Source organism: Prunus mume, linkage group LG1 (assembly GCF_029339155.1).
Source record: "Prunus mume cultivar Tortuosa linkage group LG1, ASM2933915v1, whole genome shotgun sequence".
NCBI classification, from domain to species: Eukaryota; Viridiplantae; Streptophyta; class Magnoliopsida; order Rosales; family Rosaceae; genus Prunus; species Prunus mume.
The window spans coordinates 24,630,130-24,903,743 of record NC_142698.1 but is presented as its reverse complement, the minus strand read 5'-3'; the positions used below and the strand labels follow the sequence as shown (position 1 = coordinate 24,903,743).

At 37.7% G+C, this 273,614-nt stretch overlaps 40 protein-coding genes, 4 long non-coding RNA genes and 14 pseudogenes across 68 annotated transcripts in view; 38 read left to right on the top strand and 20 right to left on the bottom strand.

The window, feature by feature from the left end:
* Positions 1-382, top strand: part of LOC103321572 (UDP-glucose iridoid glucosyltransferase-like) — a 1,958-nt pseudogene extending 1,576 nt beyond the window's left edge. The window contains exon 2 of the transcript XR_016121906.1: positions 1-382. This exon is cut by the window's left edge and continues 701 nt beyond it. The product of XR_016121906.1 is annotated as a UDP-glucose iridoid glucosyltransferase-like (transcript).
* A 138-nt stretch (positions 383-520) lies between these two features.
* LOC103321581 (UDP-glucose iridoid glucosyltransferase-like) lies at positions 521-2,526 on the top strand. The gene is made up of 2 exons (XM_008223402.3): positions 521-1,280; positions 1,411-2,526. Exons 1-2 carry the CDS (start codon positions 800-802, stop codon positions 2,280-2,282), a joined length of 1,353 nt encoding a protein of 450 aa, XP_008221624.2. The 5' UTR covers positions 521-799; the 3' UTR covers positions 2,283-2,526.
* Positions 2,527-15,936: 13,410 nt separating this feature from the next.
* Positions 15,937-18,939, top strand: LOC148921404 (uncharacterized). The gene is made up of 2 exons (XM_089044100.1): positions 15,937-16,414; positions 16,672-18,939. Exons 1-2 carry the CDS (start codon positions 16,124-16,126, stop codon positions 17,281-17,283), a joined length of 903 nt encoding a protein of 300 aa, XP_088900226.1. The 5' UTR covers positions 15,937-16,123; the 3' UTR covers positions 17,284-18,939.
* A 711-nt stretch (positions 18,940-19,650) lies between these two features.
* On the top strand, positions 19,651-21,603 carry LOC148921403 (UDP-glucose iridoid glucosyltransferase-like). Its single transcript, XM_089053690.1, has 2 exons — positions 19,651-20,351; positions 20,488-21,603. The coding sequence occupies exons 1-2, from the start codon at positions 19,871-19,873 to the stop codon at positions 21,357-21,359; spliced, it is 1,353 nt and encodes a 450-aa protein (XP_088909816.1). The 5' UTR covers positions 19,651-19,870; the 3' UTR covers positions 21,360-21,603.
* Positions 21,604-21,777: 174 nt separating this feature from the next.
* On the bottom strand, positions 21,778-24,792 carry LOC148921402 (uncharacterized). Its single transcript, XR_016127516.1, has 2 exons — positions 24,453-24,792; positions 21,778-22,789 (listed from the first exon to the last, which is right to left on the bottom strand). It is a non-coding gene; the product is annotated as an uncharacterized LOC148921402 (long non-coding RNA).
* Positions 22,274-25,182, top strand: LOC148921401 (UDP-glycosyltransferase 76E2-like). Its single transcript, XM_089053697.1, has 3 exons — positions 22,274-22,754; positions 22,892-23,513; positions 24,791-25,182. Exons 1-3 carry the CDS (start codon positions 22,274-22,276, stop codon positions 25,038-25,040), a joined length of 1,353 nt encoding a protein of 450 aa, XP_088909823.1. The 3' UTR covers positions 25,041-25,182.
* Positions 25,183-26,799: 1,617 nt separating this feature from the next.
* On the top strand, positions 26,800-28,557 carry LOC103321561 (UDP-glycosyltransferase 76E2-like). Its single transcript, XM_008223379.3, has 2 exons — positions 26,800-27,386; positions 27,551-28,557. Exons 1-2 carry the CDS (start codon positions 26,909-26,911, stop codon positions 28,423-28,425), a joined length of 1,353 nt encoding a protein of 450 aa, XP_008221601.2. The 5' UTR covers positions 26,800-26,908; the 3' UTR covers positions 28,426-28,557.
* Positions 28,558-28,706: 149 nt separating this feature from the next.
* LOC103321701 (UDP-glucose iridoid glucosyltransferase-like) lies at positions 28,707-30,899 on the top strand (annotated as a pseudogene).
* Positions 30,900-30,926: 27 nt separating this feature from the next.
* LOC103321551 (18.5 kDa class I heat shock protein-like) lies at positions 30,927-31,671 on the bottom strand. Its single transcript, XM_089042838.1, has one exon. It carries the CDS (start codon positions 31,669-31,671, stop codon positions 31,240-31,242), a length of 432 nt encoding a protein of 143 aa, XP_088898964.1. The 3' UTR covers positions 30,927-31,239.
* LOC148921400 (uncharacterized) lies at positions 30,927-35,616 on the bottom strand. Of its 3 annotated transcripts, none has more exons than XM_089042817.1 (3): positions 35,443-35,591; positions 32,950-35,191; positions 30,927-32,217 (listed from the first exon to the last, which is right to left on the bottom strand). In XM_089042817.1, exons 2-3 carry the CDS (start codon positions 35,182-35,184, stop codon positions 32,200-32,202), a joined length of 2,253 nt encoding a protein of 750 aa, XP_088898943.1. In that variant the 5' UTR covers positions 35,185-35,191; positions 35,443-35,591; the 3' UTR covers positions 30,927-32,199. The 3 variants fall into 3 exon arrangements, with proteins under 3 accessions (XP_088898943.1, XP_088898950.1, XP_088898944.1); XM_089042824.1 differs by lacking the exon at positions 30,927-32,217 and having other exon boundaries at positions 32,845-33,377; positions 34,149-35,191; XM_089042818.1 differs by lacking the exon at positions 30,927-32,217 and having other exon boundaries at positions 32,845-35,191; positions 35,443-35,616.
* Positions 35,617-45,849: 10,233 nt separating this feature from the next.
* On the top strand, positions 45,850-50,504 carry LOC103321628 (WPP domain-associated protein-like). The gene is made up of 6 exons (XM_089044214.1): positions 45,850-47,293; positions 47,580-48,600; positions 48,714-48,840; positions 49,075-49,176; positions 50,112-50,192; positions 50,306-50,504. The coding sequence occupies exons 1-5, from the start codon at positions 45,862-45,864 to the stop codon at positions 50,169-50,171; spliced, it is 2,742 nt and encodes a 913-aa protein (XP_088900340.1). The 5' UTR covers positions 45,850-45,861; the 3' UTR covers positions 50,172-50,192; positions 50,306-50,504.
* Positions 50,505-53,271: 2,767 nt separating this feature from the next.
* Positions 53,272-53,645, bottom strand: LOC103321670 (17.3 kDa class I heat shock protein-like; annotated as a pseudogene).
* Positions 53,646-57,628: 3,983 nt separating this feature from the next.
* LOC148921399 (uncharacterized) lies at positions 57,629-63,625 on the bottom strand. The gene is made up of 3 exons (XR_016127291.1): positions 63,522-63,625; positions 57,874-57,954; positions 57,629-57,760 (listed from the first exon to the last, which is right to left on the bottom strand). It is a non-coding gene; the product is annotated as an uncharacterized LOC148921399 (long non-coding RNA).
* A 1,798-nt stretch (positions 63,626-65,423) lies between these two features.
* On the top strand, positions 65,424-66,194 carry LOC103321529 (18.5 kDa class I heat shock protein-like). The gene has a single exon (XM_008223346.3). The coding sequence runs from the start codon at positions 65,527-65,529 to the stop codon at positions 66,001-66,003; it is 477 nt and encodes a 158-aa protein (XP_008221568.2). The 5' UTR covers positions 65,424-65,526; the 3' UTR covers positions 66,004-66,194.
* Positions 66,195-70,790: 4,596 nt separating this feature from the next.
* LOC148921398 (18.5 kDa class I heat shock protein-like) lies at positions 70,791-71,490 on the top strand. Its single transcript, XM_089051170.1, has one exon. The coding sequence runs from the start codon at positions 70,840-70,842 to the stop codon at positions 71,314-71,316; it is 477 nt and encodes a 158-aa protein (XP_088907296.1). The 5' UTR covers positions 70,791-70,839; the 3' UTR covers positions 71,317-71,490.
* Positions 71,491-74,127: 2,637 nt separating this feature from the next.
* LOC103321500 (UDP-glucose iridoid glucosyltransferase-like) lies at positions 74,128-75,860 on the top strand. The gene is made up of 2 exons (XM_008223310.3): positions 74,128-74,608; positions 74,745-75,860. Exons 1-2 carry the CDS (start codon positions 74,128-74,130, stop codon positions 75,614-75,616), a joined length of 1,353 nt encoding a protein of 450 aa, XP_008221532.2. The 3' UTR covers positions 75,617-75,860.
* Positions 75,861-76,236: 376 nt separating this feature from the next.
* LOC148921397 (uncharacterized) lies at positions 76,237-79,010 on the bottom strand. Its single transcript, XR_016126370.1, has 2 exons — positions 78,667-79,010; positions 76,237-77,041 (listed from the first exon to the last, which is right to left on the bottom strand). It is a non-coding gene; the product is annotated as an uncharacterized LOC148921397 (long non-coding RNA).
* LOC148921396 (UDP-glycosyltransferase 76E2-like) lies at positions 76,493-79,396 on the top strand (annotated as a pseudogene). The gene is made up of 3 exons (XR_016126368.1): positions 76,493-77,006; positions 77,137-77,762; positions 79,005-79,396. The product of XR_016126368.1 is annotated as a UDP-glycosyltransferase 76E2-like (transcript).
* A 1,702-nt stretch (positions 79,397-81,098) lies between these two features.
* On the top strand, positions 81,099-82,777 carry LOC103321511 (UDP-glycosyltransferase 76E2-like). The gene is made up of 2 exons (XM_008223322.3): positions 81,099-81,606; positions 81,771-82,777. The coding sequence occupies exons 1-2, from the start codon at positions 81,129-81,131 to the stop codon at positions 82,643-82,645; spliced, it is 1,353 nt and encodes a 450-aa protein (XP_008221544.2). The 5' UTR covers positions 81,099-81,128; the 3' UTR covers positions 82,646-82,777.
* A 149-nt stretch (positions 82,778-82,926) lies between these two features.
* Positions 82,927-85,005, top strand: LOC103321647 (UDP-glucose iridoid glucosyltransferase pseudogene; annotated as a pseudogene).
* Positions 85,006-85,385: 380 nt separating this feature from the next.
* Positions 85,386-85,816, bottom strand: LOC103321489 (17.5 kDa class I heat shock protein-like; annotated as a pseudogene).
* Positions 85,817-86,130: 314 nt separating this feature from the next.
* On the bottom strand, positions 86,131-89,638 carry LOC148921395 (uncharacterized). 2 transcript variants are annotated; one of them, XM_089051151.1, is made up of 3 exons: positions 89,490-89,638; positions 86,997-89,238; positions 86,131-86,264 (listed from the first exon to the last, which is right to left on the bottom strand). In XM_089051151.1, exons 2-3 carry the CDS (start codon positions 89,229-89,231, stop codon positions 86,247-86,249), a joined length of 2,253 nt encoding a protein of 750 aa, XP_088907277.1. In that variant the 5' UTR covers positions 89,232-89,238; positions 89,490-89,638; the 3' UTR covers positions 86,131-86,246. The 2 variants fall into 2 exon arrangements, with proteins under 2 accessions (XP_088907277.1, XP_088907275.1); XM_089051149.1 differs by lacking the exon at positions 86,131-86,264 and having other exon boundaries at positions 86,892-89,238.
* Positions 89,639-99,679: 10,041 nt separating this feature from the next.
* Positions 99,680-104,507, top strand: LOC103321680 (WPP domain-associated protein-like). Its single transcript, XM_089048769.1, is given in 8 exon segments — positions 99,680-101,535; positions 101,537-101,798; positions 101,920-101,935; positions 101,989-102,544; positions 102,658-102,784; positions 103,019-103,120; positions 104,065-104,145; positions 104,259-104,507. Coding segments are annotated over 7 exon segments (2,967 nt in total). The 5' UTR covers positions 99,680-99,691; the 3' UTR covers positions 104,125-104,145; positions 104,259-104,507.
* Positions 104,508-104,613: 106 nt separating this feature from the next.
* On the top strand, positions 104,614-107,789 carry LOC148921394 (uncharacterized). Its single transcript, XM_089048763.1, has 4 exons — positions 104,614-105,011; positions 105,455-105,752; positions 105,939-107,449; positions 107,660-107,789. Exons 1-4 carry the CDS (start codon positions 104,614-104,616, stop codon positions 107,787-107,789), a joined length of 2,337 nt encoding a protein of 778 aa, XP_088904889.1.
* A 2,459-nt stretch (positions 107,790-110,248) lies between these two features.
* Positions 110,249-111,011, top strand: LOC103321520 (18.5 kDa class I heat shock protein). Its single transcript, XM_008223334.3, has one exon. The coding sequence runs from the start codon at positions 110,361-110,363 to the stop codon at positions 110,835-110,837; it is 477 nt and encodes a 158-aa protein (XP_008221556.2). The 5' UTR covers positions 110,249-110,360; the 3' UTR covers positions 110,838-111,011.
* Positions 111,012-115,244: 4,233 nt separating this feature from the next.
* LOC103320139 (18.5 kDa class I heat shock protein-like) lies at positions 115,245-116,011 on the top strand. The gene has a single exon (XM_008221776.3). It carries the CDS (start codon positions 115,362-115,364, stop codon positions 115,836-115,838), a length of 477 nt encoding a protein of 158 aa, XP_008219998.1. The 5' UTR covers positions 115,245-115,361; the 3' UTR covers positions 115,839-116,011.
* A 403-nt stretch (positions 116,012-116,414) lies between these two features.
* On the top strand, positions 116,415-116,857 carry LOC148921393 (17.8 kDa class I heat shock protein-like; annotated as a pseudogene).
* A 1,484-nt stretch (positions 116,858-118,341) lies between these two features.
* Positions 118,342-119,161, top strand: LOC103320130 (18.1 kDa class I heat shock protein). The gene has a single exon (XM_008221764.3). The coding sequence runs from the start codon at positions 118,452-118,454 to the stop codon at positions 118,917-118,919; it is 468 nt and encodes a 155-aa protein (XP_008219986.2). The 5' UTR covers positions 118,342-118,451; the 3' UTR covers positions 118,920-119,161.
* Positions 119,162-125,799: 6,638 nt separating this feature from the next.
* LOC103320120 (uncharacterized) lies at positions 125,800-130,514 on the top strand. The gene is given in 4 exon segments (XM_008221753.2): positions 125,800-125,942; positions 127,247-129,488; positions 129,491-129,861; positions 129,971-130,514. Coding segments are annotated over 3 exon segments (2,796 nt in total). The 5' UTR covers positions 125,800-125,942; positions 127,247-127,360; the 3' UTR covers positions 130,268-130,514.
* Positions 130,515-131,941: 1,427 nt separating this feature from the next.
* ATIPCS3 (Inositol phosphorylceramide synthase 3) lies at positions 131,942-135,967 on the top strand. The gene is made up of 11 exons (XM_008221733.3): positions 131,942-132,310; positions 132,445-132,534; positions 132,985-133,071; positions 133,167-133,235; positions 133,405-133,485; positions 134,167-134,238; positions 134,350-134,410; positions 134,747-134,849; positions 135,092-135,187; positions 135,280-135,326; positions 135,543-135,967. The coding sequence occupies exons 1-11, from the start codon at positions 132,278-132,280 to the stop codon at positions 135,671-135,673; spliced, it is 870 nt and encodes a 289-aa protein (XP_008219955.2). The 5' UTR covers positions 131,942-132,277; the 3' UTR covers positions 135,674-135,967.
* A 2,842-nt stretch (positions 135,968-138,809) lies between these two features.
* On the top strand, positions 138,810-143,000 carry LOC103320091 (serine/threonine-protein kinase BSK5-like). 2 transcript variants are annotated; one of them, XM_089044928.1, is made up of 10 exons: positions 138,810-139,260; positions 139,360-139,580; positions 139,675-139,810; positions 139,990-140,123; positions 140,200-140,305; positions 141,028-141,107; positions 141,345-141,533; positions 141,683-141,844; positions 142,011-142,124; positions 142,571-143,000. In XM_089044928.1, the coding sequence occupies exons 1-10, from the start codon at positions 139,179-139,181 to the stop codon at positions 142,811-142,813; spliced, it is 1,467 nt and encodes a 488-aa protein (XP_088901054.1). In that variant the 5' UTR covers positions 138,810-139,178; the 3' UTR covers positions 142,814-143,000. The 2 variants fall into 2 exon arrangements, with proteins under 2 accessions (XP_088901054.1, XP_088901052.1); XM_089044926.1 differs by having other exon boundaries at positions 141,680-141,844.
* A 907-nt stretch (positions 143,001-143,907) lies between these two features.
* LOC103320171 (uncharacterized) lies at positions 143,908-148,369 on the top strand. Of its 2 annotated transcripts, XM_089044897.1 has the most exons (6): positions 143,911-144,166; positions 144,647-146,472; positions 146,586-146,704; positions 146,810-147,212; positions 147,297-147,331; positions 147,981-148,369. In XM_089044897.1, the coding sequence occupies exons 2-6, from the start codon at positions 145,299-145,301 to the stop codon at positions 148,089-148,091; spliced, it is 1,842 nt and encodes a 613-aa protein (XP_088901023.1). In that variant the 5' UTR covers positions 143,911-144,166; positions 144,647-145,298; the 3' UTR covers positions 148,092-148,369. The 2 variants fall into 2 exon arrangements, with proteins under 2 accessions (XP_088901025.1, XP_088901023.1); XM_089044899.1 differs by lacking the exon at positions 147,297-147,331 and having other exon boundaries at positions 143,908-144,166.
* Positions 148,370-148,545: 176 nt separating this feature from the next.
* On the top strand, positions 148,546-150,407 carry LOC107880068 (serine/threonine-protein kinase BSK5-like; annotated as a pseudogene). The gene is made up of 6 exons (XR_016123778.1): positions 148,546-148,886; positions 148,981-149,201; positions 149,289-149,424; positions 149,623-149,756; positions 149,839-150,089; positions 150,211-150,407. The product of XR_016123778.1 is annotated as a serine/threonine-protein kinase BSK5-like (transcript).
* A 1,674-nt stretch (positions 150,408-152,081) lies between these two features.
* LOC103320062 (serine/threonine-protein kinase BSK5-like) lies at positions 152,082-155,810 on the top strand. Of its 2 annotated transcripts, XM_008221680.3 has the most exons (10): positions 152,092-152,425; positions 152,521-152,732; positions 152,834-152,969; positions 153,164-153,297; positions 153,378-153,480; positions 153,617-153,702; positions 153,939-154,127; positions 154,336-154,497; positions 154,675-154,788; positions 155,035-155,810. In XM_008221680.3, exons 1-10 carry the CDS (start codon positions 152,353-152,355, stop codon positions 155,257-155,259), a joined length of 1,434 nt encoding a protein of 477 aa, XP_008219902.2. In that variant the 5' UTR covers positions 152,092-152,352; the 3' UTR covers positions 155,260-155,810. The 2 variants fall into 2 exon arrangements, with proteins under 2 accessions (XP_016650897.2, XP_008219902.2); XM_016795411.2 differs by lacking the exon at positions 154,336-154,497 and having other exon boundaries at positions 152,082-152,425.
* An 11,336-nt stretch (positions 155,811-167,146) lies between these two features.
* LOC103320149 (serine/threonine-protein kinase BSK5-like) lies at positions 167,147-170,162 on the top strand. The gene is made up of 10 exons (XM_089044920.1): positions 167,147-167,210; positions 167,317-167,528; positions 167,621-167,756; positions 167,970-168,103; positions 168,194-168,296; positions 168,445-168,530; positions 168,762-168,950; positions 169,158-169,319; positions 169,498-169,611; positions 169,899-170,162. The coding sequence occupies exons 1-10, from the start codon at positions 167,147-167,149 to the stop codon at positions 170,160-170,162; spliced, it is 1,464 nt and encodes a 487-aa protein (XP_088901046.1).
* Positions 170,163-171,490: 1,328 nt separating this feature from the next.
* On the bottom strand, positions 171,491-173,672 carry TIM10 (Tim10/DDP family zinc finger protein). Of its 3 annotated transcripts, none has more exons than XM_008221668.3 (6): positions 173,628-173,672; positions 173,380-173,464; positions 172,926-172,978; positions 172,472-172,510; positions 172,272-172,341; positions 171,491-171,915 (listed from the first exon to the last, which is right to left on the bottom strand). In XM_008221668.3, the coding sequence occupies exons 2-6, from the start codon at positions 173,425-173,427 to the stop codon at positions 171,865-171,867; spliced, it is 261 nt and encodes an 86-aa protein (XP_008219890.1). In that variant the 5' UTR covers positions 173,428-173,464; positions 173,628-173,672; the 3' UTR covers positions 171,491-171,864. The 3 variants fall into 3 exon arrangements, with proteins under 3 accessions (XP_008219890.1, XP_008219882.1, XP_016649148.1); XM_008221660.2 differs by having other exon boundaries at positions 173,380-173,433; positions 173,528-173,668; XM_016793662.2 differs by having other exon boundaries at positions 173,380-173,450; positions 173,528-173,653.
* Positions 173,673-174,881: 1,209 nt separating this feature from the next.
* Positions 174,882-177,758, bottom strand: LOC103320035 (uncharacterized). The gene is made up of 2 exons (XM_008221651.2): positions 177,044-177,758; positions 174,882-175,325 (listed from the first exon to the last, which is right to left on the bottom strand). Exons 1-2 carry the CDS (start codon positions 177,451-177,453, stop codon positions 175,106-175,108), a joined length of 630 nt encoding a protein of 209 aa, XP_008219873.1. The 5' UTR covers positions 177,454-177,758; the 3' UTR covers positions 174,882-175,105.
* Positions 177,759-179,100: 1,342 nt separating this feature from the next.
* Positions 179,101-181,066, bottom strand: LOC103320190 (uncharacterized). Its single transcript, XM_008221831.2, has 3 exons — positions 180,700-181,066; positions 180,416-180,458; positions 179,101-179,536 (listed from the first exon to the last, which is right to left on the bottom strand). Exons 1-3 carry the CDS (start codon positions 180,979-180,981, stop codon positions 179,388-179,390), a joined length of 474 nt encoding a protein of 157 aa, XP_008220053.2. The 5' UTR covers positions 180,982-181,066; the 3' UTR covers positions 179,101-179,387.
* A 1,728-nt stretch (positions 181,067-182,794) lies between these two features.
* Positions 182,795-185,274, bottom strand: LOC103320199 (tubulin beta-1 chain). Its single transcript, XM_008221843.3, has 3 exons — positions 184,710-185,274; positions 184,321-184,590; positions 182,795-183,659 (listed from the first exon to the last, which is right to left on the bottom strand). The coding sequence occupies exons 1-3, from the start codon at positions 185,101-185,103 to the stop codon at positions 182,983-182,985; spliced, it is 1,341 nt and encodes a 446-aa protein (XP_008220065.1). The 5' UTR covers positions 185,104-185,274; the 3' UTR covers positions 182,795-182,982.
* A 1,171-nt stretch (positions 185,275-186,445) lies between these two features.
* LOC103320208 (uncharacterized) lies at positions 186,446-196,613 on the bottom strand. Its single transcript, XM_089044876.1, is given in 10 exon segments — positions 186,446-188,791; positions 190,957-191,202; positions 191,205-191,245; positions 191,387-191,571; positions 191,700-193,765; positions 193,768-195,073; positions 195,152-195,367; positions 195,459-195,713; positions 196,305-196,366; positions 196,458-196,613. Coding segments are annotated over 7 exon segments (4,059 nt in total). The 5' UTR covers positions 195,666-195,713; positions 196,305-196,366; positions 196,458-196,613; the 3' UTR covers positions 186,446-188,791; positions 190,957-191,164.
* A 714-nt stretch (positions 196,614-197,327) lies between these two features.
* On the bottom strand, positions 197,328-198,760 carry LOC148921392 (uncharacterized; annotated as a pseudogene). The gene is made up of 3 exons (XR_016125336.1): positions 198,601-198,760; positions 197,860-198,519; positions 197,328-197,621 (listed from the first exon to the last, which is right to left on the bottom strand). The product of XR_016125336.1 is annotated as an uncharacterized LOC148921392 (transcript).
* Positions 197,328-203,755, bottom strand: LOC103320219 (uncharacterized). Of its 3 annotated transcripts, none has more exons than XR_016123753.1 (4): positions 199,935-202,160; positions 198,616-198,735; positions 197,860-198,519; positions 197,328-197,621 (listed from the first exon to the last, which is right to left on the bottom strand). XR_016123753.1 is itself a non-coding variant. In XM_089044880.1 (4 exons), the coding sequence occupies exons 3-4, from the start codon at positions 202,360-202,362 to the stop codon at positions 200,124-200,126; spliced, it is 2,151 nt and encodes a 716-aa protein (XP_088901006.1). In that variant the 5' UTR covers positions 202,363-202,439; positions 202,531-202,785; positions 203,345-203,755; the 3' UTR covers positions 199,683-200,123. The 3 variants fall into 3 exon arrangements, 2 of the variants coding, with proteins under 2 accessions (XP_088901006.1, XP_088901008.1); XM_089044880.1 differs by lacking the exons at positions 197,328-197,621; positions 197,860-198,519; positions 198,616-198,735 and adding exons at positions 202,249-202,439; positions 202,531-202,785; positions 203,345-203,755 and having other exon boundaries at positions 199,683-202,160; XM_089044882.1 differs by lacking the exons at positions 197,328-197,621; positions 197,860-198,519; positions 198,616-198,735 and adding exons at positions 202,249-202,439; positions 202,531-202,785; positions 203,484-203,755 and having other exon boundaries at positions 199,683-202,160.
* Positions 203,756-205,143: 1,388 nt separating this feature from the next.
* Positions 205,144-207,620, bottom strand: LOC148921391 (uncharacterized). Its single transcript, XM_089044887.1, has 5 exons — positions 207,416-207,620; positions 207,284-207,331; positions 206,363-206,998; positions 205,589-206,275; positions 205,144-205,464 (listed from the first exon to the last, which is right to left on the bottom strand). The coding sequence occupies exons 3-5, from the start codon at positions 206,969-206,971 to the stop codon at positions 205,393-205,395; spliced, it is 1,368 nt and encodes a 455-aa protein (XP_088901013.1). The 5' UTR covers positions 206,972-206,998; positions 207,284-207,331; positions 207,416-207,620; the 3' UTR covers positions 205,144-205,392.
* A 2,430-nt stretch (positions 207,621-210,050) lies between these two features.
* LOC103320228 (uncharacterized) lies at positions 210,051-212,866 on the top strand (annotated as a pseudogene). Its single transcript, XR_513323.2, has 4 exons — positions 210,051-210,239; positions 210,714-211,450; positions 211,527-212,299; positions 212,737-212,866. The product of XR_513323.2 is annotated as an uncharacterized LOC103320228 (transcript).
* A 1,547-nt stretch (positions 212,867-214,413) lies between these two features.
* LOC103320235 (uncharacterized) lies at positions 214,414-216,682 on the top strand (annotated as a pseudogene). The gene is made up of 4 exons (XR_016127106.1): positions 214,414-214,555; positions 214,771-215,400; positions 215,485-216,191; positions 216,456-216,682. The product of XR_016127106.1 is annotated as an uncharacterized LOC103320235 (transcript).
* Positions 216,683-220,882: 4,200 nt separating this feature from the next.
* On the bottom strand, positions 220,883-221,656 carry LOC148921390 (uncharacterized). Its single transcript, XM_089048753.1, has 2 exons — positions 221,329-221,656; positions 220,883-221,205 (listed from the first exon to the last, which is right to left on the bottom strand). Exons 1-2 carry the CDS (start codon positions 221,654-221,656, stop codon positions 220,883-220,885), a joined length of 651 nt encoding a protein of 216 aa, XP_088904879.1.
* A 2,009-nt stretch (positions 221,657-223,665) lies between these two features.
* LOC103321014 (uncharacterized) lies at positions 223,666-225,531 on the top strand (annotated as a pseudogene). Its single transcript, XR_016128599.1, has 3 exons — positions 223,666-224,407; positions 224,498-225,234; positions 225,346-225,531. The product of XR_016128599.1 is annotated as an uncharacterized LOC103321014 (transcript).
* A 649-nt stretch (positions 225,532-226,180) lies between these two features.
* Positions 226,181-229,712, top strand: LOC103320250 (uncharacterized). 3 transcript variants are annotated; one of them, XM_008221899.3, is made up of 4 exons: positions 226,181-226,325; positions 227,649-228,340; positions 228,430-229,173; positions 229,269-229,712. In XM_008221899.3, the coding sequence occupies exons 1-4, from the start codon at positions 226,226-226,228 to the stop codon at positions 229,410-229,412; spliced, it is 1,680 nt and encodes a 559-aa protein (XP_008220121.3). In that variant the 5' UTR covers positions 226,181-226,225; the 3' UTR covers positions 229,413-229,712. The 3 variants fall into 3 exon arrangements, with proteins under 3 accessions (XP_008220121.3, XP_088900379.1, XP_088900380.1); XM_089044253.1 differs by having other exon boundaries at positions 226,192-226,325; positions 229,331-229,712; XM_089044254.1 differs by having other exon boundaries at positions 226,192-226,325; positions 229,301-229,712.
* A 1,533-nt stretch (positions 229,713-231,245) lies between these two features.
* On the top strand, positions 231,246-234,340 carry LOC103321024 (uncharacterized). 3 transcript variants are annotated; one of them, XM_089052721.1, is made up of 5 exons: positions 231,246-231,382; positions 231,834-232,485; positions 232,566-233,318; positions 233,535-233,650; positions 234,076-234,340. In XM_089052721.1, the coding sequence occupies exons 2-4, from the start codon at positions 232,141-232,143 to the stop codon at positions 233,607-233,609; spliced, it is 1,173 nt and encodes a 390-aa protein (XP_088908847.1). In that variant the 5' UTR covers positions 231,246-231,382; positions 231,834-232,140; the 3' UTR covers positions 233,610-233,650; positions 234,076-234,340. The 3 variants fall into 3 exon arrangements, with proteins under 3 accessions (XP_088908847.1, XP_088908843.1, XP_088908849.1); XM_089052717.1 differs by having other exon boundaries at positions 231,791-232,485; XM_089052723.1 differs by having other exon boundaries at positions 231,262-231,382; positions 231,847-232,485.
* On the top strand, positions 231,260-238,010 carry LOC103320258 (uncharacterized; annotated as a pseudogene). The gene is made up of 4 exons (XR_016127090.1): positions 231,260-231,382; positions 235,942-236,555; positions 236,630-237,349; positions 237,752-238,010. The product of XR_016127090.1 is annotated as an uncharacterized LOC103320258 (transcript).
* Positions 233,796-235,427, bottom strand: LOC148921389 (uncharacterized). Its single transcript, XR_016127092.1, has 2 exons — positions 234,685-235,427; positions 233,796-234,114 (listed from the first exon to the last, which is right to left on the bottom strand). It is a non-coding gene; the product is annotated as an uncharacterized LOC148921389 (long non-coding RNA).
* Positions 238,011-239,974: 1,964 nt separating the features above from the next.
* On the top strand, positions 239,975-242,228 carry LOC103320274 (uncharacterized). Its single transcript, XM_008221932.2, has 4 exons — positions 239,975-240,079; positions 240,302-240,913; positions 240,990-241,697; positions 241,940-242,228. The coding sequence occupies exons 2-4, from the start codon at positions 240,305-240,307 to the stop codon at positions 242,030-242,032; spliced, it is 1,410 nt and encodes a 469-aa protein (XP_008220154.2). The 5' UTR covers positions 239,975-240,079; positions 240,302-240,304; the 3' UTR covers positions 242,033-242,228.
* Positions 242,229-245,077: 2,849 nt separating this feature from the next.
* Positions 245,078-250,646, top strand: LOC103320284 (neutral ceramidase 1). Of its 2 annotated transcripts, none has more exons than XM_008221952.3 (10): positions 245,078-245,246; positions 245,367-245,756; positions 246,029-246,237; positions 246,321-246,665; positions 247,652-247,916; positions 248,029-248,299; positions 248,390-248,515; positions 248,932-248,995; positions 249,322-249,482; positions 249,940-250,646. In XM_008221952.3, exons 2-10 carry the CDS (start codon positions 245,413-245,415, stop codon positions 250,489-250,491), a joined length of 2,337 nt encoding a protein of 778 aa, XP_008220174.2. In that variant the 5' UTR covers positions 245,078-245,246; positions 245,367-245,412; the 3' UTR covers positions 250,492-250,646. The 2 variants fall into 2 exon arrangements, with proteins under 2 accessions (XP_008220174.2, XP_008220164.2); XM_008221942.2 differs by having other exon boundaries at positions 245,079-245,246; positions 245,372-245,756.
* A 726-nt stretch (positions 250,647-251,372) lies between these two features.
* On the top strand, positions 251,373-256,971 carry ENOC (cytosolic enolase). The gene is made up of 13 exons (XM_008221962.2): positions 251,373-251,836; positions 252,023-252,177; positions 252,532-252,706; positions 253,157-253,228; positions 253,319-253,435; positions 253,858-253,938; positions 254,271-254,347; positions 254,623-254,726; positions 254,928-255,026; positions 255,129-255,214; positions 255,590-255,676; positions 255,790-255,987; positions 256,516-256,971. Exons 1-13 carry the CDS (start codon positions 251,732-251,734, stop codon positions 256,585-256,587), a joined length of 1,428 nt encoding a protein of 475 aa, XP_008220184.2. The 5' UTR covers positions 251,373-251,731; the 3' UTR covers positions 256,588-256,971.
* A 622-nt stretch (positions 256,972-257,593) lies between these two features.
* On the top strand, positions 257,594-259,832 carry LOC103321042 (putative sugar phosphate/phosphate translocator At3g11320; annotated as a pseudogene). The gene is made up of 4 exons (XR_016127069.1): positions 257,594-258,170; positions 258,698-258,801; positions 258,894-259,122; positions 259,541-259,832. The product of XR_016127069.1 is annotated as a putative sugar phosphate/phosphate translocator At3g11320 (transcript).
* A 273-nt stretch (positions 259,833-260,105) lies between these two features.
* Positions 260,106-262,142, bottom strand: PCNA2 (proliferating cell nuclear antigen 2). Its single transcript, XM_008221972.2, has 4 exons — positions 261,711-262,142; positions 260,868-261,020; positions 260,683-260,780; positions 260,106-260,547 (listed from the first exon to the last, which is right to left on the bottom strand). The coding sequence occupies exons 1-4, from the start codon at positions 262,027-262,029 to the stop codon at positions 260,317-260,319; spliced, it is 801 nt and encodes a 266-aa protein (XP_008220194.2). The 5' UTR covers positions 262,030-262,142; the 3' UTR covers positions 260,106-260,316.
* Positions 262,143-263,424: 1,282 nt separating this feature from the next.
* UCP2 (uncoupling protein 2) lies at positions 263,425-266,944 on the top strand. The gene is made up of 9 exons (XM_008221984.3): positions 263,425-263,729; positions 264,358-264,576; positions 264,679-264,757; positions 264,912-265,045; positions 265,152-265,250; positions 265,371-265,475; positions 266,180-266,254; positions 266,413-266,499; positions 266,588-266,944. The coding sequence occupies exons 1-9, from the start codon at positions 263,649-263,651 to the stop codon at positions 266,609-266,611; spliced, it is 903 nt and encodes a 300-aa protein (XP_008220206.1). The 5' UTR covers positions 263,425-263,648; the 3' UTR covers positions 266,612-266,944.
* A 404-nt stretch (positions 266,945-267,348) lies between these two features.
* GIL1 (glucose-6-phosphate isomerase, putative (DUF641)) lies at positions 267,349-271,007 on the bottom strand. Its single transcript, XM_008222003.2, has 4 exons — positions 270,859-271,007; positions 269,328-269,447; positions 268,343-269,070; positions 267,349-268,265 (listed from the first exon to the last, which is right to left on the bottom strand). The coding sequence occupies exons 1-4, from the start codon at positions 270,903-270,905 to the stop codon at positions 267,484-267,486; spliced, it is 1,677 nt and encodes a 558-aa protein (XP_008220225.2). The 5' UTR covers positions 270,906-271,007; the 3' UTR covers positions 267,349-267,483.
* Positions 271,008-273,614: the final 2,607 nt, after the last annotated feature.

Below are 273,614 nucleotides of genomic sequence, written 5' to 3'. Positions count from 1 at the left end.
AGGGGAGAGATAGAGAGAGCTGTTAGAAAACTTATGGTAGATGATGATGGGAAGGGAATGAGGGTGAGGGCCAGGGCGTTGAAGGAGAACATAGAAGTTAGTATGAAGGGTGGCTCTACCTACCATTCCTTGAATGAGCTTGTGGAGCTTATGAGGTCATTTTAATTACAGCTGTGGTTTTTTCTCAACTAAAAGTCCTTTCTAGAACGAACTCACACAATCATTACAGTATTTGGTGGGAGATGTTGAATGGCGATTTGGCCTTCTATTCTGACAAATAAGTAATGGACATCATGTAAGAGTCAAAATCTTTCTTTCAAATTTCAAAAACCATGTGGCATTTCCCTTATGAAATAAATAAGATCATCTGTTTATCGGTTCATGTACCAGACACAACAACCAGCCAATATACTCTTCAATATTAATTCATGAACTGCAGCCAAGTTTGACAAAGATGTTTAGGAATTATTACATCAAGTCAGTTCTTCCTCTAATACCAGACACAACAACCAGCCAATATACTTTTCAATATCAATCAATGAATTGCAGCAGCCAGCTGTGCTGAGAACTACAAGCTTATGTTCCAAACAAATGGAAAAGGACAAACTTATTATTAATTGGCTTATCTCAATATTATCTTCTTAGCATGGTCTCTATATATTACATACTCAAGCCCCTATGAATTTCAAGGAGACAGTCAAGCAATATAAAGCTTCCATAGCCGCAAGCTATTGAGTGTCTTTGTGCGTGCGTACGCGCTCTTATCGGTGAGACTGAAGAGGAAGAGGGAGGGAGGGAGATGGAAAAGAAACAACAGAGTGGTCAACTGTTGGTCTTAGTTCCATGCCCATACCAAGGCCACATAAACCCTATGCTTAAGCTGGGTACCTTCCTTCACTCGAAGGGCTTTTCCATTTCAATTGTTCACACCCATTTCAACTCTCCAAACCCTTCAAACCACCCCGAATTCACCTTCTTTCCAATACCAGATGGCTTAACTGCTGATCAGATTTCATCTGGGAATGTAGTAGCTATTGTGTTTGCTATTAACGCCAACTGCAAAGCGAGTTTCAAACAATGCTTGACTGATAGAGTGACAGAACGAGAACCGCAGAACAAAATCACCTGCATCATCTATGATGAATTTATGTACTTCTCTGAATCTGTGGCTAATGATCTAAACATTCCAAGAATCCTCTTACGCACACAAAGTACTACCAATTTTATTGCTCGCAATGCTGTAATACAACTTCATTCGAACGGTTGCACTCCCTTCCCAGGTATGTGCCCTGTTTCCTCCTTTCTATGTTTCTTTCTGCAAACGAGGAAAGAGACTAATGCCTGAGTCATTTTTCTGAAGAGTATGATGTTTATTTTTCTTACTTATAAGACTATAACTCCGGATCACAGAATCTATGTTAGTGAACTCGGTGGATGAGCTTCATCCCCTCCGGTTCAAGGATCTGCCCATCACCATTTTCGACACACTTGAAAACTATTCGAAACTATTGGCTATTGCCAACAATGTTAGGACATCCTCAGCCATCATTTGGAACACCCCGGACTGCCTTGAACAATCATCACTAGCAAAGGTCCAGCAACAATGTCAAGTTCCAATCTTCTCCATAGGTCCTCTTCACAAGATTGCAACAGTAGCCTCCAGTAGTTTACTAGAAGAAGACACAGGCTGTGTTGCGTGGCTTGACAAACAATCCCATAACTCAGTTATCTATGTAAGCTTGGGGAGTCTAGCATCCATCAGTGAGAAAGAAATAGCCGAAATGGCTTGGGGATTAAATAACAGCAGGCAACCTTTTTTGTGGGTGATTAGGCCCGGATCAATTTGCGGTTCTCATTGGATCGAGCTACTGCCTCAAGGTTTCCTTGAAGCTGTTGGAGAAAGAAGTTGCATCGTGAAATGGGCACCCCAGATGGAAGTCTTGGCGCATGGCGCAGTGGGCGGGTTCTGGAGCCATTGTGGTTGGAACTCAACCCTGGAAAGTATATCTGAAGGCGTTCCGATGTTATGCAGGCCGTGCTTTAGTGATCAGAAGGTGAATGCAAGGTATGTAAGCGAAGTATGGAAAATAGGGATACAATTGGAGAATGAATTAGAGAGGGGAGAGATAGAGAGAGCTGTTAGGAAACTTCTGGTAGATGATGATGGGAAGGGAATGAGGGTGAGGGCCAAGGAGTTGAAGGAGAAAATAGAAGTTAGTATGAAGGGTGGCTCTACCTACCATTTCTTGAATGAGCTTGTGAAGCTTATAAGGTCATTTTAATTGGAACAAGAAGTGTTTTTTTTTTCTCTCAACTAAGTGATTTCTGGAACGAACTCACACAATCATTCCCTCCCCCTTATCCATCCTTACAACATTTGGCGGGAGATGTTAAATGCTAGGCCTCTTTGTATTCTGATAAATAAGTAATGGACATCATGTAAGAGTCAAAATATTTTTTCCAATTTCAAAACAACAGGGGACATATCTCTAGTGAAATAAATAAGATCATCTGTTTATCTGTTCATGTTGATGTTGTTACCTCCCTTTTGACCATCACCATTTGATTTATAAAGGTTGACTATTAAGCATAGGGTTTAGGGTGTAGAATTATATCAAAAGTGTAACCAAACGAAAGTTCAAGACGACACGGTGTACCAACACAGAAGAAGTAAATATAGAGGATGCTGGCTCATCTTGAACTTAATAAGAAATAATAAAATAAAATTATTAACATAAAGAAATATAGTATCATGTTACTACGAGTCATCAATTGTTTACTGAAGGAGGATGAGTAGGACTTATTCCTTGAAGATGCAGCCACGTTTGATAAAGATTTTACATCCCCTAAAACGACCCACAACTAGGTAATATACTTTTCAATCTTAGAGGTGAGTATCCAAAGTTCACTTATTTCATGAAACGCAACACCCAGCTGTCCTGGGAACCACATGCTTCTGTCCCAAACAATTTATGGAAAAAAGGCAAACTTATTATTAATTGACATACTCAAGCTCCAACGAATTTCAAGTTCCATAGCCAGAAGCTGTTGAGTGTCAATGTGCGCACGTGCGTATCTGTTGTATTAATAATTGGCATAAATTAATGTGCTAATCATCTAATTAAAAATACTCGCAAGTGCATGAATTTATTGAGGTGTAGATTTGCGCCGAAGTAGAAAATACAAGTATATAAGATACCTAAGTATTCAATAATTACATATTTAGAGCTAAATGTTTCGAATTGAGTCATGTCTAATTTGTTTTAGAGAAAATTGTAACTTAAATTATAAGTTGTTTTTTTACAAATTCTACATATTATATATATAATAGAGGAGGGATAAAAATATTTTGTGAGGGGGGGTGTGGGGCGGGTCAGGTAGGCTCACTGCCCAAGAGGAACTTTCGGCTTACTAAAAGTTCTAGTTTGAGTATGTAAAGAACACTTATTTAACACAACACACAGGTAAAATGAAAATTCGAATCTAAGAGTGAATAAAAAATAGTAAAAGAAATGAAACAAAACAAGAAACCAAAGATAAACACAAACATCAATTTCTATCACCCTTTTATCACCTTTCTATTACCACTGTATCACTTCTTTGTCATCTATTTATCACCTAGTGAACAGTAACGACCGGTCGCATGAACAATAACGACTTGTCGTTTTGAAACATATTGTGACCTGAAAACCAAAATGGAAGGCGACCGGTCGTATGAACAGTGACAGCCAGTCGTTTTGAAGTAGAGTGTGTGCTCTGTTTTCAACTTTGACCTCTATCCAGTTTTTTACCTATAACTTTTATCCAAATTTTACGTCCTTCATATGGTTGGATTCAGCACAGAAAAAGGAATAAATCATTATGGACCAAATGTCATAAACAATTACAGAAGTGAGCAGAATTCAATGAGGAAAACACACAACTTTTCAAAAACACACACACACACACACGAGGAATTTGGGTAGGGAGGGGGGGTGGGTGTTGATTCAAGTACCTAATTCTAATGCTTGAATGTAACCATACCCTAATTATAACAAGATTGACAAAGATGAATATCAAAGTGCGACTTGAAATGTAAAAACACTAGGGTTTTTGGAATCCACCCTAAACAATCATACTCACGTTCATGGTCACCCAAGTAATGAACTCTAAATGTGTTGATGAAGATGTTCGCAATCAAAACCGAGTCTAGTGGCTCAAGATGCATTGATTCTCTCTAATATAACTAGACTGCGAGGCTAGTGCTACAATACTCGTGCCTTCTCTATAATCAAGATAGGTGTGCTTAGTACTTCGATTTAATTACATGAAAAACTCATTACGTTCAAAGAGAATATGAACATCATAAGAACCCTAATAGTATGATGTTTACATTAGGCATTCAAGAAACCAATTTACATGGATGATTCTTACTTCATCCATTTGTTGCTTAGGAAAACATAAGGGTATATATAATCCCAACAATCTCAAGAAGCATGCTTTTAAAGGTGATCAATCAAAGAAAAACATACATCAATGATAGCTTATTTTAGTGAATGAGAATTCATCAACAATATCTAGAAATTCATAAACTTAAGCATCAAAACAATAGAGTAATCATGTTTGGGGCTTCAACTTAAGCCCTAGCTATGGAGTTTAGCTCCTCATACTTATTTCAAACATAGATTCAAAATATAACTAGAAAGAGTTGATAGATTTTGTGAAAGTGATGGAAGCTCAAGGTCTTTAATGGTGGACAATGTTCTTCTCCTTCTTGCTTGGTTGCACCTTGTCTCCTCTCCAGCTCCAATCTCTAATCTTTGCTCAATCTCATAAAAATGTCGAATGATTCAATGAATGGTTGATGCCTTCCCTTTTGCTGTAACATCCCACATTGACCAGCAGAGAAGGGGTAATGTGCCTTATATGTACATGCCCGTCTCCATCTAGCACGAGGCCTTTTGGGAGCTTACAAGCTTCGGAGTCATAGGAACTCTGAAGTTAAGCGAGTTAGGACTAGAGCAATCCCAGGATGGGTGACCCACTGGGAAGTTTCTCATGAGCTCCCAGAAACAAAACCGTGAGGGTAGAGGGGGCCCCAAAGTGGACAATATCGTGCTACGGCGGAGCCGATCCCGGGATGTGACAATTTGGTATCAGAGCCACTCTGCCATGTGGTGCTAGTGTGCCGACAAGGACGTCGGATCCTTAAAGGGGTGGATTGTAACATCCCACATCAACCAATGGAGAGGGGGTAATGTGCCTTATATGTACATGCATGCCTCCATCTTGTACGAGGCCTTTTAGGAGCTCATTGGCTTCGAAGTCATAGGAACTCTGAAGTTAAGCGAGTTGGGGATAAAGCAATCCCAGTATGGGTGACCCACTGGGAAGTTACTCGTGAGCTCCCATAAACAAAACCGTGAGGGCAGAGAGGGGGGCCCAAAGCGGACAATATCGTGTTACGACGGAGCCGATACGGGGATGTGACATTAGATTCTTCTCTCTCTTACTTTCCAGCTCACACCTCAATATTAAACTCCACTACCTTTTGCTAAAGCCTTTAGCCATTGTCTCCTCGTTGTCTTCTTGCCATGATGAGATTTTGTTTTTAAATACATTACAAGGTTCTCCTTGACTCAAAAAATCCCACTTCATAAGGTAATTTATTGTTACCAAATGATATGGTAACAAGTAGAAATAAGATGACATCAAGTAGAGGTGAAATTTGCCCAAAACAGATTTCCAAAGCCAAGATCAATTGTTGGATCGGTTGGCTGGGCTATACTTTCTCTCAAATTCGGATATGTTGTAGTCAATATCCATTGGAACAAGTTTCATGAAGATCTTCACCTCATCCGAGCAACGGAGCTTGCGAATCCAAAGTCAAGAAGTTGACATACGAAAATGAACAAAAACAGAATTTATAACCAATAATGCATTTTTAGCTCATTTTCATTCTAACCAAGGTAAAATCTATGAAAATGCAAAAAGGAATTAAAATGCTATGAAATGTCAAGAACTAACTCAAAATATTGGGTGAATAACATGATAAATCATGTGTAAAAATGAACCCAACAGTATTAGTGTGAGAGAGAGAGAAGAGGGAGAGGGAGATGGAAAGAAAGTATAGAGTGGTCAAAGGTTAGTCTTAGTCCCATGTCCATATACTAAGGCCACATAAATCCTATGCTTTAGCTGGGCACCTTCGTACACTCAATGGTCGTTTCCTTCTCAATTCTTCATACCATTTCAACTCTCCAACCTTTCAAACCACCCTGAATTTGCCTTCTTTCCAATACCAGATGGATTTAACTGCACATGAGATTTCATGCCCTTCTATGAAGTTGTGGCTAGTTATTAGAACATTCCAAGCATCGTCTTGCACTGTCAGCGTTACCAATTTGTTACCCGCTGCACAATCCTACAACTTCATTCAAAAGGTTACATTCCCATACCTATTACGTACCATCTGTTGACTGAGCCTTCCTAATTAATCAATGAGATTTATTTCCTTGATTAATTTGGGGATTTACTTCTTATTTTATATAGTTGACATATCCTTATATAATTAGGTGATATTCTTCTAATTGAATATTGTATCTATTTATTCCATATCTATTTCCTTGTAAAGCACTCATGTAAACTCCTTTATATACCTCTTTATGGAGAAGAATATTATTGACCTAAAGTATTCAAACCATATTCATACTTTAGCATGGTATCAGATCAATGGATCATAGGTTGTCTCTAAACCCTTAAATCTTACCCTCAAATTCAAACCTAAACCCTAAATCAAATTCCTCAAATTCAAATTCCTTAAATCCAAATCTTATACACTCATATCAAATCCTCTTATCAAAACCCATAATTTATCTTATAATCAAATCCTTTAGTTGCAATAGGCGACCTCCCGCTTTCACACACATAGGCTCTTCTACCTCCACTCCTCAAATTGTTGCTATTCACAATGAAAACTCCTCGTTTCCTACTGGCATAAACCTGACTGAAACCAACTATGCCTTATGGTCTCAAGTCATGGAGATGTGTACTGCTGCCGGGAAAAATTGGGATACCTAATCGAAGACACTCCACAGCCCCTCAGAGCTCGTCCACCTACAACAAATGGTGTACTGAGAACTTTCGGGTCAAAAGGTGGTTAATTGACTCCATGTCTCCTGACTTTATTAGTCGTTTCATCCGATTAAGTATCGCCAAAGAAATCTGGGCTGCCGTCAAGAAGACCTACAATGATGGTGGGGATGAAACTTATCTTTTTTATCTCAACAAACAGTCGTTCACTATTAAACAAAATGGTGCACCTGTTCATAAGTATTATAGCCAGCTGCACAGTATTTTTAAGGAAATTGACCATCAGAGTCCCATCTGCATGCACTGCGATGCCGATGTCACTAAGCGCCAGATAGAACTGGATCGTCTTCGTGTTCACCTTTGTCTTGCCGGTTTTGACCTTGAGTTTGATTAAGTCTGAGGGGAAATCTTACGAAAAGATCCTAAATTAGACCTTGACCAAACATTTACATATGTTTGTCATGAAGCTCAACAGCGAATGAACATGACTGGTGCTTCGGAAACCTCTGTCATGGTCGCTCAACTTCAAAAGAGGGCCCCAAACTTCGACCGATGGATCTTCTCAGAACAAGGCTTCAGGATCTCATCTAGAGAAGAAGTGCACTCACTGTGGAGAAGACAAACATACTCGTACTAGCTGTTACGAATTGATTGGGTATCCTGATTAGTGGGACCACTCCAAAGATCCTCGCAGACATAGGACTAAATCACTCCACACATCTTCCGACTCATACCCTATAAGTCCTGCTGTTTTGGCTACACTATCTCCAACATCTGCCTCTATAACCACACAGGTACCAAAGGTCATGTTTTAAATACTACATCCAAGAAACACACATGGATCATTGACATAGGAGCAATTGACCATATGACATGTGATCCTGGACAAATTGCCTCTCATACACCGTCCCCTTAATCGATGATGTCTAATGCTAATGGTACCCCCTCCCCCATGATTGGAGAAAGTTCACTCTCTCTCTAACTACCTCAATTTGGACTGTGTTGATTATTCCGTCCTTGCACCACAATCTATTGTCTGTTGTCCAAATTACTACGGCTTTGAATTGCATTGTAACTTTTTGGCCTACTTATTGTGTTTTTCAGGATATTCTGAGCAGCAAGACGATTGGTTGTGGTACTAGGAAAGGCAAACTCTACTACTGGACTTGGCACCTGACAGTGAAGCCAAAGTAGGTCAAGCTTTCGAGATTATGGGTGCTAGTATTGAGAAACAAACTGACAAGTATAGTTATAGCATAGACGTCTTGGACATGCTTTATTTGGATATTTATAGAAGTTATTTCCATCCATATCTACTAGTTTAGATATTTCAAGTTTTAAGTGTGACATTTGTGAACTAGCTAAGAGCCATCGTGTTCCTTTTCTCTTAAGTTCCAATAAAAGTTCGATTCCATTTTCTCTTATGCATTCTGATGTTTGGGGCCTTGCTAAAATTGCTACTCTAGGGGAAGCTCGATGGTTTGTCACGTTTATAGATGATTGCACACACTTGACTTGGATTTCCCTTCTCAAAACTGAAGGGGAAGTCAGTTCAAAGTTTCAACAGTTCCAACAAATGGTGGAGACTCAGTTTCAGGCCACAATGCAGGTTCTTCATTCTAATGGCGGAGAAATTCTCAACCAAGATCTTAACAAGTTCTTACAATCATGGCATCATACATCAACACTCATGCCCACACTTCCTAACAAAACGTAATGGCTGAAAGAAAGAATAGAAATGTATTGGAAGTAGTTCGTGCCCCTTTTATTTATGCCAATATGCCTCGGTCATTTTGGGAAGAAGTCGTCCTATCTACAGCTTACCTTATCAATCGAATCCCCTATAGTATTTGAATTTACAAACACCACTTCGAACATTTCGTCTCCATATCCAAATACCTCCCACCCAAAATCTTGAACCTCTGATTTTCGGCTGTGTTATATTTATACACTTACATAGTCACCAACGTAGCAAGTTGGAACCCTGAGCAGACAAGTGTATTTTCATTGGCTATGCTTCTCATCAAAAAAGGTATCGTTGTTATCATCCTCTTAGTCAGAAGGTAATATACCTCCATGTATGTCGTGTTCCGGGAATACTATATATTTTTTTTAGCAGCACATGAAGTGAATCATCAATCAATCACTCCAAAGATGTTTGATTTTTCCCTCAGGACAGCTCTCTGTTTCAAAGCGACTGGTCACATATCTCACTCGATCGGTCGCTCCCCATGAATTCCTCACAGATGAAGCCTCTGCTTCTAAGAGACCGGTCGACTCCATGTTGCCAAAATCAGGATAAGGAAATTGAATTGTTTTCTGCGATTTTGCCCACTCCAGAGATGCCTTCAGCTCCAGTACCACACCAATCACCTGCTGAGAATGTCATTCAAGTAACACCTTCTTTTGAAACTGATAACACTAATGAAATATACCATGATGATTTGATTTCAGAAAGCATAAGGGACACATACACCTCTGTATATCGTCTTCCAGAAAGGATGAACCATGGTAAACATTGAGTACAGTACGAAGCAGATCTTAAAGCCAAAGGAAAATACCTCATGAACAATTATATATCAATGAGCAGATTGTCTGAATCACATGCATACTTTGTGAAGCAGTTGGCCGACATATCTGTTCCCAGTAGTATGGCTGAAGCACTAAAAGACTCAAAATGGAAAGAACCCATGAATGAAGAAATGCGAGCGCTCCAAAATAATGCCACATGGGAGCTCGTATCTTTACCTCACAGAAAGAAGACAATGGGATGCATGTGGATCTATAATGTGAAACTCAAAGCAGATGGATCCTTTGAAAGATACAAAGCTAGACTGGTGGCAAAAGGGTACACATAGAGATATGGGGTAGACCACCAAGAAACCTTTGCCTGGTAGCTAAGATCAACACTATCAGAATCCTACTATCTCTAGTAGCAAATCTAGACTGGCCACAACATCAGTCTGATGTTAAAAATGCCTTCTTACATGAAGACTTAGAGGAAGAGGTCTATATGGATTTACCACTAGGATGTAGTGTAGCTCATAATAAGAAGAATCAAGTTTGCAAGCTCAGAAAATCACTATATGGGGATAGTTTGGTAGATTCACTAAGTTCATGAAGAATTTTGGATACACTCTGTAGGGGACTTTTTCCTCCAGAGCTGCAAATGGGCTGCTATAAAAAGGGCAGACTGATGAAATTGTCCCCTTTGCTTGAGTTTGAAAATTAAGCCCCAAAATACCTCGAAAGGGCAGTAGAGCCTTAGGAAGTATTTTGGTTACCTTCACCAACCAAAATAATGGCAGCTTACAGATAATTTATGCATGCTTACAGATAAAATTTTAAGCTTGGCATGAGAGGCATGTGGCATGGGAGCAAAAGCAACATGAGTTTAGCACTAAGAGGAAATTTAGGCTTTCTTAGAGGGAAAAAGGGAAGTGTTAAGGTGAGAAAAGAGAGATTTTGTAGGAGATTTGGCTAGGAAGAGAGAAATGAAGAACAATGCTCTTCTGGCAGCTTGACAGATACTCTGTTTGCCAGAAGAGAAGAATGGAGAAGATGGTGAACAGTGCACGAGACTGCTGGGTTTTTGTAAGTTAGAGAGAAAGCTTGCTCTCCAGGCGTGGGTTGTTTTTGTTGGGTAGAAGAGGCCTCATTTTATAGGCGTTGGAAATCATCCCTTCCCAAGAAACCCTATTGGTTTCTACCCATTTTGGCTAAGCTTTTCCCTTCCTTTCTCTTCTCCTCCCTTGGCTTTTCCTATCTTGGTGAAATTTCCTCTGTTTATTAGCACAAAATCAGGAACTTTGGGAGCTCAAGGCCCCATTTTCCCGCAGCTGTCTTAGTGATAGATTTCCATTCCCAGCTATTTCTTTTATTGCTTTCTTCTCTCTTTTCCATGGCCAAGTCTGATGGGAAAAGGAGTTGGGAAATATATGCTAGTTCGAAGGGTGTTTCTGGCAGCTCGCAGGTTAATATTCTTTGGTTCCTTGAATGTTTCTTGCTTGGAACTTGCTCCCCCCATGTCTGAAGGTTTTGTTTAATGAACCTGTAGACCTTCTCTACGTGGCTTCTATTTTTCCAGCAAAGGGCTGAGGCTTTTGTGGGCTTATTGTGAAGCTTTGTATGGGCCAAGGTAGTTCATTAAATAAGTGGGCTATTTTGTTAAATATTGGGCTTTTGAGTCAATAGGCTATTTGGGGCTATTTAGATTATTTGGGCTATTTGGGCTATTTCTTTTCCTCTTGTGCTCACCCACATGTTTGGGCCTAAGAAATGGGCTTGAGTCTCGAGGCTCCCAAGTAACCCGAGACTTTCCATTTCTCGGCCCATCAATGGGCCTCATGTTGATTTATTACCATCCATACCACAACCCACTCAAGCAAGCCCCGGGCATTTGAGTGGCTTGGGCCCACTTAGGCTTGTAGCGTGGTTGGGTGTGTAATAATGATTTCCTGCTTGGCATGGCATGGCATGTCGCTTGGCATGGCACATCGCTTGACATGCTTTTTATTATGCTTGATGGGATAATTAGCATGGATTTGCATGGCCGATATATTCTAGCATGACGAATTATTTATTTAGCATGGCATGTGGATTGCAACTTGCATGTGGCTGGTTTTTGTGTATTCCGCTTTACGCCTTTCCTTGATAGAGTGTCATTTTGGGCCGATAATTTATTTGGGCCCGATCGTGGATTTTTTGGGCCTCAACAGACTCAAAGTAATTCAGACCATACCATGTTCTTGAAGCGCAATGGTGAAAAAATCACTGCATTAATCACGTATGTGGATGACATGGTCGTAACTGAGAATGACGCATAAGAACAACAGAAACTACGAAAGTATTTCTCAGGAATTTGAGATAAATGATTTAGGTGCTTTGAAATACTTCCTTGGAATAGAAGTATCAAGGTCAGAAACTGATATATTTATGTCTCAAAGGAAGTATGTGATGGATCTACTCACTAAAAGATGAATGCTTGGATGCAAGCCTACTGACACATCCATTAAGATGAATCACAAGTTGTAGGAAGGCATGGATCGGGTATCGAACAATAAGGAACAGTACCAGCGCCTTGTTGGAAGATTGATATATTTGGCACACATAAGACCAGATATTGCATACATTATAAATGTGGTTAGTCAATTTATGCATTCTTCTAGTATTTCTCATAGGAATGTAGTTAATCGGATCTTAATGTATTTTTCAACCCCTAAAAAAGGACTAATGTTCTCCAAGAATGGAACTCTTGAAGTTATTGGATATTTATGTGCTAACTAGGCTGATTCCATTACAGATAGACACTCTACATCAGGTTACTTTACATTTGTGGGAGGTAACCTAGTTACTTGGCAGAGTGAAAAATAAAATGTGATTTCTAGGTCTAGTGCAGAAGTTGAATATAAAGGAATGGCTCAAGGAGTCCATGGATCAGAAGACTCTTGATAGAATTGGGTTTCAAACCATAAAAGCCAATGAAGTTACATTGTGACAACAAGTCAGCTATCGATATTGCTCATAATCCAATTCAACATAATCGAACCAAACATGTTGAGGTGGATAGACATTTCATCAAAGAAAAAATTGAGAATAAGATCATCTCCCTACTATTCGTAAAATCAGAAGATCAACTAGCAGATGTCTTAAAAAAAAAAGTTGTCAATGGAAGAGTGTTTTATGACTCACTTACCAAGTTGGGCATTGGTGAGGTATATGCACCAACTTGAGGAGGAGTGTTGACATGAGCCTTCCTAATTAATCAAGGAGATTTATTCCCTCGATTAATTAGGGGATTTACTTTCTTATTTTATATAGTTGACATATTCTTATATAATTAGGAGATATTCTCCTAATTGATTATTGTATTTATTTCCTTGTAAGTACTCATGTAAACTCCTATGTATACCTCTTTATGGAGAAAAATAGTATTAACCTAAAGTATTCAAACCATATTCATATTTTAGCACCATCTTTGCTCCTTTTTGTAAAACTATTATAGCAACAATGGCAGCACAAATGCAAACTCCAGTGCTTAAGATTAATCTATTTCTTTGCAAATTAGGGGAAGAGACTAATGCCTGAGTCCTCTTGCTACATATATATGGTTCAGATTGATTGAGCTACTGCCTCATAAAAGCTATTTGAGAAAGAGGTTGCATTGTGAAATGGGCACCCCAAATGGAAGTTTTGGCTCATGGCCTAGTGGGTGGGTTTTGGAGCCATTGTGGTTCGTCTGAAGGGGTTCGAATGTTATGCAGGCCGTGCTTTAGCGATCAGAAGGTGAATGCAAGGTATGTGAGTGAAGTATTTAAAATAGGAATACAATTGGAGAATGAATTAGAAAAGGCAGAGATAGAGAGATGGGTTAGAAAACTTATGGTAGATGAGGATGGGAAGGGAATGAGGGTGAGTGCCAGGGAGTTGAAAGAGAAAATAGATGTCAGTATGAAGGGTGGCTCTACCTACCATTCCATGAAATCAGCTTGTGGAGCTTATAAGGTCATTTTAATTGGAACAACAAGTGCTTTTTTTCCCTCAACTAAGTCCTTTGTCATTAAATATATAGTTGAGGCTTCATGCATCTGATGTAAACAAACTTTTCTTTGTAGTATATTACTCACTCTTGGATGAAATTTACTATTCCAATGCATTGATTTGTACAATCCAGGCTTTACATTTCAAAGTAGTTGAAGCAACAATATCAAGGTGATTCTATGAACTCCCACAATCACTCCATTACAAATCATTGATGGAAAATTGTTTCTCTTCTCTTCTTTCGTTGATGGTCGCTACTAACGAAAGAAGGCGAAGAGGTTATGTTATAGTATAAAATAAAGAAGAATAGCAAAGACATGAGGAACAACGTTAAGTGTCCACTACTCTGTTTCTTTAGATTGAATTGGGTGTATCTAACCATTAAGTTTTTTATCTTTGTGAAAAGCCCTACTACTTAAAGAAGGTCCACGACCCCTTACCTTGCTGAAGATTCCACACTCTTTCCACCTAATTTGACACTTAATTTTGGGCGTTAAGAGCTCATATGATGAGTAGCAAATAAGTAATTGACATCATGTAAGAGTCAAAATCTTTCTTTCAAATTTCAAAAACCACATGTGGCATTTCCCTTATGAAATCAATAAGATCATCTGTTTTATCGATTCATGTTGATGCTGATACTATGACCACCGCTATTTCATTTATAAAGGGTTTAGGGTGTAGAATTATAGGGTAAACTGCTGAATACCCCCTGAATTATCATGCTTGTCGAAATCTCCACCTTGAACTTTTTTTGCCTGCCAATTCAGCCCTTATACTAAATTTTATCGCCAATTTACCCCCCAATGTTAGTTTTTGGCAATTTCCATCCAAATCTCTGTTAAAAAAGTACCAAGTTAGGCATATGCTTTACTGTTGAATTAAAAATTGAATTTGTTTATCTAGTTCTTCAAGGAGCTCGAATGTGGGAGAAAAAATCGGGGAGGGGAGAGGGAATTTTGGTTTCTGCAGGGGGGTAGGAGGAGGAGGGAGGGGTCTATGAGTGGTGATTGGGAAATCGAGGGGAGAAGAAATCTGTGGGGTGGGGAGAAGAAATCAAAGGTGAGGGCGGCTAGTTCTGGTTTTGCGGATTGGAAAAAAAGGAGGGTTTGTGAGGGAATGAGGAGAAAGAAATCGGGCAGGAGGGGATTCGGTTTCTCTGGTGTGGGGTGGGAGGAGGGGGAGTGGCATGTAGGTGGTGAATTTACCCTTATATTTGACGGGCATTTGGATAGAAATTTCCAAAAACTAACAGTAGGGGTAAATTGGCGATAAAGTTTAGTATGAGGGCTAAATTGGCAGGCAAACAAGTTCAGGATTGAGATTTCGACAAGCGTAATATTTGAAGGATATTTGGCAGTTTACCCAGAATTATATCAAATATATAATTAAATGAAAATTCAAGACGACAAGTCGTACCAAGTAAACAGAGGATGCTGGTTCATCAATTTCTCACTTGAACTTAATAAGAAATCATGACAATAAAATTACTAACATATATAAAGAAAAAATAGTATCATGTAATGGCTAACTCCTTTTCTTTCTACAGATCTAGAAGCTAATGGCTGATCTTTATGTTTGATGGCAAGTGGGAGGTGCTCTTTTTCCTTTGGCGGATTTTCCTCCTTTTTTGGGGGTCTTTTATGCTAAAGGTTTTTTACAGAGGCCCAAACTTGCACATCCTTTTGTTTTCTTCTCCGTGTATTATGCTATCTGATTATTGAATAAAATTCCTTTTCATAAAAAAAAAACAAACAAACAACTAGTCATTGTTTTCTGAAAGAGGATGAGTAGGACTTATTCCAAGAAGATGCAGCCAAGTTTGACAAAGATGAGTAAGAAATATTACATCAAGTCAGTTCTTCCTCTAGAGCATTTCCAGCAAGCAGGCTGGGGAGGGCTGGGGGGCTGGGAAAAGCCTGCTTCCAGCAACCCAAAGCTGCCGAGGGCAAGGTGTGGGCCCCAGAAAAAATGTTGCTGGGCTAGCCCTCGGCAGGTCCACTGAGGAGCAAAACGCGCGTTTTGGGCCTCACGTCACGACGACGCAACGTCGTTAAATTTTTAACGTTGGCGCGTAACGCGCGCCAACATTAAAATTTGACGCGCCTTCTGGCGCCACCAACGGATCTATTACACGTGGCGCGCCGAAGGTCCGATCGGGTTTGAACAAAATCCAACGCTTCTCATTTTTCGCGAATAAAAAATGAAAAAAATCAGAAGTTGCACCCAACGGCTCTCTTCCACGTGGCGATGCTCTGCGCTCCAATGAAGTCCTTCCAAGAATCCAACGGCAATTGCTTCAATCTGCCAAAAATAATGAAAAAATGAAAAAAAAATCGGAAAAAATTTGAAAAAATACCCAAAAAAATACTGATGTTTTTTCCTATAAATACCAACAAATACTCTTCACTTTTAACACCACCTCTTCATACATTTTCTTCTCATTCTACCATTATTCACTTTCTAGTCTAAATTTGTTTCACTTTGAAGTTGAATTTTTCTAGAAAAATTTATGGGTTCTTCTAGTGAAACCGGAGGGGCATGGAGTGTCATGGAAGATGTTAGCTTGTGTGAGTCTTGGCTCCACATTAGTCATTGTCCCGTATCGGGCAATGAGATGAAATTCTGTCATATGTGGAAAAAAATTCATCAGGATTTTTGTGAAAGGGTAATTGGTACGACCCGTACAGATCAAGCACTATCTAGTAGGTGGAAAATTCTTAACAAAGAGTTGGCGAAATGGAGGGATGCCTTGGCAAAGGCGATGGACAACCATAGAAGCGGGGAAAACCTTACCAGTGAGGTAAATTATTTGTAATTTTTGTTTTATTAATTTCTATGTCATATTAAAGTTAATTTAAATATTTCTTGCAATTTATATATTTTGTTAATATTTCTTGTATTTCCAATATTAATATGAATGTTTGTTGCAATATTTAAATTTTGTTTTTCATTTCTAATAAATTGTTAAGGTTTCTTGTATTTCCATTATTATTTTTTTATACATGTTGAATTGCCAATAATTTTTAAAGTTTCTTGCATTCCTATTTTTTTTTATAGACTATACAAGCACAAATGTTTTTTGGTGCTACTGGGCAAGGAAAAAAAAGCTTCAACCATACCCATTGTTGGGAGGTGGTGAAGAATTGTAAGAAATTCCAAATTATTCCAACGGGTCCGACGGTAGTCTTGAACGAGACGCCACTCTATGAGACACCGGCATCGGATTCACCTATGGATTCCCCGATGAGTCAAGACTCACCTATCGAAAAGGAGTCGAGGCCTATTGGGAAGAAGGCGGCGAAGGCGAAGAGAGGGAGTAATGCTACCAAGTCATCATCTAAATTTTTGGAGGAACTTTCAAGGATGCAAGCCATGAGAATTGAAATGGACATGAAACAACAAGAGCACGATAGGGCAATTGATGTAGAAAATGCAAAAGAAAGGGAGTATGTACGCCAACAAAGGGAGTATGCACGCCAAGAAAGGGAGTATGCACGGCAAGAAAAGATTGAAAATAAGGATCGGGAAACAATGGCCATGGATACAACCCATATGTCCCCTGACACAAAACAATATTGGAAGCTAGAACGAAGGGATGTTATGAGACGAAGACTTTTTCGTGACGATGGACCTAGCAACACGGATTGGTTAAATGATCAAAACAATTAAGTTAGTTTGCTTGCCTTTCATTTCATTGTACCATTAAATTAGTTTGCTTGCCTTTCATTTCATTGTACCATTAAATTAGTTTGCTTGCCTTTCATTTCATTGTAATTTTTTTTTATTTAAAAAATTAGTGGTAATTCATGTATTTTATTTTATGAGTTGTATTGATTTTTTTGTAGTGAATGAAGAAAATATTCAACAAAATTCCTTTTTATTCAAAACATTCCATACATAAAAAGCAAACCACAACCAAAGCATAAAAAATAAACAAACCACAACCAAAGCATAAAAAATAAACAAACCACAACCAAAGCATGAAAAAAACAACAAAGCATAACTAAAAATACAACATAAACATAATGCACTAAAATAACTTCTTCACTTGACCTTTGAATTAACCTTCATTGCCTTTCACCGCCCACAAATGCTCCATCAAATCAACTTGACGGTGTTCATGAATATATGACGATTGCATCTCCGTGTAGCGCTCAATCATGCGATGCATGAAAGTACCGTCTCTAACTAACGGATCATGCTGCACTGGTTCTCCATTTGGCCCCATAGGTTTTTCATAAATTCGTGTTAAGGTCGTGTTCATGGGATCTGGCTCATACACTTCCTCAACATCATAATCATACTCATCTTCCACAATCATGTTGTGGAGGATGATACAAGTCATCATTATACTTCTGAGCACCTCCTCGTCAAATAGACGCGCCGCGCCCCTGATAATAGCCCACCGAGCTTGAAGGATACCAAAGCACCTCTCCACATCTTTTCTGTACCCCTCTTGATAGGCAGCAAAAAAATTTTCCTTCTCGGATCGGGGATGTGGAATTGATTTCACAAATGTTGTCCATCTCGGGTAGATACCATCAGCTAGATAATACCCGTTCTGATACACGGTATTATTGACTTGATATGTGATATTTGGGCATTCACCTCTCAAAATATCATTGAACACCGGGGATTGACCCAGGACGTTCAAATCATTTTGAGAGCCGGCAACTCCAAAGAAGGCGTGCCAAACCTGTATCAAAACCAGAATCGCTGCTCGAGGATGATGCTTTTCGCCCTTTCCGATTACCATAATCCCCTTGCCAAGCAGATGGACAATTTTTCCATTGCCAGTGCATGCAATCAATGCTACCAATCATTCCAGGAAATCCACGAGACTCAGCTTTTTGTAGAAGCCGTTGCAGGTCCCTTGGCGTAGGTCGCGCAGGTAGTCCATGGTGTCTGATTTTCCACTGCATCACAAAATCGCACCAAGCTCTCCAAAATAGTGGACTTCCCCATCCGGGCAATCTCATCCACTTGATCAGCAGATGACCCATACGCCAACATTCGTATCACAATGTGAACTTTTGCTCGGAAGCACCCCAAATCTCCAGCACAATTTTTCTTTTGAACAAAGTAGTAATCATAATTACAAATATCATGCATGACTTTATTGAACAAATGGGGTTGCATTCTATATCTTGCTCGAAAATGAACATCAGAGTACAGAGATTGTGGGATAAAATAATCTTCCGAAGATTCTTACCCCGAGAATGTCTATGTCTGTCCACATTCGATGCCCGGCCTTCTCGTGAACCACGACGGCTCTGGTTTTCTTCCTCCATCAAAGCAACGGCCACACCAAGTTGCTCATCTAGTTCTCTCTGCGCCTTTTGCTTGCAGCTCTTCTGCGCATTCTTACTCGCCTTTCTCGCTCTTGCCTATCCAAAACATCTTCCATGTCGACATTGAGAATGGAGAATGAAATCTAAAATCGAGAAATGAAATCTAAAATATGAGAAATGAAGATCAGAGAAGATATGGTGTGGGAGGTATGAATCTTTTATAGAAAAATTTAGATGATAGAGATTACACGTGGCGCAATTTTAGAGGATGAAAATCTTATCTGAAATTTGAAATTCAAATGAAATTTGGAATTGGTAATTTATCTGAATTTGAATTTCGAAATGTATCTCAAATTCAAATTTTGAATTTATCTCAAATTTGAATTTTGAAATGTATCAAATTTGAAATTTATCTGAAATTTATCTGAAATTTGAAACCAAAATCTTATCCGATATGAATAGTATTGACACGTAGGAACCCAAAAATATTATCCAAAATATTATCCAAATTAATTGTTTAAATAAACAAAGTTGTGAAAAAACAAAAAATGAATAGTATTTGCCAGAACTTTGAAACACACATTCTTTGGGAGTATATTCACGTGAATAGAATCTTAGGCTCATGGCAAGGCTAACTGGTGGAAATGCTCTAATGCCAGACACAACAACCAGCCAATATACTTTTCAATATAATTCATGAAGTGCACCAGCCAGCTGTGCTGAAAACTACAAGCTTATTATTAATTGGCTTATCTAAATATTATCTGCTTAGTATGGTCTCTGCAGGACTGAAGGGCGGCTACTCTATAATATTACATACTCAAGCCCAAATGAATTTCAAGGAGACAGTCAAGCAATATAAAGCTTACATAGCCGCAAGCTATTGAGTTTCTTTGTGTGTGTGTGTGCGCGCGCGTGTGCCCACGCTTATTGGTGAGACAGAAGAGGAAGAGGGAGGGAAGGAGATGGAAAAGAAAGCACAGAGTGGTCAACTGTTGGTCTTAGTTCCATGTCCATACCAAGGCACAATAAACCCTATGCTTAAGCTGGGTACCTTCCTTCACTCAAAGGGCTTTTCCATTTCAATTGTTCACACCCATTTCAACTCTCCAAACCCTTCAAACCACCCCGAATTCACCTTCTTTCCAATACCAGATGGCTTAACTGCTGATCAGATTTCATCTGGGAATGTATTAGCTGTTGTGTTTGCTATTAATGCCAATTGCAAAGCGAGTTTCAAACAATGCTTGACTGATAGAGTGACGGAACAAGAACCGCAGAACAAAATCACCTGCATCATCTATGATGAATTTATGTACTTCTCTGAATCTGTGGCTAATGATCTAAACATTCCAAGAATACTCTTACGCACGCAAAGTGCTACCAATTTTATTGCTCGCAATGCTTTGATACGACTTCATTTGAAAGGTTGCACTCCCTTCCCAGGTATGTGCCCTGTTTCCTCTTGTCAACGCTTCTTTCTGCAAACAAGGAAAGAGGCTAATGCCTGAGTCATTTGTCTTAGAGTACGGTGTTTATTTTTCTTATAAGTTATAACTAACACTATAACTCGGGATCACAGACTCTACGTTACTGAACTCGGTGCCCGAGCTTCATCCCCTCAGGTTCAAGGATCTCCCCATCTATATTTTCGACACAGTTGAAAACTATTCGAAACTATTGACTAATGCCAACAATGTTAGGACATCCTCAGCCATCATTTGGAACACCCTGGACTGCCTTGATCAATCATCGCTAGCACAGATCCAGCAACAATGTCAAGTTCCAATCTTCTCCATAGGTCCTCTTCACAAAGTTTCAAAAGCAGCCAACAGTAGTTTACTAGAAGAAGACACCAACTGTGTTGCCTGGCTGGACAAACAATCCCATAACTCAGTTATCTATGTAAGCTTGGGGAGTCTAGCATCCATCAGTGAGAAAGAACTAGCCGAAATGGCTTGGGGATTAACTAAGAGCAGGCAACCTTTTTTGTGGGTGATTAGGCCCGGATCAATTTGCGGTTCTCATTGGATCGAGCTACTGCCTCAAGGTTTCCTAGAAGCTGTTGGAGAAAGAAGTTGCATCGTGAAATGGGCACCCCAGATGGAAGTCTTGGCTCATGGCGCAGTGGGCGGGTTCTGGAGCCATTGTGGTTGGAACTCAACCCTGGAAAGTATATCTGAAGGGGTTCCGATGTTATGCAGGCCGTGCTTTACCGATCAGAAGGTGAATGCAAGGTATGTGAGCGAAGTATGGAAAATAGGGATACAATTGGAGAATGAATTAGAGAGGGGAGAGATAGAGAGAACTGTTAAAAAACTTATGGTGGACGAGGATGGGAAGGGAATGAGGGTGAGGGCCAAGGAGTTGAAGGAGAAAATAGAAGTTAGTATGAAGGGTGGCTCTACCTACCATTCCTTGAATGAGCTTGTGGAGTTTATAAGGTCATTTTAATTGGAACAAGAAGTGTTTTGTTCTCTTTTCTCAACTAAATGCTTTCTGGAAGAAATTAACATAATCATTCCCTTCCCCTAAGCCATCCTTACAGTATTTGGTGGGAGATGTTGAATGCTAGGCCTCTTTGTATTCTGATAAATAAGTAATGTACATCGTGTAAGAGTCAAAATATTGTTTCCACTTTCAAAAACATGTCCCTTGTGAAATAAATAAGATCATCTGTAACCTGTTTATCTGTTCATGTTGTTGTTGTTACTGTGCTTATGACCATCACCATTTGATTTATAAAGATTGACTATTAAGCATAGGGTTTAGGGTGTAGAATTATATCAAAAGTATAATTAAATGAAAATTCAAGACGACACGGCGTACCAAATAAATAGAGGATGCTGGCTCATCAATTTATTGCTTGAACTTAATAAGAAATCATGACAATAAAATTATTAACATAAGGAAAAAATAGTATCATGTAACAAACAACTAGTCATTGGCTGAAAGAGGATGAGTAGGACTTATTCCATGAAGATGCAGCCAAGTTTGACAAAGATGTTTAGGAATTATTACATCAAGTCAGTTCTTCCTCTAATACCAGACACAACAACCAGCCAATATACTTTTCAATATCAATCAATGAATTGCAGCAGCCAGCTGTGCTGAGAACTACAAGCTTATGTTCCAAACAAATGGAAAAAGACAAACTTATTATTCATTGGCTTATCTAAATATTATCTGCTTTGCATGGTCTCTATATATTACATACTCAAGCCCCAATGAATTTCAAGGAGATAGTCAAGCAATATATAGCTTCCATAGCCACAAGCTATTGAGTGTCTTTGTGCATCTGTGTGTGCGCGCTTATCAGTGAGAAAGAAGAGGAAGAGGGAGAAGAGGGGAGAGGGGGGAGGAGAGAGATGGAAAAGAAAGCAGAGAGTGGTCAACTGTTGGTCTTAGTTCCATGCCCGTACCAAGGCCACATAAACCCAATGCTTAAGCTGGGTACCTTCCTTCACTCAAAGGGCTTTTCCATTTCAATTGTTCACACCCATTTCAACTCTCCAAACCCTTCAAACCACCCCGAATTCACCTTCTTTCCAATACCAGATGGCTTAACTGCTGATCAGATTTCATCTGGGAGTGCAGTAGCTATCATGTTAGCTATTAACGCCAATTGCAAAGCTAATTTCGAACAATGCTTGACTGATAGAGTGACGCAACAAGAACCGCAGAACAAAATCACCTGCATCATCTATGATGAATTTATGTACTTCTCTGAATCTGTGGCTAATGATCTAAACATTCCAAGAATACTCTTACGCACGCAAAGTGCTACCAATTTTATTGCTCGCAACGCTATGATACGACTTCATTTGAAAGGTTGCACTCCCTTCCCAGGTATGTGCCCTGTTTCCTCTTGTCTACGTTTCTTTCTGCAAACAAGGAAAGAGGCTGCCTGAGTCATTTTTCTTAGAGTACAGTGTTTATTTTTCTTACTTATAAGTTATAACTAACACTATAACTCGGGATCACAGACTCTATGTTACTGAACTCGGTGCCCGAGCTTCATCCCCTCAGGTTCAAGGATCTCCCCATCTATATTTTCGACACACTTGAAAACTATTCAAAACTATTGACTAATACCAACAATGTTAGGACATCCTCAGCCATCATTTGGAACACCCTGGACTGCCTTGATCAATCATCGCTAGCACAGATCAAGCAACAATGTCAAGTTCCAATCTTCTCCATAGGTCCTCTTCACAAATTTGCAAAAGCAGCCACCAGTAGTTTACTTGAAGAAGACACCGGCTGTGTTGCGTGGCTTGACAAACAATCCCATAACTCAGTTATCTATGTAAGCTTGGGGAGTCTAGCATCCATCGGTGAGAAAGAACTAGCTGAAATGGCTTGGGGATTAGCTATCAGCAGGCAACCTTTTTTGTGGGTGATCAGGCCTGGATCAATTTGCGGTTCCGATTGGATTGAGCTACTGCCTCAAGGTTTCCTAGAAGCTGTTGGAGAAAGAGGTTGCGTTGTGAAATGGGCACCCCAGATGGAAGTTTTGTCTCATGACGCAGTGGGAGGGTTCTGGAGCCATTGTGGTTGGAACTCAACCCTAGAAAGTATAACTGAAGGGGTTCCAATGTTATGCAGGCCGTACTTTAGCGATCAGACGGTGAATGCAAGGTATGTGAGCCAAGTATGGAAAATAGGAATACAATTGGAGAATGAATTAGAGAGGGGAGAGATAGAGAGAACTGTTAAAAAACTTATGGTGGACGAGGATGGGAAGGGAATGAGGGTGAGGGCCAAGGAGTTGAAGGAGAAAATAGAAGTTAGTATGAAGGGTGGCTCTACCTACCATTCATTGAATGAGCTTGTGGAATTTATGAGGTCATTTTAATTGGAACAAGAAGTGTTTTTATCTCTTTTCTCAACTAAGTGCTTTCTGGAACGAATTCACACAATCATTCCTCCCCCTAAGCCATCCTTACAGTATTTGGTGGGAGATGTTGAATGCTAGGCCTCTTTGTATTCTGATAAATAAGTAACGTACATCATGTAAGAGTCAAAACATTTTTTCCAATTTCAAAAACATGTCCCTTGTGAAATAAATAAGATCATCTGTTTATCTGTTCACGTTGATGTTGTTACTGTGCTTATAACCATTGCCATTTGATTTATAAAGATTGACTATTAAGCATAGGGTTTATGGTGTAGAATTATATCAAAAGTATAATTAAAGGAAAGTTCAAGATGACACGGCTTACCAATACAGAAGAAGTAAATAGAGGATGCTGGCTCATCTTGAACTTAATAAGAAATAATGAAAATAAAATTATTAACGTAAAGAAATAGAGTATCATGCTACTAGGAGTCATCAATTTTTTACGGAAAGAGGACGAGTATGATAAAGATCAGTTCCCTCTCCTAAAACTACCCACAACTAGCCAATATACTTTTCAATCTTAGAGATGAGTATCCAAAGTTTACTTATTTCTTGAAACGCAATACCCAGCTGTCCTGAGAACCACATGCTTCTGTACCAAACAATTTATGGAAAAAAGGCAAACTTATTATTAATTGACTTACCTATCTGCTTAATGTGGTCTCTGCAGGACTGAAGGACCACTCTGTATTCTATTATAGCAACAATTGCAGTACAAAATGCAAACTCTAGTGCTTAAGATTAATCTCTCTCTCTGAAAATGAGGGGCAGAGACTAATGCCTGAGTCCTCTTACTGCTTATTTATGGCTCAGATTGATTGAGCTGTTGCCTCATGAAGGCTATTTGAGAAAGAGGTTGCATTGCGAAATGGGCACCCCAGATGTAAGTTTTGGCTCATGGATCAGTGGGTGGGTTTTGGAGCCATTGTGATTGGAACTCAACCCTGAAAAGTATTTCTGAAGGGTTTCCGATGTTATGCAGGCCGTGCTTTAGCGATCAGAAGGTGCATGCAAGGTATGCCAGTCAAGTATGGAAAATAGGGATACAACTGGAGAATGAATTAGAGAGGGGAGAGATAGAGAGAGCTGTTAGAAAACTTATGGTAGATGAGGATGGGAAGGGAATGAGGGTGAGGGCCAGGGAGTTGAAGGAGAAAATAGGTGTCAGTATGAAGGGTGGCTCTACCTACCATTCCTTGAATGAGCTTGTGGAGCTTAAAAAGTCATTTTAATTGGAACAACAAGGGTGTTTTTTTCCCTCAACTAAGTCCTTTGTCATTAAATTTATAGTTGAGGCTTCTTGCATCTGATGTAAACAAACTTCTGTTTGTAGTACATTACTCACTCTTAAATGAAATTTACTATTCCAATGCATTGGTTTGTACAATCCAGACTTTACATTTCAAAGTGGTTGAAGCAACAATATCAAGGTGATTCTACGAACTCACACAATCATTCCACTACAAATCATTGATGGAAAATTGTTTCTCTGCTCTTCTTTCGTTGATCGTCGCTACCAACGAAAGAGGGTGAAGAGGTTCTGTTATAGTACAAAATAAAGAAGAATAGCAAAGATAGGAGGAACAACGTCTAGTGTCCATTGCTCTGTTTCTCTAGATTGAACTGGGTGTAACTAACCATTAAGTTTTTTATCTTCGTGAAAACCCATACTACTTAAGCAGGAAAACGGGCTTTTACTCGGTGGTTCTCTCGAAACTAAGACGAACTAAAGCCAATTTCCTAGGACGACTCCTAAAAGATGGTTGCATTGATCTTTCAAGGTGTGTAACAATTTAGATATTTGTCATCTCTCTGAAAGCTGCATTGACATTGTTTTAGCCTTTTCTTGAGAACTATGGTTCGATGTTCTCTGGTTCTCATATATAAAAATGTTTCAGAGATTTGGATGACTTACTGCAACTGATAACGAAATCCCACGATTTAAGCCCAAACAAGTGCCTTTCAGCTCCTGCTCTCTGAGTGATCTTGGAAAGCTGACATCTTGGGCTTCTTGCTTGTCACACAAGTCATGTTCTGTTTCATAAGTTGCAAAAAGTTTCTTTGAGTTTCCATTCTCACTCCACATCTTTTCAACCAAAGTAATTAAAATGTATTTATGCATTCTCAATATATTATTACTAGCATGACAAATAAACACACACCTACACGAGCGGTACGATCTGGTTGGAGATGTTGAATGATGTTGGCAAGTACGCCTATTTCCCCTCTAGTATGATGGCCTACATGAAATTGCTTCTTCAGAACAAGAACAGCCTGGCCGTTGAACAACCAGCAACTTAATTTTTGAACTCTGTCCATTTATGCTATAAAGAGTGAACATCTTTCTTTCCAACTTCAAAAACCACATGTTGCTTGTGATATAAGACCATCTGATTATGACCTAAACCCTTTCGTTGAAGTTTAGGGTTTATAATTTAGTATTTATCAAACAAACAATCCGTGCTTATCATTCTCTCTTGAACTTATTTATAAAAAATAAATAGATTTACCATAAAGCAAAAAAAAAGGTTTTTAGAAGGTGAGCATTCAACCCAAAACCAATTGATGATGGATAGAGAGTTCTAAGATCATTTAAACCATTAAGTCAAGATTTCTTTCTGAAAGAGGATGAGAGAATCAGTCCTTAGCGCCTTAATCCATGAAGATGTAGATGATAAAGAACTGGTAGCTGAGTATCTCTATCAGGATAATGCATGACTGAGGCACTATACCATAAAGTCTGTCTCTTTAACCCGGCCAGTATATTTTCAGTACTTCAAAGACAAGATTCCAAAATTTGTTTAAAAACTACAACAACCAACTGCTAGAATCACATGCTTATCTCCACACAAAAAATTATATAAAAGAACAAATTTATTTCTAATTTAGCATGACATGTGCGAATAAAGAAGTGCCAAATTATTCACCAAAAACTGAATTGCTATATTATGATAAATTTCTATAAGCACCAACACAAAGCAAGACAGTTTCCAATAGCTGTAGCCTATTGGGGAGAGAGAGAGAGAGAGAGAGAGAGAGAGAGAGAGAGAGAGAGAGAGAGAGAAGAGAAGAGAAGAGAGAAAGAGGGAAGGGGAGGGAGATGGAAAAGAAAACACAGAGTAGTCAAAGGTTGGTTTTATTCCCATGTCCATACCAAGGCCACATTAACCCAATGCTTCAGTTGGGTACCTTCCTTCACTCAAAGGGCTTTTCCATTACAGTTGTTCACACGCATTTCAACTCTCCTAACCCTTCAAACCACCCTGAATTCACCTTTTTTCCAATACCAGATGGCTTAACTGCTGATGAGATATCATCTGGGAATATAATGGCCATTCTGTTGGCTCTTAATGCCAATTGCAAAGCGAGTTTTGAACAAACCTTGACTGAAGTGATGGAAAAAGAACCGCAGAATAAAATCATCTGCATCATCCATGATGACATCATGTACTTCTCTGAAGCTGTGGCTCGTCATCTAAACATTCCAAGCATCATGTTACGCACTACCAGTGTTACAAATTTTCTTGCTCGCAGTGCCGTCCTACAACTTCATTCAGAAGATCACCTTCCATTCCCAGGTATGTGAGATATATTTCCTGATCAGAACACAGTATACCGCTGGTAGTTGAAATCCCAAAATTCCAATGCTTTACTTGAATAGTAGATCTAATGTTTCCTTCTGCCATGTTGTATGATTTTCATTCTTCTTACTTATAACTAAGAGCACAACTCTGGATTGCAGACTCTCTGTCACTGAATCCGGTGCCCCAGTTTCATCCCCTCAGGTTCAAGGATCTGCCCACCTCCAACTTGGACACATTTGAAAACTATTCAAAACTAGCCGTTAATGCGGGCAATGTTAGGACGGCCTCAGCCATCATTTGGAACACCGTGGATTGCCTTGAACAATCATCACTAGCACAGATCCAGCAACAATGTCAAGTTCCAATCTTCTCTATAGGTCCTCTTCACAAGATTGCACCGGCAGCCTCCAGTAGTTTACTAGAAGAGGACACCAGCTGCATTGCGTGGCTCGAAAAACAATCTCATAAGTCAGTTATCTATGTCAGCTTGGGGAGTGTAGCATCCATCGGTGAGAAGGAACTAGGTGAAATGGCTTGGGGATTAGCTAACAGCAATCAACCTTTCTTGTGGGTGATCAGACCTGGCTCAATTTGTGGTTTAAATTGGAATGAGACATTGCCTCAAGGTTTCATAGAAGCTGTTGGAGAAAGAGGTTGCATTGTCAAATGGGCACCCCAAAGAGAAGTTTTGGCTCATGGCGCGGTGGGTGGATTTTGGAGCCATTGCGGTTGGAACTCAACCCTAGAAAGTTTATCTGAAGGTGTTCCAATGATATGCACGCCGAGTTTTGGCGATCAGAAGGTGCATGCAAGGTATATCAGCCAAGTATGGAGAGTAGGCGTACAATTGGAGAATGAGTTAGAAAGAGGAGAGATAGAGAGAGCTGTGAGAACACTGATGGTAGATGATGATGGGGAGGCGATGAGGATAAGGGCCAAAGATTTGAAGGAGAAAATAGAAGTTTGTATGAAGAAGGGTGGCTCTTCTTACAGTTTCTTGAATAAGCTCGTGGAGCTTATCATGTCATTGTAATTGCAACAACAGTTGATTTTTTACTACTAGGTCCCTTCTTCAGACATTGATAGATGAGGCTTCCTGCATATGGATGTCAAAAAAAAACTTCTGTTGTCCATCCTCCGCGTTGAATAAAGTAAAAATTGTTTTTTGGCTCTTGTTTCATTGATCTTCTCTACCAAACTAAGGAGGTGTAGGTAGTTCTGTCAGAGTTAAGACCACCAAAAGGGACCAACTAGATTTTCGCTTTAATTTAGTTAGGTATATAGAACCCAAAAGAAATTTGTACCCAAACAAAACATATGGCCGAGGGGAGACCAACAATGTCAATTGTCTCAGCTCAAGTACCCCACAACAGAAGGTCTTGTATAAATATAATAAATAAGCAAAAAGAATAAAGCAAAGACAAGGATAACAATGTCAATTATTCATCCCTCTGTAGTGGGTCAAGGATTGCCAAACAAGAGTTAACATCTGTCTCTCTTACATTTAACTGGCTGTGTTCTAGCTTTAATTTTGTATCTATGTTAATTGACTAACATTTTCAGTCATAACAAGTAACAAAATCAAAACCCTATTACTTCAAAATGAAGCAAAAAAATGGGCTTCTTTGGGTTGCTGTCTTATGACTAAAGACCAACTATAGCCAATTGTCTAGCTTTCGTTATCCAATCGGCTCTCAGCCATGAAATTTCCAACCCAAAGGTTATTATTAAATTAATCTCCAAAGTCTTCTATCTTGTTTTAAAATAAGGACTAGCTAAATGTAAGACCTTTTCCAGGAAATGTTGTTAAGTACCCTAATTTTCAAACTTAATAAGGAATTTTCTCTATACACAGAATGAGTTCAATGCTGACTTTTGATGTAGCTAGTCTATAAGCTACAAGGAATGGATTTACAACTTATTTGACAATCCCAAAATACTTATTCCTGCTACACAGACCTGTTCTCAGAAAGAGAGAGAGAGAGAGATGGAAAAACAACATAGATGCCGCAGATTGGTTCTGGTTCCATGCCCATTCCAAGGGCACATAACTCCGATGCTTCAACTCGGCACTATCCTTCACTCCAAGGGCTTCTACATCACAATCGCTCACACCCAGTTCAACTTTCCCAACCCACTGAACTACCCTGATTTCAACTTCTTAGAGATGTATGAAGGCTTACATGAGCAAAATGTCTCGTCCCACAATTTTATAGATGTGATATCGGGTTTTAATGCCAACTGCAAAGCCCCGCTCCAGGAGTCATTGGCTCGGATGATGGAGAAAGAGGATCAACATAGTAAGATTGCATGCATCATCTATGATGAATACATGTATTTCTCGGAAGAGGCTGCTAATCATCTAGGGTTTCCTAGCATTATATTGTCTACTAGCAGTGCAGCAAACGTACCAAGCAATTCCTAGGCTCCTAAAAGATGGTACATTCCAATTCCAGGTGTGTAACAATCAGACATCTTTCATCTTTCTCAGTGCTGCCGTATGAGATGTTAATACATCAAATAGATCAATTAATATTACTGTTTTAATATTTTCATGAGAAATAAGGCTCTATGATTCTCTGGTTCTCATAACATAACTTTAACCTATGCTTGATCTAACCTTAAGATCTCTGCTACTCGACCTATGTGGGTGCAGATGCTATGATGCTGGAACTGGTACCAGGCCTTGAACCGCTCAGATTGAAAGACCTACCAATTACCAATTTCAGAGATTTGGATGACTTACTGCAACTAATACTGAAAGCCCACGATTCAAGGTCATCTTCGGCCATCATTTGGAACACCATGGACTGCCTCGAACAATCATCATTGGCACTTCTCCGGCAAGAATACCAACTTCCATGGTTTCCTATCGGTCCTCTGCACAGAACTATTCCAGCCCCCTCCATCAGCTTTTTGAAAGAGGACCAGAATTGCATTTCATGGATGGACAAACAATCACACAACTCTGTCATCCATGCAAGCGTGGGAAGCATAGCCTTCTTGGACAGTAAAGAACTAGCAGAAATGGTGTGGGGTCTGGCCAACAGTGAGCACCCTTTCTTGTGGGTGGTTCGAACCAACTCCATATTATTGCCAGAAAGTTTCCAAGAAACTGTTGGAGAAAGGGGTTGCATAACGAAATGGGCACCCCAAAAGGAGGTCTTGGCACACAGCGCAGTTGGAGGGTTTTGGAGCCATTGCGGTTGGAACTCAACCATTGAAAGCATCTCTGAAGAAGTTCCAACGATATGCCAACCATATTTTGGGGACCAAAGAGTGAACTCAAGGTACTTGAGCCAAGTATGGGGTGTAGGGTACCAATAGAGGAAGCTATAAGAATGCTTATGGTGGGCAAAGAAGGGGAAGTGATAAGACAAAGAACAAAAGATTTGGAGGTGAAAATCGAACTTTCTATGAAGCAAGCCGGTTCTTCCTACAATTCCTTGAATGAATTGGTAGACCAAATCTTGTCATTCTAATTGCATAAATGTTAAAGATGATATCAACAACTCACTGTAAAGACATAATCAGTTATTGCAAATTTCATCATCCATTATATATTATTCCATACAAAGTAGACGAACACAGCATACAATTTCATACTCCATTAGCAGAATCAGTTATTGCGAAGATCATCATTTCTAATATTTTGTACAATACAGAGTAGATGAACGCAACATCTAACATCATACAACATAGCACATTAAGTTCAGCTAAAAGCATTACAAACTCACACCTATTTTTTTTACATTATAATCACATAAAGACACAAACTTTATTCACATTCTGACACAAAACGCAGCTACCCATTATCTTAAATTAGCCAAAAGAGGACCTCACCACCTTAATCTTCGCCAGAAATTTCAATGGCTCTGATATTGGGTCTGCTGGGCTCCTCCTTAGGAACAGTGACAGTGAGTACCCCATTGCTCATGAAGGCCTTGAGCTGCTCAATCTTGGCGTTGTCCGGAAGCTTAAACTTTGTCATGAAGCTACCGCTGTCTGTACTGATCTGAAGCACACGCTCGTCTTGAAGCTCCACAAGCACGTCCTCGTTCATGAACGCAGGAAGAGCCGCCTTTAGGATGTGGGCATTTCGGGTCTCTCTCCAATCTAGTCTTGAGTTTACCGAAGAACCCAGATTGAATTCCCGGAAAACGTTGGAGAGTGAGGAAGGGAATGGGAAAGGGAAATCTGTGAATGGGTCCCACAGGTCAAGAGCCAAGGAAGGGTCGAAGTCACTGCCTCGTTGCTCGTTGATTGGGACGATTGACATCTTTGTTCAACTGGGTTTGGTTTGGGATTGAGTTTCTGAGAATCAAGAGATCATAACAAAAATGGAGAAGAACGTGAGCAACTTTTTCCAAGGAATTTGTGAAGTGAGCTGAGACTGGTGGCTGTTTTAAATGGTGACAAGTGGATTGAGGTAGAAGAAACACCTCGGAGATTCTAGAAATTGGGTGGGCCCCACCTAATGTGTTGGACTAAATTAACGGTCTTCGGTTTTGGTCGAAAAGTTGAGAACTTGTGCATCGACTGTGGGGTGGATAGCAACACTCTTTACCATGCTTTTTATTTCTTTATAGGCAACCAACAATGCAACTCTGCGATATGGCACCCTTTGAAGCCCCAGCTCTTCATCCCAAAAGCCTACTTATTGAGCTTTGAAAAACTCACTCCTATCAATGGCTTCCTTTGCATGATGCATGAAATTGTTCATTCCGAGTCACTTCACTCTGTTTCTGTGCCTTGTCACCAATACAGGCGTTGTCAATCTTGAATGGCAGCTGAAACATCATTGATTTCATCTCCTGCATATTGTCTGCACAAAGAGCAGAACCCTCAGAATCACAAATGTGTGGCCAGACATATGAGAATTCTGAGGACTATGGAAATAAAATGAATTAGTTAGTGACAATGTGCAGCAATGAACAATTTAAAACAATGATACTATGATCTCTGTTATCTTCTAGCCTCATTCAGCAATCATGTTTGCTTAATAAGTAAGCTCAATCTCCCTAATCTCTGAATTTCGACATGAAAAAAAAATCCTAATCAATTTCAAAGTTCCAAATCTGTGACTGATGCATGTTATGCTAATAAAAGTCTGTAGAGAATGGACAACAAGACACCAGAAATCAGAGTACGATCAAAATGAAATTCATCTTGCATACTCCCATTAAATTCTGATACCAGAGGATATAGATAAAATGCTTCTGGCTTTTTTTTTCATATAGCAGTACTCGCCTCTTGCTAAATTTGAGAGAGTGGCAAACCATGCGATTATGTTACTTCTTGACACAAACGTGTAACTTGTTCTGCAGTCACCATGCTCGTTATTTCTTGAACAAGAAGTCATGGTTGAACCTACTCAATTTCTAGGGATGCAAAGTATACTAACAATATTTCAAAACAAGAAAGGAAAAAAAAACAGTTGAAAACTCCAAAAAAACAAAAAACAAAAAACATCGGTATTCATTGATAAAAGATCCACTCATTACAATTATAACTGACATGGACGATTTTTCATATTTTGAAATCGTTGCATAATAACCTCATCGTCGATACTATCAAGAATGTCTGTCTCAATATATGGAATCAATCTATCCTTCATCCTTTCATCTTCCATTCGGTTGCGTAATCGATTCTTCACAATATTCATAGCAGAAAACACCCTATCTATCCTGGGAGTTGCAACTGGTAAGATAAGTGCCAATGTCAACAGCAAGTAAACTAATGGGAAAACAGAGTCTTTTTTTGTCTCAACCATTTTTTGTGCAAGATCAGCGATCCCGTTCAATCCTGAAAACTCGATGCTAGAACGCATGTCCATAATGTACTTCTCAAGCTGATCTTCAAGTATCATTAAGTCAAGTGTAGAAAAGTCATTTGGATAATACTGAGCAAGACAAATCAACTTTTGTTTGTCAAAAGCAGAGAATGAATCACTCGGATTCAAACATGCCACACAAAGAAGCAACCCTGTATTCATTTCAGTGAATCGAACATTTAGCTCTTGAATTTGCATATCTATAACAGTACAAAACAACTCAACACGATAATAATGCATGTTTGTGATCACCTGATCTCTTTTTTTCCCTCGAGTTAGAAACCTATCATCCATGTTATGCACTTCAATTTCATGCTTTTGACAAAATGAAGAAACCTCATTGAGTAATGAATCCCAATCACTCTCCTTCATCACTTGCAATTGTTCTTTACATACTCTCACTAGGTTCATGGCATTCATAATATCCTGATCATTTTTTTGTAATGCTTGTGACAAACCATCTGTGATTCGCAAAATGTTTATCATCATATGTAGACTAAAAATAAAACCAAATGACTGGAGGGGACCCAATAGAACCCGTGCTTTAGATTTCTGTTCAGAATCTAATCCAAACTCTGCTATGACCTCAAGTACATCTATCACAGATGAGAACATGGTAAACAAGCTTATTAAAATCTTAAATTTGGAGCTGCCCTCATTTAGACCTTGTTCACTTAAAAGCTCGCTGGTATTGAGTGCTTCAAAAACTAAAACATCATGTTTCTCCCGAAGAGTGTCACAACATTCAACAAATTCTCCAACAACATTCACCACCTTAGCAACCCAAGCAAAAAGATCCACAATTTCTAAATGATTCTTTGACATGGCTATAAGAGTTGAATGAAGATCATGAGCAAAGCAATGGACGTAAAATGCACACTCATTCGCCTTCACTATAAGTGTCTTAAGATTATTCAACTCACCTTGCATATTACTTGTCCCACCATAACCTTGCCCCCGTAACTTAGCCATGCTTAATCCATGAGTAGAAAAGAAATCATCAATCGCCCCCTTAAGCGAGACAGCGGTGTCGTCGGTAGCTTGCACAATACCTAAATAACGCTCAATTACATGACCTTTATCTACAAAACGTAATACAATAGCCATCTGATCCTGTGAAGACATGTCATGAAACTCATCAATAAGAATGGAAAATAATGAATCACCAATATCTCCAACGATTGCATTGATGATTTCTGTCGAAATAGCAATTTCAATGTCCTTCTGAGTATCAGATGATGTCAACTTCAGGGTTAAGGAAGCATTGTTCAATGTGACAGCTTTTATATCCTCATCATAATTACATCGTAATCTCAAAAGGTCAGCAAACATTCCTTGGTTGTTTGAATCTTCATATTCATCATCTCCACAGAACAGAAGCCCTTGTCGCAAAAGAAATCTCATGCAACTAACTGATGCACCCAAAAGAGTTTTATATTCAGTTTGAGCTTCGATTTGCTTTGAAAAAGCTTTACAGTTGCTCCAAGCTTGGTTGTGGGCACTCATCGGTCCTCCAACATGACCTTGTAACCTTTCACTCTTCTTCTTCCAATTTGAAAACCCTTTGCCAACAAAAGAGTCACTGCCTGCTTGTTCTCCAGTATTTGGTTTAAAAATATAGCAACAGAAACAATAAGCAGCATCTTTTGCTACACTATATTCCAACCAAGTAGGAAATTCATCAAACCAAGCAGGAATGAACCTTCTTGGCCCTCCACTAATAATCCTCTGGGGGAAGGAATGGTTTCGGGGCTGAAAAGGACCTTTTTGTAGATAAGCCCTTCGAACTTGATCCCGAACATTAGGATGGTAATCCCAAATTCGAGTGCGTAGTCCAGGATCAAGAGGGAGATCTTCCAAGTTGATTTCCAAGCAAGCTTGTTTTGAACTATTAACAACTTCATTTGGAGGCGATGATGACGCCATGACCGTTGATTTCCTTTTAAAATATCTTTCCATGACCGTTCTGTTTCAAAACTTGGTTCTTTTAGCATATATATTCAAACCAAAATTTCTTCAAAATTCCAACAATTTATCAAAAACTATTTCTATTTGCATAAATGCAATCATCAAGAAAACAGTACAAGAATAACCATCCAAACTAACAGAAATCTCTACAAAAATTCAGGAAAACACTACAAAAATTTCTTGATATACAACTACTGAGTACAAAAAATTGCTTCTTGAATAAAATTTTAGCTAGAGAAGTTTTCTTACCTCTGGTGAGATTGAGAGAGCCACGATAGATAACAGAAGAAGTATTTATGCTTCGAAAATCACTAGGCGTTAGGTAAGTGTGAGAATGAGAGAGAAAGAGACTTGAAAGAGATTCGCGCCTCCAGACGTCTGAGAGCGAGAAAGGGAGGGAAATTGCGGAAGGAAAAACAAAAAGAAAGAAAGGAACAGGGTAAGTGGTGGCACTTATTCGTTAGGGCTCTAAGGGCATTTGGGTAATTGGACACGCTCATTCCACAAAAATAGTTCTTTAAGGCCTTGGGTCTGGCCCAATGAAAGGGTCCTCACATTACAGATTAATGGGCTCAAATTTGAATTGCGTGATACTTGACAGTGTGTGAGAAAACCACATTCCTAATATCACTTATGTACAGAAATATATACAGTTAACACAACAAGTAACACACATGGTAAATGACAACTCGAATTAAAACCTTTTCTTCTTTTTTTTGACAAATATGAAAAATCACATCCAAGATACTCTTGAAATCGGCCCAGTTTAAGCTGAGTGATTAGTGTTTGTAATTTACAAGTCTTGCTTATATGCCTGGATTTCTAGACCAATATTTGTTGACTATAAATATTTGCTTTCGCGTGTCTGAAACTTTGAGGTGTGCTCATATATCCACAAAGATCCACGGGGTTATCATTGTACTCGTAAGCAACTACAAACTTGTTGCAACTCATAACATGGTTGGGGACCCATATTGACTTTTATCTTAGTAACATATTGACCTTGATCTTTTATTGGGGCTTTGGGTTAGGGATGGACAACGGCTACACGAATACAAACTACCATCGTAATGGGGTAACTCATTTGGGTCAATTGGTACCCATTATCCATATCTACCTTAGGTATGCAATTCACTCTATCCAAATTTTATTGATGTAATTGTGATTTTGATTCATATCTTAAGTGTAACTATTGAACAACATTTAAGAATACATAGAAGTTCCTAAATTTAATGACGTGTGACTCACTTTATAGAGGCACACCGCTAAAATTATAAAATTTTCCATATTGCAATTTTACCCTGAGATTGGCACAACATATTTGAAGAAATCTAAGATTTGATCTCTAGATTTTTCATACTTTTCCACTGCACATTTGACATGAATAAAATTTCACCACTAATCATTCCATATTTGTGAAACTTCTCACAATATGCGTATTTGCACGCCTATTGTAACATTATAGTTAACAACAATAAGAAGACTCTGATTTATATCATTTTAAGAAAGTGTGATACTAGCAAGGGAGTGTAATTCATCTTTTTTTATGTTCATATCCATGAATAATGTAAATTTACATGAGATATTGGGAGAAACTAACAATTTCAGGTCAGTTTTCTTTATTCTATTCTTTTTAATTTGAGATAATTATTCAATATCTTACATTAACTTAAACTATAACTTGGGGTTCGACCACAAACTATAACCTGGGTTGTGTTTGAAATTACGGTAACCTAATTAATTAAAACTTTTTTTTGTTAGATAATTAATTAAAACTTTAATGTTGTTAATGGCACAATATCTTTGTCAAAACAGGAAAAAGATGATCCCCTCACCCTTGTGTCATTCTTCAACTATGGTGACGCATAATTCAATGAAATTTTCACCAAAAATTGCAAACTCGGGCCTAACACAGGGTAAAAAAGAGTTAAAATGGGACTTGGTGTTAAAAAACTAAGTCGGAAATTTCAATGACATTTTTGTTGATTTGGTTCGGCATTTTGGGTTCGTTTCCATGCCAAATGACAGCTCGACATCGTTCCAGTGCCAAGGACAATTCTTGTTTGTGTTTTTGCTGGTTTGATGACAAATGGAAAGAAAAATCAGAATGTGTTTTTTATATTGTTAATTTAATTTAATTTAATTTTTTTCGTTTTTATCAGTTTTAGTTGTAATTTTTTATTGGAATTTTAGTTGTTTTACCCTCTTAACTAGGACCCTTGTATAATTTAAATACAAATTTATAAATAAACCCAATTCTAGACATGTATTTATAAAAAAACCCAAGCACTATTTAAACATAGAAACACACCCAAAATCAACCCCAAAGTCAACTTTTTGGGTGTGTTTATAAATGGGTTTTGAGTGTGTGTAATGATGGGTTTTGGGTGTGTTTATAAAGTGTTTTGGGTGTTGGGTTTTTTTATAATTTCAACCTCCATTTTGGGTGTTTTAGTGAAACTCCCTTAATCAGACAATTTAATACCCAACTCATTAAAAATTAACCAATTTAAAAAATCAGCCACTGAAATCGATCATATTATTATAGCATCTTCAACCGATATGTCAAATTGCTACATGGACATGAAATAACAAAAATTAAAGGTTAAAGTTGCTCCAACTGAGTAGTCAAATCCTACATGGATTTGAAGGTTTAGAAGAGATATGTCAAAAATAACATATCAAAAAGCTTGATGTCAAATATTTTTTTACTCATGGACCCTACTATCATTTACTCTCTTTTAAAATTTTATGTATCATATGAGCCCCATATGATATTTGGCATTTTCGGGTGGAGTTCAATTTTTTTTTTCAAAGTGTCAAATTGCCACATAAGCCATCAATTCAAATTTAACATTTTGCATTTGACATCTCCCTTGGAGATGCTCTAAGACTCCAAAAATTCACGAAGTAATTGCCTTTTTCTTGGATTCCACCCATTACCTTCTTCAATAATTGAAGTTCAATTTCATGTCTACAGAACACTTCATTCAAGTGGCAGATAACTTGTCACGAGAGCCCATCCTCCTAACTAGATGTTAATCATTTGTGTCTTTATGGTGATATGTAGGGGTGCATGTGTCTTCCTAGGGGTGGGAATCAATTCGGCCGAACAAAATTGTAATTATAAGTTTAATTTGGTTTTCAATAAAAAGTCAAATGGTTTAAAAACCGAACTAGATCATATATGATTTGATTTGGTTTGGTTTTGAGCTTTTGTAAATATGATTTTATTTATATTATATTTTACATGTTTAATACTCGAATTAGATCATAACTATATATGGATATTTGAATTGAGCTATATTAGTTATTGAAATTTGAAGTTTTATGGCATGTTGAGCTTTAGGATGGTTTCCTACTCTAAAAAATGATTTACGTATGAAGCAAGTTGTGAATTTGTTAGTTATAATTGGGTTAACAATGTTGAAAAAATACAAAAAGAAAGAGAATTGGGCTTAGCTCAAACTAGATGAACCAAACCATCTTAAATTGGTTTGGTTTGGTTCGAATTTGTTTCCTTCATGACTTTAGTCAAAATCAAACCGAATCAAACCATTATATTGTAATTAGTTCGGCGGTGGTTTTAAGGAGAAACCAATTCAATCCGAACTATGCCCATGTCTTCCTTTGGGATGTTGTCAAATAGGAAAGACGCTTTCAAGTTATTTAATTATGGTAGGCTTTACTTAGTGCGGAGCAAATTACTCTTCAAGGCCCTATATATCTTTATGTCAATCTTTTTTTAAGATATTTTAATTACAAGTGATGACAATAGTAGGTTCGACCCGTACATGTTATGTGGACTAGGCGATGGCACAAGGGCCCCAAAAAAAAGGGGTCTCCTATAATACTTTTTAGCTCAAGAGATATTCTAGCGGAAGGTAAAAAAAAAAACATTTTGTGTGTAACTAGGGTTGGCAATGGGTCGTGTCGTGTTGGGATAATAAATGTGTCAAGAATGCTCAACTCGAACCCAACTCGTTTAATAAACGTGTCGTGTCGGGTTCGGGTCGTCTTTTGTCGTGCGGGTTTCGAGTCGTGTAACGGGTTCATAAATAATTACATGCATGTTACAAAACTCACAACTGAAAAATTTTAAATAAAAAAACGAAGAGATGAGATAAAATATAAGGAATAGAAAGAAAAAAAGAAGATAGAGAGATGAGAGAAGAGAGAAGGAAAAAAAAATAGAGACAGAGAGAGAGGAGTGAAGAGAGAAGGAAAGAAATAAAAAATAAATAAAAAAGAGAGGAGAGAAAACTAAAGAGAAGGAAAAAAAAGAGGAGGGAAGAGAGAAGAGAGAAGGAAAAGAAAAAAAAAAAAAAAGAAGATGGACGGAAAACAAAAGAAGAAAAAGAAACATTATAAATATCAAAAGGCATAATATATAATCACAAAGTTGTATGTAGCATGGTGGATAAAGTGTTTGAGAGGAATGAGGGTGGTGGAGGTTTGAAACCCCTTGTGTGCGTGTTGAACTCTACATTTCTCTTCATTTTTTCGCGGGTTGGCGTATATTAAACGGGTTGACACGACCCGTTTAATAAACGGGTTAGACATGTATTATAGCGGGTTAGCGGGTTGACCCGAAACCCACCTGTTTATTAAACGGGTCAGAACGGGTTGATCCGAAATTGACCTGTTTTTTTATCGTGCGGGTTTCGAGTCGTGTATCGGGTCGTGTTCGAAATTGCCACCCCTATGTGTAACTGGTGCTTTTTTGGCTTTATTCTAAATTGTTTTGGGCCTTTTTCTTTATTTTTTATATAGTGAGCCTATTTTACATAAACTAACACAGTTAACACCTACGCTTGAAAACTTTTTATTTAAGTTGTTGTTCAAAATAAGGTAAACATTGAATAAATGGTTAAATACCTTTTTGGGCAATGGGTTTTACACGAAAATTCAATTTGGTCATTGAGAAAACAAATTTAGTCAAATCGGTCACTGTGTTTCCAAAAATTTACAATTTATAGACATTTCTTTATCTTTCGTTAACTGTCATTAAATGCAGTTTACATTTTTATATTTTCAGGAAGCATGTTCAAGTCTTCTTCCTCTAACTCAGCGAGTTAGGTTATTGTGCTATAAGCGTTTTAAAAATGGGGGAAAATCTTGGGTTGAAATCGAAATAATTAGGTATCACGAATTGGGTGTTATAAGCCTGAATCGATTGAGTGAGAACCGTATTGTGACTTTAGATGACAAGGAGATGTAATGAAGGTGATACAACACCAAAATATATTGGTAAGTTGTTGATTTCATTTTAATTTGGTTTGGCCTTTTGATTTTCCTTATACCTCACAATTTCGATTTCAACCCAAGATTTCCCCCAATTTGCTAAACTCTAATAGCACAATATACCATAACTCGTTGAGTTAGAGGAGGAAGAATGAAGGTGTTTCCTAAAAAAATAAAATAAATACTACATTTAACAAAAGAAAACGGAATGTCTATAAATTGTAAACTTTGAGAAACACAGTGACCAATTTGGCTAAATTTTTTTCTCAATGACCAAATTTAATTTTCATGTAAAACCTAATGACAAAAAAAAATGCCTCAAGTTTTTATTTCTACCCACAGCCTCCAAAATCAATGGACCGGCCTTGAACAATAGCAAATTGCCACCATCTTCAACTCAAGAATATTGGTCCTCCACGATACTTGTTTAGCCTTGAGATTTCTCACATGGGGCTGAGCGGTTGTCGTTCAGTGACCCTTTAATGAAGTGAAAACCCAAAACTTAACAAGGTTGATGATATATAAGCAAGGTCTAAAATATTGAGGGTTTCGAAAATATTGGTAATATCACTTTATTTCATTTCCCATGTTTGATTTGTGTATGAATGTAAAACAAAGTTTGTTTAATTTTTCAATTATACCCATATTAGATATAAAAAAATAAAAAATAATGCATTTAATGCTCTATTGTAATTCTACATTATTAATAGAGAAAAAGGGTCATTAAAATGGTGCACTAGTTTCCCATGTGAAGGGAAAATAAAACCCAAGGGGGGGTGGTGGTTTCACTTTCTCCTTATTTTTCCATGTGTCATGCAACTATTTCTCATGCATGAATTTGACATTTCCCATGAACTAAATGCCCCTTTTATACATTGCATAGTAAGATACATGAGTAATTTAGTACCATAATATTTGCAAATTGTGGCCATATTTTTTTTCCATCTAGTGGGTCTCCATGTTCCCACATAATCATGTCTATTTCCTCCATTAGACATCTTAAATATTCCTATATTCATTTGTCATGGAAATTAGGTACAATTTTTTTTTTTTTTGCCAAATGATGGGAAATTTTCATTAAATAGGAATAGAAAGGTTTGCAATGCTAAAAAAAATAGTTGTGATGGATATCCAAGGGAACCTAAATAAAGTTATCCTAAGGAATATGGATTGGATAAGTCACTAAATTTAAGATATGTTGAAGGAGGAAATGAAGGTAGAAGTGAATGACTTTCCATTTTCGGAGGATTAGGAGGGATTATTTATAAGGTGCTACTATCCTCCAATTTTGTGGGGATTAGATGGGATAAGTTTTCTTCATGAGTAATCGATCTTCTACCTTCAACTTAGTAAATAAAAAATAAATAAAAAATCATTTCTTCCTTAAACATGCTTTAAATATATGGAGAATCCAATTCAATCCAATAATAGTCACCAAACGAGCCCTGTGTTTACTACTCAACATTAAAAAGTACGAGAAATACAATTAAAGAGAAAAATAGAATAAATAATCATTTAGTTTTTTATTTTAATGACTATGAGTATTGTAAAATTATACCTAAAAAAAGCTTTTCAATCGTTTTTTGTTGTTGGAAATTGAAGTGTAATTTTACATGCACGAAAAATTCAGATGATACAATTATGGCAATTAGGAGTGCCTTAGCCTTTGTCGTGGCCTTATCAATCATAGTTCAATATGGAGTCATGAGCATATGACAATCTTGGATCTACGTTGAAATGATGATGTTACTTAAGGCTTAGACCTTAGAGCATGAAATTCCCTTTTCATCTGCATTATGCTTTGTATTTTATTACTTCCTTTCTCGTCACATCCTTACCTTTTCCTTTATCCTTTTTCTCATACTTCTCTCCATGATTCCCTTTCGAGCTTAAAGTGATCACTTTAATCCTAGGCGCTGCTTCAAAACGTACATATCCTCTTTTATCTTTTGGCACATCTTATTTTTTGTGATAAAAAAGAGGTATCATCACTTTGATTTGATACTTTCTCCGGCCTGCCTATGCAACTGTAACAATAATTAAGCCATAAGAAAAGTTTTACTAGTACCGATGCTGAAGGCAAAACCTCAGAATCCCTGAAAATATAACCAGATACCTTTTTTTTTTTGCCAAAGTTAAAGAAGGTGACAGGCCAATCGGGGTTTGCCTTAGTGATGAAGGCAATGGGATCGAAACTTGTTAGAGCAGGTCCAAAGCGGGAAAGGGCTCCTGGCGAGCGAGATGGCTCCAGCAAGAGAAGCACCGATTTCGTGGTGGGTCCCATCAGCCGAGCAAGCCCAAGGGCAACTTCTGCTGGGCTGAAGCCCGAGTTTTGTGGCGTCGCGTTGGCATCACGACGAAACAGATTTTTTTTTTTGCCAAAAATTGAAAAATTCTGAAAAATTCTGAATTTTTTTAAATACCAAAAAATTCTGTATTTTTTCCCTATAAATACCTAACCATTTTATTCACTTTCTACACCAAATCTTCATAAAAACTCATCTCCTTCCAATATTTTTCACTTTCCACATCAAAATCTTGGCAACGAGGTAAAAAAAAAAATCCGTTTTATTCAATTTAATGTCTTTTTATATATATATTTCTTGCATTTCCAATTTCTTTTTTTTTAATAGATTAGTCAAGGCAAAACCAAAAATGTTATTCGAAAAATTTTATCCAAAAATTTTATTTGAAAATTTTATTCGAAAAATGTTATCTTAAATTTTAAATGAAAATTTTATAATAAATAGTGACACGTGACAACCGAAAATATAATCTAAAAAGCTTATCAAAATTAATAGTTTAAAGTATAAACAAATAGGAAATAAAGTATAATGAATAGTAATTGCCTTAGACTTGCCCTAGACTTTGCCCTCATGGGTGGAACCACAAATGCAAAGGCTGACACTATTCACGTGAATAGTGGCAGCCCTTACTTGCCCTTGCCTTAGACTTAGCCCTTGTGGGTGGAGATGCTCTTAGTGTGCCATCTTCATTTTCCCACCCTATTCCACCCCCTACCTCCTTATTTACTCCACACCAAAACCCAAAAAAAAAAAAAAAAAAAAAGGGGTGGTGGGTAAGGGGGGCCAAAATATAATACTAGCCTATGGACATGTCGGGATGCGTGTGTCAATAATTTTTTTAATTTATAAAGGATTTTGTTGGACATGGACTCTTATTCATTTTTCAAAATTATGTGTATTTTTAATATAGAGTGAAGTGTCGTTTTACTTCCCGAACTGTGACTCTAATCAAACTTACCCCCAAAACTAAAAAGTTAGCCAAACTAACATTTGAATTAATTAAAATATTTCGAAATTTCATCCAATTTTTCGTTAGTAATAAGGATAAATTTGCAATTTTGAGTAAAATAATAGTAAAATACTTAAAAGAAAAAGAAAAAGAATAAATAAAATAACATTATTTATAATTGTAAAAATTAAAAGTATATTGGTCTGTTATAGCTTCTCGTAATTCTGGTGGACACTCCCCCGTAATAAGGACAAAATTGGTTTGAAAAATTGAGTGGCATAAATAAATTATATTGACATCCAAGTGTGCGGAAATAACAGAATTTCAACATGCCTGCTGGTTAAGAAAAAAAAACACAATGCTCAAAGTGTGTCCAAACTCCCATTAGTATTTCTTGTCACTGTGGAGGAGGAGTTTATGACATTGATATAGACTCCAATGTACTTTCTTAATGTAATACACCTGGTGCTTTACATGTTTTTACTAAAGCTCATCATGTAAATATCAACCAAACTGGAAAAGAGGTTATAACCGCCCAATTAATCTACACAAAATTGGTAATGTGTTATTGCGCTCCTTCCCCTCCCCCTGATCGCTGTATCTCCACACAAAAAATTGTTTTATTTCGTACCTAGTTACTTTTAGCAAGTGGTGGAGAAAAATTCCAGTGCAATTACCTTTTTTCTCTAGCTAAGGATCCATTGGTGTAGTAGTTTGGAGAAATGCTCTCCCAATAATGACCCTAGATTCGAGTCATAATATCAATGTGTGTGAGTTAAAACTCTAGAAAAGTGGTTTGTCCTAACATCACCCAGTAAGATTTACTTGAAGCACTAGAAAAGTTGTTTGTCCAAGCATACAAAGCAATCGTTTAGTAAGCAATCATGTTTATTATCATTACTTTTTTCACTTGTGATATTTCTTTATCTTTCTTCATCACTTGACTTAGTTTCTTCACTGGTAAGTAACTTTTTGGTGCTTCCAGTTATAAATATTTAATTTGTATTTTCTATTTTTTGGTCTAGAATTGATTTGGTGAAAGCTCAAGTTGAGAAAAGAATAGTTAAAAAGCTGAATGTTATAGTTCATTTTGGTATTTGAGCTTGTTTCACTAAGCATCTACAAAAGTAGTTTGTCCAAGCATACGAGCAAAGGAATTGTTTAGTAAGCAATCATGTTTGTCATCATCACTTTCACTTGCGATGTTTCTTTATCTTTCTTCATCACCTGATTCAGCTTCTTCACTGGTAAGTACGTAACTTCTTGGTGTTTCCAGTTTTAAATATTTAATTTGTATTTTTTTTTAATGCAATTGGTTTGGTGAATGGGGGAGCTAGGATTGTATGTGTTGGGGGCCGAACCATAACACAAGTTTTATAAAGAAAATTTTAATAAATGATAGACTATTAACAAAGTTATTGATTTTGAGTATTGGAGGATTAATCGGCTAATATGGCTTCATTTTCTTCTTCTTTTTTCGTTATATTAATTGTGGGACTACAAACATGTAATATATAATTGTGAATGAAATTATTATGAAGTGATTATAGGGGTTGCGTTCAATATTGCATTGGGCCACTACAATGGTTATACGGTGGTCTGTTATTCTTCAAAATATGAGCTGCAGCTATATAATACAGTGTATGGGAAAAATTGGGGGTGGGGATGGGGGTTGGGGGGCGGGGCCATGGCAGGCCCTAAGGTGAATTTTATAGTTCTTTTTGGTCTTTCAGCTTGTTCTCTCTCTCTCTCTCTCTCTCTCCCCATATGGTCTTTTCACTCTGTTTGGTCTCGGAGGGAAAAACAATGTTTACTTCTGCTTGACTTATGTCCTTGTAGAAACGAACGAAATTGGAAAAACAAATAACAAGAGTTAGGTACTGTGTTTTTTCTAATGACTTAGATACTGCTCTCTCTCTCTTGTTTTCTTCCATTTTTGTTGGGTCCTAAGCAGGTCCGTTTATAATTTGTCTCACACTTCCAAGAAATTTAGTTGATTCTACAATATTAGAATTATTGGGACTTCTTTTTTTCATCATGGTTTACGATTCTCACTCGGTAAGCTTCTGAATTTTTATTTTTTTTTCTTTCTGAAATTTTGCAGTTCAACAAGTCTGCATAGTAAATTGGTATTTGTTGGGGCCTAAGTGATTGGAGAGTATATAAATCATGAGTAACGGTGTTCAATCATGCAATGGAGGGTTGCAGCTTAGCAATGATGTGAAGGAGAATGGTAATGGGGATGTTGACCTTGTTGAGGAATTTGATTCTTATTGGCAAGATATCAGTTACCGGTTGACCGTGTCTAGGGTGGTGAGTGACACAGTCATCAAGGGTATGGTACAAGAGGCAGCAGAGAAAATTGCTGAAAAAGAACTAGAGGTGACTAAATTGAAAGAAATGTTAAATGTTTACCATGTGGGTGTTGAAAATGAATTCTTGGCGTCTTTAGCAATGCGCCAGGAGTCAAACAGACTTATTAAACAAGGTACCAAAGACAAGATGCATCCTAGCTTTCTTGAAGCTATTTTAGAGTACGATAGAATAGAACAATCTTTGAGCAGCTTAAGAGGAGCAACTAAAGAGGAGTTTAAGAAGCTCGAGGCAGAAATTGATAGCATAAGAGGCAGCTCAGTTAAGATAATTTCTGAGTTGTTGGGTTTGAGTGACATACAGCAAGATAAAGTTTCTGACAGATGGGGGATTGGTGTAGATAGGACGCTTAATTGTCTAAAGAGTGCTTTAGAAACTGGCTTTCAACGGGTGGAACAAATGGTTCGCTTGTCAAAGGCTGATGTACATGAGTGGCAACAGGAACAGGAGTTTAAAGCAGAAATTGAAGCATTTGTGATGAGGAATTGCATTTGGAGATTCGAAGAAAAAATTTGGGACCAGTTTTATAGTGATAAAAATGTGAATGGGCATGGAAGGATGAAAGAGAGGATATCAGGTTTACGTCAGGAATTGGACGCCATTTCTAAATCACTATCTGTTTCTGACTTTGCGCAGCTATCTTCTCATGGATCCTTGGAAGGTGATGAAGAAAGTAATAATTTTAAGAAGGGAGAGGTTTTGAACGATCTTAAATCATCATCTCCATCTTCAGCAACATCACCACCAACATCAACATCATCAGCATCATCATCAGCATCTAGTTGGGAAAAAAATGGCACGCAAGATAATTCAGAAATAAATATGTCAATAGAAGAATTGATAAATTATTATAATACTGAGATGACGGAGTTGAAGAGAAATCATGAGTCTAAAGTGCAGGATATGACTGAACAACTATTCAGCCTCATGAGGGAATTGTTGAAAGAACGGGGATCTTCTTTGCCATCAAAGAAGAATAAGGAGTTTGACATGCTGAGGAGGAGAATATCTGAGGTTATTTCTAAATTAGATGACATTCTTGTCGAAAATGAGCAAAAAGCCACATTTGGTATCGATGAAGAAAGTCTTAGCCGTTTGAAAGATGGACTGGAATCACTCCTTTCAGAAAACGCCCAGCTCAGAGATTTGCTCACAGATAAGAAGAGGGAAATTAAGTGCCTTTCACTGCAAGTTTCTGAAGCTGCAGAGAAAATGTCAGAGCACAATGGTGAATCTTCTGAAGCAAAGGAGCGATTGGAACAAGATGCAGCAGCTGCCTTGGAAAAGGAAAAGGAGCGATATGAATTAGCTGCTCAAGAGCTTGAAAATTTAAGGGGCCAGCTCAGAGATTTGCTCACAGATAAGAAGAGGGAAATTAAGTGCCTTTCACTACAAGTTTCTGAAGCTGCAGAGAAAATGTCAGAGCACAATGGTGAATCTTCTGAAGCAAAGGAGCGATTGGAACAAGATGCAGCAGCTGCCTTTGGAAAAGGAAAAGGAGCAATATGAATTAGCTGCTCAAGAGCTTGAAAATTTAAGGGGCCAGCTCAGAGATTTGCTCACAGATAAGAAGAGGGAAATTAAGTGCCTTTCACTACAAGTTTCTGAAGCTGCAGAGAAAATGTCAGAGCACAATGGTGAATCTTCTGAAGCAAAGGAGCGATTGGAACAAGATGCAGCAGCTGCCTTGGAAAAGGAAAAGGAGCGACATGAATTAGCTGCTCAAGAGCTTGAAAATTTAAGGGGTGAAATTGAAGATTTGAATATGGAGTCCATCATCATGCAAGAACTAGTTGTAGTTATATTCAGAGAAGCCTTGAAGGATGCTGAGCAGAAACTCAATAACCTGAACATGATATGTACCAATGAAAAAGGACTTCGGGTTTCGCTTGAGATGGAAAATCTAGAAAAAGGAAAACAACTAGAAGTTGAGGTTGCAAGCAAAGAAAAGTTGAACCAAAAAATAATCTTTCTGGAAGAAGCAAAGGAGCGATTGGAACAAGATGCAGCAGCTGCCTTGGAAAAGGAAAAGGAGCGATATGAATTAGCTGCTCAAGAGCTTGAAAATTTAAGGGGTGAAATTGAATATTTGAATATGGAGTCCATCATCATGCAAGAACTAGTTGTAGTTATATTCAGAGACTTGAAGGATGCTGAGCAGAAACTCAATAACCTGAACATGATATGTACCAATGAAAAAGGACTTCGGGTTTCGCTTGAGATGGAAAATCTAGAAAAAGGAAAACAACTAGAAGTTGAGGTTGCAAGCAAAGAAAAGTTGAACCAAAAAATAATCTTTCTGGAAGAAGCAAAGGAGCGATTGGAACAAGATGCTGCAGCTGCCTTGGAAAAGGAAAAGAAGCGATATGAATTAGCTGCTCAAGAGCTTGAAAATTTAAGGGGTGAATCAAATGCTCATAAGGCATATATTTGCGAGTTAGGTCAGAGGCTTCTTGATGTCAATCAAGAGAAGCAGAATGCTGTGTCTTTGTTTGAACGTAGAGTAACACGAGATATTTCAGGAAAATCTTCAAGGTACTTGCTCAGTTATTGTTACCTATAAGTGCTTTACCTGTAAATGCCTTTCGTGCTCTAAGTCTGTGCTCTACCTTTAATGCCTTTTTGTATTTCTGTGATTTTGTTTCCAGGTTGAAGAGTTTGAGATCTCAATTGCATTCACTTAAACAAAAAGCTAAAGTACTTGTAAAAAGAAAGATTCTATACAAGCGGGGATTTGAAAGGAAATGTTCTGACCTTGAAAAAGCTGAAGCCGAGGTATGTAAATCAGATAGGTATTATGCATATTTCAACTTGATGTTTCGGCCTCGGATTGTCTTTCATGCTATGAAACTCATGGAATTGAATAGTTTCTTGCATATACTTACGGCAGAAGATGGTTTGAGATGTATTGTTGGATGATAGAATGCTACGATTGGAAGTTCTTTACAGACTTTAATAAGCGTGTAATTTTGTGGTATATTTAATGGATCATTTCTCACTGGATTTCAGGTTGATCTTTTGGGGAAGGAGGTGGACACTCTATCGAGCCTTGTTGAAAAAATATACATGGCCCTTGATCATTATTCACCAATATTGCAACATTATGCTGGAGTAAGTTGTTTTCTTCTTTTGATTGGTGATTTATCAAGCTTTCTCTACCTTACTTTTATATTTTCGGGGTACCTGTGTGCATGGATGAAATTGTTGATTCGGTGGAAATATCGGTTGTTCGTATTTTAGAAAATCTGCGAAAACATAAAGTAAAATTTTACAGAAACAATGAAAATTAACTTGAAACATGAAAAATGTGGGGAAAAAAAGCTTTTCAAAATGGGAATAGGTAGGATGTTGGGATTCGTTACTAGTTATTTGTGGATTTAGTACAAAGTTAAATATTTTTGGGATTTAGTTGGAAGGCATTCTTATCTATTAATGGGTACTTGGTTGTTGGTTCGCACTATTGTGCACTATTATGCGGAACACACACAAGATCTTTTTATCAATGGACTACGCGAAAAAACAAACCACACCAACGATGAAGGAAATTGAGCGCACACACACACAAAAGTAAACAAACCAACTAGGAACACAAGAAATTTATAGATGTTCAGTAACGTGCCTACGTCCTCTCCAATGATCACTTTGAGAAATTTCACTAGAAGAATAAGAACAACTTTGGTTTACAAGAAAAGCCTATTAGCTCTCTATTCTCTCAAACCCCAGCTCCCTATCCTCTTACCATTTTGGTTGATGCCCCTTGTTTTCTAGATTATACCTTTAACCTAACCCCAAAAGTCCTATTTATAGCTTATTGGACTTAGGTTACAAGTCTACTTAAGAATAGGAAACATAAACCCTATTAGATTAGGCTAGAAATCCCACACACAAAAAGGTTGGAACACGTCAACCACGTCCAAAACAAGTCAGGACATACAACGTTACCTATGGTAAGCCAAAAACACAACACACACAACCTAGAGTCGTGAATGCTTGATGTACAGACAAAATCATCCATGTATTGATTCAACTTTTGTTGTGCTTTGCAGATATCTGAGATCCTGAAGCTCATAAGAAGAAAATTACGTGGAGAAACTAAAGCAGTTTGATCTGTCTTTTGACTCGATAAGGTTTCAATTGTGTAGGGTTTATTTATAATATTAGTGCAAGAAATAGGTATATCATTAAATATCTCTTTTATCTATTAATTTGACATTGTTTTTTTAATATGTTTTGATGGCAGATGGGCTAATCCTCGAGGTGACAAGAATCGAATGCAGGGTAACCAAGGTTAAAGAAAGATGCTTCATTTACAGTTGTGGTGTGTTTAGTTTTCAGTGTGTTGTATGTGAATAAATTTAGAGTTGTAATAAGCACTGAGGGAGCCATTTATGTAATATGTTGAATTTCAATTTATTATGTAAAATATGTAGTGTAATATTTGACTCAGAAGCGTTGAGTTTTTATTGATATTGTGGCTCGGTTTCGGATTTTTCTTGTCCACTCTCTTATTGTTCTTCTCTTTTCGTCTTATTAAAATTTCTGCTGGAGTTTATGGCAAAACAGAAATAAAGCTGTTATGGAAGGACGTTCTTGTGCACAAGATGTGATCTTTAACAGAGTCCATTATTTGGCTGGTGAATATGGAAGTCTTGTGGAAGGGGAACCTAAATTAATTATAGAGAAACAAACCAAATGGTCTCCTCCTCCTCCAGTTGGTAAATATAAACTGAATGTTGATGCTGCTTTTATTCCCGAAACAGGTGTGGGTGGAATTGGTGCTGTTGTTAGAAATGACAAAGGGGAAGTGATGGCAGCTATGGCCCTTCCTCTTGCCAATGCCACCTCATCTAAACATGCAGAGATCATGGCGCTTCTTTTCGGGATGAAATTTGCCCGAGATGCTGACTTTTCTTCTATTTTAATTGAGTCTGATTCACAAGGGGTGGTAAATTATGTAAAGAAGGATGAGGAAGAGTCTTGGGCATCTTATTGATGATATTAAGAGGAGTCTGCAACAATTTGAAGATGTTATTATCTCTTTTAGTCCAAGAGGGGGTAACCAAGTAGCCCATTTTCTAGCAAGGCATGCTCTTAATTGTAATACTATGGTAACTTGGATTGAAGAGGTTCCACTTTGGCTGGAATCAATTGTAAATGATGACATGGTTGTATCCTCTTAATTGTTATCAATGAGATCTTCTTTCGCAAAAAAAAAAAGAAAAAAAGAAAAGAAAAAAAAAAAAGAACCCATTTAGCTCTCTATTTCTCATACACTCTCGCTCAAACTCACTCTCTCTCTCTCTCTCTATCTCTCTCTTACTTAATCTAACCTTAAAAGTCCTATTTACAGCTCATAGAACTTGGGTTACAAGTTTATGAGGAATAGGAAACAAAAGCCTAACCAAATTAGACTAAACCCAGGGCTAAGGTTCGCTCCAAAACTTGGATTCAAGTTGAATATCAAACAAACCCTTAAGATTGCACTAGCTTTTCCATATTTTTCACTACGCATTTGACATGAATAAAATTTCATCATTAATCATACCAAATCTGTGAAACTTCTCACAATATGTGTACTTGCATACATATTGTAACATGATAGTTAACAACAATGAAGAGACTCTGAGTTATATCATTTTAGGAAAGTGCAAAGATGGATATCATTATTGTCTTATGTTTTCTTGATAGCAAGAATATTTTTGTGAGAGAATGAATATTATTTAACTCCCATATTCTTCTTCTTCTTTTTTTAATGTTCATATCCATGAACAAAGTAAATTTACATGAGATATTGGGAGAAACTAACAATTTCAAGTAAGTTTTATTTATTCTATTTCTTTTTAATTTGAGATAATTATTCAACATATTACATTAACTTCAATTATAACTTGGGTTGTGTTTGAAATTACAGTAACCTAATATTACATTAACTATAATGTCAGGCTAATGGTGCATATATTGCTCTTTGTCAAAAGAAGGAAAAAGATGAGACCCTTACACTTCTTTATTGGTTTTATCCACCTGCAAAGCTTTTTAGAGAACTTCTACGATCAAACTCGCTCTAGACGAGTTCGACTAGCATTCAGGTTCCACATAATGCTATTCTTAATTTTATAAATATTATTAATCACTTGAGTTATAAGTCTTTTGCACTAGATAAACGTGAATTGAATGAATTAAAGGTAACAATATTTATTCAACTCCATATTCTCTTATAAACTTTTTCAATTGTCTTGCAATCTCAGTTTACGTTTCATTTGAAGTACTTAATAGCCGAACTTAGTTTTCTTTGAGAATACTAATCATTGATCTTTGTCAGGAGGCCAACTCTGGCTGGCATGGCAATGATGCCTCTGTTTTTGCCTAATGGAAGAATAGAATATTTCTTGCAACAGCCTGGAATCAACCACACGTCCCCCCTCTGCATTCCGCTACATTTTAGAAGTGGAATTAGAGGTGATGATGATGACAACTCGAGTGGTGAAAGGAGCATTGGTGAGAACAATCTTTTTTGTTTATAGATAAGAGTAGTTTAGAGCTATTACCCGTATAAAGAATTTAGCAATTTCACGTTTAATATTGTATTACACACGTAGGTACCTATATTTCAATAATATATCCATGTTTTGTACACGTCTTAAAGACTCGGTAAAATTCACATTTTTCAAAAAGCAAATGTACACTACTTGTATTTTTTATAAAATTTTCAATACACACAAAATTAACATATTATACACATAATTATCACATATTATTGAATATAAATAATATATGTTAAAAAAAATATTATATAGTGACAGAACTTTTAAGTTGTAATTTGCCAAATAAAACATGTACATATGTTATTGGTTTCTATAAAGTATAAACTAATGCAACTAGGAGGGTCCTTTTTTTTATTTTATTAAATAGTATAGCCGCGCAGCTATACCGTTTAAATATAATGTATTTAAATAGTATAGCCGATCGGCTATACTACAGTTTTTTAAATATAAAATGCTGTCGCTGATCGGGTATACTCGGTTCTTTCCAATTTCTTTAGAAAGAAATAATATAGCCGGACGGCTATGCACGGGTTTTCCAATTTTTTTAATTCTTAGACAATAGTATAGCCGCGCGGCTATACTACTCTGTTTTGCCACAACAGAAGAAAATCACTTAAAATTTGGTAACGGTGATGGAGCAGAGGCCATCCATGATCTTAAATTCTCAATTAATTTCAATGGCTTTAACATCGGCCTTTTTCACCTCTGCCTTGGGAACAGTGACCCTCAGAACCCCATTCTCCATTGCAGCCTTAATCTCGTCTACCTTCGCATTCTCCGAGAGCTGAAACCTTCTGTACGTTCCTCTCTCCGCTAATCTGAAGCATCCTGTCCTCATCAACCTCCACCTTCATCTCTTCTTTCTTCAGCCCCGGGAGGTCTGCCTTGAACACGTGGGCTTCTGGGCTCTCCTTCCAGTCGATTCTGGTGTTCAAGAAAGCTGAATTTTCCCGTGGAAAGTGATGAGGAAGAAGGAACTGGGAAATCCTTGAAGGGGTGGAAAATGCTGCTTCGCCGAAAGCTTGGGATGATCGACATTGTATTGTAAATTGATGAAAACTCTGGGGTCTTGGGTTTGTTTGGATGATGAGGAAGTTTGAGTATCCAATTCGAGTGTTACTGATCTAATTTCCCGCTTCGCTTCAACTTCCAACGTTTGGATATTACGGAGGGTTTTGGTTGCGTATTTATAAGAAGCCCAAGATTTTTTTAGTAATGACTGGGCCTTCAAAATCGGTTTTATGATTTTTTTTTTTTCTTGAACTTTCTAGGACTGTTGAGAAAGTGGGCCTCCGAGATATTATTAGCTCAAATGCACTTTCTTTTTTATAAATTTCGACTCTATCAAACTTACAAATAGTTAAATAAAATCTAATCAGTCGTCACACCATTTTTAAGTGGAATTGCTCACATATGGTTAACATGACATGAACAACAACGAAAATCTTTGGTTTCTATCATTTAAAGGAGAAGTGTGTGTGTGTGGATGAATTGCTCTATTATTTTTCGTTTTCTTAACAACTTGAATGTTTTTGTAAGAAAAATGTGTAATAAATTGAAATTTTCAATATTATATTCTTATTTTGGTGACAAATAATATTATATTGAAGAGTTATTGTGGGTATTTTATAAAGTATTTTTGGATTGAAAATATTGAATTTAAGTATTTTTTATCATTTAAATATTAATGGGACAATGTAATTTTATATGAGACATTGGAAGAAACTAACAATACCATCTACATAGTGACGGACCCACAGAGGCGCAAGGAGGCTCAAGTGCACCTCCCCTCGCCTACAAATACCATAGAAGTCAGTCATCTTGAGCTCTTGGGCAGCTGGGTGGTTGGACAAGAATGCCCAAAACCTGTTTTTGGAAAGGTTGGAGTGAAGAGAAATAGCAGCAAGCGCGATCTATTTTTATGTTTAATGATCTGACCAAAACAAATTGTTTTAGACCAGATCAATTAATGATCTTATCAAGTAATTTTATTCTTCTTTCATATGGTATAATTTGAAGTTAATTACTTATTTAAGGTACAATAGCCAATCATAATAGGTTACTTAATTTCTAGTTCAAACTAATGTGTTTTTAACCTCATTGTTGCAATGAGACGACAAATATGCTGACTCATTATGAGCTACAAGAGCGAGGTTAGTTCTATTGGTTGGAAGAGGGTCAAGTTTGGCTAAATGATTGTATTGATAGTAACCAACATCTTATCTTAATGAAATTCTTATATTTAGATAATAAATAAATGTTAGAAATACCATGAGAAAATTATAAAAACGTGAAATGACGAGAAAGCCCTTGGAAAAGGGTGTCGAGCTTGTCATATGTCATTATTCATAATCAGAGGTGTTAAATTGTAACATGACACAAAGTTTAGATTCAAATTAAAAACGTACAATTCATAATTTTACAAGAAACCACTCATTTTATTAATAGCAACATTCATCACACAAAATCATATTGAATTTGGTTGCTTATTTATAAGCAGCCCAAGAACTTTCCAGTAAAAACTGGGCCTTGAAAAACGGTTTTGTGATATTTTTTTTCGAACTTTCTAGGACTGTTGAGAAAGTGGGCCTGAGATATTTTATTACGGGCTCACAGTTAGTTTTTCTTTTTCTTTTGATGTTTGAACTTCGAAGTTATCAAAATTACAATAGTTAAATAAAATCTCATCCATCGTCACACCATGTTTGTGAGAAACTTCATACAATATGTGGAATTGCTAACATATCGTTAATGTGATAGTGAATAACAATGTAAGAACTTCGGTTTTTATCATTTAAATGATGGATTGCTCACTTATGCATGATTTATATTCATATTTATGGGATAATGTAATTTTATATAGACATTAGAAGAAACTAACAATATCATATTTACAGCAGCAGCAACCTCAATAATGGCCGCGGCAACTGTAATGATGAGTGCAACCCACATGTCAACTATGGATGGCGATGGCGGTGATTGATGGCATTGAAAGTTGATGTTTTTGGTACTTTTGTGTTCAATAATTATTGTCTCTACTATTATATAATACCACTTAGTTTTGTTTTTTTGTTTGTTTTTGGTTCTATGATGGTGAAGAGTGAAATAGTGGACAATCACAATGTGATATTGTGTATTTTCATTTTATATTTTGCAATACTTATGTAAGTTTGATTGTTAATTAACTGAGAAAGAAAGGACCCTTTTGTTTGCAAGAATGATTAATTGATTTTGAGTACATGCCATAAGCTTGTGAGTCTTGTGCACAAAAAAACCCGCTTCAATATCGATAATCAAATGGTTTAAGGATTTTAATTTTAAGAAGGGTAGCAATTCAAGCTAGTGTATCTTACTTGTGCTGGATTGATATAAGTTCGGATGAAAAATATTTTCTTAAACATGTGTGTTTTGATCAAATTTTAAGTTGTATTGGAAGGCCTTTTAAAATTCTTACATAGGCTTGATCTCAGATTCTCTTTATTCACTATATGGCCATTAAAAACTTGCCTTTGAGAACATTTATGGACAAGCTTTGAACGATAAAAATGGAAAATTAGACCAATGTCACCTACTCAACTGCGGGGTAAAGATATATCCCGACAACATTTTGCAGGGAAAGATATCCCAACAAATTTTGACGTATAAATTGTTGAGACAGGCGTCTAGCAAAATACAATTGCCAAAAAAAAAAAAAAGCTTTGTAAGTCGAGTGATAAGAGACGGACATCTAAAAAAATACAATTGTAAAAATAAATATTTATAATATAAAAAAACTTTGTAAGTCGAGTGATAGAAGACGGACATCTAAAAAAATACAATTGTAAAAATAAATATTTATAAAAAAAACTTTGTAAGTTGCCCTAACACGCGTGAATAAAAAAAGGCCTCTCGCATGAGCCGAAGCATGTGCAGAGAGGCTTATAAAAAAGATGACCTTATAAAAAGATCCAACGGCCAAAATGTTAATTAACTAGTCTAACCTCAAAATTATCCTAAAGTACGTAAACTTGTAAACTTGTAAACTTGTAACCCAAGTTCTATGAGCTGTAAATAGGACTTTTAAGGTTAGATTAAGTAAGAGAGATAGAGAGAGAGAGAGAGAGAGAGAGAGTGAGTTTGAGCGAGAGTGTATGAGAAATAGAGAGCTAAATGGGTTTTTTTTTTTTTTTTGAAAGAAGATCTCATTGATAACAATTAAGAGGATACAACCATGTCATCATTTACAATTGATTCCAGCCAAAGTGGAACCTCTTCAATCCAAGTTACCATAGTATTACAATTAAGAGCATGCCTTGCTAGAAAATGGGCTACTTGGTTACCCCCTCTTGGACTAAAAGAGATAATAACATCTTCAAATTGTTGCAGACTCCTCTTAATATCATCAATAAGATGCCCAAGACTCTTCCTCATCCTTCTTTACATAATTTACCACCCCTTGTGAATCAGACTCAATTAAAATAGAAGAAAAGTCAGCATCTCGGGCAAATTTCATCCCGAAAAGAAGCGCCATGATCTCTGCATGTTTAGATGAGGTGGCATTGGCAAGAGGAAGGGCCATAGCTACCATCACTTCCCCTTTGTCATTTCTAACAACAGCACCAATTCCACCCACACCTGTTTCGGGAATAAAAGCAGCATCAACATTCAGTTTATATTTACCAACTGGAGGAGGAGGAGACCATTTGGTTTGTTTCTCTATAATTAATTTAGGTTCCCCTTCCACAAGACTTCCATATTCACCAGCCAAATAATGGACTCTGTTAAAGATCACATCTTGTGCACAAGAACGTCCTTCCATAACAGCTTTATTTCTGTTTTGCCATAAACTCCAGCAGAAATTTTAATAAGACGAAAAGAGAAGAACAATAAGAGATTGGACAAGAAGACCACTAAAAAACAAGAAAAATCCGAAACCGAGCCACAATATCAATAAAAACTCAACGCTTCTGAGTCAAATATTACACTACATATTTTACATAATAAATTGAAATTCAACATATTACATAAATGGCTCCCTCAGGGCTTATTACAACTCTAAATTTATTCACATACAACACACTGAAAACTAAACACACCACGACTGTAAATGAAGCATCTTTCTTTAACCTTGGTTACCCTGCATTCGATTCTTGTCACCTCGAGGATTAGCCCATCTGCCATCAAAACATATTAAAAAAACAATGTCAAATTAATAGATAAAAGAGATATTTAATGATATACCTATTTCTTGCACTAATATTATAAATAAACCCTACACAATTGAAACCTTATCGAGTCAAAAGACAGATCAAACTGCTTTAGTTTCTCCACGTAATTTTCTTCTTATGAGCTTCAGGATCTCAGATATCTGCAAAGCACAACAAAAGTTGAATCAATACATGGATGATTTTGTCTGTACATCAAGCATTCACGACACTAGGTTGTGTGTGTTGTGTTTTTGGCTTACCATAGGTAACGTTGTATGTCCTGACTTGTTTTGGACGTGGTTGACGTGTTCCAACCTTTTCGTGTGTGGGATTTCTAGCCTAATCTAATAGGGTTTATGTTTCCTATTCTTAAGTAGACTTGTAACCTAAGTCCAATAAGCTATAAATAGGACTTTTGGGGTTAGGTTAAAGGTGTAATCTAGAAAACAAGGGGCATCAACCAAAATGGTAAGAGGTTAATAGGGAGCTGGGGTTTGAGAGAATAGAGAGCTAATAGGCTTTTCTTGTAAACCAAAGTTGTTCTTATTCTTCTAGTGAAATTTCTCAAAGTGATCATTGGAGAGGACGTAGGCACGTTACTGAACATCTATAAATTTCTAGTGTTCCTAGTTGGTTTGTTTACTTTTGTGTGTGTGTGCGCTCAATTTCCTTCATCGTTGATGTGGTTTGTTTTTTCGCGTAGTCCATTGATAAAAAGATCTTGTGTGTGTTCCGCATAATAGTGCACAATAGTGCGAACCAACAACCAAGTACCCATTAATAGATAAGAATGCCTTTCAACTAAATCCCAAAAATATTTAACTTTGTACTAAATCCACAAATAACTAGTAACGAATCCCAACATCCTACCTATTCCCATTTTGAAAAGCGTTTTTTCCCCACATTTTTCATGTTTCAAGTTAATTTTCATTGTTTCTGTAAAATTTTACTTTATGTTTTCGCAGATTTTCTAAAATACGAACAACCGATATTTCCACCGAATCAACAATTTCATCCATGCACACAGTGTTAGAGTTTCTGTAATGCAAGTTTGTTTTGATTTGAATAAGCTCCTATTTTTCAGGAGCTAGTAGTTCATTTAAGTTAGGAGTTGATCAGGTCAAGTATTTAGTTGCCACAGTCTTCGGGATGTGGAGACGTGGTTTGCTTTAATTTGTTTTTCAGTTGTAATGGCTATTTAAGCCAAACATGTTCTGTTAATAATTATTGGATTATTTCACGATCTTTACAGCTTCTTAGAGCTAGGTCTTTGATACTCCAACAATTGGTATCAGAGCCCTTAACAGGGCCTGACTGTGAATACGAGAGATTGAGAGTTCTCTTGAAATGGCAGAAGGAAGCAGCACCTATGTGCCTAAGTTTGTAGGGCACTATGATCATTGGGCTGAGCTGATGGAGAATCTGCTTCGTTCCAAGGAGTATTGGAATGTTGTAGATCGCGGCATCATGGTGAATGTCGCAGGCGGCACGGTCTTTTCCTCAGTGGTGGCAGAAGGAAGTCAACCCACTGATGCTCAACGGAAGGAGCATGAAGATAACAAGCTGAAGGACTTGAAGCAAAGAACCTTCTCTATCAAGCAATCGAACGAGATGTGCTTGAGACCATTCTTGACAGAAGCTCCTCAAAGGCAATCTGGGACTCCATGAAGCAAAAGTTTCAGGGTTCAACGCGGGTTAAAAGGGCACAACTGCAGTCTTTACGTTGTGATTTTGAAGTTCTTCGCATGAAGGAAGGAGAATCGGTGAATGCTTACTTTGCTCGTGTTTTATCCATAGCCAACAAAATGAAGGCTCATGGAGAGAATATGAGTCAAACAATGATCACGGAAAAAATCCTTCGATCAATGATTTCTAAGTTCAACTACGTAGTATGTTCGATTGAGGAGTCCAACAACATGACTACAATGACCATTGACGAACTTCAGAGCAGCCTTCTTATGCATGAGCAAAGAATGAAGGGTCAAGGTGAGGAAGAGCAAGTCCTCAAGGTCACCCATGAAGACAAAACAGGAAGAGGTAGGGGACGAGGAGCTGGGAGAGGTGGACGTGGTAGAGGAAGACAAACCTTCAACAAAGCCACGGTTGAATGCTACAAATGTCATAAACTTGGGCATTTTCAAAACGAGTGTCCCAGTTGGGAGAAGGGTGCCAATTATGCCGAGTGGGATGAAGAGGAAGAGCTTCTACTGATGGCTTACATTGAGGACAAGAATGCCAAGAGAGAAGGTGTTTGGTTCCTAGACTCAGGATGTTCTAACCACATGTCAGGAAGCAAGGATTGGTTCATGTAGATGGATGAGCAATTTAGACACTCAGTAAAGTTAGGCAACGGTGCAAGGATGACTGTGATGGGAAAAGGGAGCATTAAGCTTGAGACCGAAGGTTTAACCCAAGTGGTAAGAGATGTGTTTTACATTCCTGAGCTCAAGAATAATTTATTGAGCATTGGTCAACTTCAAGAGCGAGGACTTGCTATTGTCATGAAAGATAGGGCGTGTAAAATATATCATCCTACGAGAGGTCTTATTATGCAAACTCTAATGGCAGCTAATAGGATGTTTGCTTTACTAGCCACTATGATTACTCAGCCTTCAAAATGTCTAATAGCAAGCACGGATGACTTATCAGACCTGTGGCATCGTCGTTATGGTCATGTGAACAACAAAAGCCTCAAAGCCTTAGAAAGCAAGCAACTTGTCAAAGGACTTCCCTAACTCAAAGCCATGAACAAAGCATGCACAGTGTGTCATCGTGGAAAACAACATCAAGCAGCCATTCCTAAGAAGAGTCAATGGAGGGCTTCAAAGAAACTTCAATTAGTTCATGCTGATTTGTGTGGTCTAATCACTCCAACTTCAAGCAGCCTAAAAAGGTATTTGTTGTGCTTTATCGACGATTTCAGTAGAAAAGCTTGGATTTATTTCTTAACCGAGAAGAGTGAAACTTTTTCTATGTTCAAAGTATTTAAAAAACTGGTTGAAAAAGAGTCTGGGTGTGATATATGTTGTTTGAGGACAGATAGGGGAGGTGAGTTCACTTCCAAGGAGTTCAACGTGTTTTGTGTTGTTCATGGCATTAAGAGACAACTCACTGCTGCCTATACTCCTCAACAGAACGAAGTGGCAGGACGTAAGAATCGAACCGTATTAAACATGGTTCGATGCTTGCTTTCAGAGAAGGAGATGCCTAAACTTTTTTGGCCATAAGCAGTTCGATGGGGATTGCATGTGTTAAATAGGAGTCTAACTGTGGCAGTAAAAGGAAAGACTCCTGAAGAGTGTTGGAGTGAAAAAAAACCCAATGTCGAATACTTCAGAGTTTTCGGCTGCATTGCTAACGTGCATATTCCTGATAAGAATAGAGTAAAGTTAGATGAGAAGAGTCATAAATGCGTGTTTCTTGGAATTAGTGAAGAATCTAAAGCCTATCGGCTTTATGATCCTACGGCTAAAAGGGTGATTGTTAGTAGGGATGTTGTGTTTGAAGAGAATGAGAGCTGGAATTGGAGGAGGAGTGATGAAGACGTGAGGAGTGATGTCTTTACTTGGGTAGATAGTGATGATGGGGAAATCAGTGACTATGATGAGGAAGAAGAAGAAGAAGGTGAAGATGAGGAAGAACAAGTAGAAGGAGCTGATTCGGGTACAGAAGAGTTGGAAGGAGAAAATGATGCTGCTACACCAGAGGAGAGAGTTAAGAGAGCACCTCGATGGATGGAAGACTATGTTAGTGGAGCTGGTCTTTCTGATGAGTCAAACTTGGCTTGTTTTATGGTACATGATGATCCAATATGTTTTGATGAAGCAGTGAAAAAACAGAAATGGAGGAAAGCGATGGATTTGGAAATGGAAGCTATAGAAAAAAATAAGACATGGGAGCTTGTAAGTCTGCCGAAAGGGATGAAGAAAATTGGTGTCAAATGGGTTTTTAGAACAAAGTTGAATGAAAAGGGAGAAGTAGATAAATGCAAAGCACGTTTGGTAGTCAAAGGTTATGCTTAGAGGTATGGGATCGATTACAGCGAGGTTTTTGCACCTGTGGCTCGTTGGGACACCATAAGATTGATCTTGGCTCTAGCTGCACAGAAAGGGTGGATTGTTTTCTAGCTAGATGTCAAGAGTGCGTTTCTTCATGGGGAATTGAAAGAGGCAGTATACGTGGAGCAGCTAGAAGGCTATGTTCGTAAAGGAGAAGAGCATAAAGTCTTGAAGCTTAAGAAAGCTCTCTACGGCTTGAAACAGGCTCCAAGAGCACAGCAGAATCGAAGGATTCTTCATGAAGGAGGGTTTTGAGAAATGCAGTCATGAGCACACACTGTTCCTCAAACATGAAGTTGGAGGTAAATTCTTAATTATTAGCCTCTATGTGGATGATTTAATTTATACAGGGAATGATGTGGAACTATGTGAGAAGTTTAAGAAATCAATGAAGCTAGAGTTTGACATGAGTGATTTGGGGAAGATGAAGTACTTTCTAGGAGTTGAGGTTCAGCAGAGTTGTGAAGGGATACATTTATGCCAAAGGAAGTATGCTGGGGAGGTGTTGGAAAGGTTTGGAATGGGAGGCTGCAATCCCGTGAAAAACCCTATCGTGCAGCTGGTGAAAGATGGTGGAGAAGTCAGTGTGAATTCAACCTTGTTCAAGCAACTGATTGGCAGCTTGATGTACCTATCAGTCACTAGACCAGACATTGCATTTGTTGTTTGCATGTTAAGCAAGTTCATGGCAGATCCGAAAGTATCTCATATGGCAATAGCAAAGCGGGTTCTCAGGTATGTGAAAGGGTCTGTGAACTTAGGAGTGTTTTATGGAAGGGGTGCTGAGAATTTGGGAATAATTTATGAGAAAAATTCTGAAGTTGTTCTTAAGGCCTATACCGACAGTGACTATGCTGGTGATACAGATGATAGAAGAAGCACTTCTGGATATGTGTTTCTTCTAAGTGGTGGTGCAGTTGCATGGAGCTCAATAAAGCAACCAGTTGTGACCCTTTCTACCACCGAAGCAGAATATGTAGCTTGGCATGTGCTTGCCACAGTATCTGGATGAAAAGAGTACTCAACAGTCTCGGTTTCTCTTCATGTAAGTGTGTTAAGATTTTTTGTGATAATAGTTCAACTATCAAGTTATCAAAAAATCCTGTTCTCCATGGAAGAACCAAACACATAGATGTGAGGTTCCACTTCTTACGTGATCTGGTCAAGGAAGGTGTTGTGGAGTTAGTTCATTGTGGTACTAGTGAGCAGGTAGCAGACATCATGACAAAGCCTTTGAAGTTAGAGTCGTTTGTGAAACTGCGTGATCTGCTAGGAGTTCAAAGCATGAAGCTTATAAACTGACTTGCCTTCAGCTAGTGCAGTTTAGGGGAGGATATGTTAGAGTTTCTGTAATGCAAGTTTGTTTTGATTTGAATAAGCTCCTATTTTTCAGGAGCTAGTAGTTCATTTAAGTTAGGAGTTGATCAGGTCAAGTATTTAGTTGCCACAGTCTTCGGGATGTGGAGACGTGGTTTGCTTTAATTTGTTTTTCAGTTGTAATGGCTATTTAAGCCAAACATGTTCTGTTAATAATTATTGGATTATTTCACGATCTTTACAGCTTCTTAGAGCTAGGTCTTTGATACTCCAACACACAGGTACCCCGAAAATATAAAAGTAAGGTAGAGAAAGCTTGATAAATCACCAATCAAAAGAAGAAAACAACTTACTCCAGCATAATGTTGCAATATTGGTGAATAATGATCAAGGGCCATGTATATTTTTCCAACAAGGCTCGATAGAGTGTCCACCTCGTTCCCCAAAAGATCAACCTGAAATCCAGTGAGAAATGATCCATTAAATATACCACAAAATTACACGCTTATTACAGTCTGTAAAGAACTTCCAATCATAGCATTCTATCATCCAACAATACATCTCAAACCATCTTCTGCCGTAAGTATATGCAAGAAACTATTCAATTCCATGAGTTTCATAGCATGAGAGATGGAGGGAGTTCTTTGTCCGATGGGTACTCGTCCTTCACGCACGGATTTCTGATGGCTCCTTGTTTGATTGTCTTGGATTCCTAATTAGAATGGAGCACGACGCCAGGCTTTTCGTAAGGCTTTGGGCTGGGCTTGTATGTACAGTGTTGGGTCTTTAGCTTGTTACTTCTATCGTTTGACAGGTTTTCGTCAAGCTGCTGGAAGCAGTTTGCTTGTTGCATTTTTAACAAAGTATTTGGATGCTCTAACTAATATAGGGTTTCCTAAGCAAACTATTGTATTCTCTAAGGCATTGGGTCATGTTCTCTCTCTCATGCTAGCCCATGTGTTTGACCTCAAGAAATAGGCTTGAGTTTTGGGGCTCCCAAGCAGCCTAAAACTTCTATTTCTTGGCTTATCAATGGGCTTCATGAAAGCTTGTTACCATTTATACCACAACCCACTCAAGCAAGCCCCGGGCATTTGCGTGGCTTGGGCCCACTTAAGCTTGTAGCGTGGTTGAGTGTGAAATAATAATTTCCTGCTTAGCATGGCATGTCAATCGGCGTGTTTTAATTTTATCGTCCTTGAATAGAGGCATGATGGTTGATGAGGTAATTAGCATGGGCTCATAGAATTAGTGCTTATTTCAACTCTTAGCATGAGAGATTGCATATTTATTTGGCATGACATGTGGTCTTGGCTTGTGCAAGCATGAATGATGAATTTTGCATGCTCCAAACCAAGTCTTTTTCTTAATAAGTTGGGCCGAGAATTTATTTGGACCCAACCCTGGATTTTTGAGCCTCAACAAAGGGATATTAAAGAGGAGGAATCGAACACAAGACTTTGAGTGCATGAATAATTACTTTTACTACTTGAGTTACAAGTCCCTTGTAAAAAATTAAAATTAAAATTAGTCAAATTTGGTTCACTTGGTCTTAAGGGAAGTGAAAGTGCAGTTAAACTAGGTTATAGGGGTGGGCATTGGAATTAGAGAATTGAGGAACTAAATCAAACTAAACTTAAAAAAATTGGAACATTAATTTTGACTTGAACCGATTTGGTTCTCAATTTTGCCATTTAAAGACAGAACCGGACCAAGTAATGTTGGCCAATATATTAATATATATGTCTAACTCAATTTTATTATGAATTTAATACCAAAATTATAGCCTCACTTATATTCATCAAGGTCCAATCCTCCCGCATCTTCCTTCATATCCCTCATGGTCTTATATCCTCCATTCATGCTTTCAACACCATCATCCACTATCTTTTTGTTTTTATCTTTATAAATTCATGGATTGATTAATTTAGGAGAGTTGAGTATTATTTTTGGGTTTCTGAAGGCACAAGCTTAACAAAATATTTAAGTTTTATTCGATTCGGCTTTCAGAACAGAGGCAAACAAATCAAATGGGATGGTTCAGTCAAATTCGGTCGGTTTCACTGTTTCACCGGTTCTTTTTTTACCCTCAAACGTTCATGCGATCCATGACTCGTCAACTATTAGGAGCCCACAAAGAAGCCCACCCACAGATACCTGAGAATCCTAGAAAGTTTGAGAGAAGTCCATACAAACACGCAAGGCCCAGTTTATTCTAGAAATCTCTTCGGCCCCGTATAAATATGCAATCAATCCTCCAGCTTTCTCAACCAGTCAAGCAAAGCAGAAATTCTCTAACCACTACAAATCGACGCTCAAACTTTCTCAGCATCCAAACAAAACCCACCAATTTTTCCAATGTCGATCATCCCCAACTTCCGACGAGGCAGCATTTTCGACCCTTTCTCTCTCGATCTCTGGGAACCCTTAAAGGATTTTCCATTCCCTTCCTCCTCATCACTCTCCACATTCCCTGAATTTTCCCGGGAAAATTCAGCTATCCTGAACACCAGAATCGACTGGAAGGAGACCCCAGAAGCCCACGTGTTCAAGGCAGACCTCCCGGGGCTGAAGAAAGAAGAGGTGAAGGTGGAGGTTGAAGACGACAGGGTGCTTCAGATCAGCGGAGAGAGGAACGTAGAGAAGGAGGACAAGAACGACAAGTGGCACAGAGTGGAGCGCAGCAGCGGCAGGTTCTTGAGGAGGTTTCAGCTTCCTGAGAATGCAAAGGTGGACGAGATTAAGGCTGCAATGGAGAATGGGGTTTTAAGTGTCACTGTTCCAAAGGCAGAGGTGAAGAAGCCTGATGTCAAAGCCATTGAAATCTCTGGTTAATATCGTCTCTGTATTCTGACTGCAGGCACCTTCACATTTTGTATATCCACGTTTGATTTTGGAGTGTCAGTTGTCATCAATGTTGATATCAATGAAATGAGTGTGAGTGTTTGTAACATAATGGCTTGTAACTTGTTCCTTTTTAATATAAATGGATCGTAATTGAGGCTTTGCCTGGTTCCTGTTTTGAATTGCATTTGCATGTGTTGCTTTTCTGTTTTCAGTTCTCTCAGTTCTCCATTTAAAGTTACATTTACTTTTGTTTAGGAATTAGAGTCTTTTGATGTCTTACATGGGCTCTGTTTGCTTTTGCTTTACCCAAATCTTAATCTTAATCCTCTGGACTCAATGAATAAATAATGATGCCAAAAAATTTAATATTCCCCCGTACAGGCCAAAAAATTCATCCAAGTTTTTAGCCGCAATGATTCATCAACTTATATCCAAGTTTTATTGTGGTTATCTAATTCATTTTAAAAAAATTTGAAAAAACCGAGTATAGCCGGACGGCTATACTTTTTTTTTTTGAAAAAAAGGAAAAACCGAGTAGTGCCGGACGGCTATACTATTTATACTTAAAATATTTTTAAAACCCAGTATAGCCGGCCGGCTATACTATTTCTTTTTTAAATTTTTTTTGAAAACTCCGAATAAGCCTGATGCCAAAGCCATTGAAATCTCTGGTTAATATCGTCTCTGTGTTCTCTACTGCAATTCACATTATGTATTTCTTTGTTAGATTTTGGAGTGTCAGTTGTCATCCATGTAAACTCAAGCTTTTTTTGTCAATAATTGTCCAAATTCAGGTTTGAATATTAATGAATTGATTCATGTAGCAACCAGTTAATTACGTTCTTAATTTCCTTTTTAATGTGAATTTAATCCTAATTTCATAAACAAATTGGCCATTTACTGACTTTTAAAGTCAAATTTGAGCAAAACATTGGATTAACCAAAAAATAGGTACAAAGGCCTAAAAGGCCAAGAAATACAATGCTACAAAGGTAACCAAACCAACACTGAGCCCTTATAGACCACAGACGAACTAAACTAACAAGAAACAGAACAGCCAGAGCAACCATGAAAAGCATAGAGAAACGAAACAATAATCACAGAACTTCCCAAGTACAGTCTTGCAAGATTGATCATGTTTTGTTTGATATAGACTACTGCGGGTATAATTCAGCAATTGAGGCTTTATTAACAGAAAATGACAATGATTTGCTAGTTGGTTGATCAGATGAGTCAGTTCAACTATGCAGGACAAATGCTGGCTTTTTGAGGTAAACCAATATGGACACATCGAATTACTTCATTATTTGCATAAGAATCTCCTACATTTGGATCCAAATAAAGTAATGTGAGTCCAAATATCAGTATGAAAATGTTGAAACTCATCTAGCAATCAGTGTCTCATCTTATAATTCATAAACAGTGTAACCAATAATTCACATCTGATATCAATTCGATATCTCAATCAACCTGTTTATGCCGATTATGTGAACATAAACAAAGTTCTGTTATTACTTATTAACATTAACAACATGGATTTGAATTCAGTGTTCAAACCGAGCAAAGCTATGTGTTGGCAAGAGTCGTTGTTATATTAAAGTTACATTTTGCTTTTATGTTTTCAGTTCTCTCAGTTCTCTATTTAAAGTTGCATTTACTTTTGTTTCGGAATTAGAGTCTTTTGATATCTTACATGGGCTTTGTTTGCTTTTGCTTTACACAAATCTTAATCCTAATCCTCTGGACTCAATAAATAAATAATGATGCCAAAAAATTTAATATTCCCCCGTACAGGCCAAAAAATTCATCCAAGTTTTTAGCCGCAATGATTCATCAACTTATATCCAAGTTTTATTGTGGTTATCTAATTCATTTTAAAAAAAAATTGAAAAAACCGCGTATAGCCGAACAGCTATAATATTTATTTTTTTGAAAAATTAGGGAAAACCGAGTAGAGCGAACGGCTATAAAAAAAATAGAAAACCCAGTATAGCTGATCGGCTATACTATTACCAGTTAAAATATTTTGGGAAATGGCCCTCAGTGCCACCCATTTTATAATTTTTTGTCAAAATACCACACCTCCCCAAAATTTTTAAAACTACCACCTATAAATACATTTTTATTGCCCACTTATTGCCCACATAACACTTTTTCTGAAATTTAGTTCTCTCTCTCTCTCTCTGAAACCCAGTTCTTCCTCTTCCTCTTTGTTTTCTTCTCTACCCAAATCCAAACCCCAATTTCATCTTCCTCACGAAGAAGAAGATCAAGAACAACCTGCAAAACCCACAGCTTTGCCCTCAAAACCTAGTTCTTCCTCTTCCTCTTTGTTTTCTTCTATACCCAAATCCAAACCCTAATTTCTATCTCTCTTCGAATCCCTTTTGCAACCTAAACAAACCCAAACAAAACCATCTTTTCTAAATATGACAGCATGTGTTGGCATTAGGTGGCCATTGTTTGAGCATTTTGGTCCAATTTTGGGGGTTTTGAAGTCTAGATTTACGGTCTTCAAGAACAGCAATCGTATTGTGATTTTATTGCGGTTGTATTGTAGTCGTATTACTTTTGTATTGCTATGGTATTGCTGTATTGTAGTCGTATTACAAAAATAGTACAACCGCAATACCATAGCAATACAAAAGCAATACGACTACAATACAACCGCAATAAAATCACAATACGATTGCTGTTCTTGTGGTCTATAGTGAAAACAAAGAGGATTTGGGTAGGAATAAAGAGGTTTTTTTTTGCTAGGTCCATCTAGGGGATGCTGATGATGAATAAGATTCGTTTACTTTGTCCTTCCATGTTGACCAAAAATAGAATGGGCACTGGCCAGCCACCATTTCTGTGCAAAGCGTAAGCGTTGGTGATTTCTGTGCGAGCAAAATGGGGAGGATTGGTTTGCTTGTATCAGATTTCACAATCTCATTCATGTGGCTTTGGTCAGGGGTCTTGATTAAGATGTATCTGGGGTTTGGGCCATGAACCCACCAGTGAGATTATCAAATCCACTTTGTCAATTGTAAACATGTTCTTCTTAACTTCAAAAATTAGGGATTTCACCCGATTCCATTTCACTGTTGCTGCAAGACTTCATTTGGGTAGAGAAGAAAACAAAGAGGAAGAGGAAGAACTGGGTTTCAGAGAGAGAGAGAGAGAACACAATTTCAGAGAAAAGTGTTATGTGGGCAATAAGTGGACAATAAAAATGTATTTATAGGTGGTAGTTTTAAAATTTTGGGGAGGTATGGTATTTTGACAAAAAATTATAAAATGGGTGGCACTGAGCCATTTCAAATATTTTAAAACAGTATAGCGATCGGCTATCGTTTATTTATTTTTTTTTTTTGAAAACTCCGAATAAGCCTGATGCCAAAGCCATTGAAATCTCTGGTTAATATCGTCTCTGTGTTCTCTACTGTAATTCACATTATGTATTTCTTTGTTAGATTTTGGAGTGTCAGTTGTCATCCATGTAAACTCAAGCTTTTTTTGTCAATAATTGTCCAAATTCAGGTTTAAATATTAATGAATTGATTCATGTAGCAACCAGGTAATTACGTTCTTAATTTCCTTTTTAATGTGAATTTAATCCTAATTTCATAAACAAATTGGCCATTTACTGACTTTTAAAGTCAAATTTGAGCAAAACATTGGATTAACCAAAAAATAGGTACAAAAGCCTAAAAGGCCAAGAAATACAATGCTACCAAGGTAACCAAACCAACACTGAGCCCTTATGGACCACAGACTAACTAAACTAACAAGAAACAGAACAGCTAGAGCAACCATGAAAAGCAGAGAGAAACGAAACAATAATCACAGATGCTACCGCAGTATAATTCAGCAATTGAGTCTTCATTAATAGAAAATGACAATGATTTGCTAGTTGGTTGATCAGATGAGTCAGTTCAACTATGCAGGACAAATGCTGGCTTTTTGAGGTAAACCAATATGGACACATCGAATTACTTCATTATTTGCGTAATAATCTCTTACATTTGGATCCAAATAAAGTAATGTGAGTCCAAATATCAGTATGAAAATGTTGAAACTCATCTAGCAATCAGTGTCTCATCTTATAATTCATAAACAGTGTAACCAATAATTCACATCTGATATCAATTCGATATCTCAATCAACTTGTTTATGCCGATTATGTGAGCATAAACAAAGTTCTGTTATTACTTATTAACATTAACAACATGGATTTGAATTCAGTGTTCAAACCGAGCAAAGTTACGTGTTGGCAAGAGTCGTTGTTATATTACACTCACACATTGATTCATATCACCACAAACCCAAGAAGAACATTCAACCCAGACCCACCAAGAGGATGATGACGAGACTGATAATGATTATGATGAGGGTAATGACGAAGACAACAACGCTAATCATGATGATGATAGTGTTTTCTCACTGCATGGAAAACCCGCGGCTATACTATTCCGTTTAAAAAACTGGTATGGCCACCCGGCTATACTATTTCTTTTGAAACATTAGGGAAAACAGTGTATAGTTTTAAATTTTCTTTGAAGGGTAAAAAGTGAATTTCAAAGTTTACAAAAATGGTGCTGGCTAGGTTGAGTGAATTTTGAAATCCAGTGGTCCATCACTCGTCTAACTGTGTTATGAGCCCACAAGAAGCCCCGCCCACAGATTCTAGAGAATCCTAGAATTTTCCAGAGAAAATCACAGAAGCGTTTGCAAGGCCCAGTCTTCACTAGAATATTCTTGGCTTCTTTTTAAATACCCAACTAATCCTTTACTTTCCCAAACCAATCAAGCAAAGCAGCAACCCCATCAATTTTTCCGATGTCGATCATCCCCAGCTTCCGACGAGGCAGCATTTTCGACCCTTTCTCTCTCGATGTTTGGGAGCCATTCAAGGATTTCCCATTCCCTTCCTCCTCATCACTCTCCACATTCCCTGAATTTTCCCGGGAAAATTCAGCTTTCTTGAACACGAGGATCGACTGGAAGGAGACCCCGGAAGCCCACTTGTTCAAGGCAGACCTCCCGGGGCTGAAGAAAGAAGAGGTGAAGGTGGAGGTTGAAGACGACAGAGTGCTTCAGATCAGCGGAGAGAGGAACGTAGAGAAGGAGGACAAGAACGACAAGTGGCACAGAGTGGAGCGCAGCAGCGGCAAGTTCTTGAGGAGGTTTCAGCTTCCTGAGAATGCAAAGGTGGACGAGATTAAGGCTGCAATGGAGAATGGGGTTCTGAGTGTCACTGTTCCAAAGGCAGAGGAGAAGAAGCCCGATGTCAAAGCCATTGAAATCTCTGGTTAATATCGTCCCTGTATTCTCTACTGCATGCACGTCACATTATGTATTTCCATGTTTGAATTTGGAGTGTCAGTTTTCATCAATGTTGATGTCAATGAAATGAGTGTGAGTGGTTGTAACATAATCGCTTGTAACTTGTTGGTTTTTAATGTAATAAACGGATCGTAATTTTGGTAATTTGTGTTTGGTTTTTGAGGCAAAGAAAACAACTAAGCGCTAAAGAAACGGGGCCTGGAAGCACCACAGGCATCAGCAGCGAGAATATCCACAAGGAAGGCTGATACCTTGTCAGAAGGCTGACACCTTGTCAAAAATCTGCAGACCAGGATCAAACTCAAAACTCTTAGCAGCCAAGGCATCCGCAGCACAGTTTTGTTCACGAAAGATGTGCCACTCATCTTTAATTTACTATTAATGATGCTGAAGAGGGTATGAGTGGATCCACAGCAGCACTTGAATAGCACTCCACTTCCACGACTCGAAACCCGGAATCCCAAGCTAAGGAAAGCCCCTAGAAAATACCCTACAACTCTGCCTCAAGGACTTTTAAATTATTTTGTGGCATCAAACTTTAAATTATATTGCATTGTGATCCTAAGATTCGTTATGTTCGACTCTCCCTATTTAAGGTACATTTACTTCTTGTTTCGGAATTAGTCTTTTGATATCTTATCATGGGCTCTGTTTGCTTTTGCTTTACCCAAATCTTAACCCTAATTCTCTGGACTCAATAAATAAATAAATAATGATGCCAAAAAATTTAATATTCCCCGTCCAGGCCAAAAAATTCACCCAAGTTTTTAACCGCAATGATTTATGAACTTATATCCAAGTTTCATTATGGTTATCTAATTCCTTTTTAAAAATATTTGAAAAACCCCGATTATAGCCGTGCGGCTATACTATTCTTCTTTGGTTCAAAAATTAGGAAAAACAGGATAGCGCCAGGCGGCTATACTATTTCTTTTAAATGACCGGCTATACTATTTTATTATCAATTTGGAAAAATCCTGGTATAGCCGCCCGGCTATACGATTTCTTTTTGAAAATTAGGAAAGAACCGAGTATGAAAACCGTATTTTTTTATATATAAAAAATAGAGCCGAGTACTGCCGCACGGCTATACTATTTTTAAAAAAAATTAGAAAAAGAGTATAGCCGTCCGGCTATACTATTTACTATAATAAAAATAGAGCCGAGTAAAGCCGAGCGGCGTAACTAATTTTAAAATATATTAAAAACGAAGTACAGCCGACCGGCTATACGTTTTCTTTTTAAAAAATTTGAAAAATCCGAGTATAGCCGCCCGGCTATACGGGGTTGTTTTGACAAATCAAAATTTGAAAAATTGGAAAAGCCCTACACAGTTCAAAATTCTGATTGTTTTGATTGCTTATTTCATTGTTGTTTCTTTTTCTTTAATAATCGAGAACGATATCATATTCTTTTGGGTGGAATCAAGATCTGAATGTGGTAGTTAGTGAAGTCAAGGCGGTCGCCGTGGTAATTCGCAGCGGCTGGTCTGGAAAAAAAAAAAAAAAAAAAAAAAAGTCTCCATTGCAGCCCGTGCTTCCTTAGCCTTGTAAATGAACAACTGATTGAATGTTAGGATTTCGAACCCAACTCCAGAGTGTACCAACACCTCAGAAGATTCTAAAAAATTTAATACGTGTCTTGATTATTAACAATGAATGCTCAATTTCATCAATGATTTAAGAAGAAATCGAAAATTTGGCTTAAAGGAATTCAACAGTAGTATTTGAGGAGAGCCTCAACGAATTTTAAAAAATTGGAAAAACCGAGTATAGCCGCGCGGCGAGACTATTTCTTTTATTAAAAATTGGAAAACCCAAGTATAGACGCGCGGCTATACTATTTCTTTTTTTTAAGAGGGGGAAAATTGGGTATAGTATACTATTCCTTTTTGAAAAAATTTGAAAAATCCAAAGAAGCCTGATGCCAAGGCCATTGATATCTCTGTATTCTCTACTGCATTTCACATTATGTATTTCTTTGTTTGATTTTGGAGTGTCAATTGTCATCAATGTAAGGAGTGATTTCTTGTAACATAATTGCCATCGTGATCGTAATTTTGCTACTTTGTGTTTTGCGTTTTTGAGGCTTTGCCTGGTTCCTGTCCTGAATTGTATGTGTTGCTTTTCTGGTTTCATGTTTTAGTAAAATGCTTTCTTCTGTTTGAAACTCTTTGAGTGGCATTATGATCCTTAGATTTCTTATGTTCGACTCTATCTAAAGTTACATTTACTTTTTCGCTTTTGATATCTTATCATGGGCTTTGTTTGCTTTTGTTTAACCCAATTCTTAAGCCTAATCCTCTTGAATCAATAAATAATGAAGCAGCAGATTTGGGAATCCTAATCCACCCAGCTTTTAACTGCAATGATCCATGACTCTCATAATCATCAGAATTTTCATACCACTTTTACGAGGAACATGTCACAGTATTTTCGCACTCATGTCCTTAACATGACGGTAAATAATATAATACAACAACCAGCCAATATACTTTTCAATATTAATTCATGAAGTGCACCAGCCAGCTGTGCTGAAAACTACAAGCTTATTATTAATTTGCTTATCTAAATATTATCTGCTTAGTATGGTCTCTGCAGGACTGAAGGGCGGCTACTCTATAATATTACATACTCAAGCCCAGATGAATTTCAAGGAGACAGTCAAGCAATATAAAGCTTACATAGCCGCAAGCTATTGAGTGTCTTTGTGTGTGTGTGTGTGTGCGCGCGTGTGCCCGCCCTTATCGGTGAGACAGAAGAGGAAGAGGGAGGGAAGGAGATGGAAAAGAAAGCACAGAGTGGTCAACTGTTGGTCTTAGTTCCATGCCCATACCAAGGCACAATAAACCCTATGCTTAAGCTGGGTACCTTCCTTCACTCAAAGGGCTTTTCCATTTCAATTGTTCACATCCATTTCAACTCTCCAAACCCTTCAAACCACCCCGAATTCACCTTCTTTCCAATACCAGATGGCTTAACTGCTGATCAGATTTCATCTGGGAATGTATTAGCTATTGTGTTTGCTATTAATGCCAATTGCAAAGCGAGTTTCAAACAATGCTTGACTGATAGAGTGATGGAACAAGAACCGCAGAACAAAATCACCTGCATCATCTATGATGAATTTATGTACTTCTCTGAATCTGTGGCTAATGATCTAAACATTCCAAGAATACTCTTACGCACGCAAAGTGCTACCAATTTTATTGCTCGCAATGCTTTGATACGACTTCATTTGAAAGGTTGCACTCCCTTCCCAGGTATGTGCCCTGTTTCCTCTTGTCTACGCTTCTTTCTGCAAACAAGGAAAGAGGCTAATGCCTGAGTCATTTGTCTTAGAGTACGGTGTTTATTTTTCTTATAAGTTATAACTAACACTATAACTCGGGATCACAGACTCTACATTACTGAACTCGGTGCCCGAGCTTCATCCCCTCAGGTTCAAGGATCTCCCCATCTATATTTTCGACACAGTTGAAAACTATTCGAAACTATTGACTAATGCCAACAATGTTAGGACATCCTCAGCCATCATTTGGAACACCCTGGAGTGCCTTGAACAATCATCACTAGCACAGATCCAGCAACAATGTCAAGTTCCAATCTTCTCCATAGGTCCTCTTCACAAAGTTTCAACAGCAGCCAACAGTAGTTTACTAGAAGAAGACACCAGCTGTGTTGCGTGGCTGGACAAACAATCCCATAACTCAGTTATCTATGTAAGCTTGGGAAGTCTAGCATCCATCAGTGAGAAAGAACTAGCCGAAATGGCTTGGGGATTAACTAAGAGCAGGCAACCTTTTTTGTGGGTGATTAGGCCCGGATCAATTTGCGGTTCTCATTGGATCGAGCTACTGCCTCAAGGTTTCCTAGAAGCTGTTGGAGAAAGAAGTTGCATCGTGAAATGGGCACCCCAGATGGAAGTCTTGGCTCATGGCGCAGTGGGCGGGTTCTGGAGCCATTGTGGTTGGAACTCAACCCTGGAAAGTATATCTGAAGGGGTTCCGATGTTATGCAGGCCGTGCTTTACCGATCAGAAGGTGAATGCAAGGTATGTGAGCGAAGTATGGAAAATAGGGATACAATTGGAGAATGAATTAGAGAGGGGAGAGATAGAGAGAACTGTTAAAAAACTTATGGTGGACGAGGATGGGAAGGGAATGAGGGTGAGGGCCAAGGAGTTGAAGGAGAAAATAGAAGTTAGTATGAAGGGTGGCTCTACCTACCATTCCTTGAATGAGCTTGTGGAGTTTATAAGGTCATTTTAATTGGAACGAGAAGTGTTTTGTTCTCTTTTCTCAACTAAGTGCTTTCTGGAAGAAATTAACATAATCATTCCCTTCCCCTAAGCCATCCTTACAGTATTTGGTGGGAGATGTTGAATGCTAGGCCTCTTTGCATTCTGATAAATAAGTAATGTACATCGTGTAAGAGTCAAAATATTGTTTCCACTTTCAAAAACATGTCCCTTGTGAAATAAATAAGATCATCTGTAACCTGTTTATCCGTTCATGTTGTTGTTGTTGTTACTGTGCTTATGATCATCACCATTAGATTTATAAAGATTGACTATTAAGCATACGGTTTAGGGTGTAGAATTATATCAAAAGTATAATTAAATGAAAATTCAAGACGACACGGCGTACCAAATAAATAGAGGATGCTGGCTCATCAATTTCTTGCTTGAACTTAATAAGAAATCATGACAATAAAATTATTAACATAAGGAAAAAATAGTATCATGTAACAAACAACTAGTCATTGTTTGCTGAAAGAGGATGAGTAGGACTTATTCCATGAAGATGCAGCCAAGTTTGACAAAGATGTTTAGGAACTATTACATCAAGTCAGTTCTTCCCCTAATACCAGACACAAGAACCAGCCGATATACTTTTCAATATCAATCAATGAATTGCAGCAGCCAGCTGTGCTGAGAACTACAAGCTTATGTTCCAAACAAATGGAAAAAGACAAACTTATTATTCATTGGCTTATCTAAATATTATCTGCTTTGCATGGTCTCTATATATTACATACTCAAGCCCCAATGAGTTTCAAGGAGACAGTCAAGCAATATAAAGCTTCCATAGCCACAAGCTATTGAGTGTCTTTGTGCGTCTGTGTGTGCCAGCTTATCAGTGAGACAGAAGAGGAAGAGGGAAGGGGGGGGGGGAGAGATGGAAAAGAAAGCAGAGAGTGGTCAACTGTTGGTCTTAGTTCCATGCCCGTACCAAGGCCACATAAACCCAATGCTTAAGCTGGGTACCTTCCTTCACTCAAAGGGCTTTTCCATTTCAATTGTTCACACCCATTTCAACTCTCCAAACCCTTCAAACCACCCCGAATTCACCTTCTTTCCAATACCAGATGGCTTAACTGCTGATCAGATTTCATCTGGGAGTGCAGTAGCTATCGTGTTAGCTATTAACGCCAATTGCAAAGCTAGTTTCGAACAATGCTTGACTGATAGAGTGACGCAACAAGAACCGCAGAACAAAATCACCTGCATCATCTATGATGAATTTATGTACTTCTCTGAATCTGTGGCTAATGATCTAAACATTCCAAGAATACTCTTACGCACGCAAAGTGCTACCAATTTTATTGCTCGCAACGCTATGATATGACTTCATTCGAAAGGTTGCACTCCCTTCCCAGGTATGTGCCCTGTTTCCTCTTGTCTACGTTTCTTTCTGCAAACAAGGAAAGAGGCTGCCTGAGTCATTTTTCTTAGAGTACAGTGTTTATTTTTCTTACTTATAACTAACACTATAACTCGGGATCACAGACTCTATGTTACTGAACTCGGTGCCCGAGCTTCATCCCCTCAGGTTTTAGGATCACCCCATCTATATTTTCGACACACTTGAAAACTATTCAAAACTATTGACTAATACCAACAATGTTAGGACATCCTCAGCCATCATTTGGAACACCCTGGACTGCCTTGATCAATCATCGCTAGCACAGATCAAGCAACAATGTCAAGTTCCAATCTTCTCCGTAGGTCCTCTTCACAAATTTGCAACAGCAGCCACCAGTAGTTTACTTGAAGAAGACACCGGCTGTGTTGCGTGGCTTGACAAACAATCCCATAACTCAGTTATCTATGTAAGCTTGGGGAGTCTAGCATCCATCAGTGAGAAAGAACTAGCCGAAATGGCTTGGGGATTAGCTATCAGCAGGCAGGCAACCTTTTTTGTGGGTGATCAGGCCCGGATCAATTTGCGGTTCTGATTGGATTGAGCTACTGCCTCAAGGTTTCCTAGAAGCTGTTGGAGAAAGAGGTTGCGTTGTGAAATGGGCACCCCAGATGGAAGTTTTGTCTCATGACGCAGTGGGAGGGTTCTGGAGCCATTGTGGTTGGAACTCAACCCTAGAAAGTATAACTGAAGGGGTTCCAATGTTATGCAGGCCGTGCTTTAGCAATCAGACGGTGAATGCAAGGTATGTGAGCCAAGTATGGAAAATAGGAATACAATTGGAGAATGAATTAGAAAGGGGAGAGATAGAGAGAACTGTTAAAAAACTTATGGTGGATGAGGAAGGGAAGGGAATGAGGGTGAGGACCAAGTACTTGAAGGAGAAAATAGAAGTCATTATGAAGGGTGGCTCTACCTACCATTCATTGAATGAGCTTGTGGAATTTATGAGGTCATTTTAATTGGAACAAGAAGTGTTTTTTTCTCTTTTCTCAACTAAGTGCTTTCTGGAACGAATTCACACAATCATTCCCTCCCCCTAAGCCATCCTTACAGTATTTGGTGGGAGATGTTGAATGCTAGGCCTCTTTGTATTCTGATAAATAAGTAACGTACATCATGTAAGAGTCAAAATATTGTTTCCACTTTCAAAAACATGTCCCTTGTGAAATAAATAAGATCATCTGTTTATCCGTTCATGTTGATGTTGTTACTGTGCTTACAACCATTGCCATTTGATTTATAAAGATTGACTATTAAGCATAGGGTTTATGGTGTAGAATTATATCAAAAGTATAATTAAAGGAAAGTTCAAGATGACACGGCTTACCTTGAACTTAATAAGAAATAATGAAAATAAAATTATTAACATAAAGAAATAGAGTATCATGTTACTAGGAGTCATCAATTGTTTACGGAAAGAGGACGAGTATGATAAAGATCAGTTCCCTCTCCTAAAACTACCCACAACTAGCCAATATACTTTTCAATCTTAGAGATGAGTATCCAAAGTTTACTTATTTCTTGAAACGCAATACCCAGCTGTCCTGAGAACCACATGCTTCTGTACCAAACAATTTATGGAAAAAAGGCAAACTTATTATTAATTGACTTACCTATCTGCTTAATGTGGTCTCTGCAGGACTGAAGGACCACTCTGTATTCTATTATAGCAACAATTGCAGTACAAAATGCAAACTCTAGTGCTTAAGATTAATCTCTCTCTCTGAAAATGAGGGGAAGAGACTAATGCCTGAGTCCTCTTACTGCTTATTTATGGCTCAGATTGATTGAGCTGTTGCCCCATGAAGGCTATTTGAGAAAGAGGTTGCATTGCGAAATGGGCACCCCAGATGTAAGTTTTGGCTCATGGATCAGTGGGTGGGTTTTGGAGCCATTGTGATTGGAACTCAACCCTGAAAAGTATTTCTGAAGGGTTTCCGATGTTGTGCAGGCCGTGCTTTAGCGATCAGAAGGTACATGCAAGGTATGTCAGTCAAGTATGGAAAATAGGGATACAACTGGAGAATGAATTAGAGAGGGGAGAGATAGAGAGAGCTGTTAGAAAACTTATGGTAGATGAGGATGGGAAGGGAATGAGGGTGAGGGCCAGGGAGTTGAAGGAGAAAATAGGTGTCAGTATGAAGGGTGGCTCTACCTACCATTCCTTGAATGAGCTTGTGGAGCTTAAAAAGTCATTTTAATTGGAACAACAAGTGTTTTTTTTTCCCTCAACTAAGTCCTTTGTCATTAAATTTATAGTTGAGGCTTCTTGCATCTGATGTAAACAAACTTCTGTTTGTAGTACATTACTCACTCTTAAATGAAATTTACTATTCCAATGCATTGGTTTGTACAATCCAGACTTTACATTTCAAAGTGGTTGAAGCAACAATATCAAGGTGATTCTACGAACTCACACAATCATTCCACTACAAATCATTGATGGAAAATTGTTTCTCTGCTCTTCTTTCGTTGATCGTCGCTACCAACGAAAGAGGGTGAAGAGGTTCTGTTATAGCACAAAATAAAGAAGAATAGCAAAGATAGGAGGAACAACGTCTAGTGTCCATTGCTCTGTTTCTCTAGATTGAACTGGGTGTAACTAACCATTAAGTTTTTTATCTTCGTGAAAACCCATACTACTTAAGCAGGAAAACGGGCTTTTACTCGGTGGTTCTCTCGAAACTAAGATGAACTAAAGCCAATTTCCTAGGACGACTCCTAAAAGATGGTTGCATTGATCTTTCAAGGTGTGTAACAATTTAGATATTTTTCATCTCTCTGAAAGCTGCATTGACATTGTTTTAGCCTTTTCTTGAGAACTATGGTTCGATGTTCTCTGGTTCTCATATATAAAAATGTTTCAGAGATTTGGATGACTTACTGCAACTGATAACGAAATCCTACGGTTTAAGCCCAAAGAAGTGCCTTTCAGCTCCTGCTCTCTGAGTGATCTTGGAAAGCTGACATCTTGGGCTTCTTGCTTGTCACACAAGTCATGTTCTGTTTCATAAGTTGCAAAAAGTTTCTTTGAGTTTCCATTCTCACTCCACATCTTTTCAACCAAAGTAATTAAAATGTATTTATGCATTCTCAATATATTATTACTAGCATGACAAATAAACACACACCTACACGAGCGGTACGATCTGGTTGGAGATGTTGAATGATGTTGGCAAGTACGCCTATTTCCCCTCTAGTATGATGGCCTACATGAAATTGCTTCTTCAGAACAAGAACAGCCTGGCCGTTGAACAACCAGCAACTTAATTTTTGAACTCTGTCCATTTATGCTATAAAGAGTGAACATCTTTCTTTCCAACTTCAAAAACCACATGTTGCTTGTGATATAAGACCATCTGATTATGACCTAAACCCTTTCGTTGAAGTTTAGGGTTTATAATTTAGTATTTATCAAACAAACAATCCGTGCTTATCATTCTCTCTTGAACTTATTTATAAAAAATAAAAATAACAACAATAAAAATAGATTTACCATAAAGCAAAAAAAAAGGTTATTAGAAGGTGAGCATTCAACCCAAAACCAATTGATGATGGATAGAGAGTTCTAAGATCATTTAAACCACTAAGTCAAGATTTCTTTCTGAAAGAGGATGAGAGAATCAGTCCTTAGCGCCTTAATCCATGAAGATGTAGATGATAAAGAACTGGTAGCTGAGTATCTCTATCAGGATAATGCATGACTGAGGCCTATACCATAAAGTCTGTCTCTTTAACCCGGCCGGTATATTTTCAGTACTTCAAAGACAAGATTCCAAAATTTGTTTAAAAACTACAACAACCAACCGCTAGAATCACATGCTTATCTCCACACACAAAAATTATATAAAAGAACAAATTTATTTCTAATTTAGCACGACATGTGCGGAATAAAGAAGTGCCAAATTATTCACCAAAAACTGAATTGCTATATTATGATAAATTTCTAAAAGCACCAACACAAAGCAAGACAGTTTCCAATAGCTGTAGCCTATTGGAGAGAGAGAGAGAGAGAGAGAGAGAGAGAGAGAGAGAGAGAGAGAAGAGAAGAGAGAGAAGAGGGAAGGGGAGGGAGATGGAAAAGAAAACACAGAGTAGTCAAAGGTTGGTTTTATTCCCATGTCCATACCAAGGCCACATTAACCCAATGCTTCAGTTGGGTACCTTCCTTCACTCAAAGGGCTTTTCCATTACAGTTGTTCACACGCATTTCAACTCTCCTAACCCTTCAAACCACCCTGAATTCACCTTTTTTCCAATACCAGATGGCTTAACTGCTGATGAGATATCATCTGGGAATATAATGGCCATTCTGTTGGCTCTTAATGCCAATTGCAAAGCGAGTTTTGAACAAACCTTGACTGAAGTGATGGAAAAAGAACCGCAGAATAAAATCATCTGCATCATCCATGATGACATCATGTACTTCTCTGAAGCTGTGGCTCGTCATCTAAACATTCCAAGCATCATGTTACGCACTACCAGTGTTACAAATTTTCTTGCTCGCAGTGCCGTCCTACAACTTCATTCAGAAGATCACCTTCCATTCCCAGGTATGTGAGATATATTTCCTGATCAGAACACAGTATACCGCTGGTAGTTGAAATCCCAAAATTCCAATGCTTTACTTGAATAGTAGATCTAATGTTTCCTTCTGCCATGTTGTATGATTTTCATTCTTCTTACTTATAACTAAGAGCACAACTCTGGATTGCAGACTCTCTGTCACTGAATCCGGTGCCCCAGTTTCATCCCCTCAGGTTCAAGGATCTGCCCACCTCCAACTTGGACACATTTGAAAACTATTCAAAACTAGCCATTAATGCGGGCAATGTTAGGACGGCCTCAGCCATCATTTGGAACACCGTGGATTGCCTTGAACAATCATCACTAGCACAGATCCAGCAACAATGTCAAGTTCCAATCTTCTCTATAGGTCCTCTTCACAAGATTGCACCAGCAGCCTCCAGTAGTTTACTAGAAGAGGACACCAGCTGCATTGCGTGGCTCGAAAAACAATCTCATAAGTCAGTTATCTATGTCAGCTTGGGGAGTGTAGCATCCATCGGTGAGAAGGAACTAGGTGAAATGGCTTGGGGATTAGCTAACAGCAATCAACCTTTCTTGTGGGTGATCAGACCTGGCTCAATTTGTGGTTTAAATTGGAATGAGACATTGCCTCAAGGTTTCATAGAAGCTGTTGGAGAAAGAGGTTGCATTGTCAAATGGGCACCCCAAAGAGAAGTTTTGGCTCATGGCGCGGTAGGTGGATTTTGGAGCCATTGCGGTTGGAACTCAACCCTAGAAAGTTTATCTGAAGGTGTTCCAATGATATGCACGCCGAGTTTTGGCGATCAGAAGGTGCATGCAAGGTATATCAGCCAAGTATGGAGAGTAGGCGTACAATTGGAGAATGAGTTAGAAAGAGGAGAGATAGAGAGAGCTGTGAGAACACTGATGGTAGATGATGATGGGGAGGCGATGAGGATAAGGGCCAAAGATTTGAAGGAGAAAATAGAAGTTTGTATGAAGAAGGGTGGCTCTTCTTACAGTTTCTTGAATAAGCTCGTGGAGCTTATCATGTCATTGTAATTGCAACAACAGTTGATTTTTTACTACTAGGTCCCTTCTTCAGACATTGATAGATGAGGCTTCCTGCATATGGATGTCAAAAAAAAACTTCTGTTGTCCATCCTCCGCGTTGAATAAAGTAAAAATTGTTTTTTGGCTCTTGTTTCATTGATCTTCTCTACCAAACTAAGGAGGTGTAGGTAGTTCTGTCAGAGTTAAGACCACCAAAAGGGACCAACTAGATTTTCGCTTTAATTTAGTTAGGTATATAGAACCCAAAAGAAATTTGTACCCAAACAAAACATATGGCCGAGGGGAGACCAACAATGTCAATTGTCTCAGCTCAAGTACCCCACAACAGAAGGTCTTGTATAAATATAATAAATAAGCAAAAAGAATAAAGCAAAGACAAGGATAACAATGTCAATTATTCATCCCTCTGTAGTGGGTCAAGGATTGCCAAACAAGAGTTAACATCTGTCTCTCTTACATTTAACTGGCTGTGTTCTAGCTTTAATTTTGTATCTATGTTAATTGACTAACATTTTCAGTCATAACAAGTAACAAAATCAAAACCCTATTACTTCAAAATGAAGCAAAAAAATGGGCTTCTTTGGGTTGCTGTCTTATGACTAAAGACCAACTATAGCCAATTGTCTAGCTTTCGTTATCCAATCGGCTCTCAGCCATGAAATTTCCAACCCAAAGGTTATTATTAAATTAATCTCCAAAGTCTTCTATCTTGTTTTAAAATAAGGACTAGCTAAATGTAAGACCTTTTCCAGGAAATGTTGTTAAGTACCCTAATTTTCAAACTTAATAAGGAATTTTCTCTATACACAGAATGAGTTCAATGCTGACTTTTGATGTAGCTAGTCTATAAGCTACAAGGAATGGATTTACAACTTATTTGACAATCCCAAAATACTTATTCCTGCTACACAGACCTGTTCTCAGAAAGAGAGAGAGAGAGAGATGGAAAAACAACATAGATGCCGCAGATTGGTTCTGGTTCCATGCCCATTCCAAGGGCACATAACTCCGATGCTTCAACTCGGCACTATCCTTCACTCCAAGGGCTTCTACATCACAATCGCTCACACCCAGTTCAACTTTCCCAACCCACTGAACTACCCTGATTTCAACTTCTTAGAGATGTATGAAGGCTTACATGAGCAAAATGTCTCGTCCCACAATTTTATAGATGTGATATCGGGTTTTAATGCCAACTGCAAAGCCCCGCTCCAGGAGTCATTGGCTCGGATGATGGAGAAAGAGGATCAACATAGTAAGATTGCATGCATCATCTATGATGAATACATGTATTTCTCGGAAGAGGCTGCTAATCATCTAGGGTTTCCTAGCATTATATTGTCTACTAGCAGTGCAGCAAACGTACCAAGCAATTCCTAGGCTCCTAAAAGATGGTACATTCCAATTCCAGGTGTGTAACAATCAGACATCTTTCATCTTTCTCAGTGCTGCCGTATGAGATGTTAATACATCAAATAGATCAATTAATATTACTGTTTTAATATTTTCATGAGAAATAAGGCTCTATGATTCTCTGGTTCTCATAACATAACTTTAACCTATGCTTGATCTAACCTTAAGATCTCTGCTACTCGACCTATGTGGGTGCAGATGCTATGATGCTGGAACTGGTACCAGGCCTTGAACCGCTCAGATTGAAAGACCTACCAATTACCAATTTCAGAGATTTGGATGACTTACTGCAACTAATACTGAAAGCCCACGATTCAAGGTCATCTTCGGCCATCATTTGGAACACCATGGACTGCCTCGAACAATCATCATTGGCACTTCTCCGGCAAGAATACCAACTTCCATGGTTTCCTATCGGTCCTCTGCACAGAACTATTCCAGCCCCCTCCATCAGCTTTTTGAAAGAGGACCAGAATTGCATTTCATGGATGGACAAACAATCACACAACTCTGTCATCCATGCAAGCGTGGGAAGCATAGCCTTCTTGGACAGTAAAGAACTAGCAGAAATGGTGTGGGGTCTGGCCAACAGTGAGCACCCTTTCTTGTGGGTGGTTCGAACCAACTCCATATTATTGCCAGAAAGTTTCCAAGAAACTGTTGGAGAAAGGGGTTGCATAACGAAATGGGCACCCCAAAAGGAGGTCTTGGCACACAGCGCAGTTGGAGGGTTTTGGAGCCATTGCGGTTGGAACTCAACCATTGAAAGCATCTCTGAAGAAGTTCCAACGATATGCCAACCATATTTTGGGGACCAAAGAGTGAACTCAAGGTACTTGAGCCAAGTATGGGCTGAACAGAGGACCAATAGAGGAAGCTATAAGAATGCTTATGGTGGGCTGATAAGACAAAGAACAAAAGCGAACTTTCTATGAAGCTTCTTCCTACAATTCCTTGAATGAATTGGTAGACCAAATCTTGTCATTCTAATTGCATAAATGTTAAAGATGATATCAACAACTCACTGTAAAGACATGATCAGTTATTGCAAATTTCATCATCCATTATATATTATTCCATACAAAGTAGACGAACACAGCATACAATTTCATACTCCATTAGCAGAATCAGTTATTGCGAAGATCATCATTTCTAATATTTTGTACAATACAGAGTAGATTCTAACATCATACAACATAGCACATTAAGTTCAGCTAAAAGCATTACAAACTCACACCTATTTTTTTTACATTATAATCACATAAAGACACAAACTTTATTCACATTCTGTACCCATTATCTTAAATTAGCCTCACCACCTTAATCTTCGCCAGAAATTTCAATGGCTCTGATATTGGGTCTGCTGGGCTCCTCCTTAGGAACAGTGACAGTGAGAACCCCATTGCTCATGAAGGCCTTGAGCTGCTCAATCTTGGCGTTGTCCGGAAGCTTAAACTTTGTCATGAAGCTACCGCTGTCTGTACTGATCTGAAGCACACGCTCGTCTTGAAGCTCCACAAGCACGTCCTCGATGAACGCAGGAAGAGCCGCCTTTAGGATGTGGGCATTTCTCTCTGTCTTGAGTTTACCGAAGAACCCAGATTGAATTCCCGGAAAACGTTGCTGTGAATGGGTCCCACAGGTCAAGAGCCAAGGAAGGGTCGAAGTCACTGCCTCGTTGCTCGTTGATTGGGACGATTGACATCTTTGTTCAACTGGGTTTGGTTTGGGATTGAGTGTCTGAGAATCCAGGAGAAGAACGTGAGCAACTTTTTCCAAGGAATTTGTGAAGTGAGCTGAGACTGGTGGCTGTTTTAAATGGTGACAAGTGGATTGAGGTAGAAGAAACACCTCGGAGATTCTAGAAATTGGGTGGGCCCCACCTAATGTGTTGGACTAAATTAACGGTCTTTGGCTTTGGTCGAAAAGTTGAGAACTTGTGCAATAGCAACACTGCTTTTTATTTCTTTATAGGCAACCAACAATGCAACTCTGCGATATTTTGAAGCCCCAGCTCTTCATCCCAAAAGCCTACTTATTGAGCTTTGAAAAACTCACTGGCTTCCTTTGCATGATGCATGAAATTGTTCATTCCGAGTCACTTCACTCTGTTTCTGTGCCTTGTCACCAATACAGGCGTTGTCAATCTTGAATGGCAGCTGAAACATCATTGATTTCATCTCCTGCATATTGTCTGCACAAAGAGCAGAACCCTCAGAATCACAAATGTGTGGCCAGACATATGAGAATTCTGAGGACTATGGAAATAAAATGAATTAGTTAGTGACAATGTGCAGCAATGAACAATTTAAAACAATGATACTATGATCTCTGTTATCTTCTAGCCTCATTCAGCAATCATGTTTGCTTAATAAGTAAGCTCAATCTCCCTAATCTCTGAATTTCGACATGAAAAAAAAATCCTAATCAATTTCAAAGTTCCAAATCTGTGACTGATGCATGTTATGCTAATAAAAGTCTGTAGAGAATGGACAACAAGACACCAGAAATCAGAGTACGATCAAAATGAAATTCATCTTGCATACTCCCATTAAATTCTGATACCAGAGGATATAGATAAAATGCTTCTGGCTTTTTTTTTCATATAGCAGTACTCGCCTCTTGCTAAATTTGAGAGAGTGGCAAACCATGCGATTATGTTACTTCTTGACACAAACGTGTAACTTGTTCTGCAGTCACCATGCTCGTTATTTCTTGAACAAGAAGTCATGGTTGAACCTACTCAATTTCTAGGGATGCAAAGTATACTAACAATATTTCAAAACAAGAAAGGAAAAAAAAACAGTTGAAAACTCCAAAAAAACAAAAAACAAAAAACATCGGTATTCATTGATAAAAGATCCACTCATTACAATTATAACTGACATGGACGATTTTTCATATTTTGAAATCGTTGCATAATAACCTCATCGTCGATACTATCAAGAATGTCTGTCTCAATATATGGAATCAATCTATCCTTCATCCTTTCATCTTCCATTCGGTTGCGTAATCGATTCTTCACAATATTCATAGCAGAAAACACCCTATCTATCCTGGGAGTTGCAACTGGTAAGATAAGTGCCAATGTCAACAGCAAGTAAACTAATGGGAAAACAGAGTCTTTTTTTGTCTCAACCATTTTTTGTGCAAGATCAGCGATCCCGTTCAATCCTGAAAACTCGATGCTAGAACGCATGGCCATAATGTACTTCTCAAGCTGATCTTCAAGTATCATTAAGTCAAGTGTAGAAAAGTCATTTGGATAATACTGAGCAAGACAAATCAACTTTTGTTTGTCAAAAGCAGAGAATGAATCACTCGGATTCAAACATGCCACACAAAGAAGCAACCCTGTATTCATTTCAGTGAATCGAACATTTAGCTCTTGAATTTGCATATCTATAACAGTACAAAACAACTCAACACGATAATAATGCATGTTTGTGATCACCTGATCTCTTTTTTTCCCTCGAGTTAGAAACCTATCATCCATGTTATGCACTTCAATTTCATGCTTTTGACAAAATGAAGAAACCTCATTGAGTAATGAATCCCAATCACTCTCCTTCATCACTTGCAATTGTTCTTTACATACTCTCACTAGGTTCATGGCATTCATAATATCCTGATCATTTTTTTGTAATGCTTGTGACAAACCATCTGTGATTCGCAAAATGTTTATCATCATATGTAGACTAAAAATAAAACCAAATGACTGGAGGGGACCCAATAGAACCCGTGCTTTAGATTTCTGTTCAGAATCTAATCCAAACTCTGCTATGACCTCAAGTACATCTATCACAGATGAGAACATGGTAAACAAGCTTATTAAAATCTTAAATTTGGAGCTGCCCTCATTTAGACCTTGTTCACTTAAAAGCTCGCTGGTATTGAGTGCTTCAAAAACTAAAACATCATGTTTCTCCCGAAGAGTGTCACAACATTCAACAAATTCTCCAACAACATTCACCACCTTAGCAACCCAAGCAAAAAGATCCACAATTTCTAAATGATTCTTTGACATGGCTATAAGAGTTGAATGAAGATCATGAGCAAAGCAATGGACGTAAAATGCACACTCATTCGCCTTCACTATAAGTGTCTTAAGATTATTCAACTCACCTTGCATATTACTTGTCCCACCATAACCTTGCCCCCGTAACTTAGCCATGCTTAATCCATGAGTAGAAAAGAAATCATCAATCGCCCCCTTAAGCGAGACAGCGGTGTCGTCGGTAGCTTGCACAATACCTAAATAACGCTCAATTACATGACCTTTATCTACAAAACGTAATACAATAGCCATCTGATCCTGTGAAGACATGTCATGAAACTCATCAATAAGAATGGAAAATAATGAATCACCAATATCTCCAACGATTGCATTGATGATTTCTGTCGAAATAGCAATTTCAATGTCCTTCTGAGTATCAGATGATGTCAACTTCAGGGTTAAGGAAGCATTGTTCAATGTGACAGCTTTTATATCCTCATCATAATTACATCGTAATCTCAAAAGGTCAGCAAACATTCCTTGGTTGTTTGAATCTTCATATTCATCATCTCCACAGAACAGAAGCCCTTGTCGCAAAAGAAATCTCATGCAACTAACTGATGCACCCAAAAGAGTTTTATATTCAGTTTGAGCTTCGATTTGCTTTGAAAAAGCTTTACAGTTGCTCCAAGCTTGGTTGTGGGCACTCATCGGTCCTCCAACATGACCTTGTAACCTTTCACTCTTCTTCTTCCAATTTGAAAACCCTTTGCCAACAAAAGAGTCACTGCCTGCTTGTTCTCCAGTATTTGGTTTAAAAATATAGCAACAGAAACAATAAGCAGCATCTTTTGCTACACTATATTCCAACCAAGTAGGAAATTCATCAAACCAAGCAGGAATGAACCTTCTTGGCCCTCCACTAATAATCCTCTGGGGGAAGGAATGGTTTCGGGGCTGAAAAGGACCTTTTTGTAGATAAGCCCTTCGAACTTGATCCCGAACATTAGGATGGTAATCCCAAATTCGAGTGCGTAGTCCAGGATCAAGAGGGAGATCTTCTAAGTTGATTTCCAAGCAAGCTTGTTTTGAACTATTAACAACTTCATTTGGAGGCGATGATGACGCCATGACCGTTGATTTCCTTTTAAAATATCTTTCCATGACCGTTCTGTTTCAAAACTTGGTTCTTTTAGCATATATATTCAAACCAAAATTTCTTCAAAATTCCAACAATTTATCAAAAACTATTTCTATTTGCATAAATGCAATCATCAAGAAAACAGTACAAGAATAACCATCCAAACTAACAGAAATCTCTACAAAAATTCAGGAAAACACTACAAAAATTTCTTGATATACAACTACTGAGTACAAAAAATTGCTTCTTGAATAAAATTTTAGCTAGAGAAGTTTTCTTACCTCTGGTGAGATTGAGAGAGCCACGATAGATAACAGAAGAAGTATTTATGCTTCGAAAATCACTAGGCGTTAGGTAAGTGTGAGAATGAGAGAGAAAGAGACTTGAAAGAGATTCGCGCCTCCAGACGTCTGAGAGCGAGAAAGGGAGGGAAATTGCGGAAGGAAAAACAAAAAGAAAGAAAGGAACAGGGTAAGTGGTGGCACTTATTCGTTAGGGCTCTAAGGGCATTTGGGTAATTGGACACGCTCATTCCACAAAAATAGTTCTTTAAGGCCTTGGGTCTGGCCCAATGAAAGGGTCCTCACATTACAGATTAATGGGCTCAAATTTGAATTCGCGTGATCTTGACAGTGTGTGAGAAAACCACATTCCTAATATCACTTATGTACAGAAATATATACAGTTAACACAACAAGTAACACACATGGTAAATGACAACTCGAATTAAAACCTTTTCTTCTTTTTTTTGACAAATATGAAAAATCACATCCAAGATACTCTTGAAATCGGCCCAGTTTAAGCTGAGTGATTAGTGTTTGTAATTTACAAGTCTTGCTTATATGCCTGGATTTCTAGACCAATATTTGTTGACTATAAATATTTGCTTTCGCGTGTCTGAAACTTTGAGGTGTGCTCATATATCCACAAAGATCCACGGGGTTATCATTGTACTCGTAAGCAACTACAAACTTGTTGCAACTCATAACATGGTTGGGGACCCATATTGACTTTTATCTTAGTAACATATTGACCTTGATCTTTTATTGGGGCTTTGGGTTAGGGATGGACAACGGCTACACGAATACAAACTACCATCGTAATGGGGTAACTCATTTGGGTCAATTGGTACCCATTATCCATAGCTACCTTAGGTATGCAATTCACTCTATCCAAATTTTATTGATGTAATTGTGATTTTGATTCATATCTTAAGTGTAACTATTGAACAACATTTAAGAATACATAGAAGTTCCTAAATTTAATGACGTGTGACTCACTTTATAGAGGCACACCGCTAAAATTATAAAATTTTCCATATTGCAATTTTACCCTGAGATTGGCACAACATATTTGAAGAAATCTAAGATTTGATCTCTAGATTTTTCATACTTTTCCACTGCACATTTGACATGAATAAAATTTCACCACTAATCATTCCATATTTGTGAAACTTCTCACAATATGCGTATTTGCACGCCTATTGTAACATTATAGTTAACAACAATAAGAAGACTCTGATTTATATCATTTTAAGAAAGTGTGATACTAGCAAGGGAGTGTAATTCATCTTTTTTTATGTTCATATCCATGAATAATGTAAATTTACATGAGATATTGGGAGAAACTAACAATTTCAGGTCAGTTTTCTTTATTCTATTCTTTTTAATTTGAGATAATTATTCAATATCTTACATTAACTTAAACTATAACTTGGGGTTCGACCACAAACTATAACCTGGGTTGTGTTTGAAATTACGGTAACCTAATTAATTAAAACTTTTTTTTGTTAGATAATTAATTAAAACTTTAATGTTGTTAATGGCACAATATCTTTGTCAAAACAGGAAAAAGATGATCCCCTCACCCTTGTGTCATTCTTCAACTATGGTGACGCATAATTCAATGAAATTTTCACCAAAAATTGCAAACTCGGGCCTAACACAGGGTAAAAAAGAGTTAAAATGGGACTTGGTGTTAAAAAACTAAGTCGGAAATTTCAATGACATTTTTGTTGATTTGGTTCGGCATTTTGGGTTCGTTTCCATGCCAAATGACAGCTCGACATCGTTCCAGTGCCAAGGACAATTCTTGTTTGTGTTTTTGCTGGTTTGATGACAAATGGAAAGAAAAATCAGAATGTGTTTTTTATATTGTTAATTTAATTTAATTTAATTTTTTTCGTTTTTATCAGTTTTAGTTGTAATTTTTTATTGGAATTTTAGTTGTTTTACCCTCTTAACTAGGACCCTTGTATAATTTAAACCCCACTAAAAAAATCAGCCAATTTAATACCCAACTCATTAAAAATTAACCAATTTAAAAAATCAGCCACTGAAATCGATCAGATTATTATAGCATCTTCAACCGATATGTTAAATTGCTACATGGACATGAAATAACAAAAATTAAAGGTTAAAATTGCTCCAACTGAGTAGTCAAATCCTACATGGATTTGAAGGTTTAGAAGAGATATGTCAAAAATAACATATCAAAAAGCTTGATGTCAAATATTTTTTTACTCATGGACCCTACTATCATTTACTCTCTTTTAAAATTTTATGTATCATATGAGCCCCATATGATATTTGGCATTTTCGGGTGGAGTTCAATTTTTTTTTTCAAAGTGTCAAATTGCCACATAAGCCATCAATTCAAATTTAACATTTTGCATTTGACATCTCCCTTGGAGATGCTCTAAGACTCCAAAAATTCACGAAGTAATTGCCTTTTTCTTGGATTCCACCCATTACCTTCTTCAATAATTGAAGTTCAATTTCATGTCTACAGAACACTTCATTCAAGTGGCAGATAACTTGTCACGAGAGCCCATCCTCCTAACTAGATGTTAATCATTTGTGTCTTTATGGTGATATGTAGGGGTGCATGTGTCTTCCTAGGGGTGGGAATCAATTCAGCCGAACAAAATTGTAATTATAAGTTTAATTTGGTTTTCAATAAAAAGTCAAATGGTTTAAAAACCGAACTAGATCATATATGATTTGATTTGGTTTGGTTTTGAGCTTTTGTAAATATGATTTTATTTATATTATATTTTACATGTGTAATACTCGAATTAGATCATAACTATATATGGATATTTGAATTGAGCTATATTAGTTATTGAAATTTGAAGTTTTATGGCATGTTGAGCTTTAGGACGGTTTCCTACTCTAAAAAATGATTTACGTATGAAGCAAGTTGTGAATTTGTTAGTTATAATTGGGTTAACAATGTTGAAAAAATACAAAAAGAAAGAGAATTGGGCTTAGCTCAAACTAGATGAACCAAACCATCTTAAATTGGTTTGGTTTGGTTCGAATTTGTTTCCTTCATGACTTTAGTCAAAATCAAACCGAATCAAACCATTATATTGTAATTAGTTCGGCGGTGGTTTTAAGGAGAAACCAATTCAATCCGAACTATGCCCATGTCTTCCTTTGGGATGTTGTCAAATAGGAAAGACACTTTCAAGTTATTTAATTATGTTAGGCTTTACTTAGTGCGGAGCAAATTACTCTTCAAGGCCCTATATATCTTTATGTCAATCTTTTTTTAAGATATTTTAATTACAAGTGATGACAATAGTAGGTTCGACCCGTACATGTTATGTGGACTAGGCGATGGCACAAGGGCCCCAAAAAAAAGGGGTCTCCTATAATACTTTTTAGCTCAAGAGATATTCTAGCGGAAGGTAAAAAAAAAAACATTTTGTGTGTAACTAGGGTTGGTAATGGGTCGTGTCGTGTTGGGATAATAAATGTGTCAAGAATGCTCAACTCGAACCCAACTCGTTTAATAAACGTGTCGTGTCGGGTTCGGGTCGTCTTTTGTCGTGCGGGTTTCGAGTCGTGTAACGGGTTCATGAATAATAACATGCATGTTACAAAACTCACAACTGAAAAATTTTAAATAAAAAAACGAAGAGATGAGATAAAATATAAGGAATAGAAAGAAAAAAAGAAGATAGAGAGATGAGAGAAGAGAGAAGGAAAAAAAAATAGAGACAGAGAGAGAGGAGTGAAGAGAGAAGGAAAGAAATAATAAATAAATAAAAAAGAGAGGAGAGAAAACTAAAGAGAAGGAAAAAAAAAAAGAGGAGGGAAGAGAGAAGAGAGAAGGAAAAAAAAAAAAAAAAAAGATGGACGGAAAACAAAAGAAGAAAAAGAAACATTATAAATATCAAAAGGCATAATATATAATCACAAAGTTGTATGTAGCATGGTGGATAAAGTGTTTGAGAGGAATGAGAGTGGTGGAGGTTTGAAACCCCTAGTGTGCGTGTTGAACTCTACATTTCTCTTCATTTTTTCGTACGCGGGTTGGAGTATATTAAACGGGTTGACACGACCCGTTTAATAAACGGGTTAGACATGTATTATAGCGGGTTAGCGGGTTGACCCGAAACCCACCTGTTTATTAAACGGGTTGATCCGAAATTGACCTGTTTTTTTATCGTGCGGGTTTCGAGTCGTGTATCGGGTCGTGTTCGAAATTGACACCCCTGTAACTGGTGCTTTTTTGGCTTTATTCTAAATTGTTTTGGGCCTTTTTCTTTATTTTTTATATAGTGAGCCTATTTTACATAAACTAACACAGTTAACACCTACGCTTGAAAACTTTTTATTTAAGTTGTTGTTCAAAATAAGGTAAACATTGAATAAATGGTTAAATACCTTTTTGGGCAATGGGTTTTACACGAAAATTCAATTTGGTCATTGAAAAAACAAATTTAGTCAAATCGGTCACTGTGTTTCCAAAAATTTACAATTTATAGACATTTCTTTATCTTTTGTTAACTGTCATTAAATGCAGTTTACATTTTTATATTTTCAGGAAGCATGTTCAAGTCTTCTTCCTCTAACTCAGCGAGTTAGGTTATTGTGCTATAAGCGTTTTAAAAATGGGGGAAAATCTTGGGTTGAAATCGAAATAATTAGGTATCACGAATTGGGTGTTATAAGCCTGAATCGATTGAGTGAGAACCGTATTGTGACTTTAGATGACAAGGAGATGTAATGAAGGTGATACAACACCAAAATATATTGGTAAGTTGTTGATTTCATTTTAATTTGGTTTGGCCTTTTGATTTTCCTTATACCTCACAATTTCGATTTCAACCCAAGATTTCCCCCAATTTGCTAAACTCTAATAGCACAATATACCATAACTCGTTGAGTTAGAGGAGGAAGAATGAAGGTGTTTCCTAAAAAAATAAAATAAATACTACATTTAACAAAAGAAAACGGAATGTCTATAAATTGTAAACTTTGAGAAACACAGTGACCAATTTGGCTAAATTTTTTTCTCAATGACCAAATTTAATTTTCATGTAAAACCTAATGACAAAAAAAAATGCCTCAAGTTTTTATTTCTACCCACGGCCTCCAAAATCAATGGACCGGCCTTGAACAATAGCAAATTGCCACCATCTTCAACTCAAGAATATTGGTCCTCCACGATACTTGTTTAGCCTTGAGATTTCTCACATGGGGCTGAGCGGTTGTCGTTCAGTGACCCTTTAATGAAGTGAAAACCCAAAACTTAACAAGGTTGATGATATATAAGCAAGGTCTAAAATATTGAGGGTTTCGAAAATATTGGTAATATCACTTTATTTCATTTCCCATGTTTGATTTGTGTATGAATGTAAAACAAAGTTTGTTTAATTTTTCAATTATACCCATATTAGATATAAAAAAATAAAAAATAATGCATTTAATGCTCTATTGTAATTCTACATTATTAATAGAGAAAAAGGGTCATTAAAATGGTGCACTAGTTTCCCATGTGAAGGGAAAATAAAACCCAAGGGGGGGTGGTGGTTTCATTTTCTCCTTATTGTTCCATGTGTCATGCAACTATTTCTCATGCATGAATTTGACATTTCCCATGAACTAAATGCCCCTTTTATACATTGCATAGTAAGATACATGAGTAATTTAGTACCATAATATTTGCAAATTGTGGCCATATTTTTTTCCATCTAGTGGGTCTCCATGTTCCCACATAATCATGTCTATTTCCTCCATTAGACATCTTAAATATTCCTATATTCATTTGTCATGGAAATTAGGTACAATTTTTTTTTGCCAAATGATGGGAAATTTTCATTAAATAGGAATAGAAAGGTTTGCAATGCTAAAAAAAATAGTTGTGATGGATATCCAAGGGAACCTAAATAAAGTTATCCTAAGGAATATGGATTGGATAAGTCACTAAATTTAAGATATGTTGAAGGAGGAAATGAAGGTAGAAGTGAATGACTTTCCATTTTCGGAGGATTAGGAGGGATTATTTATAAGGTGCTACTATCCTCCAATTTTGTGGGGATTAGATGGGATAAGTTTTCTTCATGAGTAATCGATCTTCTACCTTCAACTTAGTAAATAAAAAATAAATAAAAAATCATTTCTTCCTTAAACATGCTTTAAATATATGGAGAATCCAATTCAATCCAATAATAGTCACCAAACGAGCCCTGTGTTTACTACTCAACATTAAAAAGAACGAGAAATACAATTAAAGAGAAAAATAGAATAAATAATCATTTATTTTTTTATTTTAATGACTATGAGTATTGTAAAATTATACCTAAAAAAAGCTTTTCAATCGTTTTTTGTTGTTGGAAATTGAAGTGTAATTTTACATGCACGAAAAATTCAGATGATACAATTATGGCAATTAGGAGTGCCTTAGCCTTTGTCGTGGCCTTATCAATCATAGTTCAATATGGAGTCATGAGCATATGACAATCTTGGATCTACGTTGAAATGATGATGTTACTTAAGGCTTAGACCTTAGAGCATGAAATTCCCTTTTCATCTGCATTATGCTTTGTATTTTATTACTTCCTTTCTCGTCACATCCTTACCTTTTCCTTTATCCTTTTTCTCATACTTCTCTCCATGATTCCCTTTCGAGCTTAAAGTGATCACTTTAATCCTAGGCGCTGCTTCAAAACGTACATATCCTCTTTTATCTTTTGGCACATCTTATTTTTTGTGATAAAAAAGAGGTATCATCACTTTGATTTGATACTTTCTCCGGCCTGCCTATGCAACTGTAACAATAATTAAGCCATAAGAAAAGTTTTACTAGTACCGATGCTGAAGGCAAAACCTCAGAATCCCTGAAAATATAACCAGATACCTTTTTTTTTTTGCCAAAGTTAAAGAAGGTGACAGGCCAATCGGGGTTTGCCTTAGTGATGAAGGCAATGGGATCGAAACTTGTTAGAGCAGGTCCAGCGCAGACCCAAAGCGGGAAAGGGCCTGGCGAGCAGAGATGGCTCCAGCGCAAGAGAAGCAGCCGGTTTCGTGGTGGGTCCCATCAGCCGAGCAAGCCCAAGGGCAACTTCTGCTGAAGCAGTTTTGTGACGTACATATAAAAAACAAATTTTTTTGCCAAAAAATTCTGAAATTTTTTTAAATACCAAAAAATTCTGTATTTTTTCCCTATAAATACCTAACCATTTTATTCACTTTCTACACCAAATCTTCATAAAACTCATCTCCTTCCAATATTTTTCACTTTCCACATCAAAATCTTGGCAACGAGGTAAAAAAAAAATCCGTTTTATTCAATTTAATGTCTTTTTATATATATATTTCTTGCATTTCCAATTTCTTTTTTTTTAATAGATTAGTCAAGGCAAAACCAAAAATGTTATTCGAAAAATTTTATCCAAAAATTTTATTTGAAAATTTTATTCGAAAAATGTTATCTTAAATTTTAAATGAAAATTTTATAATAAATAGTGACACGTGACAACCGAAAATATAATCTAAAAAGCTTATCAAAATTAATAGTTTAAAGTATAAACAAATAGGAAATAAAGTACAATGAATAGTAATTGCCTTAGACTTGCTCCTAGACTTTGCCCTCATGGGTGGAACCACAAATGCAAAGGCTGACACTATTCACGTGAATAGTGGCAGCCCTTGCTTGCCCTTGCCTTAGACTTAGCCCTTGTGGGTGGAGATGCTCTTAGTGTGCCATCTTCATTTTCCCACCCTATTCCACCCCCTACCTCCTTATTTACTCCACACCAAAACCCAAAAAAAAAAAAAAAAAAAAAGAGGGGGTGGTGGGGAAGGGGGGCCAAAATATAATACTAGCCTATGGACATGTCGGGATGCGTGTGTCAATAATTTTTTTAATTTATAAAGGATTTTGTTGGACATGGACTCTTATTCATTTTTCAAAATTATGTGTATTTTTAATATAGAGTGAAGTGTCGTTTTACTTCCCGAACTGTGACTCTAATCAAACTTACCCCCAAAACTAAAAAGTTAGCCAAACTAACATTTGAATTAATTAAAATATTTCGAAATTTCATCCAATTTTTCGTTAGTAATAAGGATAAATTTGCAATTTTGAGTAAAATAATAGTAAAATACTTAAAAGAAAAAGAAAAAGAATAAATAAAATAACATTATTTATAATTGTAAAAATTAAAAGTATATTGGTCTGTTATAGCTTCTCGTAATTCTGGTGGACACTCCCCCGTAATAAGGACAAAATTGGTTTGAAAAATTGAGTGGCATAAATAAATTATATTGACATCCAAGTGTGCGGAAATAACAGAATTTCAACATGCCTGCTGGTTAAGAAAAAAAAACACAATGCTCAAAGTGTGTCCAAACTCCCATTAGTATTTCTTGTCACTGTGGAGGAGGAGTTTATGACATTGATATAGACTCCAATGTACTTTCTTAATGTAATACACCTGGTGCTTTACATGTTTTTACTAAAGCTCATCATGTAAATATCAACCAAACTGGAAAAGAGGTTATAACCGCCCAATTAATCTACACAAAATTGGTAATGTGTTATTGCGCTCCTTCCCCTCCCCCTGATCGCTGTATCTCCACACAAAAAATTGTTTTATTTCGTACCTAGTTACTTTTAGCAAGTGGTGGAGAAAAATTCCAGTGCAATTACCTTTTTTCTCTAGCTAAGGATCCATTGGTGTAGTAGTTTGGAGAAATGCTCTCCCAATAATGACCCTAGATTCGAGTCATAATATCAATGTGTGTGAGTTAAAACTCTAGAAAAGTGGTTTGTCCTAACATCACCCAGTAAGATTTACTTGAAGCACTAGAAAAGTTGTTTGTCCAAGCATACAAAGCAATCGTTTAGTAAGCAATCATGTTTATTATCATTACTTTTTTCACTTGTGATATTTCTTTATCTTTCTTCATCACTTGACTTAGTTTCTTCACTGGTAAGTAACTTTTTGGTGCTTCCAGTTATAAATATTTAATTTGTATTTTCTATTTTTTGGTCTAGAATTGATTTGGTGAAAGCTCAAGTTGAGAAAAGAATAGTTAAAAAGCTGAATGTTATAGTTCATTTTGGTATTTGAGCTTGTTTCACTAAGCATCTACAAAAGTAGTTTGTCCAAGCATACGAGCAAAGGAATTGTTTAGTAAGCAATCATGTTTGTCATCATCACTTTCACTTGCGATGTTTCTTTATCTTTCTTCATCACCTGATTCAGCTTCTTCACTGGTAAGTACGTAACTTCTTGGTGTTTCCAGTTTTAAATATTTAATTTGTATTTTTTTTTAATGCAATTGGTTTGGTGAATGGGGGAGCTAGGATTGTATGTGTTGGGGGCCGAACCATAACACAAGTTTTATAAAGAAAATTTTAATAAATGATAGACTATTAACAAAGTTATTGATTTTGAGTATTGGAGGATTAATCGGCTAATATGGCTTCATTTTCTTCTTCTTTTTTCGTTATATTAATTGTGGGACTACAAACATGTAATATATAATTGTGAATGAAATTATTATGAAGTGATTATAGGGGTTGCGTTCAATATTGCATTGGGCCACTACAATGGTTATACGGTGGTCTGTTATTCTTCAAAATATGAGCTGCAGCTATATAATACAGTGTATGGGAAAAATTGGGGGTGGGGGGGTTGGGGGGCGGGGCCATGGCAGGCCCTAAGGTGAATTTTATAGTTCTTTTTGGTCTTTCAGCTTGTTTTCTCTCTCTCTCTCTCTCTCTCTCTCTCTCTCTCCCCATATGGTCTTTTCACTCTGTTTGGTCTCGGAGGGAAAAACAATGTTTACTTCTGCTTGACTTATGTCCTTGTAGAAACGAACGAAATTGGAAAAACAAATAACAAGAGTTAGGTACTGTGTTTTTTCTAAAAAGTGACATTGAGAAACTACAGTGCTTCTCTCATAATTCATCTTGTTTTCTTCCATTTTTGTTGATCTCCCATTTTGGTCCTAAGCAGGTCCGTTTATAATTTGTCTCACATCTTCCAAGAAATCACCAATTAGTTGATTCTACAATATTAGAATTATTGGGACTTCTTTTTTTCATCATGGTTTACGATTCTCACTCGGTAAGCTTCTGAATTTTTATTTTTTTTTCTTTCTGAAATTTTGCAGTTCAACAAGTCTGCATAGTAAATTGGTATTTGTTGGGGCCTAAGTGATTGGAGAGTATATAAATCATGAGTAACGGTGTTCAATCATGCAATGGAGGGTTGCAGCTTAGCAATGATGTGAAGGAGAATGGTAATGGGGATGTTGACCTTGTTGAGGAATTTGATTCTTATTGGCAAGATATCAGTTACCGGTTGACCGTGTCTAGGGTGGTGAGTGACACAGTCATCAAGGGTATGAAACTTAATGTACAAGAGGCAGCAGAGAAAATTGCTGAAAAAGAACTAGAGGTGACTAAATTGAAAGAAATGTTAAATGTTTACCATGTGGGTGTTGAAAATGAATTCTTGGCGTCTTTAGCAATGCGCCAGGAGTCAAACAGACTTATTAAACAAGGTACCAAAGACAAGATGCATCCTAGCTTTCTTGAAGCTATTTTAGAGTACGATAGAATAGAACAATCTTTGAGCAGCTTAAGAGGAGCAACTAAAGAGGAGTTTAAGAAGCTCGAGGCAGAAATTGATAGCATAAGAGGCAGCTCAGTTAAGATAATTTCTGAGTTGTTGGGTTTGAGTGACATACAGCAAGATAAAGTTTCTGACAGATGGGGGATTGGTGTAGATAGGACGCTTAATTGTCTAAAGAGTGCTTTAGAAACTGGCTTTCAACGGGTGGAACAAATGGTTCGCTTGTCAAAGGCTGATGTACATGAGTGGCAACAGGAACAGGAGTTTAAAGCAGAAATTGAAGCATTTGTGATGAGGAATTGCATTTGGAGATTCGAAGAAAAAATTTGGGACCAGTTTTATAGTGATAAAAATGTGAATGGGCATGGAAGGATGAAAGAGAGGATATCAGGTTTACGTCAGGAATTGGACGCCATTTCTAAATCACTATCTGTTTCTGACTTTGGGCAGCTATCTTCTCATGGATCCTTGGAAGGTGATGAAGAAAGTAATAATTTTAAGAAGGGAGACCATCCCCACCGGAAGGTTTTGAACGATCTTAAATCATCATCTCCATCTCCAGCAACATCACCACCAACATCAACATCATCAGCATCATCATCAGCATCTAGTTGGGAAAAAAATGGCACGCAAGATAAGTCAGAAATAAATATGTCAATAGAAGAATTGATAAATTATTATAATACTGAGATGACTGAGTTGAAGAGAAATCATGAGTCTAAAGTGCAGGATATGACTCAACAACTATTCAGCCTCATGAGGGAATTGTTGAAAGAACGGGGATCTTCTTTGCCATCAAAGAAGAATAAGGAGTTTGACATGCTGAGGAGGAGAATATCTGAGGTTATTTCTAAATTAGATGACATTCTTGTCGAAAATGAGCAAAAAGCCACATTTGGTATCGATGAAGAAAGTCTTAGCCGTTTGAAAGACGGACTGGAATCACTCCTTTCAGAAAACGCCCAGCTCAGAGATTTGCTCACAGATAAGAAGAGGGAAATTAAGTGCCTTTCACTGCAAGTTTCTGAAGCTGCAGAGAAAATGTCAGAGCACAATGGTGAATCTTCTGAAGCAAAGGAGCGATTGGAACAAGATGCAGCAGCTGCCTTGGAAAAGGAAAAGGAGCGATATGAATTAGCTGCTCAAGAGCTTGAAAATTTAAGGGGCCAGCTCAGAGATTTGCTCACAGATAAGAAGAGGGAAATTAAGTGCCTTTCACTACAAGTTTCTGAAGCTGCAGAGAAAATGTCAGAGCACAATGGTGAATCTTCTGAAGCAAAGGAGCGATTGGAACAAGATGCAGCAGCTGCCTTGGAAAAGGAAAAGGAGCGATATGAATTAGCTGCTCAAGAGCTTGAAAATTTAAGGGGCCAGCTCAGAGATTTGCTCACAGATAAGAAGAGGGAAATTAAGTGCCTTTCACTACAAGTTTCTGAAGCTGCAGAAAATGTCAGAGCACAATGGTGAATCTTCTGAAGCGAAGGAGCGATTGGAACAAGATGCAGCAGCTGCCTTGGAAAAGGAAAAGGAGCGACATGAATTAGCTGCTCAAGAGCTTGAAAATTTAAGGGGTGAAATTGAAGATTTGAATATGGAGTCCATCATCATGCAAGAACTAGTTGTAGTTATATTCAGAGAAGCCTTGAAGGATGCCGAGCAGAAACTCAATAACCTGAACATGACATATACCAGTGAAAAAGGACTTCGGGTTTCTTGAGATGGAAAATCTAGAGATGGAAAATAGCAGCTAAAAGAAAAAGGATAAATTAGCAACTAGGGGTAAAATTGTTTGAGGAGTCCATCATCATGCAAGTTGTAGTTATATTCAGAGACTTGAAATGCTGAGTTGAACCAATGAAAAAGGACTTCGGGTTTCGCTTGAGATCTTTCTTGGGAAGAAGCAAAGGAGCGATTGGAACAAGATGCAGCAGCTGCCTTGGAAAAGGAAAAGGAGCGATATGAATTAGCTGCTCAAGAGCTTGAAAATTTAAGGGGTGAAATTGAATATTTGAATATGGAGTCCATCATCATGCAAGAACTAGTTGTAGTTATATTCAGAGACTTGAAGGATGCTGAGCAGAAACTCAATAACCTGAACATGATATGTACCAATGAAAAAGGACTTCGGGTTTCGCTTGAGATGGAAAATCTAGAAAAAGGAAAACAACTAGAAGTTGAGGTTGCAAGCAAAGAAAAGTTGAACCAAAAAATAATCTTTCTGGAAGAAGCAAAGGAGCGATTGGAACAAGATGCTGCAGCTGCCTTGGAAAAGGAAAAGAAGCGATATGAATTAGCTGCTCAAGAGCTTGAAAATTTAAGGGGTGAATCAAATGCTCATAAGGCATATATTTGCGAGTTAGGTCAGAGGCTTCTTGATGTCAATCAAGAGAAGCAGAATGCTGTGTCTTTGTTTGAACGTAGAGTAACACGAGATATTTCAGGAAAATCTTCAAGGTACTTGCTCAGTTATTGTTACCTATAAGTGCTTTACCTGTAAATGCCTTTCGTGCTCTAAGTCTGTGCTCTACCTTTAATGCCTTTTTGTATTTCTGTGATTTTGTTTCCAGGTTGAAGAGTTTGAGATCTCAATTGCATTCACTTAAACAAAAAGCTAAAGTACTTGTAAAAAGAAAGATTCTATACAAGCGGGGATTTGAAAGGAAATGTTCTGACCTTGAAAAAGCTGAAGCCGAGGTATGTAAATCAGATAGGTATTATGCATATTTCAACTTGATGTTTCGGCCTCGGATTGTCTTTCATGCTATGAAACTCATGGAATTGAATAGTTTCTTGCATATACTTACGGCAGAAGATGGTTTGAGATGTATTGTTGGATGATAGAATGCTACGATTGGAAGTTCTTTACAGACTTTAATAAGCGTGTAATTTTGTGGTATATTTAATGGATCATTTCTCACTGGATTTCAGGTTGATCTTTTGGGGAAGGAGGTGGACACTCTATCGAGCCTTGTTGAAAAAATATACATGGCCCTTGATCATTATTCACCAATATTGCAACATTATGCTGGAGTAAGTTGTTTTCTTCTTTTGATTGGTGATTTATCAAGCTTTCTCTACCTTACTTTTATATTTTCGGGGTACCTGTGTGCATGGATGAAATTGTTGATTCGGTGGAAATATCGGTTGTTCGTATTTTAGAAAATCTGCGAAAACATAAAGTAAAATTTTACAGAAACAATGAAAATTAACTTGAAACATGAAAAATGTGGGGAAAAAAAGCTTTTCAAAATGGGAATAGGTAGGATGTTGGGATTCGTTACTAGTTATTTGTGGATTTAGTACAAAGTTAAATATTTTTGGGATTTAGTTGGAAGGCATTCTTATCTATTAATGGGTACTTGGTTGTTGGTTCGCACTATTGTGCACTATTATGCGGAACACACACAAGATCTTTTTATCAATGGACTACGCGAAAAAACAAACCACACCAACGATGAAGGAAATTGAGCGCACGCACACACACACAAAAGTAAACAAACCAACTAGGAACACAAGAAATTTATAGATGTTCAGTAACGTGCCTACGTCCTCTCCAATGATCACTTTGAGAAATTTCACTAGAAGAATAAGAACAACTTTGGTTTACAAGAAAAGCCTATTAGCTCTCTATTCTCTCAAACCCCAGCTCTCCTATTAACCTCTTACCATTTTGGCTTGATGCCCCTTGTTTTCTAGATTATACCTTTAACCTAACCCCAAAAGTCCTATTTATAGCTTATTGGACTTAGGTTACAAGTCTACTTAAGAATAGGAAACATAAACCCTATTAGATTAGGCTAGAAATCCCACACACAAAAAGGTTGGAACACGTCAACCACGTCCAAAACAAGTCAGGACATACAACGTTACCTATGGTAAGCCAAAAACACAACACACACAACCTAGTGTCGTGAATGCTTGATGTACAGACAAAATCATCCATGTATTGATTCAACTTTTGTTGTGCTTTGCAGATATCTGAGATCCTGAAGCTCATAAGAAGAAAATTACGTGGAGAAACTAAAGCAGTTTGATCTGTCTTTTGACTCGATAAGGTTTCAATTGTGTAGGGTTTATTTATAATATTAGTGCAAGAAATAGGTATATCATTAAATATCTCTTTTATCTATTAATTTGACATTGTTTTTTTAATATGTTTTGATGGCAGATGGGCTAATCCTCGAGGTGACAAGAATCGAATGCAGGGTAACCAAGGTTAAAGAAAGATGCTTCATTTACAGTCGTGGTGTGTTTAGTTTTCAGTGTGTTGTATGTGAATAAATTTAGAGTTGTAATAAGCACTGAGGGAGCCATTTATGTAATATGTTGAATTTCAATTTATTATGTAAAATATGTAGTGTAATATTTGACTCAGAAGCGTTGAGTTTTTATTGATATTGTGGCTCGGTTTCGGATTTTTCTTGTTTTTTAGTGGTCTTCTTGTCCACTCTCTTATTGTTCTTCTCTTTTCGTCTTATTAAAATTTCTGCTGGAGTTTATGGCAAAACAGAAATAAAGCTGTTATGGAAGGACGTTCTTGTGCACAAGATGTGATCTTTAACAGAGTCCATTATTTGGCTGGTGAATATGGAAGTCTTGTGGAAGGGGAACCTAAATTAATTATAGAGAAACAAACCAAATGGTCTCCTCCTCCTCCAGTTGGTAAATATAAACTGAATGTTGATGCTGCTTTTATTCCCGAAACAGGTGTGGGTGGAATTGGTGCTGTTGTTAGAAATGACAAAGGGGAAGTGATGGCAGCTATGGCCCTTCCTCTTGCCAATGCCACCTCATCTAAACATGCAGAGATCATGGCGCTTCTTTTCGGGATGAAATTTGCCCGAGATGCTGACTTTTCTTCTATTTTAATTGAGTCCGATTCACAAGGGGTGGTAAATGATGTAAAGAAGGATGAGGAAGAGTCTTGGGCATCTTATTGATGATATTAAGAGGAGTCTGCAACAATTTGAAGATGTTATTATCTCTTTTAGTCCAAGAGGGGGTAACCAAGTAGCCCATTTTCTAGCAAGGCATGCTCTTAATTGTAATACTATGGTAACTTGGCAAAATCTTGTCCTCTTCTTACTACAACAAGAAGTAATTTCTAATTCTCTCATTTTCTATATATCTTTAATTATAGTTTTAATTTAAAATTTAATATTCTATGGTTTACTTAGAGATTGAATCATAATTTTGTGATTTTGTTGAAATTAATTAGGGCTTTGATTTTAGAAATTTTGTTGAGATGTTTCAATGTTTGATTTGTTCTTTGTTGATATTGTTGAGATGCTATTATTATTAGAATTTGTTTGATTTTTTGTTGGTATGTTTGATTAAATTATTTATTTTACATGTTATTCATAGGTTATCTTTGATTATGTCGGATCATAATCGGAATCCCAAGAGAACAAAAAACTTGTTCTCTTTTTTTAAGCAAAAGAATGATGGGTCATCATCTAGTACATTGCCTTCTAGCTCTTCTTTATCTATTCCAATATGTGATGAGCAAAATCTTCCCGAGTCTCCCATTATCAAGCCTCAAGTTGAAAGAATTGAATCTGAAAGAGTCGATGATTATCATGATTTTAATATCAATTATCTTGAGCGTAATCCGGGATTACATCGTCTAATATGCACATATCCGGTGAATGAACAAGATAATGTGAGAAGAGCATATATTCTTTTAGGACCATATCAACCCGAGTTAGAAGATTATCCAAGCCACTAAGAAGGGCGGGACTTTCGTCGATTTAATAAAAAATGGTTTGGTCAATTCACTTGGCTTGAGTATTCAGTTGCTAAGAATAAGGTATTTTGTTTTCCTTGTTTCATTTTTCACATGAATCAGTCACACTCAACCTTTATTGTTGATGGGTATCAAAAATGGAAGAGAATTGGTGGGAATCAATGTGCATTTCAACATCATGTAGGCAAGTTAAATTCAACATATCATCTTGCTATGCAAAAGTGGATTAGCTTAAAAACTCTATCTCTTCATATTGAAAAAGTGGTTGAGAAGCAATTAAAGCAACAAGTGATGGAAAATCGGTTGCGACTTACGACCACAATAGAGGGCATTAGGTATCTAGCAAATCAAGCATTGGCTTTTCGGGGCCATGATGAATCCGTTGACTCATCTAATCGGGGCAATTTCATTGAAATCATAAAGTCTTTTGCAAGAATGAATATAGAAGTTGAAAAAGTTGTCCTTGATAAGGCTCCTCAAAATGCTCAATACATTGCGCATGACATACAAAAGCAAATCTTACATATTTTTGCTAACAAGGTGAGGAAGATAATTTGTAAGGAACTTGGGAAGAACAAATTTTGTATTCTAGTTGATGAATCACTTGATGAATCCGGTAAGGAACAAATGACTATTATTCTAAGATTTGTTGATTGTGGTTCATGGAATGGCTTACAAGCATTATTTCTTCAAGATTGTCCATATGCATATTATGTGCATTGCTTTGCTCATCGCTTGCAATTGGCATTAAATGGTGCAGCTAAAGATGTGAAAGTTTTATGGAGGTTTTTTTTAATGTTGACTAACATTGTGAATTTTGTTAGTGCTTCTGCTAAGCGCTGTAGTGAGTTAAACTTAATTAGAAAAGTTGAACTCAATGGGTTGTTGGATTCTGGAGAACTTGAGACAGGTAGAGGACTTAATCAAGCTCGTAGTTTGAAACGAGCTGGAGCCACTCGTTGGGGCTCTCATTATGCTTCTATTACAAGTTTGATGTGTTTATTTAAAGAGACTAAATTACTTCTTCAAGAAATCAGTGATCATGGACCAAACCAACAATTTCGTGGCGATGCTGAGAGTAACTATATTGCTATGATGTCTTTTGAGTTTGTGTTTTCATTGCTTTTGATGGATAAAATTATAGGATTGACCAATTTTCTTTGTCAAGTATTTCAGACCAAAACTCAAGATATTGTAAGTGCTTTAAATTTTGTTGAAAACACAAAAATGCAGCTTCAAGATATGAGGGTACATGGCTGGGATGATTTATTCTGTAGTGTGGTATCATTTTGTGAACTACATGGTGTTGATGTTCCTGATATGGGTGCTCGTTATATGACGGGCACACATCGTTCTTGTCAACAAAAAGATTTTATTACATTTGAGCATTACTATCGCGTTGATGTATTCAATGATGTTATAGATTGCATGTTAAGGGAGTTAAATGACAGATTTCCAGAGCAAACAGTTGAACTTCTTATTCTTAGCTCAGCATTGGATCCTCGCAATTCATTCAAATCATTCAATATTGAGCACATATGTAAACTTGCTGAGAAATTCTATCCTGCTGATTTCCTTCCAAATGAGTTGAAAGATTTGGAAATAGAGTTGAGGTATTTTCAAAATGATGTACATCGCCTTCCTTGCTTTAAGGAAACCAACACTCTTCCTCATTTATGTCAACAATTAGTGGAAACAAGTTTGGTAGAGAACTATTGTTTGATCAACAGGTTGATTTGGTTGGTGTTAACTCTTCCCGTTTCTACAGCAACAACGGAACGAGCTTTTTCATGTATGAGAATTATTAAGAATCGGCTTTGAAGCACCATAGTTGATGAGTTTCTTGCTGATTATATGACCCTTCACATTGAAAGAGAGTTTGCTAATAGTATCACTAATGCATCAATAATTGAGGAATTTAAGATTTCTAAGTCTCGCAGGGTAAAATTTTAGATTTAACTAGTGATGTTTTGTATTACATTTACTTGTGGTTTTTGTTTTTGTTGTTAAACTTTTATTTTTATATAGATGTATTTGAGGGTAAGGCTTATTACGTCCCTGACTAGGTGTATCTTTTTTATTATTATTAATGAAATTCACTCGTACCGTCGAGTTTAGTAATATAAGTTGCGCCCAATTGGTTTTCCAATTCTGAATCCGCCACTGTAACCACAAACCCATGAAGAAGATTCAACCCAAACCCACGAAGAGGATGATGAGGAGACTGATGATGATTATGATGAGGATAATGACAACGACGACGACGTTGATGATAGTGTTTTCTCACAGCATGTGCAAGGTAGCACTACATATTTTTTTACCCTTCCTTTATATTTCTTGCTTCTTTTTGCTGTGTACTGTTTCGTATTTACCCTTATTTCAGATAATTAGTAAGAAATATAATCAGCCTCGCAATTTTTATTTTTATTTTTTTCAATTCATGCTAATTCTTCACGTGACACTAGACCATACTACGATTTATAAAAAAATAATAATAATCTCGTTCAAGATTTGGAAAACATGCAAATCCTCAAATAACATTGTCAGACCACCTAATTATTCCATTTCTTGATTCATATTGAGTTTTTATATTTATATTATTTTATGTTCCTTCAATATGAATCGCATTAGTTTTAAATTTTCTTTGAAGGGTAAAAAGTGAATTTCAAAGTTTACAAAAATGGTGCTGGCTAGGTTGAGTGAATTTCACCCGATTCCATTTCACTGTTGCTGCAAGACTTCATTTGGGTAGAGAAGAAAACAAAGAGGAAGAGGAAGAACTGGGTTTGAGAGAGAGAGAGAGAGAGAGAACACAATTTCAGAGAAAAGTGTTATGTGGGCAATAAGTGGACAATAAAAATGTATTTATAGGTGGTAGTTTTAAAATTTTTGGGGAGGTATGGTATTTTGACAAAAAATTGTAAAATGGGTGGCACTGAGGGCCATTTCCCAAATATTTTTAAAACCGAGTATAGCCGGTCGGCTATACGTTTATTTATTTATTTTTTGAAAACTCCGAATAAGCCTGATGCCAAAGCCATTGAAATCTCTGGTTAATATCGTCTCTGTGTTCTCTACTGTAATTCACATTATGTATTTCTTTGTTAGATTTTGGAGTGTCAGTTGTCATCCATGTAAACTCAAGCTTTTTTTGTCAATAATTGTCCAAATTCAGGTTTAAATATTAATGAATTGATTCATGTAGCAACCAGGTAATTACGTTCTTAATTTCCTTTTTAATGTGAATTTAATCCTAATTTCATAAACAAATTGGCCATTTACTGACTTTTAAAGTCAAATTTGAGCAAAACATTGGATTAACCAAAAAATAGGTACAAAAGCCTAAAAGGCCAAGAAATACAATGCTACCAAGGTAACCAAACCAACACTGAGCCCTTATGGACCACAGACTAACTAAACTAACAAGAAACAGAACAGCTAGAGCAACCATGAAAAGCAGAGAGAAACGAAACAATAATCACAGATGCTACCGCAAGTATAATTCAGCAATTGAGTCTTCATTAATAGAAAATGACAATGATTTGCTAGTTGGTTGATCAGATGAGTCAGTTCAACTATGCAGGACAAATGCTGGCTTTTTGAGGTAAACCAATATGGACACATCGAATTACTTCATTATTTGGGTAATAATCTCTTACATTTGGATCCAAATAAAGTAATGTGAGTCCAAATATCAGTATGAAAATGTTGAAACTCATCTAGCAATCAGTGTCTCATCTTATAATTCATAAACAGTGTAACCAATAATTCACATCTGATATCAATTCGATATCTCAATCAACTTGTTTATGCCGATTATGTGAGCATAAACAAAGTTCTGTTATTACTTATTAACATTAACAACATGGATTTGAATTCAGTGTTCAAACCGAGCAAAGTTACGTGTTGGCAAGAGTCGTTGTTATATTACACTCACACATTGATTCATATCACCACAAACCCAAGAAGAACATTCAACCCAGACCCACCAAGAGGATGATGACGAGACTGATAATGATTATGATGAGGGTAATGACGAAGACAACAACGCTAATCATGATGATGATAGTGTTTTCTCACTGCATGGAAAACCCGCGGCTATACTATTCCGTTTAAAAAACTGGTATGGCCACCCGGCTATACTATTTCTTTTGAAACATTAGGGAAAACAGTGTATAGTTTTAAATTTTCTTTGAAGGGTAAAAAGTGAATTTCAAAGTTTACAAAAATGGTGCTGGCTAGGTTGAGTGAATTTTGAAATCCAGTGGTCCATCACTCGTCTAACTGTGTTATGAGCCCACAAGAAGCCCCGCCCACAGATTCTAGAGAATCCTAGAATTTTCCAGAGAAAATCACAGAAGCGTTTGCAAGGCCCAGTCTTCACTAGAATATTCTTGGCTTCTTTTTAAATACCCAACTAATCCTTTACTTTCCCAAACCAATCAAGCAAAGCAGCAATTCTCTAACGACTCAAATTCTCAAACTTTCTCAACATCCAAACAAAAAACCCCATCAATTTTTCCGATGTCGATCATCCCCAGCTTCCGACGAGGCAGCATTTTCGACCCTTTCTCTCTCGATGTTTGGGAGCCATTCAAGGATTTCCCATTCCCTTCCTCCTCATCACTCTCCACATTCCCTGAATTTTCCCGGGAAAATTCAGCTTTCTTGAACACGAGGATCGACTGGAAGGAGACCCCGGAAGCCCACTTGTTCAAGGCAGACCTCCCGGGGCTGAAGAAAGAAGAGGTGAAGGTGGAGGTTGAAGACGACAGAGTGCTTCAGATCAGCGGAGAGAGGAACGTAGAGAAGGAGGACAAGAACGACAAGTGGCACAGAGTGGAGCGCAGCAGCGGCAAGTTCTTGAGGAGGTTTCAGCTTCCTGAGAATGCAAAGGTGGACGAGATTAAGGCTGCAATGGAGAATGGGGTTCTGAGTGTCACTGTTCCAAAGGCAGAGGTGAAGAAGCCCGATGTCAAAGCCATTGAAATCTCTGGTTAATATCGTCCCTGTATTCTCTACTGCATGCACGTTACATTATGTATTTCCATGTTTGAATTTGGAGTGTCAGTTGTCATCAATGTTGATGTCAATGAAATGAGTGTGAGTGGTTGTAACATAATCGCTTGTAACTTGTTGGTTTTTAATGTAATAAATGGATCGTAATTTTGGTAATTTGTGTTTGGTTTTTGAGGCAAAGAAAACAACTAAGCGCTAAAGAAACGGGGCCTGGAAGCACCACAGGCATCAGCAGCGAGAATATCCACAAGGAAGGCTGACACCTTGTCAAAAATCTGCAGACCAGGATCAAACTCGAAACTCTTAGCAGCAAAGGCATCCGCAGCACAGTTCTGTTCACGAAAGATGTGCCACTCATCTTTAATTTAATATTAATGATGCTGAAGAGGGTATGAGTGGATCCACAGCAGCACTTGAATCGCACTCCACTTCCACGACTCGAAACCCGGAATCCCAAGCTAAGGAAAGCCCCCAGAAAATACCCTACAACTCTGCCTCAAGAACTTTTAAATTATTTTGTGGCATCAAACTTTAAATTATATTGCATTGTGATCCTAAGATTCGTTATGTTCGACTCTCTCTATTTAAGATACATTTACTTTTGTTTCGGAATTAGGCTTTTGATATCTTATCATGGGCTCTGTTTGCTTTTGCTTTCCCCAAATCTTAACCCTAATTCTCTGGACTCAATAAATAAATAAATAATGATGCCAAAAAATTTAATATTCCCCGTCCAGGCCAAAAAATTCACCCAAGTTTTTAACCGCAATGATTTATGAACTTATATTCAAGTTTCATTATGGTTGTCTAATTCATTTTTTAAAAAAATTGAAAAACCCAGTTATCGCCGTGCGGCTATACTATTCTTTTTTGGTTGAAAAATTAGGAAAAACCGGGTAGCGCCAGGCGGCTATACTATTTCTTTTAAATGATCGGTTATACTATTTTCTTATAAATTTTGAAAAATCCTGGTATAGCCGCCTCGCTATACTATTTCTTTTTGAAAATTAGGAAAGAACCAAGTATGAAAACCGTATTTTTAAAATTTTTTATTAAAAAAAAAAAAAAAGAGCGCGTACTGCCGTACGGCTACACTATTTTTAAAAAAAAATTAAAAAAATAGTATAGCCGTTTGGCTATACTATTTACTAAAAGAAATAATAAAAATAGAGCCGAGTAAAGCCGAGCGGCGTAACTAATTTTAAAATATATTAAAACGAAGTACAGCCGACCGGCTATACGTTTTCTTTTAAAAACATTTTAAAAATCCAAGTATAACCGTCCGGCTATACTGGGTTGTTTTGACAAATCAAAATTTGAAAAATTGGAAAAGCCCTACACAGTTCAAAATTCTGATTGTTTTGATTGCTTATTTCATTGTTGTTTCTTTTTCTTTAATAATCGAGAACGATATCATATTCTTTTGGGTGGAATCAAGATCTGAATGTGCTAGTCGGTGAAGTCAAGGCGGTCGCCGTGGCGCTTCGCAGCGGCTGGTCTGGAAAAAAAAAAGTCTCCATTGCAGCCCGTGCTTCCTTAGCCTTGTAAATGAACAACTGATTGAATGTTAGGATTTTTCGAAACCAACTCCAGATTGCACCAACACCTCAGAAGATTCTAAAAAATTTCATACGTGTCTTGATTATTAACAATGAATGCTCAATTTCATCAATGATTTGAGACGAAATTGAAAATTTGGCTTAAAGGAATTGAACAATAGAAAACCCAGACCACAAATTTGCGGAGAGCTTCAACGAATTAAAAAAAATTGGAAAACCCGAGTATAGCCGAGCGACGTTACTATTTCTTTTATTAAAAATTGGAGAAACCAGGTATCGACGCGCGGCTATACTATTTCTTTTCTAAAAAAATTTAAAAAACCGGTATAGCCGTGCGGCTATACTGTTTTTAAATATTTTTTTTTTAAGAGAAAGAGGGACAATCGGGTTCCTTTTTGAAAAAATTTGAAAAATCCGAAGAAGCCTGATGCCAAAGCCATTGAAATCTCTGGTTAATATCGTTTCTGTATCCTCTACTGCATTTCACAATTTTTGCTAATTTCTTTGTTTGATTTTGGATTGTCAATTGTCATCAATGTAATGAGTGATTTCTTGTAACATAATTGCCATCATGATCGTAATTTTGCTAATTTTTTTTTCGCGTTTTTGAGGCTTTGCATGGTTCCTGTTCTGAATTGTATGTGTTGCTTTTCTGGTTTCATGTTTTAGTAAAATGCTTTCTTCTGTTTGAAACTTTATGAGTGGCATTGTGATCCTTAGATTTCTTATGTTCGACTCTATCTAAAGTTACATTTACTTTATCGCTTTTGATATCTTATCATGGGCTTTGTTTGCTTTTGCTTAACCCAATTCTTAAGCCTAATCCTCTTGAATAAATAAATAATGAAGCAGCAGATTTGGGAATCCTAATCCACCCAGCTTTTAACTGCAATGATCCATGACTCTCATAATCATCAGAATTTTCATACCACTTTTATGAGGAACATGTCACAGTATTTTCGCACTCATGTCCTTAACATGACGGTAAATAATATAATGAAATTTGTTTGCTTTCTAACGTTTAATGGGAAGCCTAAGGATAAATCACTTCATCAATTTTTGCTTTCTTGACAGCTTCAATAGTTGTGTGAGGAAAATCAATATAATCTTAACTCTTCTATGTATCATTTTAATTATGTTCATGAGACAAAAATAATGTCACATAAGATATTAGAGGAAAAAAAAATTATAGGGCTTATAAATCACTCATCAAAAAACAAATATTAACCCACTCCTATAAAAATTCCTGAGTTTGTCCTTGGATGCAGAATTTGGATTTTGAGACTTGGGAGGATAAATTGGAGAGAAGGAGATAAGGTTATAAGTAAAATAGTTTTGGAGTGATGAAAATATGGCACATATTTATAAGAATCAGTGCAAAAATAAATTTTACAGCTCATGATTTGAGACTCACCCTACCTAAACTCTTTCAATACATCTTAGGCTAACTCTCTAATTTTGAGAGAAAGCTTAGGCTAACTCTTTAATTTTGGGGTAAACTCAAGCTTTTTTTGTCTGTTATTGTCCAAACTCAGGATTAAATATTAATGAATTGATTTATGCAGCAACAAGTTAATTACATTATTAATTTCCTTTTTAATATGAATTTGATCCTAATTTCATAAACAAACCGGCCATTTAACGACTTTTAAAGTCAAATTTGATCAGAACATTGGATTAACCAAAAAAATAGGTACAAAAGCCTAAAATGCCAAGAAATACAATGCTACAAAGGTAACCAAACCAACACAGAGCCCCTATGGACCACAGACTAACTAAACTAACAAGAAACAGAATAGCTAGAGCAACCATGAAAAGCAGAGAGAAACAAAACAATAATCACAGAACTTCCCAAGTACAATCCTGCAAGATTCATCATGCTTTGTTCGATATAGACTAACCCGGGTATAATTCAGCAATTGAGGCTTCATTGACAGAAAATAACAATGATTTGCTAGTTGATTGATCTTTTTTTTTTCTTTTTTTCTAATTCATGCTAATTCTTCACGGTGTCATGGTGACACCAGACCACACTACGATTGAAAAAAGAAAAAAATTAGGGGAAAAACCGAGTATAGCCGCGTGGCTCTACAATTTTTCTTATTTTTTTTTTAGCAAAAGTCGTTGTTATATTAGACTCACACATTGATTCATATAACCACAAACCCATGAAGAAGAATCAACCCAGACCCACAAAGAGGATGATGATTATGACGAAGACGACGACGTTGATGATGATAGTGTTATCTCTTACAGTTGGAGCACTACATATTTTTTGCCCTTCCTTTATATTCCCTGCTTCTTTTTGCTGTGTGTTTCGTATTTATCCTTGTTCCAGATAATTAGTAAGAAATATTATCAGCCTTGCAATTTTTATTTTTATTTTTATTTTTCCCAATTCATGATAATTCTTCACGTGACACTAGACCGGACCATGATTGAAAAAAAAAATACTAATCTCATTAAAGATTTGAAAAACTTGCAAATCCTCAAATAACATTGTCAGACCACCTAATTATTCCATTTCTTGATTCATATTGAGTTTTTATATTTATATTATGCTATGTTTCTTCAATTTGAATCTCATGGGTTTTTATTTTTTAGTTTTTAATTTTCTTTGAAGGGTAAAAAGTGAATTTCAAATTTTACAAAAAATGTGCTGAGTAGGTTGAGTGAATTTTGAAATCCAGTGGTCCATCACTCGTCTAACTGTGTTATGAGCCCACAAGAAGCCCCGCCCACAGATTCTAGAGAATCCTAGAATTTTCCAGAGAAAATCACAGAAGCGTTTGCAAGGCCCAGTCTTCACTAGAATATTCTTGGCTTCCTTTTAAATACCCAACCAATCCTCTACTTTCCCAAACCAATCAAGCAAATCTGCAATTCTCTAACGACTCAAATTCTCAAACTTCCTCAGCATCCAAACAAAAACCCATCAATTTTTCCGATGTCGATCATCCCCAGCTTCCGACGAGGCGGCATTTTCGACCCTTTCTCTCTCGATGTCTGGGAGCCATTCAAGGATTTCCCGTTCCCTTCCTCCTCATCACTCTCCACATTCCCTGAATTTTCCCGGGAAAATTCAGCTTTCCTGAACACGAGGATCGACTGGAAGGAGACCCCGGAAGCCCACTTGTTCAAGGCAGACCTTCCGGGGCTGAAGAAAGAAGAGGTGAAGGTGGAGCTCGAAGAAAACAGGGTGCTGCAGATCAGCGGAGAGAGGAAAATAGAGAAGGAGGACAAGAACGACCAGTGGCACAGAGTGGAGCGCAGCAGCGGCAAGTTCTTGAGGAGGTTTCAGCTTCCTGAGAATGCAAAGGTGGACGAGATTAAGGCTGCAATGGAGAATGGGGTTTTGAGTGTCACTGTTCCAAAGGCAGAGGTGAAGAAGCCTGATGTCAAAGCCATTGAAATCTCTGGTTAATATCGTCTCTGTATTCTGTACTGCAGGCACCTTCGCATTTTGTATATCTAGGTTTGATTTTGGAGTGTCAGTTGTCATCAATGTTGATATCAATAAAACGAGTGTGAGTGTTTGTAACATAATGGCTTGTAACTTGTTCGTTTTTAATATAAATGGATCGTAATTGAGGCTTTGACAGGTTCCTGTTTTGAATTGCATTTGCATGTGTTGCGTTTCTGTTTTCAGATCTCTCAGTTCTCTATTTAAAGTTACGCTTACTTTTGTTTCTGAATTACAGTCTTTTGATACCTTATCATGACTCTGTTCGCTTTTGCTTTCCCCAAATCTTAAAAACATTTGGAAAACCGAGTAACTTTTGCGGAACGGCTATACTATTATAGAACATTTTTCAAATGACGTATAGCCGTCCGGCTATACTATTTATTTAAAAAATAAAATTAGCCGAGTACAGCCGGCCGGCTGTCTGATTTCTCTAAAAAATTGAAAAAACCCTGTATAGCGGAAGGCGGTACTATTTCTTTTAAAATCCTCCTCTCCACATTTCCCGAATTTTCCTGAAACTTCTTTCTGAACACGATGATCAACTGGAAGGAGACCCAGCAGCCCATGTGTTCAAGGCATACCTTCCGGGGCTGAAGAAAGAAGAGGTGAAGGTGGAGCTCGAGGACGGCATGGTGCTTCAGATCAATGGAGAGAAATGTAGAGATGGTGGACAAGAACGACAAATGGCACAGAGTGGAGCATAGCAGCGGCAAGTTCTTGAGGAGGTTTCACTTCCAAAGAACGCAAGGGTAGACGAGATTAAGGCTGCAATGGAGAATGGGGTTCTGAGTGTCACTGTTCCCAAGGCAGGGCCAAAGCCATTGAAATCTCTGGTTAATATCGTCTCTATATTCTCTACTGCAATTCACATTATGTATTTCTTTGTTAGATTTTGGAGTGTCAGTTGTCATCAATGTAAACTCAAGCTTTTTTTGTCAATAATTGTCCAAATTCAGGTTTCAATATTAATGAATTGATTCATGTAGCAACCAGTTAATTAAGTTCTTAGTTTCCTTTTTAATGTGAATTTAACTCTAATTTCATAAACAAATTGGCCATTTACTGACTTTTAAAGTCAAATTTGAGCAAAACATTGGATTAACCCAAAAAAAGGTACAAAAGCCTAAAAGGCCAAAAAATACAATGCTACAAAGGTAACAAAACCAACACAGAGCCCTATGGACCACAGACTAACTAAACTAACAAGAAACAGATCAGCTAGAGCAACCATGAAAAGCAGAGAGAAACGAAACAATAATCATAGAACTTCCCAAGTACAGTCCTGCAAGATTGATCTTGCTTTGTTTGATATAGACTACCGCGGGTATAATTCAGCAATTGAGGCTTCATTAACAGAATATGACAATGATTTGCTAGTTGATTGATCATGTTTTTTCTCTTTCTAATTCATGCTAATTCTTCACGGTGTCATGGTGACACTCGACCATACTAAGATTGTTTTTTATTTATTTATTTAATTTAATCTCATTCAAGATTTGAAAAAATTGCAAATCCTCAAATAACATTGTCAGACCACCTAAGTATTCCATTTCTTGATTCATATTGAGTTTTTATATTTATATTATTTTTTTATGCGAAAAGAGGAAAACTATAAGCAAAAACCACAGGGACACGCATGCCCCAACAGGTAAAAAAGGAAAGGGATTGAACTGTCCAGAGGCAGCCCCGCCTCCCAAAGCTTGGAAAGATTTAGCCCGTGGCCCAAGCTAGAAATAGCATCAGTCGTGAAATTAGCCTCACGGAATACATGACTGAAAGACCAAGAATCACAAAAGGAGCTGATAAGCACTATATCTTTAATCAAGAGGTTGATACTCCACAGGGTCAAAGCTTTCTGATTAATGCAATCAATAATAAGTTTAGAATTTCCTTCAACAAGAACTTTGCGCCATCCTCTAAGCAAGGCCATCCCGTAAGGCAATGCATTCCGCCACAAAAATGGTATTGTCACCAATGTTCTTAGCACTAGCCAATAAATATGACCATCAGAATCTCATATAACAAAGCTAGTAGCCGCTGAACTAACCTGTCCAGCCACAGTAAGCACACAAACAGGATGTGGGTTGATGTCTTTGAACAATCAGGTTATTCCTAGTTCCCCAGATCTGCCAACATAGCAGCAGAGCTTTGGAAAGAATCTCAGGGCCTCTAGAAGCATCTTGCACCTGCACATTATATTATGTTATGTTCCTTCAATATGAATCGCATTAGTTTTTAATTTTCTTTGAAGGGTAAAAAGTGAATTTCAAATTTTACAAAAATGGTGCTGGGTAGGTTGAGTGAACTTTGAAGTCCAGTGGTCCATCACTCGTCTAACTGTGTTATGAGCCCACAAAGGAGCCCCGCCCACAGATTCTCGAGAATCCTAGAATTTTCCAGAGAAAATAGCGTTTTCAAGGCCCAGTCTTTACTAGATTATTCTTGGCTTCTTTTTAAATACCCAACCAATCCTCTACTTTCCCAAACCAATCAAGCAAAGCGGAAATTCTCAAACGACTCAAATTCTCAAACTTTCTCAGCATCCAAACAAAAAACCCATCAATTTTTCCGATGTCGATCATCCCCAGCTTCCGACGAGGCAGCATTTTCGACCCTTTCTCTCTCGATGTCTGGGAGCCATTCAAAGATTTCCCATTCCCTTCCTCCTCATCACTCTCCACATTCCCCAGGGAAAATTCAGCTTTCCTGAACACGAGGATCGACTGGAAGGAGACCCCGGAAGCCCACTTGTTCAAGGCAGACCTTCCGGGGCTGAAGAAAGAAGAAGTGAAGGTGGAGGTTGAAGACGACAGGGTGCTTCAGATCAGCGGAGAGAGGAACGTAGAGAAGGAGGACAAGAACGACAAGTGGCACAGAGTGGAGCGCAGCAGCGGCAAGTTCTTGAGGAGGTTTCAGCTTCCTGAAAATGCAAAGGTGGACGAGATTAAGGCTGCAATGGAGAATGGGGTTCTGAGTGTCACTGTTCCAAAGGCAGAGGTGAAGAAGGCTGATGTCAAAGCCATTGAAATCTCAGGTTAATTAAAATTGAGGAATCTAAGATCATCTGCGTTCTCTAGTTCATCCACAGAGTATGTAGTAGAAATAAAGAGTGCCAAAATCAAAGTGATAATATATGTGTCATTGTGTGGCTGTCTGTGAGTGTCAAGTGTCATCCATGTAGTTATTAATGAAATTGTGTGGTTTCTTGTAAAAGTATATTATAACTTGCGTTTTAAATTTTATATATCCTACTTGAATTCTTTCGAATTCATCGTTTGGAACTCGAGTGCAAAAAGTCGTAACTCAAGTAAAATAAGGTTAGAACACTGCTGTGTTGATCAATTTGGCTTAATCTCTGTAATTTTATTTTATTCATTATGTGAAACATGAATTAATCACATTCTCTTCAAAGTTCTAGAGGTATTGTCTTCGAACATCGTTCTTCATGGTGGAGTTTGGAGAGTACATGTGTCTTCCTTTGGGATGTTATCAAAAGGGGAAGACTTTTCTCTCTTCTTTTTTTTTCTTTTTTTTTTGAAAGAGTAAATCATTGATAACAATTAAGAGGAAACAATAATGTCATCTTTTACTGAGCATTACAATTAAGTGCATGCCTTACTAGAAAATAAGCTATTTGATTGCTTCCCCCTTGGACAGAAAGAGATAGTAACTCTTCAAATTGTTGCTTCTTACTTGCCCACGACTCTTACCACTCCTTGTGAATCAGACTCAATTAAATTAGAAGAGAAGCCAGCATCCCGAGCAAAATTCATCTTGAAATGAAGTGCCATAATCTCTGCATATTTAGGTGAGGTGGCGGTGGCAAGAGGAAGGGCCATAACCGCCATCATTTCCCCTTTGTCATTTCTAATAACAGCACCAATTCCACCCACACTTGTTTCGGGAATATAAGCAACATCAACATTCAGTTTATATTTGCCGACAGGAGGAGGAGACTATTTGGTTGGTTTCTCAACATTTATTTTAGGTTCACCTTTCACAAGATTTCCATATTCATTAGCCAAGCAAATAGCTCTTTTGAAAATCGCCTCCTGTGCACAAGAACTGCCTTCCACAACTACTTGATTTATGTTTTGCCATAAGCTCCATCAGATGTATAAAAACAGGCGCATTTCATACTTCGAAAGATAAATAGTGGCAACTTCAAATAAATCTCCACAGTTGGAAAAGTGCACCCTTGTAAAAACCTCTCTGAACTGCACATTTTTCCACACTTTTTGAGCACTAGGACAACTCCACAAAGCATGAATTACACTCTCAGAATTCACATTACAAATGGGGCAGGAGTCAGAAGATATTATTTTCCTTTTAAGTAGATTAGATTTATAAGGAAGATAATTTTTAATAGCTCTCCAATTGAAGTATAAAAGTTTTTGCGCCACCTCTTGGGACCAAACTTTTCTCCAGAAAGCACTTCATATTCTTGGTTCCGAAGAGGATCCAACCAAGTATTGAAATATCAGCCAATACATCGATACATCTGCCGATATATCTGTATTTTCAACTGTCGACACCGATATTGGAGGGTAAGACCATATCTTCCCCTGTATCGACGATATATCCCCGATAAGTGTGAATATCCCCGATATTTTGCAGATATTCCCGATATTTTGCTGATATCCCCAATATTCTCTATACCCATAATAGAACTAAAAAAAAATTCAAAAGTTTTGAAGGCAATTGAAGCAAATTGAAATCCAAAAATAACTAAACCTTGCTCAGAACCCTATAATTTATTAATATGAAAAATCTATGCACAGTCCACTGCCCACATACCTCCAATCCATCTGAAGAGGACATGGCGATCAATTTTGGATCTATGAGCATATGAACTAGACCTAGTACTAACTCAAATGAATCTTATGATTACTATGGTTATGTCATGTCTGATTATAATAGAACTAGTTATGGAGCTCAAGATGATAAAAAAAGATTATGGACCTACTAGTTGGTTAATCCTAACTATCCCATATATGAGGAAGGCAAGAGGGAGCTCAAGAGAGACTTATGTGCATCATGTTCAAACATGGCTTACAAACTGCTCGGGTTACATGACTTGGTATGACTATTGTTTGAATCTAGATGGTTATTCCTCATTGTTTGAACCTCATAGGAGCTCTTCATTTATGTAGATGGACACTTATCTAAATTGTAATCCAATGTTTAAACAAACAATGGATTTATGCATGGTTTATTATTTCTAATTAAAATTTTATTTTCAAACTTTTCATTTACGCACATTACATACAACTTATATTTCATCATATGTATATCTTATTATTAGTAAATTTTGAGTTTTATTTGTTCAATACATTCATTGATAATGTACATAACATCTATGAAAGTTTTACACCAAAATTATGTGTTTCAATGCCTATATATGTCATTTTTGTTGATTTTTTCACGATACCTAAAACGATAAGGATATAGCCCCCGAAATATCAGTAAATTAGGGACTCGACATTATCTGCATGGCCGATATTTTAATCCTTGGATCCAACAGCCCCACTGCACTCCTTTTTTCTTGATATCGCCAGCCTATATCCACTTTTCATATAATAAACTCCATTAGTCGTATAATGCCAAATCCATCTATCATTGTGATAATTAACACTCAAAGGGATAGAGGTAATGGCCTTAACATCTTCCGAATGAAGACACAAGTTTAATAAATCAACATTCCAATTCCCAATAGGAAAAATAAGAGCACTTACTTTAGTTTCTTGATCCAACACTTGAGGGGAAATAGGGCGGAAATAATTAGGTCTAGGAATCCAAGCATCACCATAAACAAGAGTTTCTTGTCCATCTCCAATCCTCTTCCTTAGCCCACTCAAGAGCAATTCACGACCCCAAATCAAAGACCTCCAAACATATGAAGAAGTTCTTCCTTTACTAGCTGCCAAGAAATTACAGTTTGGAAAATATCGAACTTTAAGCACCTTGTGAACCATGGACTGTCAAGCCTCCAACATTGCTTAGCCACAAGCGCTTTGTTAAATACCTCCAGATATCTAAACCCCATTCCAAGTTACGTAATTATGGTACGCAGTAGGCTTTACCTTAGTCCTCAACAAATTAAGACTTTTCTTAATGTTGATCCTTCACCATAGATCGCATCATTGACCTGCTCATAATGTATTTTATCTTGTTATTACTTGAATTAATCCTTTTTAGGATTTTATATTTTCATCATGTCGGCTCATAAGGCTTTTCTTGATCCTTAATGCCAGCTCATTTATATTTTTTCTAGCTTTGTTTTTTTAAATAAAGCGACAATCTTGTCTTGTTTTGTTTTATTTTTCATAAATCAAGTAATAATTCAAAAATAGGGAAATTAAACTCGGATGCAAGTGAATAGACACATTATACTAACCAACCACCCGTTACACATAATTCTTTGTCACGAACTATCCATCCATGAGCTTGACCTTTAAAAAGCTCTTCAACTTATAATCTATCAGATTTAAAACTCAAGCCCAACGCTCCTACCTACCAAGGCCCATTAGTCTAAGCTGAGAGGACTGATTGATCTGTCGACTGCAGGCTATGTAATGACTTTGGTGCCATCGTTTTCACGTAAGCTTCAACGGTGAGAAGAGATTTCAGAGAGGTACAAATGATAATATGGATAATAGCTAAAACCTAATGATGGATGGTAGACTACATTATTTGTAAATTATATAGCAATGATCATGTTCGTATCTGGCTTTTAGTGGATTGTACTACTTTTTGCATATTATGATACGTACAATTTTGAGATCAATAATTCATATTAAAATAATTATAATACGTGAATTAATTACACCACGTAACGAAATTCTAGTATCATATATTTTCTAAATATATCCTACAGTTCACTAACAACAAATATTGTCCTTTTCTTTTGGTTGCACGTTTCTTTTCAAGATTTGTCTCATATCCCCACCCCCACATGGCCAAACCGATTGGACAATGAAATCCCTAAATGGGATCCAAAAGATACGCATAGGGAAAGTGATGCAAGTCTGCATAATTGCCAAGTTGGACAAATTTGTGAAGTTTATGCCTTTTCAGTAATAAAATAAAATAAAGGTTCCAACTTGAACGTCAATTTGTTTGACGTCCAAAACCAGGCTGAATCCCAGGTGACTACTTCCAAAATCACAAGCCCCAGTAAATCATGTCAGTCGTATTCCTTCTTTCTTATCGAGTGTTTGTTTGGTATGAAAATAGGAAAGGAAAAATCGTAGGCTAGGCTACATTGGCTTTGCATTAATTCCCAAGAAAGAGTAGACAACAAATCATTTTACAGTGTGGTATCAACGAGCACTTGGAAATTTCTTACCTTGATCATACATAGATTTTTTTTTTGGGTGAAAGATCATACATACTTCAATCATGAAGAATATAATGCTTGAGTGGTAATAATCATGGTAATGTTAAAAGTGGTTGAATAATATATAGTCAATTTGCCAATTATATGTAGCACGTTCATTTTTTTTCTTCTTCTAGGAATAAATCATTTTATCCCACATTCCTACTTAAAAAATAATTATGAAAAAACGCTTTTTGGACAATGGTTTATCTGTTGGAACCATTTCTCTATGTTTAGTACTGATCAACATTAAAAAGAAGGTTTATTTATTTATTTATTTTTAATAATTATAAATTTTTTCACGAATGGTCTTTGAACTTTTCAAAAGTCTTTATTTGAGTTCTTTAAGTTGCAAATAAATCCATTTGGTACTTAATGATTTGCTCAACACATCAGTTTGGTCCATCTCGTCGTATTTGTCAAAATATTTGTTAAAATTGGTCACATGATCAATTTTAAAGATGCATTTGAGTCAAAACACAACCTATCTACTACCCATAAGAAAAAGTAAATCTCACATATTTTGCTCAACAAGGTTTAGATATTTTTATCCTTTCGAAGTAAGGAGCCATGGCAGATATGTTTGGAATATATTCCATTTTGAGAGAGTTGAAAAAGAACTATCTCGTTGAAATATGCTCTCTTTGATCGGATCCAAATGTAAAACCCTAAATGGAAAAAGATGACCTTGTGGAGCAAAAATGTGATTTTTATGAATCAGCTATATTTTAATGAAAATGTCATTTTAAAGTTGGTCAAATAATGATATGTGACAAAATTCAACGAATGTTTTGTTAGAATGCAACAATAGGGATAAAATTTCATGTGCATGCCAAAAGATGAAGGACCATATTGATTGATTTGAGAAATTAATAACTAAAATGAAGTATTTTTTTTTAAATTCAAGGACTATTTGTGATAAAAACCCAGAAGAAATAATAATAAATTTTTTTACTGACTATGAGTATTGTAAAATTATACCTCAAAACAAAAACCTTTTTTCAGTCCTTTTCGTTGTTTGAAATTTAACTGTCTGATTTTACATGCCTGTAAATTTATGAATACACAATCATGGCAAGTAGGAATGCTCTTAACATTTGTCGTGGCCTTATAATTCTTCTCAATCATGGATTCATAGGATTCATTTTTTATCGTTTTCAATATAGGGTCATCAGCATTACAATCTTGGATCTACATTGCAATGATGATGCTAAGGCTTAGAGCCTGAAATTCCCTTTTCCATCTGCATTATGCTTCTATTTTATTACTTCTTCTTCTTACTCATCACATCCTCACCTTTTTTCTTTATTCTTTTTCTCTTACTTTTCTCCTTGATCCCCTTTTGAGCTTAAAGTGATCACTTTAATCCCAGGCGCTGGTTCAAAAGCATATCCTCTTCAGTCTTTTGGTACATCTTATTTTAGGGATTATAAAAAAAAGGGATCATCACTTTGATGCTTTCTCCAGCATGTTTAACTGCAACAATAGTAAAGCGACATTCCTTCGTGCGCATGTTATCTTTATTTGTAAAGAATTTTGTTGGACATGGATTTTTAATTTTTATATATACATATTTATGCCCTTAATATGAATTAAGTGCGTTTTGAGTTTTGGGTTAGAGCTTATCAAGGTCTCTTAGTTCCTTTTTTTTTTTTTACAGATAAACCACTAAGAGAGATTGTCTGCAGCAAGACTCGAACCTAAACATGAATAGTGAAGAAAAACGATTCTTACCAACACAATCAATCCTCATTGACACTGATTGTTTACTTTTTAGAAAGGCAAATGTATTATTTTAATAAAAACGAAAGTGATGCACTTTTATTTTTGTGTGTGGCTTTTTATAGATTGCACTTTCGAATTTCACCTAAAGCTAAATGAAAAATAATAGCTTGATTATTTTTAATATAAAAAGATATGTTTTGACAAAAATGAAATTAACCAATTAATTAATGGTATTCATTTATCGGTAAATACACTTTGTTTTGACTCCGAGAGAATAAGATCAATTTGCCGGGTTCAGAGACAAAATTGATATTATGTTAGACATTGAAAACGACATTCACAACTCCTTAACCCAATTTAGGCGGGCCCACACTTTTTAATGAAAATCTTCATATACGAAGACCAAACCAAAACCAAACCAAACAGGTAGAAAGTTTAGGAACAATTAAAATACATTAAGGCCCTTCAAAGTGGGGCCCAGGAACATACTTCCTGTCTTTAGGAGCCTATACGATGTGACCGCCCGATAATCCGTTCTTCCTTTTAGCCGTCCGATGACAACGATCGCCTCCCCTCTCTCCATCTCTTTCTGCTTTGACTGTTTGTACCACACGGTACAAAACAAATTAGCTTCAGACTGAAAGAAAACACCACACACACACACACACACTCATCACACTCACATCAACACCTGCTCTCTCTCTCTCTCTCTCTCTCTCTCTCTCTCTCAGTTTTGCAGCTTAAGATTCTGAGAGAGGCTTTGGAGTTTGGGGAAAAGAAAAGCCAAGCATTTGGGATTACGAGGCTGCCCTACGATTCTACTTAGCCTTTGATCTCTGCTTTCACCTTTCTGTTCTCACAGACCAATGAGCCACCGACACGTATTGCTTCTTCTTCGAGGCAGTCGCAGTTTCCGTTAATGGCGTTTCCTGTCTCTGCATCACCAAAGATTCACTCTGGTGAGTACTATCCAGAAATTGCGAGAATATTTTCCGTTTGTTTCCCGAGAAATGTGATTTTGTTGATTTTTCTTTGATTTTTGTGCTGGTTTGCGCGTTTTTGTTCATTTATTTCTGGATTGGAATTTGACAGCTGAAATATTTACTCGCTGGTTGGCAGCTGAGAAAGTGAGAGAAAAAGAAAACGAAAGGAAAGAGCTTTCCTTTTTCTGTCGTTCTTTTCAAATTTTTCCGAACGAACTGCTTCAAATTTTTTTGAAAGATGAGCGAGCTCTGGATTTGATTTTCGAATAGCTGGCGAGCTTTGTCTTTACCATTAGGCTTAGCGGCGACAATGATGCCGACGACGACAGGTCGTTTTTACCCTTATCTTAGATTTTTGAGATTGGGTCTTAATGGACCACCAAATTCTTGGTTTTGAATGTGATTCTCTGCTTCCCTCTTTGTCCGTATTACCATATACAGCTCTTACTTGTCGTATTGCATGAGATTTCAGTTTCGCGCCATGAAGGTCGGCTTCATCATCTATCAATTCACATTATGAATTGATTAATACGCTACCATTTTGCCTAGTTCTTAGCGTAGTTGAGTTCTGTAGACGATAAATTTTCGAATTTTTATGCTGTGAGCTTATGAATAAAGGTTCTCTGAGCAGTGGGGGCAAATACCATTGTGCGATTTTCTCCTCCTGATTGTAAGATTTGAAATTTCTTAGAGCTTATCTGCTTCCCTGATATTCTTTTACTATTTTGTGGGAATTGACTGCATTTGTTAATGAACTATGTGCGCTGACTGAAAATGATGATAATCAAGATGCATGTTGTATTGTGTTTTGTTTTGTTTTGTTTTGTTTTTTTTTTTTTTTTTTCATTGTGAAGTTTCCTGAAATAACTTTCATTCGAGATAGATTCCTGAATTCTTCTGGTGTAATCATAGTAAACACGGCAATTAGAATGTGGTTCATCTGACACTAATGTGGTCTAAGATGTTGAGAGGAGTTATGGTTCCACGTTTTTTTTGGGTGGCTTGACAAGGGAGACCTCCACGCCTTAAAACTTAAAAGAATTTATTTCTTGTTCAAAGACTTTGTTGCTTTGCTTCTTGACATGTGCAAAGGGAATTTTTCTTATGTCGATTAACCAATATTGTTAATTTAGTTAGTTAGAGAAAAATAGTCTACTTAGCAGATTGGTAGTAGTATATGATGGTATTCATGGTAACCTTCCATTTATTTTGGAAAACTTGTGTCAGTATTTCACTTTTTTGGGCTGCAGTATTCAATTTTCTCTTTATTTTATCTTCAGACTGGCCAGCATTGTTGTGAATCAATCCATCTGCTCAGCTGAATAAGAACATATGGAGCTCCCTTGTAGCAAGGTTTTCCAGGTACGATAAACCAGGGCATTGCAGATACCACCATGGATGGCTGTTTAGAACCCATAAAGAATTCCAATGATCAACAATCTCTAGGAACTTCTGGTAACATGTTGCGCCAAATAAATGCAAGTATAAATCTGCAAGACAAGGCCCAATCAAGAAAGCCTGGTTTGTCTTATGCCGATCTCCATCATGAGATTACAAGAAATGTAAAAGATATCCCATCTAATTCTGTTGGGAACCACCAAAAGCAGCGGATTAATAGAAAGACAACTGCTGAAGAAGAACTTGTTAGGCACATGTCAAATTTGCCAAGTTATCTTGAGAGAGGAAAAAACCTTCAGGAGAAAGTTTTAAATGTTGGGGTCCTAGACTGGGGCCGCCTAGAAAAATGGCAGTGTAGCCATAAACAGATGCCATACAGGAGTAGCCGTTATTCACCGTCCAGTAGTAATACAACCTCATGTTTTTCGACGGATGGATCATCAACCCATTCCAGCCGAGGTCACAGCCGTTCTCCTGCTCAGCCAAGGATGCATCGTCATTCACTGCAATCTCATTTCACGAAATCTCCAACAGAAGGCCATTCCGAAGTTGTCACCTCTTTTGGAGAAAGGGTTGAAAAGTTTGAAGACCTTAAAGCTGACCAGAGTAGCACCGTGAATGGGTCGGAAAAGTTCATTGGAACAGATACATCTCTATGCAGAAGCCGCATAGACACGAAGGTGGAACAGAGCAAGAGTAAAGATTCAGATGCAAAGAGTGAGCCAGAAAAAAGAAGTTTGTGGAATGGCCCACATTTGGAAATGGCAGCTCATTTAAAGGTAAAGAAAAAGACTCAAGTTGGTGAATTTATTCAGAAAGCAGAGAACTTACAGAAACCATATTCAGAAAATTTTGAATTAGATATTCCTGAAGGATGCAAGAAAGTTGTTCTGCTTTTGCCTAGAGATTTTCCTGAAAACAATCACTCTGGGGTTTCCCACCTTTCTGATTCAACAACACTGCTTCATCAAAGAGCAGAGAAAACTACTCGAGCAAGCTCTTCAGAGAGACCCAAAGAGGCCTGCCATGCAGAGCTCAATTCTGATTTCCCACATTTGTGCCATTTTCCTTCTGAAGTTGAAAGTAAACACTCTCGGGTAAAACACCTTGGCTCCACAGATGGTGCGACTCTCAGATTTCAATCTAATACACCTAGCTCAGCATCATTGTCAGCTAAAACAGGAACAAACCCATACAGAGGCAGAAATGTAGAAGAGAAAAAAGTAGCAGTAGTGTCCACATCTTCTTCAACTGTAAGTGAGCCTTATAAAGGATTGGATCTGAAACCAAGCAAAGCAACTGCTGAAAAAGTAAGAAACACTTCACCTTTTCGCCGATTTAGCATCGGTGTGGGTAAGATGAGTAAGCATACGAGTTCTAAGGACTGTTTAGATACACAGCAGCTGAGCTCAACAGCTTTTTCAGCTAAACCTGGTTCAGAGAACACTGTGACTTCCACATTCTTAGGTGCTTCAGATGGTCAAAAGTCCAATGCCACTGGCAGAGCCAAGTCCCCTCTGAGAAGGTTACTGGATCCACTGCTGAAGTCAAAGGTGGCAAACTCCCATCGCTTAGTGGAGCCATTAGAGAAAGATTCCATATTGTCTGAGGGGCGGGTGGATTCTTTGTCCGAGCAGCCAGGGAAGGTAAAATTAGGTATGACTGGTTGTAGGACAATTAATGTCAATGAGCCAGTGAAGGCCAAGAAGTGTGGATCAACTGCAGTTCAAGCTCTTCTACGAGTTGCAGTTAAGAATGGCCTGCCCCTGTTCACATTTGCGGTTGACAATGACATCGATATCCTTGCAGCCACGATGAAGAAGCTAAATACCTTGAAAAAGGGTGACTGCAGCTGCATCTACACATTTTTCAGTATCCGGGAAGTCAAGAAAAAAAGTGGAACTTGGATAAATCAAGGCAGCAAAGGCAAGAGTCACGACTACGTCCGTAATGTTATTGCTCAAATGAAGGTCGCTGATTCTCAGTTTCCCAATTTGGTTAGACCGGATCACTTTAGCATGAGAGAGTTTGTTTTATTTTCTGGAAACCTGAGACAGGCAGATTGTGAAACCTCAGACTTCCAGCCAAGTGATGAGCTAGCTGCTGCTGTTGTCAAAATCCCCAAAATGTCAGTCAGCAATCCACCGGAGATTGGCATCATTGGGATAACTGTAGTAACTTGCCTGCGGTTGGTTCAAAAGAGTGTTTGTCAAGGGTGAGACGCCATTCTTATTCTGGGGAAGCTGTAGAGAAGCCTTTTGTTGGTGGTCAAGGCCTAATTAGCACAACAGTCATACTTCCAAGTGGTATCCATAGTCTACCAAGTAATGGGGGACCATCATCACTGATTGAACGTTGGAATTCAGGTGGATCATGTGACTGTGGAGGTTGGGATTTGGGTTGCAAACTTAGGATATTTGACAATCATAATCCAGTCAATGAGAAAGTGAAATCACATAAGGTTTGTTCCATCACAGATCGGTTCGAGCTTTTTCAGGTATAGTGTTTTTCTTGAGCCAGGGTGATATATAATTTTTTTTCCTTTTCCATATTATTCTGAAAGTTACCAACTAATGTTACCTTTTGCTTTCATTACATATCCACAGGGAGGTTTACAAGAAAACCAGCCTACTTTCAGTATGTCCCCATTCAGGGATGGTATCTATTCAGTTGAGTTCAGTTCTTCAATCTCAATCTTACAAGCATTCTCCATTTGTATAGCAGTATTAGATAGTTGGAACTTATGTGAGTTCTCGGAGTCAAGGAAGTCGTTAGAAGAAAAAACTTCTGGAGAAAGCATATTAATGCAAAATGATGGATTAAGTGCTCCAAATCGAACGGAAGGGGAAGTTCCTGCAAGATATGTCTCATATCCCCCACTTTCTCCAGCCGGGAGGGTCTAGTTTTACCATGATTACCTCTTATAGTTACCATGTATCTTCATTTGGCTGGGTTGGATTTTAGATTCATGATCCCCGTGAAGATACTGGTGTCTTGGATCCGCAGAGTACTTTAGATGTCAGAAGTAATATGAAGTGCATCAAATGTATTCTGAGTGGAACTGTTTCATCAATTTAAATGTGCATATAATGAGTGAATAGTATGTTGTTTTTCACTTTGAATTTTAATAAACTCAATTTCTGATGGGAATATTGGAGAATAATGATCCAATTTCTCCAGTATTGGGGTGCAAGCCCCTCCTTGAAATGGAAACATAAGGCCTTGCAGGCTGTTTATTTGCCCTTTTGGTTACTCATTTGGTGTGCATTTTCCGGCTGCAATGTTTTTCCATGCCTGATTCAACAGATTTCTGTACATCAAAGGGATGTCTCTCACACTTGTACATGCCTGTCCGCATACACACATACACACGAACACACACGTAGAAGATACAAGTGAGCTGACATCAACTTCCATTGTAAGTCATAATCAGGGGGTCCCTGCATCAAATCTTTGCTGTGAAGCAGCTCCAAATTATGGAAGTTGCAACAACAAGATGTCCTACAAGGCTAAAACAGTGAGCTAGAATGCCAGGAGTGCCCTCAAGGTGGGGTGTATTGATTGCTGGGTGCTCTAAGAGAAATCTTATCAAAGTGGCTTTCTTTGCTGCACCTTTAAGGAACACTGGTTTGCTTCTTTTTGAATGCAGTACAAAACTTAGGAGGAAAGCCAAAAGCAAAAAGGAGGACGTCTCACATCACATATATATGATACATTTACATTGCGTGGGAACTATGAAACTACCATATAGCATACACTTCCAATATGGGTTGTATTTGGTCATTATGCATTGCATCTTAGACTCACCAAAAGGTTATGTACCTTGCCTTTGTTAATGGAGAGCAGCTCTTATGGGACAATTTAATATGTTAAACTGGAGAAAATGGATTAGGTTTTTTTAACTCTCTCATTCGGGATGAGATAATTACCTTCTTTTTCAGTTGGACAAAGTTGAAATTCATCATACTTATCAAGAAGCTAATATGATACTAGATACTCTAGTCAATAATTGACATAAATTTACACAACCTTATGATTGGTTTTCTAAATTTTCGTTTATTGTAGTTGTAAAAATTCGTTTTGATTTTCGGAAATTCCTCCCATTGTGATTTTGTATACGAGCTATATTAAAGGAGAGAGATTTCACACACATTATCAATGTGCTATCCTATCAGGTTCGATCTACAGTCAAAGATCTTTTTTCACTAAACTAAAATTTTATGTTAAGACTTATCTCTCTCTCTCTCTTTTTTTGGTCAATTACATTGTGCGATAGAGTTGAAGAAATGAAGTGGGACCCCTACTATTGTGGGTCCATCATCCCTGATATCGGGTTAAAACTTGTTTTCGAAAGTTGTAGCCGACGTTTTAATAAATAAAATATAAAGTTGTAGCCGACATAGGTTCTCCATCGGCTTGCCACGTGAGCGCGTTCCTTCTTTTCACGCTTATTGGACACGTCATGCATATTTGCTGACTCTTCTTCTCTAAAAAAAAAAAAAAAAAAAAAACCAGGAAAAAAAAAAAGTTTTGAAAACTTTTGTCCCAAGTATTTATTTTATTTTAAATTAATTATTTGGTTTTCCCATCTCACTCCCCCCACTTGGAAAACCTTCTTTCTCAACTGCCACCTCCGAGACCGAGAAGACTGAGAGAGACAAAAAGAGTCAGAGAGAGTTTTGAATTAGGTGAAATTCTGTTGCTGTAGATTAGATATAGATAGATTCCTATTGATCCCAAACCTAATTTTCGAATTTTGAAGTCAAAACTCCAATTCCATTTTCTCTGCCATTTTTTGTTTTCATTTAAATTTAAATTTATTATCACGTTGGACGATTCGAATTCCAATTTATAGCGGTTTATTTGGAGTTCTTAATGCTGATTGATGACGAGCTTTAACCTCATATCCCAAAATGCCGGTTATCTTTGCTCGTGAGGCTCCCAAGGTTACAATGAAGCCCGCCATTGCTGTTTCTGTTCAACTTTTTTTTTTTTTTGGGTTTTTTTTTTCTTCTCTTTTGACAAATTCCAATTTTCGTTGATTTTTTTTTTTTTTTTTGGTGTTGTTTGAAATGTGAAGCTATGGAGGAAAGTATGCGCAGAGACGTCAACTGAAATTTCGCTTCTTGCCGGGAATTGGAAGTATTTTCTTGCTGGTCTCGTTTTTCAGGTTCATTTCTTTTTCTCTTTCAGGTTCATTTTTTTTATAACTAGGAATTATTATTGGCAATTAATTTGTATTGAATGTTCATGTAACTTGTGAACTGCTGGAAGCTTATTCCATTAGAAAAAGTTGATTAGAAATGGTTTGAATTACATGATTATATGGAACTACTACTAGTCATAGTTGTTCTGTTTCAAGTTGGGCTTTAAACTTGAATTTCAATGCAGTGGATTGAATGGTGTTGGTTTAATTCACACTATTTGTTCTGCAAATGTGTGTAAGCCGGAGAAGAATTATGGGCTGATCTCAGTGATATGAAACCTTTCTGTGTTGGACAAAAAATTATGTTCTGAGCCGAACTACTTTCCCTCTTCATAGGCTTTTTCTTTTCCCCCTTTTGTTTTTTCAGGAGCTCTTGTTCAGATGCTTATATACTAGTTTTGTTTGTGTTAACAGTATCTTCATGGACTAGCTGCTCATGGTGTTCATTATTTACATCGGCCAGGACCGATGCTTCAGGATGCTGGGTTCTTTTTCCTCCCGGTGGGCATACTTTTAAGGATTTTTATCCGGAGGCTTTAATTTTTGATGTAACATTTGTCATATAATTTATTTTCTGTTGATTTGTGATATCTTAGGAACTTGGTCAAGACAGATCTTATCTTAGCGAGACTCTCTTTTCAGTCATCTTTTTCTCCTTTGTCTTGGTAAGCCTTTCTGTTTTCTAATATCAACATCTACTTTAAATTTATCCTGGATTTGTCTCTCATGTATTTGAAGGGCCAGTTGTTCTTGCAGTCCATTTCTTTAGTATTTGCTCCTAATTACTTGTAGAACTTTGGTAACATCCTAATCCAGATTTTTATTCTGTTGCAGTGGACTTTTCACCCCTTTGTTTTCCAGTACAAAAAGATATATACAGTTCTGATATGGTGCAGAGTATTTGCTTATTTAGGCGTAAGTACAGCTGATATTTACAAATGTTGTTTTTGCTGTTTACATGTGCTAGACTACACCCTTAGCTGCTTAAACTCTTCCTTTTAGATCTTCCTTATTGTTCTCTCTCTTTAGGAAGTTCATTCACCTAGGTTGCATATGTCCTTGGTTCTTTGCTGGAAACACTTGAGTTTTTGCTTTGGCATTATAAAGGCTTACCATTGAAACTGTTTTCCCTTTTGGTTTAGTATGGGCTCATATCAGGTAACAGTTTAATCAGTAGCCATATCATCATCACATGCTACGTATAGGTGTTATAAATCCTTTTTAATTTTCCCGAGTGTTTTGAATCTTCTAGTATGCAATAAATATCGATGTCGATGAAAATTTGGTGAATATGCTTGCATTAACTACAGAGTCATCTGTATTTTCCACTTTCAACCCAATGTTCTTGGATTATGTGTCCTGCTTATATGATACTAGTTCTTGAGCTTGGTTCATTTTCTGAAGCATCTGACTGGGAATAGCACTCAGGACAGTCTTCCATATATGAATAAAGAATGCATGATTTATGTGCAATTTTTTTTTCTTTTGAAGTTTTGACTAGTGAACTGATTCATGGATCAATTGATTAATAGTATCCTGTGTTTTTCTGCTATATTTTCTGACAAATTCTTTGCGTATATGTTGCATTTTGTTTAGGTCTCTCAAGTGCTCCGGATTATAACCTTCTACTCAACTCTGCTTCCTGGTCCAAACTATCATTGCCGCAAGGTAAAGTTTATAGAAGTTTGCAATTTCGGTTGTTAATTCGCTGTAATCAATAATCATTAAGTAGTTGTTATTAAACGATGTTTTACAATCAGGTACAACTGTCTCTTTCAGGGCTCAAAACTTGCCAGGCTGCCCCCTCCAGAGAGTGCACTTGAAGTGCTCTTAATCAACTGTGGGTTTAAATTATTCATCTTTTAATTTTTAGGGAGTTTCACTAAAACACCCAAAATGGGGTTGAAATTATAAAAAAACCCAAGCACTATTTAAATATATAAACACACCCAAAACCCATCATTACACACACTCAAAACCCATTTATAAACACACCCAAAAAGTTGACTTTGGGGTTGATTTTAGGTGTGTTTCTATGTTTAAATAGTGCTTGAGTTTTTTTATAAATACATGTCTAGGATTGGGTTTATTTATAAATTTGTATAATTTTTAATGGTTCATTAACTTCATAAAACATAATCTTCTTCATGCTTATATGATTTGCATGATTGTGCAGTTCCCCGAGGAGTAATGTATGGTTGTGGTGATTTGATCTTTTCATCACATATGATTTTTACCTTAGTATTTGTGCGCACATATCAGAAATATGGAACAAAGAGGTAACCATTACTATTAGCTGCATCTTTTCCGTTCTTATTTCTTTTTTTGGGTTGGGGGCTGTTGTCCTCTGGTGCATCTGGTTCCCCAATAATGATGTCGAAGAAGGAAAGTAAAGCAATCTGTGTACTGATGTCCGAGGGGTTGGGGCCTTGAGTCATTATTCAATTTCACTTTTCTAAGGATATCTTCTAAATGGATAAACTAGTATAAATTTTGACACTACTGCGGCTTATCATTACAGGTGCATTAAGCAGATTGCTTGGTTAGTTGCTGGTATTCAGAGCCTCCTGATTGTAGCATCTCGCAAACATTACACTGTTGACATTGTTGTTGCCTGGTGAGAGATGGATCCTGTTATGCTTTTGAAATTACTCTACTGGAATATTTAATAATCTATTGGTCGAACATAAGTTTTATATTCCCGTGCAGGTACACTGTAAATTTGGTAGTGTTCTTTATTGACCAAAAATTGCCAGGTTAGCAAAATGCAATTCCAATAATTTTTTCTCTATCTTAAAAATGGGTGAAATTTGTTCTGGATTCCATTTTACTGTTAGATCATGAACATGTCTAAATTTGATTCAGTTTTGTATATTTATAACAAAACAGAACTTTTTATGGGCAGTAATTGTCAAGCTCTTTAGAATACCCAAAGGTTGTGTATGTGCTGACTGTATTCTTCCCCTTCACAGAATTGCCTGATCGGTCCCTTGGTTCTACATCTCAACAACTGCTACCAATAAGCAGCAGAGATAAAGATAGCAAGAACAAAGAAGAGCTTGACAAATTCCGGAATGGAAATTCTGCCAACATTGCCACTTGAGTCTGGAAAACCAGTAAATATTTCTTATTGTCTCATTTAGTTTGACCTCATTTTGTGAGTGCAAACATCATGTGTAATGCATGTCTCCAGATAGGAAGACCGACAAATCAAAAGTTTCGAAATAGGAACATACTTAGCATTATATGGTACATAGATGAGCAGCACAAGCTGAAGATGGCTTTGCTGCTGTTAAAAGTCCTAAGTTGCTTCAACAGATGCAATATTGTCTCTTTAGAGAGGCTGATGAACATAATTTGTATTATTGCTGGAAATGGAATGGTTTAGGTTTTAGTATGCTCACGAGTAACCACTTTTTCACTGTTTAGTGTCACACACATCATATTTGTGCAGCTAACTCTTACTCATACATATACCGCCATCGTAATCATCATCATCATCATCATTATCACCTTTGTCGTCATCATCACAGGAATGAATTATAGAGATTGTATGCACAGGAATGAGTCAAGAAAAGTGGTGACTATGGATGAAATCCAAGTCATTGTGTTGGAGCACCAGGTTGTCATGTTTAAAAAGATTGCTTCAAAATTTGGTCCACAAAACAGGTTGCGTGGGGTGAAGAATGGGAGAGGCATCACATACAATACAAGACAAGAGGGCTTAGTATTATTCTCAAAGGGCACAGTAACTAGAGGAAGCAATTAGGGCTGGCATGACCCAATTATGCAATTTAATAATGCTTCTTGTCTCATGACCCACAAGGACCACCAACCCTTTTGCTTTCCAAATGCCCTTTCTTTTTTCCCCATGTATATTCTCTCTTTTCATAGGTTGTTGAAGCATGATATTGGAGACAGCTCTTGTTACATCACATGCCTCTCTTGCTTGCTTTCCCTTCACTATCTGAGCAACTGTTTCTTTTCCTTTTTAGCTGCAAGTCTCTTAACTTTTAGTGCCAACGTAATATCTAAACTCTGTTCATCCCTCCAAATGTCAAATGTATCAAAAAGATAGCAATTATGTCATTTGCATGGACTTCCTCTCTGGGATGGGTGTTTTGCTGAAATGGAAAAAGGTATGTTGCTGCCTCCAGTTCTGGTTTTCTGAGCAACTGTTTTGGGAAATAAATAGTACAAGAAAGTAAAATGGCAAATCCGTGGAATTCAAGTGTCTTTGTTTTGGCCTGTGGGTTTTCACATTCAAATTTTCCAATTTCGTCAGTGTCCTATAGTCTAGCCCTAAACCCTTTTCTCGTAAGTGGATTCTTATCTCATCCTGTTCTCATGATGTCTCTGTATGTATATAACTTTATACAAATGATCCAAGAAAAAAAACAGAAGAAGAAAAATAAAGCAATTGTTTCGTGCCTAGTGTATTTGGGTGATGTGGAAAGGTTTTACATGCCTCCAACAACTCCAATAATCACATAATATAACAGGCGTTATTAGTTCAGTCATATTATAACACGTGTATTTACTTAAGTTGATGACATATCAATTCAATAACCCCTTAATATTATAGAACATGAGTTAGTAATATCACGGCATATCAACTCAATAACCCCTTAATATTATAGAACATGAGTTAGTAACATCACGTATCACGACAATGTGAACCAGAGTATGACATAGTTGGTGATGGTGATGTGGGATTTTATAACCACATTGGATTGATGCAAGTCATTAAACTTTGCCGTATACTTCTTTTCAACATGCGACTCCAACGTGCATCGAGAATTAAATTCTTAATCTCTTCTAATTGAATGTTTCGAATACATATTCCTTAGTTAGAACCTTATCTTAGTTTAGGATATATTATTATGATTGACCTCACCTACCACATTTGTAAAAAAAAAATTAAGGATCGTAGTGAAGCAGATGAATGAAATTATGAATGGGTATGGTCAGGACACCTTTTGTTGAAAATATTCTATGCATGTGGTCCACAAGCTAACGTGGCCTTGCATCTAAATTTAGGATATAATATAATTAAGGTACATTTCATAAGACCCAAAAAGACCTCATCTTTTTCCCATGCTTCCCAAATCCAAGAACACCACCACTAAAAAAAAGGGGAAAAAAAATCAATCAAGTCTATCATAGTGAAAAAAGGTATTGACTTCTAGAACAGAGATCTCGGATTTGAAATCCCATTGTATCTTGATTGTGTGTGTGAGAACCCTTCTTCCGTCTGTGCTGAAATCTTAGCATATTAATATACAATTAGGGTGTAAACAACTATTTTATATGATAATATACAACTTTTTTTTTTATAAAAAAATTTATTTATTTTCTGCATAAAAGAGCTGGAAAAGTTGGTCAAGAAGATCCTGATATCAGGTTGAATGCATTCTTCATCATTTGAGGCATGTCTGGCTAAAGCACTGCATTTTGCTTTATTAATTTCATATTTTATGTGCACACAAATGTGGATGTGTTCTTTATTTGCGTAGTTGAACTGTCCAACTTCGTGTAAACTAAATAAATTGACTGCATTTTTTAATTAAAATTTTGGGTTGACAGAGAAGATATACAATTTGTACTAAGTCAGCTTTAAATTTGATATGCTAGGCTAGGTTCTTCTCACCATTTTCAGTCCTTTTGGTTTCAAAGGTTAGGGTGAAAATGACACTACATTATTAAATTTAATCCATAACTGCAACTTTACCTAAACTTAGTCTAAGATGTAATATTTGACTAGAAAATAAGTCTAACATGTAATCCATGACATTAATATTTCCTTTCTTAGATCACATATTTATATTAAAATTTATGTAATACAGATTCACAATATAACGATAAGTTTTTCTATAAAACGCAGCATATGTCGTAAATAAGGACTAATTTTTAATTAACTAATACTGACAAAGTTCAAAGTTTTGAATTCCACTAATGCGATCTTGTTGATATTTTTGACTTATTTTAAACTTTCTTTATTTTTTATGAGTAAGATTCTATTTTGTAATTATTAAACTATTTGGTTTCTAAAATTGGAGAAGAATTTAGTGGCTATAATACTTTTCATGTATAGGTAGATTGATAATATATAAAAGAGAAAATGGAAAGAGAAAATAAAAAAACGTAACCAAAGCAAAAGGGAGAAGAAAAAGCCACGAAAAACGAGAAACAGCGAAGAAGGGGACTAAAAACGAAAAGTAAAAAACGAGGAGCGAAATGCAGAAAACGAAGGAAAGGTGTGAGAGAAAGAAACAGAAAAACAAAGAAAACATTGGATCCAAAAAGTTACTTTTGGGTTTAGAAATTTTCTCACACTTTCTCTCCTTCCAAACACAAAATAAAAAAAATAAACAAAAGAGCAAAAGAGAAATATGCCTGTCTTGGTTTTTATTTATCCGTCTTTCTTCTTCATTCTCCATCATTTTCCTACCCTGTCCATCTCTCCTCCAAAAACTCCTCTCAAACCTTCTTACTAGTCCCCAGGAAAGTGATAGAAAGAGAGCCATACTTTCTAGAGAGAGGAAATCACAGACACACATTTGAACTTTTCCAGCTGTTTCTCTCTCTAGGATTGGATTCATCAGCCAATGGGAGCTCGTTGCTCCAAGCTATCTCTTTGCTTCTGGCCGTCCAACATCAAATCCAATCTTAACGACTCTTCAGACATAGGTGAGCTTTTCTTATTCTTACTCTTTTTGTTCGTTTCAACTATTTGTTTTTCCGTCACTTTCCCGAGAAAATTTGGACTTTGTTTTTGGTGAGCTGCAGAGAATGGGAACAAAAATGAGAAGGACTCGCTGCCTGGGTTCAGTGAGTTCACCTTGGACCAACTGAAAGCTGCCACGTCAGGATTCTCGTCCGAGAACGTTGTCTCCGAGCATGGAGAGAAAGCTCCCAATGTGGTTTACAAAGGGACGCTCGACGATGGCCGTTGGATTGCTGTTAAGCGCTTCAACCGATCAGCTTGGCCCGATTCGCGCCAATTTCTGGTGAGTGTGGAAGTTACTAAATTTTGCTTCTTTCTTATTTTGTTTTTTGTTTTATGATTCTGTGTGTGAAGATATGTGGTGGGTTTGGTTGTAGGAGGAAGCTAGAGCCGTGGGGCTGCTCAGGAACGAGCGTTTGGCGAATTTGATCGGGTGCTGCTGCGAGGGTGATGAGAGACTGCTTGTGGCTGAGTTCATGCCCAATGAAACTCTCTCAAAGCATCTTTTCCATTGTAAGTTCCCCTCTAATGTTGTTAAATTTGGCTTATTTTGATGTTAAGTAGGTGTATAATAATTGAGGACACAGATCATTCAAGATTTTGATTTTTAAAGTACATTTTTAGAAGTAATCAAACTGCTACTTACTTGGGCTGAAATAAATAAAGGTAGTAAATTGGTTAAATTGGTGCAGGGGAGACCCAGCCGATGAAATGGGCGATGAGGTTGCGAGTGGCTTTGTATCTTGCACAAGCTTTAGATTATTGCAGCAGTAAAGGGCAGGCATTGTACCATGATCTTAATGCTTACAGAGTCCTATTCGATCAGGTAATTTGGTCCTTTTCTTTTTTCAAAATTGGATGTAATCTTTTGTTGGCCATTCCTTACACGTTGTCAATGACAGGATGGGAATCCCAGACTCTCCTGCTTTGGTCTAATGAAGAATAGCAAAGATGGGAAGAGCTATAGTACCAACCTGGCTTTCACCCCTCCAGAGTACTTGAGAACAGGTAATAATCCCATCATTGCTTCAGCCAATTGAAAACAATATTGATGTTATAACTTTTACACTAAGTTTGATAGGAGGGAGATGGGTGGGAAAGTTGAGAGGGAAAAAGACATCATGATCCCCATCCATCTTTTTGTTTTTGCCTCCTCCCTGTAAACATAGTTTTGTCATGTCTTCCCATGTAAATTCCAAACGCAATGATTTCTAGAGTTAAAACTTCCGTTTGTTTTGCAAAGATTCTCTTTTATGAAAATAACTGGAGGGGAAAAACAAGCGAGAATGCTATGCATACCTCAACTAATGAGTGGAGCAATTGAAGTTCCCTTTAATGCATTTTCATATTAGTGAGTTGATAAGTACTAAGTAGCCACCATACCGATGATTCGATCAGGGATGGCAGAGTAGTGGCCTTTTGGGCTGGCTGTGTTTATGTCATTCATGATCTCCTTTGCATATTTCCTTATCCCATGAAATTTCATTGGAAAAAGGGCCTAGTGCTTCCATATTTTCATGCATGAGTTCTGAACACACATCATAATGTGATAAAGTCTTTATTTGTGATGAAGACTACATGTATTAAGAGGGACCTCAATTCCTTGATAATTGAGGTCTGGTAGCATTCTCATTTGCATAAGCACTTCAAGCTTCTATATTTCTATGCATGAGCTTGGCCTCATTCGATAAAAGTCTTTAGTCGGGCTAAAGCTTATCTCTGTTTGGCAGGAAGAGTGATACCAGAAAGTTTGGTTTACAGCTTTGGTACCCTGTTGCTTGATCTGCTCAGCGGGAAACATATCCCCCAAGTCATGTAACTTTTCTTTTCATTAATAAATTCTAGGTGAATTGTTGCTCTGATTTTCTTTTTCTTGGTCATCCAGTGGAAATTACACCCTACAAAAGTAACTTGTGTTTAAAATTGGTCTAAGTCAAACCTATCTGGTTGTGTCGCATTCTCATCACTTTCTGATTATATAACTGGCTTAAAATTTTATGAATTGGATTCTGATTACAATTATAATTTCCAATTTTCTTTCTGGAAGGCACTCGACCTGATACGGGCCAAAAACTTTTTGATGCTGATCGACTCGTGCTTGGAAGGTCATTTCTCAAATGATGATGGGACTGAACTGGTGAGGTTAGCTTCACGATGCTTGCAGTATGAACCTCGTGAGAGGCCAAATGCCAAGTCTCTTGTGATTGCCCTAATTCCGCTTCAAAAAGAAACTGAGGTGTGCTGATGCCCAACTTTATTTATTCTTTACTATATGCTTCAAAATTTGATTTCTGCTGCCTCTGTTTTGCAAAGTTCATATGCAGTAATGCTGCAAATAGAATACCGTGAAGGTAATTTATCATCTCATGTAGTGGTTTGTAGCAGGTTCCATCATATGTTTTGCTGGGTATTCCGCATGGAAATGCGCCTCTGAATCAGACATTGCTATCACCTCTAGGTGAAGCTTGCTCGAGACTGGATCTTACTGCAATACATGAAATACTGGAGAAGCTTGGATACAAGGATGATGAGGGGGTTGCAAATGACGTTAGTGATCCTCAATTCTAACTTTTCTATGTTATATTTTCTGACATCTGCCAACCATTATTACTATCCTTTCCGTCATCAATTTTTGCATCAGTTATGTGTATGAGCAAACTTTTTATGTTAATTTTGTGTAATGCACTGCCCTTACTTTGAAGTTACCTTGCAGCTTTCTTTTCAAATGTGGACAAATCAAATACAAGAGACATTGAATTCTAAGAAGCATGGGGATGCTGCATTTCGAGCTAAGGATTTTGTTACCGCGATAGATTCTTACACAGAAGTAAGTCACAAATTTATACTTTTGGACAGGAATCAATTATAATAAATAAAGAAAAGAAGAAATATTTGAATCTGATTAGATTTTATCCAAATGCAAAGTTTGCATGTCACAAGTTCCTTCATCAAAATCCAGATACATATTCAAATACACGGTGATATTGCAAGGGCGGTCACTCAGTTGAAAGCATCAATGATATAATTTGCTTCTTCATCTGGACTTAAGTTAGACAAAGTTATTAGTAGTGGGGTTACAAGAATTTAAATTTTCTGTCTTGCAAATAGAAAGCTATGACTTTGTATAATCAGATAACCTCACATGATTAGAAATGATAATTCCTTAGGAAATATTAGCTTTACAAGCCTACTACTATGCATATGACAGATAGAGTAGGATTGCATTCACTTTTCATCTTACTCCTAGGTGGATCTTGTTGCTCTTCATTGCAGTTCATTGATGGTGGGACCATGATATCGCCAACTGTGTTTGCTAGACGTTGCTTATGTTACTTGATGAATGATATGGCACAAGAAGCTCTTGGAGATGCTATGCAAGCCCTAGTAATAAACCCTGAATGGCCCACTGCCTTCTATCTTCAAGCAGCTGCCCTAAAGAGCCTGGGGATGGACAATGATGCGCAGGAAACTCTAAAAGATGGAACGTCGTTTGAAGTAAAAAAAAGTAAAAGCTGAAACTCTGTATAGGTGTTTTTCCCTCTTCTTTCATTTATAATTGTATCTAGCTTTTTCCATCTTCCCACTTTGACATTTGAGTTCTGCTCTGCAGCAACAAAGGATTAATTGTAACAATCTTTATGTCGGTCTTGGTGTATCATTTTAATTATTTTGATCTATAGAAGTCAAAATTTATTGTTTGTTTGCTCTGCTGTGTTTTATTTGATTTTCGATTTTTGAGTTTGTATCATGTAAAATGTCCTTTGGATTATAAATTAAAACAGGGGCATTGAAATGAATAATAGGTGCCTTATGATGCATCTCATTTGCTTATATATTATTTAATTATCCTTATCATTTGGCATTCCTCTACTGGAAGATGGCTCGTATGAAGTCATAATGTTTTTTCAAAGAGAAATGCTAACAACTTTCTCTCTAACATTCTCCTTTGGACTTTCTCTTTCTTTGTTTGACATGTGTCGTTCTCCTTACACTTAAAACAATGTCATTAATATATTATACAAGTTAACTTTTGCTTTCCAAGTTTACCCTTATTAAATGTATTCAATTTATCCAAAAATATTTCATAACTTTTTTACCATCTTATTAATTTCTTTCTAATGTCAGTTATTTTTTTTAAAGAACATATATGCTTTTTTTTTTTTCAAAAAAGAGGAAATGTCCGTTTTTTTTAAAACACAAAGGACTTTTTTTTTTCCCTATCTAAACCCTTTGTTTGTTTTTTTTAATTTATTTTAAAAAAGGACATTTCCTCTTAAAAGCAAATATGTTCTTTAAAAAAAAATTAATAAGATGGTAAGAAAGTTGTGAAATGTTTTTGGATAAATTGAATATATTTAATAAGGGTAAACTTAGAAAATAAAAGTTAACTTGAATAATATATTAATGACATTATTTTAAGTGTAAGAAGAATGACACATGTCAAGCAAAGAAAGGAGAAGGTTAAAGAGAAGGTTGCTAGCATTCTCCTTTTTCAAATATTTTTTGGTAGAAGAAGGAAATATAAAACTCTATATAAAATGCTTTGGGCTTGGATTAAAAAAAAAAAACAAGACAAAAAAAATGCTTGGGACGGCATGCATATTGAATAGCGTTCGCAAAGTGCGCTATTTTATGCACTTTGTAGCGTACGCGATGCTCTTCTATATTAGGGTTAATTTTTAAAACCCAGACGCGCCTCCAGTCACGACTCGCGAGCATTTCACCTCTCAAAAACGCCTCCAGCCCTAACAGCAAATTCTCCGCGTAATCTGAAGCAAACATTGAGTGAGTTTTCGGAAAATCTTCAAGCTATTGGGCTGTGATGTAGCATTAATTCAGTAGAAATTGGTGGATTTTCGTCAAACCCAGGTTTTTCTTCTCTTCTCCTTTTTTCTTTTCTTTTATTTTAATTTTATTTTTTGTTTTGATTGTGTGAGGGTTCATAGGCTACTGTTGATTTCTTTTTTGATAAGAGGCTCCTGAGGAGGGATTCGAACATTCATTAGCTTTTGTCTCTCTCTTTCGACTTCCGCAAATTGAGAAACAATCCTGCATATTTTCCCTTAAGCTCCAGCATGTCTTTACTTAGCTCATTGATATATATAAAGCTATGAAACACCAATTCCTCATCCCTGTATTGCTGTTTTCCAAGTCTTTTTTTTTTCTTTTGATATGATTCTTAGCAATTCCCATTGACCGATATCTCTTAATTAGAATATGATTATACATTAGTTTAGTATCTCTTTAGCACAGTTTACTGTTGTTTAATTACCACATTGTGTTTTTTGGAAAATTTGTTTATATTGTTTTTTTTATGGCATATTTAGTTAAGTTGATTTTTGTTTGCAGATTTTGTATGTTGGTTTGTTTTTTTTATTTTGGAAGAATTCGTATTTGGTTTGATATTGTTGCTGCAAATTCATAATGACGAGTAAAAAGGATTTTGCTTTGAAGTGGGGGATACAAGTTGAAGGAGAAAGATACTTGAGGTGCTCTTTTTGTAATCAACAATGCACCGGAGGTATTACAAGGCTAAAAAATCACTTAGCTCATACTCACCATGGTATGAAGCCTTGTCCAAAGGTTCCACCAAATGTAAAAGCCAAATGTAGTGATTATTTGAAAAAATTAAGGCGATCAATATGAAGTGAAATGAATCACTTCATGAGCTATCTGTCCAAAAGATAAAAAAAGAATCACTTCGTGAGCTAGGCCAATTTGGGAGTAATGCTTCCAATGAAATGGAACAATCCGAAGATGGAATTGGTAGTGGGAGTGGGAGTGGGAGTGGGAGTGCTCCAACTCCAAGTGGCGAGAGTTCTCTAGCTCCCCCTAGGCCTAGAGGACCCATTGATAAGTATGTGTCTTCTGAAGCTCGCAAGCTACACTGAATTCCAAGCTAAAAAAGGATGAAAGGAATGATGTGTGCCGAAAGATTGGGCGTTGGTTCTTCAATTGTGCAATTCCATTCAATGCCGTGAATAGTCCTTTTTATTTGCCCATGATGGAAGGAATTTCCAATTTCGGTCCTGAGTTCAAACCCCCTTCCATGCATGAGTTGAAGACTTGGATCCTTAAGCAAGAAGTTGAAGATATTCAAGCAACAATGGTTGAACATAAAAACGCTTGGAATGAATATGGGTGCACCATCATGTTAGATGGTTGGACAGATGGAAAAAATCGGGTTCTTCTTAACTTTCTAGTGAATAGTCCTCGCGGGACTTGGTTCTTGAAATCAGTTGATGGCTCTGATACAATAAAATATGAAGACTTGATGTTCAAGTACTTGGATGATGTAGTAGAAGAAATAGGAGAAAAGAATGTGGTTCAAGTGATTACAATTAATGCATCAAATTACAAGAATGTGGGGAAAAAGCTTATGGAGAAGAGGAAGAAATTGTGGTGGACTCCATGTGCTGCCCATTGCATTGATTTAATGCTGGAAGATATTAGCAAGTTGACAGTTTTTGAAAATATTATTCAAAAGGGTAAGCAATTAGTGAAGTTCATTTATGGACATTCATGGGTCCTTTCTTTGATGAGGCATTACACTGACAATAAAGAGATCATCCGTCCAGCGGTGACACGCTTTGCCACTGTTTATCTCACACTTCAGAGCATTTATAAGGCTAAGAGAGGTATTATGTCTATGTTCACCTCCCAAGAATGGCATGATGGTCCATTCGCTAAAAACAAGGATGGAGTTGTGGCTTGTAAAATTGTACTACATGATGCTAATTTTTGGTCTCACGTTGCCTTTTGCATCAAGGTGGTTATTCCACTTGTCTCTGTTTTAAGGGAGGTTGATTCAGAAGAGAGACCTGCAATGGGCTATATTTATGAGTTGATGGATGCAGTAAAGGAGAAGATTGCCTTCAATTGTGGAAATGTGGAAAGAAAGTACAAACCAATTTGGAATAAAATTGATAAAATATGGGGTCCACAATGTCATCACCCTTTGCATGTTGCTGGTTATTATTTGAACCCACAATTGCATTATGAAGAAACTTTCACAAACTCTAAAGAAGTGAGGGAAGGTTTGTATGCATGCATGGATATGATGTTGAGTGGAGATGAACGTGTTCAAGCAGATTGCCAATTGGACAATTATATTTATGCAGAAGGAGATTTTGGAAGTGAAGTAGCAGTGAAATGCCGGAAATTGCGATCACCAAGTATGGTCCTTCTATTCCTTTGTGAACTCTTATTGTTGGATTTGAAAATTGAATTATCTATGAATTCTTATTGTTGGATCTTCATAGTTTTGTCTATTGTTGGATTCTTTTAGTCAATTGGTGGTTGCGTTTTGGGAGGGAGACACCGGAGTTGACTAAGTTTGCTGTCCGAGTCCTTAGCCTTACTTGTAGTGCATCTGGGTGTGAGAGGAATTGGAGCACCTTTGAATTGGTAAATTCCTTCAAATAATTCTTTGTCTTATAATATTTTAATATTTTATGCTTCTAGTTCTAATCTAAATGTCTAATATTGATTTTATATATATTTTTATTTTAGATTCATACAAAGAAAAGAAATAGACTTGAACAGAAAAGGCTAAATGCTCTAGTCTATGTGAAATATAATACGGCTCTAAAGCAACGAAGTATTCAAAGGAAGAGAAAGGTTGATCCAATATTAGTGGATGATATTCCCTCCGATGATGAATGGATAACGGAGGTTGAGGAACCATCTCTTCCATTTGATCCTTCTTGGATAGAAGAGGAAGACATATTTGATGTTGATGCCATTAGGAATGTGCCAATTCCTACCTATGAAAGTGGTCTACAACCTCGAGAGTCAATTATTCGTAAGTCTGTTCTCGATGATCCTCCTACTGCTCCTAGTGAGCCTACTTTTAATGAGCGTATCCCTTCTCCACCTATCATTCAATACAAACGAGGTCGTGTTGAAAGATCAAGTAAGTATTAAAAAAAATTTAGTGATTCACTACATTTCTTTGTTTAGAATAATAGAATCAAATTATAACTTTTTATATTTATAGGTAATGATATGCGAAAAAGCAAGGCTCCAAAAAAGGTATGCTTGTTGATGAGGGATCAAGATGATATGAGTTGGTTGGAGCATCCCTTGGATGAAGATGCTAATAATAATGATATTGGTTCAAATCATGGTAGTTTGGTTTTGGATGATGACCTTCTTAATGATGACGAGGATGATATGAATGAGTGAAGATGATTTTTTGTGGTTTTTGGTGTATTGTGGATGATCTTTTTAAGATCAACATTATGTTTCTTTGGATTTGATAATCTTGTTGAACAAACATTTTTTAAATGCTTGGTTTTTGTGATTGAAGACAATCGGAAGTAAGTCACAAATTTAGAAATACAAAGTTTGCATGTCACAAGTTCTTTCATCAAAATCCATATACATACTCATCTGTACTTAAGGGTTTTTTTTTTGTTTATGTTTTTTTTTTTTGTGTGTGTGGTCATAATCTGGACTTAAGTTAGACAAAGTTGTTAGTAGTGGGGTTACAAGAATTTAAACTCTCTGTCTTGTGCATAGAAACTTTGTATAATCAGATAACCTCACGTGATTAGAAATGATTATTCTTTAAGAAATATTAGTTTTACAAGCCTACTACTATGCATATGACAGATAGAGAGTAGAATTGCATACGTTTTTAGTCTTACTCCTCGGTGGATCTTGTTGCTCTTCATTGCAGTTCATTGATGGCGGGACGATAATATTGCCAACTCTGTTTGCTAGACGTTGCTTATGTTACTTGATGAATGATATGGCACAAGAAGTTCTGGAGATGCTATGCAAGCCCTAGTAATAAACCCTGAATGGCCCACTGCCTTCTATCTTCAAGCAGCTGCCCTAAAGAGCCTAGGGATGGACAATGATGCACAGGTAACTCTAAAAGATGGAACGTATAGGTGTTTTCTCTTCTTTCATTTACAATTGTATCTAGCTTTTTACATCTTCCCACTTTGACATTTGAGTTCTTCTCTGCAGCAACAGAGGATTAATTGTAACAATCTATATGTTGGTTTTGGTGTACCTTTTTAATTATTTTGATCTATACAAGTCAAAATTTATTGTTTGTTTGCCCTGCTGTAATTCATTTGATTTAGATTTTTGAGTTTGTCATCATGTAAGATGTCCTCTGAATCATACATATTCTTCGATTATGAATTAAAACAGGGGATTTGAAATGAATAATAGATCACTTATCCTTTATCATTTACTTATTTAATTTTCCGTATCATTTGGCATTCCCTTAGAGGAAGGTGGCTCATGGGATAAGAAGGAAATATAAAATTGCAATGAGGCAGCACCGTTGGTCTTAATAAAATGCTTTGCATTTAATAAGAAAACAAGACAATGAAAAAGTCCATGATGTTATTGCTCGGAAGTCTCCCTTGAATTTGAGCCTTTGACCTTTGTGAAAGTGATGTGGTTCTACGTCAAGTTGCCCCCCCATTTTTAAGTTTCAAGCCATTTCTCTCTCACTTGGATTGAATTCAATAGCCAATGAGAGCCGGATTCTCTCTTTGCTTACAACCTTCCGATAGCTTCCGGCCATCTGATGTCGAGTCCAAACTCAACGATTCACCAGACACAGGTGAGCTTTCATTGTTAGTTACCATTGTTTTTGTTTTTTCAAATTTTCTGTCACATTCCAGAAAAAGTTTTGACTTTGCTTTTGTAATACGCAGAGAACAGAAACCAAAATGAAAAGGACTCGTTGCCCAGTTTCACCGAGTTCAGCTTGGACCAACTGAAAGCTGCCACTTTAGGATTCTTGTCGGGAAATGTTGTATCTGAGGGTGGAGAGGGAGCTTCCAGTGTGGTGTACAAAGGGAAGCTGGAAAATGGCCTTTTGGTGGCTGTTAAGCGCTTCAACCAATCTGATAGGCCTGATTGCGGCCAATTTCTTGTACGTATGAAGTTGGCTAGATTTTCTATTTTTGCTTTGTATAACTCCTGTATGTGAGAGTATATATGCTGCTGGGTTTGGTTGCAGGTGGAAGCTAGAGCTGTGGGGCAGCTGAGGAGCAAGCGCTTAACAAATTTGATAGGGTGTTGCTTCGAAGGCGATGAGAGATTGCTTGTGGCTGAGTTCATACCTAATGAAGCTCTCTCTAAGCATCTTTTCCTTTGTAACTTCCTCTCAAATTTTAAAATTCTTTTGCTGTGCTAGTCTGATCTTACTGTAAGGTGGGGTTTGTCTGGTTTGTTGAGGCAATAGGTCATTCAAGATTTCACATTCTTTTAGTACATTTTTGAAGCAATCAAACTGCAACTTGGGCTGAAATAAGAGAAGTAGAAACTTTATTAAATTGGTTAAATTGGTGTAGGGGAGACCCAGCCCATGCCATGGACAATAAGGTTGCGAGTGGCTTTGTATCTGGCTCAAGCTTTATAATATTGCAGCAGCAAAGGGCAGACATTATACCATGATCTCAGTGCTTCCAGAATCCTGTTCCTTCCGGTAATTGGGCCCTTTTGCTCTCTTTAAACTGTATTTAATAAATTTGTTCGCCGTTCCTTACATTGAGTCATGCATTTGACAGGATTCAAATCCTAGGCTCTCCTGCTTTGGCCTTTTCAAGAATAGCAAGGATGGCAAGAGCAATAATATTACCAACCTGGATTTTGCCCCTCCAGAATACTTGACGACAAGTAATTCCGTTATTACTTCAGTTGATGTAAAACAGTATTCAAATACTAGGTTCTCCTGCTTTGGTCTTGTCAAGAATAGCCAGGATGTCAAGAGCTATACTACCAACCTGCTTGTCTACCCTCCAGAAAACTCTTAAGACAGGTAAAACCATAAATCATCCAATGGAAAATAGATGCGTGAATTTTTAACACGCTCTCGAGTTGATGAAGTTTTTAGTTAAGCTAAAGTACCATCTTCTGTTTGCCTGGACGTTTGAGACCAGAAAGTTCTGTTGACAGCTTTGGGACCATATTGTTTGATCTGCTCTGCGGTGCACATACCCCCCCAAGTCTTGTAACTTTCTTCTTCCTTAATATGTTCCATTAAGTCTGACCAACAAGAATATATATTACAAAAGGCAACTTGTGTTTAACTGTGCTTTAAGTTAAAGCTATATCTTGTTGTGCCTCATTCTCAGCATCTCCTGATCATACAACTGGCTTTAAATGTTTATGAACTGGATTATGATTACAATTCCATACAGACCAGTTGTAATATTAAGGAGGCTCTAGCTAAATACTTTTCATTCCTTTTCCTTTCTAGGAAGGCACTTGACCTCATACGCTGTAAAAACGTTAAGAGGCTGATGGATCCATACTTGGAAGCCCAGTTCTCAAATGACGATGTAACTAAGTTAGTGCAGTTGGCTTCACAGTGTTTGCAGCATGAACCTCTTGAGAGGCCAAATGCCAAGTTTCTTTTGACTGCCCTCATTCCTCTTCAGAAAGAAACTGAGGTTTGCCTAACTTTATTTGTTCTGTAAGATCATAGCTTTGAAATTTGATTTGTTTTGCCGATATTGAAAAGCTGATTTTCCTTAATGCTGCAGCTATCATCTGTGTGGTTTGTATATGCAGCAGGTTCCATCATACGTTCTGATGGGTATTCCACCTGGAAATGTGCCTCCATTTGAGACATAGTTATTTAGTGTCAAAGAGCATAGGGCTGGACAATTATGCAGAGGAAGCTCTAAAAGCCGGCACATCCTTGGAAGTAAAAAATATATAAGCTGAAAAGTGTATGGGGAGGGGGGTTTCCAATTCTTTCAACTAAACTTGTATTCAGTCATGAACAATCACTCTTTAGCATATTTGAACTCTGCTCCGCAGCACCAAAGGAGTAACTGTATATTAGGTTGGTGTCGGTGTTTCTTTTCATGTATTTTGGTCCCAAGGGTTCAACAGAAGTCAAATTACTTGTTTGTTTTCCTCTGCCATATATGTTTTTGGGTTTCTGATCATGCAACATGTCTTTTCTGGACTAGATACCGCGAGGTCCTTGAGTGACTCAACTTCTAGTGAGTATAGTTTTGTTTTGTTTTGTTTATTTTTTTTGACTTCTTCCTCGAGGTTGTGGAGGAAACCTACAAAGAGAAAGGATACAAATTATCATATGCACAAAAAATAGGGACAGTTTTATGGTATTAGTAGTACAAAAATAAGTAAATACTAACTTTTACGGGGTCTAAAACTTCATCATATGGTATTAACAAACGTATTTAGATAGAAAAACGCTAAAAAAGAAGAACTTTCTGCTCTTCATCCAGTCATGGTTAGTCTCTCAGTCGGCCTCTTGGTCTACTACTACTTGTCTTTAGTTTGGTCATGCATACGTCACGTCTAGTGCTCTATGTATTATTGTATCATTGATATATACAACTCCCATTATTTAATATTTATGCATGCAATATATTCATTTGTGTTTGTTTTCTTTTTTTAGTCAATATCCTCTTTTTTTTTTTGGGGGTACAAGTCAATATCCTTATTTTTGCTACATAGACGCGTTGTCTTTTAATTATTTAAGTCCCTAGCATTTTCCTATCAAGAATAAGTAGCTATCGACGACGAGGGGTTAGTTGGAATAGTTAGGCTAATAGTTTGTTTCTACGTGGTATGACGTTCGAAACCCTAAAGATACCCACGTAGCTATTTGCTAATATTTCCTGCTCTCGAAAGACTATTATTATTAAGCAAATGACATGTCCTCCTCTTGACTTTGTTTGGACCTTTTTTGTTTGTTTAAAACGCGAAGAGATATGATCGTATTCAAAGTGGAATTTGCTAGCTAGTAATGCAATGGAAGCTTCCCTTGTTGACTTTGTGAGTCTTTCGGCTTCATCTCCGTTCCCACACGAATTTCATTTCATTTGTCATGCGTATAATTAACACGACTTTTCATATCTTGAGATTAATGGTGACCATGAATTTCAATCGCCTCTCTCTCCTCTCCTTAGTCTCCTAGTAGTACCCAGGAAACTGGTAGAAACTAAAGTCTACAAGAAACTGCTAAAACTTTCGAGATACATGCATGTTTAAAATTTCAAGCTCTCTGTCTCTCTCTCTACGACTTGCTTCATCATCCATTAATGGGAACGAGATTCTGTCTTTGCTTCCGCCCATCCAATAACATATCCGACCTCAATGACTCGGCAGACATAGGTGAGAATTTTTTTTTTTTAGTTTTGTATTGTTGTTTTCCCTTACTTTCCCGAGAAAGTTACACACTTTTTTTAATTTGGTTTCCTGAAATACAGAGGCTGGGAACGAAAACGAGAAGTACTGGCTGCCTAAGTTCAGCTTGGACAAACTAAGAGCTGCCACGTCAGGATTCTCGTCCCATAATGTTGTCTCTGAGCATGGAGAGAAAGGTCCCAATGTGGTCTACAAAGGGAAGCTGGAAGACGGCCGTTTGATCGCCGTTAAGCGCTACACCCTCTCCGCTTGGCCCGATTCCGGCCCATTTCTTGTCCGTAAATTTGCAGTTGACTAAATTTACTTATTCTTATTTTTTTAATAAAAAAAATTAATAAACCTTATATGTGGTGGGTTTGGTTATAACTCTTATAGGTGGAAGCTGGAGTTGTGGGGAGGCTAAGCAACGAGCATTTGGCGAATTTGATAGGGTTTTGTGTTGAGGACGATGAGAGATTCCTTGTGGCTGAGTTCATGCCAAATGCAACTCTCTTTAAGCACCTTTTCCAGTGTAAGTTCTAAAATCTTCAACTAAACTTATTTTGCTTTGTCGTATCGGTGTTAATCGTATAATGCTATGCGTTTGATGAAAATGATATTAAACAACCCTCTGCTTTCTTAAGTTTGAGGAAACAGATCAACAGAAGATTTTAGTTCTTTTTTTGTTGAAGTAATTATGGGATGAAATTGGGTTATTCGGTGTAGGGGAGACACAGCCGATGACATGGGCAATGAGGTTGAGAGTGGCTTTGTATGTGGCACAAGCTTTAGACTGCTGCAGCAGCAAAGGGGAGGCACTATACCATGATCTCAATGCTTATAGAGTCATGTTTGATCAGGCAATTAATTGGACTCTTTTACCCTTTCGATTTGTTAATCTTTTGTTGGACATTACATTGAGTCAGAACTTCAATGACAGGATGGAAATCCCAGACTCTCTTGCTTTGGCCTTATCAAGAATAGCACAGATGGCAAGAGCTATACCAACTTGGCTTTCGCCCCTCCAGAGTTCTTGAGGACAGGTAATTCATACCATCATTGCTTCAGCCAATGGAGAAACGGTTTTCAAATTCAATCTCATATTTGTCATGCATGAGCTTTTGACGCGTTGATCTACATGATCGATAGTCTTTAGTTGAGCTAACTGTACATGTTCAGGAAGAGTGATACCAGAAAGTATGGTTTACAGCTTTGGGACCCTGTTGCTTAATTTGCTCAGTGGCAGACATATCCCTCCAAGCCATGTGAGTTTCCCTTTCCTTTGTATGTTCGATTGAGATGCATTAATTGTTGCCCTGATATTTTACTTGACATCTTATGGTCCATATATGTAACTTGTGATTATAAATGTTCTCTATGATAAGGCTATGTGATTGTGTCTCATTCTCAGCATTTCCTGATTAATGAGTGCTAATTGGTTATCAATTGTGGGTTCTGGTTAAACTTCTAGTAAGTAATGTTTAATTTTTCTTTCTACAAGGCACTTGATCTCATACGCGACAAGAATTTTTTGATGCTGATGGACTCATGCTTGGAAGGTCATTTCTCAAATGATGACGGTACTGAGCTGGTGCAGTTAGCCTCCAAATGTTTGCAGTATGAACCTCATAACAGGCCAAATTTCAAGTATATTGTGAGTGCACTTGTTCCTCTTCAAGAACAAACCGAGGTATGCCAAACTTTATTTGTTATGTGCTTTAAAATTTGATTTGTTTTTGGCTAAGTGGGAAATTGGTTATGATTAAGCAAGGCAGTGTAACAAAAAATTTGATTTTCTTTTCATATGTTTTCGAAGTATGATTTGCATAAATTGCATTATCTCTGCAAAGAGAGTGCCAAAAAGGAATTATTTCATCTCAGCTGGTGTTTTGGAGCAGGTTCCATCATACGTTTTGATGGGTGTTCCACATGGAAATATTCCTCCAAAGCAGACAGTGTTGTCACCTCTAGGTGAAGCTTGCTCGAAATTAGATCTTGCTAGAATACATGAAATATTGCTGATGATTGGATACAAGGAAGATGTGGGGGGTCAAACTGAAGTTAGTGATCTTTCATTTCTGATTTTTCTGCATTTTATTTTGTGACATCCATCAAGGGAGTAAAAAAAAACTTGTTTTCCCCGTTTCCTAGCAAATTTTGTTCTTTTACGTTTATGAGCAGACTTTTTGTGTTGTGTTTGTTTAACGCACTGCCCTTACTTTGGAGTTACCTTGCAGCTTTCTTTCCAAATGTGGACAGACCAAATGCAGGAAAGATTGAACTTAAAGAAACATGGGGATGCTGCATTTCGAGCAAAAGAATTTGCTAGCGCTATAGATTTTTACACAGAAGTAAGTCAGAACTCACTAATTTAGAACTACAAAATTTGTTCGTCATCATTAATATGCCATCAAAATCAGGACTTACACAATGTAATTTGCTTCTTCATCTAGTTTATAGAATACTATTAGTGGAGGGGTTACAGAAATTGAAGGTTCTTTTCTGCAGACAAAAAGTTACAAGTTTCCAACCTTCACGTGATTTTATATGCGTATCATCTGACTCTGAGCTGGATTTCCTCTTGCTTCTCATTGCAGTTCATTGATGGCGGGAGCATTGAATCGGGAACGTTGTTTGCTAGACGTTGCTTGTGTTACCTGATGAGTGATATGGCACAAGAAGCTCTTGGAGATGCGATGCAGGCTCTTGTACGACACCCTGAATGGCCAACTGCCTTCTATCTCCAAGCGGCTGCCCTGAAGAGCCTAGGATTGGACAATGATGCTGAGCAAACCCTAAAAGATGGTTCATCGATTTGTTAAATTCAGAGAGATAGGCCAGTGTCCCACCATTAGCAACACCGATATTGTCCCAACTTAAACACCTAGAGAGCCCTTTAGGTGTGGGGTTTTATCACAAAAGGGCTCGGTGCTATTAGGAGTAGAACGATTTATTTGAAGTTGTATTTTATTTAGCCAATCATCCGATGTGAGACTTATATTCTTTAACACGGCCCCTCACGTATGACTACCACATACTGGGCCACACGTGAAGCCAAGCCCACATTGGTATAGGTGGTGTCTTTGTATTGCTGGAGTCGCCACCTAAACGACCTGCTCTCATCTGTATGGGTAGTGTTGGAGCCACCACCTAAACGACCCGCTCTCATCTGTGTGGGTAGTGTTTCCATATTGCTGGATCTGTTGGCGTGAATCATGTAATTAATTTAAATTAGGAATTGTAATCTAGTATAATTATAGAATTCCCGTATTAGTTGGGATTGTAATTACTTTCCTTTTTGTTGTATTCTTGTATACATATAAATACCCTCATAGTGAGAAGAATAAACTTACTCTGAATTATTCTACCCTAATACGCATATTCTAAGTTGGTATTAGAGCTGCGATCTTAGGATTGTGGTAGCTTTCTCACAACCCGCCACCGCACCGCTGACGACCACTACAACGATGCAGCCATAGTGCAATACAGACCCCAATGCACCTCCATAGCGCTACACCCATATTGCAACGCCGATTACGATAGCCAGTGTCTATCCTAACAGCGCCATACTGATCTCGACAATGTCGCTCCAATCTCGATGTTTCTTCTTGCCACTAGTTATTTGCGATCCTATTTTTCTCCTCCCTCACCTATAGTTATCATGGGTGACGAATCTGTGGTTAGCGGTGCCTCTTGAAATACTGCGACACCATCTCTATCGACTTCATCAATCAATCTTCCCTCTGAACCCACTACCATACCTTTTGGTATCAAGCTTAATGGCATCAACTACTCCCTGTAGTCTCAGCTTGTGGAGATGATTGTTGCTGGCGGTGGAAAATATGGCTATCTGACAGGGAATACTAAACAACTTGCACGTGGAGACTCCAGTTATGACAAGTGGGTGATGGATAATGCGATTGTTAAAGGATGGTTGATTTCTGCCATGGAACCTGATGTGATGAATTTATTTATCCGTCTGCCTACTGCTAAGGGTGCCGATAGATATCTTGTGCATGACTTGTCTCGAAAGGCTATGCAGATGAGACAAATAGAACTATCGCTTGCTGCCTATTATGTTGATCTAAGTGCTCTCTGGCAAGAGTTGGATTATAGGAAGCCTATTACTTTTACTCAAGCAGATGTGATTCTTGCCAGACAACATGAGATTGCAGAGGAGTGTGTCTACATGTTTTTGGATGGGCTTGATGATATCTATGATAGCATTCACAGTGAAATCCTTCGAACCGTGCCATTCCCCAATCCAGAATCCGATTTTACAACTCGGTCATCTGCTTTAACCCAAAATAGGACACCCCTAAAGCGAAGTTTTGTCACTCGCCCTCCTACCGATGATGGTTGCACTTACTGTCACAGTTCAAAACCTATTGTGGAATAGGTTTCCAGGAGAAGAAGAACGGCTATCCTAACTGGTGGGAAGCTTTCTAGGAGAAGAAAACATGCGATGCTCGTGAGGCTCAGGAGCGCACTCAAGGAGGGATGACAAGGCTGCCATGGTGACTAGGTATGTCACCCCACCACCACCGGCCGCTTATATGAGTGGTGCTACCCATGCCGTCCTCAACTCTCATCTCTCCTCAGTCTGCTACTTCTTATTCTCCTTATATTACTTTAGTGGTTGATCCTGCTCTTACTCAGAACCCAAGTAATAAACCTCACTTGCTATTAATTCTCAGCTTGACCCCGGATGGATTATTGATTCGAGTGCCACATATCACATGACATATGATCCATCTCTTTTACGAAGTCATACTATTCCCCACCTTTCGAGTGTGACTAATGCCAATGGTGTTGCCTACCCTGTTACTAGCTCTGGCACTGTTGACTTGACTCCTTTATCTTTGGAGCATACTTTATTAGTTCATACACTGTCCAATAATCTACTTTATGTCCCTCAAATGACTGAGCAGTTAAATTGTCTTGTATTAATATATCCATTTTTTTGTCTTGTTTAGGATATCGGTAGACAAGAGATTATTGGTCGTGGTACTAAGAATAAGGGCTCTACTATGTGGATGATATTTGCACCTGGAAGGTTTTATCTGTCAAAGGTTTTGCTCGCAATAAAGCAGAATCAGATTTGGTTATGCAATCACCGCCTAGGGCATTCTTCTTTCAGTTTGAAACATTTATTTCCGTCGCTATTTTCTGGTTGTCAGACTTCTGATTTTAAGTGTGATACTTGTATTTTAGCTAAAAGCCATCGTGCTACTTATCCTTTGAGTGCCAATAACACTCATGTTCCATTGATGTTGGTGCATATTAATGTTTAGGGCCCTGCGCCTGTATCTACTCATTCGAGCTATTGGTGGTCTGTCATTTTTGTGGATTATTGCATAAAGTGATGTTTATGATAGTTTCCGTGTGTTTCATAAAATGATTTAGACTCAATTTTCTGCTACTTTGAAAGTTGTTTGTTCTGATAATGAAGGGAAATATGTCAATCAGTTGTTATAGGCTTATTTTCAGGATCATGATATTGTGCATGAGACAACCTGTCTGCACACCCCTCAACAAAATGGTGTTGCAGAATGGAAGAATCGACAGATTCTGGAAATCACATGTGCTAGCCTCATTGGTACTCATTTGAGGCCCATCTATTAGGAAGATGTTATCACATCTAGCGTTTATCTCTTTAATCGGGTTCCTACTAGTGTGTTGTAGTTTAAAACACATTAGGAGAAGCTTTCTAGCTATGTTACCTTTCCTTATACTTTGACTCTAGCACCATGCGTGTTTGGCTGCACTGTGTTTGTTCATCTTCCTAAGACCCATCGTACTAAGTTGGATCCTTATGCTTTGAAGTGTGTATTTCTTGGCCTCACCAGAAAGGCTATCGGTGCTATCATCCACCATCCCACTAGTCTTATGTCTCATGAATGTTTCTTTCTCTGAACAAGAGATATACTTTGCTACTCTTATCTCTAACTCCTCTCTTGAGGGGAGATTCTCGGTGTCGAAGAGTCAAATTGGATGGTTTTATTCCCTGATTTAGTATACCTGGCATCACACACAAAGGGAGTCTTTACAAGCTGCACTCTGACTGAATTAAATCATCCAAAGACTGGAAGATCTGCGCCTGTGACACTGTCTGAGATGCCGCACCCTAAGCCAACAAGTGGTGATGTAGTATATTCTTCCCCCATTCTACTCCTACCATACATGACCAAGAAATCTCTTTTTGCTAATATGTCTAAGGTAAGAATAGAAAAACAAATTATTAATACTAATGTTGATATGCCAATTGTGCCAAGTGATAGTGAAAAGTTCCAGCTACCACCAAGGAGTACCCATGGGAAGCCTCCATACAGATATTCAACTGATACATTTAAGACGGTGAAATACCCTATTGTGAACTATATATCAGCTCACAGGTTATCGCTTGCTAGACAAGCCTTTGTGAGTCAAATGTCAGCAATAAATATTCCCGCAAAGGTGCATGAGGCTTTGTTAGATTCTAAGTGGGCTAATACAATGACTGAAGAAATGAAACGCTTGAAAAAAAAAATTAGACATGGGATTTAGTGTCGTTGCCAGAAGGAAAAAAACCAGTAGGGTGCCGATAGGTTCACATTGTGAAACACAAGACAAATGGTACAATTGACAAGTAAAAAAAAGGGATATACTTTGAAATATGGTATTTATTATGAGGAGACTTTTGCACCTGTCACAAAAATCAATAATATATGCGTCTAATGTCTTTGGCTGCAAATTTAGATTGGCCCCTGTAGCAGTATGACGTGAAGAGTGTTATTTTAATGGTGATTTATGTGAAGAAATGTATATGAGTATGCCTCATGGTTACATTATTGCTGGACAAACAGCCGTTGTGGGCAAATTAAAAAAGGCCTTATATGGATTCATGCCAAACAAAGTTTATATGTTGGAATTTTCTAATAAAAGAGACATTGAATTCTAAGAACCATGGGGATGCTGCATTTCAAGCTAAGGATTTTGCTACCGTGATAGATTCTTACACAAAGTAAGTCATAAATTTAGAAATACAAAGTTTGCATGTCACAAGTTCTTTCATCAAAATCCAGATACATATTCATCTGGACTTAAGTTAGACAAAGTTATTAGTAGCGGGGTTACAAGAATTTAAACTTTCTGTCTTCTTGAACATAGAAATCTATAACTTTGTATAATCAGATAACCTCACACGATTAAAAAATTATAATTCCTTAGGAAATATTAGCTTTACAAAGCCTACTACTATGCATATAACAGATAGAGAGTAGAATTGCATACACTTTTCATCTTACTCCTCGGTGGATCTTGTTGCTCTTCATTGCAGTTCATTGCTGGCGGGATGATGATATTGCCAACTGTGTTTGCTATGCTTATGTTACTTGATGACGGCACAAGAAGCTCTTGGAGATGTTATGTGTGGGAACTGAATTAAATCAAAACCCTAGGTCAAATAATTCCTTCCATTTGGGATTATTTGACCTAATTGGGAGTTATTCAATTTAATTGGGAGTTACCCAATTAAATGGGGAGTTACCTAATTAATTTGGGATTGATTTAATTCCTACCCCGATTAGGGATTTGATTTAAATCAAATAAATCAAATCTCGCTAAATCGGGGAGGAATAATTCCTTTCCATATACGGAATTATTCCTCTGAAACCTTAGCCTCCGAGACCACTATAAATAGATGGCAACACACAAGGGTTGAGGTACGTCTGAAATCTCTACTGAAACTCTGCAGAAAGTTCCTCTCACAAACCCTAGCCACCTTCTCTCTCTCTCTCTCTCTCTCTCTCTCTCTCTCTCTCTCTACATAATGCTTCGGCCGCTTGGTTCACACCATAAACACATCTCCATACCCTATTAGCTATTTTTTTCTATACGATTCAATTGAACTAATTTAGGCATCGGAGTGCCTTTGGCCAACACCTCCCGGGTGTGGTACTCTTATTTGTTCTATTTTGAACGGAGAAAGAGACGGCGAAGAAGAAAGGGGAATCCTTCCAATCGAATATTCTCGTGGTGAAATTTGCTCACACAAATTGGTGCTTTCATTGAGAGCGCGAAATAATACTCAAAGCATGCTCCAAATCCATTTTCCACACTTTGTTCAAACAATCATGGTTGATACAAGACGTACGAAGAGCAACACCACCACAACGGGCCCATATCATGGTTTTGTAGTGGAAACCTTGCTGCAACCGTAAGGAACCATGGTTGCCAACACCTTGCAGCCGCCTCCTAACGCTATGCAGCCACCTCCAACTACCGGAGTTGTAGAACAGCCGCTGCAGACAGTTCCTGGAATTGCAACAGCCATTTCCAGCAAGCTGCGGATAGTTGCTAGAATTGCAGAACATCCACGTAGACAGATGCTGAAATTGCAGAACAACCACTGCAGACAACTACTAGAATTGCGAACAACCACCACATGGTCCCGTGACCTCCACAGCCTTGCAGCGCACGCGCCGGCTGCTGAAGCTGCTCGCCACATCATTTTGCGGAGCTACTTTACCGCGTCATTCTACGAGCTGCTCTACCGCGTCATCCTAACGGAGCTGCTCGCGCGCTATCCTGTCGTTGGAACACATCATCAGCCGCACCACTCACCTGCAGGATTCGCTGCACGCCCCACGGCTACTCCGACGTCGTCCCAGTCTTGGAGCATATCCATTATCTCCTTTCTCTGCAACCACACTTAACGTCTGCACCCGTGTGCGCATCTAATGAAGCCTTAATTCACGGGTTGATCAACTCGCGCAGAGGGTCAACGACCAAAACAACCTAATTGGCCAACTACTAAGGCATATCAACTTGAATCAAGGCCTTGACTTTGGAGCCCATGATGAGGAGAGAAGGATCCCCGAGCATACCGGTGCGTATTTTGAGGGATCCTAGACTAGTTAGTTAGAGACAAGCTGGCGGGGAGAGAACGAGATCGAGTGACGAGACGCAGGACATCTGCAAGCCATACTATGAGTCAGTCGACGATCCATTCAAGATTGGGTTCACAGGGGGCACGAGTCCGTGAATGATTGTGTGACGAATGCAACGATCGATGCTTACCAACCTGCTCGAGAACCAACTCGCAGGAATCTTCGCAAGCTCAATCCACCAATCTGCCTCACGGGCAGGGCAACCAAGGAGGTCAACCTCTTCAAGTCAACGAGGAAGTCAACCATCCCCGCTTGGATCACAAGGGTCGCCAGCGTGATTGGCAAGCCATGCACGCGGAGGAAGTCGAGAAGCTCGTAAACGACCGATTTCGTAACTTAAAGATTGGTGGAAATTTCAAAGATGCTCTACGCAGGGAGGTGGACCAAGCAAACTCTACGCCTTTCACTGCCGAAATTGAGCAAGCTGCTCCCCCAAAGAGATTCTCAACGCCTTCATTCATGCATTTCAGAGGGGATTCCAATCCCGAGAGCCATCTAAAGCAGTTCAAAAGTGCCATGATCTTTTACAAGACCAATGACGCACTGATGTGCAAGGTGTTTGCAATGATCTTGTTAGGAGCAGCCCAAGACTGGTTCTACACCCTGCCATCCGGGTCGATCAGCGACTTCAAGGAGCTAGCTTACGTCTTTACCAAAGAATACACTTCTTACCAGACGATCAAGAAAAACCCTGACTACTGTTCAACTGCGTAAGAAGTACGATGAATCCCTCCGAGATTACATCGAGAGGTTCAAAGCGAAAGGGCAAACATCATTGGATGTGACAATGGAATCGCGTTATCGACCTTCAAAAGGGGCTTGCCAGTTAATTGTGAGCTGTATCGCGAGCTAACCATCTCTCATTGCCAAACACTAGTAGAAGTCTTCGCGACAGCAATGGCGTTCACGCACTTTGGGACGATGACCGGATCGCTGCAAAGAAGGTGTCAAGCAAGCCGATCAATCGGTTAAGCGAGGCAAGCCAAAGAAACGGCGGGATAAGCGGCAAGAATAGAGGTAAGCGCGGATTATAGCCTTAGGGAGGTGCTCCGCAGCCGAGAGCTATACCAAGTTCACTATCCTGATACACCAAATCCTGGCCCAAGCAAAGAACATGCCTTGGTGAAGAAACCGCCGCCTTTGAAAGGAAACTCAGCCAAGAATGATACTAGTAGATGCTGCGAATTCCATGAAGGGCGCAGTTATTACACAAATGACTGCTTTGCCTAGAAAAACACGTCGAAGAACGGTCGAGATGGCCACGCGGAATTCATCGCAAGGGCTATCCGACAAATCAAAGATCGTGACGCAGCTGCCAACGAACCTCTACGAAAAAAGTCATACGGATCAACATGATCCTAGCCGACTCTAAGAGCCCGAGTTGACCACCAAGGAGGAGATGATAAAGATCGTACAAGTGACAAGTGCAGGTTTCCCAAGCCGTCACCTGCTACCTAGTTATGGAAGACGATCCCGACATCATCTTTTAAGGGAAGGAAGTTCTAAGACAACGGAATGCCCATAACCTCCGAAGGTACTATCCACGAAGCTCCTCACCTATCAGCTTGGCTCCAAGCAGGTGGCCAGGCCTCCCTTACATCCATTGAAGACAAGTTACTCAATGTAGTCATGACACGTCTCCGGATGTAGGCCAAACAGGCCACACTCATCGACATGTCTCCGGACATAGGCCAAACGGGCCACACTCATTGACACGTCTTCGGACGTAGGCCAAACGGGCCATACTCATCGACACGTTTCTGGACATAGGCCAAACGAGCCACTCTCATCTACACGTCTCCGGACGTAGGCCAAACGGGCCACTCTCATCGACAAGTCTCTAGACGTTGGCCAAACGGGTCACTCTCATCGACACATCTCCAAACATTGGCCAAACATGCCACAACCTAGAAACACTCAAGCAGTTCACAATACACTTTGCGAATTGAAGTTAGAAAAAGCAACTGAAATTTTCATAACAAAGTGACCAACTGATCGAGTTCAACAAAAAGATGGTCAAACAGGATCAATTATTCTATACAACAAAGCAGACTACAAAAACTGAAAAGAAATAAAAGAGTCTTCATTTACTCCGAGATGCTAGTAGGAGATCCTTGATCTACAGACCTCTTCGTGTCTGTCGATCACCACGTTCTCGCAGCTCCACCGCTGATTCGCAATGTCTGTCATTACCTCATCTGCTGCATCCTTCTACTCGCTTCATCCTCTTGACTACACGCCTCTTGACCGCTTTGCTCTTGAGCTCCTTCTATGTTCACAGCATTAACTGACTCACTTTGCAAAAGGAGAAAATCAAAACAGAGCATCTCGATGTCTCCATCTCCAATGGCATATAATGGATCATTTCCAGTTGAGCCGTTCAAGTAGCCCAACTTGTTCGCATTAGGACCTTTCAGCAGGAAATGGGGCAATAGTAGAAGAGTTTTGGATAGTCTCAGCAGCAAAAACTACTTTTTTTTTAAGCAAATGAAATGTTGCTTCACTTCATTTTTCCAAGGAAAGACTCGAGAAGGTGCTAAGATCGTCGGCCTGACGGATACGATTAACCAACTCAGCACAGCAGGACGAGTTTGATAGAAAGTTGTCTTGAGCGGTCGGACACGCATGCATCCCTTGCGGCTGGACTTGTTCATCTTGGGATCAAGCTGCCGACGCTGAAGATCCCTTCACCCGGCAGATGACTCTCTCGTCTTTTTAGACTCTGCCAACCTTACCTCTAAAGGAGTCAATGATGCTGAATCAACTCCACGCTTGGCTGCTCGTGACTCAACAACTGGATCATGAGCGACATCCCACTTCGATCTTCATCCTTTGACTAATGCAGACGACTTGAACTTCGAAAAGGAATATCTGTATATCTTTGACGCTCAGCAGAATAAGATCAGGCACGAGCTATTTCATGGAGCAGATCATGGTTTTCAAGCTTGTCAGCAAGAGGCTCAAGTAGAACACCCCAAACATTGCACATACCACCAACTTTCTAGTTATCTGCACCAACGAGATGTTTGACCTTGGCAGATGATGATGGAACATATCCCACTTGAGTCTTCTCAGCATAAGGGAGCTTTGGCTTCTTTCTCAATGGAGACACATTCTTCTCCTGCGAAAAAGTAGCTTTATCTCTTGAAGACTTGGCAAACAACGTTCTTTTTTTAAGGGGGTTAACACTCTTCCTGTCCACTAGGCAGATCATCAGAGTCTAGACTATTATGCTTCCATCTTTCAACATCACAGGCGGGGCGGACCCGTACTTCCTCCTAATACTCACTTAACTTGCAGCGGCTTGCAACGCATGAGGCCAAGCGAGCTCGACCTAGACTGCGGCGATAAGAAGCAGGTGGTCCACTGTCTTTGCTCCACCACGGCTGCTCACTTTGCCGGCCGTCGCCACGACGATAACTAGCGGGCTCCACTCAGCTAGACCTCGTCACAAAAAAAAAAAAGAAAAAAGAAATCCACATGCTCGACTTATCTTGGGATGCACGATGACTCTTCTCTTCGACGAGCAGCACAAATTCTCCAAGATCTCTCTCAAGCTAGAAAGTAGAAAACTTAAGTTTGCGATGTGAAGAAGAGTAAAAAGAAGCCCTGCACTTATACTGGATGGGCATCCTAGGTCAACAAGGAATCTCAAGCCCATTCTAACTGGGTGTTCAGAAAATTAGAAAGTCAAACACCTCCTCTGCTCAGGAGCCCAAATCCAAGGAGGAAGCCCAGTTACAACTGGACAGCCTAACAGATAATTCACATCTCCTACATGCCACCACGTACCATGCAGTAGCTGGGGGGGGCATTTGTGGGAACCGAATTAAATCAAAACCTTAGGTCAAATAATTCCTTCCATTTGGGGATTATTTGACCTAATTGGGAGTTACTCAATTTAGTTGGGAGTTACCCAATTAAATGGGGAGTTACCTAATTAATCTGGGATTGATTTGATTCCTACCCCAATTAGGCATTTGATTTAAATCAAATAAATCAAATCTCACTAAATCGGAGAGGAATAATTTTTTTCCATCTATGGAATTATTCCTTTAAAACCATAGCCTCCGAGACCACTATAAATAGATGGCAACACACAAAGGTTGAGGTACGTCTGAAATCTCTACTGAAACTCTGCAGAAAATTCCTCTCACAAACCCTAGCCACCTCTTCTCTCTCTTTCTCTCTCTTTTATATAAGGCTTCGGCCGCCCGGTTCACACCATAAACACATCTTCGTACTCTATTAGCTATTGTTTTCTATACAATTCAATTGAACTAATTTAGCCTTTGGCCAACACCCCTAAGGTGTGGTCCTCTTATTTGTTCTATTTTGTAGGGAGAAAGAGGCGGCGAAGAAGAAAGGGGAATCCTTCCAATCGAATATTCTCATGAGGAAATTTGCTCCCACACTATGCAAGCCCTAGTAATAAACCCTGAATGGCCAACTGACTTCTATCTTCAAGCAGCTGCCCTAAAGAGCCTAGGGATGGACAATGATGCGCAGGAAACTCTAAATGATGGAGCATCGTTGGAAGTCAAAAAAAATAAAAGCTGAAACTGTATAGGTGTCTTTCCCTCTTCTTTCATTTACAATCGTATCTAGCTTTTTCCATCTTCCCACTTTGACATTTGAGTTCTGCTCTGCGGCAACAGGAGGATTAATTGTAACAATCTTTATGTTGGTCTTGGTGTATCTTTTTAATTATTTTGATCTGTACAAGTAAAAAAATTATTGTTTGTTTGCTCTGCTGTGTTTTATTTGATTTAGATTTTTGAGTTTGCATCATGTAAAATGTCCTTTGGATCATAAATTTATTGGATTATAAATTAAAACAGGGGCTTTGAAATAAATAATAGGTGGTTTATGATGCATCAACATGCTTTCTTTATCACTTGACATTCGCTTGGAAGAAGATGGCTCATGGGGAATAAGAAGGAAATATAAAACTGAAAATTTGATTGTAATACAATGGAAACTTCCCTGGTTGACTTTGAGAGTCTTGACCCCGCTGGATGGTGAATAAGGCCATATATATGATCCTTCCTTCCGTGTCTAATTGTCCCCCACACCAATTTCATTATTTCATGCGTATAATTTGATGCATGACTTCTCATATCTTTTTAAAGTAATGGTGACCATGAATTTCCCCTCTTGAAGTCTCCTAGAACTACCCAGGAAAGTGGTACAAAACTAAACTCTAGAAGCACAACTCAACTTTTTAGACACAAACATTCATGCACGCAATTTAGCTAGGTTTCAAGCTCTCTCTCTCTCTCTCTCTCTCTCTCTCTCTCTCTCTCTGTGACTTGGTTTATCAGATACTATTAATGTGATGCAGCACAAGCAACAAAGGTTTCAAACGAAAACCTTGAGTAACAAGAAATCTGGATTCCACCAGGAATTAAGAGGAATTCTCTTAGGATAATTTTATTAAAATCTGAGATGATCAAAAACGTTCACCAAATCTGTCTAAATACACATCTCTCAACCCTTGAGCTACTAGGGGAGTTATTATATTAAAACTGAAAAACAGAATGTATTCCGAAAATTAACTACGAAACTTTGAATGCAGTTTTAGAAGGCCAAATGACCTTAGGATGCCAAAATCCATCATACATCACAGCAAAGCGGTGAGTTTGACTCGTGGCGTCGTTCCCTTTCCGAAATGGTATTTTGCGTCCTAATCGAAGTTCGGACGACAAATCTGCAAATTCCCGCTACGTCTTTTTTCTAGCTCAACCGCGATAAAATCTGCCATTTGTTCTACATCATAATGGGAACCAGATTCTGTCTTTGCTTCCGCCCGTCCAATAATATCAATGAATTCTCGGACATAGGTGAGATTTTCCATTTTTTTGTATTGTTGTTTTTGTTCGTTTGAATGTTGTTTTCCCTTACTTTCCCGAGAAAGTTTTGCATACTTTTTTCTTTTCTGAAATGCAGAGGCCGGGAACAAAAACGAAAAGAACTCGCTGTCTGTGTTCAGCTTGGACCAACTAAGAGCTGCCACATCAGGATTCTCGTTCCATAATGTTGTCTCTGAGCATGCAGAGAAAGCTCCCAATGTGGTCTACAAAGGGAAGCTGGAAGACGGCCGTTTGATCGCCATTAAGCGCTTCACCCTCTCCGCTTGGCCGGATTCCCGCCCATTTCTTGTGCGTACATTGACAGTTAGCTAAATTTACTTCGTCATTTTCTTTTTAATAAACAAATCTATATGTGGTGGGTTTGGTTATCTCCCTTATAGGAGGAAGCTAGAGCTGTGGGGAGGCTAAGCAACGAGCGTTTGGTGAATTTGATCGGGTGTTGCATTGAGGACGATGTGAGATTGCTTGTGGCTGAGTTCATGCCAAATGAAACTCTCTCCAAGCACCTTTTCCAGTGTAAGTTCCCCCCAAATCTTCAACTAAACTTATTTTGCTTTGTCTTATTTCGGTGTGAGTGGTGTGATGGTATGTGTTTGATGAAAATGGGATTTGACAACACTCTGGTTTGTTAAGTTTGAGGAAAAGATCAACAGAAGATTATATTATTTTGTTTTCTGTTGGTATTGATATTGAAGTAATTATAGGATGAAATTGGTACAAATTGTGTAGGGGAGACTCAACCGATGAAATGGGCAATGAGATTGAGAGTGGCTTTGTATGTGGCACACACTTTAGAGTATTGCAGCAGCAAAGGGCAGGCATTGTACCATGATCTCAATGCTCATAGAGTCCTGTTTGATCAGGTAATTAATTGGACTCTTATACCCTTTCATTTCAACAAAATTTATTAATCTTTTCTTGGACCTTACATTGAGCCAGCACTTGATTGACAGGATGGAAATCCCAGACTCTCTTGCTTTGGCCTTATGAAGAATAGTAAAGATGGCAAGAGCTTTACCAACTTGGCTTTCACCCCTGCAGAGTTCTTGAGGACAGGTGACTCATATCATCACTGCTTCAGCAAATGGAAAAACAGTTTTCTAATTCAATCTTATACTTGTCATGCATGAGCTTTCGACTGTTGATCTACACGATCGATAGTATTTAGTTGAGCTAATTGTACATATTTCTGTTTGGCGTGCAGGAAGAGTGATACCAGAAAGTTTGGTTTACAGCTTTGGGACCCTGTTGCTCAATCTGCTCAGTGGCAGACATATCCCTCCAAGCCACGTAAGTTTCCCTTTCCTTCGTATATGTTCAATTGAGATGCAGTAATTTTTGCCCTGATATTTTGCTTGACATCTTATGGTCTATATATATAACTTGTGTTTATAAATGTGCTCTAAGTTAAGGCTATCTGATTGTGTCTCATTCTCAGCATTTCCTGATAAGTAATTGGTTGCCAATTATGGCTTCTGGTTAAGCTTCTAGCTAAGTAAGGTTTAATTGTCTATCTACAAGGCACTTGACCTCATACGCGACAAGAATTTTTTGATGCTGATGGACTCATGCTTGGAAGGTCATTTCTCAAATGACGACGGTAATGAGACGGTGCGGTTAGCTTCACAATGTTTGCAGTATGAACCTCATAACAGGCCAGATTTCAAGTACATTGTTTCTGCACTTTCTCCTCTTCAAGAACAAACTGAGGTATGCCCAACTTTATTTGTTATATGCTTTGAAATTTGATTTGTTTTAGGCTAAGCTGGAAATTGGTTACAATTAAGCTACGTCAATGGTTCAATTCTCTTCCATCGTAGCCAAAAATTGATTTATGTTTTCGAAATTTGATTTGCATTACTTCTGCAATAGAAAGCCATGAAGGTATTATTCATCTCACCTAGTGGTTTGTAGCAGGTTCCATCATACGTTTTGATGGGTTTTCCACATGGAAATATTCCTCCAAAGCAGACAGTATTGTCACCTCTAGGTGAAGCTTGCTCGAGATTAGATCTTGCTAGAATACATGAAATATTGCTGATGATTGGATACAAGGAAGATGAGGGGGCTCAAACTGAAGTTAGTGATCCTCATTTCTGATTTTTCCGTATTGTATATTTTGTGACATCTACCAAGGGAGAAAAAAAAAACACTTGTTTTCACTGTTTCCTAGCAAATTTTATTCTTTTACGTTTATGTGAACTTTTTGTGTTGAATTTGTTTAATGCACTGCCCTTACTTTGGAGTTACCTTGCAGCTTTCTTTCCAAGTGTGGACAGACCAAATGCAGGAAAGATTGAACTTTAAGAAACAGGGGGATGCTGCATTTCGAGCAAAAGAATTTGCTAGTGCCATAGAATTTTACACAGAAGTAAGTCAGTACTCACTATTTTTTTTGGGTCAAAAGTACTCACTAATTTAGAACTACGAAATTTTTTCGTCATCGTTGTGTTATCAAAATTGCCACTTACACGATGTAATTTGCTCCTTCATCTAGTTATAGAATCATATTAGACTATATGATTAGTGTTGGGGTTACAAGAATTGAAGTATTCTGTTCTGCAAACAAAAAGTTACGAATTACCATAACCTTCATGTGATTTCAGATGCTTATCATCTTACTCCGAGCCGGATTTCCTTTCTTCCTTCTCGTTGCAGTTCATTGATCGTGGGAGCATTGAATCAGGAACGTTGTTTGCTAGACGGTGCTTGTGTTACTTGATGAGTGATGTGGCACAAGAAGCTCTTGCAGATGCTATGCAGGCTCTTGTACAAGACCATGAATGGCCAACTGCCTTATATCTCCAAGCAGCTGCCCTGAAGAGCCTAGGATTGAACACTGACGCTGAGCAAACCCTAAAAGATGGCTCATCCTTGGAAGTCAAGAAAAACATAAAATATGAAAGTGTAACAAAATCTTAAGAATGTTGTAACAAAATAAACACCTTTAGGTTTGAGTTTCAGCTCAACTAATAAACTACTGCTGCTGCTTGACATCAACATCAACAAACATATTGAAAATTTAGTAGATGAGTGGTTCGATGGGATAGTTCATTTCGTAACTAGGGTCTTCGATTGAAGGAAACACAGCGACAGATTTAGGGCCATTTGGAACATAAGAAAATCTAACAAAAACGTGCATCAGATTTCAAACTACAACCTCTTATGAATATACAGAGAATTAATGCATCGAGAAAGCATGATAAAGAAAAATGAATATTAAAAATACAAATTTATAAATAAATCCAATTCTAGACATGTATTTATAAAAAAACCCAAGCACTATTTAAACATAGAAACACACCCAAAATCAACCCCAAAGTCAACTTTTTGGGTGTGTTTATAAATGAGTTTTGAGTGTGTGTAATGATAGGTTTTGGGTGTGTTTATAAAGTGTTTTTGGTGTTTGGTTTTTTTATAATTTCAACCTCGTAAATTGCCTGGAATAGGGTACTTAGGATTTCTATGCTATAAGACCACTCCAAAACAAAAAATGGGCGAAGGATGCAATTTTTTTTAAATTTCTTATTTTTTTCAAAGGAAGAAGAGAATATAGCGGGATAGGAAAGTACAGCCCTGCGGTTGTACCTTTTAAATGTATTCAAACGTTTAAATAGCTATACTATTTTAAAAAAACATAGATTTCTCAAAGACCCAGATACAAGAACAGTAGGATAAGATGTTAACAACAGGAACCACTTTTAATTTAAGGAAATGGGTTCCAAAACAGAAGAGAAAGCAACAAGAGATTGGGAACCAAAATAGGAAGCACAGGATTAACATCACCCTCAAGGCGTTTTCTTCTCATCCTCTTCCTAAAATTCTCTCTCCTCTGCTCATCAGTGTCATCACCCCACTGAGCTTCCTCAAGGCGTTAACTGGTATATTTGATAGCAACTGTTACCACGTTGGCCTAAGTTAGGAGATTTGACCCATAGATCAATGCTAATAACAGCGACTGTAACCATTACAAACATGAACGTATAATAGTTTGAAAGATATCTAATGCACGTTTTTGTTAGATTTTCTTATGTTCGATAGAAGTCAAATTACTTGTTTGTGTCCTGTGCTATGTTCAGGCAGCCATGATTAGATTTTCTTTCGTCCATCTTAATGTAAAACGCACTTAGGAATGGCTATACCAAGTATAATTTGATTGACTATATCGTGCATATGAAATCGTCGGAACAAATGGCAGGGACAAACATAACTTGGCACTAGTACATCATTCATTAAGAGACGGGAGGAAGTGAACTCAAGCAATGCTGCAAGTATATTAATAAACCAGAAAAACCCTTATCACTCCTTTCGGTTCACAATGCTGCCGAAAAGGTAGAAGTACCCTAACATTTTATGGTGTAACCAAACCATTAAAAACAATGGCTGTCATTCAACAGAAAATTTAAAAAAAATCCTCGTTATGGATGCCCAATTCTATCATGGACTTGAACCTAGTACGGCATATGTTAAAAACTGTCCCTATTTATTTCTTAGACAACAAAATGGAACCAGCTTATGACAATTTGTGAAAAACAAAAAGGCATAACAATGTGAACAATTACAATCTCCACATCACCCCACCCAGTCAAGCACTGTAAGTCCCAAATCAGACGAGGCATAAGTTTTACATTGGAGGCCGACCAGCACCAAGCAGCTGTCCAACTAGATTAGTTACCTGCAAACAACAAAAAATTCAAATATATGCACATTAAAATATTTATATAATAAAACCACCATTTCTAAAATATATAAAAAAACACCATTTGCACAATTATAGTTTCAGAGCAGTAGCAAAATTGTTTATGAAGTAATATATGCAAGATTTATTACTTTTTATTCAATCAAAAGCAACACTTGATAAAGGGCACTACTTAATTTATATAATAAATTACTGTAAAAGAAAACTGCTATCCCAGTAGTTTTAAAATTAGACCAAAGATAAGACATTCAAATAAACGTAAGAAATCAAATGACCGAAAGAACAAGGAAACCATAGCACCAAATTCATAAGAAAACAGATTGATAACTTACATGCCAGTATTTTGAGACACAGCGATCAATGCAACTGTTTTCACCCATATTTAACTCAGCCTCCTTGTACCTGGATGATTTGACAAATTCAAATTCACTAACTTCAGTATTAACAATAAAATGACCTAAAAGTAAAATGCCACACATTTTTTATACAGGTCCATAAAACATAAAAAGAGAAAAGAAAAGAGTTCTCATACTTCTTCTCAACGCACTTGTTGAAACATGTGTGGGTAAGCCTGAATATGAAAAAAAACAATCAAAATCATTAATGAAAACTGGATAACCACAACAGCTAAAGTATTAGAGATGGAAAATTGCATATACCAAATTTACGTTCACAACCTAATAGATGTGCTTAGCTAAGTGTATAACACAAGGGTACTATAATGCTCACAGAATTACACAACAACACTAACAAGTCAGGTAGCTTTGGAAGTATCAATCATAAGCCTTTTTTTTTTCTTTTGTGCACCACCGTATATGCTCACGAAGTACGAAAATAGAAGTGAAGCAGGCAAGCGCAAAGAATTGTTCTAACTACAGGAGCTGAGCTTGAAGAATTCAGATAATAAGCCTTGCACAAACCCTACATTCCTTAAAAAACTACATTGGTATACCGTGACATCTAACAACACCACGCAGAGAACTTACTTGTTAAACAACTCAACCCTGTACTCCATCTCCTTCTCTGCCATACCAAAAATCTGCAAAATTTGTGAAAAACAAACTTCAAGTCATTCCAAAATGTCAAGATTATTTCAAAAGCACCACTCTTACCACTTTTAGGACAATAATTCATAAGAAAAAGATTGTTAATCCATAAAAATGAACAACACTGTTGCTTCCTGACTCCCAGGAAATGCCTTGGTTTCACTAAGGCTAAACCCGCCATCATTGACCATTTACACAACATGACCAAATTTGGTTACACCCAATTTACAGAAGACGCAAGTTCTAAATACCCATTTAGCATCTGATCCATGAAATCCCAAAACTTGCCCCAAATCCGATCTTTGGCACAAATAAAATGTCAATATAATAATTCAATTGCTTGACACTGTCCAATAGGTAGAAACTAAAAGGCAACGAAGCAAAGGGTGCCTACCTGTTCCTTGTCCACAGCCGTCGGCGCATTGTTAGGAGCAGCAGCCATTGGACCCTAAAAACCCCAAATAACTTAACACAGATTCCTTCAAAACCAAAACCAAAACCAAAATGGAAAAAATTAGCGGAGAGGATTTCAGCAGTCTTACTCAGTGAGATGGAATTCAAAGTTGGCTGATTGTAGCTCTAGATGTGGAGGATTTTGAAGAATCCGATTTGCAGGCAAAGCAGGAAAAATAAAAATCTTACCGAGGTACATGCACGATTTAGGGTTTTAGGAGCGAATCTGGGGTGTATATGAGATAGACGGGAGTGCAAACCAGTTATGTTGTGTAAGCCCGAAAAGCAGTGGATTACTGCCCCACTCTTTTTATCTTTGGTACTCAAGTAGTGGATAATTTCACAAAGGCCCCAAGGTGGGCAGGACCAGAGAAATTTTTTATAACTCTACAAAAAGAAAAGCAGCCTTTTTCAAATTTTTGTTAAAGTAAGATTACCTTTTCACAAACGTCAAGATAATTATCAAATGTCACGTTGCTATGGATAGAGATTAGTTTTCCTAATCATACTTGAATGCTTGAGTTTTACGTTCGTATTCCATGTTCGCCTCTCACATTCTTCAATGTCACTTGTATAAAAAAAGAATTTAAATTTTGCATATGTCTAATTTAGGGATATAATTACTTGTAAAGTCAAGTATTAGTTATGTTTTAATTCCTTCGAATTGGTTCCAACATTGGAATTTTCTATGAATTTCTTTCGGCCCTCCGAGTAACAAAAAAAAAAAGAGGGGGATGATGCAGAGAGTGGAGAGCATGAAAGTTTGCTGTGAAAGAAATATCAAAAGTTAGAAAAACAAAAATTGGGATGCCTACACCAAAAGTCTAAGGTCAAGTAGTTACCTACCCCAAAAGTCTGCTTCAATTGCACTCCAGAGAAAAACTTTCTAATGTTCCTTGTCATTTTGTTAGGAATAACAGTTTGTGGAACAGCCTTGAAGATTAATCCATCTAACTGAAGTGATATTTTGATGTTCTCTAACCTCGTCTTTTAATGAAAATTTATATATAATCCAACAAAAGATGAATTCAAAAAAAATGCATGAACAAAGACTTGTGCAGAAATGATAAACACAAGGTGAAACATGAAAGAATCAATCTCAAACAGTTGGAGGTAGCCATAGCATTTGAATGAACCGAAAATTTTGAATCGATGGCATTCATGCTGGTAACGTGTGTATTACAAGGATCATTAAGAAAGTAGACACTGTAATTAACCTTTTCAATGAATGAAGAAGCCATCTGAGATAACAGCCTTTCATTCGCAGCCTCGCAGGCATCATGACTTGTTGGTACTAGGGCATTATGAGCATCTCCGTGGAATTTTTCCGTACAGATGAGTCCGCACCTAAACAGATATGACTTACATTCACAAAATATTTGCCAGACAATATTCCCTGAGCTCACAATGGAGATTGCAGATGGAAAACAGGATCTTACTCACTTATCCAAAAATAATATAACTTTTTATAGATAGCCAGGTAGCACCTTTTATATTACAGATGACAGAGACCGTACAAGTTTGGAACTAAGCCTCAAACAAGAATGTAGAGCCAAGTAGGACCGAGCACAGACAAGTAGCAGTACAAGCACGATAAGATTTGGAACTGCAACTTACTGCCCCGCACATTTATAGAAAAGACCTTTTCTTTTCCCTGCTTGTGTTCATTAAAGCACTTTGAAGTGAAAAAGCCATGAGATTACAAAGGCAAAGATCATGCAGGCAAGTAGGAAATTCATAATGCGGCGGCCATGCCACATGGTTCTGGTTTCCACCAGGATCATGGGTGCTGCTGGTACTGATGGGAGTGTGGTAGTAGTGCCATTTGCCTCATTTGTCTGCTCAGTGGCAATGTTGAATGCAGTGGAGCCACAGATCTCGCAGGTTCTGCAAAATAAATAAATAAAACTACGTTTGTTAACCACAGACCAAGAGCTACCTAGTACAGGAATTGAATTGGCAATTTATCCAATCATCTTAACTATGAAACTTTGGGGAACACAAGACCAGATGTAGGAAAGCAAGTATTATTGGATAGAAGGCCGCTTCAATTGCTTTCTTCTTATCCATTTTTTCAGTTCAATAAATATCAAATCTTAAGAAGAAAAAAATACACAGGCAGCAAAGAACATGTCACCCAGACAAACAAAGATAGGGAAAAATGTATTATGGGGCTTGTGCACAAACACAGGCCACAGTCAATTTTATAACCAACAGAACACATATATCAAGAATATAGAAGAGAATGCTTTAGTAATTGAAAACTATCTGGCTAGGAATCTTTTATTTCTGTCCATGGAAAAAGTTCCGTCATCAATATGCCGTTCCATTTGTTTACCAGGATGACTAAAATCAGAATAGAATTAGCATGCCTTACCAATCCACCTATAGTACCTTCTTGTGATATCATGTGATGCAGCTTATGTAAATTATGTTTCCTCATAAAACTTGGATGTTTCATTTGCATCCATTAACTCCACAAGCTAGAGAAATATTGCATCTTGTTTGTCAACAGTACATTATGTCAGTCTGTTCAGTTTGGTTTCCCCGAACTATCAACTTCAGAGTTATAAAATAAAAAGGAAAACAGGAAAACCCACATATATTTATCTCTTATATGTCATAAAGAAACTCAACTTGTAATGGAAAAAGTTCCCAATTGGTTTACACAAACGCTAAATCTTTTACTGAACCATAGGCATGATTTTTTTAAACATTTAGATCTTAATTAGCAGCATACATAACCAAACGCATGGGGCAAGATATCCACTTCTAAACATAGGAATAGAAATTCTGTGTGCTGCAGTAATTTACAAGTGCATCTTTGCTAAGAATGCTTGACCATTGGAACTCAATTCTTGCACATATAGACAACTCCTTTAGCTTGCATTGGACCCACACTCTCCACTACTATTAATGCTACAGAAAACGTGATATAAAAACTCTAAACCAATATGATACATGTACTTAGGATTCAATGGATTGTTCAAGTGGCGACTACAAGATTTCTTCTTCTTCTATATATTTAATATATGCCTTCTATTCTACGTTGTGATCCGTCTCATTCATCTTGCCAATAAGAAGCAAAACAATAAAAACAAAGGTGACTATTAGATGAAAGAAAAGAAGCTACTTGGCTAGTATGCATTTCAAAAAGCTGACCTCAGAGAAGCAGGAAGCTATGTACTGCCAAGATGCTAATCTGTTGTATTATTCAACAAGACTAAGGATGCTTATAGAATGATCATAGTTTGAAGTAAAACCACCTTAAAAGTGAGAGATTGACTCTAGAGAAACTATTTGCATCCATGTGCTTGCACTTCAATGCAGAGACCGGTGAAAACAGAGGGGGGATGGGATAGGACAACTTAGTTGTTTTTGGTCTTAAAAAGTAAAATTTCAACACAAACAAGCCGATTTATTCCATAAGGTGCATTTGGGAGGAACATTAAACACTCGAACCAAAAAAGAGAAACATCCAGAATCCAGCAAACGGGTGTTTAAAATTTCTATAAAAAAACACCAAAAACCAAAGAAAATAAGGAACGGAATTCAGAATTCCTCACAAGCTTACTAATTTAACATGAGAAAAAGTTTGTACTCACGTATCACCCTTGATCTTGAACCAGGTCTCAGCACATTGCTTATGAGCAGCGCCCAAATCACCCTTGCAAGAGCAACCCAAGTCAATTGGGATCCCATCTGGGCCACCACCCTCCAAACCCAGGTGGCAAATTCTGCAATTTCTTTCAACTTTACTCAAATGCACCACCTTCAACTCCAAAACCCCACTCTCCAAATCCAACTCCAGAGAGCAATTTGAGTCACAAGAATCCCTCTGAACATTGCCTGAAACAGACACCCCAGAAAGCTGAGACTTAGGCCCTCCTCCTCCTCCTGCGGTGGACTCAAGCATGGAGTGCCAAGACTGGTCGTCCGAGTCATCGGAGGCTGACACGTCACTGCCTCCGCTGACTGAATGGCGGTAATGGGTAGCCTCAGCAGCAGCTGACATTTGAGAAACCCAGAAACAGAAATGTCATGAAATGGTGGAGGAAAGTATTAAAGTTGCGGTCTTTGGGGTTGAAGGGTGTGTTTAGGAACAGCAAACATGGTGGGGTTGTGGAGTAGGTGGTGTTTGTTTTCTCTCTTTATCAAATATCAATGTCTCTCTCTCTCCTCTCTTCTGTGTCTCCCTCGATCACTGTCTTTGTTTGTGTGTCAGTTTCGAGCAATGTTGTTGAAATGAAAGAAAAAGAAAACGAAAGAGAAGACTTGAGAGAGCCCCGGGGCCAAGCCAAGGCGAATTATGAGGAGGCTGGTGGGGCAGACTGCACTCAACACAGATATATTTTATGCCTACCAGTTGTGGGACACATCACAAACACAGTGATTGAGAAAGCGACACGAGTAAAGATCAAGGGTGCAGGGGTTTCTTCCCCTTTGTTTGTTTGTTTCTATATTAATTTGATTTTCATTGGGCTTCATCGTTTATGAAAATGAGGCAGTGTTATTTGTATTTTACTTTATAATAGAAAACTTTCTGATATTTTGTTATGTCAAATGAATTGTTTGCTTATAAGTAATTTTATACTGACTATACTTTTCACTTACCAAATTAACAAATTTGCTTTAGATAGCTTGGCATGGAAATTTGCATCATAGATTCATAGCCATAGGGTGGTCACTGTTTAAGCTTTTACAGGTTCCAACCAAATCTGTTTATATCACAAAGAGAGCTTATTGATATGCCCAATTTAACATGGCACACTTCCATTTTCTCCTTCTACACTGCTCCCCTTGTTTTTGTCCCTTGATAAAACGATAAAAATCACTACCCATGTTAAAAGTGGGCACAAGTTATATATATATATATACAGATTTGGTTGGAACTAGCTAAAATGCACTGCGATCACAACATATTATGTCTTCTAGTTTCTTTTTCTTTCTATAGACACAGCAGAAGCATTATCCCTAACCAAAGGATACAGTTTTATTTCTTCTTTATTTCTTTTTTGTTTTGGCAGAAAAGGTTATGTTGCAAGGTTATGCATCTTTTAGGGCATTGCCAACAGGGTATCCCAGTGGAAAAGGGCATTTACTTCCATACCAGAAGTTTCAAGTTCGAACCCCCATCACCTTAGCATCTTTAGGGTATATTCCATCAAAATATGCTTATAGTTTCCAGTCAAAACAAGCAAAGCCTATAAAACCCATATCAGCAACATCCTGAGACCACACTCATCATGTCCATTGATCCAAGCCCGTGAATGCTGACATTTCCAGTATTCCAACATAGCATGACATGATCAGTACTTTTGATTACCCAATTTTATACTGGCCATTGCTTGGGAGGCACAAGCAAAATCTTGTTACACGCTTGGCAGATGAGCACTAGCAAAGAGTACGTAGAATCAAACACCTTACCACTGCTTCAAGCCCGAGAAGGATGATTTCCAGAGAGCATGAAATGATAGTAATTTCAAAGTTAAAGAAAAGGTTAATAACAACACCCTGCATGTAAGAATTCTCATCAATTGTGATTTAACAAATTATAGTGCCACATGATAGTAGCAAAGATGCAAATATTATTCCTCTCGTCTTACATCCATCATTCAACATCAATATTGCAACTCGGGAAAAAAAATGAAGTTCTAAAAGATAATCAGACACCATCCCAATAGCATTCATGCCATAAGAAGAAACAGAACCAGGCACCAGAGCCAACGTGAAACATATTGATAAATAAAAAACAGACACGAATGTGCTCAATCCTTCTTTCTGAAAAAACATTTCCAATTCGCATTGCTGTAAGCTTATTCTAGCTTCAATGCACAAGGAAGGATGTTACAGTGGAGCGTCAAACATACTAAACCGAAGAAAGAGAAAAAAAAAATCATATCTAACCAAAAGTTCTACATTAACTTTCCAAAAAATGGAGGAAACGCATCAAGCTGCTTGAACTGCAGCTGCTGGAGCACTTTCTGTAGGTTTAGTCACACTTGGAACACTTTCAGGCGACTTTGAGTTTGGAATGTACCTCCAACCACGCTTGTGGACTCCACTTATTTTCTTGGGAGCATCTGCAGCTGGCAAGCCTGCAACAAATTCTACTATATCAACTTCCATATAAAAGAGAATAACTTAAAAATAGATAAACCTAATCTGAAAAAATGACCACATATTATTTTAGCAATTCTTACTATCACAACTACAAGTCAAAACAGAACTCTAATGAATTAGCCATTCCAAAGCATAAATGACAGACAAATACTGAATCAAGTCTCTATAACAAAAAGGAACCTCCTATTTATGTATGTAGGTGTTCATGCATTACATTTGATTATGCAATCGCATATGTGGAGGGGGCCAATGTCACTTACAAAGCACATATTTCTCATTTATAATTGAAATCAGGATGCACGTTCAGTCACAAATACAAATGCTGTGGCCAGGGAAGTGCATGTTCAATCTCTTATGTAACAACGCCAACTAGTTCCCTTGGTAGTTCTTTGAACTAAATGATGCATTATTTCCCAACCATTTAGGAGTCAGGACACTTTATTTTCAATTGAAGTTAAAAAGATAAGTTATCAGATATTGAACAACAGAATGCAGCCAAAACCAGGTATACAGATTGAGCAAACATGATACATAGCATTGAATCGATGATATCCCAACCAGTACAAACAGAACACAAATATTGATCAGATTAGTAAGCCCAATTCAGTCAACCTCAACACTTCGCAAGCACAAATGTTCAACTGGTAAACTATGATATACTTGAGTCACTTCTTTAGCCAGACACAGCTAAAATGTAAGTGATAAAACCCTTGTAACATTTTTCTTTCAAACGAAAGAAAGAAAAGGTATAATCCTTTATATAGTCATAAAGGCAAGTATTAGAGATACAAATAAAAACATCAATTGAGAAGAAAAAAATGTCACTTCCATGAAATATAAAACCCATCACTGACCTTCCTTATGAACGATGCCCCATGCTTTGCCATGCCTACCGTCCTGCCAAAATTTAAAAAAAAAAACGCATAAACCCTAAACCATTAAACCCATAACAATAAGAAGGGGAATTGATTGAATGAACATTCTCACATCTAATTACGAGCAATCAAATGCAAAAGCAGAAAGCTTAGAGGCACAAAAGCCCAAATTTTTAATCAGTCCCACATTTTCTTAGTAACCAAACGAGCAAAAACCAACAATAAAGAAAAATTTGAAAGCCAGCAATAATTAAAAGAGAGACCTTGTAAAGATTGATTTTGGTGATCTGGTAAGAGACGCCGACCCAGTGAGTCTTAGCCATTTGGTACCCTAATCCCCAGTTGGGCAAAAACTGAGCCACCTCAAACAGGTTCTTCTTCTTCTTGCGCTTGGGTTTCTTCGAAGCCGAAGAAGAAGGAGAAGCAGCAGAAGCAGCAACAGGTTTTTCGGAAGCAGTGCTGAAGCTTCTGAGGAAGCTCGATGTGAGCCTCCATAGTTTTATGGTTCGATCCGTTACTGCTCTGTTTGCGAGATTGCTCGCCATTTTCAAGTTCGCTTCTCACTCTATTTTCTCTGTAATGCTACGGCTTCAGTTGGGTTGCTTTTTGCTTTGCGAGGAGGCGAAAAATCAATTGTGAAAGTTGACTTTGTCATGTTTTAATAGTGTTTGAGTTTTTTTATAAATACATATCGGATTTATGAAAAAATCAATTGAAAGGTTTGTCCCGGAATGACCCCGTACTTTTCTTAAATGGTTATGACCTTAATTTTCTATCTTGTTTTTCTCAAATATGTAAAATTAAATAAACAATCGCATTCATGATTATGACCAAGTTCTAAAATATCAATGGTTTCGGAAATATCGGTATTCTTAATACAGGAAAATTTCTATGGAAATATCGGGATATTATCGATATTAATAAAAATTGAATAAAAACCATGAAAATTGTAAGAAAAACTTGAAAAAATTTCTTGAAATTTTGAAGTGGATGTTTATTTAGTCAATTATCTATTACTAAAAAATTGGAAGAAAATGCATTGCATGATGAGTTTAATTGATTTAAATTGATTATATAGTGAGCTAACAAAAACTGTGAGTGTAGAAAATATGTAGTAATTAATGAAAGAAGATTAAACACACAAAAACAGATAATACAAAGGCCAAAAAGGCTAGCTAAAGGAACAAATTTCCACAAACACAGAGAAGATTAAACTAAAACCAATATAGTCTAGTATAATAGTCTTCCCATTACAAAATCAAACCAAAATACAATACAAAGCCACCGTCTTCCGCAAAGGTGACTAAGACTGCATCATAATGGCCACAAATGAGGGGATACACCACCACCACACAGGTCAGCATTGTTGCACATAAAGACTCATCGATCTTCCACCAAAAACAAATATTTCCCAAAAATCGGAAACACATTAGCCCTCGAACATTCCTCCAAAAGTCACCTTTTCCATCACATCCTAAATCTACCAATGCACCTAAGAGAATTGAGAGTATTGGTGCAAGCGTCCAAAGCAAGAACCATAGCGAAAGCTCTAAATACAATTCGAGAAATGAGCAACAAATAGATATGGTTGTTGTATCCCAAAGGAGATTCCAAATCCAGAAAAAGCATAAGGCAAAAAGAGGATGAGAAGTTGAGGAAGAAATAAATCTAGTTGAATGGGTTGTTTGGTGGAGAACGAAGGACACAAAATTGGCATGAGACATTTAGTCTTAGCATAGAGCATAAAGCACAAGCATACACCACAGAAGGAGAAGCACCCAACTCTCAAAGAGAGCCTTAGAGGTAATCTATAAAAACCAAAAAAAGGGCTAAGACCCCTTCTGTAAGTCCTCAAAAAAGCCTTGGTATGGCCCATGACCAAAGTTTCTCTCATCTGAGGGGGGGTATTGGAAGAATTTCTCTTGCATAATTTTAAAGGACGTCATTTTATAATATGTCATGCTAAAATGAACTTTTGAATATATCTCATTTTTAAAGCCTTTTAGGACCTGTTTAGTATCCTACTTGGATCCAATTGTATTTTTTTTTGGTCAAAACTTGGAAACAATTGTAAATTCCCAAAACTACAATACCAAAATTTCATGTGTAAATCCCTAAAGTGTATTTGGAAGAACAAAGATCTTGTAACTTTAATTTTGGTATTGCTTTGATAATGAGAAATGAAAGCTCATACACTAAACTTTGACAACCAAAGAGAAGGGATGGGTCTTCCGACTCATACACTAGACTTTGACAACCAAAGAGAGAGGATGGGTCTTCCGACCATAGAGAGTAGGCGATAGAGTTGAAAAAACACCAAACAATACGACTAAAGAGAGATGGAGTAAAGATCCAAAGTTGCTAGAAAGCAAATATCACTACCACAAATCCATAATGTTGAAATAAGCAAAGTTACAGCAAAAGCAGCAACTGGAAGTTGATATTGAAACTTGTCCCACAAACACTCAACCAGAAATTCATTCACATACTACATAAAACACTAACTGCAAAGTTGATATTCAAAGGAAACTACTGCTTGATAGAAATTACATTTCCTCTTCATACTCCCCTTGCTCATCCTCGTATTCCTCCTCATCGGCTGTTGCATCTTGATACTGCTGGTATTCAGAAACCAGATCGTTCATGTTGCTCTCAGCCTCAGTGAACTCCATCTCGTCCATACCTTCACCTGTGTACCAATGCAAGAAAGCCTTCCTCCTAAACATGGCAGTGAATTGCTCACTCACCCTCCTGAACATCTCCTGAATGGATGTCGAGTTCCCAATGAATGTTGATGCCATCTTCAGCCCAGTTGGTGGGATGTCACAAACTGTTGACTTCACATTGTTGGGTATCCACTCAACAAAGTAGGAAGAGTTCTTGTTCTGTACATTCATCATCTGATCATCAACTTCCTTGGTGCTCATCTTACCACGGAACATTGCTGATGCTGTTAGATAACGTCCATGTCGTGGATCAGCAGCACACATCATGTTCTTGGAATCCCACATTTGCTGGGTGAGCTCTGGAACAGTCAAGGCTCTGTACTGCTGAGAACCTCTTGAAGTAAGAGGAGCAAAGCCCACCATGAAAAAGTGAAGACGCGGGAAGGGGATCAAGTTTACGGCAAGTTTGCGCAAGTCAGAGTTGAGCTGTCCAGGGAACCTTAGGCAGCATGTAACTCCAGACATAGTTGCAGATATCAAATGATTCAAATCACCAACTGTAAAACAGCAAAGCAGAGAAGATGATATCAGCTTTTATGCTCCTTTTAGGAAACAAAATGGGCAATATAATGCAAGTTCATAGGGTATTTACTATCACAAGCATGCACAACAGACAACTCATGCTTTCAGAACTCCAACACAGAAAGAAAGATTAGATCATCCATTGCTTGCCAAAACTCATTTTTCATCGGAGACTAAACAACAACTAATTACTTTTAGAACTACCATCAACAGGAATGTATTTTAACCTACAAAATACGCATCATGATCTGCACATACAACAGACAACTAATGCTTCAGAACCCAACAATAAAAACATTCATAGTCGCCTTTGCAGAAAATGAATAGCAGCTAATTACTCTTAGAAGTAAGAGCAATCAATATGACCATATCAAATATTTGACATAACTCAGAATGAAAACACGTTTGTCATTTTTCCTCAAAATTACCGAAGCATGCTTGAACCTTGAATTCATTCTGCAATAAATCATCTATGCCAATGCCATCATGCATAATTTATTCTTCTAACAAAGAGCTAAGTTACATGGATGATCTTGACAGCACTTGACATGTAGATCCAGAGTAAATCAAGGTACATAATCATAAAATAGCATAAGATAACCATCCAAAAAACCGCGAAGATATGAAGAAACTTACAGCTGGGTGTGGTGAGTTTAAGTGTACGGAAGCAGATATCATAGAGGGCTTCATTGTCAAGAACCATACACTCGTCTGCGTTCTCCACAAGCTGATGAACTGACAGAGTAGCATTGTAAGGCTCCACAACAGTATCAGAGACCTTGGGAGATGGGAACACAGAGAAGGTCATCATCATCCGATCTGGGTACTCCTCCCTAATCTTAGAAATCAGAAGCGTTCCCATTCCAGATCCAGTACCACCACCCAACGAATGGCACACCTGAAACCCTGCAACACCAAATCACAAATCACAATTAGGGTTTTACCAAACCAAAATTGAAAACCCCCAATCTAAATAATCTCACTAATTACAGTTAGGGTTTGGTCATTTCAGTGTTCATACATACCTTGCAAACAGTCACAATTCTCCGCCTCTTTGCGAACCACATCTAGAACCGAGTCGATCAACTCTGCACCCTCAGTGTAATGGCCTTTGGCCCAGTTGTTTCCAGCACCCGATTGACCGAAAACGAAGTTATCAGGTCGGAAGATCTGGCCATATGGCCCAGATCTGATGCTGTCCATGGTGCCAGGCTCCAGATCCATGAGCACAGCTCGAGGAACATATCGACCACCACTGGCTTCGTTGTAGTAGACGTTGACTCGCTCGAGCTGAAGCTCAGAGTCGCCATGGTAGCGCCCGGTGGAGTCTATGCCGTGCTCGGCGCAGACCACCTCCCAGAACTTGGCTCCGATCTGGTTACCGCATTGGCCTCCCTGGATGTGAAGAATCTCACGCATTTTCGGTTCTAGGGTTTTGCTGCAGAGAAATATCGAGATCGAGAGGAGAGAGAGAGAGAGAGAGAGGCGCAAAGTTGAAAATGAGGAGGGTAGGAGGAGAGAGTGAGAGGGGGGCCTCTATATAGAGAGAGTGAGCTGTAACCCTATAACGGCTCTTTGCTAATTTTATTTTATTTGTTTTTTTTTGGGTTTTTGATTGGCTGTTTAAGTTAAATATCTTCGCGAGAATCAACGGCTGGATGGATGCCATTTCATTTGATGGTTGTGAAAACGGTTTAAATTTTTTAGAGCCCATACGAAGTTTTTGAATTTAGAATTTGCAGATACAGCTGGATACGATTGGCCCCCACTGGTTTTGTTTTGTTTACGAATGCCGGATCCGGAAGAGTGAAAAGACTGAACTGCCCCCTCACCGATCTGGTGGTTAATGAAATTTAAAAAGCTTCTGCAGCCTCGAGTTCTGTGGCAAAAAGCTTATTCGTGATCTGACACAGTGAGGAGGACTGGCTTTGCGTAAACCCCAGTTTTCCAACTATTATAATTTACACATAACAAATAAAAAATAAAAAATTAGTGTAACACAATATCAGGTGACATGTTAATACGAGATTACGGATATACCTCGTGAAGCTTTAGAATTTAAAAATTCGATATTTAACGATTGTACAATTTAGTTAAATGTGTAACGCTAATTCGAAATGTCATAAAATATCATTGTGGCTTAGAAATTTCTTCATTAAAAACAAATTGAACCATTTTTACTACATATAAATTTTCTCTTAGATTTTGAAAGAAATTAAGGAAGCGAAAAAAATAAAAATAAAAAAATCCTTTCATAAGAAATTTCTGCCTTGCACTTGGACCTCTGAATTACCTCATAAAATGAAAGGATTTTAATTACCTCAATTACCCCGTTGGAGCACAACTTGCTTTTTTTTTTTTTTCCTCTCTTCTCTCTCGGATTACTTACATTTAATTTATATTTCAAGTCATGTGATTTCATTAATAATAATAATAATAATAATAATAAAGAAAAATATAGTCAAGTGGATCCACATGATAATATGACACACCTCGACCAGAGGCTTTACTCTTTTACCCTCAGATAAGAAATGGTATTTTCTTTAAAAGATTAATTAATTAAGGGCATTTTTAGAAAATTTCAAAATTTAACCATAATGACATTGTGCAAGAAAAGGATCCAAATTCAAACACAAGAAACTCGGAGCGCTTTGCTGTGAAAAAGTAGACCTATTTTCTTGGTAGCTTTTTTGCAGAGCTAAAAAAAGTCACGTAGTTACACTAGAGCAAAAATTGACAAGGCAACAAATATATATATATATATATATTACAATAAAGTTAATTTTATTCTTACTTTTAGAGAGGGAATTAATAATACATGTGCTGGAACACAAAACCTATTTTCACTCAAGGCTCTCTCTCTCTCTCTCTCTCATATGGAGATCCCATGACCAAGCAATGTCTTAGAAAATCAAAAACTAAAGCTTTACATCATATTCCTATACAAACATATCAACCCATGATTGTGATAAAATTGCAGATGAAACGAAGCCCTTGAAAAAGCATTAAAGTTTGGGAAGGTAGGGAACAACATCCATAGCTTGACTGAACGAACCTCCTCATCTCTCTCTACACAGCTTGGGGAGACCCACAGACACCCTTCAAGAATAAGCTAGCACTAGCAAAAAACAGTAAGCATCCTACATTGTACGTTATATAAGTAATCAATCAAGCTCTCTGCCTAAGCAATCATCATACTATCTTATCTCACCTAGCTTTCACCATATTACAATTTTTCCGGTTTTTCTTTTTCTCGGATCGGGACCTTATGTGTTATTCTTGTCAGTCATAAGCTACACTTATATTTCCTAGTCCAGCATTACTTAAAACATGAGTGTGACAAAAGCAATAAAATCCAAAAGCTACTTGAGTTCATGTAAAACTTAAGCATCTAGAGCAGGTGCAGGTTCCAAATCGTGTTTTTTTTTCCCGGTTAAATAAATAGTGTATTTTATTCAGTGTAGTTATCATTTAAGTTGCTCAGTTCTGCATTATTCATTGGATTGCATGCAAATTGGCAACGCTTTGGCATACGCCCCTGATCACAAAAGCCCTGGACTATTATAACGAATTTTCTTGGCTTGAAAGCATGATCATCCCTAAAGTTTTCCTATATCAGAACGTACCCAAGTCACCCATAAAAGTTACGGTAATCTTGTTGAATAAAACTAAGATTCCAGTGTACTCAATCGAAAGTGGGAACGAGAAGGAAAAGACCACTTTCTTCTTTAAGTTTGAAGGAAAACAAGAGGAAGGACAAGAGAGAACGGGGTGACTGCAAGTGAGATGAAACATGCATTGTGAATATATGCTTTCTGAAATAAATAAAAGATATTGCTAGTAAATCATAAATTTTTGAGTTCATTATGAAACATGTTCATGATCTTGTCAACATTATCGCACAAATGCAGAAAAATATAAATAAGCTTACTCCATTATGAATTTAAAGCTTGTTAGCGTTGACAGTATCATTCCAATATGTGAAAAAAGGTACCTTATTTCCCTAATTTCATGTGTAATATCCAAATCAAATTCCCATATAACCAGGAAGGTTAAAGAAATCTGTTCACTCTTAGAAGAGGTAAAAACAGTCTTAGTTTGAGTCTAAAACCAACCATACGAAACAGAATTTGCTTATCTAAAATGCAAGAGAAGAAAAGTAACGAAGGCTACTTAGACAAACAAAAATACTCTAACAGGTCTGCAAAATGAATACATTACAAGCATCAAAGAAAGGTTTGAGACTGCAATTGGATATCTTTTGATATGCAGTAGTTGTGGTGATTCCTATGAAGTTCCCCAAAGAAAAAGAAAGAACGAACGAAAGAAAAAATCTTCATGAACAAGAGAAACTCTTTAGTCATATCAGGAGATCTTTTGATGGTGTTAGACAAAAGAAACGCTCAAAGACTTTTTCTTTCTTCTTTTTATGAGAAACAGACTCTTAAGGTTTTCATGGATTAATAATTTAAAAGAGCCGTCAAAGTAATCCCCTTCAAAGTCCAAGATATATATATATATATATATATATTTTTTTTATATTTTATTTACAATTATGGGAAAAAAAAAAAAAAAACATAAGACTGCAAGTTTTTCTGATATGTAAGAAATTTAAAACAGTTCCAAGATGCATCACCCAAGTGTTAAAAACAAAAGAATGAAATTAATCCACGAAATGCAACGGAAAAATTAAAAACAGCCATCAGCTTGTCATTATGCAATATGCTAGATAAGTCTTGAGCCCAACCACTAACAATTCCAGTACACATACAATAATTTAAGCCCATGGCTTCTTAGAGCTAGTATCTAAAGATGAAAGGCAATCAAATTTACAACCCTCCTAAGTTTCCTAAGGTTATCCTAGCCCTTCAAAGGATCTACCGTTTGTATACACAATAGTAAATATGTAGAAACAGATAGAACCCCCAAGATATCAGCATGACAATGAAATCAACACTAACAAGCAAATTTTGCCTCAAAATAAAATCTGTACATTGAACACAATCTTACCACATCAAAAACAGACGACAGAGTAAACCTCTCTGCTAAACTTTCAGCCCTTACGTAGTCTGCTTCGCCGAAAAAAGACAGGTCGAATTGAAAAGATCTATTATAGAAAAGAGAAATTCCACCAAAAATAAAAATCAACTACAAAATCGACCTTAGAAGCTAAAAATAATAAAGAATCAATAGTCAATTCAGTAAAAAGAGAAATAGCAATAAAGATAAAAGAAATTGAACTCGTGAAATTTCTCATAAAAGCCTTTCCATATGTAAAAATAATGAGACAAGATCAACCTCCAGCTACTAGGTAAACAAACAGAAACTTGTTATAATGATTCAGGAGCATCTGCGGGAGCATTTGGTTTAGGTGGTTTCAGTTTTATGCTTATCTTTTATTTGTCTTGTTTGATTTTTATGTGTTATGTTGTTTGTAGCTTATAGTATTTCTCCTAGTCTCTTTTTAATAGTCAGGCAATAGTCATGTGAGTAAGTATTTTTGGAGGCTAAGATTGACTAGTTATTGAAGTAATCAAGGGCTAGGATGCTAGGGTTGTAACCTAGTATATATACCCTATTTAGAGGCCTTTTATGCAGTCTTTTGTCCCACAAAATCAGAATGTAGTCTCACTTTGGTATCTTTGCCCTATAACTAATTTATCAACATTCCAACTATGATCCTATTTCTTTCTTTCTCTGTTTCTTATTGATTTAAAAATCTCGTAGCTTTCTATCTCTTGTTTTGACCATTATTTAGTGCTTAATATCCCTTCTCTAGCGTGGTTTTGTACTGCTACACCAAACAGACAGCAGCTTCTGCTTCTGCCCTACACCAAATAGCATTCCTCTTGTCCAACATCAATGTATCCTATGCTGACAGCATCAGCCATATCCGATAGTACTAGACCAGTAAAAGTAACAAGCAACTGCAGAATATACAGCTTAATTGTGTTCGACAGATTGTTCAATTGCTTAGGTTGACCAATTTCCAACCAATATGGCCAGCAAAGCAAATATTTGTCTCATAGCCTAGTTTATCAGCAAAACAATATCCTTCAAATAAATGCTGATTCACAAGCCACAAAATAAAGATAATATATAATAGATAGTAGGTCTGTAGTCCAACAAACAACAGCATGAAGCTATCTGTGCTAACTACTAAAAAAAGAAAAATAAAAAATAAAGCCTCTAAGATATACGATCATAGTCTCAAAATACCTAATTCCTTAGGCTCTCTCACTTTTTTCTTAGGAGTCACTTGAATTTTCCTTGTATAACCTACATAGTAAAGTACACTATAGTCATTGCTTTCTATAGGCCTATACACCCCAAATATTGAGTTTTTAAATCTACTACAGTACTAGAGATTAAGAATTATTTGTCAGTAAGTTTGATCAATTTAGAGAAACTCCTTATATCTTTGCAAACATCATTTTAGCACCTCCAACTAAGCTACAATTGAGAACAATTGGGGTGAAATGTTAGTAAAAAAATTAATAACTACTCTGCTTAACATGGTCAGTTCAATTTCTACCAATTAAGTACCAAGGACGAGGTTGATTAATTAATATCATACTACAAACAGAAGTGCCTCTGCTCATAATAAAAAAGAAGAAACAATTCAGACAGCATCATAGATACTTCCAAAACTTGAAATCAGGTATTGTTGCCAACTCTAATGACAATAATGTAAAATTACAAAGTTATATACAATAAAGGAAAATACTTATATTAGAGAGCTTTAATGTTCAAGGTAATGTCCATGTTTTGAGAGCTGTGTAGCAATGAGATCCTTTCTAACAAAAAATACACATCTGAACTACAGAACACGATAAAAATGACAAAGCCATCACTAGACCACCATCGGATTCTTTATTATCACAATAATTCTAACAGATCTGTAACACAATACAGGATTTTGTTGATTCATTCCGGATTCTATCATCTCCTGTTGTACCATACTTTAATATTCCAGGATCCACTCATTCTGAAAATTCATCACATCAAGTTTTCCTGGCTAATAATCTTGTAAAATTCCAACTTTTTCATCATACCGAGTACAACGAACAAAACATGAACGAACTTGAAATATAAGAATTGGAAGGGTAAAGATACATTCAAGAATGCTATAAACCAAATGCCATCTCAGCTCCAAATGCAAAAGAAGTGATAGCAGTATACCACTTTTGAATTTAAGATGATGATAATGTCAACAGAAAACAATCCTAGTGAGAATAGAAAACTTGAGAGTCAAAAACCAACAAACTTAACTGCCATTGAACTCCAGTTCCAAATACCATCTCCATTAACATGGCAGCAACCTGAAATGACAAAACTAGCATGAACCACCCCGAATGTAGAAAAAAGAGGCATGGAAGGGTGCATCACCTATATTGCTAACGCAATAATACCAAAGAAACAATTGGACGCCAAGTGAAATGCAACCAAAGAGATCCACATTGCAGCACACCATCATCAATCAATGCTTTTCTCCCCGGCCATCAATACTGGAATTTTTGACTTGTTTGCATCCTCTAATAAGGACTGATCACTAGAGGTTCTACAAAAAGAAGCAAAACAAAATTTAAAAAAACATGCACACAACCAGACTTCTAAACCATAAATGGAAAAGAAAAATAGATAAAAGAAAATAATCAAATATGAAGTCAAGCAGTAACTATGATATGCACGGAGAACTTACAGTTTCTGCTTTTTGGCGTTCTGCTTAATGCTTCGTACCATATCCATAGCCATCTTCTGGTGCTCCCTTGTTTGTGAATGCAAGTCCAAGCCTTCAACTGTTTCACAATCAACTTTACAGATCCGACACCACCCCATACTAGCTGGCTTCCTTTTCCTTGAGTGATCAAAAGACTCCAGATCTCCCTGAAGATATCCATACCATCAAAAAGTTGAACTTAAAAAACAAATAAAATTAAAGTATCCCAATAGGAGCTCTACTTACTAGCATCACTTCACACACATAATGCTAATGACTGAAGCAAATACTTAACTGTATAAGTTCCATCATTTGGAAATCTCTGAAGTGAAAAGCTGCTTCGAAATCCAGGCTCACCAAGGCGAGGATGACTGGGCCTGTTGCCTCGAAATGACTCAAAGTTCCCGGGCCCAGCCATGTCTCCCATGCGTGAATGACGAGAACCAAAACCCAGAGGTTCTCGCAAGTTGTGACCTAAATGATCTCCCCTCCGAAGATGACCAGGGTGACCATCTTGACCAATAAAATCATTCCTTCTAAGATCAACCATTCGCAGATTACCAGGACCCTCAAACTCTCCCCTACGAAAATGACCGGGCAAACTAGAAAACCTACCCTCATGGAATTGATTTCCAAGTGGATCACCAAATCGATGAAACTCCCTGCCATCAAAATCATCAGGGCCAAAGCCTCTAAACCCATGAGGTGGGAGGCCAGTGTAATCTCTAAGTGGGCTTCGAGGAGCCAAACCATCCACAAGACGCCGTCCAACAAAATCTGGATGACCATGAGTAGGCTCCATTCTCCCAAAATCTCCTGCGTCATTCCCATGCACTGAACCACCAAGACGATAGGGAGACAGGAACCTTGATGGAGCAGTGCCAGCTGCAGGATCTGTATGCGGACCACTATCATACTTGAAGCCATGAGGTGCCCTATCAAATGGCCTTGACGAGTAATTCCCAAATTTTGCAACAGGCTCAGAATCCAGATATGAAGGCCTAGGGAATTGCTTCAGATCATCTTCAAACTCTACTCGGTCAATAACATGATGTGTCGGATCCACTGGAAAGGGATTCAACCGCTCGCCTGGAAAAGCCTTAAACCTTTCATCCCTCGGCCCATGAGTTGATGAGGAATCAAGGCCTGGAGTTCCATTCATCCTCAACATATTTGGGTGGATACCAGATGGCTGTCCAATTGGTGCTGCTCTTGACATCATGCCACCTTGAGAATCAAAAGCACTAGCGGGTGGAAATGGTAAATGACCTTCGTTATAAGGCCCATGCGGAGTAACAGATTGCAGTTCGATGCTTCCTTGAGGACCATGCTGACTTGCCCTGCCAGATGATGCTCCAAAGCCCAGGTTGCCACCATGTGGCTGGAAATGCTCAGATGAATGAAAAGGCTGTCCAGGAACATGTGCAGGCCCTGGAGGCCTTAGATGATGCCCAGGCCCCTGTGTATGATGAGGAGGTCCTGGAGGCACTTGTAACAAAAGAGGTGCGCCAGGTCTTTGCGGGATTGTAGTAGGTCCATGATGAGGCAGATGCTTTCCTTGATCAGATATTGGAGCTGAAGTAGATACAGCTTGATATCCCTCATCAGTGCCAATAAAAGGCTGCGGATTGCCACTAGCATCCTTCTGCAACATCCGACCCTGTTCTTCACGAAGTTGAGCTTCTTCAGATGGGATTTCTTTAAGCTCTCTCTGTTTCACGTCACTGCTGGAAACATCTTTTGCACCCTCAGCTACAACTTCACCCAATTTACCGTTACTTGAATGGTCTAGAGTACCATCCACACCCTCTTCCTTCAACATTGATTTACTTACAGACTCTCCATTTTCAAGTGCATGTATATCTGGAATCTCCTTGGAAGATGTATCTCCCTGATTAGTTTTATCTTCACCAGTAGGTTTATTCTCATTATCAATGGACTTAATATCCATCTCAGATTTCGCAGTTTTAACCTCCGCATCAGCTACCACACCAGATGCTGTACCCACATCATGTACAACCTTTTTAGCATTTTGCTGAGCCGATAACCCAGATTCTTGCTCAGCTTGCCTCTCAGACGTAGTTGGTCCCGAGTTTGCTCCAGACTGCACTAGGTTGTTTGTGCTGACCATACTGTTCTGATTTGTAGATGGAAGGTTTGCAGCAGGATGCATTGGCCTCATGTAAACACCTCCAGCAGTTTGTGCATAGGTCTGAGATTGTACTCCATGAATTGGCATCATAGGCCTTCCGCCAAGATTAGACTGGGTATGTTGAATGCCCTGAGACAATGCAACGTTCTGCTGAGACTGTGTAGAAGCATGAATATGTTGAGGGAACAAATGAGATTGACCCTGGGGCGTAGCTGTGTAGGTGGTTGCTGTTGTACAAAAGGCTGGTGGTGGAAATATTGCTGAGGAGTCGGTTGTTGAACTGCCTGCATATGAGGGCGCTGATGGACAGTATTCCCAGGTGGGTGACCATAAGAGTGAACAGGCTGCTGTTGTGCAGGATTCATGTTTTGGATTTGACCAGGAGAAGGCAACAAAGCTGGCTGCTGCTGGTTTGGAATTGTTGTATGAGATGGGGGTGGCCGCATAAGTGGGGGTTGTTGAGGGAACTGACTCTGTATTTGAACGGGAGTTTGTGACTGGGAGTGAGGTATTCCATGAGATTGCACGTGCATAGAACGTTGTTGTGGGGCTCCTGACTGCACTGGTTGGTGAAGGTGAGGTTGAGGGTACAAGTGATTGCCAGTCACTGCATGAGATGATGGATGTTGTGTCTGAGGCTGGATGGTAGCATTCATCGGCTGAGAAGGGTGAAGTTGGGGATTGGGCTGGGGATGTTGTTGAAGCTGTGCCTGTTGCTGAGGTTGTGAATGAGGTTGGGGTTGAGAAATGGGATGCTGTTGCAGGAGAAGCTGGGACTGGGTATGTTGCTGAATTTGGGCTTGCTGATTATGAGGCATTTGCACATGTTGAGGATGTGGCTGTGAATGGGTTGGAGCTTGGAAATATGGTAGGGGTTGAGGATGTGGCTGCCCATGAGCTGCCGGGTAAGTCTGCACTGCAGGGTGAAGTTGCTGCTGTTGGTTAACTTGTGCCTGATTTTGAGTTTGAGCAGCAACAGGAGCCTGCACATGTGGGGGCTGAATTTGGGGTTGGGGTGGGGGTTGCGCTTGAGCTTGAGCTTGAGCTTGAGCTTGAGATTGGGATAATTGAGGCTGTAGTGGAGGTTGAGTTTGGGGCTGCGATTGCAAGTATGTCTGAGATTGATGCTGGACTGTCCCATATGGTGGATGAGACTGCAAATGCTGCTGCTGTGATTGTGGAACTGCTGGCTGTTGATAGGGATAGTAGTTCTGATATTGTTGTTGATATGGATCATACCCAGGGTACTGCTGGTAGTACTGTTGATATTGTTGCTGATGTTGGTACCACTGTTCAGCAGTTTGCACAGCAGCTTGAACAACAGCTTGAGAACTTGAGTTTGCTTTCTGATTAGGATCAGGTCCAGGTGCTGTGACACTTGTAGTTTGAGAAACCTGGGCCTGAGATGTTGCTATTCCTGACTGAGTGGCAGCCTGGGTCTGATCAGCAGTAGCTGATGTGCCAGAAGCTGAAGTATCCAAAGCACCCTCAGCCTGCTGCGCTTGAGGCTGCACACCCTGTCATTGACAGATAACAATAAAATCAATTCCAGATAGTAACTTCTCATCTTGTAAAAAGAAAACTAAAATACTCACCGGGCAATTTTGTGCATGCTCCTGCACTTGACGATGCACAATTTGGATTCCACACCTGTTACATACTACAGGAGAATTGCCAAAGGCACATCCAGAACAATGAGATGTACACTCAGATAAAGGTCCCTGCCATGTGCATCCACTCCTGTGATAGAGGCAATGAACTGCTATTTTTCCTATGGTTTCAGCAAGGGACTTATTTGATTCAATAAGTGGCTGCATTGATTAGTTACAGTAAAGTTGTATCAATAAGCAGACAGTAAAGATCAGATATATTGGTTACGACCAAGGTTGTATAGGGAAGGACCTTGGCATCTGCTTCTGTCACTAAGTAGCCATCATATGGGCAAGCTCGGGTAGAGCTCACTACGTATGTCAAACAGGGCTTGCAGTATAAATGAGTGCACTGTGACTGCAATGCTTCATTTGGGTAGACAAGCAAACGACAAACTGGACAAAAGTACTCTCCGGCAAGAGATTGGATATTCAATATGCACTCATTATCAAATCCCATGCCGTCTTGCAAGCTCAGCTTCAAGTCCTAGTGCATGAATTTTATCAACTGAATGAGTGAAAAAATTGTGAGCCCCTTTTTTTAGCATAAAGAAATAAACTTTCTTCCATAAACATTTATGACACATTGGCTTCATTGCAAAACATCTTACTTTTCATCGAAGTAACAGGTAAAGGGCCTCGTTCAGTTCAAAATCATACAAACAATCCTCAGAAGAAGAAAATGAGCCAACGCAAAAACGCAATTACCCATTTTCACAAACCAAACAAGAAAGCAGGGAGGCACACAATGATATGCAAGTGAATATTCAGACATCCAAATTCAGTGCGTACCCAATCACTCCATTAAGCATTTAGTAATAATCAGCAAAATGGCATCGAAAAGAAGAACCCAAACTGTCCTATGCGTACCAAAAAATCCAGACCGAAAAAGATCAATCAAAATCCGTGTTTTTGTGCGTTTTCAGATTTAGATGAGTGCGGTTTCGACTTTCATAAACCTGAAGTCATTGAATTTAAGTATCGTACATTTAAATTTTTTTTATAAACATAGAACTTTCCTTCCCAATTCCCCAATTCCCACACTTTCTCAGCAGCCAAAGATTACACTAGGTATACCAAAACAGCATAATTTTGGTACCTTGAAATTTCTCTAATGTCCGTCAATTCGATTCAAGACCCTAAACCCTAGCCCAGTTAAACCTGTCAAAACAGAAAAGATAAAATAAATCTTAAGGTTTTCATGAACGAAATGGTTGTGCGTGAAGAGTGTAGAGTAGAAAGTAGTAGTTACGGTTGGCGCCGATTGCTCGAGAAACGCAAAGAGTCTCTCGGCACAAGAGCGAGAGAGAGATGCTAAACGCGAACTGAAAACACAAGACGCAAAGCAACAACGGTGCCAACAAGTGTATGTTGTGTTTATGTTATATGTTTTTTTATTCTTCTTTTGTTCTCTGATTTTCTACCGAAGGTGAATGATACGACGCCGTTGGTGATGATGCTTTTTTTTTTTTTTGAGGAATTTACCATCCTAGAGTAAAACTGTAAAAATGTAAAAATGTGCTTCTAATTGGTACCGGCATAATTTTATGCGAATGAAGCTAATGGTTTTGTTATGCATAAGCAGGGGAGGATTTTGTTTCGTTACTCTTTTAGTTTCCTAACCATTCCTCTTGGCCTTGGGTTTGCCTTAAAACATTTGCACAATAGCTCTTTGAAAGGATGCATTGACCATTTGCATGAGAGCGATCAGGATCTTGATGAGCAAGCTTTATCACGGTTTTTGTTACGAGAACCGTCTATTAGGATTTAGGGATGGCCCTGTGGCCTCATATTTTTATGCAAGTTACAGGACAGAACCATATAAGCTCATACTTTTACTGACAGTTTGATTATAAGGCCTATTCTCCTTTGTTCGCTCTCTCTGTTGTTATGAATGAATTGAAGATGTCTTTCTCTGGCCTTGAGGAGCAGGCTGTGCATGTTGGCAACGAGGATGTTAGTGTTTTCTAAATGCACTTGTTTGTACAGGTGATTAAGCCAAAATAAAAATTCGTTCAATTATTAATCTTCTGTTTTGTTACTCGCTGCAGGCTCTAGATCTTTTCGTGACCTCTTTTCTTTCTGACTCTGATCTCACCAGTGTCTTCCTTTAGCAGCCAAAGAAAGAACAATTGATAGCTACTTCTTGTTTGATCGCCCCAAACAACAATTTGTCTACTGGTGCTCATGTTTTCAACAAATACATCCTCCTCTGTTTTTCACAAAAAAGCTGTTTGCCTTTAGAGTTGAGCAGTAGAAAGTTTTTGGTACAAATAAAACAACTAGATCATTTCAAAAGCAATGGCCTTCCGACGATAGCTTTTAAAAACAGCCTCTATTGTTCTTGATCTGTCATCCTATAGAAACCAGTTAGAGGAGAGTAAAAAAGAAACGCAGCCACCGAAAGACTCACAGCCTGCGGTACAAAACAGAAAAACATCAACAACTAAAAGAGGGGAAAACAAGGTCACAATATATACAAAACAATGCCACCTTCTACTGTTCAACTTCAACCCATCATAGTTGGACACCCCAAGTAGAAGTTCAGGTCTATGGAGAGTCAAATACAAACAATTTCAAAGACATTACAAATCTAAAATAAATCCAGAGTTCAAACAGTAAATCAGAAATTGCAAATCAAATATATAACTCACCTCCACCTTGCCAAGATTCATTACACTTCAATGTCAGTGACAGGTACACTCAATTGGTCACAACGGAGAGGCCAAAGATTGGCAATAACAGTCTTACGATCAGGCTATCAGTTACCATGTACATTGCCGGAGCTCTTAAGAATCCTCCAACACAATCATGATTTGGGGGTCTACAAAAACTGGTTTCTCTGATATATTAGAGTGGGAAGTGGCTCCCTCAATTCCTAAGGATGGTTAGCATAGCTAAAACCAAGGGCTAGCTTGGGACTAAGTAGAATTGTTTTGTGGGAAGTTGACATCAAGTATTGGCCATCAATATCTTCTACACTCTTGTACAAGTTATCAATGCATCCTGTCCAAGAAGAACCATCGCCTGTCTGCTTCAGTATAAACCCAAGTGGAACAATAAGGAAACTGAAGAAAAAAAATTACAAAATCCTCCCCTGCTTCAGCATAGCAAACCTTCTTGGTTGACTAGCTAACTATAAGTGTAAAAGAAATGTTTGGATCACCACGCATGGTGTATTCTGCCACTTGAGAAATTATAGATATTCGCTGATCACAAAATTCGTTGATCAATTGTGCTTCTGGTTTAGGCTTGAGCAGCATATCAGTAAAGGGTGTCTTGGGGACTAATGAGCACATAAGCAAGTTCACAACCTAGTAAAAGATAGAGATCAGAAACCAGTGTTGCAGTCCAAGAAAGGTTAGCATATACTAATATGTCATCACTAGAATAACCTCATCAACGCCTACATTGAAGGTCCTCTCCTCAGTAGCTTTTGGATCCACGACTCCAAGCTTGGAAAGAAAGGAGAGTAAGTATAAGTCTGTCTTGCCGGTCTACAATCACCCCACCAACCCGACCACGATTTGCTGAAACATTGATCCCCTGATCCATCAGATCACCACAATGGCAACAACTAACACTTGCATAATTACTAAAACTTTTCGTACAGAGGAGGCAACATGGATTATTGAAGAATTAAAGTGTGGTCTCACAATCATCAAATTCAATTTAAGCCTACTTAAAAAGGATTCAGCTGCATTGTGGGGGCACAGCAGCATGGCACAACACTCTTCAGTTAGCAAAATCTGTTCATCAATATCATGGACACTTCAATATAAATTGTTCATGCAACCGACTCCCATTGGAAGTGAATAACTACCGGAAAGCCTAACAATTTTTCCCATAGGCATTGTCAATAGACTAAGGAGAACATCAATGAAATAATTATCTGACTCTATGAAGATAACTCTGCTACCATCCTATCAGAACCAAGAGACCAAGCTACAATTTAAAATATACCAAGCAGAATGCCCACAAATCAGTCAAAACAGCTCAACACTACAAAGTAATTAATTTTAACAAAACAAAGGTACTCAGAGAAAACAGTTTGGATCACAACTTAAAAATATTAAAACAAAAAAGAATGGGTGGAGGGCAACTTACCTGACGATAGTTCAAGCTAGACTACCTCAAAACAAACCCAAATACAAAATCCTAATACCAAGAAAAGTCGCACTTGAAGAATTCAAGTGTTCATATGCCATCTCATCTGAACAAGAAAAAATTCGACACTTTCAAAACTTCGCCACCCTATGAACTTGGAAAGCTAAATATTTTTACTGTTACGATTTCAACATTACCGAGGGGAAGCTGAAAACTTAGTGAAAAGATATAATGAAAAAAATCTTTCCATTAGAAGTTTAATTTGTCATATAGGTTATTTGAATCATCTTTCGTCATTCATAAAAAGAGTTTCAGACAAAAAAATATTTTTCAAGTTTAATTTGTTGTACAGAGAAAAATTTAAAACATATAACAAAACCATAATTTCATAAAGAACTTGAAAAGACGTAGATATTTCCACCACATATACATATAAGTAGGAACAAATTCCAACAAAAGCAGGTGAATAAGTGTACAAAGTAGACACGACGATACACACTTACTCGGGGAAAGAGATGGTCAGCTGCAATAAGTAAGGTACAACTGTACAGAAAAATATAAGAGCAAGAGAGTGATGTTTGTAGAGTTCGTGAACAACTAATATAATGATCAGCTAGCTAACCAATAGTTTCTCGCCAAGTGACAGCAGACCCATACTATTCTTTTGCATTGTCCGAAACACATTTGCTTGATGATCATGGTCAGCCGCCGAGGAGTGGTCCTCTTACTGGATTTCGGCGTTGTTGAAGCAGTGGCAGCCTCTTTCTTGGTTCTTTGAGCTTGCCAGTGACTCAGACAGGTGGAGGCTCATTCAAGGCAATCTGGTGTGGCAGATTGGGAAATTGAGCAAAGCCTTGGAGCCATGTATGCGTTGGGCGGCTCTATCATAAGCCAAAGCCGCTTCCTCAGAGGTCTCATAGCACCCAAGCCACACTCTGTTTCTGGATACCTTCTTAGCTGGGTCCCGAATCTCAGCCGTGAACTTCCCCAACCGCCTCTGCCTCACCCCTCTATAATGCCTCCCTCTCGCCACCCCCGACTTTCGTGCCTTATTTTGATCAGCTGCATTCAACATTGAATGACTTACAGACTCTCCATTTTCAAGTGCATGTATATCTGGAATCTCCTTGGAAGATGTATCACCATGATTAGTTTTATCTTCACCAGTAGGTTTAACCTCATTATCAATGGACTTCATATCCATCTCAGATTTCACAGTTTTAACCTCGGCATCACCTACCACAGCAGATGCTGTACCCACATCATGTGTAACATTTTCAACAATTTGCTGAGCTGATGACTCAGATTCTTGCTCAGCATGCCTCTCAGATGTGGTTGGTCTCCAGTTCGCTCCAGATTGCACTAGGTTGTTTGTTCTGACCATATTGCTCTGATTTGTAGATGGAAGATTTACAGCAGGATGCACTGGCCTCATGTGAAGACCTCCAGCAGTTTGTACAGAGGTCTGAGATTGTACTCCATGAATTGGCATCATAGGCCTTCTGCTTCCGCCAAGATTAGACTGGCTAAGTTCAATGCCCTGAGACAATGCAATGTTCCGCTGAGACTGTGTAGAGGCATGAACATGCAGAGGGAATGAATGAGATTGACCCCGGGGATGTAACTGTGTAGGTGGTTGCTGTTGTACATAGGGCTGATGGTGGAGATATTGATGAGGAATAGATCGTTGAACTGCATGCATAAGAGGGCGCTGTTGAACAGTATTCCCAGGTTGCTGAGCATAAGAGTGAACCGGCTGCTGTTGTGCAGGATTAATGTTTCGGATTTGACCAGGAGAAGGCAACAAAGCTGGCTGCTGCTGGTTTGGAATATGAGATGGGGGCAGCCGCATGACTGGGGGTTGTTGAGGGGACTGACTCTGTATTTGAACAGGAGTTTGTGACTGAGAGTGAGGTACACCATGAGATTGCATGTCCATAGTACGTTGTTGTGGGGCGCCTGACCGCACTGGTTGGTGAAGGCGAGGTTGAGGGTACAAGTGATTACCAGTCACTGCATGAGATGATGGATGTTGTGTCTGAGGCTGGACGGTAGTATTCATGGGCTGAGAAGGGTGAAGTTGGGGATGGGGCTGGGGATGCCGTTGAAGCTGTGGCTGAGGTTGTGAATGAGGTTGGGGTTGAGAAATGGGATGGTGTTGCGGGTGAATCTTGGAGTGGGTATGTTGCTGAATTTGGGCCTGCTGATTATGAGGCATTTGCGCATGCTGAGGATGTGGTTGTGAATGGGATGGAGCTTGGAAATATTGAGGTTGAGGGAGTGGCTGCCTACGAGCAGCTGGATAAGTCTGCACTGCAGGGTGAAGTTGCTGCTGTTTGTTCACTTGTGCCTGATTTTGAGTTTGAGAGGCAACAGGAACCTGCACATGCGGGGGCTGAATTTGGGGTTGGGGTTGAGCTTGAGATTGAGATAGTTGGGCCCGTAGTGAAGGTTGAGTTTGGGGCTGAGATTGCAAGTATGCCCGAGGTTGATTCTGTACTGTCCCGTATGTTGGATGAGATTGCAAATGCCGCTGCTGTGATTGTTGAACTGCTGCCTGTTGATAGGTAAAGTAGTTCTTAAGGTAGTACTGTTGATATTGTTGCTGATGTTGGTACCACTGTTCAGCAGTTTGCACAGCAGCTTCAACGACAGCTTGAGAACTAGAGTTTGCTTTCTGATCTGGATCGGATCCAGGTGGAGTGACACTTGTAATTTGAAAAACCTGGGCCTGAGACTTCGCTACTCCTGACTGAGTGGCAGCCTGGGTCTGATCAGCAGTGGCTGATGTGCCAGAAGCTGAAGTGTCCAAAGCACCATCAGCCTGCTGCGCTTGAGGCTGCACACCCTGTCATTAAAAGATAACCACAAAATCATTTCTAAATTCTAGATAGTAACTTTTCATCTTGTAAGAAAAAAAAAACTAAAATACTCACAGGGCAATTTTGTGCATGCTCCTGCACCTGACGATGCACAATTTGGATTCCACACCTGTTGCATACTACAGGAGAATTGCCAAAGGCACATCCAGAGCTCCCTGCCATGTGCATCCACTCCTGTGATAGAGGCAATGAACTGCTACTTTTCCTATGGTTTCAGGGCGGGTCTTATTCCGTTCGACAAGTGGCTGCATTGATTAGTTACAGTAAAGTTGTATCCATAAGCAGATAATAAAGATCAAAGATATTTGTTACGACCAAGGTTGTATAAGGAAGGACCTTGGCATCGGCTTCTGTCACTAAGTAGCTGTCATATGGGAACTGTCAGGTAGGGCTCACAACGTATGTCAAACATGGCTTCTAGTATAGATGAGTGCACTGTCACTGCAATGCTTCATCGGGTAGACAAACAGACTACAAACCAGACAAAAGTACTCTCCGGCAAGAGATTGGATATTCAATACGCACTCATTATCAAATCCCATGCCGCTCTACAAGCTCAGCTTCAGGTCCTGGTGCATAAATTTTATCAACCTGATTGAGAACAGAAATTGTGAGGCCCTTTGTGAACATAAAGAAACAAACTATCTTCCGTCAACATTTATGACATATTGGCCTCAAAGCAACACCTCGTCTTTTTTTTCCTCAAGCAACAGGTAAAGGGCCTTACTCAGGTCAAAATCATACAACAAATCCTCATGCAAATCTAATGACCCAACGCATAGAAGCAATTACCCACTTTTACAAACAAAACAAGAAAGCAGGAAGGCGCACAGCGATATGCAAGTGAATAGTCAGACATGCAAATCACTGCATTAGGCATTTAGTAATAATCAGCAAAATGGTAAAGAAAAACCCAAACTTACGCGTACCAAAACACCGGACCGAAAAAGATCAATCAAAATCCGTGTTTTTGTACGGTTGCCACTTTCATAAGCCTGAAGTTATTAAATTTAAGATTCGTATATATATAAATAAAAAATAAACATTAAACATTAAACATTAAACTTTCCTTCCCAAATCCCCAATTCCCACACTTTCTCAGCAGCCAAACATTACAATAGGTAAACCAAAAAAGATATGATTTTGGTACCAGGAAAATTCCCTATTATCCGTCAATTCGATTCAAGACCCTAAACCCTATCCCAATTCGCACATTTTCTCAGCACACTAGGGTTTTCATGAACGAAATCGTTTTGCGTGAAGTGTGTAGAGTAAAAAGTAGTAGTTACAGTTGGCGCGGATTGCTCCAGAAACGCAAAGAGTCTCTCCGCACAAAAGATAGAGAGAGAGAGAGAGAGAGAGAGAGAGAGATGCTAAATGCGAACGAAAACAGAAGACGCAGAGCAACAACGGTGCTTAGCAAGTGTATGTTACAGTATGCACATGAGTGCTTGTTGCTTTTCTTTTTATTTTTTTCGTGTTTTGTTCTCTGATTTTCCGCCGAAAGTGAATGATACCGAAAAATGATTGACGTGGGAAATGTTACTCCTTTTTTTTGGGTGAAATTTTTGTTGAGACCACCGATCTACAGGTAAAATACTCTTGTCCCTGAGTCTGACGAGCTATGGATCCGTCGAGCTTCTATTGGTACCAAGAAAGCATGAAAACCCCAATTTACCCTTTTGGAAAAAATAAAACACAACCATGCCTTTCTAGCACTTTCTGTTCCAATACAAATTTTGAGCTTGCTTATGTGCAAACTTGAGTCAGACACCTTCTGACAGAAACTGTGCTAAAGGATGAACCATAACAAAAATTGATCAATGAAAATTTTAATGAAGAAATATGTATCGAACCACGAATGGAAGGAGACGGAGTGAATGAGGAAAGAAGCATTTATGTGAAGCTAATGGTTTGCAAATGAAAGAAGATGGTTTGTTATGCAGATGCAGGGGAGGGTTTTGTTAGTTTACTCTTTAGTTTCCTAACCATTCCTCTTGGGTTTGCTTTAAAACGTTCTTTGTCAGGTTTTTTATTTGCTTATCTGCTCATTAGTATACCTCTGACTGATATTCTTCTGAAGAATAAATCCGTATTGTATTTGACCAACGTCGTTCGTGACCAAAAGATCAATGTAAATTCCCGTTTGGTTGGTGACACCAGGAACAAGGATGAAGCAAACATATCTTCCAAGCTTATAGTTAGCAAATCTACGGATGTGGTTTGTTATGCAGAAGCTGGAGAAGATTATGTGAATTTACTTTTTAGTTTCCTAATTGTTCCAATCAGGTTCATTTAGAAAGAAATGATGCAGATGGCAGTGCTCGAGGATTCTTGAAACGACGGGCAATGTTCATGGTAGAGGACAGTCTCATTGTGAGACCAGTATCTCCAATCCTTGGTGTGTCTGTTCTGAACCAACTGAGTGTTCCTCTCAATGTTATTGAGGTGCAAGTGGTGAATGTGGGGCAAGCAAAGAGGTGAGTTATTTCATTTTGTGACTTGTGGTTTTTCTAGTATGTTGTTAAAACAATTGTTTCTTAATCTCAAATTTTGTTTAGACACACACACATAATATCCTGGTCATGTATTGTGAAATTGTTTTCTGTATTCATGTTTGTGATGTTTTAATTGTCTTTGCACTGCAGGCATTTCGTCTTTTGGTTGCTTCTTTTGTTACCGACTCTGCTCTAACCGGTGTTTTCCTGAGGTAGCCAAAGCAAGAACAATGAGGATCAGGATACATGGCTTGGTTTACCTAAATTTCTACTGGCTGATATGATGTCCCTGCTAAATCCAGCTTGTAAAATGGCCAAAGTTATGTTTTTAATTTGAATCCATTCTGAGGAAGCTTATATGAAACTGTAATGGCATTACTATCTTTAGGCTTTTCATTGAATCTTATATATTATTTTATATAAAGATTTTCTTTAAAAAGATTGTACACCTAATTTTTCTTTTATTGTAATGCGATTCAATCTGGTAAATTGTTCCAGATGGCGTTATTCAAATGAATATCCCCCAGTGGTGTTAAAAAAACTTAAAATTGAGAACGCATTAAACCCCAAAAAAGTATGTGAAATTAGACCTAGAGAAAGAAGGATTTATACTGTGCTTCTACAAAACTAGACTGCTCAACCAGCAATGGTTACACTTAGTTTCCAATAGATCCTCCAATAGATCCTCATTGTTCCTGCTTTATCTTCTAAGGAAGACACTGGTTAGAGCAGCAGATTCACAACCAAAAGAAGCCACCAAAAGACCAAAAGCCTGCATTAACAAACACAACCAAATTATTGAAACATCATACGAGATTTAACTATCAAAATATACTTTCTTTCAACAGAAACTTGGACAACTGAGGAAATCAAAACTTATAAATCATAACTCTCACCTCCTCCACGCCCACATGCACGGTTTGCACTTCAACATCAGTGATAGGCACATTCATATCATTCAGAACAGACAGGCCAAGGATCGGAGATATCGAGCTTACAACAAGACTGTCAGTTACCATAAACATGGCAGGTCCTTTTAAGAAACCTAGACTTGAGTCTTCGTCTTCATCCTCATAATATTGTGATAAGGGGTCCACAATCTCGGCTTGATCACCAAGAACATTTGAGGCCTCTTCAATTCCTAAAGGATGGTTCTGGTAACAAAATCCAGGGGAAGGCTTGGGCCTAACTACCAGTTCCTTGCGCGTATCAGACTTCCATAACCGCCCATCAAGATTCTTGACACTTTTGTACAAGCGATCAATGCATCCTTTCAAGCAAAGATCATGCGATGCTTTTAATATAAAACCAAGTGGAAGCATTAGGAAGCTGAAAAGTAAGTTAACAAAATCCTCCCCTGCTTCTGCGTAACAAACCACATTCTTAGATTTGCTAACTACAAGCTTCACCAAAATTTCATTAGCTTCCCAAAACATGTCGCGCGCCTCTTCTATCATTTGAGAATTTATACTAATTTGTTGAGTGCCAATGTTCTTGTTAAACATTGATTGTGGTCTACGCTTCAGAAAAATATCGGTCAGGGGCGTCTTTGATACGAATGAGCACATAAGTAAATTCAAAACCTGGAAAGGAGAGACGAAATTTGTAAAGATCAGAAAACAAAATTGCAAATTTGAAGAAGAAAAAGAAGATATTGGAATAATTCTTACCTCATCAGCTCCAATATCCAAACTCAACTCTTCAATAGTATTTGAATCCATGGCTCCAGCCTTCTTTAACAAAGAAGAGCTTACTGAAGTTTCTGGGGGCAGGACTTGCAAATCATCACTAATTATTAGTCTCACTGGTCCTTTTACAAACACCTCATGACCAGCTTTAGCATAAACATCGACTGCGGTGTTCATTAGATTTCCACAACGACAAGGAACGGTATTGTAATAACTAAGCCTAGTTGGAGTCCAACAAGGAACATTAGAGCACCTAAAGAACCGTGTGTTATCACAATCATCAATGTTCATTTCGAGGTTCTCTACAATCGGTCCAGCTCCATTTCGTGGGCATAGCAACATGTCCCAACAATTAGTCCGAAAATGCTGCACATCAATATCCTTAACACTTGCATACAAATTCTTCATGCAACCTATTCCCAGTGGTGCAGAATGGTTGCGAGCAAGCTTGATAATTGTTCCCATGGGCAGTGTCAAGAAACTGACGAGAACATCTATGAATTCATGACCAGACTCTATGAAGATAACTCTGTTGCTCCCTTTATTCACCAAGGCCTTCAAGCTGATATTGTTCAAAGATTCATCCGCCATGGATTGCTAGAACTAGGGCTGCTTCCACTATTATCACAAATTAACAAGGAGAACAATTTTCACAAAACCAATGTAAGCCCATTAGAAAATATAAATCATAAAAAGCTTTTTAAAAAAATTTCCAAACTTACAAACATAACTTCTCAACAGTACAAAACATGTACTTAGATTAATCAAGCAGTGACTGCCACTACAATTACACCTGCATTTTGCTTTCAGTTACTTGCAGGCATTAATTTCGAACTCATGTAACACTAATTCTTAATAATAATAAAAACTATTTGAACAGAACAGAAAATAAGTGTTTCTTACCTTCAATGGTCTTGTCCAAGACACCAAAACAAAAGCCTTCAACCGTACCTGCTCAAATATCACAAGCAAAAGCTGGATTAATTACCCAGAAAAGTTACACAACAAAAACCCATTCGGGTTTCGGGAACATACCAAACGAAAGTTTGCTCTTTTCCAAGAAGGATTCTGAAAGCTAGAATATATAAAAAAGCTTCGTTTTGAGAACAAGGTCAACTGAAGGGGACAGGACCTTGAGGAGGCAGCGGTTGTGATGATGCCGTTTATGGCAAGCAAGGAGCAAAGCAGAGCTTTATAGCCAATTAGACACGCCAGGCGATAAACCCTAAAGCCAAAACATTCAAACGGGGGTTTGCATCTTGTATGAGATTGGAAGTTACTTGGACATATTTTTTTGTTAGAAGTTTACTTGGACTTAAAGACTCAAAAGTTAAAATATGTTCCACATAAAGTTATAAGTCCACGCAAAATTTAACACGTGTTGTGAATATAGAAATTTTTTTTACTGAATTTATACTAGCCCGTAAAATTATGTCAAACTAGCATTTGATCTAGTTCAATATCTAGTTGTGTGTGGCTAGTCTCAGGTTGTAGTTGTATTGGCCGGCATTATGTGGTTTTTTAATAAGAAGATTGATTTCTCAATCACAAACCATCCACATTGAGCAAACATGGTTAGCTGTTACATTTTTGCTCACCCTCCTTAACTGAAGTATAGCCTACGTGTCGTTGCATTATTGGTCGGGATAATAAAAAGTGTTATCTCCGTTGCATGAGAGTGTTTCTCCAACTGTCACCCCTTAATATACACTCTTCCAAACAAATAGGAGGTCATTTGGCACCGGGGTATGTCATGGACTGGACTAAATCTAGGGATTGTCTCAAATTAGCTTGGATTGGCCTAAATTGAATTAAATCTTGACCTACGTTTGATGCTTTGGACTAAGAAGTTGGATTGTAAAAATAATAAAGACCTATATTTGGTGTTGTGTTGGACAAAAAAATAATTCTTATAATATTTAAATTTAATTGGTGTTTTTGACCTAAAAGAAAAATAAATGCTACAAAGAAACCCAATCCAAAGATTTATTAACAATATCTGGCAAAAAAGAAAGAAGATTTAAAACAATAATAAAAAGAAAACAAATAAAATTCTGGTTTTTATTTTTTTATTTTTATGAATAATAAAATTATGATATTTGTTTTTTGGCTTCTCAAGATTAATTGGTCGAAACATTATATAGTTTCTCCATATAGAAGCACATAATAATCACGTTCACTTAAAGTGATTATATGGAGAAGCTATATTTTGGCATATCCAAAATCACTAGGCCTTTAGTTCAAACATTGGAAGCCACGGTAACCAAGTAACACAATAATTAAAAAAATTATATATATATATGTGTGTGTGTGTATAATTTTTGTATATTTGACTTTTGACTTCAAACTGAAAAATATAATTTGACAAGGTAAAAATTGCTTGTGATAAAGAAAGCATCACATTATGAATTATTAAATTTGTTTCAATATCAAAAAAATATCAAACATTTGTAAATTACTATGGTTTGATTTTTCAAATGCAATATCAAAATAATTATTGTAATATTTAAATTTAATTAAGGATTTTTATCTTAAGAAAATAAATGATACAAAAAAACCCATTCAAAAATCTAAAACAATAATTAAAAGAAAACAAATAAAATTATAATATTATTTAAAGAGAGGCGTTGGACTCACATGTTATATTTAGCGAACCACTTTTCAGGCTCATTGTATTAGATAAGCTAGTGAGGCCTTTTTTTTCACTATTGGACTATACAGTCTTATTTAAGTTAATCCCATCACTTACCAAACAAGGGTTTCGAGTGCTATTGAACTCAGTCTAGTCCAATGAGGCATACCAAACATGGCCTAAGAGTTTAGATTTTCTTCTCTTTACATTCATCTAGTAATTCTACATAAATTGATAATAAAATAGTAATTTTGAGGACCTTTCCTATTAAGAGGAGTTATAACATACTAAACTTACATACCCTTACTACACTAATGACTAGAATTCAGGACTTATTCTTTGGGTGCAATTGCTCTAAACCACTATACTAGTGAGTTCTTTACAACAAGAGTAATTTAAATAGAAAAATAATCAACACTTGTACTGTTAGACGTATCCGATGCAAACAATAGCCTGACAAAGGGTTTGGTCCGATTCGGTTTCCCATTTAGGTGCCAATATAGAACCCATCATTGATTTGAGATATTGATAAGGCGAATCACCTGTCTATTCAAGTTTTTCTGGTCCTTTGTTAATCGGGGCTAAAACTCTGGAAATTAGAAATGCCAAAATTGGAATAACACTTGATACTACCAGAAATACCACCTGGCAACTAACTGTAACGATTGGGCACGTGGCATACGAAAGGTACAAACTTTTTTCCTTTACTGCAATTATCCCGCGCAATCTTGTGTTTTAGGGTTGATAGGGTGCTTTTGGGTTTGGGTATAAAGCTCTGTTCCTCTTCTTGCTCAAACCCTTCATATCTGTTGCTCGTTGTTTTCTACACTGTTCTCTGGTCATCTACCACTACCTTGCATTTGGTGAAGGAACAGTTTGCACCTTGTAAAAAAGTCCAAAGTTACAATCTTTCCAACAATACCCGAAATCCCACACCCCTTCACTTGATTTTCGCCTAAAAATGAAACCTTTCTCTTATTATAACTTTCAGAAGCTGAAATGCTTGTTGGGAAAGAGTAAAGCTTTCGTTTGGTAAGCTCTCACAAGTTCACAACCCAATGGGTGTTTGCCTTATTTGGGTTTGTGGTTCTCGTTGACTTATAATGTGTTTAGAACAATGGCTTTTAGGAGTAATTTTTCTGGTTCATATCCTGTGTTTGCATGTCAGATTTATTTCAGGAGGTTGAAGGATTTGGTTTTGGAGTTTTGGAAAGAGGACCATCGGAGGTAAAACCTCTTCTTCTCATTACACTCAGTTCCATTTGTTTTTTTAAGTTGTGGATTATATTTTGGATTTTATTATTATTTATGTTTCTTGATGGGTTTGTGCTATGGGATGATGTTATTTTCACATTGGTTTTTCTGTACTGTTTTCCTTTTTTATTATTTGTAATAATTGATGATTTCTGTTATTATCTCAAATTATTTGACTTTAGAAGATGGGTTGAATCCCAAAAGCTGCCAAGTTGATAATATGTGCTCTTGACTGCTAAAGAAGGTTATTTGTTCGATTTTCAATCTCATGAAATTCATAACTAAATATATAGCTCAGTATCCGAGTGTGCTTTTATCTTTTACAGTAACATATTTTCCTTTAAAAAAATAAACCACATTTGTATTCTTTTAACTATTAATGTCGCAAAATTTCATCTCTTTTCCTGTAATTGATTTGTATTTTGATGCCTTTTTTCATGTTACCAGAGAAACAACTTTACATCAGTGTGTGCTACTCGGGCCTTAATCAGAAGCAGTTATCTTTCAACAATTATCTGTGCCCTGATTTGGACAAAAAGGGGAAGTCAAAGGCGAAGTTATACTCTGTTACAATCCATGGCTGAGACATCTGCGAACACCATTAGCTTGAAAGCCTTGGTGGATAAGGCGAGCAACCAAATTATCTTTATAGAGTCCGATAATGATTTTATTGATGTTCTCTTCAGTTTCTTGACAATCCCCATGGGAACAATTATGAGGCTGGCCCTAATCAGTCAGTACCATTAGAAATAGGTTGTATAAAAAATTTGTATTCAAGTGTTAAGAATATGGATGTAAAGCATTTCCGTACTGAAGCATGTAGAGACATGTTGCTATGTCCTTGCAATGTGGCAGAATCTCAGTGCAGGAACCTCAAACTGAAGATTGACAATGGTGAGCCCACACAGTATTTTTTGTGCTCACGTAACTACAGAGCAGAATGTAAGTTAAGTTATAACAAAATTAGTTCTTGTGATTGTGGAGGAAGCATGACTGAGAAGAAAAATCTTTTAGTGAGTCTAGATGGAGGCATCTTTGTGAAAGGACTGGCCAGACTTATAATTGGTGATAATTTACAAGTGATGCCACCATTAACTTTGGAAGGCCTTTCTGTATTTACAGAGCTTGGAGTCAGGAATGGGAATACTACTGAGGAGTTGACTTTCAATGTAGGATCTGATGAGGTAATTGAAGTATTGACTTGTGGATTTTTTTTTCTTACAACTGTATTAGTGATTCTTACTTGACTTATGCTTTTAGGTTTTGAATTTGCTTATATGCTCGTTAGTATCAAGGACACCTTTGACAGAAACTCTGCTGAAGAATAAACCAATATGAAAGTTGAGCAATGACAACCAAGGAATAAATATTGAACCTCAAATAGTTGTAGACGCAACAGATCCTGAAGGAAACCTCTCCATCAAGATTATAGTGAGCAAATCTAAGAAGATGGTTTGTTATGCAGAAGTAGGAGAGGATTTTGTGAATTTACTCCTCAGTTTCCTAACTATTCCACTGGGTTTTGTTGTAAAACAAATGAGGGATTGCGCATTAAAAGGATGCATTAATCAGTTGTTCAAGAGTGTCCAAGATCTTGATGATTGCTACTTGAAGTCAGACTACCACAAAGAAATGCTACTCAGTCCCAAGCTTGTACCTGGCTTTTGCTATGAGAACCATCTCTTAGGAACCGAGGAGGCCACATATTATTATGCACTTGGTATGCTGTCTACTGATAAAACTCTCATCACTTCTCGTATTTCAGCTGCTAAGAAAACTAGGAGGTCATATTATGGCGAAGAAAGTGCTCAGACTAGTATTAAGTCAGTGACAGTCATGGTCCCAAATCCCACAATGATCAAGATAAAAGTGCTGAAGGTCAAGGATTTTTAGGAGGACCAGCGATGTTCACAGTAACTGACAATTTGATCATAAGATCTATATCTCTAATGTTTGGTCTGTCTCTTCTGAATGAACTGAAGGTGCCTTTGACTGACATTGAAGTGAAAATTGTGCATGTGCGCAGAGAAGAGGTGAGCTATTAATTATAATTTTCGATTTTACTTTAAGCTTAATTTTCACTGCAACCCTCCATTGCTGTCCTTCTGCCACTTCAACTGGACTGCACATACAGCTTATATCTCTCATGCTGATGCTTCAAGTTGTTGAGTAAAACCCATGGCACAAAGATTCATGAACTTGTACCCCTTATATGAGTTATTGCTGCACACACAACATTCTCACTTCTCACCTATTTCATGCCCACACCTCACCTTTTCTTTTATGGTAATCCTTTTATAGTTCTCGATTAGGTAGCTGGCTTCAATGGCATCGTGGAAGTTGTCGTAGCAACAGGGAACAAATTTTCGCCAGTCTTTGGCTCTCCAACAAAGGTCCTCTAAACTGGGATCTCTAGATAGGGGTTATCTGTTTAAATTGTTGATGATCTTGAATATGTTTCTTCTTACAGGCTTTGCGTCTTTTGGTGGCTTCTTTTGTTTGTGACTCGGCGCTAACCAATGCCTTCATTAGGGAGCCGAAGCAGAACAAAAAGCCAAAGCAAGAACAATGTTGAGAGCTTGCTTATATATAGATGTTGTTGTTGCCAGTATGGATTTTGGTGTTAGAATACTTCTACATCGAGTTATAGATGTTGCTATTAGCGTTATTTCTGGGTAAGCTTTCAAAACAAATTGATATATGTCCATTTGCTTTATATTTAGTTCAATAAAATTTAAGTTGGAAAAGCAATTGAATTAGTTAATATATATGCTGCAAGAGTCATGATCTTTTTATTATACATTAATTAGCTGAGGGGGTTTCCAATACCTTGTCATTTCTGCAGCGAACAAATGGTATCAATTTGGAATTTCTTTCCATCTTTATCGAGTTATAATTTTATTTTATTTTATTTCAAATTTCCATGTCTTGTAGTTTCATCCCGAACAAATCTAAACGACTAATTTATTTCATGGGATTCGTTCTATATTTCTTCTTCCAAAATGGTTCACCATTACCTATAAATTAAATTTACCGAAATTTATTACTGAATTCTTTTCATCTTCCAAAGATACTGCTATAAATAAAGCCTTCGTATGGGAAGCTTGTGATCACAAGGGGTAAAGAGAGGAAAGTGGAGTTTTTATATCTTCATTTATTTCTCACACACCAGACACCACTGATGGCTGCTCTGCTAAGCATCACCCTGAAGGCCCTGGTGAACGAGGACAGATACGAAGTCATCTTCGTAGAGTCTGAGGTTGATTTTATCAATGCCCTCTTTAGTTTATTGACAGTCACCATGGGAACACTTATCGGACTTGGTCGTAGCCATCCAGTTCCAAATGGAATAGGTGCTAAAATATAATATGGTTTGTATACTTTTGGTTCAAATTGGAGTTTTTGTTTGATTTTAGTTTGTTTGATTTGGGTTTAATTGGGCCCAATTGACTTAGTTGCAACGGGAATAACACTGTTTTGCTATTCTCGTCTAATAATGCTATGCCACGCATGTCATGGAAGTCTTTCTCGTCACAATGGGCTGGGACCCCAAATTTCTTCCTAGTTTAGCATATCGTACGTTTAATACTTAGCTTTCTATAATATAAAAGCTAAGGCCAAAATGGTGGCCAATAACATGCACCTCTTTACTACTCCACCCAAGTGAACTTTGCTTTACTACTATGTTGTTTAGACTCATGATCTTCTTCCACTTATATTACTTTACTTTAAGCTGACCCTTTCTCTTTTAAGTCTTGGTGTGCTTTCATGACCGTGTGGAAGACCCCGATCCACCTGAGATTCGTAGACTTTGGATTTGGGTCTACGGATCCCTGAACTTATTTTATGAACTGATTTTTAAAATTTTTAAGTATGAAACTAGAAATTGTAAACTAGCAAAATGAAAGGATACAATTACGATAGAAATTAAAATAATAATTCAATCAAATACAGTCAAAGAAATAATAAAGGTATGATAATCTTTGATGAGTATGGTGAGTGGTCATGGAAGTCTTTCTCGTCAATGTCTACGTAATGATTCTTTTGCATAAATAAACTGTGAGAATAAAACTTTTAAATATGTTAGGGACAATTTTGAGATAAAGTTTGAGCGACCAAACTTAAAGGAATTTGTGTTCTTATCTTTTTCTTTTTCTTCTCTTTGGTTACAACTAAATCCCCTTAAGCAATACCCTTATTTTTGACAGCACACAACTAAATCCTTGGCTCTTGGGAAAGTAAGTTGTAGTCTCTCTCATATCAGCAAAAACAATTTTCATATTTCAGAGGTTAGTGAACTTCCTTGATCGGTGAGCGTTCCTGATGATTTAGATTACCTCGATTTTTTACAATTTATTTGCAATGTTGAGACTGATTTATGTATAAACATCTGGTAGAGTTTATTATAGTTTGAATCTGGAATAATTTTTTAATTTCTGCTATTTGCTATTGGATTTGAATATAGTGAAGATTTTGATCCAAGTTTTTTTTTCTTTTCTTACAGTCCATGGCCGATAAATCTATGGACAATATTGAGTTGAAGGTCTTGGTGAACAACGTGAGCAACAAAGTGATCTTCGTAGAGTCTGATGGTGATTTTATTGATGTTCTCTTCAGTTTCTTGACAATCCCTATGGGAACAGTTATTAGGCTTTCCCATCGTTCACAACCCTTGGGAATTGGTTGCATGGACAACATATATGGAAGTGTGGAGAGTTTTGATTCACAGCTTTTCCGAACTGAAGAATGTAGAGCCATGCTGTTACGTCCCCGCAATAGGACAGAATATCTCTTGGACAACCTCAAACTGAAATTTGATGATTGCGAAACCACGCGGTACTTTGTGTGTTCTAATCCACATTGCAGAATTTTTCGGAACAGTCTTGTTTTTAGTTATTACCGAACGGTTCGTTGTTGTCGTTGTGAACGTCTAATGGACACGGAGACCACCCTTCCAGTGTCTGGTGCTGAAGATGGTGAGGTCTTTGTAAAAGGTCCAGCCAGATTTATAATTAGTGATGATTTACAAGTGATGCCCCCATTTACTTCTACAAGCTCTTCTTTAGTTAAGAACCTAGGATGCACGGGATGGAATAGTATTGAGGAGTTGACAGTCAATGTAGGAGTTGATGAGGTAAATGATCTGTTATACCACCAAAGTTAATTTTCTAGTAAGAAATGAAATGCTAGTTTCTGATGATCATTTCACTTTCTTCAGGTTTTGAAGTTGCTTATGTGCTCATTAGTATCAAAGATGCCGTTGACTGAAACTCTGCTGAAGCATGAACCCCTCCCAGAATTGAGCAATGAAAATGTTGATCAAGAAATATATGTTGAATCTCGAATGTTAGGAGACGCCACGAATGAGGAAGAAGAAAAGATTTCTATTAAGCTCATAGTTAGCAAATCTAGGAAGATGGTTTGTTATGCAGAAGCAGGGGAGGAGTTTGTTAATTTACTCTTCAGTTTCTTGACTCTTCCACTCGGGTTCATTGTGAAACAGATGCAGGATAACTCTATGAAAGGATGCATTGATCAATTGTACAAAAGTGTCCAGGATCTTGATGAGCAATGCTTGAAGTCAAATAACCATAAGAAAATGCTAGTGAGTCCCAAGCTTCTCCCTGGATTTGGCTATAAGAACCATCCTTTGGGAATAGAGGAAGCCTCGTATCGGCTGGCTGTTGATACTACCCTCATCCACTCTAATAAACAAGTGAAATCAGTTGAATTCATAGACCCCAAATCTCACCGTAACAAAGATGATGACGCTCTTGGATTTTTGAAAGGACCGGCAATGTTCATGATAACCGACAGTCTCAACGTAGTCCGATCTCTGCAATTCTTGGCCTGTCAATTTTATGCGAATTGAACGTACCTGTCACTGACATTGAGGTACAAGTTGCTCAAGTGGGCAAGAAGGAGGTGAGTTATATATAATTTATGTTTATCATTTGTAATATACCTTAAACTACTCTGGTTGAATCCTTAGCTGTGAGTTTCTATTTTGTTTGAAATTTTAGGCAGTTGGTTTATGATGAATATTCAATAAAGTGTTGCTGCTTGACCACGGCTGTTATTCAACATGGTTAAAGCCCAAGTAGCTTGCATGTGTTGAAAGTGGTTGATCTATTTGTGACAGTTTATAAATCTCTTTCATATGTTGATCAATCTTGTTTCTTACTGCAGGCACTCCGTCTTTTGGTGGCTTCTTTTGTTTGTGACTCTGCTCTAACCAGTGTCTTCCTTAGGAAGCCAAATCGAGGATTTGGATGTCTTAGTTTTCTAATTTAAGAAGAGGATGTATTTTGTGTTGCAGATGAATTAATTTTCTACTTTATGTATTGTTCTCTGCACTATTGTATGTTTTGTGTTATACAACTTGAAACGCTTATGATTGTTGGATTGCTGTGAGATATTGCTTTGTATCTGTGTGCCCTGTCTTGGTTTCATCTTGCTTTGTATCTAACTGTGTTACTGGGGGAAAAATTATACCCTTAAAATTCTGGCAATCAGGAGGTCCAAACAGTGATTAGGTCCTCAGTTGAAATCCAGCTTCTAAACTCATATATATGATTCTAGCCCATTTTCACAAAAAGGTTATCGGAGTCTAGTTTTCGCCCTTCTTTGTAGTATCTTACCATCGCCTCGTCTGCCGCCAATGCTGAGGCTGAAGCAGCCCTTTTGGCTGTCGTGGCTACTGAGAGAAACCTCCACCATCTTCAGATCGAATCAGATTCGAGATTTTTGGTGTTTTGGTCCAATGCATTCAGGGGAACTTTCGCAACAGTATGTGGGAGTTATTCTCAACTCTTACTAGAATCAAGGAAGTATGCAGAGCCTTTAGTTCTGTGTTTGTACTTTCTTAGGTCAGTGGTAGGGATATATTACTCACCGGTTCAATTGCCAGTGGAGGAGGGAGTTTATTCTGAAATTTTAATGAAATTTTGCTTCACGGTTGATCTGATGCATCTTATGTAGGCTCTTTGCTTTCTTCTTCTTCTTGGAATTGTATTATTCTTATTTATAATTCGATCAAACTCAACACTTGTTGTAGTAGTCTCAGTTAGCAATTAAATGCTACAATCCTTTTAGAAAACTAAGTGGAGGCCTATCCAATTTATACAAAAATTATAAAGCTTAATGAGCTAACTGGGCAAGAGAAACAAGAAGTGAAAAATACGTATATACGAGTACAAGGTCTTTAAGACATGTACGGAAAGTGAAAGTATTAATGAAAAATACATACTTATGTGTATAATACGAGTATTTAATGGGAAAACGCTGAAGCACATAGCCACGGGGCTATACTATTTATTAAAAATAAAAAACCACAGTAAAGCCGCCTAGCGATTTGGTAACCACGTGTCAAAACCAATATCGCTGCGCAGCTATACTATTTTTTTAAAATATACCGTAGTAAAGCCATATGGCTATACTATTTGTAAAAAAAAACCCGGTATGGCGGGCGGCTATACTATTTTAAAAAAGTGAAAAACCCGTGTATAGCCCTGCGGCTATAATATTTATAGAAAACAAAGGGACCCGACTAGCGATTAGGCGACCACGTGTCAAAACAAGTATAACCGGGTGGCGATACTATTTAAAAAAAAATCGTAGTATGAACTAGTATAGCCGCGCGGCTATACTATTTAGTAAAAAAAGAAAAAGAAAGAAGGAACCCACATGTCAAAAAAGGTGTAGCTGCGCTGCTCTACTATTTCTTGAAAATATATTATTTTTATTCCATAATATGTGAAAATTATGTGTATAATACATGAATTTTGTGTGTATTCTTGAAATTTTGTAAAAAGCATGTTTATTAAAAATGGAAAAATAGGTATGTACGTGTACAATACGAGTATTATATGTTTGCTTTTTAAAAATTATGTATTTTACTGAGTTTATAAGACGTGTACATAAAACGGATGTATTTTTGAAAAATACATACGTACATGTATCATACGAGTAATAAATGTGAAAATGCTAAATTCTTTATATGGTTAATAACTCTGGCAAAGTAAAAAAAATTAAAGGGGACAATGCAGACTCGAGTAATGGCTTAATAATAGTGGATAATGCTTCATAGTAAAGCCGCCCGACTATACTATGTTGAAAAATATCCCAAAGTATAGCCACGCGGTTATACTATTTGTAGAGAAAAAGACGCTCCTTGCGTCTAGGCGACCACGTGTCAAAATAGGTATACCCGCACGCGATACTATTTTTGTTTTTTTTATTTAAAAAAAATACCTTAGTAAAGCCGAGCGACTATACTAGGAAAAAAAGAGACCCGTCAACGCCCTGTCAAAACAAGTATAGTCGCCCGGCTATACCGTTAATTGTTTTAGGCTTTGTGTCTTTTGGTGGCTTCTTTCCTTGGCGACTCTGCTCTATCCGATGTCTTCATTAGGCAGCCAGTGCAAGAACAATAAAACTCAAAATAATTAGGGTTTAAAATTGATATGTTTATTCTTCTCTCAAGGAGGAATATATATACTACATACAGAGTGGTTACAAATAGGAAATATGTACAAAATCTCCTAATTCTACTCAAATTAGACAATTATAATAAAATAAAAATTCTATTCTTAATAGGAACAAATTCTATTCCAAATAGGAACGTTGACTCACACCAACACTCCCCTTCAAGTTGGTGCATAGATATCAGTAATGCCCAACTTGTCAAGTGAGTCTTCAATTCAGCGCTTTGACACGACATAGGTCAACATATCTGCAAGTTGCTCTGAAGAAGGCACAAAAGGTATAGAAATTAACTTATGCTCCAGCTTCTCCTTAATGAAATGCCGATCAACTTCTACATGCTTAGTTCGATCATGTTGAACCGAATTGTTAGCAATTTCAAATGCAGACTGATTATCACAGTGGAGCTTTGTAGCACAATTCGGTCTAAACCCAATTTCAGCAAGTAACCACCTTAACCACAGTATTTTACAAACCCCTTGGGCAATCCCTCTGTACTCAGACTCTGCGGAGGACCGAGACACAACATTTTGCTTCTTGCTATGCCACGTAACTAGGTTACCACCAACAAAGGTGAAATAACCTGATGTAGAACGTCTATCTGTAATATTCCCTGCATAATCTGCGTCAGTGTAACCTTCTAGATCCAAGTGACCATTTTTCTTAAATAATAAACCTCTCCCAGGAGCAAACTTTAAGTAATTCAGAATACGCATCACAGCAGCCATATCATCCTCACTAGGTGAATGCATAAATTGGCTAGCAACACTTACAACATAGGCAATATCAGGGCGTGTCAATGATAAATAAATCAATCTCCCAACCAACCTTTGGTATCTTTCTCTGTTAGTTGGGACCTGATCCACATAAACACCAAATTTATGATTCTCAACAATAGGTGTATCAGCTGGTTTACAATCAAGCATTCCAGTATCTGTTAACAGGTCCATGACATACTTCCTTTGTGAAAGAAATAAGCCATGTTTAGATCGAGTGACTTCCACTCCTAGAAAATATTTCAGACTGCCCAAATCTTTCATCTCAAATTCAGATGCTAAACGTTTCTGCAGTTCCTCGATTTCTACAGTATCATCACTAATCACAATCATATCATCAACATAAATAATCAACAAAGTCACCTTACCAGCCTTATGTTTAATGAATAGAGTATGATCAGTATTGGCTTGTCGGTAACCAAAATTCTTCATAGCTGTGGTAAATCTGACAAACCATGCTCGCGAAGACTGCTTTAACCTGTACAAACCAACGAACTCCTAAGGTTGTAGAAACCGGGGAAGGTCCCTAAACATCAGAATGAACTAAATCAAATGACATAAGCCGTTTATTACAAATTGGAGAGTAGGATACCCGATGACTCTTATCTAAAATACAAGTCTGACATTGGAAAGCAGACTCGTTGACACCATTAAATAATGTAGGAAAAAAATGCCGTAAATATCCAAAGGAGGCATGACCAAATTGGTAATGTAGCAACCAAATCCGGCGATGCTTGAGAAGTTTCGGCTCTACCAGCACGAAGAACCCGACTAGTTGCCACATCATCCATATAATAAAGCCCCCCTTTTTAATACCACGACCAAAGATCTCCCGAGTCTGGATATCCTGTAGTAAGACAAAAGACGGATACATCAGATACAACATAGTTTAACTGCTCAGTAACTTACAGTACATATAATAAATTACTAGACAAAGATGGAACCAGTAACACTTTGTACAATGGTAAAGCAAGTGTCAAGAGTATAGAACCAGCCCTCGTGACAGGAGCAGCATCATTATTAGCAGTAAGAACATGATTACGATGAGTCAGAAGAGTAGTAGAGAATAAAGCAGAATTATACGTCATTTGATCAGTAGCTCCTAAATCAATAATCCAACCTGTATCTCGGGTATCATAGGCATGGAAAGCCTTGCCAAAGTTACCTGGAGGCGGAGGTGTTGGAGTGCTTAAGACGATGGTCAAAATCGGATGAAGAGTAGCAGTAAGGTGGTTGTGCCTAGTGGTGATGTCAGCCACAAAAGTGGGGCAACAGCCACATGAGCTTTGCTTTGTCAAGTTGTTCATTTTTTAAATACCTCCGCTCTTTCTCCTAATCTGGTACCCCATGTAATGCTCAGCAGGTGTCAATAGTATGTCTCTTTTCACCACAGTGATCACACTTCAGTTTGTCTTTTACTGTAGAAGTCGGTGACGAGGCGGAACAAAGAAAAGAGCCAAACCTATCATGAGAAACCAAAGCAGTGTTTTTGGAAGCAAACACAACAGCAGGTTCCCCAATCTTGGTGCCGGATCCAAGCATAGTAATATGGCGTTGAGCCTCTCGACGAACCATAAAAAATACATTTTCGATACTTGAAACTTTATCACTTTGTAGAATATCATTGCAGACCTTGTCATAAGTATCGTCAAGGCCAGCCAAAAAATCATACACACGATCTGCCATAACAGTAGCCTGAAAAGTCTTTATATCATCAGCACACTTCATCTGAAAAGGACGTCTCTTGTCCAATTCAAGCTAGATTGCCTTAAGTTCGGCAAAATAGGTAGAGATAGGACGACCTTCTTGCTTGAGACAGGTAGCATGACACCACAGTTCATAGAGTTGGGATATGTCAGAGCCATCATAAAACATCTTATTAATAGCATCCCAAGTTTCCTTAGCAGTAGGTAGAGTATGAAACATATTCAATAAACTGGGTTTCATAGTTCGCAGCATCCAACTTTTCACAACAACATCATCAATTTTCCACTTCCCAAATTTCGGGTCTTTGGAATCAGGGGCATCAATGTCGCCAGTTAGATAAGCCAATTTACCTTGTGTAGTAGCATGAAGTTCGATTATCGAAGCCCATATCTCATAGTTGGATCCATTCAATTTGAATCTCATAGGTAGGTTGGTGGACGATTCGGTATGAACCGTCACAATAGGAGTAGAAGAAGAAGAGTCAATGACATTTGACACGGTGATAGATAGCGGCGGCAACAAAAGATTAGGTGACGGCGACGACAATAAGAGATATAAGACAGCACAGGCTTAGGTGTATAAGCTAGGTGCAGCGGAAATAGGTATTTTTAGGATTAGAGTTTTGATGTTGTAGAGACGGATCTGATACCAACTCAAAATAATTAGGGTTTAAAACTGATATGTTTATTCTTCTCTCAAGGAGGAATATATATACTACATACAGAGTAGTTACAAATAGGAAATATGTACAAAATCTCATAATTCTACTCAAATTAGATAATTATAATAAAATATAAATTCTATTCCTAATAGGAACAAATTCTATTCCTAATAGGAACGTTGACTGACGCCAACAATAAACTCTGTATAGAGATGATGATGCTTCTCCTGTTTCTACAAACTGGAACTCCAGTATATGGTTTATTATGTGTTTGTACTTTCTTGTGTCAGTGCTACGGATATATATTACTCACCGGTTCAAGTGCTAGTGGAGGTGGATGTTTCTTTATTCTGATATTTTAATGGAATTTTGCTTCATGATTGACCTGATGCATCTTATGTAGGCTATTTGCTTTCTTCTCTTCTTGGAATTGTATTATTCTTATTTATGAATGCTATTCTTAGTTTAAGAGATTGGAATCTTCTGGTTACGGTGAAGCGGGATGTTTCTTCCTAGTCAAGTAATGAATGCTTCCCTTTTCAAAAGTTAAGGATGGATGGAGGGAGGGTCATAACATGCACCCATCTCAAGTGATCCTCCCTCTAATATCTTTCCAGAGACTTGTGGGAACTGAATTAAATCAGACCTTAGGTCAAATGATTCCTTCCATTTGGGGATTATTTGACCTAATTGGGAATTATTCAACTTAATTGGGAGTTACTCAATTTAATTGGGGATTAACCAATTAAATGGAACGTTACCTAATTAGGTTGAGAATTGATTTGATTCATACCACAATTGGGGATTTGATTTACCTTAATAAATCAAATCTCTAATTAATCAAATCAATTCCAAATAGGGGAGGAATAATTCCCTTCCATCTACGGAATTATTCCTCTGCAACCCTAGTCTCCAAGACCACTATAAAAGGATAGCCACACACAAGGGTTGAGGTACGTTTGAAATCTCTACTAAAACTCTGCAGAAAATTCCTCTCAAACCCTAGCTACCTCCTCTCTCTCTCTCTTTTTTACATAAGGCTCCGGCCGCCCGGTTTACACCTTAAACACATCTCCGTACCCTAATTAGCTAGTGTTTTTTTTACAAACTCTTGAACTAATTTAGGCATCGAAGGCCTTTGGCCAACACCCCTGGGTGTGGCCCTCTTATTTCTTCTATTTTGCAGGGAGAAAGAGGAGGCGAGGAAGGAAGAGGAATCTTTGCAACCAAATATTCTCGTGAGGAAATTTGTACAAACAAGACTCATGTTATTTTTCTACATATATTACTTTCTGCAGGCCCTTTCTTTAAGTCTTTGTGTTTTCTTTAGCTTCATCCTTTTCTTCGGCAGTTTTATCCAAAGAGGTTTGAACTTTGAATTCCATGTCTTTTTTTCTTTTCTAAATGTACTTATGATGTTGAGCTGTTTGGCATTTCCCATTATAATTGTCCATTAATTTCTTGCATACTAAAAGAGCTCTTTTCCTTTCCTGCACAGAAGAACCTGTCGATCAATGCCTAATTTTATTTTCCCACTAGTAATATTAATTTCACTTTAATTAGAAGATAGATTAATATAAAACAGAAATGGAAAAGCCGACCTGAAAATTTACTGAGAAAGACTGGTGAATTTCATGAAGCTTTCCCAAAACGTTATTCATTCAAAATCTGCTCATGGACTACATAACTCAGGATCAGACTAGCCATGTTGATAAAAATGTTGGTCGCTGGTTTTAGATTTGAATCATATACTTGTTATCTGCTCAAGCTCTGACCTGTTTTTCAAGCTATTCATTCTGCAAAATTTTGTCTCTCTTTCGCCATACTTGAATTGTATTTTGAAGTCCTTTAATGTTTAAGCAGGAAAACAACTTACCGCTTTGTACTTTCTCACATTATCAATGGCTTATAAAACTGTGAAGAATATTATAAGCTTGAAGGCCGTCGTGGACAAGGGGAGCAACAAAATTATCTTCGTAGAGTCTGATAAAGATTTTATTGATGTTCTCTTGAGTTTCTTGACAATACCAATGGGAACAATTGTCAGGCGTGACACTAAACATTCAGTATCACGTTGCATGAATAATTTGTCTGCCAGTGTTTGGGTGCTTTTCCAGACTGAAGCATGTAAAGAGATGTTGCTATGTCCCCACAATGGGGCTGAATCTCATTGCGAAAACCTCAAACTGAAAATTGACAATGATGAGCCGACAGGGTACTTTCTGTATCACAGTTGGCAATGCACCTTCGAAAATAAGTCAATAAGTCATTACAAAGGTGTTCTGTGTCAATGTGGAAGATGCATGGATCGGAGTGCTCACTTTCAGTTTCATCCTCTGCTGAGCAAGGTTGGGGAAATCTTTGTATAAGAATCAGCTAGTTTCATAATTACTGATGATTTACGTGTGATGTCCCTGTTATCAGTGGCAAGCAATCCTGTATTTACAAAGCTTGGAGCCATGAATGAGAATAGCACCACTGAACAAAAGACTTTGAATATAGGAGCTCATGAGGTAATTGAATGCTGTTTGCCAATTGTTTTATTTTTCTTTTAATACAACTGTAGTGTTTGTGGTTTTTGACCTCATGGTCTATTTTTCCAGGTTTTGAACTTGCTTCTGCGCTCATTAGTATCAAAGACCTCTGTCTGAAACTCTACTGAAGCTTGATCCTGTACAAATTCCAAATCCGAATTTGAGGCTTGATCAACTAATATTGACATGTATTGAATGTCTACTGCTTGGAGACATAATGAATGAGGAGGAAGAAGAAAAGATTGTTGTTAAGCTGACAGTTAGCGTCTCAATGGATATTGTTTGTTATGCCGAAGCAGGGGAGGATTTTGTTAATTTGCTCCTCAGTTTTTTGACTGTTCCACTTGGTTTCATATTAAAGCATTTGAGGGATGCCTCTTTCAAAGGATGCATTGATCAGTTGTACAATAGTGTCAAAGATCTTGATGAGCAGCACTTGAAGTCAAATTACCACAAGGAAATTCTGCTGAGTCCTAAGATTTATCCTGGGTTTTGCTATGAGAACTGTCTTTTAGGAATGGAGGATGGCCCAGTAACCTCATATTTGTATGCATATTGGAAGGATGATGAGAGGCGTTTGAAAGATATATTGACAACAGATGCAGCCCTCATCCCTTCTAATGCTGTGACAGTTCCACACAAATTGAAGCATGATAAAAGTCCTCAAGGGTATTTGAAAGGTTCGACAGTGTTCATGGTAACTGATGATCTGTTTATAACACCAATGCCTTTGGCTTTTATGAATTGAATACACTTAAGGTACCTTTGACTGACATAAAAGAGGAAACTGTCCAGGTTGGCAAGAAGGTGGTGAGTTATTTTTTATAATTTTCACGCAACTACGTTTATAGAATTCAGGTTGCCCCTTTCACTGCCTCCTTTTAACTGTTGATGATTCTTGTGTTGTTACTGATATCGTTGGCTTTGCGTCTTTTGGTGGCTGCTTTTCTGAGAGGCTCTGCTCTAACCGATGTCTTCATCAGCTGAATCAAGAAAAGTTTATAAAGAGAGCTTGGTTATCTAATAGATGAAGATTGCTAGTAGAGGTTTCTTTATGCAGCATATTTAATGACGTTTGTTATATGATCGACCAGCTGTATTAATGCCGGCTTGTTTTTCTTCTAAGAATTGTATTATTTCTATATATAATTCAATCGACCTCATCAGTTGTTGCGGTAGTTGCAATTAGCAATTAAGTTCATCAATCTCGTTAGAAAAACTAACTAATAATGAAAAATAAATAAAAGAAAGTTAACTAAAGTAAAAAAAAACTAATGAAAAATAAATAAAAGAAAGGAGAAGTAGTTGTAATAAGTATTCAGTTCTTTATGGATGATATGGGGACGAAATCTTCTTCCAAATACCATGCACAGTGGCTTCTGCTGCTGCCTACTAGACCAAAATCCTTTAAACAGTAGAAGCCAAGGACTTCCCTATGCACTGATCAGATGCTCAGTCAATAAGAAGTGGAGGATTCAACCATGGGACCATGCAAGGAGGTAATTTCAAATTAATGAGGTGTTAATGAAGACATCACAAGCTCTTGCCTTTAATGCCTCCTTTGGAGATTCCATTAACACCTCTTTAGCTGGAAGTTGAAGTTGGAGATTTCTTCCTAGTCAAGTAATTTCAAATGCTATGCTTAATTTCAGAGATTGGAATCTACAGGTTACCGTGAAGCTGGAGATTTCTTCCTAGTCAAGTAATGAATGTTTCCATTTTTAAAAGCAAAGGATGGAGGGTCATAACGTTGCACCCCCACTCAAGTGATCCTCGCTATAATATCTCTCCAGACTCATGGTCCTTTCCTACTTATATTACTTTCTGCAAGCCCTTTGTTTAAGTCTTTGTGTTTTCATTAGCTTCATCCATTACTTCGGCAGTTTTACCCAAAAAGGTTTGAACTTCGAATTCCATGTCTTTTTCTTTTTTTTTTCTTTTTTTCTTCTTTTTCTAAACGTACTTATGATGTTGAGCTGTTTGGACTGATTATATGCAAAAACATTGATATGGGATTTAATGGTTTACTCTTTGTGCCATTACTGTTTCTAGTTTTTTTTTTTTTTTTCCCTTAAAATTCCATCTTTCTCATAACTCATCCCAACCAGGAGTCACGATTAGGAATGCAATGCTGCATTCAGGTGTCTTAAGGGTGTGGGCTTTATTACCATTTTCATATATATGCTTGTCTTTTTTTAATATATGTTCAAAAAATCCGTAGGCGGTCGGTGGCGGCAGGCATGGGCCTAGAGCCTAGAGTAGTAATCAGGGCCTAGGTACCCTTTTTTAAAAATAATTATTTTGTATTATAAATTATAAATTTACACCAAAATCATGCAAAGTAATAAGATATATAAAAGAAAACTTTAATATTTTCCAACCTTGATATTATCTGACCTTTATTTTTGTATTTTCATAAGTAACCTTGATATTTAAAAAAAACTGCAAAAAAAAAAGAAGAAAAAAAAAGTATAAGTAGGCCCATTTTAAAACAATGTTTAAGGCCATTTTACAAAACCCAACCCGTTAGTTATATTAAAAAGTTGGTCAGATATCTTCTTCTTCCCACCGTCGCCTTCTCCTTCCTCTCTCTGTTTCGATTTCATCTCTCTGTCTCGATCTCTCTCTCTCTCTCTCCGTCTTTCTTCCTGACAAGTAGCGGATCCTGCGCGCTTCAACCGCCCTTCGTCCACGCCTCAAGGGCAAAACTCCCTCCCAGACCCGCCTAGAGCCGCCTAGGCCTCCCAGGCGGGCCCCCAAGCGCCGCCTAACTCCCTGGCGCCTACCCCTAATGATTAGGGTGAAATCGTGGGGGCGTCCTCTTGCCTAGCGCCAAGGCGCTGCCTAGGCCGATTTTTTGAACCTATTTAAGATTACAGTTTTTTTAGTGTAAAAACCAAACAAAACTGCCATAAGTGGTTTGGTTTTTTGTCCAAAAAAAACGTGGTTTGGTTTCGCCGGTTTGAATGATGCATACGGTCTTTCGCCCACCACTTTCGTATAAAGAAAAAAAGAAGAAAAAACCAGATCCTCCTTTAAAAGGACAGCAGAACCTGTAGATCAAAACGTTAATGCTGCCTATTTTTCTTTTCCAACTAGTTAATGTCATGAAACCATGCACCATGCGTACAAAAATTAATTTCACTTTAATTTCATGCTGTAACATTTTCTCTCTCGTTCACCGTAGTTGATTTGTTGAAGTCCTTTCATGTTTAAGCAGGGAAACAACTGAGTTTGTACAAGGAAAGGATAAAAAAGCCAAATTTGTACTTTCTTACAGTATCAATGGCTGTGAAGAAGAATGTCATAAGCTTGAAGGCCTTGGTGGACAAGGGGAGCAACACAATTATCTTCGTAGAGTCTGATAACGATTTTATTGATGTTCTCTTTAGTTTCTTGACAATACCAATGGGAACAATTGTCAGGCGTGCCCGTAAACATTCAGTACCACTGGAAATAGGTTGCATGAGCAATTTGTACGCCAGCGTTGCGAATATCGATGTTCGGCATTTCCAGACTGAAGCATGTAAAGAGATGTTGCTATGTCCCCACAATGGGGCTGAATCTCATTGCAAAAACCTCAAACTGAAAATTGACAATGATGAGCCGACACGGTACTTTCTGTGTGATAGTTGGCAATGCACCTTCGAAAATAAGTCAATAAGTCATTACAAAGGTGTTCTGTGTCAATGTGGAAGATGCATGAATCTGAAGTGCCCACTTTCAGTTTCATCCTCTGCTGAGCAAGGTGGGGGCATCTTTGTTAAAGAATCAGCTAGGTTCATAATTACTGATGATTTACATGTGATGTCCCCGTTATCCATGGCAAGCAATCCTGTATTTACAAAGCTTGGAGCCATGAATGAGAATAGCACAACTGAACAACGGAATTTGAATATAGGAGCTCCTGAGGTAATTGAATGCTGTTTGCCAATTGTTTTATTTTTCTTTTAATGCAACTGTAGTGTTTGTGGTTTCTGACCTCATGGTATTTTTTCCAGGTTTTGAACTTGCTTCTGCGCTCATTAGTATCAAAGAAACCTCTGTCCGAAACTATACTGAAGCATGTACCAAATCCGAATTTGAGCCTTTTGAATCTGGATCAACTAATATTGAGACGTATTGAATCTCTATTGCTTGGAGACACGATGAATAAGGAAGAAGAAGAGGAAAATATTGTTGTTAAGCTGACAGTCAGCGTATCGAAGAATATTGTTTGTTATGCAGAAGCAGGGGAGGATTTTGTTAATTTGCTCTTCAGTTTTTTGACTGTTCCACTTGGTTTCATAGTAAAGCATATGAGGGATGCCTCTTTCAAAGGGTGCATTGATCAGTTGCACAAATCTGTCAAAGATCTTGATGAGCAGCACTTGAAGTCAAATTACCACAGGGAAATTCTACTGAGTCCTAAGATTTATCCTGGTTTTTGCTACGAGAACCGTCATTTAGGAATTGAGGATGGCCCGGTGGCCTCGTATTATTATGCATATTGGCTGGATGGAGGTTTGCAGGATATATTGGCCACTGATAAAACACTCATCCCTTCTAACGCAGTGACACTTCCACTCAAATTGAAGCATGATAAAAGTACTCAAGGGTATTTGAAAGCATCAACGGCATTCATGGTAACTGACAAGCTGATCATAAGGCCTGCATCTCCTTTCTTTGGCTTTTCGATTATAAATGAATTGAAGGTACCTTTCACTGACATAAAGGAGGAAACTGTTGAGGTTGGCAAGAAGGAGGTGAGTTAATTGTTTTCAATTTTCATGTTGCCCTTTTCACTGCACCCTTCTCCCTTTTTAATTGTTGATGATTCTTGTGTTGTTACTAATCGTAGGCTTTGCGTCTTTTGGTGGCTACTTTTCTTAGCAACTCTGCTCTAACCGATGTCTTCATTAGGCAGCTGAATCAAGAAAAGTCTATGAAGAGAGCTTGCTTATCTATTCAAATTATGATGATGCTTCGCCTTTATACAAACTAGAACTCCAGTATGGATGATACTGTGTTTGCGCTTCCTTATGGATAATGCTAATGCTAGCATACTAATATTTGTAGCAGACTCATAGTCATGGGTTCAATTGCTAGTAAAGATTACTTTATGCAGAATATTTAATGAACATTTGTTTCATGAATGACCTGCTGTATGCAATAATAATGCAGGCTTTGTTTTTCTTCTAGAGAAAAAAAGGAAAAAAGAAAAAAAGAAAGAGGAGAAGTGAAGTTGTAAAAAACTATGAGTTCTTTAAGGATGAAATGAATGGGGATGAAATCTCTTTCCAAATACCATACACAGACCAAGATCTTTTTTAACAGTAGAAACTCAGGACTTCCCTATCTATTGATTAGAGGCCCAGTCAATGAAATGGGGCCCACTGGGCCGTGGAGGATTCAGCATACAATATACAATCTCAGGGCCTCCGCCATGAAGAAACGGGCCATGCAGACAAGTTCTTGCTTCTTCTTTTTTGTGTGTGGTTATTTTCAAGTTACATCACAAGTTCTTGCCTGTTTAATTCCTTCGGCCAGTAAGGTGTTAGCCCAGTTAGTTGGGAACATCCTCCATTCCCATCTCTTGAGATTAAACATGTGAAATTTATTCCCAAGAAGTTCAATTCTCAAACCAAGTCATAATTCTACATTTAATTCCAGTGATTACATTACAGGAGGGAGCATTTTTGCTCACTACATTAACTAGAGGTGTATGCTCACCACTACTCTTAAAACATAACACCTGTCCCGTAGTTAACCTTAGTTAAGTTTTATGTGAGAATTTAAAAAAAAAAATTGAAAAATGGCCCACAGCCCAGCACTTCTCTCCTCCTTTCTTTTCTTTTCGATTTTCCCTCACCTCCGACCCTTCTCTCTTCTCTCTCCTCTTGCCAGCACTCTCTCCCTCACTTTGTTTCTTGTTCAGCCCTTTTAATGTCCACAGCTAATCTAAGACTGGGTATGCAAAATGGTGTGGCTTGAGCATGGGATTGAAGAGAAAATTAAACAAACACAGAGTCTACCTTGATGCCCATTACATGAACTTCATCTGGGTATCTCTGTGCCAGGATTTTGAACACTTGTCCGTCCATTTGGGGTGGTCCTGAGGCATTTTTGGATTGATTTATACGACCCAAGCCATGTTTGAGCTTGTAAGCTGAAATGTGCTTGCAGGGTTTGGGTTTGTACATGAAGGTTTTCTAGTCGACATCGTTGACAGAGATTGAGAAAGGAAGCTCTGATTTGTTACAAATCAAAAATAAAAACTGTATTAACAAAAATGGCAATAATAATAATAGATTAATGATAAATAATAAGATTGGCAAAGCAAGATCCAATATTCCAGTAAAGAAAGAGATGGAAGGATTTGTTTTGGAGGATGGTTACGGTGCGAGAGAGTGAGAAATACAGAGAGAGGAGAGAGAAAGGTCCCGTGTGGGGAGGAAAGTGTTGGGCTGTGGGCCATTTTTCAATTTTTTTTAATTCTCACATAAAACTCAGCTAAGGTTAACTATGGGACAGGTGTCATGTTTTAAGGGTAGTGGTGAGCATACACCTCTAGTTAATATGGTGAGCAAAATGCTCCCTACAGAGCATAGTGGGGCCATATTTCTTCCTCATTTTTTTATTTATTATTTATCATAGTTAGAAAGGGGGAGGGGGAAATAACTCCCAATCTCTCAACCCAAAGTTTGAGGCCAAACACCACTACCACTACCGTTGGCATAAATTTCTTCCTAGTTAAGTAATGAAAATAATACTTTCCTTTTGGAAAGCTAAAATGGTGGGTCATAAATATGCACCTCTGCACCCTCACTCACCTTACAATCTCTCCATGCTCATGACCTTCTTCTACAAGTTCTACTTCAGAAGCTTTTAACTTTCAGCTGACTCTTTCTTTTTAAGTCTTTGTGTTTTCATCACCTTCATCCATTACTTCGGCTCGGCAGTTTTCCCAAAAAGGTTTGATCCTTGTTTCTTTCCATTTCTTTTGAGATGTTTGGACTCAAATGAGTAATCTGCTTGATATCAGTATGTCAACATCAGTAGGAGTCGGAGTACTCTTTGTCGAATTGGTCCTTGTCTAGAGATGTAGTGTTAAACTCCTCAGGCTAGCTCAGTGGGAAATATATAGTTGTTAACTTGTTATGACTAGGATAGGAAAGAAAGAAAAAAGAAGCGCTCCCGTTTCACTTCCTCCATGACTGAACATGTAGCCAGTAGATTATATATCCATACTGAAATTGCATTGCATGCTTTAAATTTGACAGAAACAGTCATTACCTGTTTTAAATTTAAATCATATTTGTTATCTACTTGAGCTCTGCCTATTTATTAAACTATAAATGCTGGAAAACTCTCTCTTTCCAGGCAGTAGATTAGTATATTGAAGCTCCTTTCATGTTTTGGTTAGTGAATTTGTACAGAGAATTGACAAAACGAAGCCATATCTTACAATCTATGGGTGATAAATCTGTGAGCACCATTAGCTTGAAGGCCTTGGTCGAAAAGAGGAGCAACAAAGTTATCTTCATAGAGTCTGATAATGATTTTGTTGATGTTCTCTTCAGTTTCTTGACAATTCCAATGGGAACAATTATCAGGCTTGCTTGTACACGTTCAGTACCACTGGAAATAGGTTGCATGAAAAATCTGTATTCAAGAGTTGAGCATGCTGATGCACGTGTTTTCCCAACTGAATCATGTAGAGAAATGTTGTTATGTCCCCGCATCTCAAATTCAAATTGAAAATTACCAATGGTGATCCCACGCAGTACTTTTTGTGCTCTGATGGTTGCAACAAGTTATTTAGTTATTACAAAGATGTTCTTTGTGAGTGTGGAAAACCCATGGATCGTGAGATGTCTCTTTCAGTGGGAAAGTTGAAAAGCTCCTCTTTTTCGGATGATGGTGTCTTTTGTAAAGGACTTAGCGGATATATAGTAAGTGATGATTTAGAAGTGATGCCCCCATTAAGCTCACCAGTCTCTTCTTTCCTTACTAAGGTTGGTGTGATGGATGCAACCACTACTGAGGAGATGACTTTCAATGTAGGAGTTGATGAGGTAATTGAACTGCCATCTTGTTATGTCAACTTTTCCTTTTGTTTACAAGTGGCTCTCTCTGACCCAGTCTCTTGTTCCAGGTTTTGAATTTGCTTATATGCTCATTTGTGTCTAAAACACCTTTGACGGATATTCTGCTGAAGCATAAACCAGAACCAAAACTGAGCAGTGAAGGTGTTCAGCAAGGAATAGGTTCTAAGCGGCAAACGACAGGAGACACGGTGAAGGAGGAAAAAAAAATTTCTGTCAATCTTTTGGTTAGCAAATCTAAGAAAATGGTTTGTTATGCAGAAGCAAGGGAGGATTTTGTTAATTTACTCCTCAGTTTCCTAACTGTTCCACTTGGGTTAGTACTAAAAGAGATGCAGGATAGCTCTTCCTCTACGAAAGGCTGCATTGATCAGTTGTACAAGAGTGTCCAAGATCTTGATGAGGAATACTTAAAGTCAAATTACCACAAGGAAATTCTAATCGCTCCCAAGCTTTATCCTGGTTTTGGCTATGATAACCATCTTTTAGGAATTGAGGACGGCCAGGAAGCCTTATATTATTATGCACGTTACGTTAGGCATACTACTGTCCAGGAAATATTTGCTAATGATAAAACCCTTACCCCTTCTAATTACAGAGTTCCAGTCAAACTGAAGTATTGCAAATCCCTAGGCGATAACAAAAGTGATGCAGGATTTTTGAGTAGACCGGCGATGTTTACAATAACTGACAGTCTTATGATAAGGCCTATATCTCCTCTCTTTGGCGTTTCTGTTTTGAACGAATTGAAAGTGCCATTCGCAGACATTGAGATGCAAACTGTGCAGCTTGGGAAGGAGGAGGTTAGTTATTTTTTGTAATTAAACTTTGTAGCAACTTATTATAGTTGATGGTTTTCAGTCCCTTACACTTGCATTGTACGCACCTAATTTTCTCTGCCACTGCTTTAATTTGACTGCTCATGCATTGTCTGTGTTTCTTCTAGTTTTGAAGCTTCATCACGTGCATATTCTTTGTAGTTTAACTGTTGTTGTCTCTTGGATTGTTACTTGCTGCAGGCCCTTCGTCTTTTGGTGACCTCTTTTCTTTGTGACTCTGCTCTCACCAGTGTGTTCCTCAGTCACATTAAATAAATAACTGTATCCCAGACAGCTCAATTGCCTAATATGATGAGGTGATGCTTTTGTTGCTACAAACTGGAACCATAGGCCAATATGATGCCCATTGGTGTAACTTTTTTGCACTTTCCATGCCCTCCTGTTTCGTTTTTGTTTTTCTGTTTTTTTTTTTTTTGCTGAGGTTTAAGTTGTCTTTAAAACTTTGTAAATCACAAAATTAACCAACCATGAATTATAGTGGATTAACGAACGAGGACATCATCATCTTCGCAACCTACACCTCTAATTTGCCAAGTGACTATGCTCATTACAGTTGATGATTTGAATCAATCTACAGATATTGTTTGTGTTTTTATGAATGCCACATCAACCTGACTGCACATAGAGTATTTGAGTCTCTAATAGCTTCAAGTCATCTGATTTAGTGGATATCTACCAAGAGGAGATTTCTGATGACTAGTGATTTTCTTGCTTATTGCAGGCTTTGCATCTTTTGTTTGTGCCTCTTCTCCATCAATACCTGCATTGGGAGCCGAAGCAAGAATAATGAGAGCTTGGTTATATAAGGTCCATATGAGGATCTATTTTAGTTCTTTTCATCTTCTCTTCTAAAAGCTTGTATTAAAATAGGACTCTGTTTGCATGTGGTATCTTCTTTAATTTCATCAACCAGTTGTAAGTTGTAAGACTGAATCCCATTTGTTTGGAGACACAATGAATGAGGATGAAGAAAACATTTCTGTCAAGCTTATAGCTAGCAAATCAAAGAAGATAGTTTGTTATGCACAAGTAGGGGAAGATCTCGTTAATCTGTGGTTATGAATGATTGCTTGTATTTTGTTCTAATCATTGTCCGATCTTATTCAACAATAACTTCGAATGAACTATGGTCATGAAGTAAAAATTACAAATTCCACTAAGCTAGCTATGACTAAATTTGCAGTATTTGATCTCAATATGGGTTGGGGTTTCAATTTCATCAATTTAAGCATTCTAGCTACCGTGGGACACCCAACGAACTGACTGACCAGTCCCCTTAAAATAAAAATAAAAAAATTCAAAATTCAAAATAAATATATAACTGACTGGCCTTCTTGAGCGCGAGTGTAACGTCGGCGTCCCTGCGAGATCGGAGGTCCTTGATGGCCTTGGCGTTGTGGAGCGTCTTGCTGTGCTCGTAGGAGGACTGGAGGTTCTGGTGGAGGCGCTCGAGCTCCTTGATCTAGTAATTAACGGATTCGACGTCGCCGAAGAACTTGTCGAGGTTGACGCCGCCGACGACAGCTCAGTCACGTGATCGTCGTTCGAGTTCTGCTCGCTCCGGAACCGCGAAAACGACCCTGAGAACAAGTCGTTCATGGTTGCTGTTTCTCAAATCCAAAACGACCTTGAGGGCAATTTTTTCAATCTGTTTTTATATTTTATCATTTTATATATATTTTTAAAATCAGTCAGTTTGTGAGTGGGTCCCACAGTGGCCACTTACCACAAGGTCAACCTAAATGGAATGCTTAAATTGGTCTAGTTTGAAAACATTGAGATGTAAATTGATGAAATTAAAACTATATAGCCCAAATGAATTGATGAAATTAAAACCCAAAACCCAAATGAACCCAAACATTGAGGGGTTTTTGGTCGTTAGCCCTTGTCTTTATATTCTCTTTGCCTGACGTGAAAAGCTTACCTTGTCATCCAAGTTTTTCCCCCAGCATGGAGATCAGATGCATATAAGATCTCAAGGCGCCACCCCAGCCATGAAGAAAAGGGCCATGGGGGGACCATCCACTCAACTCCAAGCTCTTGCCCTTGGTATCTCCTTTTTTTTATCAACACCTCATTAGCTGCACTATGCAGGTCACAGTGGGACTGGCTTTAGCTTTTCAATAATGCATTACTAACTATAGCTTTTCAATTAAAGTTTAGTAAGTAATAATGCCCCTAGATTTCTTCCTAGTTATGCATCATACATTGAATACATAGGTTTAATTGAAAAGCTAAAGCTTAAATGTCCTGCTCCACTCAAGATTCATCCTCTATAAACTTAATCCACAATCAATGCTCTCTATAAGTAAGTCCTTGGCTCTTTGCCAAGTAAGTTGTTTCTAGTCTCTCATATCAGCAAAAACAGTTTTCACATTTCAGAGTTAGTGAACTACTTTGATCTGTAATTGTGCCTGATTATTTAGAATATTACCTCTGCTTTCTTAAAATTTATTTGCAATGTTGTTGATTATAGTTTGAATCTGGATCATTTCTCCTCGACTATTGTTTAGTTTCTGTCATTTGCTAATTGGATTTGAATAGAGAGAGGATATTGATCCAAGTTTTTTTTTTCTTTTTCTTACAGTCCATGGCCGATAAATCTACCAACAGTATTGAGTTGAAGGTCTTGGCAGACAAGGGGAGTAACAAAGTTATATTCATAGAGCCTGGCAATGATTTTGTTGATGTTCTCTTCAGTTTCATGACAATCCCCATGGGAACAATTATCAGGCTTGCACGTAAACATTCAGATCCTGTGGCAATAGGTTGCATGAACAACTTATATGCAAGTGTTGAGAATTTTGACGATCAAGAATTTTGGATGCATACATGTAAAGACATGTTGCTGCATCCCCGCAATGCAGCCGATTCTCAGTGCAATGCCCTCAAATTGAAACTTGACGATGCTAAGCCAAGACGCTACTTTATGTGCTGCAGATCATGTAACTTCTTAAGTTATTACAAGAATATCCGCTGTCCTTGCACGAGACAAAATGTTATGGATGAGGAGAGGAGTTTTTCATTCTGTGCTTCTCAAGATGGAAGTGTCTTTGTGAAAGGACACAAACCAGGTTTATAGTTACTGATGATTTACAAGTGATCCCCCCAAGTTCATCAGCCAATTCTGTATTTACTAAGCTGCATGTCATGGATGTGGATGCCATGGAGGAGTTGACTATCAATATTGGAACTGTTGAGGTAATTGATGGCTAGGCCTTATTTGTTTTTGTTTAAAACTGTATCGTTGTTTCTGATCTGTTTATCTTTTCCAGATTTTGAATTTGCTCATGTGCTCCTTAGTGTCAAAAACACCTTTGACTGAAACCCTGTTGAAGCCTAAACAAGATCCTAAATGGAGCAGTACAATTTTTGATCAGGCAATACATATTGAATCGCACATGTCCGGAGACTCAATGAATGATGAAGAAGATAAGATTTGTTTGAATCTTGTGGTCAGCAAATATAAGAAGATGATCTGTTACGCAGAAGCAGGGGAGGATTTTGTTAATTTGCTCCAGTTTCCTAACTCTACCTCTTGGTTTTATAGTAAAAAACATGAAGAATGGTTCCTTGAAAGGTTGCATCAGGCACTTGTACAAAACTATCCAGGATTTGGATGGGGAATACATGATTTCAGATCACCACAAGGAAATGCTACTTGATCCCAAACTTGTTCCTGGTTTTTGCTATAAGAATAGTCTTTTAGGAATTGAGGAGACCTCATATTATAATTATTTCTCTTTAAATTTAGTTATACCTTCACTACTGATAGATCCCTTTTCCCATCGGAACCAGATAAACTCAAACTGGTCAGTTCTGATTCCGTGGATTTAAGTGCTCAAGGATTTCTGAAGAGACCCGCGAAGTTTGTAGTAACTGACAATCTGGTTGTAAGACCAATATCTCGGATCTTGGAGCTGCAAGTTCTTAAAGACTTGAATGTGCCTGTCACTGACATTGAGGATCAAATTGTGCATGTGGGCAAGAAGGAGGTGAGTTATTTATAACAAATTTATAAATAAACCCAATCCTAGACTGCTGAAGTATTTTTTTGGGTGTGTTTATAAATGGGTTTTGAGTGTGTGTAATGATAGTTTTTGGGTGTGTTTATAAAGTGTTTTGGGTGTTGGATTTTTTTATAATTTCTACTATAATGTTACATGTCTCCTCTGAGATTTTCTATATTTGTCTGTATATTTTCTAGTTCATAGTTAATTGATTGTTTCACTCCACTATAATATTGTGTTAATTTCACTTCAGCTTGGCTGCATATAAATTATCTTTGTGTCTGTTAAGTTTTGAATTTTCAAGTCCTTTGATTTAGACTTATACTGGATGCCTATCCAGATGAGTTATATATGATCATTGACTCTTGAATTTGGTAACTGTTGCAGGCTTTGCATCTTTTGTTGGCTTCCTTTCTTTGCGACTCTGCTCTGACCAATACCTTCATTGCGGATCTTAGGGAGCCAAAGCAAGAACAATGACGGGTTTGTTATACTTACAAAGAAGAGGTTGCCTTTGTTGTTACTACATAAGAATTCTAGTAGGCTATTGATCTGAGATTAACTTTTGTGTGTACATGGTATGACCTGCATACAAGGTTTGCCATTTGATCATTTTGGGCTGTAAGAAACTTGTACTATTTTGTTAGATCTCTGTCTTACCTTATGTTTGGTTAAATTATGTTATAGTCATTGTCCAAAACCAATCTTATTTAAGAATAGATTGAGGCTAGTCAACCATGAACTATAAATTACAAACCCATAAAGCTTTGACCAAATTTGCAGCATTTTAGCGATCCCACCTCGTTGCACCCAAGTTTGAGTTACCTTCCAGTAGATTAGATTAATTTAGAGTAGTTATAAAAATAAAAATAAATAAAAATTTGCAGTACGTATTTGATCTGATATAAACAAGCAATATGCAGAATTTGATCTGTGTGTGGTTCTGCCATGATCTGACTTTGCTAATGAAGAGATTGATCGCGTTCCCAATAGCTGGGTCATCAAGGCGGGACCTAATCTTAATAATCCAAGTTCCCATGCGTGAGTGGCATGTGGTTGAATTGTTTTTCTTTTTCTTTTTAAGTTTAAAAGAAATAAAAGGTAATTGAAAAAAGTTGAAATGAAAATTGAAAGCAAACTGACACTGAGGTGCCATTCACTGACATCAAAAGGTAAAATGAAAAAGTTCTGAAGCTTCAAGTCATCGGATGTAGTGGATATCTATATATATCAAGAGGAGTTTTCTGATGACTTGTGATTTTCTTAATTACCGTAGGATTTGCATATTTTGGTGGGTTCTTTTGTTTGTGCCTCTGCTCCGATCAATACCTTCATCATTGGGAGCCGAAGCAAGAACGATCAAGATGATGCATTTGTGTTAGTAAACAAGACCTCAGGCTTACACTTTGCGTATTGGTTTCAGAGTACTTTACTTTTTAAATTTAGACTTTGGACTTTATTTTGTTCCTTTGGTATTTGTTCTTTATTTTCATTTGTTTTAGTTGTTTGGGTTCTTCTCTGGTGTCCTTTATTATTTCTGGGCTTTTGGCCTGGTTTGCCATTTTGGGCTGTAACCTGTACTGTTGTTAGATCTCTATGGTTGAGTTGTCAACTATGGACCAATGGACCGTTATTGTTGGTACCTTAACTACCTCGGAGAGAGAAGGTCCAATGGACCTCTAGGTGTGATTTTATCACAAAAGGCCTCAGTGTATTTAAGAGTGAACCACCTATATTTAAACTGTATATTATTGTTGTATTCCCCAATGTGGAACTTATACATCATAGCTTGTATCAAGGCACGTTCACCTATAAAGACAACCCGGTAACAATTGTCAGGCATGCCCGTAGATTCTGGTAAACATGCAGGCTTGTTTTTCTTCTAGGAATCGTACTATTTTCCTATGTATAATTCAACCTTCCTCATTTCCTATGTATAATTCAACCTTCCTCATCAGTTGTTGGAATTAGCAATTAAGTGCATCAGTGTCTTTTAGAAAACTCAGCGGAGGCCTACCCGATTTACAAAAAATTGATGAAAGTTAAATAAAGCAAAAAACTAATTGGACCAAGAAAAAAGAAAGGAGGAGTGAAGTTGTAAAAAGTTTTGAGTTCTTTATGGACCAATAAAGCAAAAAACTAATTGGACCAATAAAACAATACTCTCTATTTTAACAGCCCACAAGTAAGTCCTTGGCTCATCATCTTCATCATCTGAGAAAAAGAAAAAACAAATATAATCCATAACTTGATTAAGCAAGCAATAATCTATAACATACCGAAGAAACGAAAAAATCTATAAAAACGTTTTGGTTTCTCGGTGCATATTAAAAGCTTTAGTCTTTTTTTTCTTTTTTTTTTGTTGTAAAAACTTTAATTTGAATTGTTTAATATAAAAACACACCGGGAATGTTGACAACTAAAGGTGGGAGTTATTATTATGAGTTGTAATATTTTATTGTGAACTTAAAAGTGTATTGGGAACTTACAAGTGTATTGGAAACTTGAAAAAATGTAATATTTTATTGATTTGAGTTCTAGTTAGCTTTGAAAATAATAATAATGCCCCTAGATTTCTTCCTAGTTCTGCATCCTACAATGAATACTTAGCTTTAATTGAAAAGCTAAAGCTAAAATGTCCTTATCCTTTGCTCTTTCGCAAGTAAGTTGTTTCTAGTCTCTCATATCAGCAAAAACAGTTTTCACATTTCAGAGGTTAGTGAGCTACCTTGATCGGTAATTTTGCCTGATTTTTTAGAATATTACCTCTGCTTCTTCAATTTATTTGCAATGTTTAGTTTGAATAGAGAGAGGATATTGATCATTTCTCCTCGATTATTGTTTAGTTTTTGTCATTTGCTAATTGGATTTGAATAGAGAGAGGATATTGATCAAAGTGTTTTTTTTTAAAACTTTTTTTTTTTTAATTTTTTACAGTCCATGGCCGATAAATCTACCAACAATATTGAGTTGAAGGTCTTGGTGGACAAGGGGAGTAACAAAGTTATCTTCATAGAGCCTGACAATGATTTTGTTGATGTTCTCTTCAGTTTCATGACAATCCCCATGGGAACAATTATCAGGCTTGCACGTAAACATTCAGATCCTGTGGCAATAGGTTGCATGAACAACTTGTATGCGAGTGTTGAGAATATTGATGAACAAAAATTTTGGATTCCTATTTGTAAGAACATGTTGTTGCGTCCCCTCAATGCAGCCGATCCCCAGTGCAATTTGCTAAAATTGAAACTTGACGATGCTAAGCCAGGACGCTACTTTTTGTGCCCTCACTATAAATGCATAAGTTATGACAATAATACCAGCTGTCCTTGCTCGTATGGATATGGATATGCAACGAATGAGAGGAGTCTTTCGTTGCGCCCTTCTCAAGTTGGAAGTGTCTTTGTGAAAGGAGAAATCAGGTTTACAGTTACTGATGATTTACAAGTGATTCCCCCAATTGCGTCAACCAATTATGTATTTACTAAGCTTGGTGTCATGGATGTGGATGCTACTGAGGAGTTGACTGTCAATATTGGAACTGTTGAGGTATTTGCTGGCTATGACTTGTATTTATTTTTGTTTAAACTGTAGCTGTTGTTTCTGAGCTGTTTATATTTTCCAGATGTTTAATTTGCTCATGAGCTCTTTGGTGTCAAAGACACCTTTGACTGAAACCCTGTTGAAGCCTAAACAAGAACCAAAACTGAACAGCAGTAAAGTTATTAATCAAGCAATACATATTGAAACTCAAATGTTCGGAGACTCAACGAATGACAAAGAAGGTACGATTTCTGTGAAGCTTGTGGTCAGCAAATCTAAGAAGATGGTCTGTTACGCAGAAGCGGGGGAGGATTTTGTTAGTTTACTCTTCAGTTTCCTAACTCTACCTCTTGGGTTTATATTAAAAAACATGAAGGATGGTTCCTTGAGAGGTTGCATTAGTCATTTGTACAAAACTATCCAGGATTTGGATGGTCAATACATGATTTCAAATCACCACAATGAAATGATACTCGATCCCAAACTTGTTCCTGGTTTTTGCTACAAGAACAGTCTTTTAGGAATTGAGGAAACCTCATATTATTACCATGGAAATAGTATGTTGACTACTGATAGGTCCCTTTTCTCATCGGAACCAAACCAACTCAAAGTTATTGGGAAAAAGGATTACAGTGCTCTGGGATTTCTGAAGGGACCCGCAATGTTTGTGGTAACTGACAATCTGGTTGTAAGACCCATATCTCGGATCGTTGAGCTGCATGTTCTTAAAGATTTGAATGTGCCTGTCACTGACACTGAGGATCAGATTGTGCATGTGGGTAAGAAAGAGGTGAGTTATTATTTATAACTTTTTGGTTCAATATACTAAACAAATCCTCGGTTCTTTGACAGTACTAAATTGAATCATTGGTTTTAATTTTCCATGTTCAATGACTTCAGCTTGACTGCAGCATATAAATTATCTTTGTGTCTGTTAAGTCCTTTGATTTAGACTTTAGTGGATGTCTTTTTAGATGAGTTATATATGTTCTTCAAATTTTTATTGACTCTTGAATTTGTTAACTGTTTCAGGCTTTGCATCTTTTGTTGGCTTCTTGTCTTTGTGACTCTGTTCTGACCAATACCTTCGTTGGGGATCTTAGGGAGCCAAAGCAAGAACAATGAGGAATTGGTTATGCTTACAAAGAAGAGGTTGCCTTTGTTGTTACTACATAAAAATTCTAGTAGGCAATTGATCTGAGATTAACTTTTGTGTGTACATGGTATGACCTGCGTACAAGGTTTGCCATTTGGTCATTTTGGGCTGTAAGGAACGTGTACTATTTTGCTAGATCTATGTCTTAGCTTATGTTTGGTTAAATTTTGTTATAGTCATTGTCCAATCTTATTTCTGAATAGCTTGAGGCTAGTCAGCCATGAACTATGGTCGTGAAGAAAAAATATAAACCCATAAAAGCTTTGACTTATTTTGCAGTATTTTTGCGGATGTGGATTGGCCAGTTGGCTAGGGCAGGAGTCTACCTCGTTGCACCCAAGTTTGAGTTCACCTCCCCGTAGATTAGATTAATTTAGAGTTGTTATAAAAATCAAATAAAAATTTGAGTATTTGGTCTGATATAAACAAGCAACATGAAGTATTTGATCTGTGTATGGTTGTGCCATGATCTGGCTTTGCTAATGAAGAGATTGATCGCGTTCCCAATAGCTGGGTCATCAAAGGCGGGACCTAATCTTAATAAATCCAAGTTCCCATGAGAATTCCCTCCTCAGAAATAACAAACAAACAATGCGTGGCATGTGGTTGAATTGTTTTTCCTTTTGTTTTTAAGTTTAAAATAACTAAAAGGCAATTGAAAAAAAGTTAAATAAGGAATTTAAAGCAAACTGACATTGAAGGTTCCATTCTCTGACATTGATGTGCAAACTGTGCAGGTTGGGAAGGAGGAGGTTAGTTCTTCTTGTTTGTAGTTTAGTTTTGCAGCAACTCATTATAGTTGATGATTTTTTCAGTCGATAAAATTTGGTTACACTTACATTGTACACACCTAATTTTCTCTGCCACTGCTTCAATTTGACTGCTCATGCATTAATTGTGTGTGTTTCTTCTAGTTTTGAAGCTTCAAATACATATTCTTTGTAGTTTTATTGTTGATATCTCTTGTATTGTTACTTGCTGCAGCAGGCCTTTCATCTTCTGGTGACCTCTTTTCTTTGTGACTCTGCTCTCACCAATGTATTCCTCAGGCATCAAAGACAGAACTACATCCCAGACAGCTCGGTTGCGTAATATGATGAGGTGATGCTTTCTGTTTTGTTTTTGTTTTTCTGGTTTATTGCTGTTGTTTAGCTTTGTGAAACACAAATATGTTTGTCTAGTTCTGAAGCTTCAAGTCATCTGATGTAGTGGATATAAAGAAGCAACATGCAGTGTTTGATGAGACAATATCAATATGGTTACAAGTTATCTTCATACTCTCTTGTCTTATATGGAAATTATATGGCTCCATGCCACATATAATTGAAAATTATATTAAGCTTAAATGAAAAGAAAATGACATTAAGTAATTTTTATTTATTATAAAAACAATATTGAGGAAGGGGAGAGTACCTCGGGTGCAAAGGTAACTACCTTTTCAAATGACATTAATGAGCTATTTACTTACTTGAAATGGAAATTATAAATATTTTGATTGTTGACTTCCATTTCGTTTTCTAACACGTAAGGAGTCAAAAATCATGATTATAATCCACATCATAATATGTAATTCAATACCTTAAAAATAAAGAATTAGAGAAGCAGTCTTCATTCCTTCTCTTTCTTATTCCCAACTTTTTAGATTCATAATTTCTCACGTCTCTCGAATATTGCTAAACTTATGTTATGTGACTTCCAGCATAAGCAATGAGCAATGACAAATGACTCAATTAAGTATTAGAGTACTTGTTTTGGATTATATATGTCCTCGTGTTGTACCTTTATCTGCAAGAGAGGTTCGACGATCCTTCCTCATGGTAGTACGTTTTGGCATAGTCTAGGCTAACTTTACAACTCTTGTATTTTTCAAGTATGAAGAAAAGGCCTGGCTATTGACGTGCCTTAGCGGGCTTCATCAATGATGTACAATAATGAAACAGAGAGTTATGTGTTCATCAGTATCATCACACCAAAGCATTGATGGAAATTCCATGTTCTTTCACTCAATTTGTGACACGTGTCTCTGAGGTTTACTTCATGTACATTGCCATTTTGTGCTGTGAGGAAGAAGCAATCTATCTATCAAATATACAGCTTTAGCCGGATGATGGATCGTTGAACACTCAATTGGACTGTGTTAGAATGTTGTTTTGTTTTTTGCTCTTATTGGTTTTGAACTTTTGATGAACGTCCACGGCGGTTTCATGAGAAGTTGATTCATTTATGCTATTTCATTATACTAGAGATTCTTTTTTAATTTGATCAATGGTACGAGAGATTCAAATTTGAAACATTTCTTTCAATATTAAGAAGAAAAATACCACTATGCTAAGAGCTTTTATGCTTAGATTCAAATTTAGAAGCCTTTTCTCTTTGTGCTCTTCTTCTAATACATGGTGAATCACGTTGAAGTCTCACGGATTTGACTCGTATTGTGCCTTTCTCGAATTTTAAAATATTAATTTTGTTTTTAATATGGATGAATGGATTTGCAATTGGAGAATCTCCTACAATGAGAGAAGATATATCATTATATTAAGAGCTAATTAGTAAAATAGAACTTGAAAACCGACCGTAATGTAAAATGAATTATACATGTTTCTTTTTCCTTTCTAAAGATAGTAACATACTAGTCATATAAATCTAATTTTAGGAGCATAACTATCACTCCAAGTTACATAGTGATCTAGAGTTTCTAGTTACAAAGTAATCCATTTTAAAATTCAAGGGACAATCAACAAGTAATATCAAAATTTACACATACTGTTAAATTCAATTGAGACTTGAATTAGGAAAAAAATTATTGAAAAGAAAAAATCCCTCGAGTGCAAGACAAGATCCGAGATCCAAGCCCATTAAGCCGATCCAATCAAATACTTGAGACTCACAGTACACAGCCGGTTCCATGCACCCAAGGGCCCCGCCCGCCACGTCAATTCAACAAATTCATTTAAAATAGAATTTCTGACAACTACCAAAACCATATTTAAGCATCCGTTCGTGCCTTCCCTTCCCAGCTACCTGTAATATTTTTCTTCGCTTTGACTGCATAACAAAACGCAGGTGTTCTCTGAAGCTCTTCTCTCTCAAACACCAACACCTCTCCCTCTCTCTCTCTCTCTCTCTGATCACTGGCTTTGTTGAAGCACCGGGTCAGCGAAAACTGCCTGAAAGTGTATTGAGGTACAAACTAATGCATGAGAGCTCATTTCAGTTCAATTTTGAAGTGGAATTCTTACTAATTCTCTAACTGTGTCGAATTTTTTTCATCAAAAATTTGATAATTTTGTGTGTTTCTCCAAGGGAAGGAAATGGTTAAGCTATAATCGGTTTATTTGGAGGAGCTGCCATGGAGTTTTTGGGTCTCGGCGATAACAAGGTTCGGAGAACTTATGGAGCTTTGTGGCTCAAAATCGCAATTCTACTCGTTCTGTGTAGTGTTGAAGGAGCTCTCTCCGATTCGAACTATTTGATTGGTCTTGGGAGCTACGACATCACTGGTCCTGCTGCTGATGTCAACATGATGGGGTACGCGAACACGGAGCAGATCGCTTCGGGGGTTCACTTCAGACTGCGAGCTCGCACGTTCATTGTGGCCGAGCCACAGGGGAACCGAGTGGCTTTTGTGAATCTTGATGCTTGCATGGCTTCACAGCTTGTGAAATTGAAAGTGGTGGAGAGGTTGAAGGCAAGGTAACCCATTTTACTGACATTTTTGGAGCTAAGCTGCAATTGTCTATCAATGTATATAAATTGTCAAATTGCATTAGTTTCTATGGGTAATCGTATCTTTCATGTTATTTGATAGGTTTCTAAGGTCCCATAAAAGCTGTTGTAACTTGGTAGCAAGAGAATTTTAAAATGAACTAAGTTTAGAGGAGTGGCTAAGTCCACAGTTTGTTTTAAGGGTGATTTCATCTTTTTAGGGTATATGACAGAAATCTTACTGGGTTATTATTTGGCAGGTATGGGGACCTGTACACTGAAAAGAATGTAGCTATTAGTGGAATTCACACCCACGCTGGCCCTGGGGGCTATCTCCAATATGTGGTGTACATTGTAACATCTCTTGGGTTTGTGCGTCAGTCATTTGATGTCCTTGTTGACGGCATTGAGAAAAGTATTATTCAAGCTCATGAAAATCTCGGGCCAGGATCAATTTTTGTTAATAAGGGTAAGTGGGAGAGTCCTGATCCTTTTCTCTTTCTTTTCAAATATTAGTGACTATGTCCTCATGTAGGTTTTGGTTCTTTACAGGGGAAATCTTAGATGCTGGCGTAAATCGCAGTCCTAGTGCTTATCTCAATAACCCTGCATCAGAGCGCAGTAAATACAAGTATGACGTCGATAAAGAAATGACTCTTCTAAAGTTTGTTGATAATCAATGGGGTCCAGTTGGCAGCTTCAACTGGTTTGCAACTCATGGAACTTCTATGAGTCGTACAAACTCATTGATTAGTGGGGATAACAAGGGTGCTGCTGCTCGATTTATGGAAGACTGGTTTGAGGAGACTGGTTCTAGAAGTGCATATTCTGGTGAAGTTGCCGCTGATGGAATCCCGCGAAGAGTCTCAAACTTATTTAATGACCGTCATGATAATCGTGAGTTACTCTCCAGTTGCATTTAATTACTGTACATGAAGATAAAATTGGTTTAGGTTCTTAAGAAATAGCTTAATTGAATTATAGTTAAAATATGACATTGGTCGTGAGCTAGAATTTTGGTACAGAAACAACTTGTCATATTTAAACCATGTTACTACAACATATATATATGTCAACACCCTTTGTAATTTTTAATGATGTCTGTCTTAGCAGAGGCTATACCTGTGTCAAGGATTTAGATACTGCATTGCATATGGGCCTGTCTTTGTTATATGCATATGCATATATATATATATGTGTGTGTGTGTGTGTGTGTGTGTGTACTCTGAATGTCTGGGATGTTAATATTGTTCTCAACTTCTCCGACTTTTAAGCTAGAGTTTTGCATGGTGATGCTTGCTTGATGCCCAACTTATGTCTGTACTACATATATGATGTACACGGATACTGCAAAATTTTGTGTACCTTAAGCATGGCTGACTTGCCCGTGTATGTTTTCCTTTAATTGAGGGGAACCAATGAACTTTGTGTGTTATAAGAGAACTTTTGAAAACAAAACCAAGCATGCAAGTGGAGTTATTCTCAAAATCATTCTGATGTCTTTTGAAATATGGCATGTTAATAGAATTTGACCTCTTTCAACTCTCTACCTTGATTGTTTTTTATCTGTGCATCGTATAAACATATGTCATAATCTGAAGGAGACTTTGGTGCATTTGCATGTTAAATGTTGGGTTTCATTGTACATTCAGAACTATGGGTTTGCCCAGGACTATCTTCTTATAGGAATGTGAAACAAGAAATGGAGCTATATCCAGAGTCTACGATGGATTTATTGTTAAAATTGACTAACTAAGATGTAGAAGTAAGATTGGTTTGTTCTCACAGATTAGGCTGTGTTGAGTCATCATAATACTTTTAGTTATGAGAACAACAAGAAAGGGAGTAGAAATTGTTTAATTTGTTTTTAATTCTGATTTCAGACCATGAGTTACTAGAGCTTGCTGCATCCTTTCAGTCTGCTCCTGGTAAGCTAGCAACCAGGACCTTGAGTGTTGCAAGACGTGTCAGGGGTGCACTAAGGCAGGCTGACAAGCCTGGATTTGTTTCTGCATTTTGTCAATCAAACTGTGGTGATGTAAGCCCGAATGTTCTAGGCGCTTTCTGTACAGACACTGGACTACCTTGTGAGTTCAATCACAGCACCTGTGGTGGGAAAAATGAGTTGTGCTATGGCCGAGGACCGGGGTATTTATTCCTTTTCCCACTATATTTCTTTTGTTACTGACATGTATACATATGACTATGGTTTACGATGCCTGTGCAAATACTAAATTGCATCTTGTACATGACGTTACAGTTACCCAGATGAATTTGAAAGTACACGTATTATTGGTGAGAGGCAACTCAGAAAAGCTGTGGATCTTTTCAACAAAGCATCTGAGCAGTTGAAGGGGAAGGTTGACTATCGCCATGCTTACATAGACTTCTCCCAACTTGAAGTGACGCTTACCAAACAGGGAGGAGGTTCAAAGGTGGTAAAAACATGCCCTGCTGCAATGGGGTTTGGATTTGCTGCTGGAACCACTGACGGACCTGGAGCTTTTGATTTCAAGCAAGGCGATGATCATGTAAATGCAATATTTCATATGTAGTGCATGTTCTATGCTCTCACAATAATTTCTAACTGACCATTTTGCATGGCTATTGTGTCATATCAGGGAAATGCCTTCTGGAGGTTGGTGCGCAATGTACTCAAAACACCAGGCAAGGAACAAGTGGATTGTCAGAATCCAAAGCCAATCTTGCTTGATACTGGTGAAATGAAGGAACCATATGATTGGGCGGTAGGTTGCATCACATATTTCATTTGACGAAGATGTAGCATTAAATGAAACTCCCTAAGTAGTTGGATCATATAGTATCTCATTCATACCATTTAAAAGTCTGTGTAATCATATAGCTTCACCTGATATATTATATTGTAGTTGAGGTTCATAACTTGTGCAAGATTCATATCAGGTTCATGTTATATTAGCAATAGGAAATAACAGCTTCTGTTTCATCTGTTCTGGATTCTTCAGGAGACCATCTGCATAGTGGAAAAAAAAAATCCAAATTGTCTTTCATGTATAGGCGTGAAATTGCAGCCATTTGAGTTTTTCTCTATGGGCTAGAAAAATATTTTTGGTAGATGTCTTCTGAACTACTATAATATTTTCCCTAAAGATTACTTATATCTCTCTCTCCATTGTTCCTGCAGCCTTCAATACTTCCAATTCAGATCATTCGAATAGGGCAGCTTGTCATTCTCAGTGTACCTGGAGGTAGTATCTTACTCTTCTTTCGTAAAACTAAATACTAGGAATTAATGTTTAACTTTTTGAATGTGTGAACAACTTCAACTTTCTTTTTTTCTGAGTTTCTGTTTTAATAATTATAAGCAATCTAGAAATAGCCTATATTTTTAAAAATAGTAGAGGGGCCAAATGGTGAATGGCTAGTATGTTATTGCAGTAGGTGTCTAAACAGCACTTTTGTTAATATGTTAAAGTTGCTTTTTTGGACACGCTGAAGTCCTTTTTTTTTAACTTTAAACTGGTCAACGGTTTGAATGCCTCCTAAATTTTTGTCATGAATTTGTTCCGCACAGAATTTACAACAATGGCTGGTAGGCGTCTCCGTGATGCTGTGAAGACAGTACTGACTAGTGGTAGTAATGGCGCAAATGTTCATGTTGTTATAGCAGGATTGACTAATACTTATTCACAGTATGTAACTACCTTTGAAGAGTATCAGGTGCAGAGATATGAGGTCAGTTCTTATTTTCTGCAATTTATAGATTGCTTATACATTCTAACAGAGAGATAATTTGGAAAATTCCTAGGATATATTAAACAAAATTAATCGTGAAAATCGTAAAACTTGTTAGTAAGCTAACAATGCACCCTAAATATGACATATAGGTGGCTTACAAAATTCTCAGAACGTCTGTTCAGTAACCAGTTTAGACTACTGGTTCTTCCTACTAGGAAGTGGTTTAGGAGTGTGCTCTCGATAATAAAATAAATAAATGCCATATTCCATCAGCCTCCTGTGGGAACAGCTTGATTTCACCTCTCTTTTTTGGTTAAGTTAGTTTTTATAAGTTCTATTGTAGCGTTATGGTTCAAAATTCATAAATAGGTGTGTTTATTATGATTATACAGTTTTGTCCTGGGACTGTTATAGTGCAATCGAAATTCATTATTTAACCCATTATGCTTCCCAGGGTGCCTCCACTCTGTATGGACCACACACACTCAGTGCCTACATTCAGGAGTTCAAGAAGCTTGCTACTGCTCTCACCAGTGGCAAACCTGTTGCACCGGGTCCACAACCCCCTGATCTCCTTGATAAACAAATAAGCTTACTTACACCTGTTGTGATGGATGCAACCCCTCGCGGTGTTAGTTTTGGGGACTGCAGCTCCGATGTTCCTCAGAACTCCACCTTCAAGAGAGGCCATGACATGGTAACGGTTACGTTCTGGTCAGCTTGTCCTCGGAATGACCTTATGACTGAAGGTACATTTGCCCTTGTGGAGATTCTCCATGGAAAGGATACTTGGGTTCCAGCTTATGACGACGATGATTTCTGCCTGCGGTTTAAGTGGTCAAGACCTTCCAAACTCAGCACTAGAAGTCAGGCAACCATAGAGTGGAGAATTCCTCAGTCTGCAACTCCCGGGGTGTACAGAATTAGACATTTTGGTGCCTCAAAGAGTCTGGTGGGATCGATTCGCCACTTTACAGGTTCATCTAGTGCTTTCGTGGTAGCATAAGACTCTGTAACTTTGTATACGGGGTATTTGGTAGCATTTTTTGCTATACATACGACTGTGTGTTGTACCACGGGATCCATATTGCGTGTATGGAGAGCATCTCATATTTCTTCGTTTGTACTATGATGCAATATAATCACGTGGTTTTTATACTACTCCCGTGCTCTCTGCCAAATCTAGAAAATTGATTTGCAAATATCCCTTTGGCGAAAGGGAGGATATGATAAAATGGAAAACAGGTGCAATAGCAAACAAATATGGAATGAAATTAAGGTAGCCGGATAAAAAATAAAGGCTAAATTATACTTTAATTTAGTATGTGTACTCCAGGAACATGTATTGGAATCATTCTAGTTTATGTTTCTCTCGTGTTTGCTAATACATGGGTATTAGAATTATTCGAATTCTAGACTCTACTGCGTTTACTAATACAGAATATAAAAAATTATGTAGGTTGCTTGAAAAAAATCATAATTCAATTCCAATTGCTCAACTCCCATTCCTATGTTTCCCGACTCATTCCAATTCCTATGTAACTTCTTTCATCAAACTAGAGCCAAATAACACTATAAAAATAGCAAGTTTCATCAAACTTGCTGCGGTTTCATGTCATCGGAGTATTCATTTTCATCATATTGGTTTGGTGAAAATTTAAAGAGTAAAAAGGAAAAAAAACCAATGTGAAAAATAAACATGAGTTTTATTGTAATTTCATCAACACATTAAAAAAAAAAAATTTTAAAAAACCCAATATGACAAAAGAGAATGTGGAATGCCAGCAAAGTTAAGAATAAATTATTTTAAATCATTATTTGACCCAAAAAGATTTATTTAATCATTACAAACACTAACTAAATATGAATTACAGATCAGAAAATATTGTAATAAACACGAAAATCAAAAGCAACGGGAATTACACCCAGAGACGTTGCGTTTTGCTACACTTAGCCGATGATGCGTATCCAAGACCTTCCTCCTCTCAGTTCGTAGTACGGTAATACCCCGGGACCTGAAGCTTTGAGAAGCCTCATCCGAGATTATAAAAGAAGCAAGCGGAAGACACTCAAAATTCAAAAACAATATTCGGAGCCAGCGCCAGTCTCTTCAGAAAGTCATAAGCTTCTCACTGTGTAAAGCTTTTATTCAATTAGGGCTCGCCCTCTCTCCGTGGAGCTCAAATCTGAAAACCACCATTGTTTTCGTCAGAAATCGAGTTAGTTTTTCTCAAAAGAAGAAGAAAATGTCGGTGCAAGACTATTTGGATAACCACATGCTCTCTCGGAAAATCGAAGACGCCGTCAATGCCGCCGTTAGGGCTAAGGCCCCCGATCCCGTCCTCTATATCGTAAATCTACTCACACTCTCTCTCTCCCTCTGTTTGGTTCCTCGGACAATGAAAATGCGGGAGTAATTAAATTATGGAAAAATACAAGGAAATTGTAGTTTCTTTGATTAGTTTTGTTTGAGCTGTGCGGGAGTTTGTGTTTCGATTTGTGCTGATTTTGTTGTTGTTATGATATGAATAATGCAGTCGAATCATATGAGGAAAGCGATTCCGTCAGTGATAACGAAGGTCAAAGCTCGGCAGATCCTCGATAGCAGAGGAATTCCAACTGTTGAAGTGGACCTCCACACTAACAAAGGAATGTTTCGTGCTTCTGCTCCTAGTTCTGATCTTTCAGGAATGTAAGTTTCTCTCTCTCTCTCTGTTGTTTGGCTGCTGAGAAAATTTATTCGTTAAGGAATTCAACTATTCATATTTTGATCATTAGCTCTATATTTATCATTGTTCTACATAGTTTGAAGAGAAAGCATAAGACTTTAAAGTGTCATATGCTTGAATTGCATAACTATTTATTTATTTTCTTTGGGTGTGGAAATGTTTGGAATGATTAAGAAATTGAACTGTTATTGCATAATCAAGAAACTGTTTAAGTATCTGTATATGTTATGCCACTTGTGGACTATGCTATTTGATCTCCATCCCATTCAAAATTATAATATATTATGCATGGTGGGGGATTTTACTTTTGAAACCAGGTATGAGGCTGTTGAATTGCGAGATGGGGACAAGGGATCATATCTTGGAAATAGTGTGACTAGAGCTGTTAAGAATGTGAATGAGAAAATATCGGAAGCATTGGTAGGCATGGATCCTACGCTTCAGTCTCAGATTGATCAGGCAATGCTAGAACTGGATAGAACAGAAAAGAAGGTACTTTTTATTTTCAGTGTGACTTGATGTAATTGAGCTGTTTTCTGATCTGTGCTATGTGCTATTTGAGTACTAGTTACTAATATATTTTGGTGCTTGCATGGCATTGCATTTCTAGTCTGATATCTGGTAGTATTCTATGACTCTCCTTGTCTATCGATATAAAATCATAAGTATTAGGCATCTCTCTAATATATTTGCAAATTATGCATATGGAAGTCTGAATGTTAACTGTATCAAGCATTTGTAATCTTAATATTGATTTTGCTGCTAATAGTTTCTGAATATACTTAGTTTTTGGATTTATGATTTCCTTTTTGGCCACATCATACACTACTACTTTGTGTCCTTTCTCTTAAGTAGTGAAAAAGGAGAATTCTTAGTTTCTTCTTTCTTTCTCTTGTTTTTTCGAAAAAAATAAAGTTATTATACTCTTAAATCAACTTTCAGGGTGAACTTGGAGTAAATGCCATACTAGCTGTGTCAATTGCTGCTTGCAAAGCTGGAGCTGCTCAAAAAGACGTATGACTCTTTTCTATTATTACTTTCTAAGTATTGGTAATACTTGTGTACTCTTTTCCCCCAAAGTTTCTGAGAAAAGATAAACATCAGGTGCCACTGTACAAACATATTGCCGACCTTTCTGGAAAATCACAACTGACCCTGCCTGTCCCTGCTTTCACTGTTATAAGTGGGGGAAAGCGTGCTGGGAATAATCTGGCCATTCAGGTATGCTCTGGTAAGCTTTAATGTTTAGATATGTACTTTCCAAATCTTCTGTTTTGGGTTGTGATTTATGTGGGGAGAGGGTTTCAAGATTTGCACCATTTTTGTCATTGTGAGTATTTGTATTGACATCATGAAAGTATGATATTTTCACTTAAAATAAGGTCGGAATTTAAAATTTTAAAATCATTGGTTCTTGGAATCTAACTACATTGGAAGTCACGAATTAGATACTTCTAGAAGCTACTACATGAATGTGATTGTTTCAGAAACCACCGCTTTAATGTTCTCTTTTTCCATCCTATAATATTGGTTTTAACCTGCTGAGGCTGTTTAGTGATTTCGTTTGTAATATTTTTAACATGAATACTTTCAAATAATGTGTAGCATGTCCTTATAATTAAAGTTGACTTCTAAATATTCAGGAAATTATGGTTCTCCCAATTGGAGCTAACAGGTTTGAGGAGGCATTGCAAATGGGATCGGAAACCTATCATCACTTGAAGGTATTTCATCTCAACTGTTTAACTTTTGAGATTATATCCAATGTATTGCTCCTAGTGACGTGAAAATGTGTTCTAGTTTGAGAGACTTATTGAGTTGCTCATTTTTTAAAGTAATTGTCCTTAATTTATGTTGCAAATTTTATAGCATATGTTTATGTTCTAAAAAGTAACGGACTTGAGCAAAAAAAATTTCCACTTGAAATTTTATTAAGCGGTAATTTAACCACATGCTGCTTAAAGGTCAAATGGACTTTGCTCTGTACATGTGAACAAGGAGATGCCACCATGTCCCGTTATTATTGATAGTTTATTATTGTTTGTAAAAAGAACAGGCTGTTATTACAGAAAAATATGGCGCACATGGATGTAATGTTGGAGAAGATGGTGGTTTTGCTCCAAACATCTCCAGGCAAGTGTTTTTTCTATGATCTGTGATCTTCTTTAATTTCTTTACCTTATGGGAGTCCCCCTGAAACTGCCTTTTAAAAATGAAAGCTAACTTGCGAAAGAGGAAAACCAACCATCTTGCAAGCTCTTACAATGCATTAAAGATTGTTTTAGCTTTGCACAACTAATTGTAATGGCTGTTGTTACTTTGTGGCGTATGAGAAAAGGTTAAATTTACTAAAAGGTTATTTGATATGCCTTTTGTTATTGTTATCATTTTTCTATATCTCTTGGCAGCATTAAAGAAGTCTTGGATCTTGTAAAAGAGGCGATCAGCAGAACAGGTTATAATGAGCAAATAAAACTAGCAATTGATGTTGCTGCTACTGACTTTTGCATAGGTGATGGATCTTTCTTGAAAATTGGTCTTTCTGTAACATAAGAAAATGTCGAAAATAACTACATCCGATATATTCTTGGTGGAAAGCTGAGGCTAAAATTACCTTGTAGTAATGGTTAGAATTTTATCTTCTTTCTAAAAAGAACACGAGCTCATATAGACTTAAATGCTGATATTTTGCTTTCTATTTCCCATGATACAGGTACAAAGTATGACCTGGACTACAAAACAGCAAATAAGTCGGGACAAAATTTCAAGTCAGGCCAAGATATGACTGAGATGTATAAAGAACTTTGTAATGGTACATAATTATCTCTTTTTAAGTTTCTCAATGTTTTTGTGTTTGATTTTCTCTGTGATTTAACCTTTTATCTCTTCTTTTCCCCTGTTTTTGGGGTGTTAGAGTACCCAATTGTTTCAATTGAAGACCCATTTGATAAGGAGGACTGGGAACACACCAAAAAGTTTTCTGGTCTTGGAATTTGTCAGGTTTGTTTATTTTTTCTCTTTGGTGATTTATTTTGTGTCCTGGTGCTTGCATTCTTCGACTGAATTAGCTCTGGCCAGAGAAGACATTGATACTCCTCATGGAGAATTGTGTAGAAAGTAACTAGACATGGTATTGTAACTGTTCTTATTTTACATCCTTGTGAATATTTAAGGTAGTAGTAACTGCAAATCCTGTTGAATGTAAAGATTAACTTATAAGAATAATTTGGTAGGCTTGCCTGTTACCATGGCTGAGTAATTTAGGAGATTCCCTATATAAATTAGTTAGTTGTCTATCAGATTCCGTAAGGATCTTTCTATTTTACACCCGAGATATGGCTAGATGTTTTAACTTGAAGACTGGTGCTTTTGCAGGTAGTTGGAGATGACTTGATAATGTCGAATCCAAAACGTATTAAGAGAGCAATAGAGGAGTCCACTTGTAATGCTCTTCTTGTAAAGGTATTTAGCTTGTATTTGGATGAAATAAGAAAATTTGGTTTAGGTGCATATTCTGTTATTGTTCTATGGTATTGAGCTATTTTTAATACTATATTACTATGATTCAAAATTAGATCAACCAGATTGGGACGGTTTCCGAGGCCATTGAAGTGGTGAAGTTGGCAAAGGATGCGCACTGGGGAGTGGTGACATCCCACAGATGTGGTGAAACTGAAGATTCCTTCATAGCAGACTTATCTGTTGGTCTGTCAACAGGTCAGATCAAAGCTGGTGCTCCTTGCAGAGGCGAGCGGCTGGCTAAGTATAACCAGGTCAACTTTTATAGTTACTTACCATGTCCATGGTTCTTCTGTTTATCAGCTGCATAACAAGCTCTTGGTATCAGATTTTTTCTGCAATCCTGTATGGAGAGTATGTGAAGTACTTTTGCAGCTCCATATTTGATATTCCATATATGACAGTTACCTTTTTCCTAGCTTATGCTATAGAAACAAGTAATTATGAATGGAATTGTCCAAGGACAAGTTGAATCGATACAACTGTTATATTTGTCTACACTATAACTTACGTGTCCATGGTGCATTTCATCCTCTCGTTTTTTCTCTCATTTCTTCTGATTTTCTTTTTTTAATTTTTTTTAAAAATGTCATTTTATACTCTTCAATTCTTATACTCGCTACTGCTACTTTCTAATAACATACCCTATAGGGCTGATATGATAAAGATGGTCAGTTTTCCAAGAGGTCCAACCATCTCTAGGTCTATAGTTTTTAGCGCCATATATGTCTTGTTACAAAGTAAGCCATGATTTGAAACTGACTGGCCAAAGTTTCTTACAGTTGCTTCGAATTGAGGAAGAACTTGGGGACAATGCATTTTATGCTGGTGAAGACTGGAGGGAATCACCCTAATCATTTTCCCAGGTTTCCTCCACACAATTTTATTCTCCTCATATTCTTCATTCAAAGTTCGGGGCTCTTACTGTGCACATCACGAATAGTCATCAACATGATCCACCGCTCACTGGTTCCTCTGCTTCATTGTTTTTGTTATCGAGTGTTTTTTCTTTGTTTGTTATATGAAGAGATGGAGAGCATCAAGAAATGTGTAATTAAGTTTGCCAAGTTCTAGACATGGTCCTCTAGCCAAATGAAATTTTTCAGATACAATTTGCAGAGAGAGAAAAAAAGGAACAGTTTTGAGTAAATTTCCCCTGGATCTGAACTTTTGTTGGCAAATTGTAGAGTGCATGTTGTACTGGCCATATAATGATGATTTTCTTGTAAGCTTGTCAATGATTTTTGTGAGCTGTGCTTGACATTATGGCATACAATGACCAAAACTCTTGTGAATATTTTTCTTATACAAGCGATATTCACAGAGGGGAGAGCCAAATATAAGATCTCGCATGCGGGATGGCCTAAACGTTGCTAACCACTTGAGCTGCATGTCCTTTACAACCAAGCCCATTCTCATGTGAACTGACCGTCAGGTGAAAGAAATCTGGAACTAAAGAAGCCATCGACAAAACTAGTTTAATTTCCAAACATTAATACCGCCAGGTGAAATAAAGCAAAAGATATTCATCTAATATTTCTGACATGAAACATATGGACCTACAAAATTTGCTAGGAGGCAAATGACTAACAACCGTTGATTTAACCGAAAACTTGTATATGTTTTCACACTCATGGACGAATCCCAACTGTTGATCACCATCGCAATTATCATTTTACAATCACATTTCTCATACTGGAATTATAACATACATCCAAAGAAAAAACCCAAAACATAATAAACGTGAAGAACCAAAATACTCTTCCGACTTTAAAGCTCGAAATCTACGTTCCAATTCTGTGTCCTATCGACCCTTCACCTTCCCTAGATCCATCATTACATCCATCTCCTCCATTGCTATCACCTCCAATCCCACCCTGTGATCAAATCTCTCTCTCTCTCTCTCTCTCAACAACATCCATGAACTCAACCCTTTGCTTCCTCCAACATACAAGGAAACCAAAAAAATTAAGCTTGTGAACGAAAAAAGCCGGAAAGAAAAATGTCAGACAAGGTTTTCACGGTCGGATTAATAACAGCCTGGTACTCATCGAACATCGGAGTCTTGTTGTTGAACAAGTTTTTGCTGAGCAATTACGGGTTCAAGTACCCGATCTTCTTGACCCTTTGCCACATGCTGGCTTGCTCTCTCCTGAGCTACGTAGCCATTTCATGGATCAAGGTGGTGCCCATGCAGAGCATCAAGTCACGTGTCCAGTTCCTCAAGATATCATCCCTCGGTTTCATCTTCTGTTTGTCCGTCGTTGGCGGGAACATCTCGCTCCGGTATCTCGCCGTCTCGTTTAACCAGGCTGTTGGCGCCACGACGCCGTTTTTCACCGCGGTATTCGCGTATCTTATGACCCTCAAGAAAGAGGGCTGGCTCACCTATGTTACTCTCATACCGGTTGTCACCGGTGTTGTTATTGCCAGTGGGGTAAGAACAGCTCCTTCATTTTTAATTTTTTTTCTTTAAATTTATTGTGATTATCAATGCTGCCCTTTTCTCCTTTTTTTTGGATTGGACCTCCCTTTTGATGAATTAATTTTCCTGATTGGGTTGTATTCATTTTGTGTAATATAGTTGACGTTCTTGCTTCATGAATTTTAAGGGTTTCTTTTCTTCTTCTTTTTATTGATTTCATTGTCATAAATTCCTTAATTTTTTTACAGTTAAGACGCAAAATATATTTTCTCAAAATTTCGTTGGTTGTATGATCATTACGAGAGAGGGTTATTGAAAGAAAAACGTTATATACATTCGTTGGAATGCAAGAATTTCTGAGGGGTTAGTATAAACTGTGTAAATTTGTACTCATTGTTTGCTTTTTCTCAGTGCCAAAAACATTAAAAGCAAGGATTTTGTTTGGTTAGATATATATTTGTTGTTGAAGTTGTGAGAGTGAGAGCTGTTGATCATTTCATTACTGAATATTCATAATTTTCTCTTTCCATTGACTGAAGGGAGAACCAAGTTTTCATGTCTTTGGATTCATAATGTGTGTTGGTGCTACAGCAGCAAGGGCACTCAAGTCAGTGCTCCAAGGGATATTGCTGTCTTCTGAAGGGTAAGATTTTGAACAATTCTATCAATTAATGTGATGTTCTGATTGATCAGCTGATTGATAGTAGCCATCTCCAATTTTAATTATTTTATCAGGGAAAAGCTTAATTCTATGAACCTCCTCATGTACATGGGTCCTGTAGCTGTTGCATTCCTTCTACCTGCAGCACTTTATATGGAAGAGGATGTGGTTGGGATCACAATTGCACTTGCAAGAGATGATGTGTCCATCGTATGGTATCTAGTATTCAATTCTGCTCTCGCATATTTTGTCAATTTGACCAATTTCTTGGTAACAAAACACACCAGTGCCTTGACCCTCCAGGTAAAAATATTATCCCTCTTCTTTGCAATTTTGAATTTATTTGCCACAAATGCATTATCCAAAACAAAGCTTAAATGTGGGACAAATGCGTGTCTGTTTGCCTACTTAATGTTACCTAGTCAATTCTCATCTCAATGCTATCTTTGTTCTGAGAAAAACTTATGTGAGGTTGTTCATGTCACGTGACAGTGTTGAGTAGTAATTTAAAATATAGAATGTGTTCGAAATTGATGATCAAACACGTTTTGTTCTTTAACTAGACTTTCTCATACTCAGCTCTATCACGTGGCATAGATAGGCCCACCTACAGAAGCTTTTCTCCTTGGTTCCTATATTGTTTGTGACATTCTTGCTCAATGTGGTTCCTATTTGGTTCATTGTATTTGAACCCTAATTTGAGATATTGGGGCTCTTCCAGGTGTTGGGAAATGCAAAAGGAGCTGTTGCTGTGGGGTGTCAATTTTGATATTTAGAAATCCTGTATCAGTGACTGGGATGCTTGGTTATTCTCTCACAGTAACAGGAGTCATTCTCTACAGCGAAGCCAAGAAACGAAGTAGATGAGATTAACCCAGAGTTTTTAATGGGTTCATGCAGCAGATTTTTTGAGTTGCACCCTCTCAAAATATTTTTATGCAAAAGAGAGGAAGAGGGCTTGTCTGTCCAATCAGAAAGGACATGTTTTTATTGCTTTGCCAGCTTGATCCCTGATGTGCTAGCTCAATTTTATTGCTGTTCGTTCTAGGGTTGTTTACAGAGGATTTTGAATCATTTACTTTTAAGCCATAGCAGGATTTGGTGTTGTAATTCTGTATATCATTCTTCAATTTTGAAAATCAATGAAAGATGATATGATGATTTAGTTATACATGAAACTTTTACCTTCGCATAGCTACTAGGCACCATTATCAGTGAGCATTTGCAGAGTTCATTTGATTATATAACCACAAATCAAACACGAACCCTAAAAAAGGAAAAGGAGATGAGAAAGAACAATGTTTTCAATTAAAAACCTACAACACAGAACCTAATAGATTTGAAGATTCCTAAACTACAGATTTGCCAACTCAGTCACAGAGAAAGCAAGGAAAACCTCGGATCGAAGCGTATATGAAAAAAAATCCTCTACATGGATTTTTAAACAGTGCAGTTCAAGTAAACAAACAAGTATATGCCTCTGCCGTGGCATAACACTCAAACTTCAGGCTTCGTCTCATCTTCATCTTCTTCTATTTTAGGAGCCAAGTAGAACCTGATGTAGCCCATCTCTGCAATCTTGTACTCAACCACAACCGGAAGTTCAGAAGACAGGCTGATTGTAACTGTGTTCGACAATGTGGTCGCTTTTGTGAAGGAATTCATGTACCTCAGAGCAAATGTCAATGAAACTGGCTCATTCATATCAATAACTGTTGCTTCTTCAGGCTGCAATTCCCAAAAATTAAAAAGGAAAAGAAACAGAGTTAGACATTGGATTGCAATACCAATAACCCTACAGCTTGTACATTAATGTTTTTGTGAGGACACTGTCACATAATTACAGGGATACAACACCAATACCTTGTCCACTGTAGTGTTCTGCCTACAGACGATGTTAGCAGTGCCAATATCCCCTCTTGTAGAGAACTTCACACCTTCCTTGGTCACAGATATCACAACTGCAAGCAACATCAACCCATTACTCAAAAATCAACATCAAATTTGGAGAATCATGAATATTCCAAGGAGACAAAAGTTAACAGTACCTGTATCACCAATGCCACTGAGGTCTTTACATATCCTAGCAAACTCAGCTGAAGGCATCTTAACAATAGCATGGTATTCTGCCTCCGGAATTCCAAGGTGCTCACTATCAATGTCCATCAGCTTCATCTCAAAATCAGAAATTTTATCTTGCGCTATGATCCATTACCCAAAGAACAAAATACATCAATTAGAAAACAACATTGAAGCATGGTAACAAGCCGTCACATAATCAAAATTTCTTTAAAACATTTCTAACAATTACCACTATTGGATAATGTCTCCCTACATTTCTTTCTGTCCACTTCATTATAACTTTCATCATTTCTGTTTATTTTCTCTCAATATCAATAGTTACAAATTTCCAAACCCTCCACATTACAATCAATATCCGTAATTACTACCTAGCATTGAAGTAAAGAATAACCATGGCAGGACCATGTAAACAAAACTCTGCATCAGAACCTAGATAGGTATGAAATGATAAACCTCGGCCAAGATCAAGTTAACAGAAACAAACCCAGTTTATCTTTATACAACATTAACATTTTATAGTGATGATATATAATTCCTACTTAACAGAAAGGCCATAATTTCCAACCAAACACTATCAGGCTATAATTTTCATGCCAAATAATTATGAGACATCTATCAAATTCAGTTTGGCTTCAATTTCGAGACTTGCATGTCATGTTTCTTTTGTTTTCCAACAATTTATCATATTCAACAACTAAAAACAATATTTACAAAAATTCAAAGTTAATAGAAAAACAAACAAGCATTACCAGCAGAAAGAAAACGAATTGAACAGCAAAAATGAAACGAAAGAAAGAAGAGGAGCATACTGGGACTTTCGAACATGAAGGTGACAGTATCGCTGCCATCGTCAGCCTTGATGGTGATGATGTCATCATTTCCGGCGCATTTCAGCATCTTGGACATGTTGGTGAGGTTCATGCCCATGGAGATATTGCGGTCGCAGCGGTAGTGCTCGAAGCCCTCGGATCTGAGCAGCAGCGCCACCAGCGCCACGTGGCTGGAATCCATGGCCTGGAGGGAGAAGCCAGTGGCGGAGCAATCGAAGTTGGCGTCGTTGACGAGGTCCTTGATGGACTCAAGAACCTTCTTCAGCAGCGACCCCTGAACCAGTCGGAGCTCCAACATCGTTTCCGGGTCGTGGAGGTGTACGGATTCTTGATTGGGGTTAGGGTTTCCTTTTGGGGGGAAAATAGGTGCAGGAGATTTTGAGGGTTTGAGTGGGTGGGGTATGGGGCAAGGGTTTATATAGTGGAGGAGGGAAATGAACCGTGTTTGGGAATTTTGGGTTTCAATTGGCGGGATTTCGTGGAATTGTGTTCCCGCGCTCGACTTGAAGGATATCTTGCCTATTGTGATGGTCCAGCTTAAATGCACCTGCACCTTCAAGATTGGGCCGGAAATAATCGTGGGCTGTATGGGATCCAAGCCCAGCCCAAGTTTTTTTTCTGTTTCTTTTTTTTAACACAAAGAGATAGTCAAATCTCACACTCACTATCAAAGTGTCATGAGAATGAGAATCTGACTATTGATCTGCAAGTCAATACACTTTTCTTTTACATTTTTTAACTTTTTCTTTTATGTAACTCGAGGTTTTTTTTAATGATATAATCTTATATTAGGGGAAGATGAAATCGAACACGTCACCTCTAACTACTCCAACCCAACTGACATGTTGATATCCACCAATAAGAATTAGCCACTTCAACATTTAAGTACAACAAAGATTAAACTATAATTTATTTCTTGAGCTATAAGTCATCCCACAAACATCTATGTTACGATTAAAATATTTTGAAAATGTTGTTGGGGGAGGTAATTACTAGTTAGTACACACTGAACAAATTGACGATGCAATATGTCAAGTTCCACATTTAGCATTGTGACTACGTACCTTTCCCCCACACTACTTTTTTCGGTTGATGTACATCAACGAATCCCTTTCTCAGCACATGACAGAAAATAAATAGAAAACAGTCGAAAAGAAATTAAAAAAACATCACTGAATTAATTTTCTTCGTTTTATTTTAATAGCATTATCATGGTTTTTTTAGATGAAGAATTTATCATGATGTATAAAGTATATTACACTGAAGATTCTCTTTGGATATTAAGACCAAAAAGTCAAATGTAAATGATAAGCAACTAAATGAGAAAAATTGCGAGTGATATTGGAGGAGTGGAAAATTGAATCTAGACTCCGTACATGAATAAATGATTATAACTACTTAAGATACAAGCTCCTTATGATGGTTTTTTTACAGCGTGCATACCTTTTTTTTTTTTAATCTGTTGAATTGTGTGCATAATTTGATAATGTAAACTGATATTTCAATATTTTTTGAATTGGTCTACAAAAATAAATTCTAAGAAAATAAAAATATTACAAAAAATTTAAAATGCAAAGGAAAGCCAATAATCACACATCAACAAATCACATTGAAGAATTTGAAGTTCAGAAGGATTAAACTAATAGAACCCATAATCACTTAACCCCCTAAAATAATTGAAACGATGACGACAGGAGAGACAAGAATAGCAAGGAGTGAAAAACTCAGTTTTGCAAAGCTTTGATTGGAGACCAAAAAGAAGGCCATACTATTTCTTTCATGTACCTTTCCTTCATAATTACTCGTTATCGACCTTCTTTATAACCTCAACGCCATTCCCTCTCTTCAACTCAACCAAAAATTTGCCTACCCATTTTCCCAATCCTTGCTTCTGAGCTTTTCGTTTTGCACCTTCCAATGGCAGATCTCAGCCCCAGGTCTGAGATCTCATTCTTGCAAACTTTCCTGTGCAGTGCTTTCGCTGCCTGTTTCGCTGAGGTATCGTTGATCCTTCTGTTTATGTTAATGCCTCTGTATATTTTCAGCTGATTTATTAGTTTTACTTCTTAGTTAAGAAATATTACTTAACTAGGTTAGCTGTTTGATGATTATTTGGCTTTAATTTCTGTTTTTTAGCTTAATAAATGTATTTTGTTACTTGGGTTATGCCAGTTTTATATAAAGATCAATGCTTGTTGTTCAATTTTGTGGAAAGTAGTTAGCATAATGTCAATATGTTTCCTTGATGGTTTCTGGGTTTAAATTTTACTTGGATTCTGAGTTTGTAGCATTCTTGAATGTTAAAATGTAAGGGTAGCTGCTTCTTGTTTGTGTTTCACAGCGTGTCCTGGTATAATAATGTGGATTAACTGAAAGAAACTAAAAATTTTAGGGTGCAAAAGTGGGAATATTGATTACAACCCTTTAACTATGATATGATTAGGTTATAAGGTTAATGCTAAGCTACAATTCAAATGAGTTGGCAGCATTAAGACAATATAGGACTCTAGCTGATGCTTGGCAGCCTGATAAGGTCTTGTGTATATGCGTATTTGTAACAATTGCTGCTCGGTATATAACATTTAAGAGATTCTTCCCATTTGGTGTCTGCATGGATATTGTGCAGTTCTGCACCATTCCTTTAGACACTGCTAAAGTCAGGCTCCAGCTCCAAAAGAAAGCAGTTGTGGGGGATGCAACTGGCTCACAGAACTATAGGGGCTTGTTCGGTACTATGGCTACCATTGCTAGGGAAGAAGGTTTAGCAGCACTTTGGAATGGCATAATTCCAGGATTACAGCGCCAGTGTATTTACGGAGGCTTAAGGATTGGGTTATATGATCCTGTGAGTTCCAGATATGTTTCTTTCACAAATGCAATTATGAATTCCTGTTAAATGCTTTATTTGTGACACATTCTGCATATCCATAAACTGCATGTTGAACAGGTCAAAATTTTCCTTGTTGGCAGTGCTTTTGTTGGAGATATTCCTCTGTTCCACAAAATACTTGCTGCTCTATTGACTGGTTAGTATATTTGGCAACCATCTTGCTAGAATTAATTGTATTGCGCACTAGTTCACTAACATACTCTGCGTATGTTGCCATTATCTTCCTTGCCTTTTCAACTGAAAAAGTAAATTTAACAGCATACTCGTATCACAAACTTTTGTATTGACAGGTGCTCTGGCAATCATAGTGGCTAATCCAACAGACCTTGTGAAGGTTCGACTTCAAGCTGAAGGAAAATTGCCAGCTGGAGTTCCTAGGCGTTATTCTGGAGCTGTAGATGCTTATTTCACTATAGTGAGACAGGTTAGTTTACTTAAAGTAGAACAAAGTTTTTAGTTTACCTTTTTTTAACTTTGTTTTCACATCAGCTTATTCGTCTTTGTTTATTAATATTTGTCAAAATAATCAGGAAGGAGTAGGGGCCCTGTGGACTGGGCTGGGGCCAAATGTAGCACGAAATGCTATTATAAATGCTGCTGAACTAGCCAGTTATGATCAAGTAAAGGAGGTAATATCAGAGCATTCCGTCTCTTAAGTTCAATTATCTTTATAATTTGCAAGTGATTTCGAATTTTCTACATCTAGGATGATAAATCCCAGTGAGTCCTGATTCTTCATACTTATGCAGACGATTTTGAAAATTCCAGGGTTCATGGACAATATTTTCACTCATCTCCTAGCTGGTCTGGGTGCCGGTTTTTTTGCGGTTTGTATTGGCTCTCCTGTTGATGTGGTATGCATTCTGCAACCAATTAGTTGTAAAAATATGTTTGGTACTCCAATTTATCTTCATAAGGCCGTAAATAAATACATTGGTTTGAATTGCAACTACAGTGAAATGCAAATGCACTATTGCCAAAAAAAGAGAGGAAACTTTAGAGATATTTTTGAAACAATAAATTCTTCATCGCAGATCATCAACCTTTTAATTTCAACTTCGATATTGATCTTGGCTTTCTAGAACTGAAATTTCAATATTAATTCATTAACATATGGAAATTACAGCTGAAGTGTAAACATAAAACAGAATTTTAAAGAGAAGTTATGAAATGATAAATCTCTCGTTCACTCATTCTCTCTCTCTCTCTCTCTCATGCTGCCTTGTAAAGCATAGCATTGGAAATGAAAATATTGAAGATTATATGATGAATATGGTACTGAAAATTGGACGCTTGATCTGTGCATGCTATATTCCAACCAAAGAAGAAAAAAAGATCTGTGCATGCTATATTTATTCTCAAAATTTTAAAAATCATGGAATGCTGGTTTTGCGATAGTAGCATAACCTGCATATTGTTCAGTGCAGGCTGTAACAAGGGTGTGCTAGTGAAAGATTGTGATGACATTTTCTTATTGTACAAAACAATTTTATATAGTTTTTGATGGATGAGCTAGTAAGGAAATGTTGGGTTGTATGCCCTGCTTGTTATGTTCCAGGTGAAATCTAGAATGATGGGAGATTCTACTTACAAAAACACCTTTGACTGCTTCATCAAAACTTTGAAGTATGAGGTATGTTGGTTTATTTCAGTCTTAATCCGTATTTCCACTCTGGCTGTACCATTCATAGTCATTACCCTTCAAAGCATTTCATTTAAGTAAAAAGGCCGAAATTTTTGTCACCAGCTTCCTTAAATATTATGGAACTCATGACAGATGATATACTGCAGGGATTTTTGGCCTTTTATAAAGGGTTCCTCCCAAACTTTGGTCGGCTAGGATCTTGGAATGTGATTATGTTTCTAGTGCTAGAGCAAGTAAGATCACAGTAATAGTTTTCGTTTAATCGAAACCTACTGATAAATTGTCATGATGCTTATTTGCTCGTTTGTTCTCCCGTGGCAGGCGAAAAATATTTTCAGGGTATGAATCTGCTCTCCTGATTTTGAGTTTCCGTGAAGACACAACTTTTGCTTGGGAATTGCCTCTTCAATTGTTAAGGATCTTTTTTTTTCTTTTTCTTTTTTGTCCCCTCTGCAAGATTTCTTTTACTTTTCCATTTTATGCATAGTATTTTCACATCATTGATCATTGTATCATTGGAGAGGATATGAAAGGTTTAGAAGGCATCATTGCATTGTACCCTTCTATGTGGGAAGCTACTTCCCTTCCACTGTACCGGATAGTGACATAATATTTACTATCCGGATAATTTATTACAATGCCATTTGAATGGATACCAGAGAATTCTTATTCTTGTGACATCATCTTAGTAGGTGTCTTGGTGACTGCATTGCCTAAAACATTTACATACTTTTTTTTTTTTTTGGTCTGAAAAAACATTTACATACTGGAGCAATGCTAAAGCGATCTCATTTTCTTTTTCTAACCATATTATAGATGACATTTTAATAGACACGAGATCCAACTATACAAGTGAGTTTTATGATATAATTAACAATAATGTAATGCAATCGATAAATATGATACGATATAAGTGATTTTAATTTCTAAATATTGAAGCATTGAAACCTTGCATACATCAACGGCTATAAGTCATTAACGATGGCGTAGTTCTTTCATCTTGTTATATTTAGGCTATGAGATTATAATCCATATGCAATTATTAAAGGCAATATTTATCTCTAAAAAGTGCAGAAGAACGATTCTAAGAAAAAGGCACATTTTTATATCACACACCACAGAGACAGTGACACAGCTAAACATTACACAAAGGTACAAGTTTAAATGACACTAGGCACTAGTCACTCACTAGCAACCTAATACTATTATTAACATATCTAATTCCGGTTTACCAGATAAACCCTGGCCTTAATCACCGACCCGTTCCCCAACTTAAACCCCGGACTCACCGGAAACCCGACAACCTGACCCGAGGGAACCCGCCCGCCCGCAAACTTTACAACACTCTCCATATAACCCGGATGAAACTCGGCTCCTCGACTCGCCTCGAACTGACTCGGCGCCAGGTCCAGCGAAAACGCCAGCAAATGCAGCAACCACACTGCCTTCGCCAGCCCCAAAAACTCCCCGTAAAACTCACTCCTCGGGTGCCCTCCGTCTACGACATGTCGTCTCTGCTCCAAGTCCCCAAACAACGACTCCTCCATCTTGGGATGAACGATCGCCAGGTACTTGGCGTTGCAAAACTTCCCGAACTGACACGTGGGCAGGATCCCGAGCAGCTCGGTGGGATCCATGGCCTTGAAGTCCCGGTACCGAGCGAAGCAGTCGCGGCGGTGCTGGTCCGGGTTGAGCAGCGAGGAGAGGCTGCCGTCCATGTAGAAGGTCTCGTGGTCGAAGCCCTGGAAGAGCTTTCGTGAAATGTACGACTGCAACGCGTACTTGGCGTTGCCGTTTTGCGTCGCGATGATCGACGACGTGCTGAACGATCCGGCGGTGATGGCGGTAGCGGTGGCAGCTTCGATTGATCGGACGGCCGCGGCGATGTCCCAGTGGGCCCCGCGCATGAGAGAGAGGAGCAGCGATGTGAACGACTTCAATGCCTCTCTCACTTGACTCATCGTCGCCTCGAACAGCTCAGGCGCCGGAGCTACTGCGACTGTAATTACAGAAACGTTAACAAGGGTAGAATTGTCATTTTGGAATATAAGACAGAGCAGGTAGATACTTTAGTACCTTGAGCTTGACTGCTGCAGCCGACCTTCCTCCTAGACAGAGACTTGCCCTTCTTAGAGTGGGAGATGTTAACGACGCCGTTTAGCTTCTCCTTGAGGTTTTGGATCTCGACTTCTCTGGACTTCACTTCTCTCTTCAGCTCCTCTACCGCCGCCTCGTACGGCGCCACCACCTCTCTCAATGTACTCGCCGTCATTACTACTCCGCCACCTCCGCCGCCGCCGCCAGCGGTGCGACTTCTTCGAAATCTCTCTCTGAGCACCCCGAGTTTTCTCAGCTCACCCACCACCGCCACGTCAGCTGTTCTGAGCTTCTCCTGGTCCCACGGGCTGTGGGCCTCTTGGAGGCTGACGTACGCCTTCTTCATTGCCGAAACGGCGTCGAACACCTCCCTCATTGCCATCTCCATCTCCATCACCTCCTTCGTCTTCGTCGACGTCCCCCGATCCTCCCGAGCCCTAAACCCTAAACCTCCGTCTCCAATCTCACCTTCATCTTCTTCCTCTTCGTCATCCTCGTCATGCTCGTCGCAGCTCTCGTTCTCGCACGCTTCATCCTCCTCGTCGCCACCGCGTCGACTCACCGGCGAGTTGCCAGGATTGTGCCGGCCGGCGGCGAGTGGGTGTAGCAAGCAAGAAGCCGCCACTCGCTGAATCAGATCCGAGAAATTCGAAACCTTTCCCGCCATTTGCTCCTCTTTCTTCCTCGCCTTTAGTACCTCTCGGCCTCTGAAAACCCAATTGCAATCACACACAGACAGATCAGATTCTCTCAGTAGCAGAGTAGCGCTTTGAAAGAGAAAGCATAAGGGGTGGGGGCGCAGGATAAGGAAAGCGCCACCAGCGCGTTTAGGATAGCAAGTTTAACCCATCTAATCTCCCGCAAATTTTATCATTAATTATTACATTATTAGTTAATTAATTAATAAAAGAGCTGAAAATAATTTAAATTAAAAACAATAAAATAATGAAGCTCACTGACTGACCTGTCGGAGCGCACAGACAATCTTGTTTGCTTATGCTTCCCCGGCAACGGATCCCCGTGAAACGGAACGGAGTACAGGTTGTCCCGGTTTCCGGTGACGGCGGTGGCGTTCTTCTTCTTTCTGAGTGAACGGAAAATTAACGGCGTTAGGGCCTCAAAAACGCAGGTTTATCTCGAGTTATGAGCACAGTGGTGGTGGTTGAGTGCGTGTGTGACTGGAGGATAGGAGGGCATGTGCATGTGAAGAAAGAGAGTGTAAATGGACAAGTGCTCGGCTACCGTACACATGTAGTCTAAAAGGACACGTGTACGGGACGGATTTGGATTGACGGTTGACTATGGAAAAGTTTCCTTTTTAATTTGATCAAGAGATGGAAACTGGACAGGGATTCGTGGACAGTCCAGAAGAGAAAATAATTTTAACGTTGAAAATGCCATTTTCCTGACTCTTGCAATGGTTGAAAAATTCACACCAAAATCTGGACTTAGGCGTGTGATGGTTTGACACAAAATTCACACGAAAATCTGGACCCCAATCGGGAGCGGAATTGCTTGGCAAACTGTCTTGCTTTGTAGCTATAATATGGACTTAGGCGTGTGTTGGTTTGACTCGGTGCCTCTTTGGGCTAAAGCGGCTTTGGTTGATGATAGGATTGGGGTTTCTAGGTCCTGTTTAGTTTGTGTTGTGTAGGTTCTGTTTGGGGTTTTTTTCCCCCGTGTCATAAAATTTAAAAGAAAAAAATCACACGAAAATGCTACTTTCCTTACTATGCATTCTGCAATGGTTGAGCGTAAGGTATCCTTATCTCTATCTCTCTTCTCATATGATTTAGTTAACTGATGCACTTATATACGGGATAGAAAAGACACTCATCCTACATCAAGGATAAGTGAGTGTTTCTCCTATCCCAGGTGTTATGTATTTTTTCTTAGTATCTCATCACTTCTCATAATTAGTTAGCTAATGCACTTACATCCAGGATAAGAGAAACACTTACTCGTATTATATTAAAGAGATAAAAGTGTTTCTCATATATCCAAGGTTTACTGCCACTTTCTCTTTATTTTTCTTCTCATATCGTTAGTTAGATGATGCACTTAGATCTAGGATAGGAGAAACGCTTGCTCATACTACATCAAGGAGAGACAAGTGTTTATTCTATCCCGAATGAATGTAGTGCCGCTTTCTATCTATCTATATTCTCTTATGATGAGTTAACTGATGCACTTACACTCAAAATACCAAAAAAAAAAAAAAAAACAGTTGCCCATACTACATTTAGGAGAGACAAGTGGTGTCTCCCATTTGTAGTGCCTCTTTCTTCGTATCAATCTCTTTTCTCATATGATTAGTCAGGTGATGCCCTTACCAACTTGCCAGAATTAGTAAGAACCTCGGCAACAAAATTAGTAGTCTATAATAATAATGTTATGTTTTGCAGTAAGCAAATAAAATGAGCCCAATCAATCCATTAATTAAGTGTACCATTCATATAATATATATATATATATATATGTATAGGTTACCTTACCTTGAACTTTCTGGATGCGAGCACCAAGTAAACACGTTAGGAAACATGATGGGATTCCAAGTCCAGAGACCAGAGGGAGGTGGAAGGAGAGAGAAAATCAGAGCTCCAATATTATTCTCACTTTGGTTTGGTATACATATAGAAATATGATCTTGAACAAGTGCAAAGTTCGTTGGTATTTATAGACTCTCGACTCAAAACTTAATCATCTCTGTGTAATTAATTGTTAACAGTGTGCTATGATGTGGAGCGAGCCAGACCATATGCGTAACATTACTTGTCGGCCTAGAGAGTTTTATAGCTATGCTTTTCATAGGATATTTCGTTCTTTTTATTTATGGTAGCCATGCAACGTTAATTATAAGTTACATGCATGTAATGTAGGTTATCTATTAACATAAAATAAAGTTAACGTTTTACTGATATGTTTGAAATACAAATGCCTCCCGAGTAACGATCTCCTATCATATTCAAGTACTAACTAAGTGAAAAATTAATATGACGCAAATGACACGTTTTGACGTCCATACCACAAGAGAGGTCATCCTTACAAAAATTCACTCAAATAACAAAAAAAACGTTTAAATATATCGAAATGTTACCAAACAAATAGACAAATCGATAAACAAAAAAATTTCACGATAATAATCAAGTGGCTAAACGATCATTGATTTAGATGAACTTTTGCGAAATAATCTATAAAATGATAAGCTTAAAATTGCATGGTTTGGATTATAATATTACATTATAGAATAGATCCGAAACGTTTAGTAATAGTGGTACTAAGTAACTTACTAACTCATGAACGCTGCCATTGCTTTTGTTATATTGCTAGACAGCAAGCATGCCTCTCCTTGTCGCAAGTGCAATTCTTTTGATTCTATTGCCTTTTTAAGCACAATGAAATCAAAGTATATCTTTCCTTTTCTTCATTTTCCCCGTCTCTTTCTCTTGTTTTGGGCATAGTTAGTTCCCAAGAATCTCTAAACTGCGGCGACACTAATTCAATAAGACAAGAGCAAGGCGTTTAAGAAAATAAAAAAAGAAGAAGCAACAAACACTGTTCAACAATATCTCCGGAAAAAGATCTTGGCTATTTAGAATCTAACCTTACTTTTTACACATTTCTTATTCGGATTTAAACATCCACCATGCCTTTTTTTTTTTTTTTTATAAAAAAAATTATAGATTTTAGTCATTTTGATCATACATAATATTCATCAAACAATTCAGGTTAGTGAAGGTGTGACTGTGTGTCCAAAGTCAGGGGGGACATAAATTTAGGCCACTTGCAAAATGCTTGGCAAGAAGGCCTCTAGCTAGATAAGAGCTGCTGTATTGTAATTTGTTGCTTTTCTCCTGTACGGATATGTTCTGGGCTGGACAAAAGATTTTTTCTCGGGACACCATGAATTCAATGGAAATATTTTTGCTCACCACTTTAAGTCAATGTGTATGTTTACTACTCTTCTTAACAATTAACACGTGTCTATAAGCATAATCATGATTAACTTTTTACTTTGTATTTATAGAACCATGATTATGCATATGAACATATGTCAAGTGTTGAGATTAATAATGATGAGGATACATGCCTTGAGTTAAAAGTGATGAGAAAAATACTCTCGAATTCAACTATTTTTAATTAGTAGACGAATAATTTATCAAAATTTGAGAACATAGATGGGTGCCTACGATCTTTATATAAAGAGGTTAATCAAAGTCAAATGAAGTGTCTAATTAAGTCAATCTTTATATTGAGATTCTGATATAGGCTAGTTTATTGATATTTTCTTTCTAGTTTATTCAGCAACACAATGAATTATCTAGTCTAAGAAATTTGAGATCCTCTTTTGGCCAAGTGTTTTAAATGCATTTAAGTCAAATAGTCATCGACTATTAATTCATGTTTATTATTTTAGTATAAATGTTGTAGCTCAAGTAGTTACCTCTACATATGAGGTTTGTGTTTGATTCTTCCTTCCCTAACGATCTATAAATCAATCCTAGACAGTTTTCTATATGTGTATTTCTTTGATGAGTGACATGAAAAGGAGCGGACAATTATAACAATGATTGCACAAATAGTTATGTACAAATTGTACACGAAATTGTTTTCATGTTATGAATGTTGATAATCAACTCTTCCATAATCCATGTGACTTTAACAATCAGAATAAGCATGAACTAAAATCCATCAGCCCATCGATCAAGTCAGTAAAAAAATTCACATGGGAAAAACTGATAGCTAGAATATTGCATTTCTGTAGAATGAAATCACAAATGATTTAATCTTGTAGTCATTTTTTAGATTTAAGAGAGTACGATTTCATTCCCAATTTGATGTATAATAAAGGGTCCAAGGTGAGTATTTCTACTCGGAGCTTTGAGCTCCTTTCAATTAGCTTCTAATTAAGTTCATGAACAAAGCCATGGAGACATTAATATTACACTCAACTCTTAGCTTCTCTCGTAGAAATTATAGATTGGTATTGTATCACTACGTCAACTAGTATACAGTACCTCTCAACCCGAATTAGGGTTGAGTTAACACTTGACTTGGTGTTGGAACAAAATTGTATATTATCAAATTCAAAAACACCATTCGCCACAAGAAAAATCCACAATGACCGCATGCACATGCGTATTATTTAGAGTCTGTTATTTCCCCACTCACCTTATCTTCAAAATTATAAAGGTAAATTGCCGAAAACCTCCTTGAACTATAACGTTTGTCGAAATGTCCACTTTGAATT

Coding starts and splice junctions, on each gene's coding strand:
- LOC103321581 (XM_008223402.3), top strand. CDS start 800: ATGGAAAAGAAACAACAGAGTGGTCAACTGTTGGTCTTAGTTCCATGC. Junction 1,281..1,410: donor CGGTTGCACTCCCTTCCCAG/GTATGTGCCCTG, acceptor TCCGGATCACAG/AATCTATGTTAGTGAACTCG.
- LOC148921404 (XM_089044100.1), top strand. CDS start 16,124: ATGGGTTCTTCTAGTGAAACCGGAGGGGCATGGAGTGTCATGGAAGAT. Junction 16,415..16,671: donor GGGAAAACCTTACCAGTGAG/GTAAATTATTTG, acceptor TTTTTTTTATAG/ACTATACAAGCACAAATGTT.
- LOC148921403 (XM_089053690.1), top strand. CDS start 19,871: ATGGAAAAGAAAGCACAGAGTGGTCAACTGTTGGTCTTAGTTCCATGT. Junction 20,352..20,487: donor AGGTTGCACTCCCTTCCCAG/GTATGTGCCCTG, acceptor TCGGGATCACAG/ACTCTACGTTACTGAACTCG.
- LOC148921401 (XM_089053697.1), top strand. CDS start 22,274: ATGGAAAAGAAAGCAGAGAGTGGTCAACTGTTGGTCTTAGTTCCATGC. Junction 22,755..22,891: donor AGGTTGCACTCCCTTCCCAG/GTATGTGCCCTG, acceptor TCGGGATCACAG/ACTCTATGTTACTGAACTCG. Junction 23,514..24,790: donor GGGGTTCCAATGTTATGCAG/GCCGTACTTTAG, acceptor GATGTTATGCAG/GCCGTGCTTTAGCGATCAGA.
- LOC103321561 (XM_008223379.3), top strand. CDS start 26,909: ATGGAAAAGAAAACACAGAGTAGTCAAAGGTTGGTTTTATTCCCATGT. Junction 27,387..27,550: donor AGATCACCTTCCATTCCCAG/GTATGTGAGATA, acceptor TCTGGATTGCAG/ACTCTCTGTCACTGAATCCG.
- LOC103321551 (XM_089042838.1), bottom strand. CDS start 31,671: ATGTCAATCGTCCCAATCAACGAGCAACGAGGCAGTGACTTCGACCCT.
- LOC148921400 (XM_089042818.1), bottom strand. CDS start 35,184: ATGGAAAGATATTTTAAAAGGAAATCAACGGTCATGGCGTCATCATCG.
- LOC103321628 (XM_089044214.1), top strand. CDS start 45,862: ATGAGTAACGGTGTTCAATCATGCAATGGAGGGTTGCAGCTTAGCAAT. Junction 48,841..49,074: donor TTGAAAAAGCTGAAGCCGAG/GTATGTAAATCA, acceptor ACTGGATTTCAG/GTTGATCTTTTGGGGAAGGA. Junction 49,177..50,111: donor TATTGCAACATTATGCTGGA/GTAAGTTGTTTT, acceptor TGTGCTTTGCAG/ATATCTGAGATCCTGAAGCT.
- LOC103321529 (XM_008223346.3), top strand. CDS start 65,527: ATGTCGATCATCCCCAACTTCCGACGAGGCAGCATTTTCGACCCTTTC.
- LOC148921398 (XM_089051170.1), top strand. CDS start 70,840: ATGTCGATCATCCCCAGCTTCCGACGAGGCAGCATTTTCGACCCTTTC.
- LOC103321500 (XM_008223310.3), top strand. CDS start 74,128: ATGGAAAAGAAAGCACAGAGTGGTCAACTGTTGGTCTTAGTTCCATGC. Junction 74,609..74,744: donor AGGTTGCACTCCCTTCCCAG/GTATGTGCCCTG, acceptor TCGGGATCACAG/ACTCTACATTACTGAACTCG.
- LOC103321511 (XM_008223322.3), top strand. CDS start 81,129: ATGGAAAAGAAAACACAGAGTAGTCAAAGGTTGGTTTTATTCCCATGT. Junction 81,607..81,770: donor AGATCACCTTCCATTCCCAG/GTATGTGAGATA, acceptor TCTGGATTGCAG/ACTCTCTGTCACTGAATCCG.
- LOC148921395 (XM_089051149.1), bottom strand. CDS start 89,231: ATGGAAAGATATTTTAAAAGGAAATCAACGGTCATGGCGTCATCATCG.
- LOC148921394 (XM_089048763.1), top strand. CDS start 104,614: ATGGAAGGACGTTCTTGTGCACAAGATGTGATCTTTAACAGAGTCCAT. Junction 105,012..105,454: donor GTAAAGAAGGATGAGGAAGA/GTCTTGGGCATC, acceptor TGTTATTCATAG/GTTATCTTTGATTATGTCGG. Junction 107,450..107,659: donor GATTTGGAAATAGAGTTGAG/GTATTTTCAAAA, acceptor TCGGCTTTGAAG/CACCATAGTTGATGAGTTTC.
- LOC103321520 (XM_008223334.3), top strand. CDS start 110,361: ATGTCGATCATCCCCAGCTTCCGACGAGGCAGCATTTTCGACCCTTTC.
- LOC103320139 (XM_008221776.3), top strand. CDS start 115,362: ATGTCGATCATCCCCAGCTTCCGACGAGGCGGCATTTTCGACCCTTTC.
- LOC103320130 (XM_008221764.3), top strand. CDS start 118,452: ATGTCGATCATCCCCAGCTTCCGACGAGGCAGCATTTTCGACCCTTTC.
- ATIPCS3 (XM_008221733.3), top strand. CDS start 132,278: ATGCCGGTTATCTTTGCTCGTGAGGCTCCCAAG. Junction 134,850..135,091: donor CAGAAATATGGAACAAAGAG/GTAACCATTACT, acceptor TTATCATTACAG/GTGCATTAAGCAGATTGCTT. Junction 135,188..135,279: donor GTTGACATTGTTGTTGCCTG/GTGAGAGATGGA, acceptor ATTCCCGTGCAG/GTACACTGTAAATTTGGTAG.
- LOC103320091 (XM_089044926.1), top strand. CDS start 139,179: ATGGGAGCTCGTTGCTCCAAGCTATCTCTTTGCTTCTGGCCGTCCAAC. Junction 140,124..140,199: donor ACAGAGTCCTATTCGATCAG/GTAATTTGGTCC, acceptor TGTCAATGACAG/GATGGGAATCCCAGACTCTC. Junction 141,845..142,010: donor ATGAGGGGGTTGCAAATGAC/GTTAGTGATCCT, acceptor GTTACCTTGCAG/CTTTCTTTTCAAATGTGGAC.
- LOC103320171 (XM_089044897.1), top strand. CDS start 145,299: ATGATGGAAGGAATTTCCAATTTCGGTCCTGAGTTCAAACCCCCTTCC. Junction 146,473..146,585: donor CCGGAAATTGCGATCACCAA/GTATGGTCCTTC, acceptor GGATTCTTTTAG/TCAATTGGTGGTTGCGTTTT. Junction 147,213..147,296: donor AGGTCGTGTTGAAAGATCAA/GTAAGTATTAAA, acceptor TTATATTTATAG/GTAATGATATGCGAAAAAGC.
- LOC103320062 (XM_008221680.3), top strand. CDS start 152,353: ATGGGAACGAGATTCTGTCTTTGCTTCCGCCCATCCAATAACATATCC. Junction 152,426..152,520: donor CAATGACTCGGCAGACATAG/GTGAGAATTTTT, acceptor CCTGAAATACAG/AGGCTGGGAACGAAAACGAG. Junction 153,703..153,938: donor GACATATCCCTCCAAGCCAT/GTGAGTTTCCCT, acceptor TCTTTCTACAAG/GCACTTGATCTCATACGCGA.
- LOC103320149 (XM_089044920.1), top strand. CDS start 167,147: ATGGGAACCAGATTCTGTCTTTGCTTCCGCCCGTCCAATAATATCAAT. Junction 167,211..167,316: donor CAATGAATTCTCGGACATAG/GTGAGATTTTCC, acceptor TCTGAAATGCAG/AGGCCGGGAACAAAAACGAA. Junction 167,529..167,620: donor CGGATTCCCGCCCATTTCTT/GTGCGTACATTG, acceptor TCTCCCTTATAG/GAGGAAGCTAGAGCTGTGGG.
- TIM10 (XM_008221668.3), bottom strand. CDS start 173,427: ATGGCTGCTGCTCCTAACAATGCGCCGACGGCTGTGGACAAGGAACAG. Junction 172,979..173,379: donor CGGCTGTGGACAAGGAACAG/GTAGGCACCCTT, acceptor CAAATTTTGCAG/ATTTTTGGTATGGCAGAGAA. Junction 172,342..172,471: donor AACAAGTGCGTTGAGAAGAA/GTATGAGAACTC, acceptor CAAATCATCCAG/GTACAAGGAGGCTGAGTTAA.
- LOC103320035 (XM_008221651.2), bottom strand. CDS start 177,453: ATGTCAGCTGCTGCTGAGGCTACCCATTACCGCCATTCAGTCAGCGGA. Junction 175,326..177,043: donor TTCAAGATCAAGGGTGATAC/GTGAGTACAAAC, acceptor TTTATTTTGCAG/AACCTGCGAGATCTGTGGCT.
- LOC103320190 (XM_008221831.2), bottom strand. CDS start 180,981: ATGGCGAGCAATCTCGCAAACAGAGCAGTAACGGATCGAACCATAAAA. Junction 180,459..180,699: donor CCAAAATCAATCTTTACAAG/GTCTCTCTTTTA, acceptor AAATTTTGGCAG/GACGGTAGGCATGGCAAAGC. Junction 179,537..180,415: donor GGGCATCGTTCATAAGGAAG/GTCAGTGATGGG, acceptor AATTTGTTGCAG/GCTTGCCAGCTGCAGATGCT.
- LOC103320199 (XM_008221843.3), bottom strand. CDS start 185,103: ATGCGTGAGATTCTTCACATCCAGGGAGGCCAATGCGGTAACCAGATC. Junction 184,591..184,709: donor GAATTGTGACTGTTTGCAAG/GTATGTATGAAC, acceptor TTGGTGTTGCAG/GGTTTCAGGTGTGCCATTCG. Junction 183,660..184,320: donor TAAACTCACCACACCCAGCT/GTAAGTTTCTTC, acceptor GCTGTTTTACAG/TTGGTGATTTGAATCATTTG.
- LOC103320219 (XM_089044880.1), bottom strand. CDS start 202,362: ATGCACATGGCAGGGAGCTCTGGATGTGCCTTTGGCAATTCTCCTGTA. Junction 202,161..202,248: donor AGCATGCACAAAATTGCCCT/GTGAGTATTTTA, acceptor TTTTAATGACAG/GGTGTGCAGCCTCAAGCGCA.
- LOC148921391 (XM_089044887.1), bottom strand. CDS start 206,971: ATGGCGGATGAATCTTTGAACAATATCAGCTTGAAGGCCTTGGTGAAT. Junction 206,276..206,362: donor TGGATATTGGAGCTGATGAG/GTAAGAATTATT, acceptor TCTCCTTTCCAG/GTTTTGAATTTACTTATGTG. Junction 205,465..205,588: donor TGCATGTGGGCGTGGAGGAG/GTGAGAGTTATG, acceptor TTGTTAATGCAG/GCTTTTGGTCTTTTGGTGGC.
- LOC148921390 (XM_089048753.1), bottom strand. CDS start 221,656: ATGAGATTCAAATTGAATGGATCCAACTATGAGATATGGGCTTCGATA. Junction 221,206..221,328: donor TACCTGTCTCAAGCAAGAAG/GTCGTCCTATCT, acceptor CTGTTATGGCAG/ATCGTGTGTATGATTTTTTG.
- LOC103320250 (XM_008221899.3), top strand. CDS start 226,226: ATGGTCCTTTCCTACTTATATTACTTTCTGCAAGCCCTTTGTTTAAGT. Junction 226,326..227,648: donor CGGCAGTTTTACCCAAAAAG/GTTTGAACTTCG, acceptor ATGTTTAAGCAG/GGAAACAACTGAGTTTGTAC. Junction 228,341..228,429: donor TGAATATAGGAGCTCCTGAG/GTAATTGAATGC, acceptor TATTTTTTCCAG/GTTTTGAACTTGCTTCTGCG.
- LOC103321024 (XM_089052721.1), top strand. CDS start 232,141: ATGTCCCCGCATCTCAAATTCAAATTGAAAATTACCAATGGTGATCCC. Junction 232,486..232,565: donor TCAATGTAGGAGTTGATGAG/GTAATTGAACTG, acceptor CTCTTGTTCCAG/GTTTTGAATTTGCTTATATG. Junction 233,319..233,534: donor TGCAGCTTGGGAAGGAGGAG/GTTAGTTATTTT, acceptor TACTTGCTGCAG/GCCCTTCGTCTTTTGGTGAC.
- LOC103320274 (XM_008221932.2), top strand. CDS start 240,305: ATGGCCGATAAATCTACCAACAATATTGAGTTGAAGGTCTTGGTGGAC. Junction 240,914..240,989: donor TCAATATTGGAACTGTTGAG/GTATTTGCTGGC, acceptor TATATTTTCCAG/ATGTTTAATTTGCTCATGAG. Junction 241,698..241,939: donor TGCATGTGGGTAAGAAAGAG/GTGAGTTATTAT, acceptor TAACTGTTTCAG/GCTTTGCATCTTTTGTTGGC.
- LOC103320284 (XM_008221952.3), top strand. CDS start 245,413: ATGGAGTTTTTGGGTCTCGGCGATAACAAGGTTCGGAGAACTTATGGA. Junction 245,757..246,028: donor GTGGAGAGGTTGAAGGCAAG/GTAACCCATTTT, acceptor ATTATTTGGCAG/GTATGGGGACCTGTACACTG. Junction 248,996..249,321: donor CATTCTCAGTGTACCTGGAG/GTAGTATCTTAC, acceptor TGTTCCGCACAG/AATTTACAACAATGGCTGGT.
- ENOC (XM_008221962.2), top strand. CDS start 251,732: ATGTCGGTGCAAGACTATTTGGATAACCACATGCTCTCTCGGAAAATC. Junction 254,348..254,622: donor TTTGCTCCAAACATCTCCAG/GCAAGTGTTTTT, acceptor ATCTCTTGGCAG/CATTAAAGAAGTCTTGGATC. Junction 255,988..256,515: donor GGCTGGCTAAGTATAACCAG/GTCAACTTTTAT, acceptor AGTTTCTTACAG/TTGCTTCGAATTGAGGAAGA.
- PCNA2 (XM_008221972.2), bottom strand. CDS start 262,029: ATGTTGGAGCTCCGACTGGTTCAGGGGTCGCTGCTGAAGAAGGTTCTT. Junction 261,021..261,710: donor CTTCATGTTCGAAAGTCCCA/GTATGCTCCTCT, acceptor AATGGATCATAG/CGCAAGATAAAATTTCTGAT. Junction 260,781..260,867: donor CAGTGGCATTGGTGATACAG/GTACTGTTAACT, acceptor TGTTGCTTGCAG/TTGTGATATCTGTGACCAAG.
- UCP2 (XM_008221984.3), top strand. CDS start 263,649: ATGGCAGATCTCAGCCCCAGGTCTGAGATCTCATTCTTGCAAACTTTC. Junction 265,476..266,179: donor TTGGCTCTCCTGTTGATGTG/GTATGCATTCTG, acceptor GTTATGTTCCAG/GTGAAATCTAGAATGATGGG. Junction 266,500..266,587: donor TGTTTCTAGTGCTAGAGCAA/GTAAGATCACAG, acceptor CTCCCGTGGCAG/GCGAAAAATATTTTCAGGGT.
- GIL1 (XM_008222003.2), bottom strand. CDS start 270,905: ATGTTTCCTAACGTGTTTACTTGGTGCTCGCATCCAGAAAGTTCAAG. Junction 269,448..270,858: donor TCGCATCCAGAAAGTTCAAG/GTAAGGTAACCT, acceptor CCGTTCACTCAG/AAAGAAGAAGAACGCCACCG. Junction 268,266..268,342: donor CTGCAGCAGTCAAGCTCAAG/GTACTAAAGTAT, acceptor CTGTAATTACAG/TCGCAGTAGCTCCGGCGCCT.